General features: G+C 42.5%; 5 protein-coding genes and 1 long non-coding RNA gene across 11 annotated transcripts; 3 read left to right on the top strand and 3 right to left on the bottom strand.

Annotated features, from left to right (window-relative positions):
- The first annotated feature begins 14,089 nt into the window (after nucleotides 1–14,089).
- On the top strand, nucleotides 14,090–37,149 carry RIPK4 (receptor interacting serine/threonine kinase 4). Its single transcript, XM_055703246.1, has 8 exons — nucleotides 14,090–14,336; nucleotides 21,955–22,246; nucleotides 29,954–30,102; nucleotides 30,925–30,974; nucleotides 32,026–32,184; nucleotides 33,132–33,238; nucleotides 33,700–33,952; nucleotides 34,953–37,149. The coding sequence occupies exons 1-8, from the start codon at nucleotides 14,155–14,157 to the stop codon at nucleotides 36,125–36,127; spliced, it is 2,367 nt and encodes a 788-aa protein (XP_055559221.1). The 5' UTR covers nucleotides 14,090–14,154; the 3' UTR covers nucleotides 36,128–37,149.
- A 69,931-nt stretch (nucleotides 37,150–107,080) lies between these two features.
- TMPRSS2 (transmembrane serine protease 2) lies at nucleotides 107,081–128,772 on the top strand. 5 transcript variants are annotated; one of them, XM_055701729.1, is made up of 16 exons: nucleotides 107,321–107,478; nucleotides 110,657–110,696; nucleotides 113,505–113,660; nucleotides 114,861–114,931; nucleotides 115,746–115,941; nucleotides 116,246–116,329; nucleotides 117,732–117,851; nucleotides 119,167–119,296; nucleotides 120,416–120,526; nucleotides 121,348–121,391; nucleotides 122,044–122,218; nucleotides 123,829–124,004; nucleotides 124,979–125,074; nucleotides 125,935–126,077; nucleotides 126,635–126,787; nucleotides 126,996–128,772. In XM_055701729.1, exons 4-16 carry the CDS (start codon nucleotides 114,917–114,919, stop codon nucleotides 127,005–127,007), a joined length of 1,455 nt encoding a protein of 484 aa, XP_055557704.1. In that variant the 5' UTR covers nucleotides 107,321–107,478; nucleotides 110,657–110,696; nucleotides 113,505–113,660; nucleotides 114,861–114,916; the 3' UTR covers nucleotides 127,008–128,772. The 5 variants fall into 5 exon arrangements, with proteins under 5 accessions (XP_055557705.1, XP_055557704.1, XP_055557703.1 ...); XM_055701730.1 differs by lacking the exons at nucleotides 107,321–107,478; nucleotides 110,657–110,696 and adding an exon at nucleotides 107,081–107,270; XM_055701728.1 differs by lacking the exon at nucleotides 110,657–110,696.
- Nucleotides 128,773–130,219: 1,447 nt separating this feature from the next.
- Nucleotides 130,220–151,840, bottom strand: LOC102050798 (interferon-induced GTP-binding protein Mx-like). 2 transcript variants are annotated; one of them, XM_027804391.2, is made up of 15 exons: nucleotides 151,753–151,840; nucleotides 150,678–150,747; nucleotides 148,480–148,796; nucleotides 146,782–146,977; nucleotides 145,713–145,850; nucleotides 144,300–144,454; nucleotides 142,255–142,393; nucleotides 141,539–141,737; nucleotides 140,672–140,750; nucleotides 139,580–139,702; nucleotides 138,608–138,749; nucleotides 136,238–136,396; nucleotides 135,230–135,306; nucleotides 133,486–133,728; nucleotides 130,220–130,832 (listed from the first exon to the last, which is right to left on the bottom strand). In XM_027804391.2, the coding sequence occupies exons 3-15, from the start codon at nucleotides 148,738–148,740 to the stop codon at nucleotides 130,602–130,604; spliced, it is 2,142 nt and encodes a 713-aa protein (XP_027660192.2). In that variant the 5' UTR covers nucleotides 148,741–148,796; nucleotides 150,678–150,747; nucleotides 151,753–151,840; the 3' UTR covers nucleotides 130,220–130,601. The 2 variants fall into 2 exon arrangements, with proteins under 2 accessions (XP_027660192.2, XP_005438641.3); XM_005438584.3 differs by having other exon boundaries at nucleotides 146,782–146,974; nucleotides 151,753–151,835.
- A 12,135-nt stretch (nucleotides 151,841–163,975) lies between these two features.
- Nucleotides 163,976–173,308, top strand: LOC129735457 (uncharacterized). Its single transcript, XR_008731111.1, has 3 exons — nucleotides 163,976–165,217; nucleotides 169,289–169,422; nucleotides 171,100–173,308. It is a non-coding gene; the product is annotated as an uncharacterized LOC129735457 (long non-coding RNA).
- On the bottom strand, nucleotides 167,169–178,832 carry FAM3B (FAM3 metabolism regulating signaling molecule B). The gene is made up of 8 exons (XM_055703267.1): nucleotides 178,611–178,832; nucleotides 175,006–175,149; nucleotides 174,069–174,192; nucleotides 173,319–173,377; nucleotides 170,368–170,418; nucleotides 169,071–169,158; nucleotides 168,208–168,340; nucleotides 167,169–167,300 (listed from the first exon to the last, which is right to left on the bottom strand). Exons 1-8 carry the CDS (start codon nucleotides 178,627–178,629, stop codon nucleotides 167,211–167,213), a joined length of 708 nt encoding a protein of 235 aa, XP_055559242.1. The 5' UTR covers nucleotides 178,630–178,832; the 3' UTR covers nucleotides 167,169–167,210.
- A 6,196-nt stretch (nucleotides 178,833–185,028) lies between these two features.
- On the bottom strand, nucleotides 185,029–240,882 carry BACE2 (beta-secretase 2). The gene is made up of 9 exons (XM_055702952.1): nucleotides 240,187–240,882; nucleotides 218,385–218,473; nucleotides 209,785–210,001; nucleotides 208,082–208,210; nucleotides 206,746–206,880; nucleotides 203,448–203,549; nucleotides 199,586–199,735; nucleotides 198,366–198,534; nucleotides 185,029–191,866 (listed from the first exon to the last, which is right to left on the bottom strand). The coding sequence occupies exons 1-9, from the start codon at nucleotides 240,496–240,498 to the stop codon at nucleotides 191,613–191,615; spliced, it is 1,557 nt and encodes a 518-aa protein (XP_055558927.1). The 5' UTR covers nucleotides 240,499–240,882; the 3' UTR covers nucleotides 185,029–191,612.
- Nucleotides 240,883–288,358: the final 47,476 nt, after the last annotated feature.

The following is a 288,358-nucleotide window of genomic DNA, read 5'->3' as shown; positions in this document are numbered from 1 at the left end:
AGCAGAAAAGCTATTCACTTGGCAGCTGTGGCATCGCACTGCCTCTCTTCCCTTGGTGCCCGTGGCACAGCATGACATTCCACTGACACTGGGAAACTGCCCATGAATGGGAAAGACTTGATTATTGAAGAGAAAACTTCCACAAGAGCCAGGCTTGGATTACAAAATCTGCAAGTAATCCCAATGAGTATTTAACTACTTTCAGGTCAAAAGACAATTTTTTTCTCTCCAGCTTTGCTTTTCCAGTATTTTCTTCACCAGAACACTTCCCACCTTGACTAACTGTGTATTAGTTGTCATGCTTTCCTGCATGGTAAAGAAGAAGGGAGTGGTGGTTGTTTTTTTTGTTTTTAAGTGCTTGGAATATATTTAGGAATTGTGGATGTTTTGGTGATGGAAGGTAGGTACATTCTAAGTAATGGACAAAGAGCTCAAATTTCAGACTGTTAGTGTTTTGAACAGATTGTTACTCTGTTTGGGATAAAATTAACTTACTGATAAACAATCTTTTTTATTAAGCCTAAACTGAATTTTCTTCTGGAGAGTATTAGTAATGAAAAAGAATACTGAAACTGTCTTAGTGCTGTGTTAGTTTATTAATTAAACTGGCAGCTATAGGTTATTAATTAATAAATGCTTCCTAAGTTATTTGTATTGTCAATAAATGGTTTCTATTTAAATTCAGAATGAATGTTTATTTGCCAGAACTGTCAGAAACATTTTGCCAGTGAAAGGCTGCTACGAGATCACGTGAGGAGACATAGAAAGTCAGAGCTTTTTGAAGTAGAATATACTTTTCTGAAGGTCACCTTGTACAGATAAACTACAGAGTTATAGCTATAATTAGATCAAGTAAAATAATGTGCAAAACTAGGATGACTGTGTTACAAATGCTGAAAAGTAAGAATTTCATTGCCAGTCCCTCTGAAGCATGGAAATTCCTTTCTTCATGCCTTCTGATCAAAAAGTGTAAAGCGTTCTCTGTTTTGCAGTAGCTCTCTTGCAGAAGCTTATTCTTCACTTGCACCTCTGTTTACTTGCTTGCATGACTAGGGGCATGGTTAAAGCCAAAGCTGTGTTTTAGCTTGGGTTGCAACTCTGCTCACCTTCCAATGCATAATCAGCCTCACTCAAATAGTGTAGTCCTTCGTTGACCTAACCACAATCTCCCTGAGGTCCCCAAACCATTCTCACAAGTCATACTACAACAGCTATGACTTGCTGGGAAAGAATCCTACAGCATCTAAGCACAAGGAAACGTGTGATATTGCAGTTGGATATACAGGAAATGCAGAAGCCAAGAGGCGGGTGGGTCTTTGCTTTGGGAATAGGAATATTTGAACCATGTAGCCAGGCCTGGGTACCAGTCATTTAGGTTGTATAAACATGCAAGTAGCTTTGTGAAGTCTTGCTCAGTCAGGGTAGATTCTACTTTCTAGTTGCATTCTTAAGGAAACATGATTTTTCATTGTCTGCAAGTCAGTGCATTGATGCTTAACAACTGTGCATTTCCTTTGGTACTTACTGTAAGCTACCAGGACTGACCATGTTTGTATTTAAATGGTTTTATAGTCAACATGCATCTGACTAAAATATCTTTTTTTTAATTTTATTTTATGTTAGAAAATAGAGAATCATTTTTGGTTTGTTTGCTAGATTAGCTTTATTCCTTTGTCTCAAGGTGATTTTGGATAGAAATTGCAAATAAATACAAATTAAGATACTGTTTTTATTAGCTAATGAAACAGTTTAAATATGCTGTATTTTTATATTTATGTTTATATTTATGTTTATATTTAAACACATAAAAATAGGTTTGATTTATTAAATAAAGCACATGGCTAACTGAACTATTTGTTTCTGGTCACTCTGGCTGCACTTAAACCTTTGTGAATTGTACAGTGCACCCAGCTGTCCTTGTCCTCTGATAATTGAGGCTGTGTTCTGCTTACATAGCCAGGGAAAATCACAAGGTGGCTGGAGTTAGCAACAAGGATAACATGAACCTGTGTCATGTCCCAATAAGCCTCAGCAAACCATGTACAAAGCTACAATGTAAACTTGGCTGAGGGAGTTGGGAGGCATTCCTTGGTCCAGCTGTTCAGGCACAACCTAAATGCCTTCAGATACTAAAGCCAGTTACTTCCCCAGTTCACAATTCAGCTTTCTTTAAAAATTCTGGCAGCATACATGTCTGCATGTTTGTGCAGACTGCCGGTGCAGACGTGACAGTCTCAGATTCTTAACCCAGTGTATTTCATAATAGCTTGCTGGTATAGATAAATAATGATGTTTTCTTTTAAAGAGCTTGGCTACCTATAAGAAATTCTTCTGAAATAAGCTGTGAATGCAAATGCTGTAGATAGTCTGAAATCACTCCCTACATGGACATGGGAGACAACTAAGTAAACTGTTGGATACTCCCATTTCAAGAGACTGCTGAACTTGACTGATGCAGTTTTGGAGATTAAGTTATTCCAGACTAGTTTTCCACATGAGGTTATTTATTTTAGGGAGAGGAAAACAAAACAAAAAAACACAAAAACAAAACAAAAAAAAACCCAAGTAATTTTGCTGGTTAACGCAAACTATGAGGAAAAGTGGCTATGCAGGGATTGATTCCAGAATAGTTACAGTGCATTGTATTTACTTCCTTTTTTGAGGATTCATGGGCACTTCAACTGCATGGGTTTTTTGGACACTGATAAAGCACTGGGCTGACCATAAGATAATGCATTGTTTCAAAGTCCTAAGTATAACAGATTTTGTCTAAATCCAAAAATTCTTTATTGAGATTCTTTCCTACTGCATTCATCAGGTTGCTGATTCACATGCAGCAAAGCAAGCATTTGGTTCAGCTTAAGGTGTTCCAGTCCTGCCTGCCCGTCTGCCAGAGGTTTTCCCCAGTTCCAGAGACACCAGAGCAAACCTGTGTCTCAGCCACTGCAGTTCGTAGCCTGGCCGCTTAGCAAGCGCCTGGCGTTATTATGCCTTAAGGCTTAAGCAGATCTATCTGAATGTGAAACCGGGAGGCGGAGGGCAGACACGTATTCTTTCTACCACTTTTTTATGAGTGGTAATACCTTAAACGCTGGCAGTCGATTTGCCAGTGCTTGTCTGTCAGAAGGTCTGCAGACAACATCCACCTTCCAGAAAACTTCCCAAAGTGCCAAAGGCAAAATGATAATCATCCTTTTGGTTGGAGCCTGGAGGGTGAAACATAATCCCCTACATCGATTTCCCTTACCATCTGTTTTTTGAGAGTAACTTGAAACATTGTAAGACTGACCATGATTTCACTACCCTTTTTATTGCATCTACATTCCAATTTTTATCTCAGTTTTTTTCTCTGTGTATTTTATTCCCAAATGTATTACGATCTGTTAACTTTAATATGATATTTTAATAATATTTTTTTTGGTCATATGTCATAGCAGAGAATGTCCTGGTGAAGCTGTGATACAGAATTGAAAGTATCTTTCCACTCTCTTTTCTAGTTACTCATGTTACACGTGCCTTTTGTGATACGGTATGCACAAGTGTCTCCTCACTGAAAGCCCACATCGGGTCCTGGCACTGTAATGAACATCCTTTCCATTGTCACCTCTGTGACAGCAGGTAAGAAAACCTGAGGCTGATAGCTACATGAGCAGAACCGTAGAACCAAGTTGGTGTTCTCAGTAAGAGGTAGTAAAGAAGGAAAACTTTTCAACCACTAAAATCATCAGCTATTCCATGAAGAAATCTAGTAGATTCATCTGCCTTCAGCTGCTGAAACGTTGTAGTTCATGAACTTCTGGTGCAAGTAGGACTGATGTGCTGAAAGGTGAATTTTCTTGGCATGACTATGTGTACTACAGAATGGTCATCACGACAAGTTGAGAGGTGTAGCAGCAGTACCTTAAACTGTGGATTTTGCTATCCTAAATGATTGCTGGCTGTTTGTTGGGAGGGTCGCAGTCTTTTCCTTTGAGTGATTTTTCTGCCACAGGCTTACTGTATCTTCTGCTGTCTTGCACTTTTGCCGTGGTGATTTCTCCTTTCACTAAGTGATGCCACACAGTTTTAAAAAACCCACAAAACTGGCATTGTGATGCGATAGACCAAGCTGAATATATAAGCATTGGCAAATTATGTTGAATTTTGCCAGAGATGGGCAGTGTAGCCTTTGTATGCTACAGACGTACATATAGATGTCTGTAGCATCAGAAGGATGGGCAGACAGAAGGAAATAATCTGACTTTCTAGACCAGAGGGGATGAAGTGACTGGTAATGGACAAGAATTTTCTTTACTCGAACAGAAAGAGATGGCGATGCCTTGCAACATGGTTGTGGAAAAAATACCTAAATTTGGGCATGGTGTGGATGTGTGGGAAGAAAGAGGGAATGGAAAATGAAATCCAAAGCACATCAAAGAGATGTCTGTAGTATTCCTTTTCACAGGTGGAAAAACTGAGGTAGAAAAGCAGTTTATATATATTCCACTTTCACTTGCCATTGTCAGAGCCAAAAATTACTACCTCCCAGTCCTAAACATTAACCACAAGACTACTCCTGTGTACTATTATATCTGCTATTTGTTTTACCTTGTTTTCAGTTTTAAGAATGCGTACGATCTGCATAAACATGTTGAAACACACAATGGTTCAGATGCCTACAGCTGTGATGTTGAAGGATGTGGTTTTATTTCATGGACTTTACGAACTTTGAGACAGCATTACAAGAGAAAGCATGTGGTGAGTATATTAAATAGCAGAATAAAATACATTGCTATAAAATATATGTTCATTTAGTTTCTTGTGAATTAATTAAATTTTTGTTTTCGATTAAATCAAGTATTTATTTTCACACATTTCTAGGACTCTTGCAAGTATTATGCAAATACCTGATTCACCCTTACCTATAGATTCTGAGTGCTTACTTTAGGTGCATGCAGTGGCATTCTCACAGTCTTGAACTCTGGCCAAACCCAACCCACCCTTTTTTTTAGAAAAAACCCACAATGTGCCAATCCTAAACTCAACAGCAAAGTATTTCAGGGATTAAAATCCAATGTCACATTTCTCCTCATGTTGGTACTTCATCCTTAGAACTAATATGTTACCTGAAAATAGAGAAACTATAAAGTCTGTAAAGCTTACATCACTTTTAATCAGGTGAGTCTGACCACAACATTAAAATACAGTTTTGGTGGCTGTAGTTTATGCATACTTGTTACCTGTTTCTTCCACTTCAAGTTATGATCACTGCTGTGTTTTAAAATTAATATATTTTAGTGGAAGCTATGTGTCACACTGCTAATTAGAGATATCTGCAGTATTGATGGCCAATGCAGAGAATTTCCATGTTCACTGGGGTTCCTTAATCGAACAAGTTCTAAAACTCACAAATTTTAAATGTTTTAGGAAGTTCACTGCAAAAAGGTTTTCAGCTAGTGTGGCTTTCCACTTTTCAACAAAGGATTAATTTTTGTTATATATACACGTGCAAGCCTTCAATGACTCTAATGGTCTTTCTTTCCAAGAGTAATGGCATTCCAACATATAAATGCCACGTCTGTCAGAAATGTTTCTCCTGGAGTTATACATTGACCCTACATCTTCAAAAAGCTCATAAACTCAGCAGTCATTCTTGTTTCAGGTATGTTACTAGTTAATTCTTGTTCAGATTGTAAAGTAATGGGTTTTTTTAAACATTTTAAGAGATCCAGATATTTAATTAAATGCTATCTTAAGTTTGATTCTGTTTTAAACATTCCAAGCATGAAACAATTTACTATTTAGATTTCACTATCATGATGGAAAACCTATTGTAAATATGGTTAAACCAAAAAAATAAAAGGATCTTTTTGCTTTTATAGCTTTTCCACTTTGAAAAGCTTGGTAACCTACATTGTTGAAAGAGATTTTTTTGACCCTGTGCAAGTTGCATCCGCTAAAGAGAGAACCTAAATATATCAGCAGCTTCTGTTGTATAAACAAGCCATATTCTCCGTTTTGAAGCGAGAAAATCCAGCAAATACAATCTAATTATGAATAGGTATCTCTTACTTTTTGTTACGTGATGTATATTTGATAAAAACTACTTCTTGGAACCCTCTTGCACGTGTTCCTTCACATGGAGTGTTTTTTTGTTTGAGTGCCACCTAATATATAGCAATCTAATTCATCTTTTACTTGCTGACATTCTCAGTTTTGGCAGTCTACTTAGATGTTATTCTTCTTTTGTCACCTCTGTGACAGCAGAGATGTCAAGAAAAGATGAGTGAGTTAATCTCAGTTTGTGGTATGTTGAGGTAAAGTGGTTTTAATATAGTCTAGCATTAAATCTACTTGAGTATTCCCCCCGTACACGTTGTGGAATGATCCTCGGTAATGTTATTCTGCTGCAATTTGCTATGTTTGTGAAGTGTATTTTCAATTTTATTCCCTTAGGTATAATGAAGATGATGAAGGTCATATGAGTTTGAATGTAGCGGTATGTAATGCTGCCATGGGTTTAAGTCAGGCTGTTAACAGTAAGGTGGTAACAAATAAGTCTTCACCAAGTCAAAATAGTTTTGGAAGAGAAGGAGGGGACGACTTTTACGAAAGAGGCACTTCAGCAGTAGAAGTACTTTCCACACTGCTTCAGCCATGGTCACAAGCTACTGGAGAAAATGTTCTGGTAGGAGGAGAGACTTCTGTGCCAAAGGCAGTGTATTCTGAACGTCAAACTGCTGTACTACTGGGCTACTACAGACAGCTTTCTAGAAAAGCAGCCTTTTTATGGATGTTTACTGTGCAAAGTATACTCTTCAGAAGAGATTTATTTTTTAAACTAAACATGTTTTAAAGTCCTCGCTTTTATCCTCGTTGAATCTTGTATATAATACTGTGTTTTCTCGGCTTTCATGTTAGATTTTTCTAATATGTTTAGAGAATATATGCAGGATACACACAATATTATGTACGTATAATACTTTCATTTACAACCTTTTGGAGATGAAACTTTTAAGTTCCGTATATTCATATAGCGTATATATGTGTGCATGTGTGTTTGTCGATTAAAATAATATAGCCCATGGGGAAAGTGGTGAGCCAGTGCATGAGACAAACAGTTTGAATTGATAGGTAAAACACCCGAGTTTTTATTAGCCCAGTATGTTATTAGAAGTCAGATAACAACTTGTGAGATGTATATAAAAAGTTTACAACTTTGGCAGGTTTCTTAGCTTTACTTAGTGACTTTGAAAATATTTAAAGAGTTACTAGAGAGATTTTATTATTATAATGGCCTTTTAAGCTACAGTGTATTGTTAAATGAATACATTTAAATAAAAAAGTTATGTCCAAATAAAACAGTTACAGATGTTCACAGAGCTGACTTCAGGATTTATATACCATTTGGTATAATGGAAATTTCATAATTTTTTGTTGGATGCTGCAGATACAATGACGAGAAAGCAAATGATACTGGCAGCATAGCTATATGTATCTAACTGTATTTTCATAAATAATTCCACATAGCCGTAGTTATTCTGACTTGTTAGAAAAAGTGCTTGGCAATAATATTTATTTGATTCTTGTATAAAAGGCATAGGCAAAAATATCTCATCACAGTAAAAATGAATTGCAATGTTTGAAACTATTTTTAAAACAAGAACTGAATGAGCCCTCCAACAAAAATATGTAAGACTTACACACAAGAGAAGGTAGTGTTCAGTCGGCTAGAAGACTAACTTACCCTGTAGTAGCTACTACAGGCCAGCATCCCTTGAGGACCCTTTGAGGTATATATATGAATACCTAAAGAGGTATTCTGCCGCTTTGAAAGCACCTGTCAGTGCATACGCCGAGCAGTACTGCATCCCCACTGCTTAGTGCACGTTCATTTCTTTATGTAGACAAACTGATACTGCGAGCCCAGAAGAAGCAATCGGCCTGCACACAGATGAATCCCGAGCCAACCAGAATGGAGTATCAGGCAGACTGGGAACAGTTTGAACAAAAATAGGCCATCTGAGATGGCAGCGAGCTTGCCGTGTGACCCCAAGGATCCTGGGGCGCTTTGATCTGGAAGGATTTACACTGTGCGTCTTCTGTAGAGAATGGTCTCCCCTGAACTGGCCTCACATCCAGCTGCTGCCCGCTGCTGCGTGCAGGACTACAGAGCGTGGGGCCAGGGGAAGGACGGACCCCCCCTCTCATCCCCACCGCTGGAGGAGCACAGTGCTCTGCCCAGGGTCCTCACAAAGGCTGGCCGGAGTGGGTGAGGAGGTGGTGTCAGCATCAGATCTTTTATGCTCTTAGGTGAACTGTTCCCTCTGCTTCCCGTGTTTGCTGTCACAAAGAGCATGGAGGGAGCGAGCCAGCTGAGGGGGTCCTGCCGTTTTGCTACCACTGCGTTCTGAACGGGAGCGGGGCTTGCTGGAGGGAGCCTTGAGTAACGTCATGCCTGTGCTCAGACAGCAGCGCTCACTGCTGCTTCAACCTAGCAGCCTGGACCAGGTTGTCTACAATGTTGAGCAATCTTGGTGAGGGAGTTTAAGACCTGTCACAAATATAGGCAGGTTAAAAGTGATGGCTGTAAAGATCTCCTTCCATAGCTGTCCACCTCCTTACTGCCTTGAAAGTTCTGCTTTGCAGGCAGCCGAGAGCTTTGTGCTCAGGTTTTAGTACTATTAAATATGCTGGGTTGTAATTCGTGGCACTTCAGCTGACGTTTAAGAGCAGCTGAGCCATCTGTGCAGTGGGGGCAGGCCAGACAGATGTGGGTGGCAGCCCGATTTTAATCTGCCTTTGTGCGTGAATCAGAGAGCCAGCATTTCTAATACTTTACAACGCGGCTAAAACTGACTCACGTTTCTCTGGGCAGTGAATAGCTACCACTATAGCCTCTGGGATTTCCCCTGCTAAATATCAAAGGCCTGCAACAAAACAACAGAGTTAATGCTTCCCAAAGAAAGAGTTCTTTCTAATGGAAAGTATTAGTCAACCAGAACACAGAAGAGTCTTTCCCAGATCTTTTACAATAGCTTACCAGAAGCCTCTAATCCAATATCCAACAATTTACTGCTTGGGCAGATCCCCACACCTGCCTGATCGGGAGGCTGCTGCCTTCAGTGCAAGCTGCATTGCAGGTACCAGGTTAATTTACACAAAGGCCATTCAGGTTTCACAGGACAGATTTAAACATGGCATTAGATTGTACTTGAGCTGGGGAACCACGCTTGCAGGGCAAGGGAATGACCTGCAAGTTCTGAATTGCCACAGTTTCGTGTAAGCCTATTAAATACGTCTTGGAAGACAAAACCAATTGTGGGGGCAGACACAATGGGATGATAGTTTATTAAGACAGACGTATTTTTGAAAATAATATTTTAAATAATTTCCTTCAGTTATGCTGTTTAATGACATGTCAGAGTTTTATTCTGCTATTGCTTAGGTACCTGTTCCACTTTATTATTGTTCACAGCGTTTGCATTCACACAAGGGCTTTGCAAAACTCAAAAGTTACATCCGTTTTCTTGTCAGTAACCCAGTTCAGAATTTACATTCTTACATTAGTTTGTATATAGAGTCTTTGTTAACACCTGTGTATTTACTAGGCAATGGTAGTTGGCTATTAGACAAAGGGTTTCAGAGTTTTCCAAATTTTATGTCAAGATTTAAGTGTTATGTTAGCACTCCAAGGTGCTGGATTGCATGTACAAAGCAAAATAAAATATCCATCTGAATGAAAACACTTTGGTGAAAAGAGGGGTTTTTTCCTGATTTTGTTACCAAATTATAAACTTTTCATGCTAGTTATGTGGACTAAAATAACTGTATTTAAATCTATTCGATTTTGAAAACTAGGGTTTTGTTTCTGCTGAATTTTCAATGTGAATCTGAAGCTGCTTTCTCCCCAGCAAGCGCTGCTGAGTGCTGTCCCTTAGAAGAGCTACAGGGGACTGAACCCTCTGACTCACCCTGCCACCTTGTCCCACGCCACTGTGTGACTTGGAGTACCTGGCAAGCAAATATCTCTGCTGAATGCATACTTTAATCTGTCTCTGGGAAGAAAGGAGCTTTACGAGACACATTATTTGCTGGGATTTGTGGGACCCAGCTGGAAAAACAACTTTTTCCCTTGCATACCAGGTATGAGGTGGATGTGAGTCATTAGGGCCTTGTTCTCATGGAGCCAGATCATCTGATAAGGTAAACTGGCACGGATCCACTTGAGTCTGAAAAACCAGCATATTATCTAATTGCGGCTCTGGCACGGGACCTTTGTGGATTTCAGTGGGACCAGACTAGCCCTTGGCTTTGTGGAGGCAGGAGGAGAGAGCTTGCCAGGCTGACAAAGAAACCCTTTGATAATGACCTCGGAGATGGTGCCCTGCAGCACAGTTAACAGCAGGGAAAAAATGTACCTAAAAAATGACGGTGTCTGCCAAGAAGCAGAGCAAGACTGAGCTTGAGGAAATCATGCAGAACACCCTTTTTGTTCTCAGAGGTCTGAGACCAAAAGTTTAAGACTAGGCATTCTTTTACACAATACTACAGACACAACTGCTTGCATGAATGTGATTAATTTTTTTTTTAATTAGTATTTTTTCACTTGGTACAGGCTCTCTACCATCATAAGCAGAGCTGATAATGAGTTATATGTAAAATTTGGGTTATTTAATACTTCTCAATTAAGTTCCTGAATGCAGGGCTTCTTATTAACCTTACAGAGGAATAATGTCAGCAAAAATAGTTCCGTTGTGAAAAAGCACAGTATTCGTCTCTTGGAAAAAAAATTCGCAAAGCTGGATCAATAAGCAGTGCTATCATTTTGAACAGGCTTTAAAGTTTAGCATCTGGGAGCGGTTGCCCTCATCTGGTTTTTGGCATGTAATTCCATGAAATAAGACATGTTAAGAGCAATCTCCAAAGCTTACATAAAGCCCTGGAACAGTGATTTTCTCACTAGGACATCAAATACAGAGTATGTCCTTTTACTGTCTCTACAATGAGGAGCTTATGTGGTCTCCAGCAAATTATGATGTGCCTCAGTTTTCTGCCTCTAAAGAAGAGTTCTCAGTTTTGCAAAAAAGCCACAAGATTTTTATTAACTTGTGTTCTGATTTGGTCAGCTATTACAGTCACAAGCACTAAAAACATGCTGATGAAGGCCCAAGGCTTACTTTTATACATTCAAATCAATTCATAAAGGAACTGACTCTCGGGGTGCTGAGCAGGCAGAGCTGCCATTAACTTAAGCTCTGAAGTAGCAAAAATTCATACATGTGCCTGACTCTGGGCACTAGGTGCAGTCCAGCTGGAGTGTGTCATTGACTGCACCTACAGAATTACCTACACTGTACATTTATTTTTTTTTTTAGTGTTCTTCAGTGGAAAAGTTGTGTTAAGAATTCCCACCCTCTTCCTACCACTCATTTCCACCTCCACACCGCACTTCTCAGTTATTTGTGGGGCAGTGCTTTAAATGAGATCAGCAAGGAACTCCAGCATCTGCTATGATGTGTAACTATGCCCCTTTCATCAACTTCTTCAGAGGTAGTTTCCTTCCAGCCTGCTTGCCTCCCTTTCTGTTGACATTAACGAGCATCTGGTAAATCAGGCCAGCTTTCTTAATCTGTCTGAAAACCAACTAAGGGAGTTTTTTTAAGTGAGATCATTGAGCTGATTCAGTTACTATTGAACCACGTGAATGCGAACACAACCGTGTGAATACTAGCACTGGAACAAAAAGGGGATGGCAGCCTCCTTCACAGACAACGGAGTTTTACATTGGCTTAAGCCAACTGCAGTATTGCACCGTTTGTGTATAAAAACCGAAGCATATCTTAAATGTTTGCAGAATGGGTGAATAGATGGGGTTTTGGTTTATCTTTTTGGAAAGCTGCAAGCTGTAAATTAGTGCTCTTTTGTATCAGCTTTAAAGGTATTACATAGTTGCCATCTTCTACCTGTTGACAGGTCATAGAAGCAAAATATTTTAGCTTTAACAGAGGACCAAGGTGCCCTATGGCCTGTTTAAGCTTCAGGTGGGGTGACTTCATACATGCCATGCAACCCTTCAGAAGGATTTCATTCTAGAAAGAAAAGGCTAAAGCACTGGATTAAATCCTGTTCTCTGGAAGGACGGAGAAATACTGCAAGCAATGACGCAGTTTCTTCCTGATGCCCCTGTTAATATACCTGCACAGAAGAGAAGGATTTACACAAGACTGGTTACCTTGCCGCAAAAAGATACATTAGGCTGGTTTCACGTGATTTACTCTCAACTGACCTAGTATTGACTGTTGTCAGCCTCCCTAGCTATTAGCATATTTCATTTATTTATTTATTTTTGGTCAGGGACCTGACTGCTCTGGAATTCCCTTGCCATCTTCTTTTTCTGCCTCTTGAAGACAAGCTCTTCTGGTGCCCTCTTCCAGCCTTCCTACACTTCACCAACTAAAAGCTTGGGGCCTGGGCAGCCAGGTCTCTAAGCACCTTAAACACGAATTTTATTTAGGCCTAGCCCTTTCAAAAGCACTGAAGTAACTGAAATTCTCTTCAGTGAACTCTTTCCATGTTCTGTCATGAGCTCTCACTCCTTTATTACTGATGTTTGTTGAATTAATTCTCAAATCACAGCGCAGGTAGAAAGAAGGTATACAATCTACTTTTTACTTAAACTCAACTGCCAATTAAGTGCAAGATGGGTTTCGTCTAACTCAGTTTTACAACTTTCACCATCTTCTCAACGAAACAGGAGTTTGAGTAATAATGTATCATTAGTGGAATAAAATATCTGGGGTGCTATTTGGGACAAAGTTGTGCACGCCTCCAGGAGGCATTCTGTCCAAAGCCTTGGTTCTCAAAATCACTCCGACTTAAGCAGAGCTCCTTGAGAGCATGGCAGTCTCTCCAGGCTGAAGTCCCAAATCAAAGCAAGGAACAAGCTAGGATGATAGCTGGGAAAAGGAGGTCAGACAGGTGACCTAAGGGCTCGTCTCTATACACAGCTATTTCTTATTCCTGATCTATTTATACATAGATGTTCTTATTCAGAGTAAGCCATTGTTTAGTTTAATCCGGAGTAAATTAAGCAGGAACAAGTCTACATAGAACAAAGCCCTGAGAACAGACTTGATGTCCCATGTCTTTTGAAAGTAATTAAATGTCTCCATAGATTCTTTTCAAATGGAGCTTTGCAAAGACGAGACTGGCTGCCTCTATTATCCTAACTTTAAAACACATTGTCCTCTATCTATTGCCTAACCTGCCAGGTTAAACGATCATGCGCTAACTTCCTACAACAATCAACTACTCTGATACTCAGTATAGCAAACAAACACGAGCTTTATTAACCTTTAGACATGTGATAGGTGTGAAGGTCACGATGCAGATTGGAACAGCCTCTCCACCACCGTGTTACATACCAAAGGCTACAGACTCCTTCCAACTGCAGCATCTCGGCAAGACCCTTTATCCACTGGTCCGAGTCCTGCAGTACCTGCCATTAGATCCTCAAAGGGATTCAGGCACCGAAATCTGCTGCGGGGATCATCAAAGCTTCTAATCACAGGGCGACTAGAAACCAGAGACGCATGGCTCCTTGGCGGGGCAGCTCCCCAGAGCCTAAAGCCTGTTGCTCGGGCGCACGCCAGGGCAGAACGCGCCTTCGGGATGCCCGGACCGGGGGCTCCTCCCCCGCCGCGGCGGGCCCTGTGCAGAGGAGGGGGAAGGGCGCAGCTGCTGGCGCTTCGCCTCTCGTTCCTTAACACCTTAACTGTCGCCGCGCCCCCCTCCCGCCCCCGCTCTGGCCCGAGCAGCGCCGGACACCAGCCCGGGAGGAAGCGGGGGGGGGGGGGCCGCCCCGCACGGGTGTCGGGAGAAGCCGGAGCCGGCCCCCAAGCGCTGCCCCGGCCCTGGGGACATCCCGCCCGCCGCCGAGAGAGGGCGCCACGGCCCTCGGGCCGCTACCTGCGCCCCGGCGCCCGGGTACCGGCGGCCGGGCCGCGCCACAGCCGCCCCCGGACGGCGCGGGCCGCCCTCAGGCAGCGGCGGGGGGCGGGCCCGGCCCCGGAAGTGACGCGGGCCCGGCCCCCCCGGCGCACCTGACTCACCTGGGCGGGCGGCGGCGGCGCTGCACCGCGGTGCCGGGCGGGCGGCGGCCGAGGAGCAGCCATGGCGCGGGAGAGCGGCTCCCCCTGGGCCATGGGGCTGCTGAAAACCTTCGAGGAGAGCGAGTTCGGCAGCTGGGAGAAGATCGGCTCGGGGGGGTTCGGGCAGGTGTACAAGGTGCGGCACCTCCACTGGAAGACCTGGCTCGCCATCAAGTGCTCGCCCAGCCTCCATGTGGATGAGAAGTAAGGGGCGGGGGGCGCGGGGGAGATGCGGGGCTGCGGGGGGGCACGGGGCTCCGGGGGGGCAGCGGGGCGAGGCGGCTCTTCTCGCGGCAGCGTCCCTGCCCCGGTGCCCCGGAGCCCGCAGTCGGCTGGGGGCTGCCCCTCCGCAGCCCTGCCCGGCTCCCGGCAGCTTAAGGATTTTTTTTTTTTTTTCTTGTCATTACCACCCACCCACCCTTTTTTTTTTTTGGCCCAGCGTACACAAGGCATGCAAACGTAGGGAATTGTGCTTAACAGTGGCTCAAACGCTTGTGAGGCCGAACGAGACGCTAACAGTGCTTGCCCTGCCGGCGCAGCGCCCGGCTTTGGAGAAACAGCCCAGGTGATGTAGCCCAGAGTTCCAGACCTGGGGAGCGCCGCTGAAAAAGGACAAACCAGGCCAGCCCAGCCCCGTGCCAATGCAGCCAGGCCACCGTAGCTGCAGCGCTGGTTGCCACCAGCAAAGGGTATGGCCATCTGGCTAAATGCAGCCCAGAGAGCCGCGCGATTCAAAGTTCCCTCGGCAAACGTGGCCTTTGCCGCCCTTAAGCGAAGCCCGGCCCGACACCTTCGGTTATATTGTACGTAATGGGGCTGGTGGCCCTCAAAGGGTAAGTGATGTTGCTCAGCTGCTTGCAGCAGCTTGGAAAGAGCCACCATGCAGCTGCAGTGTAGGTCTTGCCTGTTCCCTCGGAGCAGTTCGGAAAAGCATTTTGCCCTGCCCTGGTCGTGCATGTGGTGGCTTGTGCTAAAGCGTTATGCCTGCTGCAGCTCCAAAGGTCACGGAAGGCAGTCCTCAGCAGGAAGCGCAGGAGGAGCGAAAACCCTGAATGGGATCTGGGGGGGCGTCGCAGGCCTGTCAGGTCTGGCTCCAGCGAGCTCCCCACCTTGGGAAAAGCCAGCCCTTTGGGTTGTGTTTGCAGGTGCATTAGCTGGGACTCCCGTGTAGGAGGTGGCGGTGGTTAGCAGCGGGGTGAGCAGCGGGCTGGGGCGGGGGCGCTGGGATGTGGGTGCTGCAGCTGTGAGCACGCTGTCTTTCAGGAGCGGGTGCTGAATGGAGACGTGCTGGGAAATACGTTCTCCTGCTTCAGTTCAGGGCCAGCGCTTTTCTGTGCGTCTGCCCAGGATGAATCCCCACTGGGCAGTCCGGCGGGGAGCCGTACTGCATTGCAGGGAATGACACCGCATGGCGAGAACCCCTTCCAGCTTACCTGCCCTCTGTGACTAGTTATGGCCGACAGTGGAGGATGACCAGCTATGCTGTGCTCACGCAGTCTGTGTGTGATGGGGGCCTGTCAAGGGTGGCTCTCCTTTCCTTGGAGACGAAGGCAGTCAGGTGCGTCTTCAGAAAAATCCTTCTGTTTTGAGGGCAATAGTCGTTTCCCAGCAGGTCAGCGTCTGTGCTGACGGAGGTGAATATGGCCAAGTCGCGTTCATGGAGCTTTTCCAGCTCTACCTTGATCTCTGGGATCTCACGAGCTGATTCTGCAGTTTGTTTTTTGAGATGTGGGTTGGTTCAGTCACAAAAGGCTTCCCTTGTTGTGGTTCCAGCAGGAGGAGAGAGATAAGTTGGCCCAAGACTGAAAATGTTTGTAAGCTTGTCTTCTCCAAGATTACTAGGGTAGTGCCCTAGTAATTGGGGCCTAGCCTAATCTTGCCCATTATCTGAATTGCTGACTTTGCTGTAGTTGTGCCTTGCATAGTATAGTAAATGAGATAAAATGTCCCCTTCCTAAAAGGGGAGGGGTAGATTTTAGTGTATGCGTAGGGTAACTCTGCTGCCTGTGAATAAAATAGAAACTACCTCAGAGTTGCCCTTCTACCATTAAAACTTCCAAGTAGATTTCAGACTTGATGCTTATTGAGGCATAACAAAAATAGTACTGTAGCTGACTAGTTTTGCAGTTAAAATATCTCTTAAGAATAAGCTAGAACATTTGTTACGCTTTTCATTTGCAGAATACATCTAGAAATTTACTCAAGTTTATTTTCAGTCTGAGACAATGGATGCTGTCATCTATTTTAATATGAACAATTAATTTTGAGAGTTGTTACCAAATCTCTCTTAATATATTCAATGTGCAATAAAGAGCCACCTGTCCCTCAGTGGCTGTGAGGTGTGCAGATACTGGAGGGACTGCATGAACATACAGTGCAGTAAACAGAAACGCCAGGAGAATTTGGAAACTTTGAGGGTGTGGGGCTCCAGCAGCTCCTGGTTAATTTTAACAAACCAATCCCTGAAATGCTGATTTACTTGTTTCACTGCAGACTTTGTGCTTCAGACGCTTAAGGGGAGCACCAAGTAGAAATTGGAAGATCTCTGGCCTTTGAAACAGCTGCTTCTGCAGAATAAAGCTAAGCTGAATTTGTGTATGCTTCTCCTTTGGTTCTTGGGCTGCTCTACCAAACCCCTTCCAGTAGTTGGTAACGCTGCCCCCACCCCCCAGTCTAAGAAACTTGTGCCATTCAAATGGCAGGGTGGGGTGGGGGGCACCAACAAAATTAAATATTAGCTCTTTAGTTGGCAGGTTGAAACAAGCTGGTGCAATTACATTGTTAATCCAGGAGATTAACTTGACTAGCCATTTCTTGGAACTCTGTGAGGCAGCCCAGTTAGAAGAATTACCAGTGGTATCAGAAACATTAATTGAAAAACACGGAGGCTTTTTCTTATTTATTTGGTACCACACTAAACCCCAGTTTGTAGTGGCTTGGTGGTGGTAATACTCTAGTGTCTCTTACTGTGTTTCAGAGACAGTAAAAGATTTGGATTATTCCCTTGGCAGTTATCACAGTGTAGAGCCAGGTGGCCTCAAGCAGAAGAAAAACTGAATGTACAGCCAGAAGTGTTTTTACCTTTAAGGCCAAGCCCTCTCAGGCAATCGAGCCAAATTCCATTCCTAATGCCTTACTTGCTCCCACTTTCCATCTCCTGAGATCGAGTTTCCTGCATGGGACTCAAGATGCTGTCAAGATGGGGAGGTTCCATGTAAGCCTGAAGAAAAGTGTGTGTGACCCAGAAAGGTGGAGGAGCCTCTTCCCCAGACTGGCAGTGAGGAGCGCAAAGTCTCTTCTTTTTACCCCCATTGGCCAGAATGGAAGTGTGGTCTGGAGAAGAAGGATGGTGAGCTCAGAGATAACAACTTGGAAGCCTTTATGGATTTCTTATAGCTGAACGTAAACATGCAGACTACGAGTATGAAGGATGTAACAGTCCCGAGAGAGGGTTCTTCACCGGAGGTGTTAACTGGTGGAGGTGTCTACAGGCTGTGGCTTCTTGAAAAGAAAAGGAAAAAGAAAAAAAAGAGCAAAGGTCTACATTTAATTCCCTCTGCAGGACCTGGATTTAGGAATGGCATAGGACTAAAAAATTCAGGAGATCTTAGAAATGCATTACTGTTAGCAGAGGCTGCATTTATTTGTGGTGAAGGTGAATGAATGCCTGTTCTGGCAGTCTCTGCATGTGTAGGTAGAACTTAATACTCACCTCTTGCCCCTTAAAGAATAGGGGTGAGCATAGCTGTTCGTGTTAACCTGTAATCCTTTTGTACCAGGGCTGTGCAGCAGAGATCTGTTAGCAGGGCTGAGATCTATGTTAACCTGAAAGATGGGATTTTCTGTTTTTTTGGTTTGGTTTGGTTTTTTTTTTTCCTTCCCCCCCTCTTTCCCGTAGACATTCTGCCTGACCATGCAATGGGGTTTTTTTGTCTTCTCTTATTCTCATTCTTCTCTGATGATCAACACTATGAAGGTCATTAAAGATGTACCCTGCAGAGCAGAGGTCACTGTATGCCCTTAAACTTGTGCCATGATGCAGATGGAAAGGGTCCCTGAAAAAATTCAGAGGTGGTGTAATTTTCTGGACCCCATCTTGACCACCAGCAGTCTGTAAAGAGGTAACTTACATTCCCCACTGAAAAGCAGCGTGGCTGTGCAAGGCTTGATCTCCCCTGGGCTGGGAGAAGCCTGGCTGCTCTGTGTCTGGAGGTAGTTCACACAAACGGCCCCATTACAGGTTTTCAGGGCTTTTTGAGTTTCTCTGGAGCCACCTTTTTTGTCTCAGACTCCATTAGGGAAATGTGGTGGTAGTGGTGGGGGGAATATAAAAAAACTGCAAGGACTGCTTTGTGAGTTGAAAATTGTGTTTTTGTAACGCAGTGTTATCTTTAGGGCATAAAGATTGCACACATGCAAATCGGTTACAGTTGTAATTCTTGCTGTTCTCGTGGCAGGGTTTGTGGTACAAGGGTTGGGCCCTGGTACCTAGGGAGTGAGGCAGTGGGCCGGAGTTGGGTCCCTTGTCTCTCCAGGAGGGTCCAAAGAATGCAGCCCTATCCGTTTAGAGTCTGACTGAGCAGCAGACAGCTGTTTGGGGGATGTGGGAGGTTCCCCCGTTCACGTAATATTTCTGAATCCTTTGAAAATGGCTGTTCTACCATTGATGTCTCTGACAGAGATGCTATTTGGCACTGAACCCAGTACTTTATAACAGAAGCTAGCCCCATGCTGCTTGGCTGAGAAACCTCATAAGGAGCTTTTCTTTTCCTCCACTTTGGAGGGAAGTGTTTCTTGGTGATATTGCGAATAATTTTTAAGCACTGAGCAGCACACCCCACCCCCTGCCCCATCCCTTACTTTGATCTATTAAATGTGAGCCTGAAGGATACTGCAGCATCCTTTGCTGCAGCCTGAGCACGTGTGTATTGAGGTGATGGGCGCATGGAGAACACCTAAAACTGCCGAGTGCCAGTAGCACCTTGCACTAAGGGAAAAGGGAAGGGAAAGACCTTTCATCTTTGCCTGATGGAGATCTTGGTTTAATGAGCTGCTTGTGTTAATACAATTAATGCAAGTGCTCTCCAGCACTTGGCTAATGACCGAGTTGTATTTTGGCTCTCTTTCTTTTGTCTTTTTTCCTTTTCTGCCTTCTAAAGGTGACAGGGGCCTGTATTTGAAAACTGCCGGTCTCCCTGGCTATACCAGATCACTGGTTGATTCGGTGTTGAAGCTCTGGGTCTGGGAAGATGCTAAAGGTGGCAATTGTTCCAGGGTTTTATTTGAACAGGCAGATCAGATAAAGGGCCCTTGCCTGTTAATTCACTAAACTAACTGGGTCTGGTCCAAGAAGAAAGGGAGCTTGTTTACATTTTGTTCAAAGTGGGAATTCTCTCTTCATAGGGGAAAATGTCCTATTTCAAGCAGCTGATCTCTGTGATTTTGGTGATGCTCTCTGAGGCTGTCGTTAGCCCAGGAACCCCAATCCCGGGAGCCTAGTGGTTCTTGTTAGGCTTTAGCTGTTGCTGCATTCTTGCCTTGCCTTGGAGGGCTCAGACAGGTATTTTACATCCCTGACTCCAGAGCCCAGCCTGCTGAAGCCTGGTGAATTATGCTGGCTATGCATGTGGCTTGGGGGCAAGGAGTTGGTTGTGTTATTCATAGGCGCTCCCTTCCAGCGTGCCAAAGAGCAAACTGGGTACTTGCCTACAAAGGCAGTTATTTCACAAGAAAGTTGCTGTAGGGAGCAGCAGGAGCCAACATGGTTAATAGACAAGGTTTCCCTTACCTTCCCCCCCCCCCCCCCCACACACACACACAGTGTATACATCCCTCTTAAACCATTTTTCAGCATGATCTTGCCTCTGAAATAGGTCTGCTGCTTCTCGCTAGGCTAGACTCGCCCCTAGCGTGGAATGTTAACTGCATCGGGTTATTGCAGCTGCTGCAGCTGGTGAGGAACAGGCAGCAGACCATGCTCCCAGCCTTGTCTGGGCGAACATCAACTTTGCGCTTCCCACAGCAGGTGAAGCAGAGGGGAAGGGGATAACGCGGTTGCAAGAGTGTCCTAATGCAGAGTCAAAGGGTTAAATGATGGCTCCCAAAATCGCTCCCACATGGGAGCACTGAGGGTCCCTTGCAGGCTGCTGGTTTCAGCATGGGTGGTGCATGCTCCCCGTGGGGCATCCCAAGTATGGGGGGGAGGTGGGGGAGATATACGCAGGAAGGGGAAACTTCACTGCGCTAAGATTGAACTTGGCATTCTCCTTTTAGAAGCAAAGAGTGCTGCTAGCTGTCCTGGGGTTTTTAAAACCCAACAAGCCTGACTGAGCTGATAGCTCTGCCATGGCAGAGGCTCCCACAGTAGTAACTGTCATCACGTGGTAGTGGCACGTGGCACAAACTGCAGCTGGGTTGGCATCGGTCCCCAGGAATTTTCCAGCTCTTGGGGACTGGCAGAGGGGGCAGGTGACAGAGCTTTCTGCCTTGCAGAGGGTTTGAACCTGTTTCCTCTGATCAGTTATTGCAGCTGCTATGAATGTTCTCTCTGAGCTTTATTTTAAAACCTGATGTCTTCCAGGACAGCTGGGCATCTCAAAACGCCTGCGTGAGGTGGGGAGTGTCAGAGCAATAGTTTCCTTCTTTTAATCTAGGACTCTTTTTACCAGGCATCTGTGTTAAAACTTTGTCATATTGTTTCAGGTACTGTTTTCCATTAAATAACTTAGACGTCTTGGGTACATTGCAAGAGCTGTTGTGTAATAAGAGAGGCTCTGTTCAGGAAATACTGCCTATCTGGCCCCTCTGTGTCCTCTTTTGTGAGTCGGTGGGTGACAGCAACGGTGATGCATTGGCAGCTGTGGCCCAAAGCTGCTCTGGGTGCAGCCCATCATCACTAATAATGTAGTTTTTGACGGACTGAAGGTTCCTTCACCCATCACGTGTGGCTCCTTTTTGTGGGTGCAGTTGACCTGGGGACAGGACCCTTGTTTCCTCTTTCCAGCTTGACACCCAGTGGGTCCTCGTGGGCTGTTGGAAGGCCGTGTGTGAGGTGCAGAAGGAGGGCATAGCAATTAAGGGTCTCGACCTGGGAGGCTGTAGTTTGGACTGAGTAATGCTTAGCACTCTGCAGGGTCAGGCTGAAGTGACCTGTAAACAACCCGGGGTGCTCATTACACGTGCTGGCATGCCAGGAGTTTTCAGCATCCACTGGAGCTGAGCGAGCATAGCATTGGAGTTGCCAAATCTGGAGTCTGAGTAGAAGGAAGCTTTTGCTGTGTCCCCCCAGCTACAGCAGGTGGCTTGCTGCCCTAAATAGTGGGTCCTGGGGATCCCTCTCCCAAGGCCAGGGCCTGTGCCCTGCCAGCCTGCACCAGCGGGGCAGCTGAAGCAATGCTGCCTGTGCTCTGTCTGAGTAACGCAGTCTTATGACTCACAGAAAGTTGATGACTTTAGCCCAAGGAGTTACAGCAGTGGTAAATCCGGGCACTACATGTATTGTCCTTATTCTTAACAGCACAGCATAAACATCAAAGCGGGGAGATGGGTTTTACGCCAGGGATATTTGCGCTGTTGAAGGGTACAACTCGCCTGTGGTTCAGCAGCTGTGAGCTGCCTACCATTAGAAGCATAAAACAAAGTTAGTAAATGTGGAAAGATGCCTGGAGTCACAGTCTGGTGAGATGTAGCATGGTTCAGCCAAGTGATGGTCATGAAATGTGTTCAGTTGCGTAAGAAATGTTTTTGTGCGTGTTGGTGGGGGGGAGAAGGAGGAGGAGAAAACAGCTTCTCCAACCTTCACTTTCTGTTCTCTTCTACCCAGGGAGCGCATGGAGTTATTGGAAGAAGCTAGGAAGATGGAAATGGCAAAGTTTCGCTACATCCTTCCTGTTTATGGCATCTGTAAAGAGCCAGTTGGCTTGGTCATGGAATACATGGAAACAGGGTCTCTGGAAAAGCTCCTGGCTTCCGAACCTTTGCCCTGGGAATTGCGCTTCCGCATCATCCATGAGACAGCTGTGGGGATGAACTTCCTGCACTGCATGTCCCCTCCGCTGCTCCACCTGGATCTCAAGCCTGCAAACATCCTGCTTGATGCCCACTACCATGTCAAGGTATGCACTGGGCATTGTGTGCCAGGGACCCACCTTTGGATATTCTTGCATGGCTCCTGCCAAACTTAAAGGCCTGGAGAAAGCAGCAGCATTGCTTTTGAATTAGAAAAATGCCCACCGACCCAACCCTTCCCATCTCCAAACTTGTCTACCTGAGTTATGAACTATTTTGGTACACAAATAGAGGTAGAGTTAGGGAGCTGGTGAGAATTCTCTTGAAATTTTAGGAGGGTGCTAGTGCAGTGAACTCTGATTTTGAGACCTAGGGGGTCCTGCTATATATTTCCTTGCAGTAGGGTCATGAGGCAGATGAGAACAGGGAGAGAAAAGCAGTGTGAGCCTCTAAATCATCTCTGCCAATTCCAAAGCTCCCAGTGGTACCCTTGTTCTGTTTAGGTCCTTCTGGCTTTGTATATTCCATTAAATATGTAAATCTCATCTACAGCTGGTGTCCAGAGAAGCCTTCCCAGAGGCAATTCATTTTCTCTTTCATTTGCTCAAGGCATATACAGTAAAAAAGTATTTCTGTCCTGACTGTTTATGCACACCAAAGGTCACTTAAGGGAATATTTGTGGCTGTATCAGCGTGAAATTCTTCCTGTTATTCATTTCCAGAGTAAGCTAGCAAACTTGTTGGCCTTCTCTGTTTTAGGTTCTGTTTTGACAGCTGGACTAAGGAGGTTGCTCTTGCTTTCTGATCCTTCCTTTTGGGAGAGGACAGACTGAAATAAATCTTTTTCCTGATTCTTGTTTTTTTGGGTGGTTCTTTCCCCCCACAAATCCATGGCCAAACTCTTAACCTTAGAACTGCAGGATTACTCATGCTGGATAGCTGATATAACTCAGTACAAGTAGTCATAGATTTTTATCAGTTCCATCATCCATCTGCTCCCTGTTTTCCTGTCCCCCTCAAACTGGCCAGATGGCTTTGGTCTTGATGTACCCTTTTAAAAATAATTAAGTTTTCTTTAAATAAAACCATCTCTTCTGATGTCACAGGAGGGTTGGAGAGGTGTGTGCCTCCAATGAAATCACACCTGTGTCAGTCTCAGCTTTTTTTAGTAGGCCATTTAGTGGTTTACTACTTAAGATTTCCTTTCTGAGACAGGAGGCATCTACAGGTGGTCCATGGTATTATGACCAGAACATCAGGATCTGAACTGTTGAAAGTATGTTCTTACACTTTGGTGCTGAGAGGCCTTTGCTATATATTTATTTACCTGAAGTTTGTGCTTGCTTGCATAACTTCTTGAATTCCTAATTCTTGACTCATCCATGAGCCAAGATATGAAGGCTGTGTTTTTCTCATTGTTTCAGGAGGCTGAAATGCTGCCTGATGTTCTGCCTCCTGTATAAGCTATGCCTGGGTGGTGATGTAATAAAAGGGGGTGAAGTGCAAAATGTACCAAAAAACCCCCACCATTTCTGGTGGGGTCATTGCTGACATCCCTAAACTGTTGCTACTCGCTCTGGATATGGAACACATGAAGGTTTTCAGACATTTTCCATTAAGTTTGGAAAGGAATGGTCTAATCCAAACCTTTTTCCAGCCAGCAGTCTTTTACATCTGCAGGCATCTTGGAAACCCCTCCATGCAGCAAAGCAGACATAGGAACCTGTGTGCAGAATAAGAGATGTACATGCTCTGTGAGCTGCCTTCACTTTAAAAATGTGCCCCCAAACCTTCTTTTTGTGTGATGTGAAACTTGTAATTAAATTTCAGACCCTGCAGCTTGATTTAATGTGCATTTTCTTGCTGGAGGGCTAATGGACCTGATAATTGAAGTGTTTTTACCTTTTAAAGGTTAGCGTTAATTTAGTAGGTGACCTGTCTCTAATAGAATCTTAAGGTGAGTGCAGAGATGCTGCAGACTGAAGAAGAGGAGTTTGGAGGTGGGGAGGACTTTTTATAAACTGTTTGCCCTTGAGCCAGGAAACAGGCAGTCTTTCAGTGGAGCACATTAGAAATGCTTCTGTGCCATATTGCTAGTTAAATGGAAACACGCCCTTCTTTTATGAGCACAATGCTTACTGTAAAAACCCCAAGTGAGGAGGATGACTAATGCAGTGGTGTTATACAGAACTTATCATCAAGTGGGTGCCTCCATATCGTAAAGCCGTCTCCTGTGTATTACATAAGTGCCTGCTGAGTTTTGTTCTTGGGATGATAATTAAGAGGATGGGATTAGCCTGAGCGCAGAGCAGGAATATAGATAGACAGATACTAACTTTTTCAAAGGCATGTTAAGGGATTTTAAATATGTGTATATAATATGTACACCACAAGGTAAGGCTTTGCAGTTTTTTGGAGGATGGATACATGCATGCCTCCTTCCCTGCAGTGGTGGTATAGCTCGGTACTGACAGGAGCCTTAGCCCGGGGGCTCTCTTCCCAGCCATGTCCTGCTCAGTCTTGGTTGCCTTAAGCAGTGTGGTTTGCTTTGAAGGATTATTTCATACCCAGGCAGGCATTGCTAGCAGGCATCAGCCTGCATGGTTTTTTCCCCTTAATGTCAACCTATTTGTTCTCAACAAGATCCTCCCCGCCCCTTTCTCCAGTGTTCCATGTATGCAGCCTTCCAATACTTACGAGCTGTTGAACACCTAGTTTTTGTTTAACTGGACCATGTCTTATGAGCTTCTTTAGCTCTCCTGCCCTCCATGTGTGTTCTGGATGTCTCTGCTGAGCTCCCGGTGTTGTGGCAATGACAAGTGGGGCACTGGTGCTGTGGAAGCAATGCCACATTCCAGCGCTGCCCTTGCAGGCTGTTAGATTGCTCATTCCCTGCTCCAATGTGATCTCTCTCCAGGGCCCTCAGCAGGAGAATACACCCCTCCCATGCAGTTATCTCGTACCCTAACTTGCTGCCAGCTACCATGCATGCATGCTCTCTCTATTGCTGCTTCCCGGTTTTTTTAGCTTCAATATCTCTTGGTTAAGAGTGTTACTTTTTGTCCAGGTATTTAAAATGAAGTCAACCTGCAACTTAATACTTTGGGGCAAAACCATTATTTGTAAGTTCTTGTTTCTCTTATTATCTAGCCTGGATTTTACAGCTCTTCACCTTGTCATATATATGTATATATACCCACATGTGTACATGTGTGGGTACACTCATACAGAGGCAAATCCCACCAGTTATTTTTCATCTCCCAGATTCTGTTTTTAAAGTATTTGAAATGGGATGACCTGGTCTTGTCTGTGCACTGCTCTAAACTGGCTGTATTTGCTTTTATTTTTTTTCCCCCAGTGCTCTAGTTTAAACCGGTGTGAAGAATGAAGTTGCTGCTGTTGTCATGCTGTGCTGATGGTCTTACTAAAAACATGGATAGGTTGCCTCTGTGGTTTTCACCCTTATTTGCTTCAGCTGAAGAAGAAGAGGCCGCAAAATTTTGTGTGTGGAGTTAGTTGCCTAGTCAGGTGGCAAATTTGTTAATCAGAAAGCTGCTTAATGTAGGTCATTAACTGTAGGTCAAAGTAATACCCAGAGGCCAGGCTGGTAAAGGGTGGGTGTCTCTCTTTATTAGACTAGCTGATGTAGTTAACACAGCCACTTCTTTTTTTTTTTATCAGCTGCAAATGCTCTCCTGTTATTAGAAATGACAAGAGGCTTTGTTGTTTTGTGCCCCTTCTCCCTGTTTCCCACCCCTTCTGCTCAAGGTTTCCACGTAGGGCTGTTGTTACATGGCTTTTTAATCCAACCAACAAAGCTGGTTTTCACCTTGATCAACTCTCTAATTGATCTAATTGTGGTGGCACAGAGGAGGGAACAAGACCATCCCTGTTATGATAATGCAGATTTATGATGGATTAAAGTGGATGTTTGACCATGGCTTTGGTTTCTGCAGCTTCTGAAGAGACCATTACAAACATCACACCTGAAACAGGTTTTGAGGAGGTAAGGTTTTAGGGCAGGTTGGAAAAGGATGGAAGTGGAGTCTATTTCAGAAAGACTTCATTTATTAGCTAACTGAAGCGTGTTCATAAACACTAAAGTAAAGACATTAGTTTGAAGTGCAGATGCTGGTTGTGTCTACGCTTGGAATTAATTTTTATTTCTAATTTTTAGTAGTCCAAATCTGTGACTCGTGTAAGTCTCTTAAAAATTTCTGGCACTTCTTAAAGAACAAAATTGAAACAAACGGCCCTTTTCCCCTACACCAAGAAAACCAAACAAGGCAAACACCCCCTGCCATGGCCCCTTAAGCACCTGAAGACCCCACAGACAAATGGGGTGGCATTCTCAATATCCGAGTGCACAGAGACAAATACTGGATATGTCAGCAGCAATTAAAAATTAATCTGATGGCTTTGTTACCCATTTGATGAAGAAAACCTTTTGGTGAACTCTATACCTGAGTCCATTGCAGTGGGTTCTTCAGTCTCATTTGCAGAAAAATGGCATGCAGCATCAGAAGCTAAGTGCACGCTTCAGGTTGGCCTGTCAGGAGTCATCAGTGAAAGCATGTTCCGGGCACTAATTTTGCTCCTGGGAGCTAGGTCCCTGCACTGTTTGGGAATAGCTGCCTTTAGAAACCACTGTAGTTATGTGAGCATATGTACGAGTTGTTTGGTTTTTTGTGTTTTTTTTTTTTTTTTTAAAAAAATCCAGAAAATAACTTGACAAATTCAAAGCATCTAACACTTTGCAAGTGAGTGGGGTTTTTTTATAAACTAGAATGGAAATTTCCACAAGTGACAAAAGCAGAGAGAGGCCTGTGTGTACAGTATTCCTGATTTAAAATAAACAAAACCAAAAAAGAAAGAAAGAAAAATCTTCAGATCTTGGAATCTCTCAGTAAAGCAAGCATGGCTGGGAAGTGGGCAGGAAAACATTTTTACCACTACCATCACCAGTTGCTGCTCACGTGTGTGTTCTGGTGCAGACCTTTAAAAGGGCAGAGATGGAGCGAGCTGTCTGAACATGAACAACCCTACTGTCTGCGTGGGCTTTGGCCAATGTTTTTTCTCTCCTTCCTACCTCTCCACCACGTGTTTTGCATGAAGCAGTCTGTCGCCTCTGTGTCTCCTCCTAACTGCTGATACTAAGTATGCTTTTGAAGCGTGATGGGATCCACCTGAACTAACTGATGTGAAGAGTGAGATTATGGGTTCTGTGGGATTGTGGGGCAGGGCAGAACCCGGGATGGGCTGTGAGGGCTAGCGGGGATGTGGAGGAAAAAGTGGGGAGAGGTGCTCCACTTTCACTGCCTTTACCAGCAGGAGTGCCTTGTGTTGCAGAACTAGATACCTGGCAAGCAATTTAAAGGCAAAATAGGCAAGTTAAATGGCTGTGTCTTCCACCCACTGCACAGTTCCCACTGATGTTTAGAAAAACTGCATGACTAAATACACCATACAGTGTGGAAAATTTACCCTAAAGGAACTAATAAAAGCCACAAAAGCTGTCTGCAGACTCCTACCATTTTGTTGCAGTCTGGAAGATAACAGTTCTTCAATTTCCAGTGCTTTCTGCAGAATTTGATATGGTTGAAGCTCTGGTCTACAGATTAATTTCCTGTTAATTGGTATAAAAGCTAGTCCTTCGCAGTATGTAGGGGCAGGATCACAAGGGAAAGTTCTTGCTAGCCGCGTGTGTGTATGTGCTATGTACCTTAGCTGTTTCTTGGTTTGTAGGCTGGGCATGAGACCTTTTCTATCTAGTGTGCTTGGCCTCCTGTCTTAGCCCCTAGCCTTAGATTCACACAGCATACATAGCTGGTGGCTGTTAATGCAGGAGCGTCACTGTGCTGTCTGTATTTCATCTTTGTTTCTTAACTTACACAGTAGGAAACCCGGTGCTGTTTAGACAGAGGAAGGTATATTGCTTTAATTATATCTGCATGCCATATGGATTTCTTGAGGTGTATACAAGCCTCTGCTTCACGTTAATCAAAGGATAGCAGCGCTTCACCAAGTTGGATCTGTTCAGACTTGCAGCAGTTGGTTCATTTATTAACCTGACACCACGGGCTTGTGTGATGTGGGAGTTGTGCTTTTGTTCTGCTGTGGAGCACTACGTGCCCCAAACTCATGCAGCACTTCCTGGGGCAGTTGATTCAGCTCTACCCTGGGTAGTCTGGCTTGCAAACCTGGGTTTTCGACTACTTACTGTTTCCCTGGTCTCTAATGCTTGGTTTGCTGAGGAGGCCAGCAATCCCCCTCTATAACAGTGTAGCCCTACAAGCATGAGACGCTATTCCTCCAGATGACTTTGCTTTTTTCCTCCCCCTCCCACCTACCCCCCCCACCCCCCCACCCCGCTTTTTTTTTTTCTTCTCAAGTAATTCCCCCATGACCCTACAGATTTAAGATACAGATGGACAACAGGTTGGATATACGTATGTGCTGGGTACAGGACTTCTGCAGCTCCTGAGGTTGCCTCTGTTGAGCTCTTTGTACCTGGGAGAAGTTCCTCCTGAAGCTGTGTGGGTTGCTTTGTTTGGTTTATGGCGAAGGGAGATTCCTAGTGTTTGAAGACCAGTGGCTGCGTAGCCTGCCTGTTCTCCAGGAGGCTGAAGCTGGCAGCAGTTTGCTCCCTTTCCAGTAATGAATGCATGTTATGACTAGCTTTGCGGTATCTTTGGACAGAAACTTCTGAAAGTGTAAAGTTGGAGCCTATTTAAAAAAAAAAAAAAGCAGCTTTTTTTTAATTATGCTTATTGTTTTGAGGGAGAACTTTCTCAAAGGAGAAGCTGTGAAGATCAAAAGGGGAATGAGTCACTGAAAAACCTGAGTATTTATTAGATAAAAAGAATGTTTATGTCGGGGTGTGTGTGTAATCTTATCTTACATGTAGACAAAAATCAGTGGGCTGAGTGGTCCAAAAAGACTTGACTTTTCTTGAAATTTTCTCTTAGCATAATAGACATTTTTGACCAGTGGGAAATAAGGCAAAGGAAATTCCTTGCCTGTTTGCTTCATGATTGGTGTGCCTTTGAGAGCAAATGAATGCATATTTGTTTGACACTTCAAATTAAAAGTGGAGGTGTGTTTTCCTTTTTTCAACTTGCTGTCACTTGTTTTCTTCATTTCAGCTGTGTTCACTGTGTCACTGCACCAACTTGCCATGCCTCCTAGTTGCCAAAAAGAATTCCCTGTGTGGGTTTTTGCAGGGGGGGGTGTTTTGGTTTGGGGGTTTTTTAACTCTTGGGGCCTCTGGTGTTGAGCTTAGCCCTTGCTGGCATGGTCAGTTAACAGTGAGCGATATTTGAAAGAGCAATTCTCTTCTGCTCAGTGGAGAACTCATGGTCTTCATGAAAACAGGTGCTCAGAATACTTAAACATAGCATACAGTGTGAGGTTACGTAGGGAAAGGGGTGGCAGGACTAATAATTACATTACAGTAGTTTGCACTGGCTAAATTTGACTAGTTTTAAATTACAATACATTGTCTTAACTGTTTGTTGCATTTGCTACGTAATGGGCTAACATGCTGCTGCTTGCAGAAAACTGCTTGCTTTTGTTGTTGTTTTGGGGTGGGTTTTTTTTTTTTTTTTTAGCTTAACTGTAAAGAAAAACCTACCATACTGTAATGCTTCCAGAGATGTTTTCTTAGCTTTGTATTTCTGAATGGCAGCTTGCTATATTTTGTTGGGTCATCCTGTTACATCTGCTGTTCTTTACAGAGCATTTTTTGTTAATGCCTCCAAAGTCTAACAGTAGCGTGCACTTCTCTTCCCCTCTTCTTCCTCCATTTTTTGCAGATTTCTGACTTTGGACTTGCAAAGTGCAATGGCTTGTCCCATTCCCATGACATCAGCATGGATGGCCTCTGTGGCACAATTGCATACCTTCCTCCAGAGCGCATCAAAGAGAAAAACAGGTGTTTTGACACCAAACATGATGTGTACAGGTCAGTTAACTATGAAAACGCTTAAAAGTACTTTGAGTAATACTGTAAGTTGAGCCCTCTTTTTCTGGTTGTAAAACCTAATTAAGCATGAAACCCCTAAATCTACTTTGAGCCTCATCTTGCAAAGGGTCATGTTTGCTTTGCTTTTTGCGAAGTCTTCATAGGGTAGAGGCCTTTTAACAAACTGCAGCTAATTCTGGGTCTGGAATGTTACCATTCAAAGTAACACTTACTTATTAGCAACTGGCATGGGAGGCACTCTGCCCACCTTTAATTTCCCCATCAAAAGGTACATCCTGACCTACTTTTCGAGTCTATGACAAAATTCTTAGTTATCTTCAGTGGATTTCATCATTAGGTCTTTGGTTCTTCTTTCATGGTCAGATTATTAGGAAGAGGAAAACATAGCTGTAGATTAAAAGATATGTCATATTCTAAATGGAATACGTTTCTTTAAAGTCATCTTGCAGGTAGAAGTACTAAATAAAATCTACGGTAATGCTTTGCTGCTCTCTAGTTTTGTCAGCGTTGGTGTGGAGTAGTTGATAAATGTTACCAAAGAACTCAGCAGCCTCCAGCAAGTCCCTATGTTTGCTGCCTCAGGTTCTCCCTGGAAAAACTAGACTTTCAAATCATGGTTCTTGGCTGCATCTTGCTGTGTGTGTTCATCAGCTGAATTAGATGCAGAAGTGAAGGACAAGGAAAAAGAACAGGAAAATAAAGTGTACTTCTGTTAAGTTTTTTTTGCTTTTTTAGTTGGTGTTTTATGATTTTTTTTAAAGCTTTTCTATAATTATTTTTTTCTTTTGCATTTATTTGTAGCTTTTCCATTGTGATTTGGGGAGTTCTTACACAGAAAAAGCCTTTTGCAGGTAAGTTTGATGTACTGGGTTGTGTTGGCATTTTTTTTTTTTCCTTTCACCTCTTGATAAGCACTATTCCTGCCCCACCAGTCCCAGATTACATGCACGTCCTCCTAATGCCTACAGCCTTGTGTGGTGGACACTTCTGAACTCGCAAATGTGATCACAAATGGAAGTCCTCCGTTGTCCTACACTGTGAAAGCTGAACCCGTATTGCCGTGGGGGGCCCTAGTCTGCTGGCGTTTGCTGTGCAGACCCAGGTTAGCACGTGGCCCGTGCAGACTTCTGACATGTTTGCAGCCAATGAAGAACAGCACAGAGCAAAGCCAACTGGCAGGCAACTGTGCTGTTTTCAGAAACGTCTTCTCTGTGGAGAGGTTCTGTAGTTTATTTGTAGATTGTGGGTACAGATCTGCTCTTAAAAAAAAAAAAACCAACAAAAAACCACCAACAAAGCTGTCTGTGAGAATAAGCCTTGTTCCACCCCACAGTAAATGTACCAATCTACAGGCAGCTATTTATTCTTTGACTTTTCCTGTGTGTATGACTAGCCTGTGTGTAGCAAGCATGTTTGAACAGGTTCTGGTCTACTATTAATTTTTCTCCAAGTAAGAGATCCCATTTAGCCCAGTGGTTGAGTTCAGTCAAAAGCCCTGTTACTGCACTTCCTGATTTGTGTTCTTCCTTCACCTTTATGAAAAGTTCAAGTACCTGGCCTAAATAAAAGCTGTGGTTCAGTTTTCTTACAGCAGATACAGAAGTTCTGAGAGGTAGCAAAGAACCATTTTTTTCCTTTGGTTCTGTGTGTTTCATGGGTGGAAAAAGACCAAGAGTCACTCACTGATGATTGATACATGGGAAGCAGGTGTTATGCATCAACAAATATATTGTAGGAGAGTAAGACCAACAGCTTTTTCCCTGTCGATAAAAGAAAGCACTCTAAATCTAGAAATATAGCCATGAAGACAAAGTTGCAGCCTAATACAGTTAATGCTCTTAGACAAAAGAGAAATCATTCCTTTTGCTGGGAAATCTTAATTTATGTGCTTTTGCTTTACAGAGGAAAACAACATTTTACATATTATGGTAAAAGTAGTTAAAGGCCACCGCCCAGAGCTACCTGCTGTTTCTAAATCCAGACCTCATTCATGTAATAACTTGATCAAACTGATGCAAAAATGTTGGCAAGATGATCCTGGTGAACGGCCAACATTTCAAGGTAAGATTTCCTCGTAACTTGGCTGCCCATTTATTCTTCTATGAGTCACGTTATTGCTCAGGACTCTGTTAATCCATGGGTAAATGCTGTGAACCTCTGTGACAGGATAAATAGAGCACATTGTATGGTAGAGACAATGATACAGGTCACTTATTCATTTGTGGAGGAAGGGATTATCTGGGGACAAGTCTGACCATGATGGTGTTATGTAAACACGTCATGAATAAGACCTGTGCTGAAGCAGCTGATCCATTTAGCCAGAAATTATGTTCAGTTCTGATTGTGTGTATCAGGGCACATGCCATGCCAAGTTGGTGTGGTTTTCACCATACCAAAGTGTTGAAGGCCCTGGCTCTTGAAATTTACTGTTGTGTGCTGAGAAACTGAATTGGTTTATTGTAACAAAACAATTTGTACCATCATTTTTCTGCCAATAAAATGCAATGTTGGTGAAAAGCTTGAACTTGCCCAGAGCATCTGTTATGAATTCAAATGTGCAGAAGGATGTAGCAAGTGCTGTCTCCAGGTAGTTTCATTTAGTATTAATAGGAGAGATTTGCCTCTTCCCTCTTCTCCTGCCCAAACAAGGTATGGGGACTGAAGGGAAGAGGGATCTTGTCTTTTTAAACACATATGCCTAAGTTTTCCAGCAGTAGACTGGTTCCCATTTCACAGTCTTGCAGTGTAGCCACCATCTAACATCAGTCTGGTCTGAATGTGAAAATGAATTGTTCAGTCAGCCCTATGCACTCTTTGCTTAGCTACACACTTGTACCTACCGATGAAGTGCTAGGTGGAATAGTCAAAATTGGAGTCTTTCTCCCATAATGTCTCAAGGTGTTAAGCTCTAATGACAGATAAGGCAGCAGGACATTTCAGAAAAGTCTCCTATTAAAAGAAAAAGAAAAAAAAACCCACCACAAAACCTTCTCTTGCTTTCTTCAAAGAAATCACTTCAGAAACAGAAGCCCTTTGTGAAAAACCAGAAGATGAAACAAAAGAGATGATAACTCAGGACCTGGACACCAAGAATTCCCCAGAGCAGCAATCTGAGGTATTTTCTTTTTCTGCTTCTTGTTCAAGTACACCAGGTTTTGTGAGGAACAGGTTCCTCTGTGACCTGTAACTTCCTGAGCAACCTTCTGTATTCTGCGTTTGAGCACCTTCTTGCCTGATGGAAGTGGATCTTGGTGAAGGACTGGAATGCAAAAGTGACAGCAGATGCATGGACCAGCACAGGACTAGACTGTTAAGGGAGAGCAGGACAGTTAGGAAATAAAGGCTGGAACTATGTGGGTGTGACTGATCTTAAAAAACGCTGTAGGAGAGAACAACCATGTGGCTTTAGTGGCTGTATAAGTACTGATGAAAGCTGCCTTCCTGCATCTGAAAATTTTCAGTGACGTTATTCATAGGTTTCATTTAATATGAACAGTGTTTAAAGGCTACCTGCAAGCTAACAAACTTGATTTTCTTTACTGACCTTTCTAAAGTGCTTGTGTACTTCTCTTGAAGGGGATTTCTGCATTATCCCAGACGAAACAGGAGCCTGCTCTACCATCAGTTAAGGATTACAGTCTCTCAGAGTTGTTGTCCCAGCTGGATTCGGGGATTTCACAGACTATGGAAGGCCCGGAGGATCTCAGCCGCAGCTCTTCCGAGTCCAAACTTGCCTCCAGTGACAAGCGGCTTTCAGGAGTTTCATCTGTAGATTCAGCTTTTTCATCCAGAGGCTCCCTTTCCCTTTCCTTTGAAAGGGAGAGTTCAGGTAATGGTCAGGTTCTTCTTTGTTGTTGTTTTTTTGTAGTTGTTTGGACTAGGGCATATGGGAGTCAGTGGGTTGGTGAGTAGTCATATGAAGAATAGCATTGTGGAAATCACTGTTAGCTTTGCTTTCTCTTGCTGTCAGCACTACAAATTTGTTTACTGGAGGTAGTTATTTAAAAAAAAAAAACAAAACCAAAGAGGTGGTTCCTAGACATGATCTAATGACAAATAATAAAATTCATTTGGTTTTGAAAAGTGACCTGACTTCCCATTAAAGCCATTACAGAATCAGTCACATAAAGGTTGGTTGGAAGGGAGGTCATTCAGCCCAGCAACCTGCTCAAAGAGGGACTAAAGCCAATGTCCAGTCAGGGCGGCTGAGTCTGTGGCTTTTTCAGTTATACTAAGCCCAAGTCTGAGCGCTTTTGTTGTTGTTGAGAAGACTCAAGCCACCTTCTCAGTAGCCCCCACGAACATTGTGATGAAGACCTCTGCTATTGTGCACACACCCCTCCCTTTTCAATCCAGTGCTGCAAAAAACAGGCATCTGTTTTCCAGTTAGGCAAACAGTGATTAGTGCAGGGAGATCAACCACAGCATCGTTCGTTTTTGATTTCATATGAAACAGAATAAGAGTAAGTGACCTGAAATTGTTCTGAAACTACTATATGGGGAAGGATTTTTTTGGCAGTCAAGTCTTTGCTGATGCCACCAGATATGTCAGCCACGTGCAAGTAAAGTTTGGCAGGTATCAGAACTGTGATGGTGTCTTTTTACCAGAATAGTTTGGGTTGGAAGTGACCTTTAAAGGTCACCTAGTCCAACCCCCACCCCGCCCTGCTATGTGCAGGGACATCTTCAGCTAGACCAGACTGTTCAGAGCCCTGTCCAACCTGACCTTGAATGTTTCCAGAGATGGGGCATCTACCACCTCTGTGGGCAACCTGCTCCAGTGTTTCACCACCCTCATTGTAAAAAATTTCTTCCTTATATCCATGTAGATATTGGTACTACAGACATACAGAAGAGGAAGCTAACGGAGGCCATTTTATCTGGGGATACCAGCAAGCTGATGAAGATCCTCCAGCCTCAAGATGTTGACATCGTTTTAGATGGGAACGCCAGTCTTTTGCACTTGGCTGTTGAGGCTGGTCAAGAAGAATGTGTCAAATGGCTCCTCCTGTACAATGCTAACCCTAACCTCACCAACAAGAAAGGATCCACCCCTCTTCACATCGCCATTGAGAAGAAAGTTAAAAGCATTGTGGAGCTGATTATGGCTAGGAAAATCAATGTTAATGCCAAAGATGAAGATCAGTGGACTGCTCTTCACTTTGCTGCCCAAAATGGGGATGATTTCAGCACCAAAATGCTGCTTGATAAGAATGCATCCTTAAATGAGGTAGATTTTGAAGGCAGAGCCCCCATCCACATAGCCTGTCAATACGGCCAAGAGAATATTGTGCGGATCCTGCTGAGAAGAGGCGTTAATGTGAACATCAAAGGAAAGGATGACTGGGTGCCACTGCACTATGCTGCCTGGCAAGGTCATCTCCCCATTGTAAAGCTTCTGGCCAAACAGCGGGGTGCAAACGTGAATGTGCAGACCGTGGATGGAAGGACCTCACTACACTTGGCTGCTCAACGAGGACACTACCGTGTTGCTCGCCTTCTTATAGACCTAGAGTCAGATGTCAACGTGCAGAACGCACTCTTGCAGACTGCTCTCCACATAGCTGCTGAAACTGGCCACACAAGCACATCAAGGCTGCTCCTTAAACATGGTGCAGACATTGAGGCAGCGACAGCAGAAGGATACACTGCTCTGCACTTGGCATCTCGCAGCGGCCATTTAGCAACAACAAAGTTGCTGATAGATGAAAGGGCCAGTGTTCTAGCTAGAGGCCCTTTAAATAGGACAGCGTTACATCTTGCTGCAGAAAACGGGCACTCTGAAGTAGTAGAAGAACTTGTTGGTTCAGAAAACGTCAATGTTTCTGACAGTGAAGGGTTGACAGCTCTTCATCTGGCTGCACGAGGTGGGCACGTGAAAACAGTTGAGGTTCTTCTGAGGCATGGGGCACACATTGACATGCAAAGACCCACGTGTCAGACCCTGCTACAGCTTGCTCAGCAGAGCAGTAACAGCTCGGTTGTGTTGTTAAGTGAGACCTAAGCAAAAGGTACAAAACTTCCTACCTTTCTACCTGGTGTGAGAAGGCTGATGGTGCTTGACTCATGAGGGCCTTCTTCAGTTGTGCAGTGACCCTGCTCTTCAGCAGAGTCAGCTGATGGACTGAGATGTAACCAGCAGAAGCTACTTCTGTTTGAGTGTGTGAGTGAGAGCACACATGGACTAAGGCCAGATGTAAGGCTGAGAGCTGGAGTCTGCCGTGCTTGGTCTGTATCAGTCATTCTGCATGTGCCTGCCCTGTCTGTACATTGATATTCCCCTCCTATGGATGTTGTGAGAGAAGGATGCAACTTACAGGTTTCCCTCGTGCCTTTTTTTTTTTTTTTTTTTTTAATGTGCCAAACTAATTTAAGAACTAACATTCTGCTTTTTTATCCCTGCCAAAAAAAAGTTGGCATAGATTCCTGGTTTCTTGCAATGATCTATATTTTGGGCTGGGAAGCCTCCAGCGTAAAATAAACACAACATAAATCTGTTTGAAATTAATGCAAGAGATGAGGAAAGGGCTATTTAAGATATAGTTGATCATGTTTCAGTGTTGGAAGGTACTCTTTTTAATGGAGACATCAATTACAGATTTCCATGTACTCAAAACTGGTGAGGCAGACTTAACTGACAAGGCAGGATCCCAAAAATACATAAGCAGAAGTAAAAGCTTAACACGGTATCTTCATATACAATCCTACCTTGTATGTATTCTAAGATCAGTAAGCTGAACTAGGTCCTTAGTGCTTTGTCTTAAATGAAAAAGTTAAAAGCTAAAATTCATACTGGACTGTAACTGGATGGTATATTTAACACCATTATACTAATTTGCAAAAAATGTTTGGAGGGGCCAATGACTAGACTGATATACTGTGTATATAGTAGTTCTACCTGTCGTATGCTTTTTTTCTACTGAAGAAAATAGATTGCTTAGAGTGGGTATGTTTTAATACACCTTTTAACTTCATTCTTTTCAAAGTTGAAATGTGATCTGTTATTAATAAAAGATTGTGTTCTAATCTGTGTATTTTGTAATTGTTAGAGCAACTGAAAACCCATTTACCAACAAAAACCATTTACCAGCAGCAGCACAAAACTGTACTGGGCTTAATGATGTTGAAGCCCTAACTGTTGACATATAATGCTGTCCTCAGTTTTACATTCCCTTTAGCTTTTATATGGAATGTAAGGAGCTTGAATGAATTGGAGGTGTTATTTACAGAATAAATTTGTAGAAATAACCCCCATATAACCTAGTCTCTATGCACCTAACTTGGTGTACAACTGTGATGCTTTCCTCTTATGCTGTAGCTGTTCTGGGAGTTTAGTTTTTCTCCTCATCTTGAAACAGAGTCAAATGCTTTTGCATCTTCCCTGTTGACTGGTGGGCTGCTGCCCAGAGAGGAGGTACCTCACCTCTCCTTGGCGGTGTGTTCCCACCACGTGTGCCACAGAGCAAGCAGTACTGTTACGCTTTGCTCCCACCTTCCCTGACAGGAAAGCTGCTCCTGCTCAGGACCTTTTTTTATATACCTGATGGCAGTGGTATGAATGTCAGTGCTACATCAGTATCTGATTTTAGGAGTCAAAGTGTTCCTGTGGGAATCTAGCCCCAGGAAAGTCACTACTTTCTTTAAAAAACAGCCTCTTGTCATGGGAGATGGTAGTGGCTGAAGGTGATAACCAAAGGATGGGTGCTTGCAGAGGGGGCAGGGAGCCTGCTGCTGTTTGATACTCTTCCCAGCTCCAAGTAAGTACCTCTACGTACCTGCGTACAACTCCCCTAGTTCAATTTCTTGAATTTCAAGACAGTTCACTGACTGCCTAATGAAACTGCATTAAATAACAGATGGTGAAGTCATGCTCGTGTCAATATATGGAGGTTACGAAGCAGTATACTTGTTACTGGAGTATGGCAGTCACAGCAAGCTTCCTAAAGATGCTGACAGTGAAACTTCTCATTAAACAACAAAAACTAATTTTCTGACTACTTCCTTCAACCTCTTTTGAGGCCAATAAGATTGTCATGTTTTATTAAACTGTACTTTTAATCAGGCATTTTTAATAGCAAATTCAACCACTGACCACTTAGTCTCCCAAGTCCTGTGCCACTGTGATTAAACACCTGGCCTGGCCTAGCCTAGCCCAGCACACACCACATCCTTCTATTTCAAAGTCTTCCGAACAGTGAGACTTGAGATATTTTAATTCCAGCAGTATTTGCCTGAACTGCAAAAGAGCTGTAAGACCAGGTAACAGCAGTCTTGTGCCTCCTAATAAAGGAGGTGCATGCTGGCTAGGCAAGGGGAAAGTACACTTATAAATTGCTTCTAAAACAGCTCAAGCACTCCTTTGCCAGTACATTCCTTCAGTGCCTAATAATAATAGCACATTAGCTTCTAATTAAACATGAGGCCACACTCATGAGTCTTTATTTTCCGTGCCATCTTTCACAATAACAGGCATCAGCTATGCATTACATAGAAGGCAACACAGCTGGCACTGGGAAAAAAAGAAGGGATTGCAATGACACACTGCCAGTATTGGAGTGGGTATTTGTCCCTGTGAACCAGCCTTCCTTGGGGGCAGGAGGGGTGAACAGGGGTGAATAGCACTAATGCAGCAATTATGAATTACTGTTTTGTAAAGATCTCCTGCGGGTGACTTTCCTGGTTGTATTTGCACGCCTCTGACTTAGCTGAAGTCCTAACTGGGCTGCTGACCTAAAGCTTACAGGCATTTCTTTGCCTCTTTCCAATCTTAGCCATGTTCTTAAAGAAAAAAAAAGAAAAACAAACCCACAGCAAAACCAACAACAAAACCAAACAAAAAATACAAGCAGTATCAGGCTTACTTGCCTACAAAAAAAAACCCAAACAAACAAAAAACCAACAACGAGCCAAACGACCCTCTACCAAAAGAAAAGAAAACCCCAGGCTCCACCATAAATGCACACTCAGTATCACTTGACTTCTTCTCCCTGGCTGAGCTGGCAGGTTGAACTCAGCTGCCCCAAATCTGAAAGGAAATCCGTTCCCCACACCGCTTTCTGCCAGCTTCCCTCCCTCGACTCCAGCTCACACCCTGAAGCAAGCCAAGGCAACGGTGTGAACCAGCTCCTAGGCCACGGGCTCTGCCCACTCACCCACCAGCTCCAGCCTCACACAAGCCTCTCAAACGTGCACAAAACCCTGCATGCTCAGGAAGTGAGTTGGAGAGGTGGTGGCAAGGCACAGGGGGCTCCATGGAGGCGAGTCGTGTTCCAGGTTCCCCATGCTGCCTAACTGCTCCCTTGCAGCAGAAAGGACTGCAAGAGGAACACAAGTTCCTCTTGCTTGCCTCCAGAATCAGGTAGAGGTTCCTTCAGGGTTTCTGCATTCCCTGGGCTCGCCTGCTTCCTTAGGGCTTCTGACTGTGGCCCCAGGTGACTATTTCAGCCTAAGGAGTAACAAATGTAGGAAAAAAGAGACAGTGAAATGGTGTCAGTGACCATAAGCTTCACCTTTTCATCTCTAGACACGCTTTTTCAACCTGGCCTCTGCCTGCATGCCTGTGGTAGCATAGTCTGGGTTTCTGCCAGCACCCGCTGGTGCCAGCCCCCTGTGCAGGAGCCCCAGCAGCAGGGAAGGTGCTTCACACCATCCCCGCTCCCCACTCCTCCATCCCAGCCTCTGCCTCCAGGGGATAGCGCAGCCCCTGATGGCATTACCCATCTTCGCAACAGTTTGTTCCCAGCACCCCGTAGCATTATTTACCTGCTGCCTAGGACAAGGTGCTGCAGCACCCTGTTTCTACAGGCCTTGAGAGGACTCGACAAGCCTGCGGTTCAAACATGCGAGGGGAGAATTGCTGGGTGATTGCAAAGAGGCCCGGAGGCAAACCTCAGCCCTTTCATTCCTGCCTCCTCTCTTGCACCACCTTAGCTCTGCACAACAGGTTTGCAAGAAAAACAAGGCATGTGGGAGCTGCTCTGCAAGGTCTCCTTTAGCAGAGAGGTCCGGGGAAGGGGAGTGGCAGTGGTGGTATCTGCTCTCCTCCACCCTCCTTTAACCCCAGCTGAGTGGCGTAAGGTGCAGACCACCTCGCAGGTGTCCCCCAAAACCCTGGCAAAGTCTTCAGGTGCTGTGGTGCAAACCTGTGTTACCTCCCCAGCTGCCCCTGAGCCCAGCTGCTGATCAGGTCCCTTCATCTCTGCATCCTGGGGTGGGGGCATCCAGCCTTTCCCCATCTCAGACAGGAAGACTTTATTCAAGCAGCATTGATTTTGATCTATTTCTTTGAAGAGGATCCACACAGGCAAGGAAGAAAGGGTGCTGGGCTTCTTTACACATGAGTTCTGGGGCCAGAGATTCGAGATATCAGCCACACTTAACCTGTCCTGTTCTCTGGCCAAAACCACCTGCGTGTTTGCCCAGGTCTCTGCGTGAAGCCTTCAACTGCTTTTGCCACACCAGTAGGGTACTGCAGAGGGATGAACCATGCGCGGGACTGCTTCACTCCCTCCCTTCTTTTTGGGACACACTTTAACCCAGGGGCTACAGCAAAATGCAGAACCCCAGCACTCCTATCACCGACCTGAGCCAGGAAGAGATTCACAACCCAAAGCGAGTGCTGATTAAACAGAGCAGCGTAACAGCACAGGCCCTTTCAACAGGCGAGGCGGCAGAAGGCAGATCCCAACACGTTGGGCTGCTGCAGTCCCCGGGTGGCTGAGCGTCATGGGGTGCCGGCAGCGAGACGCGGGGCCGCGGGCAGCGTGCTGCGGCTGGGAGCGGCGCGGGGAGGCTGTGCCCCTGGGGAGGCAGCGGGTAGGTTTGCCCTGTACTGCTCGATGCTGCGCCAGGTAGTCCTGGGCTTGTAGGGGAGCACGTGGCAGGCACTCGAGCAAAAATGGGGTTTAAAAATCGCTGCTGCCACCTCACTTAGCTCATGTTTTTGAAATGCTGTGGGAGAGGCTTTCAGGCTTTTCTCAACAGTTATGTAGAGCAAAGGCCACTTAAAAGCTAATCAAGAGCAATTCACAATCTGCTCAGAAACACCTGGCTCTGAGAGGCTCGAGTAGAAACCTGCAGAAGCAAAGATAGATGCTAAAGCTGTGGCAATGACATGGGGAAAGATGCTCTGCAGTCTTCCCTGGAAGACCAGGCAAGAGCCTGTTTGCAGGCTCTGTCCTGCAGGCAGAGAGTAACCCTTGACATGGCAGGAATAAGGACCCGTGGACTCACGATAGGTACCGAGAGACAGATTTGCCTGACAAGCCTCCCCCACCACCCAGTCTCCATTACCCGATTGGATCAGAGGAAATAAATTCTGGCAGAGCCAGTTCTCACATGAGTTCATGCCCTGACATTGGCTCAACAGGGACTGGGACCGATACATTTCCTTTTTATCTATTTAAATACTCTTTGCAAAGATGCTTAGCTAGGGGCATCGTCGGAGGTGGAGCAGGCCACAAATCTAAGTGATGTTGGAAACATTTATCACAGTGGCTATACCCAAAAGCACATGTGCAACGAGGTTTAGACATTTGCAAAATCAAAGTCTAGAAGTTTGCATGTGGTGAATATAAAGGCTGACTTCAGCCTAACCTGAAGTCCCTCTGCCAGTCTCAGGCACTCACAAAAATCTCCAATATCTTCCTTTAAATAAAAATGTATTTTAAAATCTACTCAGCAGACTAGTCCATCCCAGCCCAGCCTGAAGATGCTACATGCCTTGAGATTAAACCTAGCCTGACTGCCAGCTTCCTAAAGCAGAAAAGCCTTCATCCCTCAGTATCTTCCCACCTGATTCCAATTCCCGCAGCATCTGCCTGCCTGATGCAGCCGGGGTACAACTTGCATAGTACCTTCAGGATGGGTGGGAGGTACCAGGCTTTCTTTCCGTGTTGAAGCTCTTTGTTTTTCCACATGTGAGCCTACACCCCAACTGAGCTCCTCTGTGGAGAGCAGTAGGGAAGGAGAGGAGCAGGAGGAGGAAGCTACACTGCACAATTGCTGCTATAATCCATGGTGACCGTGGCCTGGGTTAGCAGAGGAGCGGCCACCAGCCAGTGATGAGCACCCCGAGCTGTTTCCACTTGACCTAAATCCAGATTGTAGTGGTTTATTAAGGAAAGGTGGTACTGCTCCATTGCTCTCCAAGTCAAACCATTTTCAGGACCATCCTTGTTCTCCTGACACATTTCTCAGCGCACTGATTCCCAGGGCAGAAGTTTGCTTTAGCACAGCAAACCAGGTCAAACAGCACAGATGCAGACAAGATCCCTTACCACAGCTACAACCTACACCATGCGTTGCCTTCCCTTTCACCAGGGCAGTGTTTTCTCTGCTGAAAAAGTCCTAGCTCTGGGACATTTCCAAAGGAAAAGGCTTTGCAGCATTGGAAACTGAGGGGCTCACTTCCCATCCTTGGCTCTGCTGGTTTCAGAGGAAGAGAGAGGTGCAGAACTGCTCCCACCATCCCCTTCTTGGGGCCATGGCGATGCCAAGGACACAGCCCTAGACATGTTTTTGGCAGAGCACCCTTTCTCCTTCCTCCTTGCAGGCCTGCCAGGACTAGGCAGCTCTGCAGCAGCCCTTTGTCCTGGGTGGCGAGCAAACCCCAGCACCTTGTGTGGTGTGTGCTACAGGTGGCTGTGGGAGGCTTCTGTCCAGATGAGGCCGGCTGTGGTTTTCTAGCCAGCTTTTTGGCAGGGAGGCAGCATTGCAGATGCCGCTGGACTTTCTCCATTTGTTTTTCTCCATTAGTAACTAAAACAGCTGCTCCAGCCTTAAGCCAGGGTAAAGCCCGACAGTGAAGGCAGTGATAATTAGCTGTGCTGGCAGCACACTCAGTGAAGCAAAATGGCTGGATAGTCATCATGGCTCATAACCAGCCTGCTGTGCCAGTGGGGAAGCTGAGGCCTCCCTGATCCTCTCCTTCTTCCCTCTGAGCTTCCCTCACCTCTCAATTAGTTGCCTGCTTCCCAGAGAAATTAAAAGAAAAAATAAACTAAAAGGCCAACAAACACAGAGGAACACACTGGCTTCTCCCTGCTGGCAGAGACATGTCCCTAAAGGGGGGTGCCCTGTTCCCCCCACGGCTGGGGTGCATGCTGGCAGTCAAAAGGGAGAGGCGAAGCGGGGCTGGCCTGGGTCGGGCAGAGGGTACAGCTCCTTGGTGGTGGCACAGATAGCCAAGCTTGCTCTCAGAAAGGGACTGTTTTGCTCTATGAAGCTTTGGTGGCAGCGGGGCTGTGCCAGCCCCCTGACAGAGTCTTTCCAGGCTGCAGCAGGCTAGGAAAGCTGCTCCGGGGGTGACTGTCATTCCTGTAACAATGGCAACTGTTTCCAAGGGATTTTACATATCTGACTCCCATTAAAACCAGAGGGATGCCAACCTGGGACTTGGCCATCATCACGCTTGATGCCTGCAGGTGGCTGGGACTGCTCTTTAGATATCACCTCCTCCTGCCCCGCCGAGGAGCTGGGCCAAGGGCATGCTCCGCAGCACTCTGCTGCCTCCCTCCAGTCAACAGCCCCATGAATGCTCTAAGGCACCCAGAAAAAGCCCCACAGGGCTTAGAGTTGGGTTGTTTCCATGTAAAATTCCCAGAACTGTGCTCTGAAGCATACTGCAAGGGCCCCTTGTGCAGGCCACCAGTTTGACCCTCTGTGAGCTTGTGGGCAGGGCTCTCCCTTGACCCCTCTCCCTCTGCCCTTTGCTTGACTGCTTCAAAGCAGCCAGTGTCACAGGTTGGCACAAGTGTCACAACAAGGTGATATGGCTTCCTGGAGAAGGCCCCGACCTGCCGATCAGCCCCGTGGCGAGCACACAGCAACCCTGGCTGCTGTAGTGTCCCTGCTGCTGTTTGTGAGTAATTAACAGAGACGTGGGACAGGGTGAGACTGGACGAGGTAGGAGACCAGAGGCAATAAGGATGGGATCTCAAGCTATTTCAGCTTTTTAATGTGGCTTGTTCTTCACCGTGATCACAGGTTGGGTGCCTGTGCATGTGTACCTACCTACGCAGGCACGCGCACCTGCCTCCCTGCACACACAGGCTGACAGGCACACACGTGCCTGCTTTCTGCCTGCACACATGGGCATGCAGCTGTGCACACACATTCACAAGCACAATACTAATTTCTTATTTTTACAGTGAAAATTAGGCATTTTTTAAGACAGGGAGTTCTTAGACCACTAAGCCCACTAAACTCACCCTAGCCAAATACTTTCAGGAATGGACTAAAAAACCAAGAAAGGAGACAGCAGTAACAGACTGCTGCTCGTGCAATGCTTTGCTTACCTAATCTCACCAAGCACTCGGTACCAGAGCAGTTTGCAGCTCTCCCCTTAAGCTACCCCATCCCAGCTCCCTGTGATCTATCAGAGCATCCGGATGGCCAAAAGCTGCCTCAGGGTGTATCCCTAGAGTCTGCCAAAGGTTCGAGTCAGACACATCACAGCACTGCCGCAACACTGGAATCCACTCCTATGAGATATTGCTGCTGTCAGAAAGAAATCAAATCTTGGCTGCAAAAGAAAGAGGAGGAAACATCCATTTGTGCAGCCATGAACACAGGTACAGTTGTTCTTGTTCAGGTATTCACAACCTAGTAAACACAATCTGGATCAGACCAGCATTCCCCAGATTCAGTGTTCTGCCTCTGAGTTTCCTGTGTTGAAAGCCTAAGGAAGAATCAAAACATAATCCTCCTCTAAGCAGTTAGGAAGTAAAATGCTCATAGGGAAAACATTTTCCACATCCCAGTCAATTATCACAGTGTTCATATTACCTATAATAAATATTTAAATATTTCCAGAATCCCACACTGTTCTTAACAGTTACCTTTTAAAATATATTTATATATACTTTTAAAAATATTTTTTCATATATACACACATAAACATATATGTGTGTGTGTGTGTGTGTGTATATATATATATATGAAAACCCTTGAAAGCATTTACTTGATCTGTCTAAAGACACGCTGACTTTCAATTCTACTTCTGCCTCCTGTTGTGGCAGAGAAAGTTGCCTTTACCTTCTCTCTAGCAGTCACATGAGATGCAGGGTACCAACTCTTACAGTTTCCTCTATGATGCTACTTATTGAGAACATCCCCTACCCCATCCCATCCTAACAACCCAAATCCGAATCCAGCAGCAAGGACTTGGGTCCAAAATGGTACGTGCAGCTGCTGCTCACACAGACACCAAAAACCGGAGGAGCTGGAAGTAATTAACTTTTGACCTTATATCTTTACAGTGGTTTATGCCTCCCCCTGTCCCGCAGCTGACTTCTTCAACACACTTTTTAATAACCGTTTCTGCTGATGTAGCAACAGCCTCAAGTTTACACTAAGGGCAGTCTTTGGCCCATAGAGAATGTATTTACCAAATATTTCTTACATCCATTGCAGACATATGCATGCACACACAAAGTGGCCAGTTGCAGTGCTAGAGTGCTTCGACAAACAGCAAAGTATCACGCCTCCTCCTGCCCTTCTGCTGTTTTCCCAAGCTCTGTTTGTTTTCCTGGGTTTGCTCTAGGCCCTAAATACGTTCCACATTAACAAACTTCACTGGAGACCAAGATGTGAGGGGCAAAAATTTCCAGCCAAATGGACCACAGCTCCCAGCAAAGCTAGGTTTATTTATCTCAGCCAAAAATGTCCCCTTGCCCCCTCCTGATGCCTGGTGGGTGCCGGGTACTCCATAACAGCTCTGGCCACTCCTCACCAGCCATGCAGTGCCAGAGGATTATGGCTTCCTCGAAGATCTCCTGAACAGCTTTAATTATCTTCCTCGATGAGATACTGAAGCCTCTCTGCCAATAGCGAGTGATGGGAGCAGACCCAGCCAGGGCGAAGATGCGCTCCTAGGCAAGGCACTGGGCTGCAGCAGGGTGCTGTGCCAAGCCCCCGGGCAGGTCTGCCCGCAAGGAGAGCAAGCTCCAGCACCTCGGCTCCCCAGAAAGTTTAACTTCTGGAGAGGCCTGGTTTGGGGGGAGGTGCAGGCCAGCTCTTGAGAGATGCTGGGGCTTTGGGGGCAGCTCCGCTGCTCCCCACAATAGGATGGGAGGTGGATGAAGCAGAGGAGGAAAGTCATTGCTACTACTGGAGAAACCTGCCAGAAGCCCACAGCCAGCCTCAGATTTTGGGTTTGCCCAGCCACCAGTGCTTTTAACTCCCTAATGACCTTCCTGAACAACCAATCTTATCCTCTTATTTAACCCAAAAGGCATTTGGCTAACAGCAGCAAAGTTACGATGTCAGTACAAACATGTCTATTGCCGGCAGAGTTTGGCTGCAGATCTGAGTTGTGACATGGTTAATATGTAATGAGGTTATTAATATTATATTGTGACATACTTAAGATCACCAGGTTTCCGCTGAATATGTAGCTGCAGAGGAGCCAAGAAATAATCCTTTAACTACGGATTAAGTTTAGTCCTATTTGACATCCCATCCTTCATTCAAGCCATTAAAAGAACCCAGGCCAGGAAGCTATCTTTTGTTCCTCACCGGAAATGCTCACATCTGGATGAGATATTTTTCTAACATATATGGAAATAAGAAGTTATGGGCTCTCCAAGGAATGGTTGCTCCAAGTCAGTGCCTGCTTTGTGCCTAGGTTATGTTAAAAGCTGTTGCCTTGTCTTTAAAAGGGCCGTTAAGCTGCAAACGTATCTCTCCTGTCTTACTCTGAGCTCATTCTTGACTGCAAATTTAACCTAGAAGACCTTAAAGACAGTCCTAGATGTACATTTGCTTGTCCATGAAAGCAGCAGGCACCAGGGATGCTATCACCACAGGGTGACCCAGCTGTACCTCCTGGGTGTGTAGGTGTGCCTGCAGTCACCACACACACCAACAGCCCAGCCTGCCCTTCTTTTCCTTAGGTGTGCCAGCTGCCACTGGAAGGGTGCTTAAACCTGTCTTCACCTCCTGCTCATCTTCTGGGTCCTGCCCTTTGAGCCATCAGGACTGAATACATCCAGAATTCAAAGGTGAGGCCTCAATGACTCATGGGGGGGGGGGGGGGGAATGAACTCAAGGGACAGGCCACATGTTTCAGTCCCAGGTGCAGATTTTTCCTCCCCTCTGTATCCTGCAAAGCTGTACTGTGTGCTCTAGAGATTGGAGGCGTCTGCTCCTCTGGAGAAGCTGTTCCAGTGTTTTGTGGGACTACAGCTGCCAACACCCTCTGTAACTCAACCTACTTGTAACCTGGCACAGTCACTGCATAGTTTTTTCCATCCATTCCTCCTCCGCAGAGACTTTTCCTTTTCTTCTCTGCTACCTATGATGGAGGTCCCCAGGGATCCTTCTTTCATTTCCTCCTGCCTTGGCTGGGCCAAGTTGTTAAGGCTCTCTCTCTAGCAGCAGCAAAATGGAGTGAGACATGGGAAACACGATTCAATGAAAAGAAAGCCAACTCCTGAAACAGAAGTGAGGAGTAAGAAAATCAAGAAGGCAACTGGGAAAGAAAAGCACATTGTGGAATTATGCAGCATCCTTGTAACAAAATCAGTTATTCAACTACTTGTGAGGGCACCTATTTGCATTATTCATAGGGTATTAATTACACAACTCTTAGTATTTTTTTTGAGTCTTTGCCATTACAGTTCAACACCTGCAGCAGGCAGCCCAGCAGCACTTTGTTGCCTCTGCTCCCCCCAACGCAGCCTATTCACTTTTCTCCTCCTGCCTAATTATGACAGTTACTTTCTTATCCCACTCTTTTATTTCCCTTTACTTGCATTGTCTGAGACAGCTATTACAGCTTTAATGATCTTGTAACAAAGTTGTTCCCTGCAAAGATCCCACCCAAGATGGCACCATGATGTCAGGCTGGTATCAGGTAACAGCACTGCAGCTGAAATCAGCTCTCCACCAGGTGTTTTTGACAGCTCCTAACAAAAAGAAATTTGTGGGTTTGTTTTGTTTTCCTCTGACTGCTGCATCTCTCCACAGCCTCCCCTTACCACCCCTTCCTGCTCGGCACATGCTGGATGAACACAGATACACGGTCCCATCTCAGTCCCAGGGAAGGGCTGAGCTGACTTCCTAAGCACAGCATCCTAGCTCCTCAAAGCCAAAATCCATGGCACCAAATGTCTAAGCATCACCCAGAACTGGTGCTTCAGCCCTCCTGCAGTGGGACCGGACAGCCCCTGCAGCATGGGCTCCCCTCCTGCACATCCCAGATCACAGTGCAGGGGCTGTATGCAGACCGCAGTGGGTAACGTGCTTACTAATCAATCATTGAGAGCGCCAACAAACAACTAAAAGAACACATCTGCAAGTGCTAAAAATACATGACCAAGTCAGACCCTAATAAAAAAGGGAGAATAGGGCTAGTCAGCAACACTTGATCACAGTTGTTTAGGTTATTCATTAAATACAAATTTTCATAGCCAGGTGGAATGCAGCACCCAACTTCAGGCCACAAGTATGCAAAAGCTCCCTCAGCAGTCAGTGGAGAGAAAAATTGGAAACCTCGGTGTACTCATTCATCCCACCTTCCTCAGACACTGAGCTGTGTCTCTGGGTGGGCCAGGTGCCCTGCACTGACCAAAGAGGGAGAGAAGAATGCCCAGAAGAATGCCAGGGAACAGGGGTGGCCCAAGCAAGGAGAACCAGATCCCACCAAAGCTGCCTACATTTTGCTGTTGAAACAGCCCCAGGAAAGGCCAATGGTAGGAAGCTCCTGTGACATGCCTCAGGGTATCACTGGAGTTGTGACGCTTTTGGTCTAGGAGCTGGAGAATTGGATTTATGACTGTGTATGGTAGTCTCCTGAAGATGCTGGAGCATGTGGATGCCTGAAGGAGGCAGTGACCCCATGGGAAGCCTGTGCTGGAGCAGGCTTCAAACAACCTGTGGAGATAGAAGAGCCCACACGGGAGAAGGTTTGCTGACAAGACTTGCAACCCCATGCGGGACTGATGCCAGAGCAGCCTGTTCCTGAATGACTGCACCTCATGGAAGGGACCCATGCTGGAGCAGTTCATGCAGAACCATAGCCTGTGAAGAACCCTAGACTGTGGGAAGGGCTCACACTGGAGAAGTTCGTGGAAGACTGTCCCTCCATGCTGGAACAGGGGAAAAGTGTGAGGAGTCCTGCCCTTGAGGAGGAAGGAGTGGCAGAGACAACGTGTGATGAACTGACCGCAACCCCCATTCCCCATCCTCCTGTGCCGCTATGAGGGAGGAGGTAGGAGAAAACCAGGACTGAAGTTAAGTCTGGGAAGAAGGGAGGGGTGGAGGGAAAGTGTTTTAAGATTTAGTTTTATTTCTCATTATCCTACTCTAATTTGATTGGTAATAATTTAACTAATTTCCCCAAGTCTGTTTTGCCCATGATGGTTAATTGTTGAGTGATCTCCCTGTCCTTATCTCAACCCATGAACCTTTCATTATATTTTCTCTCCCCTGTCCAGTTGAGGAGAGGAAGTGATAGAGCAGCTTTGGTGGGCACCTGGTGTTCAACACATTGATACAGGTGGGTATGAGGAAGTTCGGAACTGAATCAAACACAGCCTAAAGATGGATGACAAGGCAGAGTGCCAACAGGGATTATCAGCACGTGCTTTGCATTCGGCTGTTCTGCTAAGGGCAGAGTCAGGGTTAAGAACCACAGGATCGAAAGAAGGAACTTGAGCAGCATTGCCTAGAAGGTGAATGCAGGCCAACAGTGGTAGTAGTAGGAACAAGTAACTCTCAGCCCTCCCAGTAACATCCAACCATTTCCATTTGTCCTAAACAAAGATACTCCAGCACTCCTGACACCAGCCTCTCATTCAGTACAATTCAAGCAGCCAAGCTTGCCACTCACTTCTTTTTGCAATGAGGATAACTTCTGCTTTTCTGAGACCTAACACCCATCTTAGCCCTCATCTTAAGCCTAGGCCACAACCTCGTTTGCTTTTACACTATAGTTTCCTGTACATCAGGTCCAAACCATAATGCCTGTTCAATAAGTTCTGCACAGAATAATCAACACTGGACTCACGCCAGGAGGCACCAGCTCATTTTAGCCTTACAGAAAAATCTCATCCTACTTCTGAGCAAATCAAAGCCAATTTGCCTCCACATGATACAACCCATAGCCAGACAGGCTCTGCAGATGCTTATATTATATCAAGTTCTTCAGCTTCTGCTCTTAACACTCTAGTCCAGTGAAGCTGAGCTGAAACTAAATTAATTACAACTCTTTTGCCCCAAGTGATGCTAACTGTTAGGATTTACAGGACTACAAGAATCAAACAGAAATTACAGCTTTTTGTGAGTGAGCTTAAGCCCTAACAAGAATCAAACAGAAATTACAGCTCTTTGTGAGCGAGCTTAAGCTGTAACAACATACTTGATAACCTTGCTTACAGACCCTGGATTGGTACAAAAGCAATGAGGACTCTCACCTGCATAGTACCCATCCTACTTTTAAACGTGTAGCAGGACCCAGTAGAACAGTGCACAAAGCCCAAGAGATCTTCAGCCCATGCTAAGCCAAACCCTAACCTTCATGCCTTCCGCTATGATTTTTCAAAACACACCTGAACAAATCAAAGATCAATGTTTTCCCTCAGGATGCCACCCTTACTGTGCTTGTTTAACCTTACAGGCCCATGCACACACTGACCCATGCAGCTCTTTAGACCCTTACCGTTCCATGTGGTCCCTCAGACACAGGAGCCACACACACCCCCCATACGGCACCAGTGCTAACCAAAGCCCAAAGGCAATGGAAGGGCCCCAGAAAGCTTAGGTCAAGGCCAGGGCTTCATCCAACAGGAGCTGAGGAGTTTCCTGTTTTACCATGAGGCAAATCTGAGGGCCAGGGATTAAAGCTTGTGCAGCACAAGGGCTTAATTGTTTTTCATAAGGGTGAGCTCCCAGAGGTCCTACGTGAAGATGATGGTCACGATTATGAACAGCAGGGTTTGAGGAGCCCAAGTGATTTGCAAAGCTTAGATAAGCAGGAGGAAGGCTGGCATTAAAATGAGCAAATTACTTTGGGACTATTTTGGGATGAGGCAGGGACTACTACGTATGCGTCTACAGGCACACACTTCATGCTTGGGTTGGAGTCTGTTTTCCTGCTGTGATTGGCCCAGTGGATAGGAGCTGGCGTCAAGCCATCAGAGTTATTTAGCCCTTCTCACATCTCAGTGAGCACTATCTGGCTAAACTGACCATTAGCTCCACCTGTGGGGCCTTCCCGGCTCCGGCAGCAAATCTCCTTTTCCAGGCCACACTGACTCTTACCCTGCCCAATGCTAACGTAATCTCAGCAGCTCTAGCTGCTGGTGGCTCCTAGCCACCCTTTGGCTAACAGCAGCCACTCACCGCAGCTGCCAGCAGCCCTCTATTACATATCAAAGGAGGATGATTGGGCAGGATTAGGGATCAAAACAATGCATAGAAGATCTGTGCTTCTGAATCATTCAGCGCTTAAAGGCTGGGATTAGAGATGGTGCCACTGCAAGCCAATAACTCCTGCTTTTTTCTGGGGCAGCGAGAGTTTGCTGGGATGCTACTGCATGGTATGGTAGCTTTTAAATACAGGGTTGGCACTTTGGCCCAAACTCTATGCCAAATGATAAATCCTGCAGATTTGCATAAATACTGGTGTCAGTCTGGATGGCTTCTACATAACTGTGGGGCATGTGTGAATCTCCTGGATATACAATAGCAGAAGCAAATAATTTAATAGGTCTCTTGTGAGTAAAGCCTGCTTCAAAGGCTGGAGTTGAAGTCCTGATTAAGAAAACCAAGGGATGAAGAGCTAAGCTGATTTATGAGTTTTGCAACACCTCCCAAGGTAGAACGAGGGTGGCTGGTAATAGCAGCAAGCGTCTCCTGGTTTGTCTTGGGGCACAAATTGTTCTCCAGGCAAACACAGGCAAGCCTAGAACTGGAGTTAATATTAGGGGAAAGGGGCAACAGAGACTGAAGACCTCTGTTGTAATTTTCTCTTAAGCTTAGAGCACTACAGTGGATGCTGCCCTGGCAGGAGCTTCCTGAAATATTCATCACTCAGTGTCTGGCTGGTGCCTCGAGCTGATCAGGGTGCTGTGGTGAGCAGTCAGACAGTGGCACTGAACGAACAACCTTTTTGCTCAGGACCAGGAGGTCCCTGGGGGTCAGTTCAGGTTAACACCAGAGCCACCTGCCTTCACCAGACTGTCTAGCAGCACCTTTGCTCCTCAGGCCTAGCACTTGGAGACACTTATGCATAAGCCTCCCCTCCCCCCAGTCCCATGGCACCACCCAGCCAGGCTTTTTGCCCCTTGCTCCTGCTCTCTTTTTACCCCATGCTATTCTGCAGCCTAGATGTGTCTGACACCCACTAGACAAAATATATCACATACAGGGAACACAGAGAAATCACCAGGGAAATTGCTTGGGAGCTATAACTTCCAAAGTACACATATTGTTATTCCCTCTCCACTCTCCCAATAGCAAATGTTGGCCTAGATGATCTCTCTGAATGTTTCTATTTACAATTGATTCACTTTATAAATGTATAATTTTTCTAAGCTAAAAAGAAGACAAAAGTTTCAATTAGTAAGATTATTGTTATCTATTGGATTTGGAGAACCTCTGTTGATTCTTTGAATAATCGCCTTTCTACTTCAGGTTAGCATTATTGAAAAGGCTACTGAAGCACATGTCTAACAAAGCAATACGAACTATGGTTTATAAATTAACATTTTATTGCAGTAATCTTTCACAAGAGGTACCTCTGCCTTATTTATGTACCCCATCCACCTTCATGTGCAAATGTAATGCTCATTAATTTTAATAGATATTGGAAATGCTCACTGGAGTGAGAACAGGCTCTTTTCACTAGCCGCAAACATAATACAATGGCACTAACATTTTTTTCCACCCCGCTCATTTTTGATCCTGGCTTCTTATTTAATAATAAACCAGGTTGTGAACACACTGACTCATCTCTTGTTTTCTCAAAATAGCGAGAAGTTGTATTTATTTTTTTAATCAGTAACTACCTGAGAGAAAGGAATGTCTCATAAGATAAAGGCATTTAATTAGTTTGTTTGCTGTTAAGAAAAATATGTAGGTGGATGTGGGCGAAACGCCAAGCCGAAGTGGCCTGGCTTTACTGACAGTTCAGCAAAAGAAAATGGTTAGACGTCATGGAAAAAACTACTCCCTGAACAGGAAAAGCTGGACACGGCACATATTTGTCTTCACGATCTAGCTTTGTAACAGTAAAAGGAACCACTAGCATCAGCTAACAGAATGTACTTAGGCTGTAAAAGGGCTACAAAACAACAAAAAAGCGTAGCTGAACTGGAGGACTTTGCCAATTACATGAAATTTCTTTCAAATATCTTATTTTCACTATTATTATTATAGTAAAATTGAGTAAGCCCTTGCATCCCCAGACCGCACAATGGCCAGCATAGCAGGGCTGTTCAGGGGCACTGTGAACATTTGGCTACAATATATACATTTTGGAGCAGACTCAGACATCAGGCTACTTCAATTTATAATTCAGAGCACACTACAAAGCAGAATACTTTTTGTAACCAGGTTAGCAAACAAACAACACTGTATTGATCATGCTAATCTTTATTTTGATGCTTTTCACATTCCTGTGGATGCGAAACACTCAAGATACAGTGTGCTGGAATCCCAAAACACAAACCAACCTAGAGAGCCCATAGAGGAGCACAAGCCTGTTCAGACTTCAGCCATTCTTGCTGAAGGCCAAATCTGCATTGCAACTGGACATCTTTTGTACTCTGTTCACAACCAGATAGATCCTTTTGGTCCATTGCTGCCAAGGAGCTATTCCCCATGCTTGAGTTTGCGCCACATCCTGAAGCAGGAGCACACCCATCTGTACCAAACTCCTCTCCAGGGACTGCAGGGCATTTCAGAGAAAGCTTTCCATCTGGCTGCTACATCAGGAGTCTACCAGCATATCTTAGATACAGTATCTTAATGCCAGTCATCCTTTACCCTTTAGACTTTTGCCCCAGATAACAACCAACCAGCTCCATACCTTTCCCAAAATCCATGATTCTTATCATAGTGACCTGGCTTATTTTATGATCATTCAATTAACTCCCACCCTTGGATTGTTAAATCAGTTTTTATTAACCAGGACAGATACTGCAATAGCCAGTCCAATATTGGCTGCCTCCCATGCCTGAGATGAGTTGTTCCTACCATGTTGGAGGAACCTGGTACCAAGCTGCTTCTCCAACAGACCTTTGTGAGAGAGAGAGATGTCTGTTTACTGCAAGGTCCCACCCCTCAGACAGGCATGATAGCTGCCTTTAAAAAAAAAATAAATAAATCACATCCATCCCTTCCCATACCATTGGGTCTGTTACAGACCCTCCTATCATATTACCTTGGTTTTCCCTTTTATAATTGGAGCATGTGTGAATGACTGTGTGAGTGCTTGTAAGCAACTTAGACATTTGCTCCACAGCCACCCACCACCCAGTCCAGGTGTGCATATAGGACACATTTGTATGCAATTCTCCACAACAAATTGAACAAAGTGGGAGGCATCTCGTTTTGAAGACCAGGTCTGACATTTCCAGCAGCTGTTAGTGATGACACAGGGATCTGCTGGACAGAGATATGAACAGGGGAAAAGGAATTTACATCAGGTCAAAGACCATGAACCATGAGCAGATTGAAAGTTAAAAAAAAAAAAAATTTCCATGTGGATGGTCTCCTCCCCACCTAGCAGAGAGAAACCCGTCTCTCCTCTCACAGGGTCTTCCCTTGCATATGCTTCTCCCATTACAATTTCCATTTCCCCTGTGCCCCAGCAAGACTTCCAATCTGTGCCCTTACGCAACTCTGGTTTCCTCGGGAGACAGGCTGGGAACCCTACCTAAATAGACAGCAACTGGCTCAGCACTTCTGGCTGCTGAGGCAATAACACCAAAGGTAATGCCCACACTACAGGCTAAAAGGTGCGACTGCCGCCTGGGAAGCCACGGCTCGGGCACCAGTAGCAGATGTGTCCCTCAGCACGGCACCAGCAATCTTCCATGCTCCCAGGCAGGGTTTGCGACCTGTTAATTTACCCTGTATTGACATTGCATCAGGACTGGTGTCAGACATTTTAAACCTTGGTTGGTTACTTTTCCTTTCTAGGATGTCAAGAGGGGTGGGGGAAAGAACAAGATTAGCTCTGAATTTTCTCCTCCAGGAGAAATCAGAAATTGAAGCCTGGGTTAATAAATCTGTGTTTTATCCAATCTGACACCCCAGAATGAGGCTAAAAGCAACAGGTTCTCACTACTACATCCACATAGAGCATGGCTGGCTGCTGTCCTATCAGGGAACATGGGGTCCTCCAAGTTAATGTATTCCTTCATATTTTATATCTTCTTGCCTGGGTCACATCCCCTCTGGCAGGATGACAACTATTATTTTGCAACACATTGCCTGTACACACACCAGTGTGGACCTCCCTCCTGTCCTGCCATTACCCTCCCCAAACTGATGAGCTTCTCCTTCTACTGCAACCACAGCTGCTGGGTTTTTTTTTTACCAGGGAATATACCCGTGCATATACAGCTCCCATCGCACAGGGCTAGAGCTGAGCTGTTTCCTTGCTAGGTTGATTTGAAAACTGACCCTCTAGCATAGAGGTGTGAAACCTCCATGCCAGTGACAACTTCCTTGGCACAGCCTGGTGCCCTGTGAAATCCCACCTCTACTCATGCCTTCTATTGATCTTTGTCCAGTCTCCATTCCCATCCTTTTGTCCCAAAGGATGCGCACTGGGACTCCTGCTTCCCAACTCTACACAGGTTGATGCCCAGCTCAGAGCAGCTCAGTGTTGTACAGGCTCAGCTTTCTCAACAAGCTGTAGAAACCTGGTGCTGTGGGGTGAGAGGTGCTGGGCAAGAAGGGACCCACAGCCCACTGGCTGTAGCCATGTTGATATCTCAGGTCTGTGGGCACTGTATGGGGGCCGGGCCATAAGGAAATACAGAATGGTGTGTGCTACTACAAAAGTACTTGATATGGTACCCAAGAGCCCTCTGTGGCCCCAGGTAAAGAAAAGGTTTCTCACCCCTTTCTAGTCAAACAAAAGCCTTTCCCCTCCACTTTAGTTTCCACACTTTCCGTACCCTGCCCAGCTTAATCTTCACTGCACCCACATATAGTATTTAGCCATGTTATTAAGCCTTTGTAGACTGCAGCAGACGCACACTGCATTATGTAAAAAATACAGGAATTAATGTAATTGTTTCTAAACATGGCACAGTCTCCAGCATCAATTAAATACTTAAAGTAAAAGGTATGCATGGGAGATAATGGTAGGAGTACAGAAATGGCACTGGGCAAACAGCTCATGAAGAACATGAATTTCTGGTTAAGGAGGAAAAAAAAATAATCAAGAGGGGAAGCCTAAAAGAGTTTCCATTACACAAAATTACTCCAAAATATTTCATGAAACTTCTGTTGTGAATATTAATAGAAAAAGCTGAGGACTTAAGGAATATTTAATTTTTGAAAATTTTATTCATTTGAATAGCATATTTTGATACATATGTCAAATCATATTTTTATCTTTAAAAACTTTAAGAAAAATTGGCTGATCAGATGTTCGAAATTAACAGAGTGTAAAGAAAAAGAATCAAAAAGCAGGAGGAAGCATTAAAGAGAAAATGTTTCTCTTTGCCAGTACACAAAGTAGGATATATTAAAAGTGCCAATTAAAAAAACAGGAATGAGGACTTCATTTTTATGAAATGCATGTAGACAAGAATATAAATTCTGAGCAAATTAAAGGTTTTGCCCATGAAATACTGGCCCCAAACCCATCACAAAAAAATGTATACTGCAGCTCCTCACATCTTTTTCAATACCTCCCCAATAATGATGTGGAGGAGAATGGTGAATTTCCTGACTACAAGAGATGTGGGCAGTGGTTTAGAGGTATAAGGAAGCTCAATAGGAGGTGCAGTATTGATGAAAAGAGGAACGAGAGAGGCAAGAAGACTGGAAAATATATCCCTTAAGAGAGAAAACCTGACAAAGTAAGAACAGAAGTGTACTGAGGAACAGGAAGCTGACTTAACAGCCTGTGAGCAATGAACCTTTCCAATACTTGATGCTTACAGTAGTGAGTTCATGCCCAGCTTTCACTCCAGTGTCTGTCTCCCAAGCTGAAACACGCGTTAGCTAATAATTTCCCATACAGTCCATTTCGAAACAGCATCATTTACTTATAATCAGAACTTTTATTTAGACAGTAATAAGCTTGCCACGTAAGTAGGTCAAAGGCACTACCTGAAACACATGTATTGATCCCAAGATATCCCCCCAATAAAATTTTACAGTTAAATATTGATACATAGGAAAGAATCTAGATCTGGGACATTTTTCATTCCTTAAGCTGCACCCAATTATTTTCATTGCTTACATTACTTTTGCACTGCCATTGAGATATAAATTTCCAACCCCCCACTCCTGCTCATCTTTTGCCTTAAAAGACAGCTTGATTTTGCCTGTTCATGTGTTGGTTGAACACAGCCCTCCATATCATCCTGTTTCCTGCATCCACTGACTGGCAGAGTCTTCCCATCAACTTCAGCCAGGCAAAGAGCATGCTATGACTCCACTGACAGAGCAGAACGACTGGGCTCCTCTACATGTATACAGCCTGGGTTTAGAGGAAGAAGGGTGTGAGACAGACAGAAGCTGTCATGAGGACAAAGCATAATGGCTCTTGAAGAAGATGGTTTCTTTCAGACTTTTGCAGAACAGGACCAGCTTGGGTGCCAAGCTCTCTGAAGCAAGGGTCAGCTTTGAGGAACCTCATTTTACAAAGCCAAGTATGGGGGAGGGAGGAAGATAGAGGAGAAGAGGAGTCCTGAGCCATGACTGAATCACATCAGAAATCCACAATGCCAACAGCAGCACAAAACCACCCTTATTCCTGACAGCAAAAGCTCCAAGTCCCCCATTGCTCTGAGGCTGGGTAGGAAATGGTACCAGCGGGCAGCACGACTTCTCTGCGTGCACACATGCATACACACACGCACACAAACACGCCAGTTTGTCATCAAATGTGCATGAGCAGTTCTCACCCAGGACAGCTTATCAGCAAGATAGCTATGAGAAAAAATAAAGGCCAATATAATTACACCTGCTTGTCTCATCGCTGGGTAAATATTGTGGGACTCATGCTGAGGAGTGCTGAGTCCCTTAAAATTAATCTGAAGCCACCCTGCACCTCTCAGGATTTGAAACACTGGACACTCATATGCCAAATAAGACTGATCTTTAAAATATCTGAGGGAAAAGTTTTCTATTAAAAAAGTCAGTTTCAACAGAATCAAAATGTTTTGCAGAAATGGTTTGATAAGTGTTTTCAAGAAAGGAGGAGACCAAACAATTTTTCATATTAACAAAACAGAATGAGAAAATTGTTTTGGTAGGGTGATTTTTTAATTTAACATTTACATTAAAACTATATTCTTTCTATTAAAATATACTTATACTTACCTGTATAACAGTAGAGTATAAGATGTCCAAACTATCAAAATGAAAGGTTTCTGGAGACTTCGCATTAGGAATAACTGAGGTTTGTTTTGCAAGAAAAATGGACTTTTTATTCCCACACAGGATTTAAATGTCAACGCTGGACTTCAGAACAGAAGTATCAGTTTCTCTGCAGCTCCATCACTAAAAACATGCTTCCCCTGATGAAATTTCATGGTAACTTAAAGAGTTAGTTAATACATCTTTCCACAATGGCATGTTCCTTAGACTGGACAGGACCCATTGAAAAAGCACACAGAAAAGTCACGTAGCACATACTAAACCAAATCAATTTCTCACTTTCCCACAGAGAAAACTGGCCATTGGGAGTTTTCATCTCCGCATCTCCAAGTCATTAGATTCCAACCATGCACAAGATAAACTTCAGCTAATTAGATCAGTCTCCCAGGTTTTAATCCTTGAATATCATTTTAAGTTTACGCCATAACACCAAAAGCTCTTTGACACCAACAGTTTAATTTACTGTCATTGATAGCTTCACTGCCACTTTAATCAGATAGGCCGCAGTGTCAGAGACCTACTGAATTAGCTACCTGTGGTGTAATCTTGGGTGCGTAATACTGAGTTTTATATTAATAAAGGTTGATATCACCATGATGCACTCCTGAGGCAGATAGGAGATGCTGAAAGGAGTGGAGTAATGAGGAACCCCACCCTTTCCATATATACTTGTTAATAACTGGTTTCCCTTAATAAGGCTCTTCTAAAGGACAGGCCTTTTCCTTCCCAGCAGCCATACATAATACCCACAAGCATAAACGGAGACATTTCCTTCCAAAGCATTGCTGTTATGCAACGTCAAAAGGTACTTCACCATTAAGCCAGGGGCACGTAAGGAGAAAACCAATATTAAGCACAAGAAAACAAAGTCGAAGTGGGAACTGTCCCATTTGTGAATATGCCCTGGTGAACAAGACATTACATTCCCACACACCCCACACGTTTCCAAAGGGTATCTCTTCTCAGAAGAGGGGACAGAAAATGGCTTATGGCCACCCTACACACTCCTGGATTCACAGCATCTTAGTGCAATCCTACCATCATTAAAGATTTCAGAAATTGGGCTGGACAGCACAGGGTGGCTGCTGGGCTGTAGGTCCTCCTGTTCTCAGTGGTGTCCCGCTACACAGATACCTACCTCCAGCAGAGGGGCAGAGCACAGAAAGGGACAAACAGCCACAGCTACATCTCCTAGATCTCATCCCTCACCATCCTTGTTCAGATGTCTATTACACACAAGCAATAAAAGAATCAAGGTGAAAGTTTGCACGCTTTATGCTTTTATCATTAGTTTCCTGCTAACTGGCCTAGAAGTCCATCTTGCAGACTCCTTTTGCCGTAAATCAAATCCTTTTTCTTTTTCCTTTGCTACTGCCATACAGCATGACACTTTCTCTCAAGTTCTAAAACTTCCTCTCCTTCTTGCTGTGTGGTAGCTTGCATTTAAGCTAATTGGACAGAGATCATCAGCAAAGCTAAGTAAGGCCTCAACACAGCTGTGTGTCATATCACTCTGTCTAAGATAAACTGGGTGGAGCCCAGGGAGAAAAGGAGGGCAGAGGGGAGCTGGTGTAGGGCAAGCATGAAAGACCCAGGAGGGGAACACACAATACAGGAAGAAGTAACATGCACGCAACTCCTTGCCCAGTGCGGTGAATGGGAAGCAATGGGAGGATGACAAAAGCCCCTGGTATTTAAGTTTAGCATGCAATCCATCCCTGCAGGGGATGGCAGACTGAGATGGATGCAGGGAACTGAAAATCCCTGAAATAGAGGAATAGGAACACAGTGTGACAGTTCATGCCTAGCAGCATTCATAGCACTGAAGGACTACAGTGATAGTAGAGTCCTACTCCACGCCCCACAAAAAAAAAAAAAAAAAAAAAAAAAAAAAAAAAAAAAAAAAGCATCCACCTTCTCCTCCCATATGCATACCAAAACTTTGGTCCACATCCTGAAAGCTGACCTTACAATAAGGGAGCCAGACCAACCCCATGAACCTCCAGGGAGACCAGTAATATTCAGGACAGGCCCTGGAGGTGGCCTTTGAGGAGTAACATTGATGCAGGGAGAGGTGTGTGAAGGGTCTAATACATCCCTGCAGATCAGAGGCACATGAGAGGCCTCAAGCTGGAAAGGGCAGGTCTGGACGCTAAAGAAGCATCTCTCCACACAAACAAAAGCATCCAAAAATACCACAGCTCTACCATTACTGATTTTGAGGGAGCACAGGAGAAGCCCCAGGTGCATACAAGGCCCAAACCTGTACAAACGGAGCAAGACATGCACCTGCCTCCAGGAAACTAGAACGCAGGGCTGGGGGCTCAGGCAGCATGTGGCTGCGGCAGGGCTGGTGCAAGCGCCCTGGCAATGGGTGGGCCTGTGTCCAGGCACTGGCCCTCTTCCCTCAGCACCTGGCACAGGGAAAAAGCCCAGCAGGGCTTTTGGGGAAAAGCAGGTAAAGGGCACAGCCCCAGTTGCCTCCAGTTAGCCTGCCCACTAGTATGGAAAGGCTGGGGAAGATAAAATGAAGCGATAATGAGGACAAATCGACCATGATCACTCTGATAGCAGCAACCTCCACGCAGCATTGCCCAATTGCTGCGGCAATTTCAGTAACATGGTGCAGGGATGGAGGGGCTTTCAGAAGGACAACACACAGAAGCCCACAAGGTTTTGTTTCCTCTTGGAGAGGACGGGTGATGTCCAGGTGCCATGCCAAGCCTTGCCTTGACTCAGCAAAGCCATGAGTGCAAGACACGCACCCAGCTGAGATCAGACAGTATCTTGTGCTTGTCACATGGAAAGCACTATGACAACTGGAGGGGAACACAGGACGGCCAGATCCTGAGGTGATTACTCTGACCTTACTCAGTGGGAATTTTGCCTGAACAACAACTGAGTAATGACTTTGCATGTTGGCACACACATGACACACCATTGCGTTTTATATGGGAGTTGTCTAGATTTCTAATTAGTTTGCACTTGTCTGGGTTGTATTTTGACAAAACAGCACTAGACAAGCCTATTTTCCTCTACCCCCTCCTGCACTTAATAGCAGCTATGATGCACCTAGAAAACACCCGGGGGAGCCTAGCTCCATGCTGCAACGTGAGCATAGCTACAAGGCGCACAAGCGCAGGCTCACTGTGGACTTTGGGCATACTCCAGGGACAATGGCAGAGAAAGCCTGACTCTGCTTTGGACTACAGTACAGGCAAGATCTTTTCCACCAGGCACAGGCAGCATTGTGCAAAGCTGGACTTTATCTACCACCTCCTGTCCCGTATGGTGCCACAGCTGTGCCAACCCAGTGCAAAGATGTGACCCTGTGCCATCTTTGTTGAAGGGCTGTGAGGGCAGCAGGGGTTTGCGGGGCAAGGAAAGAACGTGAACATCATTTGTTCACCCTGATTTCAGCTCTGCCCACAAGCAGATGTTTACCACCTAGAGCATAGGTCACAAAGCAAGCACCCCTCTGTTCAGCTCTCAGGACAACACTCCCAAGTGCTGCCCACAGATTGGCAGATGCTTTTACCTATTTGTAGTTTAATGCTTCTCCTTTACCACCCCATTTCGGAAGAAATCCTAAAGCAGCAGTGTCTCTGATCTGGCTCTGCTCCAAGACTCAGAAGCTGCCCAAACTCCTCCCCACCACAAGCAGCCACACACCCTGATGCAGGCCTGACCCATAATGACTGTTCACCCCAGCTTGATTTCCTGGTCAAAGTTCTCCAGCTCCTCTGAGCACACACTTAAGTTATATAACAACAGCCTCTAAGTGCTGTGAAGTGTTTCAGCATTACCGAAACATCGTTTCTGAAGGTGAAAAACAAAACCCCAACACCCTCACAGACCTCTGTCACCAAAAGTTATTACAGAATTCATTCTAGTTGAGTCTGAAAGGAAAACATTGCAAGTTTTACAAGATGGCTCTTATTTCTTTGAATAGACAGAAGAAGATTCCCCTGGCAGTCACCTGCAATTTTATTTCTAAACCCCAAGGAAGATACATATGTGTAATTATGCAGCAACGTGCTTTCAGTTAGGGATTTAACAGTAAGGTACAGAAAAGAAAAACACCATGTGTGTCAAACTAAATATTGCCCTTATGAAACATAGCGATAACAACAGATCAAACCATAGACCAGAGTGCAACACGTACTCCAAACAGCCCAAAAAGTCGCATTGCTCTGTTCAACAAGAGGGTTCACATCCTTCCCACAACCTCACTGAATGTGACAGAAGCGCAAAGAGCAGCCAAGCCCAATGTGCTGTTCCGTCTGAAACCTCCACCTGTTATGACAAGTATGCTGTTATAGGAGATATACTGCAAGTATTTGGCACCTTTAAAATCTATTTTGATCTTCAGATAAGATCAGTTTACTAAAACAAGCTCAGAAATTGCAAAGGTCTCATTACCAGCTTAAAGGAGAGCAGTTCCAGAAAAGCTTTTAAGGGCATGGGTCAAGCATGCAATGCCAAGTTTAATAGCAGCAATTTAGAATGCTGCTACCTGTTAAGCTGTTTGTAACCCAGGCCTTTGCACTGCATGACCAACCACCAGCAAGTCTGTAAAACAGACCACGTGCTGGCACCTTGACCTTGCCAGGGCTGAACTCACAGACTAGCTCAGACCCTGTTATGGGCAATCACTTAGCACCAAAACAGCCAAAGTGCATGTACGCGATTTCTCTGCCACCAAAGGCAGACTTCTGCTGCCAAAAGCCACTTTGCCCTTAGACCACCATGGACATTTCTGCTCCAAATGCATTTTTAACCTCATTTTACTGTTTCAACATTTCACAGGCACAATCAGCAGTGTATTCAAATAGAGAAATAAATGGAGATGTAAGCACCCAAAAGCAGACTGGTGTGTAACACCTGAGGGATTTCTTTCCAAAACGCGGAGGAACTCAGACTTCAGAACTGACCAAATGAGTTGAACTTAAGACTCCTGGTAATTATGAACAGTGGCCAAGTTCCCTATGCAGTTCAAGTGCAGTGTGACTAACACCCCTCCAGTCTCATCAGGTATATTTTTTGGCATCACCATTGGTCTCATAGAACTTGCTCTGTAATCTGGCATTTTACTGAATAAGTATGTGGATGTATATAACTTTCCTTAACTGGCAAGGAAGTTCATACTGAATCTATTTCTGAAGTTACCACACAGGCAGCCACATTGCAACAGGATATATATAGCCCTGCATACATAAACTCTTAGGAAAAGAACCCCCATTACTCACTTGGATTTTGTCATTGTTTGACTACTTCACATGGTACATAAAGGAGGCAACAAGTGTACGTGCATAGTTCCACAGAAAAGCCTCATTTTCATACATAATAAGAGACACACATGTTTGCGTTTCCTGACCAAAATATTTTCGGATGAAAAATTGCTCTGACCTCAGAATTTAAATCTTTTATTTTGTGCAGCTTCAGGTTTTTCTAGGCAGCTTCACGCTATCTTTCTAAGATCAGTCACACAGTACAGAAATTAAGGTATACTGTGTCCTTATTGTTTTCTGCCGAGTTGAACTTCTTACAACAGTTAGATTTTTATGATGCAATTTCTACCTATTCAAGCCATACAGTATTTCCTCAGTGGAGATGTTTTTCAGCACAGAAGCTTGATCCTAATGGAAGAAAGGACATTACATGCCCTAATTTCAGTTCCAGCTGGACACCTGAAAATCCAGTAGCAGCAACTGACAGGCTGTAGTCTGAAGTATTTCTGGACCAACTATTTTTAAAAATGGTTTTATATTCAGCATAAACACATATTAACCTCTCAATAAATAAGCATTCCAAGTTTCATTCACCTGTAGATACCTACTTATCTGTTCATATCTGTAGAGATACAGAATAGTCACCTTCCCTAAACATTGACCCCTGTACTTTTTTCAAGACATTCCTGTGCTAACAATAAACTTGCGCTGATATAAAAGGCTCCCTTTGTTTCACACTTTCATACAATCCAGTACTGCTGATAACCACACACTATGATAAAAAAAAAAAAAGTCTCCCCTCCCGTGAAAAATCCTGAGTATTTTAATGTGGATGAGTACTTTGCCTGGGAAGCAGGAAGACAAGGTGTCAACAAACAAGTTACCATCCAAAAGCTTTAGTGTTTAGGGCAGAAAAACAGATGCAGCAATAAAAGTCTTCTGAAGGGAATTAATTCTTGAAATTCAGATGAGACACTTGTTAGTAGATGGTTCTGCTTAGTGTGGGTATTCTCCCTCTCCTAGAAAAATTTCAACATGAAGAAGAAAAAAAAAAATGCAGTAGAACATAATGAAATGATGTCCTAAAACCACACCCCACAAAAGCATTTCCTTCCTTTACTAGTTGAAAAATGCCCTACTACAGATTTCTTGGGCTTACTTTTTTTATATACGGGGGTTTTTCCCCATTGTGAGTTAGCACCAAAGTAAATAATTTCTCTGGAGAGATTTAGGAAACAATGGGGGAGTGGCTTGTTTGGAAACATTATGACACAGCCGGACACAATGTCAACAGAGATTTCAATGCACTTGCACAAGAAGATAGTATGGGAGAGGTCTGCGCTGTAACTGGGTGAAATACTTCTGCTTGTATCAATAATGTATCATCATTACAACACAGATCTGTCTATACCAGGTTCTACCTTATGGCATCAGGACAGATGTTCATTATGAAGCCATCCTTGGTTGTAAGAAACAAGAGATCATTTCTTTCAGCACCACGTTAGTGACTTGTCTACAAACACCTGAACCCTCAGCTTCAGCACACAGCTGGCATAACAGCCTTAGAGAGGATTATTTCATTTAAGAAGAAAGAGTAAGCTGTGTCTATTAATTAGATTTCCATGTTGAAAGATAGCATTTTAACATCTAGGTACTTCACGCAAGGTACTGAAGGTTCTTCCCAACAACTTTATATGTGCATGCACTTCCTCCCCTGTCCCCCTGTTGTCATCATCATCCCCCACATGTTTTTTAAACAATTGTCCTGTTCCCTCATCAAGATACCAAGTATTTGGAATTATTTGGTATATTTGGTATTATTTCTTTAATTAAGGTATTTCAAGTCATACACCGAAACCAAAGTAAGAAAGCCTCGAGAACAAAACACAAGACTATTTCAGATTTTTTCAAGTTACAAATCCTAATTGTCAGTGTTTGTGAAGTTAATTTCTATTGTCACATTAACTTAATTACTAAACAATTTTTAAATTGACCTTTACTACTTTGCTTTTTCTCTTTACACTCCACACTGCTGCCCTCCCAAGTCTCGCTTTTTCTCCTCCCCTCAAATAGGCTTGTCATAGTCTTTTCCTGAGCACAGGCTGGAGGGCTGTCACCTGCTCCACCAAGCCAAAGCCCAGCATCTTCTCCCAGATCTTGCTGGGCAGCCCAGTGCCATGCCCCAACTTCTGCCTTAGATCCGTCCTTGCCATGTGAGGTGACTGCTGCCTCTGCTCTGCCCCTTGCACTCCCTGCCCTGCTCCAAGGTAGGCGGAGTTCATGTCAAGGCTCAGTAACTTGTTCCTACCCAAAATGGAAGCTCCTGCTCTCCTTCCTTCCTCCTCCTCCCTCTACCCACCCCATGGCAGGTAGCTGGGCAGAGGACACCCTGACTATTGGGGCGTGCAGGGGGAGGGCAAAGGAGGGCAACCAGGGTTCGGGCTGTGGCCAGTCACCTCTTCCTCTGCTTGCCAAGTGGACATCTTGTCTACCCTCTGCTCTTTTTTTGTATGAGAAGCCCAATGGTCACGTACAACTTCTATTGTATTTAAGCATCACATTCATCATTGTGGAACCTGATCTTGTTGCTGACTTGTTGTTGCTTGAGTTAACTCAAGTGCAACATTTGCTTAAATAATTTAATTTAATGCTATATTAGAAATATCCTCAAACCAAATGTAATTCAGCTTCTTGCTTGCTTATGCTCCCCACACTGCAAAACTAAACCCATAACTGGACTTTTTTGCTCTAGAATACACCTGGTATGCAAGCAATCCCAAAGTTTATGGAAACATGGAGCCTTTCTGTGGATAGTAAGGATATTAATATTTAGCTGGCCACCTAAATATCAGTCTCAGTGCTATCCCTGACTGCAGATCTAAGCTGCTCTTCACAACAGCAGAAGAGAAACTCCACAAAACTCAAGACATGCCTCTGTAGAAAGGCAATGGAGCATGAGGTTTGTAGGCCTAGATCGCTACGGGTAGAAATCCAGATGCTAAGTGTATGTTAGGGGGTTGCTTTGTTTTTCATTGTTTTTTAATGGACAAGACTCTAGCTGCCTTTTGTCACAGGGGAGGCCTGCCAAAAAAAAGAACCAAGCAAAGAGAGTCACACACGTCCATGCTTGCAGAGGTCTTCAAACAATGACTCAGCAACTAGCCCTCTCTTGGCCGTCTCACAGCAACCTCAGCACAGCAGAATAACAGCGATTGACAGTCCAATGTCAACATTAGTCCTTCAACAGCTGATCTTTTGTGTAGGTTAAGCAAAGACTGTGGTAGGTGTGATGATCATGAAGAGGTATGAAATTCTGCAGGGAAGGAAATGCAACAAGACACACAAATGGGAAAGAGTGGGCTAGGGCATGGAGGGAGAGAGAAGAGGAGACAGCAGAATTAGACAAGTTAGAAATAGTAGCAACCAAAAGGGCCAGCTTGTGAAGAAATCATTAAAACCCCCACTAATTAAAGACCAGAGAAAAATCACATCCTTGCTCCTTCTGTGCAAGCTTCTTCTGGGTAGTAGGGATTCTTCTACAGGGAGAAACAAAACAAAGACCTGACCTCAGAGCTAGTTATTCCTATAAAGGAGCTGCAAGTGAAGCTACTGCCCGTGAGGCCAGAGAGGAGTCTCTGGGCTGAGACCCCTCTGAACTGCCAGCACTGTACTTGAGGGACAGCAGCAACAGCACACCTTGTCTTCCCAAACAGGGAGTGCCTTGGACAGAGCCCATCTTTTGGAGGCAGGTGATATGTCAACCTCTTGTCAGTGCAATTAGGTGTGAGCCACTGCCGGGCTGCCTGCCTCCCAGCAGGAATCATTGCTGAGCTTTCTGCTCCAACCTGATGTTTGCTGGGGACTTTCAAAACATCCAGAAATGTGATAAATGATTTATCTTTCCCTGACACAGGTCGGCCCCCCCTCCCTCCTCAAAATACCCCAAGGGCACAATTAAAGCCTTTCTGGATAACAGGAACACTCCCTGGAGTGCTAATCATGCCAGAAAGATTGTCAGAGCATTTAAAAACCTAAAGCTTATCTTCTGCACTATACAAAGGGGATCTGCTTCTGCAGACATCCTAATCTGCAGGATTCTATTTAAATTTCAGCTAACTCCCAGTCCCACACTGAGAATAAGAAAAGGCTGATTAGAAGTTGGGTGAATCAATATGTGCTGAATGGCCTAGAGAAGTAGGAGCATTCATTTTGGCACTAATAAAACTGGGAAAGCTGTGGGTGGATGACTAAAAGGAACAAAGGGCTGCTTAACAGCATTGAGCTAGGGTAAAAAGTCCAGGAAGAAAAGCACTCATAAAACTTTATGACTAAGATCAGAATGAGATGAGAAATAACACTGGAAGAAGTGTTGGATCAGGAAACACGCCACTTGAAATCTATGGTGAGTCATGTCAATTTCTGCCTCTTGAGACAGGAGGTCTGCCTTGCTGAAAGGGTCAAGTTCCCCTCTTCGATGCCCCCATGAAGCAGCTGGTTTCCTTCAGTGAATTAACATGACTACTCAAGGGAGATCCAACCTCATGTTTCAAAGCAAGGTAAGCACGAAGGCGCCAGAGCCACTGGTTATTCCAAGTTGTATTAAGATCATCCACATTAGGAAGAGGGGGAAATTTACCCAGAGGAGGTTACAGGGCAACAAACATGCCCTGAAGGACTCAAACAAGGAGAAAGAGCAGCAGCTTCAGCCTTCGGGAACAGAGGCTGAGAATTCAACCAAGCCGGAAACAGGACGACCTGGGGCCAACGTTATGGTACTTTGTCAGGGCCTGTATTTCTTCTGCCCTTGCTTTATTTGCCCTGTGGCTATATGGAGAACTTTCTCATCCAAAGTTGTCAATTTGCAAGTCTCATGAGCATTTAACTCAATCTTGGTTTTACTAATGTATATTTTGAGCCCCAGCCTCTGTTCATTAAAAACAATCTCTTCCAGAAGCACAGAATGGTTTCAGTATTTTGAAACTGAAACATGTGAGGTCCCATGGAGAGCTAGCGCTCAGACTTATTAAAAAGATTACTGAAACATTCAAATAAGACTATTTTCTATTATGTTTCAGAAGCAGTATTCAATAATAAGAACAAATACAGTACTGGGATAGATACCTAGAGATGCTTTGTTTTGTGCCTTGATTGCCTTCCAATCATTTTGCTTTCTCCCCTCCCTGCCCCAAAACTTACAAACCAGTAACCTATGTCACTGGTGTGTAGTAGACCAGAAACAACACTGAGCACGGATGCATAATCCCAAGCTTCTGTCATAAGGTCACCATTCCCCTCACAGAGAACCAGGCCAGATTTTGATTTTTTAAAAAAGATTTACAAAAGTGATTAGGAACAAGGTTTCTGGAATTACACAGAAAACCAGTGGGCTTTTCAGTTGTTTTTTTTAATTTAGTAAGGCTAAATCTGAATTTTAGACACCAAACCACAGTCCCTGTCAACATGCTAATTTTATGCCAGAAAGACTTCAAACATCTTTGCTTTCCACAGAGATTTTGAACTTCTGCTAATCAACACAGCCCAAAAGGCAAAGGACAGGATGAAATAGGTTCAGTGCAGCAGGGATGCACCTGGTGTGTTCTCCACACTTCCTACCACCTCCAGCAAAGTGAAGGGGGAGACATGGGACTGCAGCAAGAAAGCCGTGCTCAGGGTATTCTTAACCCTACAGCAAAAAATGTACCAATAGACTCAGAAGAAAGCCTTCTGATTTCCAGATGACCTTTAATGACTCAAGAGATTTGCAAGTTCAGGTAAAATCTGGTTGCACACACATGCACTTGGATATTTTGAAACTAATGCTGTTAAATACTGAGGTACCTTGATTATAACAGACTTATTTATACTCCAGATGAACATGAGAGTCTTCAAAGCTATTCCTTCATCTGGCAATTAAGATGAGCAGAGTGATCCATGTGCTTGCAAGCAGACAACACATCTACAGTCTATGTCAAGACATATTCAGAAGAATACACTCTCTTACATTTAAAGGCATCTCATTGTAGCACGGAAACACTGATGAGTGCTTTACTACTGACACAGGTTTGGTCTCAGGGCCAGAACCGATTTTCAGTGATGTTTTGCAGGCATGTGGAGGTGGAGGAAACCTGCAGCCTTCCAAACCGCAACATTCTGCTCCAGCTTTGTTTCCCACACCGCAGACTACAACTGTTCGATGAGAAATTGTAGTTTCTCAGGTCAAATTATTGACTGAGGACACCTAGTGGGATTTTGCTCAAATACCACCACAAAAACGTCCAGCGAAGGATTTCTTAAAAAACATTATCATCTTTTTTTTTTTTTACCAAAAAAAAAAACCACCCCCGAACAAAACCGAACCCACACTATTTTTTTTTTAGTTCAGTTAGTGATGCTACAGAAAAAAATTCCAGCCTATTTTCCCAAATGTTTTCTAAGTTTGGTCATGCCACCCACAGACTGCTTCAGGTTTTTTTCCCTTTCCACATTCTTTGCTTAGATTGGTGTTTCTCAGAGTCTGAGGTCAACACTTCACTGCCATATTCTGGAAGTGTTTCATGGACCTAAACTCATCAGTAGAGCCAATCAGCATTAGCAAGCTTCTCAGCATTACTGATTAGAAGGGCTCCATGGCCTCAAACTACCAGCAGAGCTCCAAACTGCAGGGCAGCAACCAATAATTTAAACTAGGGGCAGGCAGAACTTTAGTTACCATGAATGGGTAGAAAAAGTGAAGAGTATTATCCTGCCAATGATAAAACAAATGAACACTTGCCTAAGTCTTTATTGTTGAATCACTAATATATGGAGCGAAAATAGGTTGTTGATGCAGCTGGCAGAGTTTTTACTGAGGACGCTATAAAATCAGTTCACAATTTCTATTTTTTTGGAGCACGAATAACAAGAAGACATTTTAGGATGTAATCTGATCCTTTACAGATTTTACTTTTTTTTTTTTTTTTTTTTTGGTGGGCTAAAACACTTTATCTTTTGGATTTCTCCAAGATGAGCACTTTTGTTTTGGATTACTGCAGCTACGTGAGAAGGTTTTTAAAAAGCCAAAGTTAAACGCTGTATGTCACTTTGGGATTCTCAGTCCACCTTTTGCTTTAGTCCTGGAACTGAGCTTTAATTACATTGCAGCTCTGGAAAAACCCTTTCCTGTTCTCCACTCCTCCAGACTATGGATTTAGAGCACTATCTGAAGCCGTAAGACATGAGCAGGTAAACTAACAACCTTATCTACTTCATTGCAGATTTTAAAAAAAAAAAAACAAAAAAAAAACCCAAAAAACCGAAAACCCAACAATCCCCAGACAGCCCCTCTTCAATACCTGAGGGATATGTGCCAAATACCCACGCTGTTCTTCCACCTTTCCAGGTAGATCATGTAATGATTGATAACTCAGCCTGTGCTCCAGCCTGCCCCTTAATTGCCTTAAATACCTGTTTCATCATATTCCCTCTGCTGACTCCCATGTTTGAGAGGCATACAAAGCCAGGCAATGAAGATGTTTGGTGGCTTCAAAGTAAAACAAACAGAGACAGGAGAACCTCTTCCTACCTCTCCCAATCAAAGCTAAAAATACTTCTGAAACATACTTTAGTTTCAAAGCAGACTGACTGGGGAGGGCTGTTTCTCCTCCTCTCTCTGGTGGCAACACAAAACCAACAGCTCCTCAAAGAAGCAACCACCAGCCTGAAACGGGTCAGAGCACTTGGCAGGGGGAGATGAATGGAGAAGCAGCTCCAATACAGTCTAATGACAGAATTCACAATGGAAAGGCCAGGATCATTTCAGATCTCTTCCTAGTATAAAAAAACATGGCAAATTGGTAATTGGACCACTATTTAGCCTCTCTCTCCATCATTTTACCTGAATGTGCAGCATAATTCACTAGTACAAGACAGTACTGTTCAATTTTTATGCTGTGAATTGGAATTGCCTTCATTTTTAGTGCTGAGGATAGGGAGGTACAAGAGCATGATGAGGCCATGGCATGAGCCACCACCTTGGCTTGCACACTGAAGCCCTATGGCTAAAAAGCAGGGTCATGTCCTCGACTACAAGGCAAGCTCAAGATAAGGACACTACTCCTTTAGGGAGCTGAAGAATGACGCACTTCCCATTCACTTGGGTGCTAGGTCAGCTTTTCCAGACAAGATTTCCCTTCTGCCTGCCCACACAGTGTTTGGTGCAGTCTTACTGGATGAGCTTCCACTACCAGGTACTGATAAGAGCAGTTTATAGGCTCCATTGTTACACCAATTCTTCTTTTCAAACAGAGATTTATGTTACTGAGCACACAATTCACGCTAGAAGAACGACATTCCCTGGCCATCCATTCAGAATAACGAGCTATGAAATTCAGAGCTTCTATACAAAAAGCAGAGGTAAGACGAGCTCATGAGAGCATGAATTAACACCTCTTGATGCTGTTGAATACCGTGAACACTAAGCACAATTCTGTTTTTCTGACTAGACATGCCTGTTCACAAGATGAATGCTTTTGTGCTGAAACAAGCGTCACAGCAGTAAGGTATCACCAGTTTTCTTCCCAGCACCCAGGAATACAGTCAGCAGCGCGACAGTAAAGCTCACCTAGACTACAATGCAAATCCAGAGATCTGCTGGGTTATATCCTTTTCAGATTTAGTGTAGTCAATAGCTCCCTAAGACTTTGTTCAGTGCTGTCTAAAACACCTCTGACAGAGGAACTTTTACTATCTCCTTCTTTGAAGAGTAGGACTTTTCCACCACTCTTGATGTTAGGCATGAGGGTCCTTCAGGGAAAAGGAGCAGCAAGTCTTGCTCAGTTCCTTGTTCTGAGCAAGTAATGAATCATCATTTAAACGATACACCCAATAAGCAGACTGTCATGGTCTCAGCTGTTGCCCTAAGCCTTGTGGATTCTCCCCAAGCATTTGCTTGGCACAGGGCAGAGTCTGCATGGAAAAGTTTGTGAACTTCAAATGAGTAACATGATAAGAAAAGATTTATCAACAGATAAGGAGCTGGGAGGATTAGCCTAGTAAAGACCATGAATACAAAGCAGTCCCGATGGTTGAAGATTTGCGTTTTCCTGTGCTTGCAATGGGTATAGGTGACCTATAGTCTCCTTTCTGCATCCTCCAGTTACCGCTGCTGGCCATCTGTAATCCCACAGAATTTCATCATCAGGAAAGACTCCTGACAGGCTGTTTTCTTCTCCTTTGCAATACTTCCATACCTGACTTCAAAATTTAAATGTGTTGCTAGTTCTTCTGATTTTATCACACCTGTCTCACGTTTTGTTGTTTGTTTTGTTGGGTTTTTTTTAATTAAAATCTGAACTCCCAAAGGCAAGCGTTTATGCAAAAATCTCATGTTTCATTTAAAAAAATATATATAGATCTCAGAAATGCTAAGAAAAAGCTTGAAAGTGAAAAAATTTGTTCTGGGGGTTAAAAACGTAGAATGAGACACAGAACCCCAAACTTTTTAAAAATAAGATCAAGACTGTTCACATTCAAAACTTGGTTGTTTTTGTGTTTTGTTTTTTTTTTTAAATAAAATAATTGCCCACAGACACACACCCCTGGAAGGAATAGACTAGGAGGGGATGAAGTTTGAGTCAGTTTTGACTGTCCAGGATTACTAATACTGAATTTTACAGTTAATTTGACAAAGAATCTGATTAGTCTAAAGAGGTCAAGTATCTTATACACAAGGAGGAAGGGTTATTATAAAACTCATTTATTGTTCTAATCCCTGTTATGAATGTCTCAGATTAATTGAAAAATAGTTCTGCTTTGGTTTTGCTATTGTTTACACAGCACTAAGAAAACATCAGATACTTTACAAACACTGGAGGCTGACTTGAATAACTGAAATATGAATACACGACCTTTATATGAGGGATAGAAGCTGAGCACTCTTTAATTATGTTTTCTGACTGGTCCCAGGCTGTACCTTTTGCTAAGCTGTAGAGCATTAAAGATACAAAATGCGTGCTTTGTGGAGCACTGGCACCAGAGAAGACAAGCAGATTTAGGTCCACAACAGCTGTCCTGTAAGAACAGGTAAATCTTCACTAGCAAAATGCTTAAATATCATCAATACCTTGCATGTCTCTTCGCTCTCTTACAGAGATATAAACTCTCACACAAATGCATTACTCAGATAAGCTCTTTCAAAGAGTTTATCAGGTAAGAATTTATTGCAACCCTACAAGAGCACTATGAACCTTCAGTCAAGGACATCATCATACAAGGCACCATCTAAACAAGCAGCACAAAGACATGCTCTTCCACAGAGGAGAAGTTCACAGCCTCGGATCTGGGCAACAATATCCCAGGTGAGAAAGTGGAAAAACAGGACTAGGTGGAGAGAGTACGTGCACTGGTCTAGACATAGTGGCCACTAAGGAGTTTGGAATTTTATTTATTTATGTATTTATTTAATAAGATCCACTGAAGATGCACATTTGCAAACTATCATAAGACCTGAACCCCTTCAGCTCTGTAGCAGTGCCATTCACTGTTTAAATGCATAATATCCAAAGAAGAAACCACAAAACTGATCACATGAGAATCAGGCTTTCAAAACGAGACTCTGTCAAGGGAATTCTCATTCATGAGCTCCCTGAATAAGGTACAATTACAACCTCAGTGTTGTATTTATTGGGGATAGGGTGGTTTCCATATTCTATTTCTCTGTCAAGCAGTCACATACTAATATGTAAATGCCAGACACTTAATGACAAAGGTACATGGAAAGTGTGTGACATCTGCATTCCCATGATCCCTGTTGCAATATTTTTTAAATCTTCTCCAACCTATGCAATTTAAAGGTGATGGTGGTGGTGAATTCTTTGCACCCAGAGCCTGGACCACAGTTTGCTCCAGTGGCCCATACAGGACTATCCCAAGCCAGCAACACTGGCGCTCCCTTGACAGTCCACAAAGGATGAACTCTGGAAAGCCTGTAAATAGCCCTGAAGCCTATGCAAGTGCAAAAGCACTTGAAGCTCAGGATCCAGACTAGTAACACATGTATACCACTGAAGAGAATAAATTTAAAAAAAAAAAAAAACAAACCAAAGGAGGTAGGAATTTCCTTCATATGGAATAATGGCAGGCAACGATTCTTTTGTCATAGGTACTATAGGGCCCTCCAGTTTCCACTGCACCCTATCCTCCCCCCACAGGCTGCACAGAGCTGGCCTCAGGAGAAAGCGCAGTGCCTCCAGCAGTGGGTCCCCAAGAGCAGGAGCCCTGTGCCTCAGCTAGACTCTGGGAGAAGGGCCCACAAACAGAGGCCCACACACAACAGCCCCCAAGGGGACGGCTGAGCTCACCCTTCCCTGCCCTCAGGCCGCCCAGAGGCCCTCAGAGTGGCCGCTTCCTCAGGGAAGGGAGGGGTACCTCTGCTTTCCTACCCATGTCGCCTCATCCACACAGGGCCAGGCTCATCGTGAGGGGCCACAGAGCCAGGCTGATCTCAAGGCAACAAGGCCGCTTATTAATAAATAGAAACAGAACTGTAGTAGTGTAGCTGTGGGGGTCGCTTGATCTTTTCCTTTCCCCCTTTTTTTTATTATTGAAACACCCGACCGTTTTGATGATGCGGTTTCACGCCCTGCCCCGCCAGGGGAGCAGGCGGGGGCACCGGCCCCTCACGCCCATGTACCGCCCGCCTCCCCCGACGCCGCGGGGCGCCCAGGGGCCAGCGAGGGCGCCGGGCCCGGGCCCCGCTCCCGCCCACCCGCCGCAGGCCCATCGCCGGGCCCGCAGCGCCCTCTGCCGGCGACACGCCAGGCTGAGGCGGGGGCGGGCGGGAGGCCGCGACTCCGCGGGGAGGTGGCGGTGCTGGCCCGGGGGTAGCTGGTGGTTCATAGACTCATTTAGGTTGGAAAAGACCGTTAAGATCAAGTCCAACTGTTACCACAGGTCTGCCAAGCCCACCACTAAACTACGTCCCTAAGCACCACATCTATGCGTTTTTAAACACTTCCAGGGATGGCGATTCCACCACTTCCCTGGGCAGCCTGTTCCAGTGCTTGACCACCCTTTCAGTGAAAAATTTTTTCCTAATATTCAATCTGAACCCTCGCTGGTGTAACTTGAGGCCATTTCCCCTTCTCCTATCACTTATTAGCTGGGGGAACGGACCAACAAGCACTTGCCTACAACCTCCTTTCAGGTAGTTATAGAGAGCACCAATATCCCTTCTAAGTCTCCTCCTCTCCAGGCTGAACAACCCCCGTTCCCTCAGCTGCTCCTCATAACGCTTGGGCTCCAGACCCCCCACCAGCTGCGTTGCCCTTCTCTGGACATGCTCCAGCACCTCAATGTCCCTCTTGCAGTGAGGTGAACACAACAATGAACACAGTACTCGAAGTACAGCCTCACCAGTGCCGATCACAGGGGACAATCACCTCCCTTGTCCTGCTGGCCACACTGTTTTGGATGTGAGCTGGTTCACAGGGTGGTGCCCAGGGTGGGGGTACCCCCCTTCACTCCACTTAAAAATTGACAGGCAGCATTAGCGAACAAGGTAGTGAGGAGGCTCCTCACTTCTTCCCCACACTAGCGATTCAAAGAAAGTTATTCCTTGTAAACAGGGATTTGTAACACACCCACCGAGGGTCATAGCCAAGCCATGCTCCAAGGCAGGCCTACAGGAACCCCGTCAGGCTTCCCACCAGAGCCTCACCTTTGTGAATCAAGTAATGCCAACATAGCTGGTCAGAAGTTGAACCTCAAGTGTATCCTCCACAAAGCACTTCTGTGTAGCATTTCCCTTCAATTTACCCTAACTAGCGAGTGCACCAATATCTCTCACATCACATTAATACTCTATGACAGAGCAGGGAGGCAGGGAGCCCCAAGCCCACCTGCTTTCCTTCAGCAGCAGCTTCCCCCCTTCTCACAGCTACCAACAAGCAGGCAGAATCATCATCCAGATCACTGAAAACAAGTGATTTCTTTTTACTAAACCAAAACTCAACCCTTTCATCCACTCTTCTGTTTTGAAAGAAAGGTGTCTACAGGCAGGTTCATGATGAAAAGACAAATAGTGAGACAAAGAAACAAGAAAGTGAATAACCTTAAGCTACTTTCATTCTCACCTGCTATCTCATGGACTAGTTCTCTGAGATGAGGCCTCTCCTGACAGAAGGAAGTAGTAGCATTCGCATCTCTTGTCTCAAAAAGCACCCTGCCTTTTGATAAACAGCTACATACACAATCAAAAACAACAAAAGAGAAGCTCCCTGAAACCTACTTGATTCCCACCTTCATAATGGATTCTGCAAGCATTGAAAAAGAGATGCAAAGCACCTAGGAAGCCTTTAAAAATCACAGCTGCAGGGAACTTTCTTTCTTGCATGAGAGAGCTATAAAGGTCTAGCTCTGCAGAGGAAAGTGTTTTCAGCTGTGTTTTAGGGCAAGCCACAATCTTGAATAGGGGTTGTTGCTGTATGGCAATTTTATTTTTCTGCAGTGACCGGGATGGGCCTTTTGCAGTAGGGGAACAAGTCAAAACAGCTTTCAGGATTTCCTAAATTAGCATGTGTGTTCCCTCCACACACACTGCTCCAGTGCATGAATCTCTCTTGATACAATAATTAACAGAACTTAACTGGTGCAAAAAAAATAAAGGAGTAGCTGGGAATTTTCTGTGTAAAGCAATGGATGTAAGATGGCACCACAACCTGCCTGCCCTGCTGTTTCCAGGTAAATCCTTTGAAGTAGAAGGGCTATGCTTTGTTTCAGATGAGCTGAAACATTGCCCAGAATTTAGAGATGATGAAAGGTGATGATCCCAGAACAGCAGACTGCAACTAGCCAGGCATCATAACAGTACATAAAATGTCACTTACACAAGTTTGGGGTTTTTTTGTCTAGCTAAAGGCTGTGGTCAGTTATACTGGATGAAGTATTTGGTCTGTAACCTTTTGGTACTGATAGGTCAAATAGCCCTCTTGTCTGAGATGTTATAGCCCTGCTGTATGTGATAGCTTAATTCTTCTGTTCCAGACCTACCCCAGATGAAGCTGTTTCAATCTCTTGTTCCATCGTTCCCTCTTCTTTGCATTGCTTCACATCCACCCTGTTCTGTGTATGCATCCTTTTCCAATTTGTGTCTCCTTTAAAACACCTCCCTTTCAATTCATCTGCTGCTCTTCTGTGTGACTGCCTTACACACAAATTTGCTCCCCTTGGAAATTTCTTGTGACTTTCAGACAAAACTTGTTACTTGCCTCTCTATCTTCCCCACCATCTCTGTTGTTTCCAGTCCCGCAGCCTCCAATTCCCACCCTCTACTACTTGCTCTGTAATGCTTGTGGAATGGAAATACATGGGGCATGAGTTCCTTAGTTCTGAGGTGAAGGGTACTCCACAGTTTTAAGACTTCAGATGACTAGATTTTAGTCAGATGAGGGCAGTGTTACAAAACTTGTTGGTTCCCGGTTCCACACTTCACTGCTCCTCCTCCCAGTACAAATACTTGTCTCAGGTTTGCATTCTGAAATTATCTAGGCTGGAAACAAATAAGCTCAGAAAACAGAAAGAAAAAGAGAAAAGAGGAGATCTATGCCAAATAATCTCAGAGATCCAGTTTGCAGCAGGGCCACACATACATTTCTGCAAAAGGGGCAGCAAATAGTGTGGCTGGGGATTGAGAAGCCAATGACAAGATTTTCTCAAGCAGAACTTCTCTGCCAAATGCAAAGTGTTCCTGCAGCCCAAGATTTGTGCACTTCTTTTTAATCCTGACATTTTAAACTGGATTGATTTGGTCCTACTGCACATTAAAGTTACTTTGTGTATACATTAATATTATTCTCCAGCCTCTTTGGCATATTTATCCCAGATTGGTTGCCACAAATCCTTGGACCTACCATAGAGTGGTAATTTCTTTCTTTGAATAGGCGAATGACAAAGATGATAATGCCTGCCTTAGTATAGAGGTAAATGGGAGGAGAGAGAGTATGTCAATGGAAAGTCCTTGTGTCAAATCTAACTAAAAGCAGTCTTTGCTAAGGTAAGTAGTCATGTGCGTTTTGAGGAGCATTTGTTTTTGAAGAAGCCAATTTATGGCTTAGAGTTCGTTTTCAGTGCAGAATGCTGAGAAATAGCCATGGAATTCCCATCGGTAGTAATACAAACGTTGTGGCTAATTGCATGGAAAACTCTTCTTTCCCAGGTTAATTCAGGCTAAGGATCTTTAATTCAGCCAGTCTAGATCTCAAGTGGCTTATTCTACAGATAAGGAACTAAAAAATACTAAGAACGCCCTCAAAAGCAATGGGTAACAGGAATACAAACTAAGGAGAATGATCAAAGTCATCTAGCATTTCTGCAATGGACTACAAGTTGGATTAGCAGGGGCTATGGCTGAAGAAGGATCATATAGATGATCTGGAGTGTATAGGCTGAGGCTATAGGTTGGGCTTTACCAGAAGCAGGAGAGGGGTCACAATCTCCACATACATGAGTACACAGGTCCTGATGTTCATTGTAATAATTGAGCAAAATCACTGCCAAACATCTTGATCAGTCACAGGTTTTCATGGAAGCAGATGATTTAAGCAATTCTATATGGAGGTGGGTGTTGAAACTTAGGGACTACATTGGAGATATTTTGCCCTTTTACTTCCAGATGTGCCCACAGAACACTTCACAACCCCCTATGGTGTAGTTCACCATAGGATGGGAAACTCTTACTAACTTTGTTTTACAAAATGGTAAAGAGATGTGTCCAGGCTCACGGAGTAACTCAGTGGCAGAGCAGGGAGAAGCTTTGCAGAAGATGAGGTGATCTGCTCTCTGTTGCAGTCAGACACACAGGAAGGGCAGAGCATGTATTTCTGTCATCTGCTGGGAGCACTGAGCATCAGTGTGGCTTAGTCCGTGGTGTTCCTTGCACCAGTAGTAGTTAATTGGGCTCAGGTATCATGATTAGCTGATTTAATAAATAGCTGGGCCTCTTAGATAAAGCTCTTACTCTTCCTCTTTGTCCCTTTTGCCTCTGTGCCTAATCCTGTGCTTCAAAATTCAGTCCCAAGCTAGGGAAGCAATCAGTGCTCACGTTTTTAGCAGTCATTTATCAGTTTATTTTAATGTCAAACTTCATCCCCCTGTGCTTTTTCTTACACAATAGCAGCTACCAAATGCTATGCTGCTGGATTTCAAATACTTTAATTTATAAAATGTGTATGATTAATACTAAAATGTAGTTACTAATCAGAGGAATTTTTACTTAATATTTTACTCACAGGCAGAAAGTGGTATCTGTAAATTACAAATAAGCAATTGATTAACAATATCTCCTCTGAGAAATATAATATTGAGGCAATTTCTCAGTCATTTGTCAGGTAGCAGCCTCTTTGCACTGGTGGTGGCTCCAAAGGCTGTCCAACACCTCTGCAGTTGCTAGGGAACAACCTCATAGCTCAGAGGAGTGCAGCCCTTGCCATTGTTCTGCTGTCACTCACCTGCACGGTGACATCATTTGGGGTTTATAAACATTAATTCAGTTTATGTGCTTTCTGAAGAACAAGTATTGAATGAATAGTGTTTGGTCTGCAGATTGTCTCCAGGGTATGTACATCAAAGAAATAAAAATGAACCTGGTTTGAATGCAACATCCTAAAGCAATGCTGAAACTACTACACCTTCCAGCTTCTATGCACATGCAGAATTTACACTCCTCAACTTCATCTGCTTTAAGCTATGGTATTTCCTTGGAAGTCCTGGGAGGGAGGTTTTGCTACTGATCTTTCCCATCACTCTCCTCTGGGTTTTCTTTAAATGTGCTCAATCCGTTCCTGAGATGTTGAACACAAAATTTCAGCCTCATCAATTATAAAGCAGGGAGGAAGGATTCCTTCCCTCATTTGCAGGCAATGCTCTCACTTATACTTCCAGACTGTGTTTATTTTTTTCACAAAAGCATGGCATTGTTGACTGATGCTCAGCTTTTGACCTTCTGTAGTCCTGGAAGTCTTTTCTACAGTATTTGCCACTGTTTTGACAGCGTACCACTGAAAATTGCTCTTGCAAAAGGGCTGTCCAAGCCAGCTTTCGATCTCACTCTGCTGCAGTGGTTGTATCAAAATTAAAATATTTTAGTGACTTACCTACAGAAATGTAATCAAAGAAATGAAATTGTCGCAATAAAGCAATGTTGTATCTCTTTCTGTTATACTAAAGCAGGATATTTCTCTTGAAAAAAGAAGAAAATAAGAAAACTGTAGCATTAGAAACTTATTTCAGAAGCCTTACTCAGGTTAGGACAGAATGCCAAAAGGGGGGAATTGACCCCAAATGCACAACTCTTAAGCTTACCTTATTGACTAAGACCCCACTATACAATAAGCAGTATTGGGAGGGCAGTTCATCTTATCCTAACTTAGAAGCTTAGCTCACATGAAGTCATCTACACTCCAGGAACCTAAATGGAGGCATTTCTATTTGGAATCATGTCCTACCCTGTCATTCTGTCTGTCTGTCTATTCCTGTCTACCTTCTCTCCACAAAGCCTGTTCCCCAGTCACAGAAGAAATGGGACTGATTTGTCATGCAGAAGATCTTGGACTTGCTGAGTTGAAAGTGGGATTCTCTTCCCTAAAATCCAATTCTATTCCCTAAGAATGCCAGGCAAACTAAGCCAGCCCCAAGCCAGAAGAAGCACAAAACCAGCAACAGAAACACCAAGAGATGATGTTTTTTTATTCATACACATACCACCACTATACTTCTTGCAGAAGACCCTTCTTTTTGTTCAAACCTGGAGCAATCTCCAATGCAGATGCAAAGGGGTGTAGTGTGAAGGTAGGGAGAAGGTGGCAGAATATAAATCCCTAGTTAACCCTAGTTACTAACTAGTGTTTACTGGAAAGGGGGAGAAGGGGGAGGGAAGAGGTTGAAGCAGGAACCAGGAAGCAGGATTTGTCACCTCAGTTAGAATTTAATTCCATTAACCATTAGCTAAGGGGAGAATCCACGTGCTTCCCTTGGCTATAGGAGCTTTCCAGAGTCACAGAAGGAGGAATAACAGGGGCCCCAACACAGTTACATTTCCAAAGTACATGGGTATGGCTCCACACACAGCTGGGCAGAATTGAGAAGCAGAATGGCATTCTGAAAATTTTATAGCTTGTTTTTTCCTAATATTTCTATGTCATTATATCTTTATAGTTAATATTTGCAGCTATTTATATAGCTAATCTGCAGATTAAGATAACATGTTTTACTCATTCTTCTGCTTCAGAGATCATTAACTGTGCTACTTGTTCTCCCAGTTGTGACCAGCAAATTTAGCAACACAGAAGGAAAGGGAGAAAAATGGAGCAGATCCAAAAAGGCTGATGCCAACAGTACAAATGCATGTGATAAATTATAACAAGATATCTCTAAACTTTTTTACCCCTTCTCCCACATATCATTTTAGATTAAAATACAGGGGAAGCCATGCTTGATGGATATCCCTTCTTCCTGAGAGAGAGCACTGCCTGTACAGCATTTCTGGATGAGAGGTGTCAACATATGTCCTGTTGATCAATAACTGCTTCTTGGCAGATTGGCCGTGTTGGTGTAATGCATGTGCCACAGTACAGGTGTGTGTAACACGCACATTGTTAGGCCAAGTGAGGGCAAATTTCTCCATTCCCTATCTTTTTTTTTTTTTTTTTTTTTTTTGCTAGAAGACCTAGCTGTTCCTTATTTGTATAAAAGATAACCTACCTTTCCCATCTTGGTGTTTGGAAGCTGTATCTATCGCATTTATCCTCACAAAACCAGGCAGGCAGCTACTGTCTGCTCCCGTTTAATAGCTGAGAGAAGGAAGCCCAAAAGAAATAAGTCAAGTCTTGTAGAGCCAGGGTAGTCAAATCCAAATTTTTAATACCACTGAAGCCCCTCCAGGCCCCCATCAGCTGCCATCTATCCCTCTGTACTTAGCTGTGTGACCTGGAGCCCTTGGTCATGCCGAAGTGCAGAGATGTCCAGGGGCTGTCCCCTGGCAGTCTCACGCACGTGCTCCCTGGGCCAGACTGCACTCTTGCAGATAATCTCATCAAGAAAGCAGGTACCCCCAGTCAGTGAGATGGGCTACAGGTTGGGAAATGCTAGATGGGACATTGCCAGTGAAGTCTGTCCACCTCCCATCTGATTTGTGACCATAACTTGAATGCGGATCTTCCCTATGCCAGGTTGGTGATTACTCTTCATGTATGAAGGGTGCCCATCCTCATATCAGTGACCTTCCTTAGGGACCTCTTTACTCTCATGCCCAGCGTTTCTTTCCTTTAGACTCCTGCAGAGTCCAGAGGACTCCACTTGTATCCACCTTCCTTCCTGGTTTCCTATTAAAATGAAGACAAGCAGTAAGGACAGCAGAAAGCTCAGACTATACCTTATGCCCCTATGAAGGAGTACCTCAGCGCGCACACACACTCCTAGGGATTTCTCCAAATATACAATAACATGTTTTCCATTTGTATTTGTACAGTCCATTTGAATACATTACCTCCTACTACTACTGATTTCCATGAGCCCTTTGTTTAAAATGCTTACTGTACATTAAATTTGTTCTGGGTAACTTGAACTCCTGAGAGTCCCCAAACCCAGCACATGATAGGCACAGTTGCCTGGCTACATGCCAGAAAGGAACAGAGTTGTGCAACTACTAATTATAAGATTAGAAAATAATAGCACTCTAGTAGCAACGTAGCACAATGGAAATGTTACTATTCAAAGTTTTGACTTATTGATATTATGAGGCATCAAAGGGCACCTTCAACTCAGTTTTATGTTTAACTGTCAATATCTTTTATCATATTATGGTAATTCCTCAGGCAACCAGGCAGATGTGAAAAACATTCTCTTCCTTATGACTGATTGTGAAATTACATGCTCTAACATCAAACTTCAAACAAAATGACTGTATTGCATGTGTAAGAAAATATGCAAAATAATTCCGCTATCATCAAGTTTCTGTTTAACTTTGTGCTGAACACAGGCTACTAGGTGCACTGCCTTCTTCATTAAATTAATTTGGACAGAAAACTTAACAGAACGAAAAGCTCTGGAGAGACTTCATGCTAAAAGAACTGATTGGATCCCAAAAAATAACAAATAAAGGAAACATGGAGAAATGCATCTGATAGTCTTCCTGAAACTCAGGTTAGGTTTCCCTCCTCTTATTACACTCCACAGATATGTCTTTGCACCAAGCTATGCAAATAACTCCTGTCCAGGCCTTTGGTACTCTTTCATCTTAGAACTGTTTCAAATTTGTGCTCACTTGGCTACACTAATAACAAAAAGTGAGACAATATTTGGGTTATAGGAGTTATAGGAATAATCATTAGGATCACAGAATAACTGAGGTTGGAAGGGAGGTTATTGAGTATTACCTGATGCTTGTAGGGGGGCCAGTTAGCTCAGGCTGCTCAGGGCTTGTGTAACTGAGCTTTCAGTATCTCTAATGGTGGGGGTCCCACAGCCTCCCTGGGCCTCAGTCTGACCAGCCTCATGGTGATTTTTCTTTTTTTCCTAGTATCTAATCAGAGTTTTCCATGTTTCAGCCTGTGCCCATTGCCTCTTGTCCTGTCACCCTGCACTTGTGAGAAAAGCCTGGCTCCATCCTCTCTGCAATCTCCCATTGGCTAGGTGCAGACAGTGATAAATTCCCCTTGAGCTGTCTCTTCTCCAGGCTGAACAATCCCAGCTCTCTCTGCCACTTCTTGCATGTTCTGTGTTCCAGCCCCCTGATCATTTTGGTGGCCCTGTGCTGGACTTGCTCCTCTAAGTCCATATCTTTCTTGTACTGGGAGCCCCAAGCTGGACACAGCACTCATGTGGCCTCACCAGTGCTAAGCAGAGGGGAAGGGTCACCTCCCTGGACTTGCTAGCTACGCCTTTGCCAAGGCTCCTCTGAATAGCGGCTCTGCCTTCCAGTGTATCAACTGCTCCTGCAGCGGAAGCTCGCATTGCCCTCTGTCGCATTGCCTTGGTCATTAATAAAAGCATAAAACACTACTGGTCCTAGTATTGATCCCTGAGGCATACTGCTAGTAATGGTTGCCAGTTGGACTTTGTACCACTGACAGATTAGAAACAACCCTCTGAGCCTAGCAGTCCAGCCAATTTTCACCTACCTTATCACCCACTTATCCAGTCCATATCTCACTGGTTTGTCAATAAAGATATTGAAGAAAACAGTGTCAAAGGCCTTGCTGGAGTCTATGAATACAATGTCCACTTCTCTCCCTTCATCCACAGACCCAGCCGTATCACCATGGAAAGTGTTCAGGCTGGAAGGGCATGACCTACCTTTGGTAAATCCATTCTGGCTGTTCCAAATAAACTTCTTGTCCTTCCTGTGTTTGGAAATGGCTTGTAAGAGGATTCTGTATGACTTCCCCACGGACCAAGCTGGGACTAACCAGCATCTAGATCCCCAGATCTTCCTTCTCTCCCTTCTTAAGGATAGATGTGACATTTGCTTTTTCCCAGTCATCAGGAACCTCACTGTGACCAATGACAGAGAGTGGCCTTGCAGTGACATAGGCCAGCTTCCCTAGCTCCCTAGATGCCTCCTATCTGGTCCCATGGACTTGTCTATGGCAAATTAGACCAAGCACTCACTAATTCTATCTCCCTCTACTCTGAGTATGGTTTCACTCCCATGGGCTCTGCCGGGAGGCTCAGACACCTGAGAGGCCAGAGGGCAAACCTGACCAGTGATAAGGCAAAAAAGGCATTGAGAACCTCAGCCTTTTTTATACTTAGACATGAGGTCCCCAGCCCAGCTGAACAGCAGGCTCACATTTTTCTTACCCTTCATTTTGCTGCAAATGTACTTAGAGAAACCTCTCTTGTTGTCCTTCATATGCTTTGCTAGATTCAGCTCCCGCTGATTTTGGTTTTCGGAATGCCATCTCTGCATGCTCAGGCAATGCCTCTACACACCTCCCAGGTAACCTGTCCCTGCTTTTTCCTTCTGTGTATCCTGTTTTGTTTCTGGTATATTATACTAACAGTTAGAGCTTTAGACTATTTTACACAGATATCTCACTGCAAATTCATGCAGTCAACAGACCCTTCTCACCCTAAATTCTTTTAGTAGTACAGTTTTCTGTTTATTTTCCTATCCATTTCTGATTACCTCCCACCTTAATTTAATTATATTAATTTTAGCTCATGCCTTCATTTTCTCTAAGCCTGCTAAAATCACTTCTCTCCTGCTTTGTGCTGGTATCACCTACAAATTTAAAATTCTTTGAAAGTTTTTTTAAGTAACATCCATGCATTCCCTTGAATCTATGTTGAACCAGCGTAACTGAAGGGAACTGAAAAAAGTATATATGTTATGTTCCAACTAAATCCTTGTGTAATTGCATTTGCTTTAATTAGTTACACCAGGGTTTCTTTACATCAAGTTTCTAACAATATGAACTTACTACATTTAACTGGATACATCAGCATTAATAAATACATATATTTTTAAAGCTTATGGTGCTATCCAGTCTGGTAAGTCTTTACCAGCTGTATCTTACTATGTAATTTGGGCTTCTGGGACAAGGCACAGAGGTCTGTATTTTCAAGTATATCACGCATGAAGCTAACAAAAGAGATTTTCCTCATTTAGCCTTTTAAACCAAAAAGAATACCATGTTGCTATACTATTTATTGTCCCTTACTTGGAGTTAATGAAGTGATTAACAGATTTGGCTGAGTTTCCCAGGGAAAAAAACCCCAGTGGGTGGCTACTCAGAATCTGGTTTTTGGGTAAGGCAAACCATCTCCACTGAGCCTCAGTGGGCCTTTATGCTTTCAGTACTTTTGGAAAGGAGGAATCTAGTCCAAGGAGCTTGTCCTGTCATCAGGCCATAAGCAGGAGAGCAATGCCTGGTGCAGAAAGAGCTAGGATGAGGAAATCAGCAGGATTATTCAGCATACTTGAGTGTATCAAGGTTTGCAATTTTGGCCTCATAATCCTGGTAAGTTTCTGATCATATTACTAAATGCAGGTTTTGGGGTAAGCAGGAATTCTAAATTGGACCTCCTCCTTGCAAAATCCCATTTCACTGTCCACTTGCCCATAAACTAAAGCAAACTTTTCTTCCAATGTTGCCTAAAGTTGCTATTATTCTAACACTTGTGATTCATTCAGTTTACTCAAGCAGTAGTTCACATGCATTTGAAATGTAAATGTCCTAATCTTATAAAAAATATTGCTTGATAATGTAAATACTTATGGCCAAACAAAGGATCTACAACAATAGGAATGGTAATATGCACTGTTCTCTATGCATACAGTTCCATTTTCAAATAACCATAAATAGTGTATATAACAATGAAAGTAAAACTGAATAACGAATAAGAAAATTCACAGCTGTTGCTGTCCTTTTGATCATTAGTATCTATTTACTGTCATGAGTTAGGTGAAGACAAACCCACCTGCTTTCATCCTTTCAATTTTCTTTAGCAGAGTACCAGCTTTAAGAAGGTATACAGTATAATTATGTATATTTTTTTCACCTTTATGCAGGAAAGCTCTTTCACTAGGTAGTATTGAACAACTAGAATAGCAATAATTTTTGCACTAAATCTACACAGACTTTTTCCTTCAGAAACACGGATCTGTCTATGTGTCTATTTATGTGTCTATCTATCCACTTATCTTGGATCCAAACATGCAAGTCTTTTGTCCTTTCCACAGCATTTTTTCATATTCAGCAAAACCAATTGACTTCATTTAACTTTTTTTTTTTTTTTTTTGTTAATAGCTTTTCAGTTTCTACTCCCTTTGAGTCCTTTTTAAAACCCTTTTTCAGCTTAGGTCAATCTTGGTACTGCTAAGTCAAACAACCAAGGAATAAATTTTAGGGAGAAAAACCAGAGAAAACCACATGGTGTTTATTTTAGTATTTAGGAATTATCTAAATTTTATGAAAAAGATTACATTTCCCAATTACCTGATTGGGTTTTGGATGAAAGGGGGAAGATCCAGCTTTCTGAAAGTCCCCGTTTTGAGAGCTGAATTAATCTTGAAGGATTTTGGCCAGAAAACAAAGGGGAAGTGGGAAAACGTAAATGAAACTGAAGTACTTAATTTTGAAAATTATGTTCTTCTTTGTAGCAGTTGAGTCAAAACACTTTTCTGAAGCATAGCCTGAATTTTTTGTTGTGGCTTTAATTAAGCCATCTCCACCCAACCCCGATCATTAATCTAACTCCTCAAATGCCCAGCTCCAGTTTGAGTCAAGCCTTTTAACAGTCATTCATTGTGTCTTCAACAGATTTTGGTTTGAGCACCTGTGAATTTTTGTGTATGTTCATGATATGAAAAACAATAGCTACCCATCTTCTGTACACCACCTGTCCAAAGCTTAATGTAACCTCGAGCAGTGCAGTGCAGTAGGATCTCACCACGCCCAGAAGGTCTCCCAGCTCCAGTCAGAGGAATGTCTAGGACTTTATCTATAGTGCAAAAAAATGCTTGAGGTGAGAAAGCAGAGGTCTCTCCAGGCTCACTTTATTGCCCTCTGCATTCCCCACCCACCACAGAAGTAGCTCTCACTGCAGCAAGGGCTGTCCAAGCAGAGCGCACCTCGGGGGCAGTGCCCCCAGCAATGGACCCTCGGCTTAGACCCTCTGTTTGCTCTTAGAAATTTCAGTTCTTAAAACTGATAGCCGGGGCCACGTTGCAGGTATTAACTGTACTTCACCTGTGTTGCAATCAAGGGCAAAAATGCACCTTTGCAATCTTAGACTTCTGCTTTTAAGTAAGATGTTCCACCAGATTAACTGCAAGAGGAAAGAGTCAGTTACAAGCTGTGCACGCTTGTCCACACTGAGCTATGTGAGGTCAGCCTTTGGTGATAAAGATGAAGGTACATGTTATACCTTTAAAAATGGGGTACCTTGCTTAGGGTACGATGAAGAAACAAACTGGATTTTGAAGGAGCTGGCTACTGCTACTTGTTTTCAATGTATTAATTTCTGTCATTACCACACAGTCTGTGAGAAGCTGAGTACTCACTTTAGTTATATGGCTGATCATATGAATAAGCTCTAAGATTTAATATTAACACGTTTCTTTAAAGTGATAAAAAAGGACTTGGCAGAAGTTCACAACAAAATGTTCTGAAACCCTCTCTCTTACTGACAACACATTCAGAGAGAAGGTTTCCCCTTTCTCTTGCGTTAATAGGTGGGGTTTTATTATGGAAGTGTATTTTTAGAAGGGTCCTAATGGAGCAATATGATGGGTTTGCAAATTTAAGATCAGGAAAACATGGCAGGAAGAGAAAGAGCTGGGACAAAAGGGGAGGAAACTGGACAGGTCATCTATGTTGGTTTTGCTGGAAAAGCAGTAGGTGGATGTGGATCACACAGCCAGGCACATGTGGAAGTGAGGCAGATGTTCAGGTCAGCAAGTAGCTCACATCCACATATAGGCAACTCCTGCCAGCGCATCTCAGCCTCTGTTAGTATGACTGAAGCAGCCCCCAGACTGCTCACTTCAACAGTGTAAGAAGGAAGAGAAAGCTGCCAAGGGGGACACCTGTGCACTTTATTGCTGCTTGGGTCCATGTAACAATGATACTCTGTCAAGCAAGCTCCATCTCACACAAGTGAGGTTAAAAACGAGTCCTCTATAATCACCTTGTAGGGCGGGAAGAACCACATGAAGGCAAAAAATGAAGTGAATTTAGTTTACTTTCACTGAGCTGGACAGAACAGATAGAGGTATGCCAGCTACAGCACCTTCTGTGATACACAAACCATGCAAGGCTATGTCACTTCATATATTAGGGGTGAAATCTTAGTTTTATTGTAGCTTTGGCAGAAATAGATTTCCAGAATTTATTTAAGTTTTTTTTAATTGCAGAGCGTTTAATTTTATGCTTTTATTTATAGATGTTAACATTCTGGTGAGCCATGATGTTTCTATATATGCACTTTGCTGGCATCTACCTCAGCAAAAGCCTCAAATCATTTGAAGACAAACTAGGTCTCACTCTTATATAGGAGGGGGAAAATATAATAATAAAATAGCAAGCTATCAAAGCCTCAGTTCTCATGGTAGATTTTAAGAAAAAGGGAGGGAAGAAAGCAGCAGCTAAGAAAGAGAAGGCATGAATAGGGAAGCCTCTTTTTTTAAAGAAACCAGCCAGGATGGGCAGAGATAGAAGGGAAGGGGAGGGCAGGAAGAGAATCTCCAACTGCAGACCAAGTCAGATCCTTGGGTGAATGAAGACCTGTAGCTTGCACCCACTATTATAATGTATCAGTACTTTTCCCAGGACTGCTTAATTTGTGTGACTGCCTTTTCAGTTTACCTGCTTGCATGGCCCTGAAGGCCTCAAAGCATGTAGAAATTCCTGTTTTGTCTTAAAAAAACCCCCTTCCTAGTCCACTTTTTAACCCTCTTGTTAACCAGGAAAGATCTCAATCCGTAAGTTATATATAGCTTGTCAAGCCAGTGTTTCTCAGTGGCAGTGGCTTGAAAGAACTGACCATGAGGCCTGATGCTCACATCAGCTGCAGTGCTAGTCACAGGACAGCGCATGACCCACTGATACCTTCTGGTCAAGCCTGGAGACCTACAAATAGGTCACTGTGAAAGTCTTTGAAAAGAGAACAGTCAATGATGCAGTCTGCTCCTCCTTCACAGGCTTTCCACAGGGAAGCCTAGACACGCCTCCTGTAAATTCAGTTAGGAGTAAGTGAACATGACTTACAGTGGAGTATATCTTAAGGATAAATATTTATGCATGTATTATTTCAAGTTGAATAAGGCAGACAGGCAGCGATGGACCATGAACAGGATTTGGTCTACTGTGGTGTGTGAAATGCTGCATTAGATCTGAGTTCTTATAGTCCTTCCTAAGGGATGCATGACACTAAAAACCCCGAAGGACAAAAATGTGTGCAGGCACCAGTGGTACATATTGTCCTAGCATTGCACACCTCAAACAGAACTATCTGAGGAAAACCTATACAAAACTGTGTGCTACAGCTTTGACTTACATTTAGCAGAATAGGTAAGACATGCACTACTTTCTGAAGCACAAAAGAGCACATGCTAGCTTTAGACTCATTAACCCACATGAGCAAAAACCAGAAAAAAATATCTATCATGTGACACAAAATAGCTGTCTTTGTTTCCCACACAGTTTTACTGAAACAAGTCTTTCAAGTCATCTTGTGTCAGACTGTTTTATGCAATACACCATCAAATGTCAGATGAGGGTTGTTTTTACATCCCATTTTTTTCTGAAGTCAGTGCACTCCTACTGTGAAAAGCCTGTTCCATGTGTCTGCCCCTTTGAGACTGATAAAGCCAGGCTGCCTCCCCAAGAGGATATCTATCCATCCGTCAGTCTCTAGAGAATGTGGAAGATCTTCTGTAGTAAACTCTTTATCTTCCATCTCTCAAACCATCCTGCAGGAGCCCTATTTCCTAATTTCACCCTTGTATGTTGCTTTGAGTTCAGATGGTCTGGGACAAAGCTAAACAGGGCACATTTGGTGTAGGCAGTGTTGCAGAGTCAGCAGAGCCCTTCCCTGAAAAAAAATTATCTTTTTATTCAGCATCCCAGGACAAAGTCAGTCCCTGAGCAGGTCCTAATGTAGCAGTTCAAAGAGACTGCAGGAACAGATAAACCGTCTCCAGGCTCTGAAGTGCAGGAGTCTGCTCTAATCCTGCTCAGACCCCTTCTTGTTGAGAACTGCTGCTGCTCTGCCGCAGGGTGGGATGTGGGGGTGTGGGCTGCTGGTGTTTGTCAGAGGTGCAAACGGCCTACCACTAACTGAAATCTGAGCCAAGTCTTGCGGGATCTTTCCCTGCTCAGGTCAGCAACAGCAGGAAGAGTTACTTCCTTAGAAAGGATGGTAGCAGTCAGGTGGGCCTTCCCAATCTAGTTATGACAGCTTTAGATACAGCTGTGTGTTTAAAGATCTGTCTATAGATCTGACTGCCGTGCACTTAATTGCTATATGCAGCCCTCATTATGGATGTAAAGTCCATTCTGGATGGTGTCCTCCACCCACCTCCTGAGAAAATAACAGATTCCTCCTTCCAAAACACTCATTTTTGCCACATATCAGAATTATTCTTTACCAGAGAGGCAAGATTTTTTCCTTCAAGATCCTGAAAGCCTTATTTTTTATGTGGTGGTATCCTTCATGGAGTCTGTCACTGCAGCCATGGAAGGCAGCACAACATGAGATGGACCATGTGTAAATGTCCATGGGGAAAAAGAGGAACATACCTGCCTCTTTATCCTGAGGAAAAGTTGTGCTTTGAAACAAGACAACTGCTTTGACAAACACCAGGCTGCACTTGACAGTTCCCTTCAGGAGAGCTTGGACATTGGCTGATAGTGCATGTCAGCAGGCTGAAGCGCTTGTTTTGCAGTGAAGACAGAACAGTCATCAGGAGCTACAGGTAGGACTCACAGTGCTGTATGTAGGTGACAACATTGGTTAAGTAAGAGGGGGAGTACTGAGAATAAGGTGTCAGGATGAGGTACATTGATCTCAGGCTTAGCTGTGGACCTCTGAACACCAAATAGCACCTATAAGGAGAAGAATTTCAGAAGATCTCTTCATTAAGACAGGGATCATAATGTACCTGACCTTTCCCAGGCATTTTAGTAACTTCTTAAGACAGGCCTGAGTAAATGTCAAACTGGCACATGGTATTGACTTTTCTGAAGAAGATGGAGAAGTAAGCCCAAGGATGAATGGGGATGCCAGCTCTGCACTTGCCCTCAGATTGAGCATAGCTCTTCATTTCTGGAAATACTTCTCAAAAAGCCTCATGTGCTTTACAGTCTGCATCTCATCTTAGCTTGCAGGTTTTCTGGGTGCAGTGATAAAAACATTGGCAAAAATTTCACACAAGAGAGTGCTCTCTCTGCACCAGGAAAAAGAACTGGCTCCTACTTGATCTGGCATGGATTTTTAGTTCTGGGTAGCTTGTCTGTTTTGTTTTTCCAGGCAAGGTTTCAGTAGGTCACATAAGGTACATGAAAGGGTTCTCTTACTCTCACTTACGAGCTAACATAAGCCTGCATGGACCATACAAGGTGAGGGAGGGTAGGGGAAAGCTCTTGATTTCAAACTTAAAGTCCAGCTAACTGTAAGCTCTCCCATAACACTTCCATTGGTTAAACTAGGTTTTTTATAGATCTGCCATGCCCACCCACCAGCTTTTGAACCTAAGACAGAACATATCTGAATAACTTTTGGTGTGTTAAAAAAGAAACCTCTATCAACAGGTCTATTTTTCTTAAGGAAAAAAATTCCTAGGACACAGTGGGGGAAAGTCCCATCAAAGCCTGTGACATTTCCAAGGAGGATTGGCAGCAGTTAAGGCCATTGCTATACATTGTGCCCCTCTAACTTCTTTCAGTATATATTTTATAGTTCTGTCAAAACACCCTACTGATCCAGAACTTGTGGGAGGCAGCCGGTCACCCTGGGTGGCTCAGTCAGCAGGCTTTTGTGTGTTTTATGCGTAAGCCAGAAGGGAAAAATCAAGTTTCTGATCCATAACCCCACTAGACAATAGCTTTAACAGAAGGTAATTTGCAACTGCTGTGCTCCTGAGGGACAGAAATACTGGCCTGAGAACAGTATGTGCTGTGAGGACCATAGTCTTAAACACAACCAAGGGCACATTTGAAGCACTCACTAGAACAGTGTTCCTTCCAGTTGCTTCAGTAGATACACACATTTATGAGTTAGCTCCTGACTTGGGCAGTCTGGAGAGAATAACCTAAAAAAGCTTTGATGTTCTTGTGGACACTTGACCAGGAGGAAAAAAATAAAAAAAAAAAAAGAGAGAGAGAGAGAGAACCTAAAAAGCATCAGAGAGAAAGCAAGGTGCCTCAACGTTCTTTTTTGGCCCTACAGACTAAAGACTTGCACAGTGACTCTGCTGCTCTAGAGACCCTGTAGAGCACAGCCAGGAAAGCTGTTTCACACTGTGTAACCAGTCTGCTGTGAAGCTGGCTGAAATGCTTGTTCTTTGTGCATCACAGCAACCTTCTTCTGAAAGTCCCACCAAAAGAGATTATCTTGTTGCAGGTTTTAAACCAATCTGCGGCTAAGCGTGTGTCTACAGCTCCTGCTATTAAGGAAGAGTCAATCTTTCAGGCACCTCTGAAAGGCACAGAGTTTTCCTTTTTTGTCTTCTCTTTTTGTGCTCACTTTCCTTTTATTGAGGTGATGGGAGAGCAATCGAGACATTTTTCAGTTTCAAGAGCACTCTGAAAAAGATGTCAGTATTATGCCACCCTCGGTAAGTTTGCACATGACACCAAGCTGCAGAGGAGTGTGCATCTGCTTGAGGGCAGGCAGGCTCTGCAGAGGGATCTGGACAGGCTGAACTGATGGGCTGAGGCCAACTGTATGAGGTTCAATAAGGAGAACTGCCAAGATGCAAAGCTACAGGCTTGGGGAAGAGTGGCTGGAAAGCTGCCTGGCGGTGAAGGACCTGAGGATGCTGGTTGACAGCCAGCTGAACATGAGCCAGCCATGTGCCCAGGTGGTCAAGGTGTCCAATAGCATCCTGGCTTTTGTCCAAAACAGTGTGGCCAGCAGGACAAGGGAAGTGTTCATCCACTGTACTTGGTGCTAGTGAGGCCGCACCTTGAATACTGTGTTCAGGTTTGGCCCCTCACTGCAATAGGGATGCTGAGGTGCTGGAGCATGTCCAGAGAAGGGCAACAGAGCTGGTGAAGTGTCTGGAGCACAAGTCTCATGAGGAGCACCTGAGGGAACTGGGGTTATTCAGCCTGGAGAGGAGGAGACTCAGAAGGGATATTATTGCTCTCTCCAACTACCTGAAAGGAGGTCGTTGGTCTGTTCTCCCAGATAACAAGTGATAGGAGAAGAGGAAATGGCCTCAAGTTACACCAGTGGAGGTTCAGATTGGGTATTAGGAAAAATTTTTTCACTGAAAGGGTGGTCAGGCACTGGAACAGGCTGCCCAGGGAGGTGGTAGAATCACCATCCCTAGAGGTGTTCAAAAACCATGTAGATGTGGTGCTTAGGGACATGGTTTAGTGGTGAACTTGACAGTCCTGGGTTAACAGTGATCTTAATGGCCTTTTCCAACCTAAATGATTCTATGATTCTATCATTATGGGTGTTACCCCATAATGGGTGACAGGCTGCCTGCCCTTCATTTTCTGGTTTTAGCTTTTCGTATGTAACTAACTATAAGTACAACAGCATCTACAAAGATGGACACCCAGTTTCAGGGATGCTTCACAGGGCTGCTCACCTTCTGCACTGGGACACTAGATGCAATTTCTCAGGAGCATAGTCTATATGGTGCGTACTCTGCCCCCAAAAGGAGCAGCCCACTGGTACGTGTCACATCTTCCACTTATTTACCTCTAGGCAGCCTACACCTGGGTTTATCAGGATAGCCTGCATATGCAGAGGGACAGATAAACATTCCTAACTTCCTGGGCTTGCACCACAAGTCCTTCCTGGATGTAAAGGCTGATATGTGTGCTTATGTCCTCCAGGGACTTGGCATTGCCCCTCCTTCACAAGACAAGCAGGCTAACCTCAGCCAACTGAAATAATTGTTGCTAGCCACTTCTTCCTCCAGAAGGGAGCATCTGAAGAAGCTGTTAAAGGATCATTGCTGGTCCTTCTGGGAGTTCTTTGAAGATGAAGTGGCTCCATGCAGAAACACTGGTACTAGGATTCCCTGTTCACATGCAAATGCATCAAATCTCACCACAGTCAAAACCTGCTTTTCTTGCCCCATTTGGAGCCTGACAGATAGCCTGGATGCCCCATCTAGGGAACAGTCTCGGCAAAGAGCCCTGTTGCCCATGAGGCTACTAGGACAGGATTGTCTGTCTGTCATGGGACAAGAGGTGTGTCTTTATACTGTTTCCTGCTCTTACTGTTCTTTTGTAGCTTTTGTGGTGCCATCACATAGTGCTACAATTTTTGGATTGGTGCAGATGGGGTGCATTCAAAATACACATGATCGAGGTATTCTGGGTGCACAGGATGCAGAGGACCTTGTGGCCTCCTTGAAGTCTTTTTATAAGTGACTAACTCTGAATATTTGAAGGTCAATCAGTTTGTGCTGAATGGAATGACTAACAGGCTAATCTGTCACCTTTAGCATATCTAAGACAAAAATTTCAAGTCTTCTCCGACAGTGCTCAAACAAGTGATGTTTTGCTGAAGTATAGGCACTCTCCTGAATGGCTAGCTCAATAGCTGCCCTTCTGGGGCATGTAATGAGCTGCTAAAAGTCTGTCTACTTTGTAGAATTTTTGCCCTAAGGTCATCTAACAGTTCCCAACACTTGCAGGGTAACTTCCTTTACGAGTCTCAACTCTAATTTCTGCAAGGATACCCGGAAAATAGTACTTTCTGGGTGGAACGGCACAGTTCTTGTTTTAAGTGTAGTTCAGTGTTAAAAGATTGTGTATTGACTAGGTTTTCTAACAAATCTGACTTATCAAGACACACGAACAAGAGCAGAATAACCTTATGATTTTAAGAGGATTATTTTGTGTTTATAAGCCATAGAAAAAATATATTTAAACCCTCTATATATTATCTAGCCCACCCATGTGTTGCCAACATCTATGACATACACTGTGCTGAGATGTCCACCTTGGATGTTCCTGCTGCTCTTTGAGAGGTTATCAGGCTATCCAACCCACCACACTTTGAATTAGTTTGCAAGGTCTGAAGGTTCACGTGTTTAACCAGTTGACCCTCCCAGCTTCTGCGCTGGCACTCTCTTGATAAGCCAGTCTTCCTGGGAACAGGTTTGGAGAGCTCAGGGAGCAGTGGGACACAAAGCACTAAGCTCTTGCGTAATTTCTGAAGAACTCCCTCACTCCTGAGCAGCAATCTGAAGTTATAACTCTCTCTCCTGCTTCAACACAGCCATTTTAAGAAGAGGTTAACTCCTTTTTTCATACAGTAGGCATCTTGCAGCACTGTGCTGTGTTCAAAGGTGTGAAAGACCTTATCAGGCTTATCAGGAAATAGGGCAGAGGATTGTTTTGTCTTGAAGATGCAGTAAAAGAAGGAGACAAAATAAAACAAGGTAATTTTTCACTTACTGTATAGTTATATTAACAGTTGCAACATTTACATGGATAAGTAGAAATTAAACAAAAACAGACCCATTAATAAAGGGGTAAAATAAGTGAATTTTTAAAAAACATTAGACATTTACAGTGTGTCTCCCTCAAAAACTGAATAAGGGAGGATGGCCTTGAAGTAGACTTTAAAAACTAAACCAGGAAATGGAAATACAACTCCTCCAAAACAATTACAACCCAGTTGGTTCAAATACTTGTTATCTATGGGATTAGGTAGCACCGTAACAGCAAAAAAAAAAAAAAAAAGTGGCAATATTAATCCAGTCCAGATATAGGAGCGTCTTGTCTCACAGACAGTCTTTTTGCTCCTGAAGGAATTGTTCTAGCGGTATTCCATGCGTTCCTATGTACTGCAGTACCTATATCTCTGCATGGACAGCTGTGCAGTCAATAGCAACGCAAGCTTTATGAAGGCCAGAGCAATACATTAACACTATCAGAGAGGGGATGCTTTGCATATGGTAGAATCATGTGAAAAGTGGAATCTGCCTACAAATATAGAAAAGTGGAAAATACTTGTTTGAATGGCAGAAAAAATTGGAAAGAAGGAAAATTTAGTCTAGCATAACAGTCACATAAGCAAAATGGTAGAAAAAAGTCTGGGAACATGGAAGATTGTCCTAGACAGGATTTTTTTCATGGGAAATGGACCAAGTAACCTGGTTTTTCATGCCTTTTTCCTTCGTATCTTCATTGTGAAAATTAAGCATATGCAGTCTGAAATCTTGTTTAGTAAAACTAGATAAAGAGTTACTATAAAGCAAAACAACTGCTTACTTTTAAAATGTTCAATACAGAAATGACACAGGAAAATATGGAATGGTGCTAAGCAATTAAAATTTCAAATAGCTATAGCTGTCTGCAAACAACTCCAAAGCAACCAGAGTTTTGGTTAGTAAATTATTGTAAAGATACTTAATACTTAAAAAAAAGGCAGGAAAATTAGATTTCCAAGTACCTCAAATATTTACCAGTTCCTGCAGCTTGTATGGCTTTCCAAAATAATATGATCTATCTCCTGTGATTTTTTAATGTTATTAATTCAGTTCTATTATTCATGTGTCTCTGATGATGCTAGAGGTGGAAAAGAATCTTTACAGAGGGTGGAAACAAGGACAAGTAGCCTGGGAGAAATACAGAGGAATTTTCTGAGCAGTCAGGGATCAGGTTAAGAAAGCTAAAGCCCTGACAGAATTAAATCTGGCCAAGGATGTCAAGGACAACAAGAAGAGCTTCTATAAGTACACTGATGATAAAAGGAAAACTAGGGAATATGTGGGCCCTCTCTGGGTCTGGTTACCTGGGATATGGGTATGGCTGAGGTACTCAATGACTTTTGCCCCAGTCTTCACCCTCTTCACCCACCAGTGCTCCAGCCACACCACCCAACTTGTAGAAGGCAAAGGCAAAGACTGGGAGAATGAAGAACCACCTGCTGTAGGAGAAAATGAGGTTTGAGACTGTCTAAGGAACCTGAAGGTGCACAAGTGCATGCGACCTGATGAGACGCATCTGTGGGTCCTGAGGAACTGGTGGATGCAGTGGCTAAGCCATTACCCATCATATTTGAGAAGTTGTGCCAGTCTGGTGAAGTTCCCACTGACTGGAAAAGGGGAAATACAGTGGCCGTTTTTAAAAAAGAATACCCAGGGAACTACAGGATGGTCAATATCACCTCTGTGCCCGGCAAGATCATGGAGAAGATCCTCCTGGAAACTATGCTAAGGCACATGGAAAATAAGGAGACAATTGGTGACAGCCAATGTAGCTTCACTAAGAGCAAATCCTGCCTGACAAATTTGGTGGCCTTATAGCATTGACAGATGAAGGAAGAGCAACTGACATCATCTACCTGGACTTGTGGAAAGCATTTGACACTATCCCGGACAACATCATTGTCTCTAAGTTGGAGAAACATGGATTTGACAGATGGGCCACTCAGTGGATAAGGAACTGGCTGGATGTTCACACTCAAAGAGTTGCAGTCAATGGCTCAATGTCCAAGTGGAGACCAGTGACAAGTGGTGTTCCTCAGGGGCTAGTATTGGGACCAATGCTGTTTAACATCTTTGTTGGTGACATGGACAGTGGGATTGAGTGCACGTCAGCAAATTTGCCAAGTTGCCAAAACCAAGCTGTGTGGTGCAAGTCAACACACTGGAGGGAAGGGCTTGCCATCTAGAGGGACCTTGACAGGCTTGAGAGTTGGGCCCGTGCGAACCTCATGAAGTTCAACAACGCCAAGGGCAAGGTCCTGCACATGGGTTAGGGCAATCCCAAGTGCAGACACAGGTTAGGTGGAGAATGGATTGAGAGCAGCCCTGAGGAGAAAGACTTAGGGGTGCTGGTTGAGAAGAAGCTCAACATGACCTGGCAATGTGCGCTTACAGCCCAGAAAGCCAACTGTATCCTGGGCTGCATCAAAAAAAGCGTGGCCAGCAGGTTGAGGGAGGTGATTCTTTGCCCCTACTCCACTCTCATGAGACCCCAACTGGAGTGCTGTGTCCAACTCTGGGGGCCCCAACATAAGAAGGACCTGTTGGGGCAAGTACAGAGGAGTGCCACAAAGATGATCAGAAGGCTGGAGCACCTCTCCTATGAAGACAGGCTGGGAGAGTTGGAGCTGTTCAGCCTGGGGAGACCTTACAGCAGCCTTCCAAGTGCCTAAAGAAATCTGGAGAAGGACTTTTTATGAGGGCATGTAGTGACAGGACAAGGGGTAATGGCTTTAAACTGAAAGAGGGTAGATTCAGATTAGATAGTAGGAAGAAATTCTTTACTGTGAAGGTGGTGAGACACCAGAACAGGTTGCCCAGAGAAGTTGTGGATGCCCCACCCTTGGAAGTGTTCAAGGCCAGGCCGGATGGGGCTTTGAGCAACCTGGTGTAGTGGACGGTGTCTCTGCCCATGGCAGGGGGGTTGAAAGTTCTTTCCAACCCATACTGTTCTATGAGTCTATGAAAAAACCCCTAAGTACAGACACATGTTAATAAAATTAACTATCAGTTGATCTGTTTTTGTTACCTGACTTCCATCTTTGCTATTTATTCTGGGGTTTTTTTCAAAGCCTGTTCAGACAGACAAGATAATCAGTATTTTGCAAAGAAACTGTAAGCCTTATTTGGCCAATTAGTAATAGTGGTACAGTGTTAAAATCTAAAGCACAGGCTTTTCAGCTTTGGATATTTATAGAAATTATCATTTCCCATGCCCATTTTCTACAGTGTGCCTGCAATGTTGTCTAAGTGTTTTTCATTGTACCTATACCCTGAACAGTTTTAAGCAAAACAGCAGTGAAGATGCCAGCCTTTAGCTTATATATTTTTTATGATGACTGTTGCTGTTTTTACCACAGAAATATTGAGGAAGAGAAGTCCATCACCAGCAGGAACTTGTACAAGCCAGCTTGTACTACTTTCTCAGAATGGGTTCAAATTACCTTCTGAAAATTACTCACTGGGTGGTTGTACAGGAGTTTGATGAACTATGCCCTATCAACCCAAGAGAAAACAAATACTTCCAGCTAGCTCCTTTTAGCTTCATATGAAGCTTTGACATCTTTCAGTGTGGTTGGGATTTGATCCAAAATGAGTTATAGAACTAGTAAGAAAAAGCTTGGTAAACAAATTTCCTCTTCAAAAATTTATTTGCTTAATGCTGAAGTGTTGGCGATTAAAGAAAGGTAGAATTAAAGCATCAGTCTTTCACTTCTTAGATGAAAATAGTAACACCTCAGTTCTCATTATTCACCAGAAAGCATCTGTTTCCTTGTGATGCCTTTTGTAAAGATAAGAAGTATTTTGGCTTTGTTTTATTAGTGCCTTCAAACACAAGACTTCTTTACATAGGTAGTAGGCAAGCAAATATGGTTCTTTCTTAAGGAATTAATGTAGCCACTGAATCAGAATAAACTAATGAAGAAATTCAGACCTAAATTAAAAATGACGAATTAAGATGAAGAAATGTAAATTTATTTTAATCATTAACAAGGAAAATGTAGCAAGCATAAGAATGCCAAGTGTGTGATGTTCTACTACAGGTTAATAATTTTCACACTGAGATGTGGAATAGTGGTAACTGTGATTCAGAAATAATTTCAGAAATCAGTTTTTTCTCCACTGCAAAATACATTCATATTGCAAATAGGGATTCATTGAGCCACTTCAGTTACAATAATAATAATAACAACAACAACAACAACAATAATAATAATAATAAAAAAAAACCTCAAGAAAAATAACTGAATGTATTGGAGCCAAACTGCAAAATCTTGCCTTACTACCATAAAGTTATCATGTAAAAAGTTACGGACAACACATCTAGCTGCTTTCATGGAAAGCACAAATTCCTGAATGTCAAGGAACTGCAAAAGTCCCATCAATAGCAGTATTTGTTCAGAGGTACAGTAACAGAAACTGAAATCTTGCATTTGCATATGTGAAGAGCACTTTCTCGCAATTGCAATTAAATATGTTTTTTCCTGAGTTAATTGCTGGCTTGCTGAAGAATATGAACAGGTGATACTGAATTGCATTTTCACTGAACTGGATCAGTGCTTTCTTTGTGACCAGTTGGTGATTTACAGTTTTCTGACTTCATCTGCACAGTTTATCATGGAATTAAAACAATGTCCAATTGTTGATAAAAATCAAGTACTTATACCTGAGGCAGGAACAGACCATAAAAGCTTACCTAGCTGCAGGTAAATATAAAAAGGACACTTTATTCTTACCTTTTTATAAAAAGTTAATCAACAAGTCTCCAAGCACTTTTACAAATACTTGGTTAAATGTGAAAATACTTTTACTCCTGATAATGCATAGCATTAATTCCCTTTTGCAGAGCAGGAAATAGAGGTGGATGGAAACAAGTTCACCGAAGTTATACAGCAAATCTGGAGCTTAACTAAGATTGAAACAAAAAAAAAAGTCCTAACTTTTTATTTTTCAGACAAACAAAAGGCAATTCTTTTTGGGTATCATTTACCTCTGGTTATCTCATGCAGCTATTCAGAAAATTCAAATGTTCAAAAGGTCTTGTTCATGTTTTTTTATTCTGTAGCATAGAATTATTACCAAATCAATGAAAATCAGTGGTCTTTCTGGACCTATTAAAAATGAGTTATGTCCTTATATAAGATGTCATGAGTAACATTCAGTGCTTTAAAACAAAATTACAATTAAATTATCAGTTGAGAAGAACTGGCTCCACTAAATCAATGTTAATTTTGTCCGAGATTACATTTGGATCCGACCATCAGTTTTGGTTTCTAACTGGAAAAAAAAAAATTAATATTTATTGTGGTTTTTATTTCTTTTTATTTTCCCAGTCAGTATTTTTCTGTATGCATCGGCAAAACTGAATATATTTGACTCTAATTTCTACTGAAACACAGTTCTGTCACTAATTGTTTAAAGCCAATTGCAAAATAATTGAGTAATTTTCCTTTTGCAAATTCATATTCAATAAAATATTTTAAAAATTAAATAAAAATGTGTAGTGTAGTTTCTTTTTATAAAAACAGTGAGATCAGTCTGCCTCGAAACCCATATTCACTGATGCATTATAGTTGCTTCAGGCCTGTTTGCTGGTACGAGAGTAACTATAAACCTGATTTAACTGACTGAGTAGTTTGGATTTATGGCTGCTTTGTGTTACAAGTGCAAGACAATGCTAAACAACCAGACCAGTGAAAAAAAAAAAGTCCCAATTATTAGCAAAAAATCATACAATAAATTAATGTTGTCATTCAACTTCTGTGCCACAACAGTATCATTGTTTTAATGTGGATAGCAGGTCAAATTCTATTCTGATGTAGGAAAATGCAGATGTGTTTATAAGGCCCACCCAGAAAAATCCAACAAAGAGCAGTAGTTGAATTTTTATTCTCTCTTGTTTTACAGTAACAGACAAGAAACCCCCTGAAACAACACGCACCTAAAGGAAAGTTAAGGTCACTTATTCCAGACAGTTTATTCCCTGTGGGAGAGAGGAAAGAATTTCATAACTCTGAGGCTTTCTTTGTCTCTCTATACTAGAAAGCCAAACTGGGAGGAAAAAGAAAAAAAAAATTGAGAACCAAGAAGAGCCAGGGCAATTTTCTGGTTTTCCATCTGTATAGGACTTGAAACTTCTAAAAAAGATTCTGAAAGGCTGGGAAAGAAGTAGGAATGTTCACAGGGACACACCTTTCTGATCACAGGCACATGAAACCCTTTCCTAGTTCCCAGATAACGCAGTAATGGGTTTAAGGAGTTGTGTTTTTTCAGCGTAATTAGTTAATACTCTAACAAAGGGCTACTCCTGTTTCACAGGCATTCAACAGTTAGAAAAAATATATCATTTCTTAAGATGTCTACCCCTTTATTTTTATTTTCAAATATACCTGCAGCAGGTGAATTCAGCTGTGTGTGTAATCTTGGTAATACCAGCAGATGCAAATGCACTTCCAAAGTCAACATACATTTAGTTTAAGCTTAGTTACTAAATGACTAATTAAGTTCCCAGGTTTGATGTAGTTTTATGGGTGAGTGTGTAACTGTAGTGTTTGTTGTAAAGTGTCAACCACAGAGCTCTCTTTTGTGGTACTAATGAAAAAAATGCATAGAGGACTCCATCACAGTAGGGCATAAAGAGATTCCTGGTGCTTAAAGCTGGGCTGTGAAAATGAAGGAGGTGTTGAGTTGGGTGAGACAATTCCTCATCTGAATGTTGGTTTTGTTACACACACACACAACTGTAGGCTTTAGCACTGAATTTTCCTGGAGATACTTCTAATTCTATTGGTGTTGTAAAATAATTGTGCTGTAATCCTGAAGTGGCAGGGGCAAGCTCATCCTGACATGCTTTGAGCAAGTACTTTGCAGTTTGGCTTTAGAAAAACCTTATCTCCCACTCCCCCAGGTTTTTGATCAGACACTAGTAACACAGGCAAAAATTCAGAATTATGAAAGACAATGGAGCAAATGACATGTTGGGTATTAACAGAGTAGGAAATGAACTGCGATAACAGTGCCACAGAAACAAAGCAACTTATCATTTATGGGTGGGCAGGGCTACCTTAAAGAACAGAGTAAGGAAGGGGTTATAGGAAGCCAAAGATATCATGTGGTAGGATGTGCAATGGTAGGTGGTGCCAGACACTTAAAAAGATCAGTTTATTTCACATGATGAAATTCAGATACTTAGCACCAGTCTATAGAAACGTTAGCCTGCATGCCTGTAAAAAAACCCAAAACATCCAAACATCCCTCCCCTGCCCTGCACACGCATAAATATGGAGGAGGAAGTGGTTCACTGAACATTTAACTATTAATGTTTAAACGAGCGAAAGGTGTTTGGAGTAAGTGCTGAGATGAGCACTGTTAGGCTGGGTCATGTTGAAGCTCTCAGACACCCGGAACTCTGGGCAGTGAACTGTGGGCTTCTCAGCGAGAGAAAGTCCCTCTCCAGCAGAGGACTTGCCTGCCTCTCCCAAAGCACGCAGCTGCTTTGAAAAAGCGAACCCTGCCCTCATCTCTCCTTTAAAGGTTGCTTATAATCCATTAATAAAATGAATACTCAGCATCCTGCTCTGCAAAAGCCAGCTTGCATAATTAAAACACACTAATACATACGTACAACTATTTTGGCAGAGATTGCAGGGCCACGAGCTCAGTCCTCGACTAGAAAAGACAAGCTGAACAGACCTGACAGCTTCTGCTGCCAAGAGGAGGCAGTGTCCCCCTCCCCGCCTCTGCCCCTCCAGCTCTCCTGTCCCTTTGACCTTTGTTAGCAAGCTGAGTTAACCTTGGGGAATATTAACCCAGTTAAAAAAAAAAAAAAAAAAAGGCAAGCTTTTACCACGTTTGAGATCTGAAAGGCCAACCCTCTAGTGAACCAGATACCAGCCTGAAGGAAGAGAGGGAGAACTGAGGGAAAGAGGGTGGGAATACACCCTTCACTGACCAGCTCAGCCCTCTGAGAAGAAAAGGTGTTAACAGAGGTAATCAAGGAGCTGCTGGCTTTTGCCCAGATCTTCAAGTCTGTAACTAAGCAGAGTGGCATTAGTTTTAACGGGGCTGCACTGGATCCTCTCCACAGTGGGTTTGGTGGTGTTTCGTAGTGCACAAAGCAACGTGGCTCCTGGTAAAGAGTTTAAAACTTTTCTGGTGGAGAAGCACACTTCTCCTCATCACAATGTATTTGTTACCATGTCCTTCTGCCCAGTTTTGTTTAAAACACCTGAACTGATGTAATACCTTAGAAGCGGCTACATACAGACAACATCAACTTCCAGAGGAACCAGCCTGTACATTTTACATGTCCCTTTTTCCTTATCTGTAGCCATTGTGCAAGACATTTTGACAAATCTAAAGGAAGATCCAGGATACTCTTAAGCTGAAGAGAAAAAACTTTTTGAAACATAAATTGTTAGGTATCCTAACAACTAAGCGGGCTTTGTCTTGAGAGAGGAACTAGATATCATCAAATAGGAGTACACTGCCTCCAAATTACTTTCAAGGAAAAAAAAAAAAAAGACGTGGATTTTCAAAGCAGATGAATGTTCAGGTTCTCCTGTAGAATAGAATAGGTCTTCAGGGATCTCTCCTTGATGATCATGTGGTCATCTCTCCTTGTGGTCATGATGCCAAGTGACAATTTGCAGGGCCATTTCCCTCCATCTTGGTAAGGAAACTTGACAAGGAAACCTTATGACCAGACACTTTGCTTCAAACTTAAATATCTCTAAGCCCTGAAGGCCACTGACGGCATTAGTAGAGATTAAAGACAAGGACATGCCACACAGGTGGGCATGTCAGAGAACCACAGAAGGTGACAATGCAGCGCATTTTGGTTGTCACTTGGAATGATTTTACGTTTTACTTCAGAAAAAAAATGTGGTGCAGTTCCTGCAACTGAATCCATACTGGAAAATTAGTGAATCTCACTGATTCCTTTTGGGAGCACATGAGTAGAAAGAGCCCTACAATATGGTCCAGCGGAAAAGCCTAAGCTAAAGATGTTTCAGCCAATACCCCTTATGTTTTTGTACTAAAGGGTCTGAAGATACATAGTTCTCTTTGAATATGCACATAGAGCTGGAAAAACATCGAAGGTATGGTCTTAGCTCCTTGGTGCACTTGGTGTAATTCCTTGGTACGTGTTTGAAAATCTAAACAAACCCGAAACACTTCTCATGCCAAACTTGTATATCTTGCTTTATCTGTAGTCTCCATACAGAGATGTTAAGTGTAGTATGCAGCAATATTGTAGCTCATTCAGAGCTGTTATTAAAATTGAGTGGAGTTTCTTCAAACACTTGTGTGCTTTTCCCAGTTGTACTCTGAGGTTTTGGGATGTAAGTAGATTCTTTTGCAGTGGAACTCAGCTTTGGCAGCAATAAACCTCACTCATTTGTAGATCTGCTTTACCGGAGAGTTACTGCAAGTCAGAGCTTTGGGCCAGAAGTTTTAATGATAGGGCTCCAGTGGGAAGGCACTTTATCAACAAAGTTACCCTTTCAAAATCACTTGAAATATTGTGATAACTGTAACCAGAAACCAGGGCTTGCAAGAAACCAAAGCAGTGGTGACACTGTAAGTAACGTGACAATTGAGACTGCAGTAATTTTTCAGAGTACCCCTTTATTAAATGAGACTGCAGTAATTTTTCAGAGTACCCCTTTATTAAATAGCCCTAAAAAGCAAAAGAAAAAGGAAGTAATTTCCATGGGCTGGGTATTCTATGAGCAATCTTTATCAGCACTTGGTGTGCCCTGCTCAGGGAAGCCTTTTGGCTCTTTATTTGCACACAACGCCCAGAAACGCAGGCTAATCAAGACTGATTTGCAAGTTCAAAAAAGGCACGGCACCCCCCCCACAGCACCGGAGGAGTGCGGCACCTCTGCCCCCAGGGGCCCTTACACCGGCGGCACCGCCACCGCCGCGCCCCCTGGCCCGCGGGCCCTTCCCGTCGCTCCCGCCCGGCTTGTTTGCTCCGCAAACCTCCGCGGGGGGGGAAGGGGGAGCCCCGGTCCGGTGCGGTCTGGTTGAGGGCGGCTGCCGGCACCCACCGGGCAGGAAGGGTCGCCCGTGCCCCCCGCCCGCACAGCACGGCCAAGCCCCCCGGAGCGCTGCTGGGCGCCGTCCCCGCCCCCGGGCCGGACCCGCGGCGTCTCCCCGGCGGCTGCGGGGTGAGCGGAGCAGGCAACGTCCTCCTCCCCGCCCCCCCCCCCGGCGGCGGCGGTGGGAGTGGGAGGAAGGGACCGGGCGACGCATCCACCTGGCGGCACCTGCCCCTTCCCCGCCCGGTAACTCCTCCCCGGCCGCGGCGGCTGCTCCCGGCTCCCTGCGCCGCGTCCCGTCCCGTCCCAGCTCCGCTGCGGCGGGGGCAGCCCCCAGGTAAGCGTGGCGCTCCCCGGCCCGGCCCGGTCCGGCCGCCACCCCTCCGCTTCGGACGGGCCCTTCCCCGGGGCCACCGGAGCCACCTCCGGGGGCCGGGCGGCTCCAGCGGGCTGGGGGGCAGAGTCGCCCTGGGCAGGGGGGCGCCCCGGCCGCTCCGAGTTGGGCCTGCGGTTTTATCTTTTAATGAAGAACCTTCGGGTTTGCTTTGGGGGGAGTGCGGCGGGACCCCGGAGGCATCTGAAAACCCCCGTCCCGCCGTGGCGGGGGTCGGCGCGGTGCCCGGCGGGGAGCGGCGGGGCCGTCTCCACAGAGCGAGAAAAGGAGGCGCCGGCTGATAAAATCGAGGGGGCACGTAAGCTCGTCGGCTTCAGCGGTGTTTCCCGCTGCTTTACCCGGTCGCCCCCTTTCCGCACCCGGTTGGGGCGAAAGCGTTGCGCTTCCCCCGGTACCGGCGGGTGAGGCAGGGCGGGCGCCGAGGGCACCGGCGTGGTGAACGGGCCCTGTGCGGGGGGTGGCGCGGTCCGACGGGGTGCGGGGGGTGTTGGGGTGCGCCCAGCGCCCCGCATGCCAGCGCCGGCCCCCCTCATCCCTCTCGAGGTTGTCCATTCCAGGCCTTCATCCTCCGCTGACGGGAGGGGAGACGCGGCGGGATTAAGGAGCTTTTTCAAGGTCACAGAGTTGGGTAGTTGCTCCTACGGAGAATGAACTAGAACAACCGAGTTCTGGGGCCTCGTCGTTGTGTATTAATGTCACCGCTGCTTTGGTTTCTTGCAAAAGCCCTGATTTCTGGGGCTTTTTACAGTTATCACAAAGTGTAACTTTTTACAGTTATCACAATTTGTCAAGTGATTTTGAAAGGGTAACTGTTGATAAGAGTGGCTTCCCACTGGAGCCCTATTATTAAAACTTTTGGGCCGAAGTTCTGAATGCTGAAATCAGCCGTACTCCTCACATCCCCTCGGAGGGCTTTACCGATTCCCGTAGCTTACCTGGACCTCGCATTTCACCTCGGTTTTCTCGGTGGGTGGGTGTCACTGAATTCAAGACACCATTCTCACATTGTGCCTTTGTCCTACGTGTCCCTGTTTGCCCTGAGTAAAGTGACACTAATGCCGTTAGTGCTTTACAAAGAGCCAAAGGAAGCAGCTTCACCTCTGAAGGGTGATTTGCATCAGCTAAGGCAGTGTTAAGCGAAAAGAGAGGGACGTTGTGTGTAGCATAGATCAATGACACTGGGAAATGGTTGCAGTTGTGCTGTTACCTATGGGTGTCAATGTAAATGTAAAGCCAAAAGACAGGTGGACTAAGACAAAATTTTATGTCAAAGTAGGATTTAAAATGTCCTTTTTCCTTTTATTCTTAAACTGTTAAAAATTATACTGATACATAGGAAAGACAGTCTAGAGTAAATCTATCGTGGTAGTCTAGCCTGAAAATGGAAATAAGATGAAATTATGTTTCTGGATGGTGATGCAAAACCAAAACAAAATGGTATTCTAGGATGCTGGTCAAAATATTTCTCTTGGAGCTGCTGCTGCTGGAGATGTGGGTTCTTTCTCCTGTGTCAATCAAGGGTCAGTCCACACTGAGTAGCTCCAGTACTGTGACAGTAGCTCAGCTGTGTCCGTGCTGCTACATCAGTACTTCTGGCATGTCTTTGATGCGTGGATCCCTAAACCTTCTCTGGCAATACGAGTCTCCCCTGTGGAGTGAACTCAAACCTCTGGCCAGCAGGCTTGCTTTTCTTTCTTGTCTGCCATAGGCACCTTGGAAGTGGTTTACAGCTCCTCAGGATCTGTAGTTTGCAGATTGAAAACAGCTGACCTAGATGAATATCTAAATAAGTCTGATTTGTTATCATTCCTAGTTTTTGGTTTTCTGCAGAGTGGGTATGTACTGGTATCATACAACATGCATTTGCAACTTGATTATGGTAAACAAGTATTCCTGAGATCTCTTGTTCCTTGTCAGAGACTGTCAGTGCCATAGAAAGAGACTTGATTTTTACTGCCAGAAGATGAGGTTATTTGCTCCTGCCATGGAAGTGGAAGGGCAGAGGCAGAACTGGGGAGGTAGTGTAGGAGAAGAAAGCATCCAGATGCCAGGCTGGCTGTTGCCGCATTTGTTCTAGCAGCATTGTGATCTGTGCACATGAGGTGGTGCGTGCTGTGTGCAATGGCTGCCTCTGCAGTCGTTGCCTGACCAGTAGGTCAATCTCCTACCATACCAGTTCTCCTGGGCTCTTGGTCTTTTCTATTTCAGAAATGGCTTTTCCTGTAGGGTCTTCTGTCACCAATCATCCACTCAGCTACATAACAGCTTTTCAGCTTCCTTTTCCACTCTGCCGTTCCTTAACAAAGGCATGTGATGTACTTGTGATAGGCAGCGTTGCATGGTAACCTCTGTTTTCAGAGAAGACAAATAGATGATTAGTTGTAGTATAAATACAGAACCCTATAACTGTTTAAAATGAGTGCTACACTCAGAACTTTTTAATGCCTTTTTTTTTTTTTTTTTTTTTGGATGTGGAAGTAGCATTAATCTTGGTTTGCCAGCCTTGGGAATAGGGTTGTGGACTTACTTGACCTACCGGTAGTGCTTTTCAAGAAACACTTTTTTTTGACACAAGTTGAGAAGTAGTTCTACGGTTTAATAATATTTCAGGAGCTAATGTAGAATAGCTTCAAGACTCTTAGGAGATCTAAGAATGCTGAGGCTCTGTTTCTGGCAACCTTTCATATAAATCTTTACATAGTCTTGTATAGTTCTTTGCAAGATGTGTAATGTTACTGCATAGGCACACAGAGCAGAGCTTGCCTCTATTGAGGTTTGCCAGAAGGCCAAGGACATTGGAAGAACCTGGTTCTGATGACTTTGAGACATTAGTTGCTCTTTGATTTGTCTTTGACCCCTTCCAGAGGATAAATTTTACCCTGTGGAGTAAACCACATTTAATTTTTTAATCATCACAATAAAAATATTCAGTGCTATTTCCTGAAGAAGTATCAAGGAAATCGTGTTAATAAAATGAGTTGAAAATTCTTAGTTCCTTTCCTCTTTCAAACATAACTGAATTGGTTTTTTTTAACCTTTCTATACTTAATTTGCAAGTCATGATTTTAAGGGCTGCTTGTTAAAACAGGAATCTCGAGCATGTTTCTTTTCTTTTGTCCAGGTGGCAGAGGCAGGAATTGCCCAGTGTGTGAAAAGATCATGTAAGTTAATCTGGAATCATCTCCTTGGCTTGTTTTCTTTCTTCTTCCACCTCCCCCCGCCCCTGCTTCATACCGTGGTTATATTGTATTTAAGATTACGCTACTGAAACTTCGTGGCCATAAAATGGTTGGGAAGAAAATAATTAAATCATACTTCCTTTCTAGTGTCATCAACAAAACCTGTAATTGTTGACTTGCCCTTTTCTGAAGTTGAGCTTTGCACTGGAATTACTCATTTGCTGTCTTTGCAAAGTTTTGCCATTTTGTTCATTTGCATGTGCTGTATTTCTTTATCTGGATAAAGGGAACTGCCAATTTTTTTGGATGTGGCACAGAGTTAGTGTTGATGCAAAGTGGATGCTTTTATGCATCCTACTTTTAGAAGCTGAACTTGATTTCATACACTTGGCTTTTTACTGTTCTGTCCTCTCCCATCTTATTTGCATGTGGTTGCTTTTACGTAGGTCTAACTGTGAAGAACTAGTTTGGAGTTCTTGGTGGTGTTTTTTCAATTATTGGTACCTGTCATAGAGCTTAGCAAAGAGCTGACTGTGTTTCTATTTCAGGAAATAGCACAAAATATGTATTGAAATAATATGTAAATGCAGGAAGTATACTGTTGCCAATATAAATTTGGTTTCATTGGCCAAGTTGAATTCACAGGGTTAGGATATCTGAAGGTAGTTATTCCATCCTGTTGACTTAGGCATGGAAACAACACATAGTGATCTCTATCTAAAAGCTTGTGGAAACTAATATAGCTGGTGGTACTTGTGGAACGCTGTGCCTCCAAAGCATGGTACTGCTCTTAATTAACTGTTATCACATGGTGTGTACTAAGGAAGTGCCGTTATTTCTTGCACAGAGAACTAGGGTAAAAGCCAGCAAGTCTGGTTTCATTAACAAAATCACAGTTAAATCTTTGGAGTTTCTTTGCCTTTCTGTTGCCTTTTTGGGATGTTGGCTGCTGGCTAGTGAAGGACACGCAGTATAAAGGAGTCATGACCTCATGCTGCTGTAAGGATGTGAAAGCGGAGGCTCACCTTCACCCACCAGTAGTGAGGTTGAGGGGGTTAGGAGGATGTGGCAATGAGGACCACTTACAGCCAAGCAGCACAGCTCTGTGCTTGGTGCTTTTCCTGCTCAGGAACAGTGTCTGTCACTGGTAGGGAGGAGAACAAGCCTTTTGGGGGACTAGTAGTCTATATTCAGTTAAGTAGGATGTTATCAAATGAAGTACAGATCAACTTTACTGGAACTTTTGCTTAAATATAGAGAAGAGATTTGCAGAAATCCATAGAAAACCTAAAAAAAAAAAAGCTATTGGATTAAACTTGTTTTCAATTAATCTAATATTCTAGATTTTTTATTGTTTTGTTTTTCTGTCAACTTTTATTGGAAAAAATGATGTATTTTTTTAATCTTAATGATCCATGACAGAACTTTAATTATAACGCTCCTAAGGCATATGTGAGAAGAAGTTAAGATATTTCAAGTAATAGCTGCGAGCTGTGAGGTTTCACTGTATTCATCTGTATACTATGTCAATAACAGCTATATGTTTTATATTCTTATTATCACCTGTCATTAGAAAGAGTAGCATTATTTCTTTACTTTCAGTGCTGTGAAACAAAAACACACTTGATTTTGGGCCTTCTGTGTTGCTGGAAGTCCAAATGCTGATTCTGCTTCATCCATACTGGAGTAAACTGAAGTTCGTGAAATTCAGCAGCTTAGCTGCAATGGGTCCCTTTCGTTATTTGGATATACTTTTTTCCAAAGCCAGAAGATGTTATTAAGCTGACCTGCAAGGCTCTGGCTCCCTGGGTCCTGTCTCTTATACCTTCAAGCCTGCGGTTGGGGTGAGCTCCATCCTGGTTTTCTTTCCTGGGGATCTCGGTGCACTTTAACTCCACCAGCTCACTTTAAAGGACTCTTGAGATCTGTTTCTTAAGATATACCCAGTACAGTGCCATTATAGCTTGGCAGACATCTGGAGGATTGACTGGCAGTGGGAGGGAAGGATAGTGCATTCCTGCTGAAGTCTTCTGCACCAGAGTGGCTTTATGACACTTTTTTATGGGATCTATTTAAATCTCTCTGATGCATGTGAGGTGAGTTACGGGCCAGAGTATTGGACTGAGATAAGACAGACCAGTCTTTTCTAGCCCTAAAGTTGTCGGGATGAGGAGTGTTTGACAGGTTGGTCTGTTTCTCCATGACCCAGCTTCCTTACCTGTGAAGTTGTTACAGTATCCTTGATATATTTGTAAAAAATTTTGAAGTGTGTCAGTGATGTGTTTTTAAGAAAACTAGCTTATGTCATTATTGGATGCTACACATCAATTTCTGCCTTAAACGTTTACAAACTAATAGGACCCCAGTTGTTTTGGTTTAATCTGTTTTTAATACACTGGAAAATGTATGTACCTATGACTTCCCTGTGTTTCGTGGCATGATAATGGAAAACTTGTTAATCTCTTTCCCATCCAGCTTCTAATTAATAAGAGCTAAATTGGGAGTGGTGGTTCGAAGCCAGTTAAGCAACAGAGGTATTTTTTTCCTCAGTTCATTTTAGAAAAACACAACAAAAACAAAAAAAACCAACCCAAAAACCCTCAAAAAGACTGAGAAAGACTGAGGAAGACTGTCACCTGCCAATTTGCAAAGCCTTTCAAATATTAATGTTAAAAAATACTTGGATTTTTCTTTAGTCATAGTACCTGTTGGCTTACTTCAGAATCACCACTTCTGTCTGCCATCACTAAACTTCTTAATGCTTTCCCCCCCCCCCCCCCTTCTTTTCAGATAACAAGGGACAAACCCCTCTTCCTGTGACTTGTTACTTGTCCTCTAAGTCTGAGCAGACCTGTACTTCCCAACTGCTGTGAAGAGCTGGATAAGAATGGATGCGACATAAAGCAGAAGTCCTGAAGCCTTAGTCACCGATCTGATGGACTTACTGTAAGTAGGAGTAAGACTTGTTTTTCACCTCTCTGCCACACAAATAAGAGTTCAATGGTGCATTATTACTTACTTTTTTTTTTTGCTAGCGCTAAGAAGCAAATACCGGAATTAGCCTGCCTGAACTGTCATGAAATATTGGCACGCTCAACATGCCAATCTGCTTCAAAGACATTTGAAGTTCAGTTTTGGTGAGGTGACACATTGGTGCAGATTCTGAAACATAACCTTATACTTGGAGGTGAATTATGCTGTGTCTTAATGCAACTGCTCTTTATAGTTGTGGCTTTCAAGAGGAGTCATGGCAGTGTGCCTGTGTGCAGGGTACTGCTCTGCAAGCTGCAGAAAGGTATTTCTCAGTGTGTGGCTGAGGTACTTCCTAAGGCTTTTTTTAATGTAGAGTAACATTATGAGAGGACTCAATAGATTAAATTATTTATTAAAATGATTGCTTGTGGAGGTGTATAACTGCTTGTTTTAGAACTGTGGCGGCAAACATTTTATGTTTCTTTTGTCTTTGCTGTTCTGTTGTTTTACTTAATGTTAATGTTTAACTTCAAAATAAACTGCTATATGCTTGAAACAGTGGATGTAGCTCCTCTTACTGTATTTGAAAAACTTTCATATTGGTGTGGAATATTGTTTCCCTGCTGTGCTTCTCTCTGGTTTTGGTGTGGTGGCTGCAACACACAACCAAGAAAACAACTGTTTGCAATGTGGAAGAGTGAAAAGGATATGACTTGTAGGGCTGATAGCTGTGGCATTATCAAATGAGTTAGCTGAATTTGTATTTCCTGATGCTTTTTTCACATTCTTGTTTCTGTGTCATAAACCTCAGAGTGATACATGAGTAAGTGTTGAGAGAGGCAGGAGGACCTGAACTTGGTACTGACACCATGTGGGTTGTTGCCAGGATATTCTTTAACTCTCATTCTGTCAGTGAGAGTGAACACTAACTTAATCTTCTCGGTGTGTGTGGAGCTCGTGTTAATGAATAGTTGCCACTGTATAATCCTCAAGGTTGTATTGAGAGGCTACTGAGATCTGATTTCATGCTGCACCTTAATTTGTACTGTCTCTTGAAATACTTCCATATTTTTTTTTCTTCCAGATTTGGCATTTTTCCAAAGGGAAAACTGACAAGAAATGTGGACAGAGCTTCTGGTTGTGATTTTCTGTTTGTTTTTTTTTTTAATATAGGTTCACGCTTTACTTCCAAACACTTGAATTGTTTTGGTACTGCTGACAAAGGAAAGATGACCTCTACTGTAGTAAGTAATGAAAGGGATTTATTTATTTTTTTTTTAATGAGGTGTTATTTCTTTACAAGTAACAGCTTACTGAGTGATGTTCTGGTTAACAAGCCTTTTAAAATGTGAAGTGTTTGTTGTGTTTCCTTTCTTGCAAAAAGGGAAAGACACCTGCCTCACAGTGTATAAGAGGCTTGAATTAGCTAGCATTTCAAGTGCTCAGATACTCCTGGTGCTTTCAAAGCTTATTTTGGAGGGATAGGTTGAAATGGCTTCTGATTAGTTCTTAAAGCTCTTCTGGGATAAATATTCCAGAACCTGTTGTAGGCCCGTGCATTTCAGAAATAGCTAGGTATATCTGGTGTTGTCATGGGGCAAAATGGGGCAGTAAGCATTTATCCTAGACCTGGACAGCTACAGACACAAAGGCTGTTACTTGTCAGCATTTCTTTCGATGATGGTACTAAGCCTAAAACTGTCCGTGCTGCTTATTTCTACCATCAGATGTTCCAGTGCAATGGTTTGTGTCGCCAGTGGGAGGGCTGGGCTCAAGAATCTTTCTTAGGTTGAGTTACTTTGGATCAGGAAACTGGTCTATTCATACGCCTTGAGTCTCACTCTCTGTTATTTTTATTATTCAAAGTACAAGGTATTAGGCATGTAAATTGGAGTCACTAGTATGTGTATGCATGCATGGTATATTTCAGCATTGCCAGAATTACTTAGTAGGGTTCTGAATGGAAATGGCATCTGAAACTTACTTTGCCCTAATTGCAGTCTTGCCTCTTGTTTTTTCATTTTCTCCTGTTCCCTTCCCCGGAATGTTCTCATTTAGAGTCCACAGCCATACTATGAAAATCATGGCTTTCAGCCAGAAAATGTCTATTATGCCAGGCAGACAGCCGGTGCTAACCCGTATCCACAGTACTTCTCAACAAATGCTCCGTCAGTGCCAAGCTATGTCCCAAGGGTTGCTACCCATCAGTCGAGTAGGCCAGTAGCACATTCGTCCAGGAGAACGTGTGCATCAAGTAAGTTTTGTTGGGATTTCTTACAATTTTAGACTTAAGAACTTCCAAAGTAAGATAACAAAAGGGATCTTCTCTTCCAGCTCCTGTATTGCAGGAGCCATCTCCCCATGGGTGAAAAAGTAATAGCTGGCTGAGATGCCAGTGAACAGAAACCTGAGCGATTTGGAGGAAGGATGGTAGAGTGGAGAAAAGTCTGTCTGGCAAAACATCTGTTTTTAATGTCAAGGAAATAAATAGTGCTGGTGGCTGGAAATCACCTGATTTGTGAACCTAATTTCTCTTTTTCTCCTTGCTTTCAATTCAGGTGTAAAGAAAACCATAGTTGTCATATTATCCATTTTAACAGTCATTTGTTGTGCAATTGCTGCTTTCTTCATCTGGTATTTTGGTAAGGTTCATTTTTTTTTTTTTTATTCTGAAAGAAAAGATTTTATTTAACTTGTAAAGTTAGAAATATACATTCTTATCTTCCATTTTATGCTGAATTAAGGACAGGAAAGTCTTCATTTACCTGCCTCCTGAGAGATGAATTGGTATTGCTTCTTAATGGCTCAGTTTTGCTTGTGGTTTGGTTTTTTTTTCTTTCTTTTTAATGAATATTGCTGCTGTCATTATCCTTTTCCTTCATCAAGTAATTATGTTTTTGATGTTAAGTGATGTCATCAGCTTTTTGACTCTTCTGGAGTGGCTAATTCAGGTGGCTTCTCTGGAAAGCTTCAATATCTGGCAAAAGCTGGTGCAATACAACTGTACAGCACTGTAGCTGTTAGTAATGAGCAGTTTGACCTCTTGCAAGGTTTTTTGCACTGAGGGAAGCTGGCACATGACCGTGCATGGCCAACACATTCTGTGGTGCATGTCATTAGGGAAGTCACTGCTGTGCATCCTTTCTGAAATGGAACTGTTCCAGATTTGAGCTTCACTTAATTTCAAGTGGAGGAAGGAGATTGAAGTAAATCTATATACCTTCACTGCAAGAGCACAAATGATCAAGAGATGTTTTATTTTGTTAAAATGGGATCCCTTTTGGAGCAGAAGTAATTCACATCCATTTAATTGTTTCTGAGGCTTTTGTGTTGAAAGTGTTTTAATGTTGTGTGAACCCAGCCCGTCTCGCCACTGTAAGCTGTACCACAGATGATACGTTTACCTTGGAAGTCATCCCCGACTGGGGTGAATGAGCTCTGAAGCTGTGCTAGAGTAATTCTGTTTGGCTCAGGTGAAGTTTGTCTTGTGCTATCTTAGTTCCCTTTCAATGAAAGCCACTTTTCAAAGGAAACTGAAAAACAATTTGCTGTTTTTAGGAGCCTCTCCTTTCTGTTCTGTGCAGCAAAAGAAAGAGAGAAAGGATTTCATTTAAAACTTAGGATGACATTTGTGTTCTTAGGGTTTTTTTTTCTCACTTTGATTTATACAAGGTGAATGTAATATTGTTTTAAATGGCAGCAAAAGGATGTAATTGGAGTAATCTTCCTCCTTTTCTGTTTGCAAGTGTTATGCTTTGTCAGTGTAAGGCTGACTCCTTTTAGACAACTAATGGTGCTTGCTTATTCAGGGGAGGCGGTGGACAGAATCCAATCAGCTGCATAACTGACTTAATCTGACAAGTGATTTAAAGGACAGAGCAATACATCCTCTGTTGTGTCAGGCTAGGTCTCCTCCCATCTCTGAGTTTGAGTTCTTTCTGATGTTTTGCTCTGTGGAAGTGGAGTACTCCTCGAGAGCTGGCAGTAGACACCTGAGGCTAAGTTGACGGTCAGCCTAATGGCTATGTTGCTCTCTCCCCACAGTAGAGAATCGTTGTCTTGGCTCCTTAATAGAGTGTGGATCTTCAGGAGTATGCATGCCACCCTCGCAGTGGTGTGATGGGGTGAGCCACTGCCCCAACGGAGAGGATGAAACCCGCTGTGGTGAGTGCCAGCAGTCGAGGTGGGGGGCCTTCAGCCAGCTGCAGGAGTTTTTGAGCATATTGCCTTATCCAAAGCTCGCCTAAGTTACAGCCCGTTTTAGCTTCAGTTATATCTCTAAAATGGTTTAGGATGTTTGAGCGCTTTGAAGGCTATATCTATAGATACTCAGTTTGTTTCCAGTCCAATCAAAAAGCTGAAACAAAATGACTGACTTGAAGGTTTGAGCTGGCTTAACATTGGATGAGTTTTTATAAATACTGCCTTTTAATTTGAATGGGGTTTGTGCAAAACTGAATCTAACGTTGTCTCTGGAATGAACCACCATCGTCGACTTCTTAGTGGAACTTGAGATGATAACATAAATCTGGTGGTCTTCAGTCAGGCTTGTCTTTTTCCACATATTTTGCATTCCTTATTCTCCCAATAGTACTTCAACTACTTCATAACTCCTTTGTGTAAGAAAGCCTGGTCTGATCAGTGGTTCCAACTGAAAATATGCCGAGGGAAGCTTTAGGGCACAGCTGAAGGTGGAAACGTTATTCATTTGTTCATTCAAAAGGTGTAGCATGTTGTTTCTAACACCTCTGTTATGCCAGTGCCACTCTGGAAAACTCTGGCTGTGCTGCTCTTCTCTTTTGAGAAACTTATTCTGCACATGCCTCCTGCAGGGTTAGCATTTACTGGCATACGCTCTAAAGCTGTTTCTTTCCATTTAGTTGAATAATGTATTTTTGGAGAAGCTTGTTCAATCTGTTCTTTTGCTTGAGCTATTTTATATTAGTTTTTTGTGCAAATAAATACATAATGGGGCATAGAATGTCAGAGCTAATTGTTCCTTCTTGCATTCTTGCTCTACAAGTGCTTCTCTGAATAAATTCAGCATATTCATATGTAATACGAAATATATTACAATAGATTGTATTTTATTTATACACAATACATGATATATTAAGAAATATATCATTGCGTAGATAAAAGGTAAGAAAAGATTGGCTATTGCAATCTTCCTCAGTGGTAGACTGAAAGAGAATTTTGAGCATAAAAGCTGAAATGAAAAGATGAACACTATTTTGTACACTTGCAGTTTTAAACTGGTAGTTCTTTTCAGTTGCCTAGACAAAAGGATTAAGTCATTGTGATATTTCTGTCTACTTGATATTTACTCAGAATTTTCTGAGTAGAAGGCAGCATTAAATTAACACTAGTTATACAAACAAGCATATGTTACAGGTAGCAATACTTTTTAAGTAGAGAAAGAGTGGTAATATAGCGTGTGGTGTTCTTGGTTTCTTTTTACTTCTTCCTTTTCTGGCAGTTAGACTTTTTGGACCAAACTTTATCCTGCAAGTTTATTCACCTGTCAGCAAATCCTGGTATCCTGTTTGTCAAGATGACTGGAATGATGATTATGGGAGGATTGCATGTAAAGACATGGGCTACAGTGTGTAAGTCTAACCTTTGTCAGCCTTTGCACATACATAGAAAGGTTAAAATTTCCATCTTGCTGTTTTTAAGAGTGCATATCTCAAACAAAAAGCAGCTGGCAATCTAGTTTGTGTGAACCTGGGTCAGTCTGATTTTAATGATGGCAGCTGTTAGAGAATCAAACCAAAACATTGCTCCAACAAGTGACAGGGACCGGCATGCATGCAGTAGGTAGGTGGTGGGGTCACTTGTATCCAATACATTAATTCACAGCCATCTTCCAGAGCTTGCTTCAGATCATTATAATTGCTCAGTAACATGCAGTCTGACTTAATCTGTCATCACCAGTATTACATGGAAAACATTGATCTTCTGAGGACACAAATAACACCAGCTTGTATGGAAGACTGCTGTAAATAATTATGCCCCTGAGTGCTGCCCATGTTCTCCCCACATAACGCTGTAGCCTAAATTCTTCTGTGGTTGAAATATTTGATGTTGCCTCTCTGTGATACAGTTGGCAAATACTTCTGTTGTGTGTGGAGTAATGCAGTGAATTTATTGCCCAGGCAGGCAAAACTTGTGTGTGCCCGTGCTGCATTGTGGTGGTCTGAATTCAGGTCTCTGAACGAGCAATGACCCCAGTAGTTCCAATTCCAGTAAGACAGCCCAGCAGCAACTATGCAGAGTTGGTCCTCAGCTAGAAAGCTTGGCAGGACAGCAGCACTTGATACCCCTCTTGCCATCCCGCAGAAATGTGGCTGTCATGACTTACTGGACTTGGACTTTGCTATGTTGTGTAAATGTACCAGCAAAGGCATGTCTTCATCTTTTTTTGTTTTGTGAGGCTGAAGATTTCTACCAGGCATGCATATTAGATAAAAATATTATTTTAATCTAGAAACTCTTTGATGGGAAATGGAACTTGAAAAATGTTTAAAGAACCTGGATCTCTGACACTGTACTACACCACTAGGATTCTGTGTTTCATTAAAAAAAAAAACAAAAACCAACAACCAAAAAACAAAACCCATGTTTTTTGGTGTTATTCATATCAGAAGATCTAGCTTGGCACAGTTTATTGTTGCTTGCTTGAAAATGAAACAACTGGGTTTCATGATGTACTTTCTGTTTTGCAGGGATACGTATTACTATAGTCGAGGAGTAGCAACTGAAGTCGGCTCTAAGAGCTACATGAAGCTGAACACAAGTGCTGGGAATATAGACTTGTACAAAAAGCTGTATAGCAGGTATCTTTGTTTAATACAAACTTCTTTCCTTTAATCAGGGGTCTTTTAGCTGTTGTAAAAGGTGTAGCTTCTGCCCATAGCATAATGCAAGTACATCTTTCAGTGGGGATTGTTAGAGGGAAAGAGACTTCGTTTTTAATCTGATTGCAACAACGGCTGTCCCTTCTGTTTAAAAACACAGCTGTCATTTTTCCGTCCTTCCTCTCTTTTAAAAGGCAAGATGTCCCATCCTGTTCTCTCCATGGTGTCTAGAAGGTTGCCATGTCAAAGATACCTTTCTGAGGCTCTTTGACCATCAACAGGAGTTTCTGTATGGTGACAATAGCTACCAACTGCTACACGTTCACAGCAGCTGGTGCGGGTTTTTTTTATTTGTCACGTGAACACACACTTTCACTGTGGAAAGTATCATTCTTATTCTCATTAAACAACTCGGAAGTGTCTAGTTTCTAAACCTGTAGACTGCTGTGCCTGCAAAGTTCCTGTTGCTCCCTTGTTTAGAGTCTTCTACAACTACTTCATAAAATCAGCTCAACTTTTTCTCATGCTGTTCTTCATCTTGCTCCTCAATAGGCTTACAAACCTTTTGTATTGGTGACTGCAGTCTTCCACATGGCAGTTCTGGTGAATGCCAGAAATGGTGGAGGCCAGATGGTTCCTGGCAGGGTAGCTGGAGAAAGTGAAGAACCCTCAGCCAGGAAGATGTGGGTGAAGGCAGGGCACGTAGCTAGAAAGGGTAGGAAGCAGCTGGAGGGTGAACTTTACCCACCATTTGCTTCATTGTGTGTCTAAAATCCTGGGGTTTTTTATTTCTATCGCAGTGATTCCTGTGCATCAGGAAATGTGGTTTCTCTGCGCTGTGTAGGTAAGTGACTGTGTTTCTCAAACTTCTGCTTGTTCATGCTTTGAAATGCTATGGATGGAAAATCCTTTTGAATCTGCATAAATAATTACGATCTTTTGATGGCAGATGATTAAAATCTGGTTCCCATTTTTCAAACGGTACAGTTTAAGGAACAGGGTGGGAGACAGACAAGGAGTTACTTTTGTCTTTGCTGCACCGGTCCCTTTAAATGACTCTGTTGCAGTGAGGCTCTGTAGTCCTCACCCAGCAGCCATGGTGGGATGTCTGTGGTGCACCTGCAATGTGCCCACGGCGGGAGCAGTGCCTTCTTGACAAGGTGACTCCTGGCTGTCATCTGTTTTGTTGCACAACACAAAGGCGGTTGTCTCTGGGGCTTGCCAGAGGTGCCTTAATACCACGTTTAAAGGTGTAATGAGCCACTGGTTTGTGGTGAACCGAGGGCAGCAGTTGCCAAATCTTGATGTTTTCAATGTGAAAGGGCTCCAGGCTATGGGAGACTTGGGCTTTTGGTGTCCAGGGCAGGGGCCCAAGCTGTGGCATAAGCAGTGCAGAGATCGGACACGGGGTCTGTGCTCCGAAGCCTGAGCTGCAGAAGCCATCTTCCAGACCAGCTCGCTCTTTAACTGATGCCTGTGTGTAACTGACTCCTTAGACTGTGGCCTGCCCACTAAGAACGTGAACATTATGAACAGAATTGTGGGTGGCAGCGGAGCGGTGCCAGGACAGTGGCCGTGGCAGGTCAGCCTCCATGTGCATGGCACCCATGTCTGCGGGGGCTCCATCATCACCCGTCAGTGGATAGTGACAGCGGCGCACTGCGTGGAAGGGTGAGTCTTGACCCCATGGGGCACCAGAGTGACCAGCTCATTCCTTTGTCTCTGGAACAGCAGTTGTTCTTGCTTCAGGCTGAAATGCACAAATTTACCTAAGTCTCCCAACTTTCTGCTTTAAAAATAAATTAAATACCATTCCTCCCCTCTGCCTTGAATGCAGGTGCTAGGTGTGCAGTCTTTTGTCTATGTAGCAGTATGATTTTCAAGTAGTAAGGGAAAATTTCTTCTGGAGGAGGCTGGCTGCAGTTCATCTGTCTGCTTTCTACAGGAGGAAAATCTTACTTTACTTGTTAAAGGTGGAAATTAAATTGGATGGTGGTGTTGGGCACAGATACCTACCCAATTTAAGAGGTAGACTGAAGGCACCAAACTTAATGCCAGGCAGGACAATGTTTTCATGAAGATGCTGAATTAACACTGTGAAGAAAAACAAAGAAAAGGAAAAAAACCCCCAAACCTTCAAATATCGCACAACTGTAGATATGATCAATTTAAAGATGCCTGTGCCATTTATTTCCTTGTATCTTCATGCCACGGGGTAGTAAAGCCCAAGTCAGTACTAAAGGTAGATTTATACCTATCCAAGGAGCACTTTACATGGGCATCAACAAGAAAAATAGCTGGTGCTTTGTACGCTTTTAACCTATAAAGGAGAGTTGAGGTGCTGTGGTACCTTGTGTACAGTGTCAGAATATGTTTAAAAGGTGGCTGCTCCTGTTGGAGGGAAAACCCACTAAGTAAAACCATTTGTAATGGTTGGTTGGCCGGATCACAGTTTGAGGCTAAGCCAAGGAAAAATAACTTTGTCCCTTAACCTTGAGAAAGGAATGCAAGTGTTTATTTTTATGTGATGATCTTATCCCTCCTTTGTTTGCTGATTTAAGCTCTGTAGTATGCAAAAACTTTAGGAAAGGCAACCAAACTGCAAGCTGTAGCTGGCAAAAAAACTCGTTTTCAGTCCTGAATTTTTTTTGTGGAGGGGAGATGACTCGCAAGCACTACTGCCTTGGAGTTCTGGAGGGAGTTTTAACACTTCTGAGAAGTTTTTTGTATTGAGCATTTGTAAACTGCTGGAGCAAGAGAGACTGTTTAAATTACATTTAGTTAGCATACTTAACATTAAAAAAAAAACCACACCAAAACCGAACAAAACAACCCTGGCATTTTCATGTTAGTGAAATTCCTTCACTAGATCATGTTTTTACTAATATTGCCTTCTGCTGCCCTTGAGTGCCTTGGATAGTACATGCGAGTGATACTGCTGACATGTGAGACTTCAGAAATAACTGCTTGATCCCTCAGCCTTGGAAATCAATAGACTTCAGTGTTGCAGTCTCAGACTATAATTTGCTGTGCTGAGTGATAGTGATACTTAACCCATTTCAAAGATTTTGATATATTTATGAAATCAAGAGTCAAGCTTTCCCAAAGTCAGATGTCTTGCAATTTATTTACCTTGTTTTTCAGAAATGGTAGTCACATGCATGTGCGTTCTTGGTTGCATGTGCATTTGGCTGCTGTTTCTGAAGACAATTTTTTGAAGGTTATAATCCATGGCTCATTATCAGAGAATCAAACATTCTAATCTTTTGTTTATTCTGTAGACGATTTTCTGACCCGTACAGCTGGAGGGTTTATGCTGGGATTCTGAATCAGGATGAGATGCTCTTAAGAAACGGATACAGAGTGCAACAGATAATTTCCCATCCAGATTATGATACAGATTCGAAAGACAATGATGTTGCCCTTATGAAGTTAGAAACACTGCTGAGTTTTACTGGTATGTATTCTGCTCTTCTTAAGGCAAAAGTCCAATGGCAATGAGCACATCTTTTAAAAATACTGAAGTTTGTCAAGAAATCCTTGTGATATGGGAAGAACAAAAAATGTGGGTAGAGACAGAGGGCACACCCTTTGATTTTCTAAGTAGGATTTATTTAAATGTGGTGCCTGATAAGGGAGTTTAGGCTCATCTCAACAATTCACTTTTATGCCGGAACGCTGTATAGTGCTTAAGTTTTGCCATTCCTGTATGTGCAGACTCCGAATATAATGGTGGAGCAGCTGACTAGACTCTAAACCAAGTTATGTCAAATAACAATTGGGAAAAAAACCAACACCACCACAGACAAATGTTAGAAAATGTTCCTTTCTTAAAAGTAGATGTAGGTTGTTTGTAAGCAATCAGTGAAAAATAGAGGACAAACCATTACTTGAAGTGGTTTTAGTGTACAGGTCTTTTATATTTCAGTGCATCAGTTTAAAGCTATTAGTAGTAATCTGGAGGGTCTCTTCTGCTCCTAAGAGCAGGGAGATTGTCTGCCAGGTTTTTGTTTCACACTTCTTGTGTATAGGTATTGAATCCTGCTTGCGTGATTATTTTCAGCAGAGTTTTGCAAAGAGAATGCAGAGAAGTAGTTGTCAGAAGTTTTTCTTCTTTGTCCTCTACTGATCAGAAGAGCTGGTATTAATTGTTCTAGTTAGCGGGTCGAATTGACCTAAGAACAATTAATTGTGCTTGTTCCTCATTTTGAGGTGAGGATTAGGTAGCCATCTGGTAAAGAGGGGCTGGTAAGCTTTCTGCCGCTGCATGCATTGCACAGTATTGCTTGTCTGCGAGGAAGGTAGAGTACAGAGAAAATGTGTGGTGTATAGGTATTGAAGTGGTGGCTGTGTTGAGATATTTCATATACATTTATTTTGAATTATGCCTGGACATCTGGGATTAATGATGCTACCATGTTTGTTTTGTAGATACTGTACGGCCAGTTTGTCTGCCTAATCCAGGAATGATGTTCCAGCCTAATCAGCAGTGCTGGATATCTGGGTGGGGAGCAGAGTACCAAGGAGGTAAAGAGTGGCTCTGGAATGTTTTGGTCTTCTACATAAACCGGTCCTCTTCAGTCTGCGAATAACTGTTGGATGAGCTGACTGGGCAGTTTGAGCCAGATCTGTTGATATGCTATTTTTTCACCTATTTACATATTTACACAGGGCATTCTGTCTCAAAACAAGTTGCGATGTGTTGCATTCAGCAGACTGAAAGGAACCTCAAATCAGTATGGGGGGCCAGAACTATTCACACAGGAAACAATCCTGTGCTCCTGCTAGCAGGGCCACATCTCCTGTAAGGAGGGTAACTGTATGCCAAGCCACTCCTCTGTGGATGTGGGAGAGGGCAGGAGCCTGTCCTTTGGTGGAAAGCTAAAATAGCATGATGCAAGTTAAGTCTGTAAGAAGTGAAAAGGAAAGGGAGGAAAGGTTTCTCCCAGTATGAGAAGGTACTGGGTGTGTGGAGCTGTGTGTCGGGCAAGCTGGATCCTGAGTATGGGAACTGCTGGAAGCTTGCGCTAGACCATAAAACTGTGGGAAGGTCCTCTTTGCCTCTTGCAGACTTCATGTGCGTTTAATAGCCCTGTAGATAACACAGTTATTCAGAGTTGATTTGGGGCTGGAGTAGGCAGGTAGGTGCCATGTTCTCTTGCTTTGCACTGACAGCAAAGTAGGGTAACTCACTGACTTCTTGGAAGGGAGTTTCGATGTCACAGTTGTCCCTGTGCAATGGTTCATACATTTTGTGTCCATCCCGATGTTTCTAGTAAGTTCATTTCACCTTGAACAGTGCTAGTTGCTGGGATCTGTAATAGCAACATAATATGATGTTGTTCTAACTTTTTCTTTGTCTGTTTTTGTGCATGTTTCAATTTTAGGTAAAACATCAAATAGCTTAAATTATGTTATGGTGCCCTTAATAGAACATTCTAGGTGTAATTCTGTCTCTATCTATAATGGCATGATTTTGCCTACAATGATCTGTGCTGGATATCTAGGAGGAGGAGTTGATTCCTGTCAGGTAATTATTCCTAATTAACACCTAATAACAATCTCATTATTTTTGTGGTCTTACTAGTAGTCTTTTTTAATTATCTATTAACTACAAACAGATCCTACTTAAAAAAATTAACATTTTGGTTGGGCTTCTGGTTAATTTTGTGGTGCATCCCTTTAAAAGGGAGAGCTTTTGTATCATCTTCTGAATGGCTGCCAAGTTCTCACTGAATACCCAGAGAGGGTGAGGCAGTCTTTTTTTAATGCTTCGAGGATGTTTTGTTATCTGGTACTTGGAAGTGAGCGAATGCTCTTCATAATCATGGCAATACCCTAGCCTTACGCTTGTGAACAAGAAAGTCGGTAATGCCTATCTCATTTAGTGCTTTGGGCAAACAGTTTTCATCCCTATTGCAAGCAGCCATCATTTAATCTGTAATTGCCATCGCTTTTTTTTTTTTTAGTGACTCTCTTAAAATGGTGGTTAGCTTTTATTGAAACTTAAACTGTATTCCTGAAGTGAAATGGGTTGCATCCTTCCTGGTGGCCAGGTCACTAATAATATGCTTGTATTTTGTGCAGGGTGACAGTGGAGGTCCGCTAGTAACTAACAAAAACTCTGTGTGGTGGCTGGTTGGAGATACCAGCTGGGGAACTGGCTGTGCTAGTCCCAATAGACCTGGAGTCTATGGGAATATGACTGTGTTTACAGATTGGATTTATAAAAATATGCAGGTAAAATATTTGGTGGGTGGTTTTAATAATTTTAAATGTCCCAAATAAAAAAATGATTTTATTTATAAAAATAAGTACATGTGACATGTCTGCTAATGAAGCTATTCTGCTGAGAAGCATCCAAGTAATTGGTAAGGTAGTCTGTCAGCCTGTCAGCAGAACTTTTGAACCTTTGTTTTTTGTTTTGTTTTTTTTTTTTTTTAAACAGGCAAACAGATGACAATACTGTCTGTCCTTCTTGCTGATTGATGTTTCTGAGAACAAGAATAAATGAAGCCGTGGGTGCCTGGGATATTTATTCACAAATGATTTTTTTATTTCCTCTTTTGAATTTGCTCTTTAAAAGTAACATGAAGAATTGTACACTCGGTTCTGTGCTGGCTACAGTGACTGATCTTAATCAGTGAAGGATTATCACAATGAGCACCTTTCTTCTTGTGGTGCCTGGCAGAAAGTTGTTCTGTCAACTGCTTGCTGAAATGTCTCTTCTGTAGTTGAGTAACTTTCACTTGATAATCAGGTACAGGCTTACAACAGCAATTTTAATCACAATTTAATTTAAGATTTTTGTGGCAGGATACTGAGACAGTTTGTTTAGTAGTGTTTTAAATTAAATGTTAAGTAATGTGAACATTGAACCTCTGAGCTGCTGGTTAGCAATTTAAAAAGAAAAGAACGGGTTTTGGTATAGACTCAGAATGGTTTGGGTTGGAAGGGACCTTTAAAGATCATCTAGTCCCAACTGCCCTGCTATGGGCAGGGACACCTGCCGCTAGACCAGGTTGTTCAAAGCTCCATCCATCCAGCCTGGCCTTGAATGCTTCCAGGGACAGGGCATCCACAGATTCTCTGGGCAACCTGTTCAGTGTCTCACCACCCTCACAGTAAAGAACTTCTTCCTTGTATCTAATCTAAGTCTTCCCTCTTTTGTTTAAAGCCATTGTCCCTTGTCCTATCACTACATGCCCTTGTAGAAAGTCCCTCTCCAGCTTTCTTGTAGGCCCTTTTAGATACTGGAAGGCTGCTGTAAGGTGTCCCTAGAACCTTCTTTTCTCCAGGCTGAACAACCTCAAATCTCTTAGTCTTTATTCACAGGAGAGGTGTTCCAGCCCTCTGATCGTCTTTGTGGCCCTCCTCTGGACTTACTCCAACAGGCCCTGCTTCTGTTGGGGGCCCCCTGAGTTGGACACAGTGCTCCGGGTGGGGTCTCATGAGAGTGTGGTAGAGGGAAAGAAATATATATGAAGGGAAGTTTTCATGCACTACAGTAGAAGCACAGGAAAAAAATACAGTATATTCAGGTAGTCAACAATCCTCAGGATCTTGACACAGCAGTCATCCAAGTTAATTGTTCAAAGGACTGTCTCAGTAATTAAAAGTGTCGTTCTGCCTTAAGCTGCTCTGAACCCAAAAGGGGCAAGACCTGCCAGTCACTCTTAAGGTAGGCTACCGAGAGGGATGTTGCAGTGCTGTAGCAGAAAGCAGGGAGTTACGTGTGCCGAAGGTGCAGTCCCTGGCTGTGCATGTCAAGATGACTCTTGAACTCTCCCTGCTGTGAAGGGCAAAAGGCAAAGTATTTCAGTAAGGCTGTGTTGCAAGTGATAGACTTCTGGTTGCAGATGCATGTCCAGAGGATGGCTGTTTTGTACAAAGAAACCCAAATCCGTGTTTCTGCGTAACCAGATGAACTACCTCATTTATTAAATTTGGCTTTTAATTCCTTAGAGCTCTCCTTTATGTATCTGCATGTTATGTTTTTAGTAAAATGTCATTAATATCAGAGTGCCACTTCAACTGGGATTTTGAAAATAATTTATAATCATAGTACAGAGGATCAAAAAGCCATACCAAGTCACTTTTTTTTAAGGAGGAGAAATCTTTTGAATGAAATGACTCTACTAGCCTTGTCTTCACTTTTGGTACTGAAATGCAATTATCTTCCATGTAAACACTGCACCAAATAAATTTTTTTTTTTTAAAAAAAACCCAACTAGTCTTCATTAGTAGTGGTTTGTATGTGTTTGCTTGGATTTTTAATTTTTTTGGAAGCAGTTGCTGGATTCAGTGTCCTAAGTGCTTTGAGGGTCTTATTTTAAACAAAGCAAAAGAAAAACAACACGGGAGGGTGATCCAAGAGATTGTTTTGAGTCCAATATCTCAGTTCCTTGAACAAACTCAGGGAAGGAGAGCTGGATGTGCAGGAATGTTGGATGTCTTTAGTGGCTGGGTCTGATGAAACCATTCTGACTTGTGAAATTGAATTAAATAAGGAAATTTAGCCTAAAAGGCAGTGAGTTGAGGGAGTCACACCCTGTTTTGTTATTAGTATCATGCTGCCTGAAGCAATATGTACTTGCTTGTCTTCTCTAGGTGTGAGACACAGGATGTTTTCAGTAGCACGTGAGCATCGTGTGAGCCTTGGGGGATACCATGAAGTAGCCAACAAGTTTAAAGTACTTTCAAAACAGAAATTAAATAAATTAAATCATTACAGTATCAGGGTTTGCTTGGGGTTTTGGTTTTGGTTTTTTTTTTTTTTTGTTTGTCTGTTGGGGTTTTTTTTGTTTTCTTTTTTTGCTTCTGACCTGCAGCACTGCAGGTCAATAGTAGCAAAACAGAATACTGACGTGGAAAACTGGCTGTAGTGCTAAATAGGGTTAATAAAGCTGTATGTTGTACTGAGGTGAATGCTGTGCCACAGAAGTCAGCCATCTGCTGCTGCAGTTTCACGTGAGAGGGTCAAACCCTATCATTTCTAGTCTGAAGAGAACCCTTCTCTTTTAAGCATCTTGGAAATTACTGCATGGCACACTGGTACAGGTACGTGGGTTTTTTTGGTTTTTTTTTCCTTTTTTTAGTTGAATGCAGACATTACTCTTGCTACACAAAGCACAGCTTTGCCCATTAAAATAAATCCTCTATGTGAGAGAAGTCATGAATACAGCGTGCTGTATTATATTTTGCACTGGTTTTCATGAAATCAAAGAGCTTTTGGAAAGGTTCTGCTTGCCCTGGGGAGGGGAAGGAGACAGGCAGCAAGCCACATGCTGAGACACCCTTCTGATGTTTAACATCCTGAGTGGATTAATCTCTTATGGACATCCAGATCTTGCCATCTATTGAATTGCCCATCCGTCACCAAATTTGGATGCTCCAGGCATCCAAAAGAAAGAGCCTCTTGGCTTTTCTCTGCAAATCAGAGAACTGAAAAAGAAGAAACAGAACCAATGGCATCCTATGGATGTACTGATCAGATGAAGTTAACTTTCTTTCTCTTCTAAACTGAAACTGTTTCATACCCACTCTGCACCTTCTCTGCCTACTGGGCTGGGACTTAACAGTGGTGACACCTTGCAGAGTCATCTTTCAGGTGATGGCAGGAAAGACAACGACCACAGTGAGGCAAAAACACAAAATTAAGTGGGGGCTCTCTAGGGTTGTGCAGTAAGCTTTATTTAGGAAAATTAGTCAAACAATGTTTGCTACACCTGAAAGCTCTCATTCTCATTAAAAAACCCCACAACAAAATGCAACCTTCAGAGCTCTAGCTTTTTAATAATTTCAATGATTGTGCAGAGTTCATAATGCATATTTTTAAAAATGAGATAACTTTTTTTAATCACAACTCCCTCAATGGAGCATTTTACATAGGGGTAGGCATTTGCATATGACTGATTATGGAAAATAAAGCAGAACTGAACTCTCGAAATCAGTGTTAAACATCTGTCCTGACATTAAATTTTTAGGGAATTTTACAAAGTTTTTCAATAATGCTGGAGAACAAGAGTAGGAAAATACTTGTGAAAAATGAAACCTACAATGAGAAGTCTCTCAGGTACTGGCAGGCTTTGGTGAGACGATTAACTCGTTCACTGAGGTAGCTCCTATGTTTAGCAGCTTCACTGTCCTCCTGAAGGAGATGGCTTAACTTGTCTTTTTCTTGCAAAAGATGCAACATTGTGGTCTGTAAGTTTTCCCCAAAGTCGTGAAGGGCAAAAGACAGTATGATCAGAGGTATCTGATTGGAGAGGCGTTTACTTGCTCCCTGCAAGAATGGGGGAAAAAAAAGGCAGAAGACTTACTTCCCAAAAAGAACTAAAAAAGGAAGAGGCTCTAGGTAATCTGGTAAGACTTTAAAATGTATTGAGTTACTGTTCAAGAAGTGAGTGCTCCTATGAACCAAAAAAATGTTTACCATTCATCTCTTGTGTCTAAAGATCTAAAAATTAAGAGTTACAGGAGAGTCAGCTGTTGCTTTTTTCCCCCAGCAAACTAAACCCAAGGCAGGCTGTTCCCTGCTTAGCTGTGCCAGCTGTCATTGGCAAGAGTTACGTAAGGACATAACTGATGAATAGTATTTGCGAACCATTTCTGATGTCAAACCTGTCTTCTCTGAACACTACCAATCCGTTCTGGTAGAGGCAATGAAACAGTGATTTTTCCCAAAGGTGGTAAAATCCTGTATTCAGGTAGTGTTTCTGACATGGTTGTCCTTTTAAGTAAGACAGCTTTGAAGTAAGCTTTAGCCTTAAGGGAAAATTCTCTTCAGCAATAGTGAGGCTAGACTGTGTCTACTTTACATCTATTGATAGCTCAATGAGATAATTTTCTGTTTAACCTGACAGACTGTCTGGTCTAGTTATTTATGCAAATCTAAACATTGACCTAGAAGACCTTTTGGGCCCCTTTCCCCAGAGACATCCACAGGGCTTGGGGGCTTAGCTGGTGCTTTTGGTGATGGGAGGTTCAAAACTTCTCCAGTGCCAGAGGGGAGCTGCCTCCAGCCCTCTTGGTGCCAGGTAAGCACTTAATTTCAGTGGCTGGCTGCAACTGAGTGGTGCTATCTTCTTTTCTTCTTGTGGCACCTGGCTTGAAAATGGGAAAATCAGGTAAAGTACATCCAATTTGTAGGCAGCCAGTTTCCAGAGAAGTCTAAGGTGTTTCTGGCTTTAGATACCTTTGGAGCTCAGTGGCTGCAAATCTGTTGTGTACAAGGATGGGGTTGAACTCGAGCTGAAAAACACCTGAGACTAGGTGTTTAGTTTTGCTTTCTAGCTTGCAGAGATCTAGTCAATAGCAAGCAATATGGCTGAGTCAGCTAATGCACTTACTGAGCTTATGTATTCTCTAGGCACTACTGACTGTGGTGGGAGGGAGCCTAGGTGCTTTAAACGCAGGTGTTTTTCTAGAGCCAAACAAACTCTACCCAGAATCTTGACAGTCTTGCCATAGGTGACACAGATTCATGCATGCCATTTTCAAAGGCCATGTACACCTAAGGTCTTCCATCTCAGTCAAAGTGTATTTGGCCTCGCATAAGTTATGTGGAGATATGATGCCCTGGCATTTGCTTTTGTTGACAGTGGTGCTTAGGGCATTTACAAAAATTTATAACTAGTATCAAAGACATTTGTGTTATAGCAGAGTATAGTGAAGTAGGAAGGAAGAGGTTACACAATTCTGCCTTTGTCTTTTGTTCTCTGAAAGCCTGTGTTTTTCTCTCAATCAGCCTGAGCAGCCCGAACATTTAATTGCAGGAATTTGTCAAAACCTTGCTATTGAAATTCAAGGTGAGCTGCTACTTACCTTACTGCATTATTAATATTGAACTTGTTGCTTTCTGAGGAGGTTTTACGAAACAAAGATCAAAAGCAAATCCTGATACTGTGTGTTCTCTTTTCTGTCTGTCTTTAATGTGATCCTTTGTTAAAACATCCCGTTTGTCTTCAGAGACTTAACTTCTATGGAGCTGTCTGCAATACAGCACACACGCTCTGATCTCTACAGGTAGCTGAATCTATTTTAATGTAGCATTTTATTATCACTCCTCCTGCTGCATTAGTTTGAGGTCTGACTGCAAGCCACTGACACCACTTTCTGCTGGCAGCAGGAACATGCAGGGAGGCTTGAGGCTGACCTGAGCTCTCAGGTGCTGTGCGAGATACCAAAGTGCTGTACATAATGTTGTTAAGCTTCTGGAAATTAGTGTTATTTGAAAACCATACGACAAAACTTGCAGTGGGGAAAGCAATCTGAGGACTGTTGCTTCCTTTGGTGGAGAGGGGGGCTTGCCATCAACTGAATATGAATAATTTCTAATTACAGGGCAAAGGGCTCCTCCCCATCCTGCCCGCTCTTCCATGCTGGGAAGTGACTGTCCTTTCCTCCCTCTGACACCTGTCCCATAGGAAAGCCAGCAAGAGAGCACTGTACTGGCATGGGGCTGTACAGGTGGCAGGGAGTCATCCTCTCCTCCATGAAAGGCTGGAGGGGGGTGAGACGAGGACCCTCTGATGGCGTATTCCCCGAGCGAGGGGCAGCCATGGCAGGGAGCCATGCCAGGCTGGGGGGTAGCTAATAAGTGGTTTAGGAGCCAGCTGTCATTTCAACAACCTGCAGGCTTCTCTAATCACCATATCCCACAGTGTCTAACTACTTCTCCCCAGCAACTGTGCTGACACTGCCCGTCAGACCAGCTTTGCCCTGGCATTTTCATCACTGGTTGGAAGCTCCGATTAATTCCTGCAGAAGCTGTGCATGTACCTGGATGAGATGCTTATACCCTCTGGGTACTGTTCCCTGCATAGTAGTAGTATTGTGTGAAAGACTCGTACTGACTACAGCAAGATCTGGGTGAGGGGTGTGCTGTAGCATTCAGGGTGCAGAAGAACTGCTGTATTCATAGTCTGTAAACTCACACTGAAATAGGCCTTCGTGCGAGAAACCATTTCCTGCACCAAGGAGGGCTGTTGATTCAGAACAGATCCAACCTGCAGCTCTTTCCTGTTGCCAGCTTTGGGAGTGTCTTCTGCCTCAACAGATTTTAAATCACTAATGTAAAGGTCATCCTGGCTGTATACAATTCTCTCCATTTTAAACTGGGTGCAGATATATCTTTCAGCCTCCGCTGCTTGTTTCTCTCTAATGTCTTCAATTCTGGTCTAGGAAAGAAAAGAACAAGTTCTCAGACATTTGCTTCTTTTGCAAAGGTGCCGGTGCCTAGCAGTTTCCCCAGGGAATGGCAAAGTGGGCACAGTGTCCAACAGTCCTTGCTGCAGCACTGTCTAATCCCAGACTGGCTCTTGGGAACATGGCATAATGCTTTAGATTCTGGTTCTGCTGTTGTGAAAGGGCAGGAAAATGTGGCAGTTTTGTCCCCTCCTTAAATATGAGTGAAGTCAGTCAAAACCTGGTGCTTGGACCCCAAAAGAAAATACAAGGTCAATGTGAACAAGCAGCAATGGCCAGCCATGAGTTCAGCCTGCGGCCTGTCGTTGGTTTTTGCATGCATTTTGTTTGTGTCTCCCTCTTGCAGCGGGCAGTGACGGCAGGCACTGATGTGAACTCTGTTGCCCCTGTGCCCTTCTCAAAAACTGCAGTCTCCTATCTGTTGTCAGCAAACCAACCCCATCTAACCCCCTCTGTCTGGTGCTTTTTGCTTTTATTGGAGTACTGTGATGCTTTCTGGCCTTTTTGATACTTCCACCTAAAAGTCTGCGGGGGCAGCAAAGTTCTTTCAATCATCCTCAAATACCCTAAAAATGCTTTCCTAGCATCCCTAAGAAAGCGTCCCATCTTGTTTCTCATCTTCAGGGTCTACCAGAACTTCCTCCCTTTCGTTGTGTTATACCTGAAGACCCTCCATAAACACCTCTGCGTTTGGCTGAAATAGCTTAGTTGCTTGTTGCCTGGTTGGCCTGGGAGCTCAGTAGGGTTTGGCCATGCAAGTCAAATAGGAAACCATCTATTCACTCACATTTGCCTTTGAGTTCCCTTGATAAGCAGTACCCTGTGAGTAGGCTCTGCTTCCTGGCTGTCCAGCATTGCTTCTCATCTCTTCTTCAAAGCTCTTTCTGAGAAAAAGCCTTCAGTGACATCCGTATAATTTAACTCCACCCCAAAACACGCTATCCCCCAAACTGTGAACAATCGTCTTCTAACTCTCTCATAGTTCTATTATTTTTGGCTTGTCTGCTGCTGCTCCTTTTTATCAAAGATGAGATTCCTGCACTGGCTAACACCCTGGCTCGCCTTTCAGAGAAGGAAAAACACTGTTTAGCATTCTGAGGCTACCCACACACTTGCAAATCATTGCAGAACTTAAATTTAAAATTAATTATAAACTCCTCAAGGTAGCCATACCAGATTTTCTTTGCATTGAGTTGTGCATACATCAAGAATGTGACCAGAATGAATGAGGAACGTTATGTTTTAGATCTTACCAAAGTTGTACCAAAAGGAAAAATGCACTTTCATTAGTGCCTTTATAAACATACTATTATTTTCATACTCTTGTTTATTTTACGAAAAACATAGGCCTGCAGGTAATTTCGTGCTTGCATAAGGGTAATGCAACAGGATAGATACTATAAGCATGACAGTATTTACAAATGTCATTCTGTCTTGCTCTTGTCTTATCTCAGGTTATATATAGTGTCTTACCTTAATAGCTCTGTTTAGGTTTTGAAAATTTTCAAAATGCCTTTTAGTGAGTTCCATAAATTTCTCTTCAACCAGTCCTAAGGGAAGAACAGACAGACAAAATAGAGTCAGGTAAACCAGTGACTTTTTAAAGCTATTTTCAATGTGGGACTTGGGAAAAGTACTCATTTTCTGTATTCATTCAAAAGTAGCTAGGCAGCTGTAGTGATGCGCTATGCTATTATGACCAATACAAACAAATAAAAGTTGAGATTTCTAGGTCCGAGAGTGTGAGCCATCAAAGACCTCCTGTAACCACTTAACACCAGAGAGACTGAATATCGCTGAGATTTCTTCGATAAAGCAATTTCTGTGCTTACAGTTGTGTCTGACCACATGTGTCATCACTCAGCCATGTAAGTACATCTGCATCTCACCTGGAGCACCCTTTCCAGGTGGAGGGGCTTGTGTATATAGTAGAGAGTACCGAGTCTGGCACAGATGCCATAGCTGCCTTGTAAGGCAAAAATAGGAGGGATAGGATCACAGCATACTTTTTCCTTGGGTGATTTTTCCTGGGTGAACTGTGTACCCTTTTCCCTAGCCCCAGAAGTCACTGTATAATACATACAACCTCATGCAAAGAATTGGCAAAGAAGCTGGGTTCCCAGTTCAGATTTGTGAATGCCACTCTCCCAGGGTTGGGAATACCAAGCTGCTTGGCTGGCACCAGGTACTTCTACTATGCTTTCTTTACGGTGTTATTTTTTATAGCTACTTTCTACCACCACCTACCTTCCACCAGCCACTGGGAAAAGTATTAACAAATACTGGAGACCACATGCAGAAACTGGAGGCTCTACAGAAGAAGCAAGCCCCTAGGCTGAATCAGATTAACTTCCCCACACTGAGGTACCCTGGCTAGAGCTCTTCCTTCAGCAGTGAGAATGTTGGCCTATCCTGGAAAAAAAGTTATGAGGCACACCAGTGTCTCCCATGCAACAGCCTCATGTGGCCTGCAGGACGTACCGATCACGCTGTTCAGTATCCCAACAGCCAGCTCCTCCAGGCCTGTGATTTGCTCTTTTATAATATCCTCAAACGTCCCATAATTGGTAAAGCCTGGGAACTCGCGTCCACGATACTGGTCTTCATATTTCCACACTTTCATGGGTACACTTTCTTTAACTGTAATATTAAAGTAACATTGGTTTACTACCAAATCACTCAATTTATAAATTTAAGGTTTAAGAAGGAAATCTATTTCTCCTTTTTGAAATAGGAGAACTCCTGAGAAAACTACTGAGATGATGTTTCAAGCAATACAGTTACTACAGAACTGAGCTAACACACATCATTTATTGCTCATCTTACATACTAGATCAAGCATCTAACTGGCAGAAAGCAATCCAGAAACTATGATGGAGCTCAAAAATACTGGTTCTGCTTGGATTGCTTTGCTCACAGAAGTAGCCATTAGCAGTCACTTCCGAGTTTTAAAAAAACCCAGAATAAAACAAAACCCCAAAGTCATTAAACGGTCTTATTCCGGGGAGTCTGCTGTTAACTAGCTATTTTTATTTAAGTTACCACAGTCAATATTTCTTTGTTGACATTACACAAATTTGCCATCTTAAATGAGATATATTCCTTTGAATTGGTTTACATATTCAGGCAAAGATGTCTATATAAGTGTTTTGAAAGGTTTTGATAGTGCCCTGTTTTGTGGTCAAATTTGTGAATCATGGATCAAATACATGTGTGGAAGTAGAAGGCTACAAATGCATTCAATTCTATCATTCAGGTATGTGAGTCCATGGTTGGATAGTAACAAAAACAGTAAAAAGACTAAAAAAAAGAAGACCAAAGTAGAGTTGGAGTATCTGGTTCAGAGTCTAAAAACACATCTATACAGTTAAGGTAGTACAAAGCTGTAAAATGGCTGCAAGAATATCTATTGGCTTTGTAACAGAAAATTCAAGGCTTCACGTATCCAAAATATCTGTTTTTTTAATACTTTCATTCATCATAAGAAAGCTGAGGTTAAACAGAGTCATCTGATATGCAATGATGTACCTAGTGGTGGCTGATAACAACACTTTTTGTTGAGGAAACTAGGTAAAGGTGGCTAAAGCCACCTCTGGCTTTCAATCTATATAAGTGAACTTGCTCTCTACACATGTAAACACTTCACCTGAGCATATGTACACATGATTTTGGGGTAGCATGTTGTCAGCAAGAGCTGTGCTGTAAGAGCTGCTGTGCGCTGCTACCATGATCCTATTGTGAAGCTGGATGTATTAGTTTAAATCAATGGTGATAACCTGAAAGTGCCCAGAGGATTCCCCACTGTGATTCAGCTGCCATGTGATGCCTTGTGTATCTTCTGCAACTCCATTGCGCTTTGTCCTCTGAAGAAGCTGCATCCTTCTGCTAGTGCTTTCTGCCATTTTTACATCTATTTCTTCATGCCTTCATTGTCTTATCCTTCTATTCCTTTCCATAAAATCATGTTGATTGGCTTGGTACTTCATGGATGGGACACGAGACATTGACATACACCGATGTCTGTCTCTTCACGTGCATGCACGTATATTTGTCTCTGACTGACTGTACCTTTGCAGCCTATTTGTACCTATCACTTTAGAGTCACTAGTGATGTTGACATAGATGTACATCAAAGACTAAAAGAACTTCTTTCAAGCACTACTGCTCGACTGGCAGTTGATACTATTTCATCTCTAACAGTGGGGTCTCTGAAAGATGTGAAAAAAGATGCTGCAAGAGACGTGGAGTGTACAGCGAGTTCAGTCTGCGTGTATCACCCTATGCTGCAGTTTAGAAGTGAGTTCAGTTAAGCAATTAGCCAGGTGGGTGATGCACAGAAAGGGGCAGCCTTTACAAGGCTGTGGTTATTTCAGACTCAGAATTGCTTTCTCCACACATTAAAGCAGAGCTGAAGTAGAACAGAGAAGGCCAAAATCCCAAAGCATTCCTAATAATAATAATAGTAACAGAATTATAACTACTACTACTATTATTATGTTATTATCATTATTGTTGTTGTTGTGATGATGATGAGTTGGTTTTGTTGCTGTTATTTAGAAGAATGGTTCAAAGAATCACCAACTAATTCTGTGCCAGGGTGCAGATTTTATTGCTTTGCTGGGAGAACAGAGACATTCACTGATCTCTCTGTTATGACAGCATTTAACACAAGCTGGGTCTTTGTCCCCAAGGACCAAAGCATCACTTGCCTAATATCTACAGCAGATGAATGCTCCTAGCTTCTTATTTTTCATTTTCTTGAAAACAACCTGTTGGTGATGCTGTGTCTTGATCTAAAAGTGAGGGAATGGAATCTCAGGTCAGCTGAAAGTGATGGTTTTCTATGCTTACCCTTTGCAGCATGCTCTAGGAGAATAATTTCCCATGTTCGAAACTCTTTGCGGATTTTTGTAAACAGTCTGATTTCATTTCCAAACAACTGTTCCTCTCCACGCATTGTCTGAGAGATGTCTTGATTAAAGAGTTTGATCAACTGTAATGAATCAAAGAACAATCAAGCAATGTAGTAAAGTTTCATTTCTTCAGACTAACTTGCATATGTTAAGTAAATTTGCAGTAATTTGATATTAAAGCAGAGACATGGTTCGTTGAAAACACCCCTTTCTTACATCTTTTATGCTCTTAGCTCCTAGTTTTAGTGTTTTTTTTTTTCAAAACCAGCATAGCTAGAGGAGAACAACTGCGATACTCTTTTTTTTTTTTTTTTTTTTTTTTTTTGGGGTGTGTGTGTGGGGGGGTTGGTTTTTTTTGTTTGTTTTCCTGTGGACTCTTAGAACCATTTACTAAATTCTAATTGACCAGATTTGTATGAAGACTTTGAAGGCTGATGAATCTTCATAAGCACCTCTGCTGGCCTGCCAAAAGCTTACTTGGAGGGATTAGCTCCCCAAGATGAGACATTTAGATGGACTTGCAAAACATATTTTTAGTATCAGGAATACATTTGATCTTATGATCTTACGCTGTAAACAATGGAAACCCTTCAAAATTTTGGGTAGGCAGGAGTCTAAGTTTTCCCTCTCTGAGATGCTTGTTCTTAACCAATCAACTGAGTTGTTGTTCAGTTCTCTTGTCACATAATCACAAGAAAAAAATTGCTGGAAGTGGCCATGAGCTCTTGTGAACTGTTGTATGATGTATTCCTGCCAGAGGTTTGTCTATATTATTCTCAAAACACTTCAGTGACAGATACCACAAGCTTCCTGGTGGTCCATGCTGATGGTTTTCTAACTTTTGGTAGGTTTTTTCTTCCATGCTTACCACCTCACTCTACTTCTTGACCAAACCAAAATGGATACTTACATCTGTAAGGAAAATCAGCTTCTCAGACTCTGTTTTTGGTGTGCCTCTTCTGTACTTTTGTAGATCCTGCAGCGTCTTTTGGAGCACCTCACGTATTTGGTTCTCTAGTGTTGGCAAAGTTTTCTGGGGGGCAGACAGTAAAGGAGGACGTTTAGGTGGGTTGAACATCTTTGGTTTTGGAAGGAAAACAAAGTCCCTCTAAGAGTGACCCACACCTGCATATGATCTTTGCTGCTTTTAGGAGTCCAAGAGCTTGCTGCTTGTGCATCCCACGTGTGACAGTGGGATAGCATGGAAGTGCAAATGTGGCCCTCATTGAGAGAAGGCAGGGGGGTAGGATCTCCCTGAGAAATCAGTCTGGACCTCTCTGCAAGGTGGGCAGAGTAGCTGAAGTTTGGGGCAACATTTCACCTACAGTGATCCAAAACCTGCGTCTTCACAGGCCATTCCAGGGAGGTGGTGATGCAGGGATGTACTGACCTCTCCATTCCCAATAAATACCTGATTGAACACGGCTGCTTAGTTGCTTATTTTATGTAATGTTACATAAATATGTATTTTTTTTCTTCAGGACTGAATTTAGAGGTTCCTTGTATTTTAGAATTTTCCCTTAATGGAATAAGATATATTACTTACAAGTATACGTACATAAAATTAAAACCCCAATATTTACTATTTACTATGCTATTTACATTAGCATAGTAATATAAAAAAATCTTACTTGGTATTTTTAAGACATTTTCATTGAATAGAAATTACTGTGTTTTAGCAAGCTCATAGCAGTAACTTGTCACCCAGCTGATCAACACTCTCCACAAACAAAAAGAAGTATCATGGCTGCCATTGAAAAGGCAGGAGTTATGAGTCACAAGTAGATGAAATGGTTTTCCTGTTGTCAATCTTTATCTTAAAGACAAATCTGAGGACAGAGCATGGGTGCCTTTACCTCTAACTCTCAGGCCAATTTGTTCTCAGATTGCCAGACTGAGGGATAATTAAGTGCCATCAATTGCAATCCAAGCTTGAAGGGCTGAACTTAGTTTTACATAGTAACTGATACAAACAGCTCAGTATGGCACCTTTGTTACTTACAATAATATGTCGCACAAGTTCATTTGTGAGCTTCTCTGCCAGATGAGGGATAGTAGCCCTTCCTTCATCCAAAAGGATGCTGAAAAAAAAAACAAACCAAAAAAAAAAAAAAGAAAAAAAGAAAGAGGAAAAGGTGGTTTTGGATAGACTGCATGTGCAGGGCAAGGAGGCAGCACTGATGCTCTGCTCTGTTTTTACTACTTCTACTGCACAAATTGAGTAAAGAAAGGGGCCTCCTGGGAGCGCTAGTACAGATGTGGCAGCAGCCCAGCACTTTGGGCACCATGGCTTTTGTGCAAGAGTTGTTTGACAGCTGCTGCTACTGGCTAAGCTAAGGGAAACAGAGAAGTATTGGAAAATAGCAAATTCTAACAGCAAATTAATGTGCTACTGTATTATTTCAGCATGTGTGAAGTATACCGATTTAAAACCCTTTTCACCTGCCATTCTCTGTGTTATGATTTATTTGCTGCCGAGTCATTTTCTGGGGAAATCTGTGCCCTCAGCACAGGCAGTATCCTTTATCATGCTGAGTTTTCCAGCAAATAGAAATACTTCAATGCTTGTCTTGAAGTTCTCAGATGCTTCACTTGAATTCTTTGGGACTATTCTGAACTTCTGAAGTTCACTGCACTTCTCCCAAGATTAGGGAGAGATATGTATTGAACATCCAAAATACATTTTAGAAGTTAATTTGGCAGGTAAAATTCTTCTGGCTTACTGGAATGCAACACTGTATGGGCAATGAGAAATAGTGAGTATAATTAATACCTGTTTGTAACCCTAATTTAAAATCTCAGCAGGTCAACAGGAAGCTTTCAAGTTATTTTAATATGTTTTTGATTAGGTCCTTTCTGTGAGAAATACCTGAAATATTTGTGAGTCTTGAAGAATATTCTCTCCTGCTGGATTGCAGTGGCCAAGGCCAGTTTGTTATGGATATCCTGCTGCCCACGACACTTCACAATCATGTAACCTTTTTTGAGGGGGATGACCTTGTTTTGTATTATGTTGATGATAGACTCTTCAGTCCCTTTGTCAACCAGGTCCGGTTTTGTAAGGATGCCTGTGAAGTTACCCAAAGAGAAACTTAGTTGAGCACAGAAGTTAATGGTGGGAGAGGAGCAGTGGGACACCCCACCACCAGAGTGGGAACACTCTGTATCATGTTTTATAAAGCAACTTCTCTCTGGATTTATTTTTTTTTTTTTTGTCTTCTCTCCTAGGAAGCTCTCAGCTCCTGGGCTTTGCACTGTAAATCTTGCCCTAGAGTTGGCCTCCCACCACGCTTTTTGCCTTGCAAACCTTTTTTGACAGGCAGCAGCAAAGCTTTCCTGCCATTAACTGAGATTTTCAATTTCCAGTTATTCATAGCATGAATGCAAGCAAGACTCAAAATTGAGGGATTCTTAGAGCTGATGGATCATCTCACGCTTTGTAAATGGTTTATTTAGGCTAATTTCTTCCCCTTCCCCCTTCTTCTAGTAGCTAATTTCACAGATCTGGCATGGAGTACAGAATATCAGACCTTCGTGGAAAAAAAGATTTGCACTTCTCAACTTGTAGCTGAAAAATTGCCTCACCTAGTGTCCTTTCTCCACTGGGGTCCACCTCTTGGGCCATTTTCAGTGCTTCTGTTGTTGCGATATCCACATTACATGGCACCACTACCAAATTGAGTGTCTCTTTGCAGCCAATAATTCTTTTCAGTAGCATTTTGATCTGCAATGCAATAGAGCAGTAACGTAGTTCAGTGAAATCAGATGCTTGCATGTAGGATGTGACCATTTATAGCAATATGAGCCACTTTCTGATAACATTAAATGTCACATGTACCCAGGATAGTATTACATGCTAAAGGACGGCATAGAAATGAGTCAGCAGAAGAATGAAGCCTCTTTTCTTATGTCAAGATTAATCCAAACATCTAGCATGGATGAGACCAGTTTGTTGTTACACCTGTCCTGAAAGCTATGTAAAATTTAACCTCTCATTTGTATAAGCTTTCATTATGGAAATATTAAAGATACTTCATAAATAATCACACGTAAGAAAAACAAGTTCTGTTATCTAGGTACACACTTCTAGAAAGCAAGCAAGCTAGGTTAGGCTGATAAATCTCAAATTTGCATCTCTGAAAGGAGAGCAGATGTTTTTGGCTTATATTTCAGCGGAGCGTTTGTAGGGAAGAAAAGCCCCAAACCAAATAAAAAACAACTAACAAAACCTAAGTTGTACGTGACATCTAGCTGGCATTGTTTCTATGTTTCAGCACCAAATAAAAAGGTTTCTCATAGTTTGTGTTGTATTGCAAAAAGCTCTATTTTTACAGAGCTTTATTGTGCTTATACTGAAGATAACTTTTTTCCCCTGAGTTTTGGTAAAGGTGCCTCTCTTTTCTACTTCCCATCCATCCCAATTTCTGATGTGCTACAATACTATAGCCACCATCTCTGAAGCATGCAGATGGCTGGGTGTCACAGCACAAGCAAGCTGCAACAACAAGGCTTTTACCTTCAGTCAGGTTCTACTGTCTGTGCTGTTTCTTCTTCCTCCAGAGGCCAGACCACACTGCTCCTGCTTCTCCATCCAACCTCCTCTCCCACACTCCTCAGAGATATTTAACCACTTAGAGGGAACGAGCTACAGCTGCACATCATCCATGTCAATCAACCCACTGCCTTCGAGGCAAGGCCACAGCTGCATATTATCAATGTTCATCAACCCACTGCCTTCATTCCTCTACAGTTGGGGACAATGGAAATGTGTGGATCATGTCACACCTACTGCTTTCTTTTGAATACAATAGAAAGATTACTATCTAACTGTGGAATGAAATTGGTTTTCTCCCAGAGTGTAAAGCCCGGACAACTCAATCTTGTCTCATTTTTGCTGAAATGTCTGGTTTAGTTTGGGCTACTCCTGATTCCAAGTTCCTATTTAAAGGTATTTTAGGAGAAACAATACACCCAGATCCTGCACATCACCCTCACAGCTGGCCTTGTCCAAGAGTTTTATTTGCATTCCCCAGCATTTCTTCTAAAAACAGCCAAAGGAAGAGTAGAGATCCCCTCTACTTTAATGCTTATTCTGTTTACTTCAAAAAGGGTCTGCTGGGATCCCTTAAGGGATGAAAAAATAACAGGATGGGTTTGATTCTGACGCACTCTGTAAGTAAGGGATGACAGGGCAATGAACCTGTAAGAGGGCCAGTTTGCCACCTTGCTCCAGAAGAGCTTACAAGAACTCAGACCTATTTATCTTTGCCAAATACATACACAGAGCGGTAAGAGACAACTCATTTTGGAATGTGTCTTATCTTCCAGACCGCAGTCTAGCCAAGGGGCATGGGGGAAGCCCTGTATTCAGGGTCCACACGGCTGGGTTATTCCGTGCTGCCGCGGGTAGGCTGTGTCGCGGCACTGGAGGCGTGCAGGCAGGAGATCCTGGACTTCACTGTTCCTATTGGCAATTCCTTGCCTGAAAAATAGGCCTGTTTGTTGCAGCAGCTCTATTGCAGGCTCAGAAGCCCAACATAATAACTCCAGCATCCTACAGCAAAGGCTCGCATATGGGGTAGGTTACAGCCGTGACCCTGTGCACAGTCTGGCATGAGGCTGAGTTTTACCTGTTCCCCAATATCTTTTGGCTGATCCCCCACAGCCACTCTGGCAATTCCAGGAAGATCAATTAGCGTCAGATCTGGAACACCCGGAGACTGAATTTCTAGGGAAATTAATTCTCCACTGATGGCACCTCTAGTACCCGCCACAACATCCTGGGCTGCAAGAAGAAAACAGCAAGGCAATGAATACAAGCTTTAAAAAAATGCATCTAAGTGAAGCTGAACGCAATGACTTCGAAAGTACCTACTACCACTGCAGGTTCTTTTGGGCTTGGCTTTTTTCAGATCCAGTCATGTGTGTAAATCCATTTATGCAAAAATCTAAGGAAATTACTATGCAATACAAGGATACATGGAGTCCTTTTGGAATGTGAACTGTAATATTTTACAGAGCATATACTTATGAACTTTCACATATGCAGACAAAATACATGCAAATAAACCACAATTAAAGTGATTGGATAAAATACTTGTCAGTTGTAGAAAATCTTCCTCAACATCAAGACACTTTGTAGGCATTAATTAATCCTTAGCTGCCTTGAAAGATAAATAGGTGTTATTCTATATTCTTCACATTTTGATAGGGAGGTTGATAGATCAAGTAATTTGTCCCAGATCTTATAAGGCAATAATATTTGAACTGCGAGCAGCACAGAGAAGCAAGGAAACCCTGTCGTCTCATGAGAGATTTTCAGCTCTGTAATTAGCTTAATCAATTCATACCACTTGTGTTGCCAGTTTTGGAAGGATGTATTAAATATATCCAAATAATATACTGAAAAGCTAAAGAAAAATTGTTAGGACAGGTAACAATGTTGCAGAATGGTCCTAGTTGAGGAAAGAAGGATAATCCAGCCTTCACATTTAGGGCAAGTGCTTGCTGCCCCTTGGGTAAGGAAAGTGTTTCCTGACACAGCACGAAATACCATAAAAGTGAAACTGTGACATGGGAAAGGCAATGACTGAGGCTGTGGTCCCACTAGCTGGCAGAAGCTCTATATGCCCTCCACTCTGCCTTGCAATTGTCTCCAAAATCATAAGACTTCCAGCCACAACACCTCAAGCATTCTCTGAGTTTTTGAACTGATGACAGGAACCATTTAGGGCTTTGCATGTTTACAGTTTGACAGACAACCTCCCCAAACCAGGCAGGCAGCATCCAGCTGAGGATGCAGTCTGAGCCTTTATCGGACATCGGGGATCATCTTCACTACTGAAGTAGCAAGTAGTACAACTCTCTTGAAAGAGTTGCATTATGCTGCCCCACTTTCTTCTGCTCTGAATTCAGCTCTTGTGTTACTCATGGCTACAATCATTCTGTTAGTCTGGGGACTTCTGCTCAGATTCTTCTCAGGGGAGAAAGGATTCAGAGGAGACTAAGCAAGTCAAATCAGATGGGAATATGTTACAACTCACCTTCTCTTATTGCTTTCTCCACCTCAGAGGCATTCTGGAGCTCGCTGATGATGTTGCGATAACAAATTTTCCCTTTCCACGCCTGGGTGGCAGGTATTCTTTTCAGTTTAAGTTCCAGAGGACATCGAGTAACAATACCTGCAGCAGTTCCGAAGACAGAGGTAACTCTCTCAGCAGTTGTTATGCATGATGCACAGCCACAGACTGCGTGGCGAACACAGGGTTGCCTGGTACTTCACACAGAGATACAGAAGTGTTCCCAGAGACATTGCCAAAGGGCTCTTGCCTGACATCCTACTCAGAGTAGGACTATTAATCAGCACTATATATGGTTCTGCCCAGCCAAGTCTTGTCTTTGCAAACTTCCAAGGAAGCAGATTTACACTCTTTGGATAACATGTTTCAGTGCTGCACTTACATCCTAAGGAAACCTCTTCCTCAAGTCCAGCCTGACAGACTAGATGGTATTGTCAACTCATACAGAACTTGTAGAACTTATGTGTGTATATACACAGATACACAGAGCTGGAAGGTGAATCTTCTTGAGCTGCTAAGTCTCTCAACCATCTTCTATGACTTACATAATATCCAAGGCAAACATTTATAAGTAAAAATCTTTGTCCTTTTTTTTTTTTTTTTTTTGCCAAAAAATGGTATCTATAAGAAAATCTTGTTAAAAAAACCCTCAAACCAACCTCAACAGCAAATTTCAAATCTAGTCTTCCATGTGAAACTGATACTTTACTGCCCTACTCTTTGCTGGGAAACACACAGAGTCAGCTGATGCTACCTTTCATTCTGCCCACGGTTTGGGGCAAGTACGCTTCACTGCACTCTTCTTACTCCCGGTCTCTTGACCACCCAGAATGTGCCTTTTTGGAGTGCCCCACCTGCACATCCATTTTTTTCTACTGGAAACCAGAGCTAAGCAGCCCTCTGGAGTCTATTTGGATATAGTCTTAGTCATGCAGTTATCCTATTCAAGACCAAATAAATAAATAAATAAAATAATTCCTTCCACCTCATCGAAGTGAAGTTCAAGTGAAAACCTGAGAAGGTGAATTCTTACCATTGCCCCTAGGAAGAGCAATACCAGACAGGGCTTCTAGGACAGAGCTTTTCCCAGAGCTCTGGTCTCCGATCACTGCGATCGCGGGCAAAGCCAGCTCTTTTTCTACTCCGAGAGCTCTTAGGCTGTCAATGAGATCAATGCAGGGTCGGATCCTTTTCTCATATTGGTTGTGCAAGGTATGTTCCGTTGCCTGCTGGAGTTAAACATATAATGAATTTCCCATAATTTCAAAATAAGCTATTTTCACAAAAAAACACCCCTTTTAGGCATCTTTTCCAGCTCATCATTTTCTAATAAACCTTATGTACTGGCACCAAGCTGTACTTCATATCACTGCGCCTTCTTGCACTTCCACGTTATGAACAGGTGCCTGTAAAAATGACAAAATCAGTTGAGGCTGGCTCAGTGATCATCCTTAGTAAAAATACTAAACTTTGTAAGCTCTCCTGAGAAGGTAAAGAGCAAAAGGAGACCTCATTACTAAGTGTGCTTTGTTAATTTTTTTTATAATAACTGCCATTTTCTTCCAGTCATCTACAGATGTACTGAATTATGTGTATGCATATGAACACTAGTCCCAGTAATAAGAGAATTTATTACAGAATACCTTATTAAATATTTGCTTTGAAGTTTGAACATTTAGTCTGTGTAGACACCAAAAGTGTTCTGCTGTAGCATCCTTAGGTGGCTAAGATCTTTTAGATTGTCATGGCTCTTCTTTCTTTCCCTCATTTTAGGCTAGGGTAAGGGATGAATACGAGCAATTTGTTTTAAATGATGGATTATTATTATTTTATGGTTTTCGATACATTTTCATGAAAAGAAACTGAGTGATTTCCAGCCCTTTACAAAACTGGGCCACCTGCTGTTAAATATGCTCAGCTAAAGTCTATAAAGATCAGCTTGTTCTCTTCAACCTGTTCCTCTCTCCACGTTCCAGTCTGACTGCTACATTTAGAAATTTATTTTGAAAACATGAATATTTTGCAGACACTAACGGGCCAGGGACATTCATACCTGATTTTTTGAAAAGAAAAAATTGAAGTTTCCCACATCACCTTTGTCTAAGAAAGCCACCTCTGAAAATACATCTATCAATCAGATACAGTCAAACAGAGCAGATACTTCTTTCAAGATGAAAAAGACAATACAGATTACTGGAGGCAGGTATTTAAAACTTTATTGGTAACCCCTCCCCACGATCTTCATTACATTGTTTACTAGCTAGTAAATCCTAACCATTCTCAAGGAACTTTATTAGCTATGACACAGACTTCAAAACAATCTGTTTTCAGTGTCAAATATCCAACACAGGTTATTATTAAACTTTCTTTGAATTTCTGTTGAAGGTAGCACAGCCTCAAGTGAAAAATAACTCAGATTTTAGGATTTCTGTTCAGCATTTGCTAGTTGTTACCAATGAAACAGATACACGTTGCACCTTAAATTGGCTGCTAGACTGCTGCCATCCTATTTTTTATACCTACATTTTTTATGCCTGCAGATTAATTGCAGGTATCTATCTATCTTCCTAGTAACACAAATGACTGCTTGGCCCTGATCCCAGTACTCCTCTGCTTAGACCTACTAAGTACAGACTGCCCAAAGAGACAGGGGAATTTGTTTTGGGGCACAAAGTGAAGCACAGGAGTAAGAGTGGGGTGGATCTATGCCCTTTTCTGGTATCTGCCTTACCTTGTCCTGTTCTCCATAATCCTGTTCCTTCCACTCCTCCTCCTCATAGTTAGGCTTTCTCTCAATCGTGTTCTCCGAAAGATCTTCATCTTCAAAGTCTGGTGGGAGAGGTACTGCAAAAGCTTCTGAAGATGGTTGTGAGAAAGGTGATGCATGATCTTTCTTCAGGATGGATTTGTTTTTTTGAGAAGGTTGTTTGACTGCTACACCCTTATTACCCATGGCCTTCTGATTTTTTGGGCTACTGTGTAGGTTGTCCATAATTGCTTCACTAAGTAGTGATTACTGTCTGGCCTCACCACTCTTCTGTACAGCTTCTGAAATCAAACATGGGGCACTGAGTGATGCCAGCTTGCAACAGTGATCATAGCAGAGAAAACTAAACACCACTTTTATTTGCTGATTCAAACCCTCCATAGACATCAAATGCCACTGCTTTTTTCAGATCACTAAAATTGCTCTCCAGAGGATAAACTTGAAACAGTTCTTCCTACCTCTTACATTTTCTTTGTTTTCAGAAAACAGTTGTTGTCACAGAGTAAAGAATAATATTTTTTTGGAGGAAAAAAGTTACACCAATTTTTGCAAAAAGACAGTTTTCCTCAATGAAATGTTTTGCTGAAAGGTGTTTCAAGAAGCTCAGTCAGTATGGCAGGTCTGGGCACGGTTGGAGAGAGTGTGCAAATGCTTAACCGGAGTCACCTGGGGTCAGGAGTATAGGGCCGCATGGCTGTGCAATGCCACTGGCATCAGAATAAGGCAAACCAAGCCAGTCTGCTGTGCAACCGGCTCACCTCTTTTGTGGTGGAAATTCTTGTCAGAGTCAAGTCTTACACCTATTTTAGTAGCTCAGCATCTCAGTCCCTGCCTCTATAGCTTAAAACTCTCCCCCAAAAGCAAATTTTCCTTGTCATGATTTTAGAGAAGGGAGAACAAGGAGACATTTTATTTTCTTGTTCAGGTTTTCTTTATGTAAAAGTTTTATTAAGATATTTTCTATGGGTGACTGAAAAAACTGGAGGTGTTTGATGTGACGTTTTCCAGGGCAGGTGATTAACAGAGAGAATGATTTAAAGAAACTAAACCCAACAGTATTTTTTCAAAGCTAGATATTTTTTAACCTCCCCCTGCCAAAACCAAGATATATTTAACCAAACACTTGGGTAAATGAACTGGGAGAAACACATTTTTGCTTGAAATAACTTCCTGTTATTTTAATTTTCTGGTTGAATTAAGTTTACAGGTCTTCTAATTTGAGCAGATGTCAAAATAGGATGATCAGACACAACAAGTTGTATTTTCAATGTGTAAAACAAGTTTAGAAAAAACCAGATTATTTCCACATTAGTATTCATTCTTTCTTTTTAATAAAGCAATACAATTTTTTATAACAGATATTCCTATCTCCTTTTATCAAAATAAAGAATAAATTACTCTGGGGAAATTCCTCAGTTTTGACCAGCAATAAAAGATGACTGAACTACTTTAACTTCTTTATAAGTATTCATTTTTCAGTTCCCTCATCTTTTCCCATGTCTTCTTTCTTCAATATTTCAGTATGAACTTTTTTCTCTTGCTGTTAATGAATTATAAGATTTCACTTCCTTGAATGAGGGCTCAGTGCTTTGTCTGCAACAAACATACATTCCCCATTCACTGGCCACCAGGTTCTTTTGTGATTTTCTATTGCTACAAAAAAACAATGTTCTGATAATAATGTTTCTAAACATGAATTCCTTTCATTGCTTCTCCCATTCTCTACCTGCCTTTCGTTTAGTGGAACAAACACTTCCTATAAATTTTTAATTTGATGTGAATATTACACAGGAACAATTTTGTCCCTTTTACATTATTATTTATATTAATTGGGCTACGTTCAGATTATTAATGTACTGGTTTTAGCATATGGCCTCCTAAACATGGATGTGTTTCCTTCAGAAAGAGGTTATACACCAAGCTTTAGCCACCCTTATAATGAATAGGATGAAATGCAAAAATAGTGTAGTAGGGCCACCAGGAACAAGAAAAAGAAAAAGAAGGATCTTGCAGAGACTTGCGGAGTCTGACAAAAAAGTGACAACTTAGAAATATTTTAGTGCAAGGGCTATATCTCACCAAATACACAGAAGCATTTTTTAGCTAGGTCCAGAGTGTAAACTGCAGCATGCACACACAGATACACAGGCTAACAAATATACCTGCAGTAAGCAGTGGAGTAAATCGGCACACGTGGATGTCTAGGGCTACCCTGCTGCTCTCCACCTAGACCTGAAAAAGTTAGATAGGTCAGTGCAACCCTCCACTGTGCCATGCAGGCATAATGATTTCTTTGTGTTCCGAGCCTTGACAACATCAGATGCAAGAAAGAAAGGAGAGGGGAAAGAAAAAAAAAGAGCTGCAATTTTTAAGTGCCTTTCTGAAACTGGCCAGAATCCACATGTGAGACGTGACACCTGGATGGCATGCTGATACTGGAATCTGGTAACACACCCTCTCACCAGACCTGCCCCTGCCTCTGTCATCGTCATCAGGACAATATTGGGTTCCTTGAACTTTACCTTTTGAGGTTTGCCTGCCTGCATGCTGGAAACCTCCCCCGGCACAACACAAAGCGCTGTGACACACAGCCACATCTGCATGAAGCACTGACCTGCTGACTGTCCCGAAGAGGAGTTGCCTTGCTTTTCTCTAGCAATCCTGGCTTTGCATCCCCAGGGGTAATAACAAAATCTGCTATCAAACCCAAAGTGCAAAGCTGCGGTGCTGAACCCACACAGTTCTTGCATTTATTCACTCCTTGTCCAGCCAGAGGAGCCCACAGACTTCTGCCTGATGCATCTTGTGAATTCAGGATATTTGGGTAAACTACACAGTCTCTGGGCTGTATGTTTATTAATTCTAGCTGTCTTCCCAGAAAAAAAAAAAATGAAGCAATGCAAAGTTTATGATGCAAGATATTAATATTGCCAGCTAGACTATGTTGCTGAACACTGCCCCTCCCACACACACCCACACCCCCCACTGCCCTTCAAAGAATGTATTCCAATTTAAATACCATCTCCCAGCCATTTCCCTTTAAAGTGGAAACAACAGTAGTATCTTTTCTTTTCCCCCACCCTAGAAAACAAAAAATTCTACTCCTGGCAACCTTGTTTAACTGCAGTTTCTTTAGACTCCTATGCAGCTTTCTCACATGCAGCTATTAAAAGGAATGAAGATAACAGTCAAAAAATGAGTGATTATGTTTATACGAAGGAAAAGAGAAACTCCTACCTGTGTAGTGTCCTGTAGCAAGGAGAAGCAGGAACTTCTTTTCAACTTCTGGTTCCTTTTTATTCACAGGCTCCACCTACACACTCTGACAAGATTCAGGAGAAATGAAACCAATCTCAACATGAAAAGAGTATTGCTTCATGATGGCTCTGGAAATAATAATGCAATGCGTTGGTGGTTTTACTTTCATTTCCTTACACACAGCCAACTGTCCTATTGTCTAGTGGATGGCAGAAATGAATCTCCTTACGAGCACAGCTAGGTGCCTCCTCACTTGGCTGTGCTGTGCAGCAGGGTGACAGGGGCAAATGGCAGAGGTGCCTGGAGATATTGCTCATGAGCACCAACCCCTCTTTCCTCCCCCCACAAAAGTCAGCTCGCTTGTACATGGGGCAAAACCAGCTGGGTGAAGTGGAAACCGGGCAAGCTGCTGTGCCCTGCTCCCACCGGAGCTGCCCGCTGGGGATGCTGGCCCCATGCTATCCAAGGGACCCTTTCAGCCTCCTCAGCCCTTCATGCATAAGGCAAGCGGGTGAGGGTCCCCTCCACCTCACAGTGAGGCTTCCCAGTCCAGCCATGGTGGCAAGCTGTGCCACTGCTCACCCAGGCTGTGCCTTCGCCGTCAGAGGCTGCAGGGTGTGATTGAGGTTGCTGAACACGGGCAACAAGAAAACAGAGTGACACACAGTGCGATTTATCAGTGTTATGCACTGCTTTTAGGGCAGTCGAAGCCTAGAGCTGTTTCTCAGGTCCTTGTGCTGTTTTCCTCAACATTACTGAGTCTGGATGGTCCCTCTCCTGCCCTCATTTTTTTGACGTTTTTATAAGGCTCTAAAGCTGTTAGGTAAAACCAGCTTGCTTTGTCCAGTCAGAGGCTTTGCAAGTCTGGTGCAGGATCACCCTTAATTTCTCACTCTCTGTTTTTGAATGCCGCCTCGCTCAGCTGCTTTCTGTTCCTCACCATTTGGGGGGGGTTCAAACTGCCTTAGAGCAGTCAGTGTTCAGAGCCAGCCCTTCTTGCTGCTGCCTCATCCACCAGTAACTCAGAGGGCTTGTTCCTGAGCTCTGGCCGCAGGCACATGGTGAGGAGTAACACAGAGCTAGCGCTGCATGGGCAGCACCACAGCTTGGTATGGCCTGTGGCAGGTGACTGTCACAGCACTATCCAAACTAGCCAGCTGCAACAAGGCTTTTACCATCCCATACCAGGTTAACTTCAATAAGTAGCTCCCACACCTTGCCCCAGCACAGCCACCAGTCCCCCACAAGGTTTCAACAGTTCATCTACTGTCTGCCCTGTTTCTTCATCCTCTCCAGGCCAGTCCACCCTGCTTCTTGCCTCTGCTGCATCCAGAGTCTTTCTTCTCTGGGCTCCTCTTCCAGCCAGCCTCTCCTCATCCAGGTCCCCTTCCTCTCTCTGCTTCTTCTTGTCTCTCCTACATCTAGGGTACATTCCACTCTCTGTTTCTTCTAGGTCTCTCTCCATCCAAGCCTCCTCTTCCATTCCCCTTAAGAGCTATTTAACTACTTAGCAGGAACCAGCCACAGCTGCACCTTACCCACATCAGCCAACCCACCGCCCCTGAAGCCAGCCCACAGCTGTATATTATCAATGTTAATTAACCTGCCTTCATTCCTCTACAGGTGGCTACAGCTACAAGTTCTCCTGGCCTTCTTTACCATCCCTTTTCTTGTTCTCAAGCGTATAGGAGACCTATCTGAGTGGGAATGGGCTTCTAAGCCATACTACCAATTAACTTATTCATTTTCAGCCATGTCTTTGTTACATGATTGATTCAGTTACAGGGTTTTGTTTAATCACAGGACTGTGTTTCAAAGACAAAGGGAAGCTCTGGGCTCACCTTGTTATGAAGGCAGAAATCAGGGTTCTCCTACTTCCTCCTGAATCAGCAAAAGAAAATCTTTCTCCATTACTGGGCAATGTTTTAGTGTAATACTTCCAAAAAAAAAATCTTGTTTGTTGTGGTTTAACCCCAGTCAGCAACTAAGGACTACATAGCTGCTTGCTCACTCCCCCTGCTTGGGTTGGGGAAGAGAATCAGAAGAGTAAAAGTGAGAAAACTTATGTTTTGAGATAGACACTTCAGTAGATAGAGCAACATCTGCATGCACAAGCAAAGCAAAACAAAGAATTTTTTCACCACTTCCCATCAGCAGGCACGTGTTCAGCCATCCTCAGGACAGCAGGGCCTAGCTCCATCACATGTAATGGTTCCTTCAGAAGACAAACACCATCACTCCAAACCTCCCCCCCTTCCTTCTTCTTCCACCAGCTTTATATGCTGAGCATGATGTCACATGATATGGAATGTCCCTTTGGTCAGTTGGGGTCAGCTGTCCCACCTGTGTCCCCTCCCCTGTCCCTTCTCGTACCCCCCCAGCCTGCTCGCTGGTGGGGTGAGGAGCAGAAAAGCCCTTGGCTCTGTGTAAGCGCTGCTCAGCAGGAACTAAAACATCCCTGTATTATCAACGCCGTTTCCAGCACCAATCCAAAACACAGCCCCATGCCAGCTACTATCAAGAAAATTAACTCTCTCCCAGCCAAAGCCAGCATGTTCTTTATGTAATGATTTATAACAGCATGCTTCCCTAGTAGTACAGTTCTATAGATTAGGACAACACAATAAGGATGTTTAAAAATAGATTTCATTCAAATCTCAGAAGTGTTTTGAAATAATTTTAATGAACAGAAAAAGCAGACACAGTGTAAAAGATGAAAGACCAAGCGTGTGTCCAAGCAAATTCAGATTATACTTTAAAAAAGGAATATCAAAATGTAATGTAAATGCAGTAGTTGGCAGGATCATTAAGTGACATAAACCATTAGGCAAAACCCTTATCAGGTGGGAAAGGACTGCCAGATATCATCTAGTCAAATCTTATAACTCAAAGTTGCTCAGACCGTGTTGTCTAAGGCTTTATCCCATTGAGCCTTGAAAGCCCCCAGGGATGGAGATTCCACAGCCTCACTGCGAAATTAATTCAAATGATTGAATAGCCTTAGAATGTTTTTTTTATTCTTCATATCCAGCTGTATATATCCCCCCTGTTTCGGATCATGCCCCCATCGTGCATCTCTGCAAAGAGCCCAGTGCCATCCTCTCAGACGTAGGTGCTGGGGGGCTGCTACAAGCCCAGCCCCACAGCCACCCCTTCCCCAGGCTCAGCAAGCCCCAGGGCCACTGCTTGTGCCCTGACTTCACTCAGACTTACCATTCTGTCCACGTCTTTCCCAAACTGGAGCCTCTAAACAGGAGGCTGTATCCAGGTGAGGTCTAAGAAGTGCTGAGCGGAGGGGGACAGTCACACCCCTCCATCTCCCACCTGCCCCTGCTCACACAGTGCAGCATGCTGCCAGCATCCATTGCTGCCGGAGCGTGCCGCTGGCTCACGTTTAGCCTAATGTCCGTTCCAGCGGAGGTGCTCCCCAGCTGGCCAGTCCTCAGTTCATGGCACTGCAGGGATTTATTCTGTCCCAGGAGCAGGACCTTGAAAAAACAAACAAACCCAAATAAATTAACATCCTTAGACAACTGTTAAGAAAAACACTGCTAAAAAACAGAGCCAAAAATCCCTGCAAAAGCAACCCCTGCCTAAATAAATAAATAAAGGTCACGCAAACAAGCCAGAACAAACCCAAAGCCAGCAGTAAAGAAACAAATCCTACATACTACTACTAGGTAAAAGAACACACCACCCCAACCCCCCCCACCAACAAAACATCTTACCAAAATAAATGAAATAAGCCCAAACATATGGAAGCTACCCAAAAATAAGGGGAAAGAGGAAAAAGTGAAGAAAAAATGTCCAAAGTGGTGTAAACCAAAAAGGAAACCCAAACCCTTAAACTGCTTAAAAATTGCTTGACTCAGGGAGTTAATCAAACCGGCAAGGGGAGGGTGCTTATATCAAGTGTCTTCTGCTGTCTTGAGCTCCAGCCATGCCGAAGCAGGGCAGAACAAGTAGTAACAGCATTTTTATATGAAAAAAAGAAGTTGACTGGGATGGTATCGTCTCAGTGTTACACAAGAGCGAGTAGGAAAGTGAGCACTTTCATCCCACAAGCCCGCCCAGTAGCTCCTGTAAAGCTGTGTAGCTGCCTGTAGTTCTGCTGCTGCAAAAGCATAGTTCTGGTAGTTGCAGGTGAGTTGGCTGTACATCCACAGCAAGGGCGACAGCATGGGTATGTGCTGTCGAGAGAGAAGGGTATGGTTTTGGGGTTCACTCTTCCATGCATCCCTGTTCTGAGCAGTGTCAGCCTAGAGTAGGACACTGTCACTCCCCACGGATTGACATGAGCAGTGACAGAATGATGTACATTCACATTTTTTGGAATTACGTATCAAGCATAGGGAAACATATTTTAGGTTATGTAAATGCCTTCAAAGACGGGGACCATTTCCTCAATTAATATAAGGCAGTGTGTCTAAGAATTGAAACTGTGTTAACTAGAGTATTAAAGCTATTTGTTCAAAGGATGTTGGAACCTGTTAATGATCATTACAATGATGACATCTAAACTGTCACCAGGAGAGAATGCATCCTGACATCTGGATATTTACAAGTGGTAGCATTTTTCCCTAACCTTCTTTCTACTTTCTTAGCTTCTGACAATAAGAAAGGAATAGAAAAGCATCATCTGTTACAGAGGAGGCAAATAAAGTCAGTTCCTCATAGCTGTTTAGCACTTTAGTGTTACAGTTTGGGGTGTGTGTGTGTGTGTGAATCTGAAGCCTAAAATACTGCATGTAGTATATATGATTGCCCATGAACTGTTTAGGTGCATGTGCTTACTCTGCTTCTGTTCCTTTGATCTTGTTACATTAAAAATTACTGAGATGAGCTCCTCAATTCATGTAAATTAGCACTGTCAACAGGAAACTAAATGGGGATCTGGCAGAATAGTACTGGGGAATTTTAATTGTACCCCTGGAGGCAATTCAAAGACATGTTTGTGCTTAAATACAAAAAGATTTAATGAACAATGTATTGAGAAAAGTCCTACTGCCATAAATAGACTATGCAAAGATGTGGCACGGGCCGATTGCTTACACTTGCACCTGTACTCATCACGTGGGCATCGGCTTGGGACACCTCAGCCCCATGGTCCATTCCCCAGCACCAGCTCTGCTGCCCAGCGGTGGCCCCTGAGCGCTCCTGCTGCACCACTGCTACAAGGCAGTGCTTTGACATTTCTTATCACCCAGTGAAACTTCACTCCCTTACAGGGAGCAGTCCTGTTTTTGGCATCCCTCCTTCCAGCCGGGGTAACCCCTTCTTGCCTTACATGCCAGATCATTCCTTGGTCACAAATGACCATTGCTGAGCAGTTACAGTTTGAATTTCCCTTTCTATGGCATACTAGCAAACCAGGCTATGAACTAAATCAGTGCTGTCTCTTTGCTATGAAATATGTCTGTAGCTCAAGCGGTTGAGTTTCACTCCAGCAAAACAAACAGAGGTGCAGACACCAAGCAGTGGGCTAGGAAAGGAGAATGCCTTCACCAGATCTTGGGGGGAATAAATACAGGAACAATTGCTTAAGGAAATCCACTGGGCCAGTTTCATGTCTGAATTGCATCCCTTATGCCTTACAAATGCTCAAGTACTTTAGAAACAGGTTTTTTTATAAGGAATGATGTGATCCCTGATGTATGTATGTTTCACTGATGTTTTGTGGCTAAATTATACATATGTGAAAAAATACCTTACCTTATATATTTCTAAATGCAGATTCCTCTGTGAGAAATCCCTGGGACATTACACACTGGTTTCAGCAGCATTAGAAAATGACTATTGTAGTGATATACGGATAAACAACGAGTCTCTTATGCTCTGCTGAGCTGGGTGAGGAAGCCTCCCTTTCCTTAGTTTTACTGCATCCCTAATGGAGCTACAGCCAGTCCTAACAGCTAAGGGATGTGTTGCATCCCTGCCAAGGTGCCCTGCAAGAAAAAAATGTGGGAAATGGTATCACAGAAAACCCTTGAGCCCTCATTTTTAGTACAGTGCTAAAAAAGTGTTAAGAGAATGACAAAATATAACCTCCCTTTTTAGTCCATGAGGTTGTTAGCCAAGGGAGGAGAGGAGCACGGTGCACAGTGTGGTGCTGGGCTGGGCTCCCATGGGGGGAATGTTACACATTGATCCTAGAACTGCTGTGAGCAGCAGCAGGGAAGTTTTCTTTCACTTCTTTGTTGAAGTACCCCTGGTGTTTGGGGAAGTACAGTCTCCCGGAACAGGGTTATTCTGCATCAAAGTCTCACCAGCCCTCAGCCCCTCCTCTCAAGGGGGTTCTCCACAGCATCAGCTGGAGCTGTACATGGACATGGGTTTTGTGATAGGCAAGGCCATCGGGACCTGCACTTTCTGCGCTCCTGGCCCATTTCTCTGAAACGAAAGAAACAGGGCCTCAGGACCATAGAGAAAAGGGATGAAAAAGCCCGTACAGTTTGTTCATATGAGCCATCAGAGGTGGGACTGTCAGTAAAGAAGAAAGGATCACTCTAATGCAGTTGCTGGGTACATGCAGAGGCACCCTCAGGCAAGCACTGTAGTCATGACCCGGGATTTGTGGAGTCCTGGTAAATTTTGAGGTCCAGACACTTTTATGTGTCTCTCTAAATCATCACTTGTTTATTTGTGCAGAAGAAGCTTTGAGTCTAAAGGATTTTTCAGCCTATGAAATCACCATGCATGCCTAGCCGAGCCTTTGCAACTCTCTTGTGATGACTAGAAAACAGTATAGCTTGGGATATAGAAAGTTAAAGAGTAACTAACAACAACCACTCCGGAGGAACGCCTTGTTCAGCATAGGTATGACCCCTGCATGAGGTCCTTTTTTCTCCTGCAACAGGGAGCCTTTCAACATACCCAAAAGGTCAATACATTTGCCCTCATTTTAGATCAAATGTGCGTAGTGCCCGGAGAAGTGGCCCTCAGAAAAAGCCCTGCAGCCTCACCCTTCTCTGCCCCAGCTGGAGGCACCTGCTGCTTCTACACATCTGAGCCATCACTTTTTGCACTGTGCATTGAATATCCTGATCTCCTATATGACATACTGGAGTGTCTCTGAGAGCAAGTGCCACTGCAAGTGATGCTCTACTGGGACAGAATTACAAACGTTGTATTGGGCTGTAATAGCCGTTTGCTAACCAGTGCTGTGTACTCTGGTGGTAGTCCTGTACACAGGGAGACTAGCTACCGAAAGCAGCAGTTAAACTCCTGTTTTTACCAATGGGAGATTATTTTTCTTTTGGACAGCAGAAAGCAGACGTTACCTTGGATAGTGAATGAGAGGAAAAGACCTGGCCCTGCACTGAACTCATCAACAGCTTGAGAGCCCTCAGAGCAGAGGAGAACTTGGCTTTGCCAGCAGCTGCACAGACTGGAGATGGTTGTTGGGTGAAAGCTCAGTCCTAAAAGCCCTGTCTGTATTGCTTTTGCTAAAGGCTGCAGTTAATATCAGCTTTCCACCTCAAGTCTCCTGCAGTACCGAGGCATGCAGACACAGCACTGTTTTGACCAAGGGTGCATTTTGCTTCAGCTCCATGACTTGCTTTTAAAGCAAATCTTGGGATCGTCCCCAGCTGCAGCATTTTGCCTCGTGTCACAGGGGAGACTCAGCACATCCAAGCTGGATTGCCTTTGGATGAGAGCAAGCCAGCAGATGTACTCCAGGAGTGCACTTCAATGCACTTCAGTCACTCTCAGGTGTACAATCCCTGAGAGCAAACAAAAAGTTGTCCAAAGTCCCCTCCTTCTCTCCCAGGAGCTGTGTACAGTGAGGCCATGGGGGCCTGGGCAGGGAGTAATTTGCCCCACAGAGCTGCCCCTGTTTGTCTGTGCTGTGGCAGCCCCGCAGGACCTGAGCGAGCTGGGGGGGAGCTGGGGCAGGACCTGCCCTCCCAGGGGCAGGCAAGCCCCTGAGGGGGGTCTCAGTTGTGCCAGCCTGTGGGTAGCTTTGCCCCCTAGTCCTGATGTCAAACTGAGCTACCAGTTCATGAAACAGGTCTAACTGCAATGTACTTGCACATGCACATATATGATGGCTAAAGAGCACTGTGCATTTTAAGCAAAGGGGATTAAAAGCCTGAACAGAAAATCCTCTGTGTCAGGAGAAAGCACTTACCACAATAGATGTTAGATTCCTTCATCTTTAATACTAGGCAATTCCAGAGAAATTACAGGTGGTGTCTTTGGTTATAAAAGACGGACCCATGAGGAGCCACACAGCAGTGGCCTTCAAAGAGAAGGCGAACATTTGTTTTCCATTCTTTCTGTGGAAGGGGGTTGCTTTTGTTTTGCTTTGAACACATCAGCTACAGCAGCAAAGTGCGTGAGAGGTTATATTCTGTTCTGATTTTTTTTCCCTAGCTCATCTGGATAAATACCCCTGTAGATACACTGAGTATTGGGTCTCCTGTACCTAGACCAGGAATTAATGGCTGCTAGTGGAAAGTGTATTTAGCCAAGCATGAATAGCCATCAAAATCAGGTCTCCCACCTCCCAGATGCCAGGTACCGGGAGATCAGCTGTGGGAGATCAGCTGCAAGATGCTGAACCCAGAGAGAGCCAAAAAGGGCTCTGGCTGAGAAGCTGGTGTATTTATAAAATTTAAAGTGTCTGTTCTTTGAAGAGATTTTCTGTGCATGGAGGTAGTCCCTGCAGAGCTGCAATTTGTTCCCCAGAGAACAGTGGAGAGCCAGCAAAATGAGGACTGTGACGTGAGCATGGAGAAAGACCGCTGTGTGCCGTCATCTCTGAGTGAAGGGAAACAACTTAATTCTGTAGACAGGACTGTTATTCTGGGAACAAGGAGGCTTTGATTAGGACTGTGTGAAAGGATTTTCTTCTGAACACAGGCTTGGGTTTTGTAGTTCCAGGAGGCTCTTATTTTAGGGCTTGCTCTTTGCTTTTTCTTCCTAGGCTCCATTTAACCTCTCAAACTTTTCTCATCCTCTTTCCCTCCTTTACTGTGGAAAGAAAGAGCAGGGGAGATTGCTTTCTTGCCTATAGTACCGCAGGGATGCTGCCATCATCAGGTGAAAGCCTTTGATCACTGAAAGCACCCCAAATTCCCACGCATGTGTGTGACAGAGTGAGCAGGGAGCCTGGCTGCCCTGACAGTGAGCAACAGTTTACACCAAAGCTGCACTCTGGGCAAACACAGAATCACAGAATCATAGAATCGTTTAGGTTGGAAAAGACCTTCAAGATCATTGAGTCCAACCATTAACAGCACTGCCAAGTCCACCACAAGGCCTGCCCATTCTCTCTCTTCCTCCTACCACTTCTCTGTCTCCTGCTCAGTGGAGTTCCTTTTCCTCAACATTGCTTCCGCATTGCTGCTTCAAAAAACCCTATGGCAATTAGCTCGTTCTTCCATGCAAATATGGATCAGTGAAGTTTAGTTGTCTGTGAAACCCTGTAATGCCATTTGCTGTTCTTAAATGAGTCACACCTTGGATAATGTTGGAAATCCCCTGCCGTTGCTGGCTATCCTTGCAGAACAAAAGAATTCAGTCAAAGAGGGTTACAGACCATCCCTCCGTATTAAGAGGAGGAGTGAGGAAGAAGCTAGACTGCTATAGATTGGAAACTGTAAAGGATGGTCTCTGGGCTGCCAAAATTACTCTCATGGCCTTGTTGTCAGTATTTTCTCCAAGAAAGGAGAGGGTTGTGAGGGGGGTGAGGAGTGAAGGGATTCCCAAACAGCCTCTCAGCGGAACTTGCCAAGTCGTATCTCTGAACAAATGAGAGGGTCACGTCTCCATCTGAACATGGAGAAGATGCATACTCAGGGCATGCATATATACCCGTAATCCTGACAGTAATAACTTTATACAGACAGAGACACCCTGTATAAGTATTTTATACTTATGTATAAAATAAGAGTGCTTCCAAGTCTGTAAAAAATCAGTTTATCTGGCTCCAGCTTTGAAGGAAGGCAAATATCTCTAGGGCTATTTTGTACATCCTCATGTTCTGCTCCTGTAGCTTACCTGGAGAACAGGCACGATTCTGTTGTAGGCAAGAGGCTTGGTTCACTCAAAGAGCAGGGGAAGGGATGCATCAGTCAGGAAGGGGAAAGGGAGATGCAATGACGACGCTGTCTTTTGCATCTCTTGCATCTCTTAGCTGGCAGTAGAAGAGGCACAAATTTCTACTCCTGCTGGGTCACCTGGGAGAAAGTGCACTGCAAACAGGAGCTGGAGCACTCACGTTCACACTCTTGTTTATGGGCAAAAAGGAAGCACACCATATATAAGTATGTATGTATGTATGTATAAAGGCATCAATTGATTGTCAGTATAAGAGAAATCTTAGCAGACTGACTCAAGAATCATTACTACATGATCTAACAATTACAGAGAAACAAAGAACAGTAATGCAGGTAGTGTGCTTATATACAGAAAAGTCACATAATAACAATAATACAACAAAAATTGTAACGCACCATTCTTAGTTCACTCCTCCACTGTCTCTCTGGGTTCTAAGGTCAGTGGTTTCATGCTAGTGGTGGTGGTGGTGGAATAATACAGTGAGTTGTTACTGGAGGACCTGGAGTCCTTCACAGGAAGGAATATGATACCCGTGCTGATGTTTTTTTCTTCCTCTTTTCTTTCTTTTCTTTCTTGTTTGTTTTCCTCTCTTCTTCCTTCCACTTAGGGTCATGCATACATGTTTGCTAACATATATTTACATCTTTCTCTTCGTTGGTCTGCAGTTCCAGGTTACATCTGAATTTTCTATATACAGTGCCATTTGATATCATTTCCTTGCACCCTTTGTTTACCCTAAAACCAGTTCTGTCCAGCTCCTGGTCTGCAGGTCCGGATTTTTGGTTTGTGGTCTTTTGTTTTTTGTTTAAACTGACCATTGTTGAGTTGGCTGGGGCTAGCTTAGAGCTGAAACTAAATGGATAGCAGTACTTTATCTTTGTTAACTATGCTTTTATATCCCACCCAATGGTTTGAAAAATTTCTAAGTGGAAATTAATTTGTGACTTTTATCTTATATGTGCCTTTCCTTTTACTTGAAAATTATCGATTGTGTTTCTAGATTTCCTTCTCAAGGAAATTACAGAGGCCCCAGCAGAGCAGGCAATAATTGACTGCAGAAGAGACTTACCCTTAGGGCTGAAGGTTTCTTGTGGAAGGACCAAATCCATTTTAGCTGCTTTGTGTCTGCAGCAGGCAGGAATACCTCACATTGCACAGAAATCTCCCTCATGAATGTGGGGGAGGTGAGGATGGAGGAAGAGTGGTCTTTCTCTTCCATTTTTGTTACAATTGGGATTTTCAACAATCAGCAGTCAAAAGGCTGCTGATTTAGGACTGCTGAGCTCCTGTTCATCTGCCACAAGGAATGCCTGCTTAGCTGGAGTGTCAATGTGGCAAGTAGAGACTTCAGCAATTAAGTAAACATCCAGAGATGTGGATCACTGTGATGGACACAAGTCTCACAGAAAGCAGATATTTGCTACTGGCCTCCAGTTCTATCCTGTAAGTTATCAGAAGAAAAATCAGAAACTGGTGTTTTCTGTTCTGGCTGGAAAATCCAGAGATAATTAAGGTCTAATTCTTCCACCTTCAGTCCTTGCAGGCAGTAAAATTGATCAGGTAGGACAATGCTATTCAGTGAACCAGGATGGGAGCAAACCTGGAATTTACAGTCTGATGTGACCTTTAAGTACTAATAACCCTTTGGAAAGTCTTACTTCAAGACCTCATTCTTCTTTTCCAAGTTCAGGTTGTCACAGACCTCCTGGCCCTGGAGTAGAAGACAGAAGTTCAGTCTCATTCCTTAGAACTCTAGTAGGGAATGCCCAGGAGATAGAAAGCAGCTATATAAAGCATAACCACATAAGATTTATAGAAGCACAAGGTTGAAATGCGTGTTGCTTTTGACTGAAACATAGGTATTAATTAATTCATTTATTTATTTATTTTTAATGAGGCCTGCAGTGGAGACTGGGACAGGCTAAAGCATCTATCTCTATGCTCTCTCAGCTTTGGAAGAGGGAAAAAGTCACGTTAGAGCTACTAGTGTAAAGTTTGCATTTGCAGGGATAATCTGTATTTCCTATGCTCCTGAAAATCTCCCCTGTAAAGAAAAAAGCACGCGCACGCACCCCCCCCCCCACAAACACACCCACACCCACCCACACAAAACGCAGCAGAGAAGTGAAATAAAAATTTCAGGGTCCCAGGAAATGAGGAATTGCTGTTGCTCAAATATTATTAAAACTACCCATCTTAATCCCCTGAATTCTACTAATCATTCAGCATTCCTTTTGCAGCTAAGAAGAGATCAGCGATATGACACTCATATATTACTTCCCACCAGGCATTATGTATAAGTAAAAGCATCAGCTTCTCTTTGCTCTTCCGAGTGGATTGCAGTCAGTGGGAGTTTTGCTTTAAGCACAGCCTGCCTGCGACAGGGCATCTTTCACTGAAGAACTTTTCCTTTCTTGTATTTTTCTTTTAAATACAGTGGAAACTTCCCACTTTGGTGTAAGTCACATTGCCCTAAGAACCTAAAGAAACAGTTACCACCGAGAAACTGAAAATGCTACCTATTATTTGATCAATATTTCCTACTGCTGCCATAAAATTGGACTTCCAGGGATCCAAGGATTTTTAAGAGACATGTCAAGACCCTGAAATGTTTCTTATTCTCTTAAATGAAGAGATAAAAAAGGGCCCTTGCCCAGGTACTTTGTTCTTTATGGGATTGGCTGTCATGTTCACACTGGAGGGAAAAACGGGAACGATAGCTACTTTTTCCAATTGCTTCTATCTAAAATGTCTACCTAAATGGTCAGGGGATACTGATACAAGGACCTCCTTGTGAAGAATGCCCACCAGCACGCTGGTGCTGGTTGGAGATACTTGAAACGGGAGCCTGCCACTGGCAAAGCGCAGAAAAGGAAGGTCTGGCACACGAGAAGCAAAGCTGCTGGCTTCCCTCCCAGGCGCAAGCGAAAGGCAGCGACCTCCGCTCGCGTCTGGGGCTTGCAGGGTCTGTCCGGGACAGGTAACCGCAGCGATGTTCCCCGCCTCTACAAACAGATGCAGCTCTGGAAAGACACTGCTGCCACCTGCTGCGCCATTTTGCTTTTAAATGCACAAACCCAAGCCCCGAGTAATGCTGCTGCCTACGGCTCATGTTTTCCCATTGGCTTTGTCTGCTAGGGTTAGGAAAGGATTAATTGCTCTGCAGGTTTTAAACTTACTTCGTGGTGGCGATCGCGTGCTGTGCTAACCCCCCGGTATTTCACAAGGCACGGTGAAGACCACAGTTCCTACCCTGTCCAGGAGAGCACAGCAAGTCACTCGCTACCCACTGCTACCGGTTGGCAGTGTCACCTGGCATCAACAGCATTGGCCTCCACCGCTGGAATCTGTCTGTGATCTAGACTGCAGGACAGAGAAGGTAATGAAGATCTGCGTTAGAGATCCTACACCCTATGGCCTTGCCCGCAAATAAAATTAAATGTTCAACTTCACAATCTTTTGACTATTTCAAAATCAGTATCTATTCAACATTTCCCCAGATTAATTTTTCAGAATTACAGTTCCATGAAAAAGCTTTTCACGCCTCCTTAGAAGGCAGTTCATATATGTGTTCAAGTTGTGTGTGCAAACTCCCACTTTCAAACCAACTCTCTGTAAGACTGCTTCTAATCTGAAAAGTGATTAAAAAAGTGGCACCTTTTCTGCTCAAGTGACCACTTTTCTGTGATTTTTTGACATCAGAGAGTTATCAAAGTCCTTGAGGCTCCTCTGCCTACCATATTTAAACACTCTGGCATGAGCAAAGAAATGATAGCTATTCAGCACTGCTGATTATTAACACTCCTGCCTAGATGACTCCACTGCATCTCTGAAAAAGTGGTGACACAATGGAGTTAAAGAACATTTTGCAGGGACTTCTGCTGTGAAAAATTCTCGGGTGGTTTGGTCTTTGATCCAGATTATGGGTATGCACCTTCTACTGTTGTGAGTCTGCCAAAGTCAAATTGAGTCAAACCAATTTAACTGCTTTCTTTGGCAGTGTACCTGGGCTACAGGGCAGTTCGCAAACTAGTTGCAGGAAATGTAGCTTTCAGCGACTGGTAGGGGGTGCAGTACCGAAAAGCTGCTGGGAACACAGCAGTGACTTCAAGTAGGTAGTGGCAGCTGCAACAAGTAGGTATTTGAAGCACCATTGAAGACTTCAATGAGGCAACACAGAGAGCAAGAGCAGACTGAATCTGGCTCTTGGCAGACACCCTCTCAGGTCACCACTTCCGATTTTCTCCTGCCCAAAGGCTAGAGCGCGGGACACTTGTAAGTAGCTGCATAGAGTGCTGCGGTCCGTCTGAAGCTCTGCACGCAAAGAAACTTGCTGCTAAATGAATGTTTCACTGTTGAGAAAAATGTAAAGAAAGATTAAAATACACCAGGTAGGTTTAGTCGAGGGATGTCAGCATTGATAAGGACAGCCTTCAGATGCATAACCGACTGGTGCAAAAAGAATGGTGATCAATTATTCTCTGTGTAATTGGCCTGGTCCTTTTATGTTCATTTAGCATGTCTGAGGAATAACTAGAGTAACAGTGAAATGCTACAGGAAACAACTTAAGCTGTGGAATCTGCCATATGAGAGGCTTCTGAACAACAGGGGGACAAACACCAGTTCAAGAAACAGCCAGACATACTTGATGCGCTTCAGAAAAAGGAAAATTGAATAAATGACTTCTACAGTTTCCTTACAATCATGTGTTTGATTCTATAGTTAGCATGAATAACACTTAAGCTTGCATGAAGTCACTACATTTTTTAAAGCTAAAACTCCAGGAAGAAAAAATAATTGAAACAAACATGTAGATTTGCAGCTTAAATTTGGTACAATAATTCAAGTAACTTGATCTTTACACGTTGACATTGTTATTCCATGTTGTCAACATCACTAAAACCACCACAACAAATGCAACTGTTATTTCCATACTTTCTCCAAAGAGAACTGACGTTACCTATAAACTAACATCAAAATAATTTGCCTTCTTGCTAGTGATTTTATATTACAATTTAGACTAAGTTGTATTTGCATATTAGTCTTTAAAGGGAACAAAAGAAAACATACTAAAAACAAACCAACCCCAAACCCTATAATTACTAATGACAATGTATACTCACTTTCAAAATTCCTGGTATTTTATGACTAACTTCCTGAACACTGTAATTCCAAACCAGAGTATTTTATCTCCACTTGTCATGAAAATACCTATTTTTTTTTCAAACTACAGTAAAACCTCATAGAGGAAAGAAAGGTTAAAAACTGTGCATACAACCTATTGTACAAGAAGCGTTCAGGTTTTTATTGGGTTCTAGAGTCAAAGATCTAAAAATATAGAATCATCTTTATTAATGAGGTATGCATTTGTTCAGATCAGGCTTCTTGGGATACAGCCTTCTATTTGGATTTCAGCTGGCCAGCCACCGTATCTGTTCCTCTTCTTGTCAGAGTGGTTTATCTGTTAAAAGAAAAAAAAGTAATTTTTAAAATCTGTATTTGGCTCTCCATTTACAAACTAGTTTGTCAAACCTCGTACAACAGAAGTAGGTAAGACTGGGAAGCTAAGTAACACGTTGCACATCTTGCTGGACATAATGGGTAAAGATTCCACCAGTTTCTCTCTTACACGGAGTGCTTTATTTATTTCCCAGATGGCTTTCATAATATACACTAAATTGAATAGCTTTTTCCTGCAGAAGCTCTGTAATGCAAAGAAGATTGCAACAATATTCTGGGGAAAAGACCTATGGAAGTTTCACATGCCTTTGGAGGGAGTCAGTATCATCAAGGGAACTGACCTCCGTATTGTGTTTTCTCATTTCTGCCTCTGTCATATAGAGGCGCACAGCTGGGCTTACAGCAAGTGAATACAACAAGGTCACACAGGCAAACAGAAATCTGATAGGAAAATGGTATCTTTAGTCCTCCTGAAGCCTGAGGGCAAGTTTTTCAGAAAAGGTTTGTGATGCAAGCTTGCTGTATTTGCACGGCCAATCTGAGACAGCCCAATTTTCGTATAAAACCAGTGTTTTATTTTCAGGAAGTCCTTGGAATTTGTCCTTCCAGAAGAACATGTAAGTCTCTGTACAGCATGTCAGGTTGGACATTTCAAAACTGAGACTCTCTAGAATGGCTGGTCACTTCTGAAACTTGTCTACGGATGATTTAGTGCCGGTGTGGTAGAAGTCACTACTGTACATGGCCCAGATCCAAAGCAAAGAATGATGACACATTAGAGAACTTGGTTTGTGCAACTAAGGCTTACTGAACAGACTACAGTTATTACAGCTAACACACAAAATCTGCACCTGAAGGTTACACCTGATATACAGACAAATATAAAGTGAAAGTAAAATGAAGCTGACCTTTTCTTTTTGGATATTATCTGGCAGCTTGAAGCCTTTGGCAGCTATAAAAGCCCAGCTTGACCTGAACTTCATATTCCATATTTCTTTACTTCCCAGCTCTTCTACTAATTTTTTGGCATCATTTTTCAACCTAGGAAAACGTAGTGAAAAAAAATGTCAAAAATTCAGGACGTGAAAAATGCTGAAAAAGAACACAGCTGATTCATGCTTTACATTAGTAAGTCAGCAGAAGCAAAAATGAGAAGTTTAAAAAATCCTGAGAGCTGTTGTAGTAGCATGCCATTAAACTCCAGAGCAAAATTATTTTTCTTCCTCTTCTCTACTAAGTTCCTGATATAAACAACCTGTTTATAACTGCATAGCAGGAAGAAAAATGTATCTCAAATACTATTTGATGATTCTTAAATAAGGGCAAGTGCATCAAATGTTTATCAACCAAATGATTCTTTCCCTGTATAATTACCGTATCATGAATTCAGCTCAAAAAACCTTAAGATTTGAAAGCACTTGAAGAATCAGGTTAAGATGTAAGAAGGAATAACCACTGGATACATTATAATTGGAGGTGTGGACACCTTCCTAATAGAAGGTTGTAACCCAGAGGTAACACCAGTGCCCTTTAAGAGGACAAGTGGTGCTTTTAAACAAATATAGCACTATCTAGCCATCTTTGGAAGCATCAACATACATGAAATGGGCAAGCACTGAATGGACATGGAATCAAAACATTTTAGACAGGAAAGGAGAGGACAACCCTGACTACAGAGTGAAATTCACCATTCCTTTACACCGCTACGCAACAGTTATTTTCAAGCTATTCGTTGTTCTGTTCCTCAGCTTCTTGTGAATAACTTGCTTACCGGGTGCTTCCATCATCATGAGTCACCATCAAAAGGAGGGACCCTTCTGGTGCATTTTTAATGAAAGTCATCATCTCTCCTGAGTGGTCTGTTGAATCAATTACACAACTGATTATTCATTACACACATATTACATTCCATATACTTTCAGCTTACTTTAACTTTTTGGCCTTGTCTATTCAAAGGGACACCTAATTAGGCGATTTTTCTGTTTATAGGCAGAGGGCCTAATCCTGAAAGGGGCAGAAAGCTGCTGGCTCTCACTGAAGGCGAAGAAAGCATGGACTGATCTGCATTTCCCAGTAGTAAAAAAGATACTTCTGAACTTCTACAAAAAACATTTACGCCCAGGGTAAGTATATAGATGGTTTATTATGTTTACCTCACATAATATTATACATGTAAGCAAAGCAAAGAATAGGCCAGGAGAAGTCATTGCTATTCTGCAAGCTTCCTACTACCATGATAACTGCAGAGCTGAGTTTCACACCCCATTGTCCACCCACTTACATTAAGTGGCAGCATGTTTGCCGCACTAAGCTATTTATTGGTTTTGCAATTGCTAAACATACACAAGACACTTGTTTTCCATATAAAAAAATGTAACAGGCACCCTGGAGACATTACAGTCTATATACTGTATATAACATTGTAGCCCCATGATTAGTCTCAGTGTGATTTCTACTCATGCATGTATGGTCAGAAGCATTCTTAAGTGGTCAGAGAATCAGCTTCCAGTGCCTCATAGCATTGTTTCTCCTCACTAATAGGCAAGGAAACTGTTACCATTTGAAGTTTGGAAAATGTCTTGAAAGCTATTCTAGAAGTATATAATCTTTCTGGCTACCTGGAAGGATGTTAAGAGACAGACTAGTGTATTTTCTGTGATGATTTTGCAACCAAGATAGAAAAAAATGTCAGGAAAAGGAATTTTGCTGAGTGAAGTATTTGAATGTGGTACCTAGCTCAATGCTGTTCCTACAAGACTGAAATAATAGGGTGGGGGGTGGGTGGGGTGGGTGTAAGATGATTAAAAAATGACAATTTGACAATTTAAGGAAAGGCAAGAAAATTAAAAAAAAAAAGACAATTAACTATCTCAACCAACAGAAGAAATCCAGCTTTTCAGGCAAAATCTGTCATCAGATCTGGCCAGACCACATTTTATGAAGACAACAGCTGTTTGTTTCTAGCTGATCCCCGTCGATAATACAATCATAGGCATTTGAAAGAGCAGGATAGTTATATAAGTCTTTTCTTAACACTGAAACACTTACAAAAGCACTCTTTTCCCTACCTCCTTCCCACATGTCAAAAAATTCTGCTGATGTAACTTTTCCTGTTTTATCTGTAATTAAAAAAAGTTGTGTAAATATCAGCAAAATTTATTAAGTTAAATCTGCATATACAGCATTTTCAGCTAAAGCTAGGCATCTCAAAATTAGTGTATTACTGGCCTTCTGAGTTTTGCTTAAGTTTTAAATTGGAAAGAGTATGGAATAACGTTAAGATTTGGGGAGAATATTTTGTTTCATGTAGTCTCTGAATCATCAGATTGTGACCAAAAAATTTTTATTCCTTTTTATTTCAGAGAAGGAATTCAGTGTGCTGTGTGCTTCTATGTTTTTATAGATACTATACCAGGTCACAACCATAAATAGGAAAATTGGTTAAGCCTAAGACTATATGAATGAGCTTAACAACACTATTCTGTTCAGTGTCTCAGATCTGCAAGCTTTCATACCACTTGGATCTCAGTGGACAGAAACACAACACTTATTACTGTATCAAAAATTAGGCATGCAAACAATTAGTAATTCTAAAACATTTTTGTTAATATTCATCATTAATTACACTGCTGTTTAGATGGCTATCTTTGTTTAAACAAGACATGTACACTTGGAAATACTTTCCAAATTTCTAAATCCATGCCAACTGAGTTAACTGAATTTTGTTATCCAAGACCCTGCTTAAATCCCTGCTACGTGAGAGGGTCTTTTCCATTTAGAGTGCATCAATTCATTTTTAGTGAGAAGATCCAGCAGTTCCCGATTCCTTTCTGGCTTATCTTTGATCCATATACAGTAAAATCATGAAGGCAGATTGTTCCGAACAGAGGACTCTACAAGGTAAGTTGTCCTGGTTTCAGCTAGGATAGAGTTAATTTTCTTCCTAGTAGCTGATGCAGTGTTGTGCTTTGGATTTAGTGTGAGAGCAATGTTGACAACACACTAATATTTTTAGTTGTTGCCGGGTAATGTTTATAGTAAATCAAGGACTTCTGGGTTTCCTGGGCCTTGCCAGCAAGAGGGCTGGAGGGGCAAGGGCAATTGGGAGGGGACACAGCCAGGACAGGTGACCCAAATTAGCCAAAGGGATATTCCATGCCATGTGATGTCATGCTGAGTATATAAACTGGGGGAAGAAGGAGGAAGGGGGGGACATTGGGCATTATGGCATTTATCTTCCTGACTAACCATTACGCATGATAGAGCTCTGCTTTCCTGGGAATGGCTGAACACCTGCCTGCCCATGGGAAGCGGTGAATTAATTCCTTGCTTTGCTTTGCCTGTGTGTGTGGCTTTTGCTCTACCTATTAAATTGTTCTTATCTCAACCCCTGAGTTTTACATTCCTTTTTGATTCTTCTACCCATCCCTCTGGGTGAGGGGGAGTGAGCGAGCAGCTGCGTGGTGCTTGGTGGCTGGCCGGGGTTAAACCATGACACAAGTTTAGCACACTGATGAGGGGAAAAGGTGGCAAGTATCTGTCCGTGGTGAGAGAGCATACTGGAACTGGGCTTCAGAGCAGAGATCACAAAAAAATGGAGAAGGCTGTAGTGAGGACAGCAGAAATCCACAAAATTCTTTCCTCCCTCTGTGTTAGCTTGGGCTTAATAGTTCTGTCTTCCTTCTTACAAAAGACAATATTCATTCAGAGAAGAAAGAGTTATCATTATGGAATAAAATACAAGCATGATGCCATAGGAAACTTATTGAGCACAGTCATTAGCTTGACTGATATAATTAGAGGACATGTAGAAAATACATCTCTTTACAAATTGCTTCGAGATAACGGATAGATTTACCTGCAGATGGAGATGAAAGTGTAGCTAAAACAACTATATGTGCAATGAAGGAAATGACTGTTTAAAAATGTGAAAATCTGATATATCACTTCTTTTTCCCCTCACTAATGTTAGATGCAAAGACAACGCTAATTCCCTACTCCTATTTGCTATAAACTTGCTTATGCATTCAAGATGTGCATTTTCCCTCTTACTCTACAGCTGTGTGCTGAAAACTAATTTTTAACTGTATGCCTATCATAAACAGTATACTTTTTGTGATTCCTTATTGGAAAAAAGAAATGCAGCAGTTCATTGGAAAAAAAAATTTGGATCAGATTCTTGTCTATGGTCATTTAACTCAGTGAATTCAATAAAATCATGCAAGTTTAGGCAAGGTCAAGAACATGTTTAGCAGTATTGAAACAAAAAAACCTGGAAGATAAGTGTTTTGTGATTAAAACCAACATGATTGTGCATCTGAACTCCCTTTTTCTACCCCCTTCGCAACATTTAGGTATTCACTTTTCTCAGGATCCATTATTGAAGACACTGTGCTTCACCACCATTTCCATTCATCTAAAGTAAAATGGTGCTTCCAGATCTGGAATAAACTGCACCTCCTGCCTTCCAACAGCTCCTACTATAAGTAAAGACATATAATGGCAGTTTAATATTAATCAAACTTTGAGTTTGTCTTTCTGTCCACTGACCAAGTCTGGAAAAGGAATTTGTACTTTGGTTGTACCTTGGAGCAGACCTGCAATTCTCAGTTACTGCTCACCCCTTTTCAGTGGAGAAGCAGATCTCTTTTATCAAGGACTGAACCTGAAAGTTGAGTCTTACTGCTGGAGATCACGGGTATTTTTGCTATCTTACATAAGAAGCAGGTTTTTTTATCTAATAAAACACACATATACCACTTCTACATACACATTTTCTATTTTCTTATACTGATTAGGAACATTTCTTTTGTTTATCCAGAAGACCACTTCTCTCACACAGATTTGTTTTTCCTACATTTAACATGAATCAAGTTTGCAATTTTTTCCTTTCGCTTTTCTTCCATACTAGCTAGTAAAAAATACCACCCCCCCCAAACAAACCCCCAAATCTGCCCAAGAAGCTTTGTAAATTATTGCAGCACAAATGTGTGTGTCTAACTTTTTTTCTTTTACTTACAATCGACAATGGCAATGTTTATACCTCTTCCAACATTACCCTTCTCTTTGCTTATAAGCCTGGAATCGAAATAAATACAGTATCAGCAGAATGCATCTGATCCAAAGCTATACTTACCAACGGTAAGTAATTTTCTGATGTTCATGTTTTCTTCAGTTATTTACTTCAAGACTTTGTAGTAAGAGCGAGCTATGGCTTAAAAATCTTGCACATTGTATCAGTCAGTTTCCTTCAACAATACACAATGAGTTTTTCAAATTGAGCCAGATCAAGAAAAGTACTTCATACAAATGCAGCCAGAAATGTAAAGGAAGAAAAAAACAAGATAAAATGTGTTTCTGTGGCAGCATTCTGTGTGGACTATTTCTACATAAAAGATCATTGCAAGGTTTTGAAATCATTCTACCTTCCAGTTTGAAAAGCTTTTTGAAAAGCAGTTTGAAAGAATTTCAGAAGGTATTGATAATTCAACATACTGTAAACAACTGGCCATTCAACACCATGAAAATTAAAAATCGTACTTGAAACTAACATTGGAATACAGCTTACGTAGCAGATCAAAGAAAATAACCTCAGATTAGGTATTTATTAAAAAAAAAAAAAGAAAATAAAGAGTTAAATATTGTCAGATATATTCTGAAGTTTAAAGCCCCTGGTAGGAGCTTACTTTCTACTACTGAACCAAAAGGAAGTAACCTTCTCCACAATGCAAAGCACTTACTTAGATTTAAAGTTAGATTTGGTACTCACAACTCATCATCAAAACAAATCTTAGCTAGCTTTCCCGTGCCGCCACCACTAAGAATCCGATAGGCATAATCCCCAGGTGAGCAGGGAGACCAGTGATCACACTTCTGCCTTTTTGGGACTGGAGCTACAACAGCAAAGATGAGAAAATGTTTTCTTGGATGCTAGATAAGCAGTTTTTACATAGAAGGAATTACTTAATGTCAACATGGTAAGCTCAAACATACATACACAGAACCCAGTCCTGCCAGTTTTCCAGTATCATGGCAACATTATACAGATTTGCCTGGGCTTTAAGTTACCATTGACTTCCAAACAGCTGTGGGGACCAATAGCAAGCTTATCTAGGGAAAAATGCCCACAGAGTATGATCTTATTTGAACCTAGAGTAATTATTAAGTGCTATTTCACAGAATAGGAATCAAGGGCTAGACAGATGAAGGTTTCCTACCAATAGCTTGAAGTTAATTGTTATCATTTTCATTTTAAGCCTTTTTCACATGATAACATAGTCATAGAATGAGAAAAATGTACACATTAAGCGACCCAGTCAGATTAGAGAGAAAAGATAATGAGAATTTAATCACAAAGCTTGGTTAGTGATTCAACAGTTTAACATAACTGTAAAATACATGTGATATAACCAAAGCTGCAGCTGCAGCTTTGTGCTTATATGCCAGCAAACAAATAAGATGTTCTTACGTTACTATTCAATTAATTATATTTGCATAGTGACAAATATAGGCTGACATTGTGTTTCTTCAAAGATAATGTCTAAGAAATAGTTCAGACTTGCACTAATTACACACCCAACTTAATTTTTACAATTGCACGTACCACATGATTTATTAGCTAACAAGCCATTTATCATTTAGCATGTTAATATACAACATTAGATATAGTATAAAGAAAAAAAATTAAAAGGAATACAACTACACACCCCTCAATACTGGTTTCTTTCCAATGTCTTGAAGATTAGCAATGGATGCTGTTATGGTGGTTTTGGATACAAAAGCACAGAGTAAGTATCCCAAGTACCAACCAGCCAACGCTGTCAACAGGACTCCTACTAATTTCAACAGATCTGCCAATGGAAAAAAAAAAAAAAAAGAAAGAAAAGAAAAGAAAGAAAACCACAGAGGCATAAAGATTTTTTCATAGCAACACACAAAATCTTGTATTTTCTCTGGCACTGCTACGCAAACTGGCTATTTTACTTCTGGTACACTGCATTAACCACAACCTTCAGAGATGTGGCAATAGAGTATTCATTGCATTCCCATCTCTGACAACCCTTTTCATTTCTAAAACTTGATCTTCAAACAGAAAACTCCCCTCAACACTCCCCTTAATCCAAACCCATAATACTCCAAAGAAACATGAAGTTCAACTTAACCCTAGTAGGATTTTGACTCTGAAAAACAAGTACCGGATACTACACATGGCTATACAGGTAGTATGCAAATAGTATTGATTTTCTGTGATAGGCGGACACTACAGAAATGGTTTAAAGCGCTGACCGTACAGGGAACTCCCTCCATCCACCCTTTTGAGGCGCTAGGTAAAAATAACTAGAGAAGGCCCAAATAATCTTGTTCACACCATGAGCTCTGGCTGCATTCAAACATGACTGGAGTGGCTGTTTCAGTTATGCCAGTTTCCATGGACCATATTAGCAGTGCATCTACACACTACAACAACAGGACTCACAATTTTCTTGACTATGAAGAAATATAAATAAATGGCATATCGATATACCCTCTTCCTCATCATCACAAATGATAACATGCATTCCTGATCTAGAACCACACCACCTAATTTATGACACTAACTAAACAAGGAAGTATCACACTGCAACTGTGGAACACTGATGTTTTGATGCCATGAGATACTTCCTGGTCTGTAAAGAAACCTGTCCTTGAATGCAATGGTCCATTAAAGTGAAAAGGAAGAATTTTTAGTTTCATAGTCCTGAAAATCAAGTTCAACAGAACCAATGTCCAAAATAATTAGTATGCTCACTTTGCCAACCTGCTAGAAAATAGTGTATTATCTAACCTAAATCTTCCTTATAACAGTTTACTTTCATGAAGATGTTCCTTTCCTTCTTGGAACTGCCTTTTATAAATATTATGATTTCTGCCCTACCTCTTCTCCAGAATAAGGCCAAATTGTTCACTTGTTCTCCTCAAGTCCTGTTTTGCACAGACTAGACACACTAGTTCAACATACACATTATGGACACTCTACTTCTGGTTATTTGTACCAGAAGGAAGTTTGATATTTTTTTTTTTTTCAGAAGAGTAGACTTTATTCACTCAGGTTCTTTTTATAATCCATCATCAAGACTAGAATATTTTTTCCTGCAAAGATTTTACCTCTCTAGCTACTCCGTATCCTGTATTTGTGCAGTGGTTATTCCTGTGTATTACCTAGCTTTAAAAATCAAAACCCTAACAGAACACTGCAGAAAATGCAGACTGGTAAAGCTAACACTGAACAGTACTACCACCTAAACTCCCCGTTCTTTATAATAGCAACAGAAGTAGCAAGTGGCCCTCTCTGACCCAATCATCCCCTAAAAATGAAGCACTGCTGTACTCCAGCTTGAACCTCAGCGAGGAAGAATGCAGATCATTATGAACATTGAAGGTACTTCTGTAAATAATCCCAGTTTCTCATTCCTTGCCTCAGAAAAAAGGAAGGGGGGGGTGGTGTGTGAAGACAGTAAACCCTTTTAAGATACTGATCTGTGCTCCTAAAATGTTCTGTGTCATTGTATTTAGGAGTTTTAAGTGCGTGCATTTGTGTGACTGTAAGGAAGATAACTGTGAGAAACTTACTATATTTTCATCAAAGGATTAAGATTGAGAAAGTAATACAATGAATCTTCAGAGAAAGGACACATTTCCCAATTATTACCTCAGTCTACGAGAAATCCGTCTCACTCTACCACTAGTAGTGGTGCAAACCTGCACTAAAATAATACTGAAAATTACCCTAACATTTCGTTCATACAGTGAATGTGAACATTGACAAAGTTCATGTGCACAAAGAAGGAAGCTACAGGAACCCAGCAAAATAAAACATACTCACTTTTTCTCTTTCTGAATATTAAAAAAAATCAGTTTTATACACAAAATATATTTGTAAAGAAGACCAAATCAGAAGTTTCAAAGACAAAACTCAGGAAGAATTAAGTGAAAACTAAAAGTTTATTTAAATATGTCAGCAATTATTTTTTCGGGGGGTGGGGGGCATTGTAAAGATCTGTGACATCATCAGTCAGGTTTGGTTTTGCTTTTTCTGTTGCTGGCTTAGCAGCTTTTTCTTTACAACGATTTTGCACTGGTTTTCATTGAAAATATGGAGCAACTCTGTTGCAAAACAGGCTCAACAGCACAACTCAGCACCTTTTTACCTAAGGAGAAGAGGTAGTACATAACATCCAACTTCTTGTTACTGTGTTCCATATTTTACTTGAACTGCAAGCTTCTTAATGGTTTCTAAAATGTGCCTTTTAAGGTTTAAGGAATACATTACCAACTTCCTGCACAGTTTGTACTTAATTCTCAAAACAAAATATTTCCACTATCAGAAAACTTTTGGTTTTGCTTTCTTGGATTCAGAAGGCTCTGGGGGACCTCACTGACCCTATCTGCTGGGCCCACTTGGATCTCAAAGATTTACTGAGGCTACGTATCCGGCACACATACACTCTTTTTTGAGTTCCTGCATAGACACGCATAAAACCCTACACAACAGCAGCCAAGTCATCAACTCAGATAAACTTGAAATGGTTAAGAGACTTAAGATTTGCTGTCCGCCGCAGTTAGGAATTACAAACGCGAAGTCCAGCCTACACGCAGGACAGCCAGGCTACGCTTTTGCTGATTTCAGAGGCAGTGGCTCCTCAGCCCCCTCCTTGGCTTAGCGTGGGGCCGGGCAGTGCGGCAGGGGCCCTCGCTGCGCTCAGACGTGGCACAAACCCGCCTCGCTCCGTCGGTGCCGCAGCGAGGTCTCGGCAGGGGTGCCCAGCAGCACTCCGGCCGGCCGGTCAGCCTGTGGGCAGCCCGGGACCCGGGCAGGCCGGCTGGCGGTCCCACCTCACCGCAACTCCCCGTCTCCTTTCTCCCTCAGGTGCTGCCGGCCTCTTGGCAGCAACCAAAGCACTAAACACGAGCAACAACGTGAGCGTTTTTCGTGCTTAGAGAGTCCCCACGCTGCCATACCTTGCTATGCACGCCTGTCCGTACGCAGCAGGGCTTTAACAAGAGAAAACAAAAGTAATAAAAATAAAAGGGTAGATCCAAGACTCCAGCTCAAATTAGTCCAACCTAGGAAGCGGGGAGTCCACCCGTTTCCTGATGTTGGCCAGGGGCCCAGGGGCGAGGCCAGACACCGGCCCCTCCGCCCCCGCTCGCCTCAGGGGCGCCGTCAGGAACAGCCCCCCGCCCCCTCCCCGCGGCGAGAGGCGCCTCGGCGGGAGCACGGGGCAGCGGCACCCCCACCGCCGCCCCCCTCCCTCGGGGGGCCGCTACTCACAGTGCCGGTTCAGCCACATTATTCAGGACGGGGGCAGGCTGCCTGCCCTTCCTCCGCCTCCTCCTCCCTCGTCGCTCTCCCCCGCCTCGTCCTGCAGCCACCGGGACGGCGCGGGAAGGGGAACGGCCACCTGTCAGCGCCGCACCGCCCCGGCGCCGCCGGCGGCACGGCCAGGCAGGGCGCCGCCGGCCGAGCACCGCACCCCGCTGCCCTGGGCGATTTCGCCAGACGGGAAGCCACGGAGGGCCGCCGGGGGAGGTGGCAGCGGCGGCTGCTGCCACCCCGGCGGGCGAGGCTGTGCTTGCCGGGCGCAGGAGGCGGCCCTGCCACCCCATTGCCCGGGGAGCCGCGGGGCACCTCTGGGGAGCGGAGCTGGGGGCCGGGGCCGGCGAGACCCACAGCGCCGGGTGCGGCCGAGGGGGCCTGCCAGGCCGCGTTGCCGTTTGCTTTGTCGAGGAGGGCCGGGCAGCACCGAGCTCCCACGGCGTCTCCTTGGCAAGGGCGATGAGGGGAAGGCCTGGTACTCCCAACGGCCATGGCTTCGCCGGAGGAGGAGGAGGAGAGGGTATGCGGGATGAGGGGAAGGAGGACTCATCCCCAAACCAAGCCCCTTCTGAGCCACGGAGACACAACAGGAGACACCACCTAAAAACTCAAACATGCAGCGCTAAAAGTTACTTTCTGCAGAAAGAAACCAACTGGCTGGACAGATCAAAAGGAAGGCTCACATGCCATCTGGCAGCCCATTCAAAAAGCTGTTTTCCCCCAAATCTCAAAATGAACCCGTTATTTTTAAGTCTGTTTAACCCAACCCAGAAAGCAAGCGAGCAAGGGCTTTTTCCTGGTGATGGCCAGGGTCTGCCTGGTGTTCCAGCTGTCGAGGCCACGGGGCAGGGCCCTGCCGGACCCCCCCTCCTCCTTCCTCCTCCCACTGCCGTAGCACTGGAGTGACACAAGTCCTACCATGCGCACCAGCCCGCAGGGCCGAGCCCTTGGGTTATCTTTTTTTGCCGTGGCTGCTGCCAGTGCGGCGAGCAAGGTGTCGTGCACCCTCGCCTGCATGTGTCCTTCCCGGTGGGGTAGCTTCGTCAGTCCTTGGCTCCTCTTGCCCCACCAAAAAACCCGGCACTGCTCACACTCTGGATGTGGGGCAGCACCCCTGCTTCCCCCCTGCTCCTTCCCGGCTCCCCAGCCTCCCAGGCCAGACCTAGGAACTGTGAAACTACAGCACGGTGCTGGCAGGGCACGTTTTCCAGCCTGTGGCTGACAACATGATAGATAAAGGCATTGCCATCAGGAGCCCCACATCATGGGCTTGCTTTGCTGGTTTTAAAACTTCCAGTTTCCAACATGCTTTGGTTGATAGGTGTTTGTTGGCCTGCATGGGCACTGAGCTCTGCCAGCACCAGGCAGCCCTGACCCTGAACCAAGGAAGTTACAGCTCACATCAAAGACAGCTTCTAAGGACTGAAGTAGCCAAGCCACTCAGGCACATTCAGGAAACTGAGCTGAAGACCTCCAAGTCCAGCAACACCCGAGAAAGGAAGCTAGTGGTTTCATTTCGAGAACTGCTCAAACTACACTGTGAATTAGTATTTGTCCTTAAAACTCTCTGATTTAGTTTCCCTTAAGCTGCTTCTTTCCCCTCGGCCTCTAATGATGCATAGAAATTATGTTTAGCTCAGCAAACAGATGAAAAAAATTCTGCAGAAGGGTACACATAGGACCACAGCCAGACTGGGGCTTTTGCCTTCCTCCCAGGACACCCATGAAAGTTATAAATATTTCTAGTCCCTGGAGAAGAGGCATTTCTTGTCCTCGTCTGCGAGTGGGATATTATAATATCCTATAAATTGCAGGTAAAACCTGAGGGAGTAATTGCTGCTGGTTATTTTCAAATGTACTGGAGCTTGCAAATGAAAAGCAACATCCAATAAAACCTAGGTGTGTGAATAATTAAATTTAGCATGGGACAAATAAACTTAAGAAATGAAAAGCACAGGACAAAAGGAAAAGGAATTATGAGTGGGCAAAAGAAGTTAAGGACAACACTGGTCTGGGTTGCTTTTCCAAATATACAGTTATTTCTGCAGGAACTGTTATGCTGCAAGATGGCACATCAGAAAATGATGTCTCTGCTAATAAATGATTGAAACTATTGCGGAATGCATTTCTAGCCTTTAAAGTAAAAATGGTAGTCTTTAAACCCCAAATGCTACAGTTTATGGTAGCCAAATGAAAAATTCTGCTACTTTTATTAAAGCAAGGAAAAGTAACTAGAACTCGGGTAATTTAATTTTGAAATAAATTTATTGTGTGAACATTGGTGGGTCACAGACTCCATGGATAAAAGGAGCCTTGTCACCACCTCAACACCTTACTGTGAAAAAAACCCCAATCATTAGCAATCGGTGTCTATTGGATAACTGCCAATTTACCTGCTTTTAACCACAAGAAAAACGTAGCAGGTTACTTCATTACCACCTAAACTACATTGAACTACACACAACCAGGGATTTGGTACAAAAGCAGGCAACTAACTGGTTTGCTTGCCTGCCAAAGCCCAGGGATCCAGTGATCTATAGCTGAGGGGATTTTAAATACCAAAGGACTAGGGAACCTTAAAATGTTTTACTTCAGGTATCTCGGTTTTGTGTCTGCTAAAAGAAAAGTGTAACGGTTCCTTCTTGAGTAATTCATCAAAGTTGTAGGATGCAGAACACTTCTGAAGTATCATTTCTGTTCTTATGCTGTAACCATTCATTCTAATTTGAAAGCTTAGATAAGCAGCACAGGAAATCTACTCAGGAAACAAATGACTTGCACACACACTACTAAATGGAACAGGTGAATATACATATACAGTGCTTACGTGTTAGTCATGTCTTATCACAATAGCCACAGTCCTTGCAGAAAGTTTATGGCTGTTTGCTAACACTGTAAATTACAACACAGCAAGTTTCTGCTTGCCCTTTGAGCCACTGTACCTCCAGAGGTATTTTCTGCATCCACCCTACTAGGCTAACAAATCAGCAAAAGTGTCATTCCAGTCCTCGCAGCTATTTAATTTACATGTTTTCTGCTCATCCACAAATGGCCAACAATGTATGTTTAATCCTGCTAGGTTCAGTTAAAATAATTTAATAATTTAAAACGGAGGCAGAATTTGTAAGGCAGAGAAAGAATATTGTACCAAACCTTTGTTTGTAGAGGTCATGATGACTTCAAGGGCTACTAGAAAAACTAGTAGCCACCTACATAAAATATGCAACTGATGTTTAAGTTAACTAATTTAACTAAGACCTGGGACAGATAAGAACATACATGGCCAATGGGGATGGCAATATGGAAGACCAGTTCTTTAACCTGACATAACTTCACCATACTTTACTGTGTGTCTGTGCCCACAATTCAGGTAGAACCTCAGCATCCTGAATTGTGGCAGCATGAAGAGTAACGCAGAGAAATAGGGATTTAAATGCATATTTTAATACAATGACTTTTTTATTTTTTTCTGGTATACCTTGAACACCTTTATGAAACCCAGGAGCAAATACTTAGAACAAGATAACAGCTTTTAGATACTTCTTTTGTGGATATATTAAAATCTTAACATATCCTACCCAGATGTGCAAAAATAGATCATAGACCAAAAGGAAAAAAGCAAGCAATGATTACTTTCAGTTGATAACCTAGAAAACCTGTAAAGCTAGGGAGTCTGGCTGCCAGGATGTTGCTGGCCTGTTAAACAACATGAAGGTAGGGCAAATATGTGTGCTTTTCTTATGCTTTGTTAATCCAGAGGTACACAAGGAAAATATATTCAATTGCACTTCATCCAGATAGAAGGTGTTGACCAGCAAGGTTTCCTCAGTATTAGCAGTAATAGCTTAATACATTCTGGGGCCAAATCTAGTCATTAATACATTGCAGCCGAGTTTTCAGAAGAGGAAGGCAAAGGTAGGGAGAAAGGCAAAACGAGAGGGAGAGTAAAATCCTTCTTTTAAATGCTGGATACTTTGATATGACTTTGCACAATCCTACTGGATCTCTGTTATCTGCTTTCTTGAAATGCTGCTGTCAGCACAGTCATTAGGCCTTCAGCTCCCTATCAGCACAGACCCTATGCAATCCCACATGGTCTACAGCCAACCTGGATGTAAACAATTCTGCAAGCCTGCTCAATCAAGTAGAGATTTACCAGAGGGAGCTGGATTGGTAAAGTCCCTGCTGTCAGCAGTCCCAAAGCACTTGTAGCTTGATCACATCTTGCGGTCCTGAAGCTCTTCCCTGATCCATTCTGCCAACAGCAGGTTTTACAACAGGGACCCAGGCTGGACGCCACTGTGATGGGCTCAGGTCACCTGAATGTGACGCTGGAGTTCTAGAAGAGCAAAAGACCACAGTAAATCCACTTTTGAAGCCCAATCCGCACACACAGTGCGAGACCTGGATTTCTTTAAGACCTGTCTTTTAGAGAGGGGGAAGAGAGAAAAAAGTTATCACCTTACCTGCAGGCCAGGATGGCAACAGATATGCGCAGTCACAGCACAGCGGGCTGGTATTTCAGGACAATGTAGGAAAAAGGTGGCTATAAGTTAGTCAATGAAAGGGAATATATATGCAAACCAGAAGACTGTAAAAATACATCAGCAGTTAAAGATCAGCATAAAACACCAGCCTAGAGAATGTTCAGGATACACAACAATTAAAAAAATCTCATACAGTAAGAACAGGGGAAGCTGAAGTTAATGTTAAGCTTACAAGTAAAGAAACCTCAACTAAAGGAAAAGTATTATGCAGAGTACTTCAGAACAATGCTGAGTGCATGAAAAGAAGGAATTTGAAGAATCACAATCCTTGTTTATTTAAAAAGTAGGTTTATGTAGCTAACAACTATGAAAATCGAATATACTAATATTTGCGTATACACTGGCAGTGTAGATTCTTGTAGTCTTTACAATAACCTGTGTTTCTTAAGAAATACTATTGAATTTCCTAGAAAAACAAATGATGAGTCAAGGTATAGGCAGTTATTATTTGTAAGCCTCCAGAAAGAAAAAAAAAACCAAAACCAAAACAAAATAAAACAAACCGAACCCCAAACCATTTACTTTTTTAAAAGAGTTTGTTTTGATGCAGAAACGGAGGAATAGTTAGTGTTTACAGTTTAAGTGGCCTTCAGAATTACATGTTGTCCTGAAAAATTACATTGATCGCTTATATTGTAAACCTTCACATATTTGTCTACACTGCTGTGTTGTTACCAAAAAAAGCAGTATTCTTGCAATAAATTCTTAATTTCATGTTTCATACACAAACTTGAAAGGTGTTTTGTCTAGATAGGCCAGCCTTAATGGGGAAAGATAAGCAAGAGAATTGTGAATGAACAAGACAGTTTTGCAGTTTTGGATTCAGTAAGCCTGAAGCACAGAAGGTGCTCTGAAGATGAGGGCAATTTCCAAGCATAAGAGAAACTTAAGCACAAGAAAAAAATGGAAAACTTGTACAGTACTCCTGCAAGCAGAGCTGTGTAATAATAAGTAGGCTTCACTGAGTATTAGGACAGTAATAAGCAAAAGCAGCCAGCTTTCCAAAGCCTGACATAAACCCACCATATTAAGCAGTTGGTGCTAATCTGTCTTGCTTGACCAATCTCCTAAGTTTATCAACATGCATAATATACCGTACTACCTTCAAAGATAAAAGCTCAGGGCTTAAAAATAACAGAATTTTCAAAAAAAGGCTTTTAGGGGGAGGGAAGAGGGCTATTACTACATGATCAGGACACCCCAAACTAAGAGCCTTTTTAGATAGGATATTTAAAAAAGAGAAAAACGGAAAGTACTTTTAATAGAATTCAAGCAAGAGAACACAATTTGCTGTGAAAGGGCTCAAAACTCTCCTATTTGAAAAACAAACCATGTGCGCCACCTCCCGGGGTACAAAACAGAGAGCACGGTAACCACCCTTGTCCAGTGGGAAACCAACACTCTCAGGGTGGCTAGCTGTCTTAGCAACAGGGACATTCAATCTGTATGCCTTCTAAATCCATAGTTTAGGGCAGTTGACAGCAACAGTCCAATATATTACTTGAATCCACTCCAGATGATCACAAGCTTCATCTTCTCAAGTTAATGTTTTCTGTGCCCAATTTCTGTCCAATACTGAAATGAACTGACAAAAAGTTGAAGCGAGAACATCTCAGTTATTTGGGCAAAAGCACCTTGGGGCTAAACTTGCCTGCCTCTTCCCCTCCCTGCAAGATTCAGATGAGAACTAAAGCTGTTCTGCTTTTTTTCCAGAGCTAAAGCCAGAAGTTAGAATTGAAAGTCACAAAGAGCTATGAAGAATTTGGACGGATATGATTTATCAGCTTTGAAGTTCATCTTAACAGGATTTAAAAAGACACACAGAATAGGTTGAAAGAATTAATCATTTATTTTAAGCAGCACAAAATTTGATTTTTTACATAGTGTTTATCTGAAAATGGCAAGACCTGAAAGTACAAAGTATCAATTCTTGGAAAATTCAGTAATGAGGCTTGACAGTTAAGTGGGATAGATTCCTAACATCACCTGAAGACTGAGTTAAAAAGACTATACCCCTTTTTTTCAAAGTTTTGATCCCATTTTCCTCTCAGTCAATGTTAAAAACATTGTCTATTAAAAAACCCACAAAAATCAGGTGAAGAAATGCCTCTACAAGATGGACTTACTTCCTTAAAGGTGAAATCCTTTCCACGCTTCCTAAATAACTATCAAATAACAGCTGATGTAGTGTTAAAAGATTTCTGCATCTCCATATAAAATTTTCAATAAAAAATGTGAACGGCTTGTTTCAGACATATCTTATTTAAACAGTCAGTCTTGTATAGCTTATGCACACACAGAGTATTGGCTAGCAAAGCCATTTTGCCCAGGATATATTGCAGTAATCCATGCCTTGGTGCTATCAAGAAACTGCCAGTTGTCTTTTCAGTACCACTTCAACGTGACTTTGAGTTCATTTTTTCCCTCCAGAATTTTCCAAAGGACAGCTATGTTGCAAATACGGCCATTTAAACATTCAGCTATATAATTCCTCTCTAACAACACAGAAAATAAACATACCCTTCACAGGTTTGACACGGCCCTATGAAAATTTCCTTCCTCAAAGAGGGATGTGATGAGAGGATGGTTACAAACAATGCAGTTTATTCAACTATTTTGCCTAAGTATGTATCACTGTAAAATCAGAGCAGGCTGCATTGCTCAACTGTTAAAAGCAGAAGTGTCTCACTCACCAAGAAGAGCCAACAGACAGTAAGGGTCCACTGCAGTTGGCGGTAGGACAAAAAACAGCAAGGCCTTCAAGGAGGGGGCTATCATCTGCCTTGGGAATGGCACTAAGTTTCACAGCACCTTGTGGTCCTCCTCTCCACCCCTGTATTTCATAAGGACAGACAAAGGAGAATGTACAGGACCAGTGGGGAAGACCAAGCAGTTAAGTATTTCCAAGTGTGAAGAAAAAGAGGTCTAGGAAATGTAGTCAAATGCACAAAGGAGTTCTTTGCACACAAATTTGGGGACCACTGACATAGATGAAGTTTTGGCTTTAATTCTCCTCCTAATAATAACACAAGTATTTTCAATCTAGACTTAATTTCTAAAGCCTTACAAGCTACTTTAAAACAGGTTTGTGAATGGTCACCAAGAAGAACATATCTTTTGTTAGAAGGCTGAATTTTGCGTACAGGGGTCTTCAGCTTTTAGGAACTTTTTTTGGGGGAGGGAATAAGGAGGCCAGAAGACAATAAGAAAAAAAGACTTGAAGCCAGTGAATTAGTAGGACAGCAGCTATACTCAAATACATCGGTTGCAAGTGATTATCATCAGTCAAAAGGAGAGAACACTTACTGAGGGCTACTTTCTTTTAAATGCTGACAATTACCTTCTGTGTTTTACTTTTTGGCTAGCTTAAAAGAATTCTGTATGTGCCTTCATAGTCTAATCTAAACCTCCCAGTATTTAAAATGTTACCTGACCACAAAGATCCAGCTAAAGCCTAGCTACAATGAAAAGGAGAACCCTTCACGACTACTGTACAGTCACCAATGTCAACATGTTTTAAAATAGCCTGTTTTGTTGCTTACAAATATACTATTGCTCAGGGTAAGACATATCACTATGCTCTTTGCAATATGGAGAGGCCAATAATTCTACTTGAAGATGACTGTGCCCCTTACTCACTTGTGTGTGTGTGTATAATTCCCAGTAACTGCAACAGGCACCTTAAAGTACACTAGCTTTCAAAATATTCAGACAATTGAACCCTTACCCAAGAAGCCAGGTGACTGACTGATGTTACACTTACAGCAGCTTGTCAGCACCTGTAGTCGCTCTCCCATTTTCCTCTACCAAGAACCCTCAGCCTTGATCTGGAAGCCTGGTAGAAGACTCAATTATTTAGCATCTCCACATTTGACAACCATCAGCCAGTTTCAGCTCACTGTAGCCCCTCTGTCAGTTAGTGCTGTGGTACAGACCCATCTTATCCATGGGTTCAGCTGAAGCCAACGATTATATTTCAGGTAACGTTCCTGAGGAGCCGTTACCAGGACTCTGGATTACTCACAAGCCTGGCCTAGCATCTAATTAGGCCCCAGAAGCCAGAAAATCTGACTGGCTCAGAAGATTGCTTGTACCCCATTACCAATCTGTCTTTGCTTCTCTGAACAGCAGCAAGAACTTCAGCAGCCAGAAATGAACAATTTATCAATCAAAGAGTCAAGTTTGACAGGAACTAATGTCTTGGTAAATTTTACAGACCTTTCTTAAAAGGATCAATCCTTTATGCTCTTACAATTTTTAATGAAGTGAAATTAAGGGTAGCTTACTTCTCTTTCCATAATTTCCTTTACTTTTACCTCCATAGGTCATTGTACCAGTGCCCTTCATTATGCAACTCGTATTACTGCTTATATATATGAGGCTCACATCTGAGATCAGGATATGACAATCAACCAGTCCAGTTGTTGGAAACCTCTACAGAGATCAAAGAAGCTTTCAGCAGCACAATCATTTTGGATTATCAGAAAATTTAAGGACCACTCTCTCTGGAAACGTGCCGTGTCAAGCAAGTCTCATAAGCTTTTTCATATTTAAAAGGAAAAGGTTAGTATACAAATGGCTCATCCTTCAATGAAACATAGCCAGCCAACACATAGCAAGTAACTGGGTGGAATACCTAAAGGTCAACTTTAGCTGATAAAGAGTTAACTGTAATTAAGCAACTGATGTGAAAAAGATATCAAAACCGATAGCTCTGAGATTACCACTAGTTAACCTGCACAGCCTCAGAGCTGAGAACTGGAATGGTACACTGCCTTGGTATATTGCGTTCAGGTTGATCCGACATACAAATCCTAAATGCAAGCTTTTTCACCTTAAAAACACAACAATACCCTCTACCTAACTACTTTTACAGAACCTGAAAAAAAAGCTTATTAAAATTCTTTATCTATTTTCTTTAGCATTTAAATTAAGCCAAAAAGCCCATGATAATATTTCTAAAACTCGGGAAGGCAGTGGGATAGAACTAACATATTCCCATGCCTGAACTCAGGTTTAACTACTTGAACTGAAATGACACATCTTCAAATCCCTAATGATTGCATTGATAGCATCAATTATCTAAAAGGCTGCATCCAATAGAACACGGCTTTCTGACATTTTCATAGTACATGATGTTACATTCACATTAGGAGAACACTGCAAGAAATATTGATACATGTACAAAGAATGATTTAAGAGTGCTGTGATTTGGAGCATCCTGTCTTCCACAATAAATAGAGAATATTTTCCAGCACCATCTTTACTCAACACTCTGGTTGTTCACTCCCCTCCCCCCCCCCCCTTTTTTTTTTTTAATCTTATCACTGAAGTTAGTTAAGAGAGCATAAAATACCTCACAGCACTCTCCCTTAAAAAGAAATCAGGGAAAGAGATCACCAGTAAGATACACTTGGTAACACTGCAGTCTGTCATGGTATTTCATCTTTCATAAAAAAATGCTCAAGAACATTATTTTTCTTAATGTGCTGTAGGCTAAAAATGAATCCTCAAGGGTTTCTATTGCTCTTCTTGTTGCCAGAGCAACAAAGCAATACTCACCTGAATATCTGCCAGTCTAAGTATCAATTTACAAGCTGAGATGAAGTTTGTGCCGCTAGCAGATGTCGCTAACAGCATTTTTACTATAAGCCAAATTTTAGTGGCAAGGGATGCCATGAAAACTCAAGAATATATTACTATTTCATTTGTGCTACTTGATTATTGCTCCTATAATTCAAGTCTTTCTATTAAAATGTCTTGACCAATGACATTCAAAGTGATAAGGTAAAACTGAAAGGCTTTTATATGAAATCTAGCGTACTAAAAAGACTTTGTTAAATGACTCAGAAGAAATCTTGCTTGTCATTAGAAAGCATACTAGGAACCTTTCCCAATAAATTCCTTCCTAATACTCTTTATGGTATGGAGATAGGAGGGGCTGGGGAGAGGGAAGCAGTTAAAAAGTAATTTTAAGAGCATACAAGGGTTACTACGTTCTGAATTGAAAAAGGGCTCATTGTTTACACTGTATCAATCCAAATATTCACACTGTGTTTCTGTTTGAAACAGGTGACAGAAGCATTATTTATATTACCACACTGTAGAAAAAAGGAATACAACTTTGAAATTATTTTTTATGTGTAAAACCAAACCCAGGAGGATGGTACAGAACTACATCACGGAATTGGAAACATTGCTATCTTCAGAGCAAAGTCTATTGCCTTAAGAAAAACTCAAGGGAATTTCTTCTTGTTATAATGTGTACTAAAAATTCTAATTCTAAGACATAAAGAAAGATATATATGGAAAATAGAATATGGAGAAAACACCTAAGCTCTATAGTTTCTTACATTTCTTATGATTCATCATTTTCCTCCTCTAAAAAACTAAGAGGCAGAGGATAAAGAAGGCAAACTATTTCCTCCTATTTCCAACATCCTAATTCCAAGAGAAATAATTTTCAGATGTTTTATCACATCATTAATTGTTTTACTCTATTCAGCCAGGTAATCTGAAAGCGCAAGAATTAAAAAGGAAAGAAAACCACAGGCGCTTCCAGTTATGAAGTGAAATACACAAGTTAGTTAAAAAAAAGAAACACAAACCAACAGTGCTTTATTTTCACGCACATTATGTGCACCTCTGTAAAAGCACTATTCCTGAGAAAAAGAAATCTTTGCTCATTCCATGCAGAGGCAGATGCAGAGGCAGTGTGAATCTGAAAGCTGTAGGAAAGGATTACAGGCAAAAAATTTTCTAGGCAAGGAATTGGGAGATTCAGAGCTAAGCTTCCTTTTTTTTTTTTTCCTTGTTTCCCACACAAATATGCAAACTGCTGTGCTATCAAAATGCAAAGGAATTTTTCCTTTTTTTAAAAAAAAAACAACCCCAAAACAACACCACCCACCCAGATAACTAACAGTTATCACTGGACTCCTCAACCTTGCATTGTTTATCTTTCAAACTCACTATGCCAGTGTTGTAGAAAAGCAATGGAGGTGCTGCAGTGCTCACTGCCTAGATACAAGAAAAATTGTCCTATTTGCAAAGAAAATACCATGTTCCGACCTCAGCATTAAGATCTTCGCTTGCACAATGGAGGTCTGGTCAAATATATTCTTCTCTGCTCTCTCCCACTATTGTTTTCAAGTCTTACGACATGTTTGTTTTCAGCCAGTCGGTACTCACTTCATTTGATTGACAAACCGTTGAAGCTAAACTAAACACTTCCAACTGCTGTTCAAGTTGAAAACCAAGCCAGATTACCAGCATTACAGCATTAAGACTTTCACTTCACAATCTGTCCATAAAGACAGATACTTTTCCTTGAACTTCCAGGCTGCTGAGCTCATACAACAACAACAAAAAAAAAAGGTTGACTTTCTTACTTTGTTTTTTCCTTTTTGTTACGCACACAATAGAAACACCAAAAAACCATGGTAGAACCTGGACCTTAGCTTTATTATCTGTCCATACATATGCAGACTAGTCTTTTCTAAATATCAGCCATCCTTAACTCAAAAAAACCCAACAAACCCCCAGAACAACCCACATCAGGGGGAAAAGTGAAAGGCTTTTTTTTTGTGCACCAAAGTGGAAAGTCATGAAGTGCTAATATTTATAAAATCCACTACTTTGAAGCCAAGGAGTTGCATTCGGTTGTATGGAGTGTCCTGTGCTTCAAGACCAGTTCTAAGCCAAATGCTTACCAGTGGTAGCATCCCTGTAAATTAAGAGAGGTAGTCTTGTTTTACACTAAGGCTGAACAAGTTTCCCAGTTTTCACCTCCTCAAACTATTTTGTAATGACTCTCAGGAAGGGTGACCCTCTCAAGTGGCAGCAGTGATCTTGAGGAAAAAAAACCAAACCCAACACAAACCAAAATGTCTTCTTGACCTCATTTGCTTTTCTCTGCTGCTTGTCTGACCTGTCTCCCTCCCCCACACCATAAGGACAGTTTCAAAATGAATTGATGTAAACAGAAAGCAGTATTCATTTAATGCAATTAATAAGAAAGATTGTCAAGGTGGTTTTTTTTCTACAGTCAGGGCTTGATTAGTTAGAAAATACTGACAGCTCCTTTTTTTGTGAAAGGGGGACAGACAATTTTGTTCAGACACTTTTTTTTTTCCTTTTTTTTTTTTTTTTTAAAGAAGGTACTATTGAGAGCATAAAGGCTCATTGTACTGCAGTAGCAAATCCAGTACCATAGCACTTAAGAGGTGGTTAACAGTGCTTTGGTCCAGAATCAGTGTTAGAAAATAAAGCTTAAAAAGTTATGATCCAGGATATTTGGTGGGATTTCAACAGCAATTTGTAATGAACGTAAAAAGGACTGAGGCATTGGCTTCTTCCCCTTGTATTGTTCTTCATTCTGTTTAAGTCCCAGGTTTCACAATCAAGTTTCTCATTTCCATCGATGACGCACTAAGGAGGATTCGTCATTGACCACGTCATTGTCGGTGTAGCGATGCTGACACCGTGGTGGAATAAGCAGCAGGATGATCAGTACAAGGAGGATAATTCCACATAGGCTCATAAGAGCATAGGAGGCAATCCACAACACTGGTTCATGGAAAGAAACGCTAGAAACACAGTTGCTTGCAACATCTGCTGTTGTGAAAGGGCCTTCAATCTCAGATACTGGAAAGCCATCAACTTCTGAGAAATTACAAAAAGAAACACATTAAGTCTGTAGACATCATTTAAAAGCAAATAACAAAAGATCTAGTCTACATGCCTATATATCCTTTTCCCTCATCATCATCATACATCTCAGCATACTCATGTTTTATTGTATTTCTCATTACAATAAAAATGCTAGTATCCTGTATTTATAAACTGGGAATCTGAAGCATAAGGCAACCATGACTCCCACATCTACACAAGGCTGTCAATGAAAGAACAGACATTCAAAGCAAGTCTAACATAGCGCAAATTAAAGCCCAAGCCACTGGATCAACCCTTCTCTCTGGACTAACCTTTCAGAAATGTCAATTTATCAAAGCTTAAAAATCCCACAACACCTACACTGGAGCAGGTCAGGGCCTGGGTAGCTTTTTTTTCTGGCATTTCAACAACAGGAAGAGTACCTCAAACAATTCTTACATCTGTTTGCTGCACTCCAGGGTCTTAAGGAGCAGCAGGCAGGTTCATTAGCTTCACAGGCACCTTAAAGGACTGTGTCTTAAACACAAGGTGCAGGGTGGAGGGCAGTGCAGATACTCTTGCGAGTGGGAGTGAAAATTCAGAAGGAAGAAGTGAGGCAGGAGAGCTGGGTGACAGCCATCCAGAAAACGGCAATAGTGGAGAGGAAGGTCAATGTCAGGAGTGAGAAGCTGGGACATGAAGGAGCAGTGCTGTTGGGCAAGGAGGGAGAAGCTAACCAAGCAGCTCAAAAAATGCAGATGACAAAGCTAAGGCAAGAAGCATGAAGGGGTGCATTGGCAGCTCTGTTTTCAAACAGCTATCCATCTTGGTAACATCACGGACTGCGTGAGTCTTGTTTCATTACCATCACAAACCCCTACTTGTTAAACCAGTATTTGCTAAAAAGGGTTATGCTGCCCATGGTTGTCACAGTAACGGTGCAAGTGAGGCAAAGTTCCCTTGAGTTGTGGACAGGGCTACATGTATTGTAAAAGGCAGAGCAAGTGAGTTGCCTAGGGCAACAAAGTATTCAGAGCAGTTCCTATCTGCAGGTGCATGGCCAGGGAAGGATGGAAACTTTTCAGCTTGCTTGGGGCAACTAGAAGCCTACAGTTAGTACTGTTTGTGTATTATAACAGCAGTTGTAATTCACTTCTCTAGTCAGATTGTCGTGGTTTAACCAGGACTCAGTTTTAACATTCCTGCTTAATTTCTTGTTTTACACAGACACACTCTTGCCAAATTGTGATTGATCCCACCTACTGAAAACAGTATCTCTTACACATATCTTAAGATGACTCCTGAAAGCACCTTTAAAGAGATTTGCATAAAACACCCTTTGGAAAGAAGAGGGGAGCCTGGGTTTTGGAGAAGCAGGAAGGTGGCCTTTAAGGTTCTTTGTGGAGAAACAAATGCAAATAGGTAGGCTGCTTTATCTGCAATTTATTGGGAGAGATTTTAGTTGATATTGAGTTCCTGGCCTCCCAACACCTTTTAAGGTTTAAGTCTTGTCAGACAATTCAACTTAATTGCGGGCTGCTGTTGAAAGAGACAGTCCTGCTCATCCTCACTCCTGTCCCTTGCTGCATCTTTTGTACTGGCGCTAGCGACTGGTAGGCTGCAAGGAAAGTCAGGGCAACTCACTGATCTGATGGAAAACCAACCTGTCATAACAAACAAAATGCCCAAACCAGGAATTTTCTGGAAGATCACTCAACTGAACCAACCTCTTCTCCAGCTGCAAGTGTGGCAAGACTCCTTTAGCAGCAATATGCTGCAGGGTGGACTGGGTGGAACCTGGGGCTGCACCCACAAGCACCCTAACACTGATAAATACCAAACACATACTCTCTCAACTCAGCAGGTGGCAATAAACCGGCCCGTGCAGCCTGTATCATCAGCATATCTTTGCCAAGATGCTGCCGTTACACAGATATGGTAAGGGTGCTGCACAGTAGTGGACAGACTTGTAAAAAACTGCCTACAAGGTCTGTGGCAGAAATCCGTTTTGCTCAGAGTCCCAGTATTGCACTTTGTCTACCATGTAATTGTTTCTTCCGGACATCTCACCCCTTCAAACCATTTCATCTGTCTCTATGAAGTCCTGCAGCAAAACCAAACTAAACTACATTTAATACTAATGTGAAATGCAAAGCGTAAGTATTACTACTTTGGAATTTAGTATTTGTAGAAGTGAGGGGGGAAAAAAAAAAGGCAGCACAATAGCACAATTTTCCACCTTGGAGATAGCTTTGAAAATAAACAGTCCCTAATTATTCATTATTTGGCTTGAGTACAATAATTACTGCTATTAAAAAAGGCAATACAAAACTGTTGCCATAGTGGTCGACATTTTAAATTACATTTTGAGAATGCTTGATAGCAGCACAGCCTCTGCTTTCTTCCCTCCAAAAAGAAAAGTTTTCCCTCACCCTCTTACACCCCCGGAGAAACTGAGAGAAAATAAAAAAGGAAATTTACCTAAATTTTTCAAACAAGCCCTTAATATGAACTTTCACACACGCTTAGCATATTACACATTAGCTGAAACAGGATATTTTGGCATATTTTTTTCAGAACATCTGGTTGTAGCTACCTGCAATAAATTCTTGACCTTGAATAAATGAGGTTTTCTTCATTATTGGTGATTACAGGACAAAAATGGCACCTCTGAAAAAAAGCTATTTTGTAACATTTGTGTAGAACTCACACTCACTCACTCACCATCTTGGCTGGTTTGGAAAGGAACCAAACCTGAAGTTAGATCAAATTTATCATAAAATTGTAAAGTGTGGCTTCAAAGGGGCCCCTGGAAGTCACCTAGTTCAGCCTCCTACTTGGAGCAGGACTGTCAGCATCAATAGATCAGGTCAGCTGCACTGTATCCAGCCAGGTCTTGAAAACACTGAGGATGGAGACCCCCTGATCCCTCTGAGCAGCCTGTTTCAGTGCTGTGCCACCCTCCTGGTGAAGAAGAAATTCCTCATGTCGAACTTGAGCCTTCCAGAATGTAACTAGTAAATATTGCTCCTTGTTAATATAGTTTCACTTACATTCACCCTTGGCTTGCATTCAACTTCAGGCCCACCATAATCCCCAGTTCTTTTTCTGCAGGGCTGCTATTCAGCCAGTTCGTTCCCAGACTGTACCCATGCATGGTGGTTTTCTGCTTGATGCACACAACTTTGCAATTCTGTTCACTAAAACTCCTCAGCTTTCTGCTGCCCAGTTCTCCAGGTTACTGAGGTCCTTCTGGACCGGAGCGCTGCTATTCATCATGCCATCCATTCTCCTAGGTTTTGTGCCCATGAATTTGGATGCATTCTGTCTCATCACAACTCAGTGTAAAGTCATTTATGATTAATGACTGGTACATTTCTTCCCCCCAAAATACCCAAGTGTTGCCCCTATGACCTTCCCACTTACTACACAAATACTAGGAGTTTAATGCTGCTCAATGCCAAGGTACCATTAGGTTACTTCACTAATACTAACCAGTTGATCTGAACATCTTGTCTTAAGAAGGGACCTAATCCAAAACCTCTCCTAGTCATCCCATAAACAGTAGGTTACCCCTGAAATTATCAACAGACAATGTAGAGGAATTATAGAGGAATGAAGGCAGGTTAATTAACATTGATAATATAGAGCTGTGGGCTGGCTTCAGGGGCGGTGGGTTGGCTGATGTGGGTAAGGTGCAGCTGTGGCTGGTTTTAACTTTAACTTAACTACTTTAACTTAAGTAGTTAAATAGCTCTAAGGGATATGGAAGAGGAGCCCTGGATGAAGAGAGACCCAGAAGAAGCAGAGGGAGGAGAGAGAGCGTCCTGGATGTAGAAGAGACAAGGAGAGGCCCTGGGAGAAGCAGAGAGAGGAAGGGGACCTGGATGAGGAGAGGCTGGCTGGAAGAGGAGCCCAGAGAAGAAAGACTCTGGATGCAGCAGAGGCAAGAAGCAGGGTGGACTGGCCTGAAGAGGATGAAGAAACAGGGCAGACAGTAGATGAACTGTTGAAACCTTGTGGGGGACTGGTGGCTGTGCTGGGGCAAGGTGTGGGAGCTACTTATTGAAGTTAACCTGGTATGGGATGGTAAAAGCCTTGTTGCAGCTGGCTAGTTTGGATAGTGCTGTGACAAGGCAACTTGAAAAAAATTTAATTTAGTAAAAGGCAGAATAAGTCTTAAAGGGTTTCACATATTGAGGAAAAAGGAAATTCCTTTTCCCGCTACAATGGAATAGCTTCCTGCAGCCATCTATCTATCTCTCCTCAGTCTTGATATATCATGAAGAATGGAAATGGTACAACGAGTATTGTGGGATAAGCCAGTTCTCATCTCTATCCAAGTCTCAGTAGAAACTGGGGAGTTCAATAAAGTTAAGGCTTTCAGCCTGTTCTCATTTTTGTACTTGGCACGTACCCACTTAACGTCTTATAAAAAGATGGGCTTAAATTTAGTGTTAACACTATTGTAAACAAGAAACTATAGGTCATTGTAAAGCCACCCCAAATGGTCTTTTATATTTTTCTGTTTCTGAAGATTCTTGCCAACAGTAATTCAATTTAATTTATGCCCACAAACAGACTAAAAAGCTCCAAATAAATTACATTAATATAGTTGCTATGGAGGACGTGGCTGGCCTCCACAGAAAGCCAGTTAGGCAGCTTAATCCCTCACACTGCACTGACTGCTAACCACTCACAGTTGTAGTTTTTCTGATGAAAGTAGTGTTAAATATGGAAACAACAAGCTGTGAAGAAGTGAATTCAGCATAACTGGCACATCCAGCAAAATGTCATCTGCCCCGTGTGAGTGGAGTCTGAAAAATCAGTATATCTTGTCTCAGTCAGTGGCTTGTGTCATCTGATTTCTCAAGAAGCTACGTTCCTGTGATGCTAGGTTAGACATACGCATGAAACTGTGACAAAGAATCAAGAAGGAAATGCCTTCTAGCACCAGCTGGGTATCATCATGTGTCCAAGCTCATGTAAATTCAGATTTCTTTTCTATTCAGCACGCTCAGTTCCTCCTCTCTAGATGAGGTTGGCAGAACTGCATGAAGTGGCCAAACTCTATGCTTCTACGTAGCAATATTAACATTAAGGTGCTATTATGGTTCCCTGGTTCTTTTGCTGAACAAAGATGTGCTGTCAAAGCCATTCTTAAAGAGTACCAGCTGGCTCATGCCCCCTGCTGACCACATGTCGGTCAATATGTTCTGTCAAAATGCCCCCTCCTCTCTCCATTAACAGTTGCAGTGTGACAGGGACAGGAGACAGCTTTATGCTTGCTAAAATTGCAGTTAGGAAGCACAAGGAAGAATGAAAGGCAGGAAAACCTGGTCTGCAGTATTTTTCTAGTTACACTCTCCTTCCAGATGCATTCAAAATGTGTCTTTCATCGCTGCATGGTACCTCACAGAGGTCTTCATTAAGCAACCCACATCAATACCCAGATTTTCTTTCGTGGCAAGCTCAAAGATGACAGTTTCTAACACATTAACAATGGAGAGATTAAAAAAAAAAAAAAGCAGCTTGTAAAATGCCCTGGAGCTACAACTCAGCTAGCTAGTATTTCTCTTTTCCCCCTCAATTACCTGGCTGCATTAAGCACTCAGTACTTACTGCCCCTACCCTCTTTAACATAAATACCAGGGATTAAAGCAGCAGTCAGTTTCAGTCCTTTCCTCATGCAAATCTCAGGATACAGTGTTTTTCAGAGCATAGACCACTTCTGTTTGGGACAGAGACCTGCATATGGGTGTACATCCTTTCCCTCCTTTCCCACTTGTATGTTCTTGTGGTACCAAAGCAATGTCGGGAAGAAAGCCCGGAACTTAATTTTAGCTACCCTTGGTGAGAGAAACCATGAAAAAGCAAGAAAGTTAACCAGCGCTGTAAAACCAACCAAGAATTACAAGCTTTTTCACATTTCCTCAGCAGCTAATTAAAAAATTAATGGCTTTCTACTTACACCAAGAACACTATTTGTTTAGAACCAACACAAACACCACATGTCTTAATTTGAGTCCCATTTTCATCTTAGCTCGCTCTTTGAGTATTTCTGAGAGGCTGAAAAGGCACAATTTACATTAAGAGAAAAGCATGAGTAAGGTACTTCGCTGCGCATTGCAAAGGTTAGTCAAAGAATTAATTTATCTGCAAATTAGAACAGGAATTACAAAAAAATGAAGCTGCATTAAAAAAAGGGACTTGTCTCATGTTAACTGTTGGGGAAATAGACACAGACAGATGCATCAGGAAGATCCCTGAGGGAAGAACACAGCTAAGATACCCTGAGCTGAGGCTGATTTACTTCATGCCAAAAGACTGTTCTGTGCAATGCAGCTTTTCTTTTTTTTTTTTTTCCTTAAAATCGGAATAGCTTGGAATTGCTCAAAAATACCACTTCATGAGTAACCACACTTTTCCCCATCAGGTAAATGGCAAAGGTGTTTCTCTGAGAGAGCAGATGTTTCCCCACTCACCAAGTCCTGAATAATATTTCTCTTACCTGCACATGGACTCACTGCAAAGCCCACTCTCCTCTGGGCTCTGTCAAATATTACATAGAAGCCTTCCATGACTGTAGCGCCAATAACTAGAGCATTAGTGGAAGAAGAGATGCCAAATCGGTAGCACTGTAAATTCTCTCCTATTCCAAGGATGGGTTGAATATAAAGCTATTAAAAAAAAAAAAAAAAAAAGTCAGAGTGTAAGAAGCAACACCACAAAGTACTTAGAAGTTCAGACCTTTTGATTTTTATATTCAAGCACTCAAACTCCACTGGAAATAGAGAATGAATAGGGGCAAACAGATTTCTGTACACGATTTAAAACTAGTCAAAGCTTACATGCAGGTAAGAGGTAAAGCTCTCTGACTCTAAGCTTAAATTTGAACACAGTCAGTTGCTATGTGAAGGTCAACAGCAAATTCATGACAGCCACTTCCATAAGGGAAGGACAGCTGAGAAAGAACTTGGGATATGAACTCAAACTACAGAATAATTTTATTATTTTAAAAATTATCAGGATGGAATTGATTCAGAGAGCAACCAGTGTCAGCTTCAAAGCTCTAGATTCATAAATTCAAGTCACATTTCACCCTTTGTCTCCTCAGGGAAGACGACAGATAGCCAAGACTCATGATCAATACAGAAAAAGCTCATCATAAGGGTTTACTGTATTTCAAGTTAAAATGTACTTAGTAGGTTCATTCTTCCCTTTACTTTTGACCATCCCCTGAGGTAAAAGACTGTATTAGTATTGACAGAGGATACCAGCCTGTATTGCAACCTATACTAGAAGGGAAGCCAGAGAGGAAAAATAAAAGCTGGGATGGAATAATAATAAAACAACCAAGTTACAGAAACTGATGAAGAGATTACATAGGCTCATTGCCAAGACTGTCATATTCAGAAGTGCTCCAACTCAGAACACCATGAAAACAGAAGAAAAAGTTGCCTATTTTTCCTGACAATACGAAATAATAATTCCCAACTACATGGACTGCATTCGGAAGGAAACCGTGTTTTTCTTTTTTGGTTTTGAGTTTGACAAGTTTGTTATTTTCCCTATTTAAAATCTGATTTTTAAAATTCCATATAAAAATATTTCCCTTGTATGCAATAAGGTAGTTCTCTATTACTGCTAAAAATAGCCCCTGTTTTTAAAAGCATGTGCTTTTAGTAGTAAAAATAAACACATAACTGAATAGACAAAGAAAGTTGAGACCTGTGGTAGGATAGAGATCCGGAACGACCTACTGGAGTTTTCATCCCTCAGGTAAATGGAGAGTTTGGGAAATAAGGACCAGGGTCTTTCAGTTTTATCCCAGCATGCAAGCTGTGAACCAGTCCAGAAACCAGAAGAGAATTCTTGTATCTATTAAAAAAAAAAGTGATACATACAGATTACATACATTTTGATATATTTTTCGTAAATCATCACTACCACTATTTGATACTTCTTCCACTCCCATGGAGAAATTCAAGCATGAACACAAGTCTGACAAAGTGCTCTTTTTTTTTAAGGTTCAAAGCCTAACGCACAAATTGAGGTGCATTATGACCCATTATGACTTGGAAGAAGCAGAAAGAGGAAACAGTCAGTTTAGCTCTCCCTTCCCTACCCATTGGTGTCTCACTACTTCCACTTCTGCAGTGAACATGTACGGCCTCCCAGAGCAATCAGGACCACAAAGCAGCAAAGCATCAATTATCTACCTCTTCTCTGAACAGCTCTGACCAAATGCCAATGCTTTGAAGCAACAGATATTTTTTTAAAAACAAATCAAAATACAAACCACATGAATATGTAATGCAGTCATCTCCCTTCCTTACATACCTATAACTACTTATTCACTTTTAGGGTTCTGAAGCCAAGGGCTAAGGCAAAATCTCCTAGCATCTAAAGGAATCAAGGTCTGCTACAGTCAATGGGAAGAAACATGTCCCTCTATCTCAGGGGTCCTCAAACTATGGCCCACAGGCCGGATACGGCCCCCCAGGTTCCTCAATCCGGCCCCCGGTATTTACAGAACCCCCCTGCCCCCCCCCACCGGGGGTTGGGGGGGGAAACCAAGCAGCCGCAGATGAATTCCTGCCACTTAATCCATGCGCCAGCCCCCTGTTTAAAAAGTTTGAGGACCCCTGCTCTATCTCTTTTGCTGCCTTGCCACTCACTACCAATACAATATGTTGTATTGTATTGGTAGTGATATAATACAAATAGATATGATTTTGAAATAAGGTTGATTAACAGTACTCCTTAATACATCCATGGCACTAACAAAGCAAAAAGCAAAACCCTGCAGAGGTCGTTTGCCTAAGACAAACATCTTGTCTAATGTTCATGTTCCCTGAAGCTGATAGGCTGCCAGATGAGGGGAAAAACCTTCCCTAGTGCATTACTTTGTGCTGATTCTTTTTCTTATGTGAAGCAACATTCAAGGCAGGATCTTGTTCTGATGCTGCACAGCCAAAGTCTCCCATTTGGGAGAAGACAAAAGATGGAACCCAGCCTCGCCACTCCTCTCCTTTGTATTTATCTGTGGTATCGATTATTTTGCAAACACCAGCTCATACATTAGTTGTATGGCATTTTACAGGTGACAAGTATTCACCTCATACCACATACTCCTGTCAACGAAACAGTTGTTAGGGCTGCACAGTATTAATTCTTCCAGGTGCTCATCTCTGTTCTTGGGCCAACAAGCATACGGTCACGTAAACACACAATGGGACTTACCATGACAAACAGACTGCTTTTACCCATAACTCTCCATGTATGCTTAAGTGTATCTCTTGGCATAGGACAGAATGCTCTGCCCCTCACAGCCAAGGCCCAGGCCAGACCTGCTGAAAAAAATAGTTCTCCTCTCTTTCCATTTTCTCTTGGAAAGCAGAGCTTGTGATCTGAGAAAAACTGCAAGATAGCATCCTGACTGGACAGAACAAGTCTATAAAGTGCTCTCATTTAAGTGCCTACTTTCATTTCCCAGAAAGATGGTTTATTACGTTTCACTACTTTGTCTTACTTCTGTATGCTGAAGAAATACATTAGGGGAGATTTGGCTGTATGACACCTAAAACGTTGTTACAACAAAGACTTCAGGTTTATTTGAGCCTTCCTTCCTTTCTTCAACTTATTAACTTAACATTACTTTAATGCCATGAGTAGACATGCTGTTCTGACTTCAGCTCAGTGAGGTGCAGATAGCTGCCACCCCTCTGTGTCTACACATCTGCCAAAACCACCACCCTCCAAACCTGCCAACATCAAACTGCACCTATAGCTCCTCCCTAAAAGACTTTAGTCCAAATAAGTAAGGTTTAAAAAACAATCTGCACCAATGAAGAGCATAAAGCTCACAGCCTTGGTTTTTAATGGAGCTAAATAAAGGAATCCTTCACATGCAGTTATCCCAGCGTACCTGAGGGGGCAATAACATCTTGCTGGGAAGCTCATAACAAGCTGCTAGGAGCAGGAGCTTGTTAACCTGGTTCATCTGTGGTCAGAGAAGTATGTCTGACTATAGCAGATACATAAAATCATCTGCAGTACGTAGCCTGCCAGAAGCACAGAGCGCTAAGAGTACGGTTGTGGTGCCATGGTAGAATTACTGAAAATACCCATTTTCCTGACGTTGCTCCTACACAGCTGGAATCTGATCTGTACATTTTGTAACTACTTTCTTATTTAATAGACTACCTCCTTTGTTTAGAGCTGTGAAAGCAATTTTTTGTGTGTGTGGAGGGAAAGGGGTACAGCAGGAAGGTCTTTGAGATTAACAAGAAACCCTAGAACAGATAGTTTATGCATTTTTAATAGGAAGAACATAAACCATTAAGCACAGTGAGTGAGTGGTTCCTCTTTAATACCTTATTGATCAGTTGACTATTTACTTGTCCTGTGGAAGGCCCCAGTTCAAATGCCCTGACCAACATTGGAGAGGAGTGTGGACCACCGTGACGCACTTCACAGGAGGGTGCCCTATCCACCAGGTACCATTACAAGAGCTCTTGGGTAGGCTTCTTTCAATTCCCCCCTCATTGACTGAAATTGTTTGTCAATACTTCAGTGCTTTGGCAAAGAGAAGAACTTTTCAACCAGGGAAGCTGAGCCACATAAGGCAACTGCTACATTTATTTCAGACACTGAACACCTGCAGGCAATGAAGAATACTTCACGTCAAATCTCTGCTCTCCATCAGGTAGGAAAAGGATCTCAATCTTGAATTATCAGCATACAGGCAAATACTCTTGTCTTTTGGGCAGCCAGCCAATAGTATGGTTATTGTATTTCCTGTGATTTGCAATAACTACTGCTGTCTGATTGTGAATCCATGACAAAAATATTAAGATTGTTCACATTGAAATATCTGGGATTTATTCTTCATCTAACTTTCTTGGCACTGCTCACTGTATTAAACCAACATTTATGATTAGTTTTTATTAATCAGAAAATGCTGCTTCAGCTACTCCACACTCAGATAAATTCACCATCCCCATGCCCTGTTTCTAAAGCCCACTCTATTTTCAAAGAAAGATTCTTTTAAACATAAATAAGTCAATAATGAAGGTCAAAGCAGCTTTATTGATACAAATAACCCTAATGAATGGTATCATTCTGTACAATAAGCATTACATTTGGAAAGGAACTGCTTGCAGTAGCAGGTTCTTCTACTTTTATAAACACTCCATTTTGAATGAAAGGACTGATTTTTGCACTCAGTACTTTGAATCAGAGCAACAGGGATTATGTCCATGTTTCTGAAATCCTTAGAACAAAATATTCCGCCTCTGCACTATTTCTGATGCATTTCCATACACACGTGTCTTGTTTGTACTTGGACCATCCCTCTTCCCTCCTCCCCTTCCCTTTTCACCTCTTCTTTTCCCTTTTCCATTTCCATCAAAGACTATCAGTCATTTCTCATTTATTAACAGGAGCAGACCAGGAATAATTCTGTTCCACTCAGATTAAAACCCTATGACTTACAAGGTAGATAGCAAAGATGACATTCCTTTCAAAGATCATGTGATCATGTAATAGGAATTTAACATTTCAAGCAGATTTAATAACATTAGCTTACCAGGGATGTGCGAGCTATTGCTTGCACAACAGCACTGAAGACTTTCTCGGGCAGACGGAGGAGCGTGGTTCCACTGTCTACAATCGCTTTATCGGCATTATACTATGGAGGGGGGAAAAAAAAGGAGAGAAATTACACACTGTAGTTAATGTAATGCAGATTCCACTGTTTCATAACAATGACAAAGCTGTTCCTTTTTGGTAGCTGTCTTCCCAAACCTACATGTCATACCTGTCAGCAGCTCTCTTTAGTTGATAGCTTGAATTCAAATGAAGTCTGAGAGCAAAAGCAAGATATGGTCAGCCTAGACACAAGAGTGAGTTTATCTGTGCCACTCAGGAAATTAATGTATGTCACCACAGCTGGTGTAAATGGCCAAACCACTGTAAAAAGAAGAAAAGCCCGGCCCCTCTCAGGGGTGTCAGCTAATTCACTTTACCTCCCATGCACTTTGGGCAAAAGCACTCTTGTGGTCAATACAGACAGATGCTAAGCATGCTGACGTAGCTTAACATATATGTCCAAGCCCTGAGTCAAGGTGTCTGCCATCATGGAAAGTACTCACATAGTTTAAAAACAATACAGCAGCCTATTTTTAATGGCTGGCTTATCTAATTTAAGAATAGTCAGGGAACATTAGGTCTCATTACATGTCATGTTTGGTACTGGCTCAAAGAGTACAAATGCCAAATGCTGCACCTTACTCTCCTCAACTGCTGAAAACCACTAAAATACAGACAAAAAGCAAGTACAAAGAAACTTGAGATTTCAATCTTGCTGCCTCAAAATCTGCACTAAAAAACCTAAGCAAACATTTATCTTCATTATTAAAACCCCAACCCTCAGACTAAGAGATTTCAACAAACTTCAGATACAGTAAACAAAGAATAAACATTTTAAAAGGTACATCTTTTTTCATTAACTCCTTAAAAACTATAATTAATTGTAGAGAAAAAAAAAGCAAGTAGCAGTGGCAGCTGTTTTATTAATACTTTTGTTGCCATCTTAGGCAGCAAGATCAATATTACTGAACAATGACATGTTTATGGGATAATCATAAGACACAAGGTAATATACAGCATAAGTTTTTAGGAAGAGGTCAAACAGCAAGCAGATTTAAAATACACTGGTTTAGAAGTTACCAAGTCACATGGAATGTCTTTAGCACAGTGACAAAAATAAAATCCACCAAAAAGTAAAAAAGTAACTCTGACTTAGTTATTTTCGTTTTGAAATAAGAGCTGCTATAGGTTGCCAAGCAGAGCTTAAAGCAAAGCAAACGAGAAACCATTTATTATGCACTCAAAAATAATTCTAAAGAGTGGAGAGAAATATCAAGGCATTGTGGAATCCACTTTAACAGATTTGTACCACAAATACATAGTCACCAGCATCCTGGAAAGCCACCCTTGGAAAGAAGTAGGTAGAAGGCACAGCCAAGAGGGTCAACCACTGACATAAACCCATGCAAAATGCCTGGAGCAGCAGGGACTAGACACCTGGATTTTCATGCTGCGTACAGCATACTTGCAGCAGGCAGTAACTTGCCTTCTTAGTCTTCCTGCTTAATATTTAACAGTGCATCCTGTGCAATGTGGGCTGCTGGCAGCTCAGTACTTCTGTTGGGCCTGGTCGGCCAGGCTCAAGGCCACAGCTGCAGCCTAACACTGGACAGATTCCCAGCATTGAAGCGAGGGGACTACTTTTCCCTGGCAAGGAAAGGAGTAGTCGCTGGTGATCGTTACAAAAAATGTTCCATTTCCTAGAAAACAACTAAGAGGAGAGAGGGCACATAGTACATCATCCCATACAGTGAATTATGCATCCTCTGCCAGCCCCTAAACTAGCCAAACTTTAATCATACTGGCTCTAATTTACTGTTCTTCCTCTAGATTTTTGCAGGAAGATCTCCTCTGATCAAGAAAGAATGATGCCTTCTGAACCAGTGAGTAGCATACTGTGCTAATACATACAACATGAAAGCAAATCCTGGCTCAGAAAAGAGCAACAATAACAGGAAACTTCCATAACACTGCTAGATTTTTAAGTGAGTTGTTTTCTGGAAACATCATGTATTAAACCATCAGTAGAAGGGCTTTTCTTCAAAAACATGTTGTCTGTTTTTTAAGGCAAGAAAGAAAAGCAAACACAAACATTTACATTAAAGGACAAGCAGTTTTGCTTTCCTAACAGTATAATAGAGGCAAGGATTTAAACAGAGCTTGTTTTGCTTGTTAAGTTGAAAGATGGTATGACTCATTTTAAATATTTTATATGGGAATAAAATTTACATATTTTGTAAGGAAATATAATATTTATGCACATGTAAGTTTTTTATCATGAATTTCACTTAATTTCTATAAACTATAAAAACTTTAGAATTATCATATTCCAATGATTTCCAACTAAGAGAACAAACATAAGATAAAATGAAGATGTGTGATAGAAACAGGGCATGAAAATTACAGAACTAAAATCAAAACATGAATAGCAACAAGCAACAATAAGAAACAAATAAAACACTGGCATACACACATATCTGCCAGAAAAAAATTAAACAGCTTTGGAATAAAAATTGCTACAACACAGCCTTACTAGACTGATCCAGAGACAGCAGAACATTATTCCTAATAAAAACAGAAAACATATCCATCAGGAATAATAACTGGCAAGGCTGAAGCAAGTAAAAGTCGATTACAAAATAGTAACAAAAAAACCCCCAAAAAATAAGAGGCATAGGATGCAATACTTTGGGAAGCAGCCCAGGACAACACCTGCTCAGTAGCATCGTGAACTACACGCTTAGACATCTCTACAGGGGTCAGTCTTCCCTTTTCTTTGACCAGAATTGCTTTAAAACTCTTTGGTTTGGCTTTACTGTATAACAGAAACCCATAAACTGTAGCTGTTTAAAGACAGTTGTCTCCTTGAATCAATGCACCATCTTCAGTCTTTAGACATCTTTGTTACAACTGAAACTAGACCAGATGCTGAGCCCTTCCAAACCACAGCAGCCTTGATTTTCAGTGGACCATTCACTTAACAATTGTAGCTTAGTTTCAAATTTACCAAAAATACTATCAATGACTTTAAAGTCCTCTGAAGCAATTTTAGCGTGCTTGATGTACACACTGCATTTCACATGGCTCATTCATCTCTTTCCAAAGTTACCATGTAGCCTTAATGCTCAGAAAAGACTGCAATACACATCTGCTTGCAAAGACAAAACCGAGCAGTTCAGTATTTCTCTTAACCAAACTTGTATTTTATATGGACAGAAAGACATAATTGCAAATACCTCTCTGCAGTCCAGTTTGAGGTTCTGTCCTCCAACCTCCAGTTTGAGAATTTCAACCTGATAATACCACTCCTCTTTGATTGGTGTGTACCAAATATCACCCTTGTACAGACTTGGTTCAATTCCACCCAGAACCTAAGGGAAAGGAGAAAGGAATTCATATGCTTTAAAAGCCCAGATGGTTAGTTTTGGGCCAAGTACAGGAAAAAATGATAATATTTAATTGTGATACACAGGACATCAATATTCTAATTTAGCACTATTTGTAAGGATTTTACTGACAAGTCCTTTGCCAATAATGAAGCAGTATGAAACATATAGTCATTAAATAGATTGTACTTCAGTCAAACAGAATTCCCATGATGGGTGAAATTACCAGCAAGCTCACACCGATTCCATTATGAAAGCTCCACTGTTTAAAATCAAAATATTATGTTCAGTGGTTTAATCTAGACATTGTATAAAAATAGGACAAAATATTAAACTTGCACATCATAAATTCACTTTATCAGATCAGAAAAGCCTTAATGTTGTTCAAGAACATTTCATTTTTCTTACATCCAAAATGGAATATGACCATCCTATCATTGCTATCACTATTACCTTCCACCAAAACTTATGCTGAAGCTGACTGGGAGCATACAAGATCATTAGACTTTGAACTAACGCAAGTGAGTTCTCTCTTGGGCTTCATTTATTTCAAGTGCGTTAACACTTACAGCATGTGAATTCACAGGAAAATAACTATTTGTGATCAGCTCCTGTGCTGACATGCTTATTTCAACATAATTCAAGAATAGTCATTCCAATTCCCAATCCCAGATAAATAATGGCCAATTCTTTGTCCCACTAAAACCGAAAGGACTTTCCAAAGTAACAACAAGCAGAAGATCTGGTCGTCAGATTTTTTCCTTTAATATGCTGTCTACAAAAAAGGACAAGAGCCTTGAATCCTCTCCCCCTTTTTACATCATATTCAACCTCATCAAAATGCTACCGTAATTTTTTTTATAAGCTTAGCAGCTGAGTAAGGGACTACTCAGTTTGAGAAAGGTAGGGAATTGCCCTGAGGAAACACCAAAACATTTAAGTTTCTCTTCATTAAAATTACACTTGAGTTTTGAGAAGTTTACTCAAACTTGAGAGAGAAAAAAAGAATGGAGAATGAAAATAAGGACACATTTGAGTTTTGCCCAAGTGCTTACCTTTTCTTTAAAATAATCTAAAACATTTAATATTTTTAAACACTAGATTTGGAAGAAGTAGGATAGTCATAGAAAAGAGGGAGAGAGATTAACAAAGGTACATCTTCCCTCTCAGATTGACAGATACCCACAAGACTACCTCCGTTGGTACCACTTCCAGAAACGGGCAGCCCAGCACCACACATCTGCAAGGAGAAAATGTTGGGGATCTTTGCCTGCCTCACAAGAGAATCAAAGAACGTCTCCACAGAACTCGAAGGCTTGAAGGTGTTGAAATACAAAACAAAAAAAAGAATTGCAGAAGTATTAATTAAAAAGTTTCTTTGCAGAAATGAGCAGATCATTCAAGCAAAACCACTTTTCACAAGTAAATTGAATTTGTGACAACCAGGTGATGAAAATTCTAGATATAATAAGTCATTAAATAAACATCTGTCATTTTTCTGTTTCTGTTGTTTTTAGAAACATTTTTACTCTTGACCACTGTCACAGAAATCCCTAAAGCACAGGAGTATTTTTCAATTGCAGTTTTCAAACTCAAATACTAGTTTCTGTTTCAGGCAGAAACTCTCACCAATGCTTTCTTTTTGGAAAAGGTTTTGGGATATTAGAACAGTGAAATGTAACTTGCCCTTGGCAACTGTCCACAACAAAAAGGCAGAATTTTAAAGTGAGGATTTTCATTTTTTAAATATTGTTTAATTCTAATTAACTGAATTCAGTGGCCCTCATATCTTCTTCTTTCTTTTAAAGAACTTCATATCCAAGCACACTCACTTCAACTGATTACTGGCCAACAAGTTCTTTCCTATGCTGCATGGCATGCTTTCCTTTGCTGTTATTAGAGTACTGCAATTTCATTGTAATTCAGATTTCTGTGCAGATACATCTCATGACAAGCAGACCTTAGCTAACTTGCACGGTGTCAAGTGCTCTTACTACTCAAAGCACAGAGCAGCCTCAAAAGCCAACAACACTTAAGTCTTTGGAAGAAAGGAAAATAAATGCCCTGAACACACCATTTGCCCAAACCAGAGTCTGAGAAGCAGCTCTTCTCTGTCTGTTGACAGTGTATGACAGCAAGTACGACAGAAGTCAATACAATGATCACACAACTCTGAATAAAGCATTTTAATTCCAGAATTGGCAGGCAGTATTGAATCATTTGTTCTACGAGATATATATCAGTTTGTGATCTCAGACAGTCATGTGTAGGTTGAAAACTATGACTATGTAGTATTCCAATCACATTTTCTGTTTTAGATTATAAGGTTATAAATTTTAGGTTTTAATTTAAACTTCTACCTGAATTTTCTACCTGCACAAGAACAGGATATGCTTGGTTCTATGTTCATGAAAACACCATAGCTAATACTTCTTCTGAAATAATCTCTATATGCCCTGCATCTCAGCTTTTGCTTGATGAATGGAGAATGTATTAGAATAAACTGTCGAAGGTTTTGACAAGTAAGTTCATCTGTCCATTGACAAGTCTTGAGGGAGATCATCAGAGCCCTAATACATGCCCTCTATACATGTATCAGAAGCCTTTACTCCCATGCTGTAGTACTACAAGCTCTGTAAAAACTTGTTAATTCCAGAGAAGCTAAAATTGGTATCTTCATCACCAGAAAAGTCAAAATCCTCACATGGGACTGTGATACCATCACAACCCAATTTATTCTTTCTGGAACAGACACAAAGGATCCACAGGAAGAAGTGGTTGGAAGGGAGGAATCTAATGCTGACAGATCATCTGCTCACTTTATTTTAGTAGTCAGACTTCCATTTATTGTCATTGTGAAAGACAACAGCTGGGGAAAGGGTGATTTACCTTGGCTAAAGCATCGTAGGCAAGACCAAGAATCCCATGCCATTTAACCCCTGGTAAGAAGAAATTTTCTGATTCAAGAATGGTAGCAATGTTGATGGTGTAGCTGCCATAGATTCCTTTTGGGATAGTAACGACATCTGTACCCAGCACTCCACTCCAGCTTCCTTGACTGTACTTAACTGTAACATCAATCCCTTGAGATTTGTACGTACTTGACCTTTAAAAGGAAAAGATAGGCTTATGTATGAGATGTTCATTTACAATGCAAGACAACAGAATATATTCAAACTCAATTTTTCCCGGAGAGGAAAAAAGCAAAGTCTGCAAAGTCAATCACATATACTCACAAAAGAAGGAGGATGGATTGTAAAAGCAGTAAAAAGCAGAAATAAAATTAACCTCAAGGCCCTGTTTTTATCCTGAAGCCATTGATTACTCAGGCCTTCACAATGGGGGTGGAAGGGTTTGGTGTTTGGTGTTTTTTTGTGTGTTTTTTAGTTTTTTTTTTAATCTTAGTTACTACGCCACGTAGTGCAATGTGTCCCTGACTCAGACTGGTCCATCACAATAGGAGCAATACTCTTAACTATAGATAAAATGTATTAAGTGGTGCTAGGAAATGAAAAGCCTCTGAATTCAAATCTAAAACCAAAATGCCAAGCTAACTGAATAGCTGTAGACTAATATCTCATTAATATTATTTAAAAATCCATTTTGAGTAAATTGGAATATTATTATGTGTATCAACAGTAAGACACAGGTTTTCTAAATCTGGAGTTTGGTCTATGTATCAGGAAGTAAGTGAACTTGGATATTATTAACAAATGATTCACTGACTTGGAGGAAGAAGATAAGGAGGTTCTAGACCAGGGCAGCAAAGGCAAAGGAGCAGTTAAGTATGGCAACCGAAGGAAAAGAATCCCGTTTAGAAGGCTCAACAAGAACATTAGGAAAAACTTCAACAGCTTTTTCATTTTAAAATCCTGTAGTATAAATACAGTAATCATCTTCCACCCACATAATTACTGAAGAGCCACAGAAGTTCTAAATCCCTTACAATTTATTTTGGTCCCATTCTTTGGTGTACAGCTTCCCCTTCTGAAGAGACAGATGACCATGCTCAGTTCATCCGAACAGACTTTTCACTTGACAGCTTTTTTAAAAGTAAATTGTGGGGGGCGGGGAAAGCAAGTGTAAAATAATTTCATAACACCACTTTACATGTGTCGGAAACAATAGAAAATGCAGGTGATTTATCAGGTAAGGACAGTTTTATCAACCGAGCTTTAGTCTAACAGTTGCTCTGACAGAAATAGACACATAAAGTGGCTTCAGAGCCCTCTGTACCTGAGCTTACCTGAATGAAGTCAGTGTGATTTTGCCTATTATGGGGAAAAACCTTTAGATGGTAACACAGAGAACTCTCATCTATTCAGACACTATCTTGAGGGATGATTAGGCCATATGGCCCATGCAACCAATCTTCCTCCCAGCTAAGGGAGGGAGGGAGTTAGTGAGTAGTAAGAGGCCAGGTTCTATCCCTAAGCAGTTCATGATACTCCCAACACCTAACCCTTCAAGGGTCTTCAGGGCTCAGTGGTTTGTAATATCCAAAACAGCAGGAATACATAATAGGCATACAAACAGAAACACAAAATGTACAGACTTCAGAGATACTATTAGTACCTGTACGTGGTTACTTCTACTGCTACTGCTGTTTTACCTTTCTGCATAACTCTGCATTTGTATGACACTTAGACAAAGGAACATCTCTGCTCAGGCAGGGTCTTCAGACCACCACTGTGATACTGGCAGTACATTTTATAAATCAAAATAAAATCTGAATAATTAGTCATATAAAAGAAACGAGAGGTGGGCAGGAAAAGGAATGGAAAATACAGGTTTCTTCATGTAGAAAAGCGTCTGGCTGTGCAACAGAAGAGGAAACATCTGAAACCAGAAAGAAAATGGAGTGCTGGGAGAATAAAGCAAAGAGAATCTGCAGATACAGATGCTGCATGACTAGCAACAGCAGCAGCACACAGCTCTTCTTCCATAAGTGGTAACAGCCTGATAGATTGAGCTGTGGGTCAGGAACACAGAAAGACTTGGTTCATTTTCCAGTATAGCTGGTGAACTTTCCTGTGGAAAGGCAGGGCAAATGACTTCCTTGCCCTCTGTGTCTCAGCTTTGCCACCTGAAGAAATGGGTATAAGGATACTCCTCTCATTTGTAAAGCACACAAATGTGTTGATGAAAAGGCGTTATTTTTTCCTTCAAGGAGCAAAATTCCTAATGTGGGAAGGGGTCTCACATAATCCTTGTGGCAGCAAACTATATTCTGTTCTGCAAAACCACTTTCTGGTCCATCTTCTTGACAGGAATCAGCCTGTGGTTTTCCACCTCACTGATCTAAAGGAAGAAAACTTCTTTAGAGGTCAAAACTAGAGACTTGTTCTAATTCATAGGCCGAGTGTCGTAAAATAAACAAAAGGCACAAAAAATTCCAAACCAGCTGTTCTGGCTGTGGTGAGAAAATAAGAAATTCACCTCGCTCATGGGAGGGAGTGCATCTTAGCCAGAGGCAAGGAAAAAGGCCTCCTAGATTATGGTGCTGTAGTGACACTATTCCTTTCTCCCTCTCCCTCCTGGTTACTATTTTCTCTCCAAAGCAGCCAACAGAAAGAAACATGGTCCTCAAACCTCAAATGGATCTCAAGCCTCATCTGAGAAAATTAGCAATGGGTTCATTTTCTCGTGCACAGTTACTCCTTATTACCAGTGTACAGCACTGAACAAAACATAACCAAAACATTTCTCATGTCATGCTTCATTTGAAGGAAGCTCAACATGGCAACAGCAAATCCACCACACAAAAAGCCCTGCTTAACCACAACCTCGCCAAACACATGCAATTCCTTCTTAATTCCATGCTCTCTTGCTGCTCTGCAACAAGACAGGTCTTCAGATTTTCCTGCTTACCCACTCACCTTCTTCTAAGCACCAAACCAATGTCTCCACAGAGAGCAATGGCAAAGAAGGGACAGAAAATAGCAATGAGCAAAAAAATCTGAACAGAAGTTTTGATCACCTCTCTAGTGATAGAGAGCACAAGATAAATGATTCAGGGCCAATGACTTTAAGAGACAAAGCAAACATGAAAACCCAACATAAATTATTTATTTTTAACCAAGATGTCCCATCTAATTTGCAGGGTTTACAATTTATCACAAACTCTACACAACCAAAATTGCAAGATCTTATCACAAAGCAAGTATGGAGCAGATCCTCCTGGAAATTATGCTAAGGCACATGGAAAATAAGGAGATAATTGGTGACAACTGACAAGTCTTCACCAAGGGTAAATCATGCCTGACAAAGTTGGTGGCCTTCTACAACTGGCTTACAGCATTGGTAGATGAGGGAAGAGCAACTGGTGTCACCTACTTGGACTTGTGCAAACCATTTCACACTGTCCCACATGATAAATTGGAGAGACCCATATTTGACAGATGGGCCACTCGGTGGTTAAGGAACTGGCTGGATGGTCTCACTCAAAGTGTTGCGGTCAATGGCTTGACCAGAGATGAGTGGTGTTCCTCAGGGGTCAGTATTGGGACTGGCACTGTTTAACATCTTTTTCAGCAACACGGTGGGATTGAGTGCACCTCAGCAAGTCTGCCAACAAGACCAAACTGTGTGGTTCGGTTGACAAGCTGGAGGGAAGGGATACCATCCAAAGGGATCGTGACAGGCTTGAGAGGTGAGCTTATGCAAACCTCATGAAATTCAACAAAGCCAAGGGCAAGGTTCTGTACATGGGTTGGGGCAATCCGAAGCGCAGACACAGGCTAGGTGGAGAATGGATTGAGAGCAGCCCTGAGGAGAAAGACTTGGGGGTGCTGGTTGAGAAGAAGCTCAACATGACCTGGCAATGTGCGCTTACAGCCCAGAAAGCCAACTGTATCCTGGGCTGCATCAAAAAAAGCATGGCCAGCAGGTTGAGGGAGGCGATTCTTTGCCCCTACTCCACTCTCATGAGACCCCAACTGGAGTGCTGCATTCAGCTCTGGAGCCCTCGATACAAAAAGGACATGGACCTGTTGGGGTGAATCCAGAGGAGGGCCACAAAGATGATTAGAGGGCTAGACAACTTCTCCTATGAAGACACAGGCTGGGAGATTTGGGGTTGTTCAACCTGGAGAGGAGAAGGCTCTGGGGAGACCTTATTGCAGCCTTCCAGTACCTAAAGAGCACCTGCAAGCCAGCTGGAGAGGGACTTTTTACAAGGGCATGTAAGGACAAGGGGTAACAGCTTTAAACTGAAGAAGAGTAGATTTAGATTACACATAAGGAAGAAATTCTTTACTGTGAGGGTGGTGAGACACTGGAACAGGTTGCCCAAAAATATCTGTGTATGCCGCACCCTTGGAAGTGTTCAAGGCCAGGTTGGATGGGGCTTTGAGCAACCTGAAGTGGAAGGTGCCCCTGCCCAAGGCAGTGATGTTGGAACTAGATGATCTTTAAGGTCCCTTCCAACCCAAACCATTCTATGATAGCTGATTACTTTCGCTTGCTGATATACAATTTATTACCTCAATTTACTGCCCATAATTTTCTTACCTCCCTGTCTCTTGGAATGATCAACTCTTGAGCAGTTTACTCTTGAAACTTTACCTGGTAGAGGCAGTAGTACTCACAGAAGTAAAACTGAATACTGTTGCTGAATACTGACAGCCCTGAGTATGTCACACTTTCACATACTGCTACAGAGCCATCGCTGATAATTTAGTTTCAAGTGTAAAAATCCCTTTATTCACCTGTTTAAATAGCTCTTTTATCATAAGTAGCATACCCAAAAACACCTACTTGTTATTTTGAACAGCATGAGAAACAAACACTGTGATTTCTTTTCAGTTCAGGACAAATTAGGCCATTTTCCAAAACCTTATACATCATGGTGACCTACACAGCATGATCATCCCAGCAAACTCAGAACTTTTCACAGCAAAGTCTTCTCAGAGCTGCTCAGAAGCTCAAGTTGTGAAAGAGTTCATGATAATAGCTTTATTCGTTTTGTACAGAAAGACCTAGATAATTAAACAGCAGAGTTATATGACACACAACAATATTTAACAAGCCAGTTTTAGAATTGTTCAAGGAGGGCTCTTCCTGAACACACACTGAGTCCTTTAAATTAAGATAATGCCTTTCCTGTGCACCCTCCTCAATTTCAGTCAAAAAACAATCATGCATTTAATTTCAGATTTTGATAATTTGAATAAAATTAAACTGAGAGCATGGCAATCAGGAAATTCAGACCCATCACTCACTCTCTCCAAGACATTATTAATATTCTAATAAGCACACATCTCTAACTCAGTCCCATTAACTTAACAAATTACTAATCCTTCTTTCCCACCGTCTTGAATTTGCAGTTTATGACTTTCATATGGAAGCACTTCACGACAATATGGGAAAAAAACACAGGAATGATTATCAGATGACAGGAATGCCCCTTATCTAATTTTGAAGTGTTCCACATTGTGTGGAGGAAAAGTGCCCATAGGTCATTTGTCTCATTTACACATAGGTAAAGGTCACTCTTAGGTAACTTTACAGATCCAGCTGATGTGATATCAAGGCCCCTGCCTACCATCTATGCAAAATCATGACAACGAGAAGGTAGCCTGAGTACTGGGAAAAGGCTATAATAAGACCTCACAAAAAGAGACAAGCAGCAGGGCCCAAGGAACTATAGGCCACTGGGCTTTACCTCACGTTGGGAAAACTCTCAAGAGAACAACCTCCTGGAATCTTTTCCCAAGAACATGAAGGACAAGAAGGTAATCACGGACACTCAATGAGAAATTTCATAGGCATATCATACCTGAACAACCTCATTGCCTTCTACAACAAGATGACTGCCTACACGGACAAGGAAAGCACAGTGGCTGTAGCACATCTTGACTATAGTCAGGCTTTTGGTACCATTTCCCATGGCATTCCCCACATCCCAAGCGGAGGATGTGGGGCTGACCACTGTGTGGGTTGAAGAGGGCTAAGTCACTGGGCCCTATGGGCAAAGACCATTGGCTCAACATCAGGCTTGTGACAAGCATAGTGACCCAGGGGTCATGAGTGGAGGAAGAACTGTTCAACATTTTCATCAAGAACCTACACGATGGACAGACTGCACTCTCAGCAGATTTGTACAGGGCATTACATTAAAGGGAGTAGCTGACATGCTGAATGTCAGAGCTCGAATCCAAAGGAACCTTGTAGAACAGGAGGGCTGGGCCAACAGAAATGTCATGGCATCCAACAAGGAGAAGCCCAAAGTTTTGTAGCCAAAACAAAACAACTCCATGCATCAGGACAGACTCAGAAGCAACCAAAAGGACTCAAAAGGACTTGGCGTGATGGTGGACACTGGGCTGAATAAGAGCCAACAGCATACAGGGGCCCTGTGCATACAGCAGACTCCACACCAGGCCACATTTGGAGGGCCATAGACAACATATCCAAGGAAGATGCTCTCAACCTCTTGTCATCACTGGTGAGACCACACCTGGAATAGACTGTGGCCAGCTGTGGAAACCCAGTGCAACAGGGATCTGGAGAAAGAGAAGAGGGACTGCCAGAGGGTTAACAGATAGGTCACATTCCACAAACACAGGACCTGTGATGAGCAGCTGAGGGGATCTGGGCTTTGGTTTTGCAAACAAGAGGCCAAGGGGAGATCTTGCAGCAGTTTACAACTTGTAATACAGTTACAAAGATGACACAGCCAAACCTTTCTCTGCAGTGCTGGACAATAACACAAGAGGCAACATCCATGACTTATATTTTGTGAGGTTCAGGTTGGACAACAGGAAATACTTTCTCCCCAGGAAGGAGTGTGGTGCAGCCACAGTATGGCACAGCAATGAAACGCACTGCCCAGAGAGATCATGGACTCTCCACCCTTACAGATTTACAGGACATGGCTGGACTCAGCTATGGCTAACCTGACCTGGTGATAGCCTTGCCTCATTCGTGCTATGTACTAGGTGACCTACAGAGGTTTCTTGCAAACAATATTTTTGAAACATCTAGCTGATTTCAGTGGGGTCAGGCTCCCTCCCAGACGACATTTATTTAAATGTATTTAAAATATTTAACATGGAAGGAGCATGGTGCAGTGAGGTTCAAGCCTGCTAAGGGTTGTACTTTACTCTGAGCATACTGCAGTACTCCATCAATCCAACCCAAACCAGAAAGTGCTATTGCAATTGCTCTGGACTGTAATGACTTCAGTTAGAATCATTTTACAAAGCACTCTTTATGCTTCAGGGCCTAAATTTCGAAGTTTCCTTATTAATTTTATATCAAAGTTCTCAAAAGGCAGTGTACACTGAGAACACTGATAACAGGCTGTAACCTTCAAGTGATTTCCCAGCCTTTCTCAACACACATTCTCTGCCATTGTTGCTAATGGTTTATGGTTCTTATAAGAGGCCTTGTCCTTTCACACAAAATAACATCACTTAAGAGAAAAGGGAGAAGCTTGTGCTTTTAATTCCTTGTAATTTTTTCCTCTAGTCACTACCTATGGAAGGGGATAGCTGGCATGTAAAACTCTGCGGTAGTGTGGAAATAGCTTTCAGGTGCAAATTCTGGACATTCCAGACCTGTGCTATATCAGAATGAGATGTGAAATATCTCCATTAACACCTGATTATGTGACAGGGAGTAAGGCTATTCTAGTAGGCAGCACGGAAATACTGGCTTTCCCTCCATTACCAATGCATCTCATTTGAATAAAAGTGCGAATCCTCATGTTAAAATACATGAAGAGGTAATGAGGTAATGGTGATACTCTCCAGCCTCCTGGTCCTCTAAATACCATATACTTCAGCTAAAGATAGACACTGTGTTTTGGAGAAGTTTACCTGAAATAATTGAAACTAGAGAAGGGCAGAAAGGAAGGAAGAAAGGAGGGATAGTGATTCAGACAGACAAAGCTGTGCTTGGATGTGACTGATGTCAGCTCATGCTAAGCACAGCATATCTAGTCCATAACAAGCACCAAAACCACCAAGTAGTATCTCACAAACAAACAGATTCAGCAGGGTCTGTCCAGATTACTAACTGACTGAGGCCCTTGGCAAAACTAAACAACAAATTTGATTTGATTAACTAATTTTGGGTTTGGATGAAATGTCAAGAAACATACAATTACAGGTTTTAATTTTTGCTTTTAAACAAAGGGAAAGTATATTTAAACTTTAAATTTTTTCCAAGACTATTTGGGTAAGAAATTGGCTGAAATTGGTGTGATTTTGCAAATGATTTTTACCCTGTAATTCCCTTTCCTCCAGCTCTAATCAGCACAGCCCTCAGAGCTCAGTTGCACTGACATTAGTGGGACTGTTCATAGTGCGTCAGGCAGGTCTTTCCATCAGGCAAGACCAATCTTCCCATTGACGCAACAAACATCCCACCCTTAGGAGTTGTCATAGGAGTCCCACAAACTGCATTATCATCCTCCTTCACATGGAAGAGCCAGAATCTAAATGACATCCTAACCCATCACAGCATGCAGAATAGGTACTCACAGCTCGGTATTGAAGTAGGAGGTGACATCAGCATCAGGCACACCTGCTACAGCAAAATTACTGCTCCCAGTGTCAACCAGAATATTTAACTGTTGAAACAGAAGAAAGGAGAGGTGGTTTTCATATCCAACTACAACAAACAAACACACTCATTAAAGCTTTCACTTAAATTACCTTCAGTTTAAAAATTATGATGAAAGTTGCCCTGAAAAATAAATACAAAGTGTCACTTTTGGGAAAGATAAGCTGCTGCAGCCCCTTCAGAATAGCTGATCATGCTGAAGTGCTTTAAAATAGTCATGTTCCTGGAAGGGGGAACACCCGCCAAGTCCATATTCACACAGCAGATGAATTCACGACCATCTCAAATTTCTTTTTGGCCCAACTCATGTGTCTCAGCAGCCTGGCTCATCCAGGATATAGGCTGAATTTCATACTGTTTAAAGCACTGTTTGCCTTAGAGCTTATGAGGTTTCAAGGCAGCAGCTGAGTACAAGTCTGAGCAGAAATAAGCAGAAGCACAAAGCTGCCTTGTGGCTTGGAGAGCATGGGAACAATGCCCGGTTCATCCTGAGCAGCAGCAACCTACCACCTTTAGGCATTTAAGAGACTTCACCACCTTTAGGCATTGAAGAGGATGCCAGGTTTATAAACACTGTGAAAAGCACTGATTGAAAGGTGGCCAAAGAGTGGGCCATTTGTTTGGTTCATTGGGAGGACAATTCAAGTGGAAAACTGCTTAAGTTTTAAACCCCACAGACAAAACGAGATGTCTCCTTTCCCCATTTGGCACAGGTAACCAGGCTAGTTCAGCACAGCTGTGTGATAACTTGTGCTAACACAGAGCACAAGAGCAAGCAGCTGGATGCAGGACCATCTCTTTCAGTGAGACCTTGAAACTACATTAAATGTAGTGTCATTAAATGATAATTTAAGTCACTCAGGACTGTACTCCTACCAAAAGCAGTGGTCAGACTTTTTTCCTGCTCTTGGTTGGATGCTTCCTAGGGCTTCTTGGCTTAAGCACTCATACCCATGGGGCCGTGATGCAAATCAGATCAGGTTTCTCACCTACAGTTGCCAGAAAGGAAAAAAATAAATGGCAATCTGCCATATCAGACAGCTACTTGAAAAGAGATGGTAGGAGCAGATACAAAGGGTGGTGACTCCTTTGGTGACAGTGTGGTCTCAGATTGGCTTAAAACGATCGTGAAATTATGCTCTAGGCAGTAAGGACACCTGCTCCCTAGAAAAATATTAAGGAATTAAGAATTTTCCTTGCAGAAGGAAGTGAGACATGAGCACTGGGCTGTGCATGGTTTAAACCTAGCTTGAAGCAGCCACTTTGGTAGTGCTTATGACTCCTTAAGATGTGAGGTAGCTAGGGATCTAGCACTGAAAGTGGATGTGGGAAGCGTAAGAGAGAACGACAGGGGGAATGAGTTTAGTATTGGCAAAAGAAGTGGAGAAACAGGGCTGACCTCAGAAAGGAGATTAAATACAGAGGTGGATAAAGCATTCTGAGAAGAAAAGCAGAATCCTCCTTTAATAAGTTTAAGACTGAGCATAGACAAAAAATTGTGAGTTGATGTTCAAAAACGTCTTTGGTTTGCTCATGGAGGGGGAGGGAGGAGACCGTTACCTTTGTTTTACCTCAATATAGTATGGGACTGAGGAGCTCTGAAATTAAAACATGAACACAAAATCAACTAGTAATCTGTGGGACTCTTCTGAACAACACGCATGCTCTGTCATCAGTAGTCCCAGTCCTAATCATGCAAAGACTAAAAAGAAACAAATCCACAACCTCAGCCAAGTACCTCACTGCATCTCAGATTTTAGATTAAGCAGAGACAATACATTAGAATTTATTTTGCAACCACATGAGCTAGTCACAGATGTTTAAAAAAAAAAGGACATCTACAGGTTCACCTGGCTCCAGGAGCTGAGGCTTTAAAAGAAAATATGAACCTCTGAGGCATGGCTTGCAATGAAATCCAAAGTTTGCTACATATTTTTTTTCAATTATATCAAAAGTCTAACATTTTTTCAACTACCTAACAAAGGAAGAACTATCCATTTTTTCCACCTCTGGGATAGAAATCATATTAAAAATAAATATCAAAGAGCAGCTACAGTGTGTGCATCTATCAGGACCAACAAAAGTTGCCTCAAAGGGGTGCTGCAGGGCTTAAATTAATTAGCCTTTCTGAGGCAGTCTGTGATGCTTCAGTAATGGGCAGTACACATCAGCTGCATAAAAACATGTAGGTGTTGCCCTAGCTTCAGTAATATGCATGACACCACACACAGAGGAGGACTTGGGAAAAAAACAAAACAAAAAAACACCAAACAAAACCCCAATCACTAGATATGACATATATGAAAGCTATTTTACCCCCACACCTTAAATACAATGTTATCATCACAGAGTTCACAAATTTACTACCCACAGCATGGCACAAATCAACATTTCCAAAAGAAAATAGCAATCCCCCACCCTACTCCCCCCCCTCAAAAAGACAAAACTACCAAAACCTAAAACAAAAACCCAAAGCTGGCTAACCATGCAAGTGCCAGCCCACTCGGACACAGCAGCATTCACATGACAGATCGCTATTGAGGCTGACATTCTCTATCCGCATGTTTATGCATAATAAGATGCAGGCGGCCAGGGCAGACACTGATTTATTGTAGTCCTCACAATAGCACCAGTGATTAGCTGCTCATTTTAGGGTGGGTATAACTTACTGAGTTCTCTTTCTCTCCTGGCTACCCTTTGGGTCTGAATTTTCTTTAGTGCCTTCACATCTCATTAAGAACCACGTTCATGTTGCCACCACTGGAGCCTACTTTATTCCATACTGCCTGATGCGGGTTTAATGGTGCTGCTGGGGGAGCTTCAGGCAAGCCCTGGTGAGTCACAGGGTGGCAACCAAAGGAGCTATGGTCCAGGGATGCCCATCCTGCCCCATCTCCAGAGGTCAGCCCTGCCCTCTCTCAAAAGATGAAGCCAAACACACTGTGCGCTCACTCCCCAGCCACTGCATTTCACCACCCAGCTTACTAAAGAAAATTTAAATCAAAGGCACCTCAGCTTGATTCACTGAGCATATATGCACTGTGACAGTGGGATACTCTGTCATAACTTCTATGTGCCTCTACCTTTCTGCCACAGGGATAGAAGATCCTGATGCCAAGGCAGAGACAACAGTGGTGCCAGCACCCTCTCCAGCTGCCTCCTTGTGAAGTCCGAGATGGTGAATCATAGCTCTCATGGGCAGGCAGGGCAGGTTCCTTGGGGTTTTTTATGGCCATCTCAGGTGAATCATTTCCTGTCACTGAGATCTGATTATTTAGTGATCACCCTGTTTTGTCAGAGATTGTCAGATGAAGTCAAATTTTGCAAACAGCCAAGGTTGGAGACACACGGCTGAACAAGGCTATGAAGGCAAAACTGCCCAAAGACTGCTGACTGATCACGTGCCCAGCATTGAAAACAATGAAAACCTACTTTCCCTTTGTTTTTAGAGGCACTGAAGGAAAGCCTTAAAGTTGTTTGTTTTTTTTTTTATTGTGGTTTCCAAGTTCAATTTCAGACCTACATAGCAGAAAGCAGACAGCAAATGCAAAAGGCTGTTTCTTCCCCTTGAAGGTCACCTTTACCACAGCCACGGAACATAAAATCTGCACCTAGTATCATACCCAGAGATTATTTTGCTGGGTGCACTTCCTATATGGAAACAGCATTGTTATTACTAATAAGAGGTTCATAAAGATCCCTAGCTATAGAGTAATCAAAGTAAAGCAAGTAAAATCCATCTCTGTCATGACAAACAACGGAAATCTGACACTCCATGACATTAAGTTGTGCTTACAAAAAGAAACAAATCCAAACCTGTTTACTGAAAGTCAGAAACACTGAAAGTGAAGCCTCCTTTGGCCATGCATTTTGTATTTTTTCTACCCCGAAGGGGTAGAGACACTGAAAAAACCCAGTCGTAATGACTTCTTTCAACTGGAAGTCAAACCCATTGTCAATATTTAAAGGATCCCTCAAACTTCCCAGTGCCTGACTTAGTGCCAAGACCAAATAGCATTTACTGTATGCTATACTGCTTCAATAATTTAAATTACCACTATGTCTTTAATATTTTTAAGCTTTCCACTGCTGAATATTATTGTATTTTGACATCAGCAAGAAAAAAAACCAAAACCAACCCTATTGATCTTTTTTTTTTTCATTCAGCAAATCTTCCCCTGTCTGCAGTTCAGGCACCTGCCCTATCTGTTACAGCAAGTGGCATCAATACCAGGTCGTCAACACTAGGTATTATCTACGCCTCATTTAACTGCCTGGTGAACAGCAATTTGCAGTTACCCATCAGGCATTCAGAAAGTTACTTCCTTCACATTTTCAAGGAAAAGTCATAAAATGTAGCAATCGTTCAATTTTTGTTGCATAGAGGTTGCTAGCATCCTCTAGCAGGGACAGACCTTGTCTCTGTTCTGACCCACAACCTTTCTCTTTCCTGTTTTAGTCTGAGGTTGGGAGTTTTTGGTAACGTTAAGAAAAATACACAAAACAAGTCCCACAAGCTACAAGTGCATAATGCATTTCTTTGAAGCAGCTCTCTGCATGAGTGATTTCGCATACACAGCCTTTTCCAGGTATGGAATCCTAAGGCTTGCATGCAACCCTGTCGTGCTGTTGCTTTTGGTATGATTCCCTAGGTAACCCACACTGAGCTAGTGACAATCTTCACCCCCATTAAAAGACTGGCCCATGGAAAAATCCACTGTAGGTTTTTCAAGTTAATGGGTCCGATCCTTTTAATATCAAGCAATAATAGTTTCACCACTGGACAGAAGAAACCAGACTGCAAGATGTATTTGGCTTTTCATCCTTGCTTCAGCTGAAGCATGAGAGGGACGGGGGAAAAGGATTAAGATTCGCACAGATACACCCATAAATATAACAATCAATCTCATTCAGCCTTATGTTTACTCTGGGGTTCAGTCAAAATCTTAACGATAGGCAATTGATAGTTTCCACCACAGAAACCTGCAAAACAAAGAAGCTGACTCCATAGGAGTTCATGATGAAAACTACAAGCAACAATGCCTTCTCTGGGATTTTAACTTGATTCAAGGGCACCCCTTTCTTTTCCCTTCTCTCCTGCTCCCAATAAAGAAAGCGACCATTCCACACTAGTAACATTCATATGCCATTCAAAATCTTGAACTGTTGTGCTTTCACAATTTCTCGCAGGCACACACTTCAAATAGGCCTTACAGTCCTACTCTGCTTGATGGAATATGCCACACAGTGAACTATCACAGAGTAAAAATGTTTTTTTGTCCACATGTAGAGACTATAAATAGGAAGCATCCCCCATTACCAGCTCATGAGCTGTTACCACACATCAGGATGTACTGACTTTGTAAAGTCCACCCTATCTAACAACTCCTGAACTTGTAACATCTCTTAATCCTCTCTCTCTCTTATTTTGTCCCACACATAATAAACCCTACAGAAAATAATTTGCTAGACAGTGCCTAAAAAAAAGGTGTGAAGAAGTGCTATGTTTCTTGTTAAGGATTAGCAGCTAGAAATGGTTTGGGTAACAGCTCTTCTATTTCAAGCTGGTTAACAGATAAGAAAATTAGTTGCCAATTTAAATACTGCCTCATTTAGCACAACGATTCCTAATTACAATATCAGCCCATCTGGCAAGAATTGCTTACAACCGTCACGTGAAATAGAAAACACACTAGCAACTATGCGCTGTTTGCCCATAGTTATCACATGTTATTATTGGCACAGACTGTCAGTCAGGTTATTTCAGCAATTTGTTTCTACAAATTAATGATGTTATAATATACAGCACCATTTTAAGCACAGAGATACATTATGCTTTTTTCCCTGTATTACTTGAAATTAGCATTTACAGTCTACTTTCTAATAAACAAATTCAGAAGACTAGGCTTTAATATAGATATCATCTGTTCCTCTTGAGATACAGAAATAAAACCTAATTATAAGATGAGTTAGAGGAATCTTTGGAAGCATTTCTAGATGTAGGGGCCTGCAAAGTTAGACATAAACTGAAACAGTCTCCACAATGACGCATTTCTGCTTGCAGTATACTACGTATTTTGCTGAATAGGTATGACTAAAACCAAAAAAGGGTGTGTTTGTTGGTCTGTACAACAGACTGGCTGGCACACTGCCCCTGAACACTGGGGCAGGGATGGGACGCTCCCATTTTTCATTCCTTGTAAGCACTCTGGACTGGAGCAGCCTAGTCCTCATTGCTCTGCAGCACTTTACAGAATGGTTGAGGTTGGAAGTGACCTCTGGAGGTCATCTGGTCCAATACCCTGCTCAAGCAGGGCCACCTAGAGCAGCTGCCCAGGATCATGCCCAGACAGCTTTTGAGTATCTCCAAGGATGGAGATTCCACAGCCTCCCTGGGCAGCACGTGCCAGTGCTGGGTCACCCTTACAGTAAAAAAGTGGGTTTCCTTACATTTAGAGGTTATCTCCTGTGTTTGTGCCCACTGACTCCAGTCTTGTCACTGAGCACCTCTGACAAGAGCCTGGCTCTCTGCTCTTTGCACCCTCCCTTCAGGTATTTAAGCACATTGACGAGACACCCCACCCCCCTGAGCCTTCTCTTCTCTGGGCTGAACAGTCCCAGCTCCCTCAGCCTTCCCTCATGTGAGACATGCTCCAATCCCTCAAATGTCTTCATGACCCTTCACTGGACTCTCTCCAGTCTGTCCGTATCTCTCTTGTACTGGGGAGCCCAGAACCGGACACAGCACTCCAGGTGTGGCCTCACCAGTGCTGAGTAGAGGAATCCAGAAAACAACTTAGCTTTTTGACTGAAAACTGCACGGCCACTGATGATGGAGAAACAGCCCATCCAGAGCCAAATGACCCTCTGCAGCTTGGATGGTATTGACCACTTGACCTCTGAGGAGGAGGAGGAGGAGGAAGGGGGCAGAGGGGGCTGGCCCACGTGTTAGGATGAGCCCAGGATAAGTGTTTCCTGTGGTGCCCTGAGGGAGGTCACCTCACCACAGAAAACCTGTCTGCTACTACCTTAAAAAAAAATCCTCCCATAGTCATAAGAAGGGCTTAACCATGCAGCCAAGATAAAACAGGCATTGTGAGAAAGAAAACTGTAACGGGAACGCAGATTAATGATTTTCTAATGCCATTTGTTCAGCAGGTGGTGCCCACGTTTCACTGCAACGTCACCCTGGGGACGCAGAGGAAGGTGATTTATTGCAGCATGAAAACTTACCAGGAGGTAAAAGTATATCACCAAAGTTAATTCCTGGTTTCACAAGAGAAATTTGTCACTTCTGTGGTGTGTTTGTAGGCTGAGGAGCAAGCAGGAGAACAAGTGGAAATGGAGGCTCTCTTCGGGGCAGAAGCAGATCAAGCCCACCAGACCATGTTTGGCATTTGCTGTCATTTGCCTCACCACATTCCCAGCTGTTATCAGGACCTGGGATCTGACCCCATATTTATGCTACCTTTTCATTCACTTTCTCCCCCAGCCACCTAAAATGCTCAGCTGTCCCTGGACACTCTCCCACCTGCACTGGGCCCAGCAGAATACTCAGTCTTTGCTCTCTATTTTTTTCATGATCTGCACTGCTAGTCTGGGAGGAATACTTTATTTATTCTTTTTTTTTCTCTCTGAAAAGCAATAATCTCTTCCTTTGCCAGAAGATTACAAAGTACTATCTGGATTAGCCAATCTATCCGTGCTTAAGAGCACTGTGTGCTTCTGTAGTTGAGATTTGTATTAAAAACACAAATGCTAAAATGACTGATTGCTCTGAAGTATAAACTTGCTGAACTAAATTGTGAGTTGAAATATGAGCATCTGACTCTGGGACTGATGAATAGTCATTTTGAAGAGAAATATTACAGGAAGTGCTTTATATATATTATCATTTTGACAATAAGGGAAGGCTATTATGGTTTAAAGACAAAAAAATAGTCAGCCAATCAATCCTAGTAACAAAACAAAATATCTATTCTTCATTTCTGTGCTCTCCTTTCTGCCAATGCCTTTGGTTCCCTAAACATTAGCATTCTCTCTGCACATGCCGTCTCATGTGGTATCTTATTTTTCAGGCTGAAATTTATTTGCTGTGTCTAGATTTATCATACAACACATTCATCCTATTCATGCTATATGAACATGCTTTGCTGTTGAACATGAGCTATTACTTGCTTATCTTAGAGCTGTGTGAATCGCAGCAATTTTGTCTCATTGCCTTTTCAGAAAACATTAACCTTTTTTTCCTTTTTTTTTTCCAGACACAACTCCCCCTCTCCCATAGCACACCCTACAGATGACAAAAACCAAGGCGTGTGAAGCAACTCTCTAGTTCACATAAACCAGCTACAGCTGAAGTCATGCCATGCTGGAAGCATTGGGTTTTAAGGAAAATCTGGACTAGTTGAAGTCCAGTAACAGCAATAACCTAGAGGTCTAGAAAAATCTCACCTGTAAATAACCATTGAAAAGCCTGAAGTGGTTTGAGAAGACTGATGAAAACCACGATAGTCTTAATAGATGTAGGGTTGCTAAAGAGATCCCCCGGGAGCCACACCTTTCAGAAAAAAGGGGTTGCATGTGAGCTGACTGGAATCTTCATCAGCCTCTCCCAGTGTAGCCAATAATGCACGTTAACATCAAGTAGACTGTTAGTTCTTACTAAGAGCAGTAAGGCACCCAAGTGCTTACAAAACTGAGCAAGGAAAATGTATTTTCTACATTTATACTGAACATATTCTTGAACCGAAAGGTTAGTGAGTGCCTAGATAAATGTAAGATTAAAGAACCCCACAAACACATCCTAAAATTAAAGAACGAATGCAGGTGACATTAGCTATTTACACTTAAGTACACACAGAGCTCTTGTAAAATCTGAAAGCACGTTTCCACCTGTTAGTAGGTGTATAGGAATTAAATTCATCAATTTCTGCTAATTGCAATAAAGCACTGATGAGACAGGGAGATTGTAAGCTGAATGCCACTGGGACCAACTCTCACATCTAACTGCAAGACTCATGAGGAATCCCAGTGCCCACGCAGTCTTGATTTAGAGACAAGCTACGTCTAAGCTCTCTGCCAGATCTAAATTAGTAAGCGTCTCGTCCAGAGCTCACCTCTCCCACCCCAGAGAACACGGTGGCCAAAGGTGTTGGAGAGACAGCTATTAATTCAATAGGTAAAAAGAAACAAAAGAAATGCCTGAAGTTCATCTCTACTACCAGCCTGACTCCTGCAGATAGGCCCGTGAATGCCATTGCCAAGTTCATAGTCACCTTCTCAACCTAAACCTTTCTCGCTTTGAAATCCCCAAGCATAGCCACCGCAGAGCAGACCTGCTGGGCACTGCTTGGCAAGATTTTGAACCCTTTAGAGCAATGGCCAGCCACATCAGATGGCGACTAGTCCATGGAGCTATGGGCGCTGTAGGAGTACCTGAGGAGAGGGACAGCTTCTAGCTCCATAGTAAACAGGGAAGTGGTGGAGGTGGGTGAAAGGCTGCACAACTGTGTTTCACAACAGAGGGGCGCAGACATCACTGGCCAGCAAAAAAGGGTTTCGCTATCCCCAGACAGCTCGCTCAACAAGCCTCTATGCACTTGTACCCTTGCGCTTAACCACAGCCTGTCTTGCTTCATTCCTGAAGAAAACCACTGTGAAATTACTTCAGTTGACCTGAAGCTAAACTTTCTCTGTAAAAAAAGACAACCACCTCACTGAAAAGCAACAAACCACCCACCTCAAGTGTCTCAGTGTTAATGTCTGCTACGTCTGTTCTGTTTACCACTACTACTTAAAGCATGATACTTCTAAAAAACATACGCTTATGTCAAATTATTTTAGAGAAGGTTATTTTGGTTTGTTTTTTTTTTTTGGGGGGGGGGGGAAGGGGAAGGAGAAAGGGACTTATCAGGCTAATATACTGCCTTTCAGAATATGATACCCAAGGAGGTCTTTTTGGTGGTTTTTGTTTTTTTTTGTTTAAGGAAATGAAATCAGTAACTCTATGTTCATGTATTATACCCAGGGAATGATTACAGTTAGGAGCTGCACACAGTTCAGAAATTCAATTTTCTGAGGCTTTTGCTCTCCAAAGTTAGCTTCCAATATATTTTGTCAGGTCACCCTTTTCTTTACCTCTATTGTTAATTAGACTGAGAAACTGCTGTCGAAAAAAAGAAAAAAAGGTATTTTTAGTTGTTCTTCTATACCTAGTTTCAGAAGTCCTATACTATAAAAAAAAGTTTGTTTTGAAATTAAAGCAACAACCCCTCCAACTGCAGTATCTCCAAGACTGAAACAGCTTTACACTTTTGCACAGAGCCAAGCCATACTAAGTAAACTCAAGAAGGCTTAAACTAATTTTTAAACCTTCCTCATGCTGTACAAGCTTCTACACCATCAGTCACTGCCCATGTTTACTGTTCCATGTGGAAATATTAGAATTAATCAAGGGCCATGTTGCAAACTTCAATACAGCTTATGAAGCCCATTCCTAATGTTCTTGAGCATAGGCTATGAGGTATCTCTAGTCTCACGAGCACTGTTATTTTTCTTGGTAATCTCCCTTTTGTCAAACACACCACAGTACCATTGCCTCTCAGGAGAGACTCAGTCTCACTCCTGTGCTTCTACCTCCATTATAAGGTCTCCCTTGCACCAAAGACCTGAACTTCCATCTCAAATTTAAATAAGTCCCTGGATTTCAAATTGCACTGAAGATGTGAAACAAAGTGCCAAAGCTGCTATTGCAATATTTAAGTAGCTTTTGAAGGCTGTGATTAACTTTGAAAAAGGCTACATTTCAGAGACGGGTAGGATGAAAAAGAAATTTGCAGGACAGCAGTGAGAAAAAACATAGTTTTGAGAAGGCTGCACACTGGGTCTGATCTCTTCCCTCTCCTCCCCCCATCAACTTGCTCTCGCAGCGACACGATTCTTTTCAGTTTTTTTCCCCTCCTCTGTCAAGATGTTAGTTTTGGAGACGGGTGTTTGTTAGCAAAGGTTTTTCAAAGCCTGGAGAGCTGAGAGAAAGAGGTGAAGGCAGGACACTCCTGACATATCAGGTCTATCTGTTCTCCCCAGAACAGGCTGTTCCCAGTAGCACTGCCATACCCACACAGTGGGGCTGCTCATTATAATGTCCTTCGAGCGGCACTTTCTGCCTGCTTTCAGGAAGGGCTTGCTTATTTTTTTTAGTGTTTTTCTTCAAGAAGGGCACTGAATGCTTATATGATACTTTCCAGTCATTCCCCTAAAACACTGCAACAAAACCAGAGTGTATGAGCATCCTATTTCTTGGCTTCTCTCTATTCAGCCACTGCAAGGTAAAACAACCAACCTTCCCAAAAATGAAAGCCAACAGACACGATTATATGGGATCCCCCACCTTGCTGCTTAAGTCAGGTTCATGGCTATGAAAGCAGCGTCTCCCTCCTGGAGGCCAGGAAACTACCAATCATCCCTCGTCCACATACTGGGATCCCTGGGTTAGCCAAGATTGTTGGACATGGAGAAGTAAATAAATTAGTGCACCACAGCTTATAAAACCAACTATGAACTCCCTGTACTTCAAGGCATGACCTCTGCTATAAAAATGCCACGACTTGTTCTTCAGGACTGGACTTGCAACATTGCCAGATTTTGTTTCAACATATGAGAGCTGCTACAGTATTACATACCGTCAAACTGTGATGTTTCAGCCTGTTTCAGATGCGGAGCTGAAAAGACTAGACCCATCCTCTACCTCCCTTGAACTACCTCTTCCTCACCAGCCACAGCAGCTCTCACCTCCATTCCTCCCTTTCTGCCCAGAAAGGACCATGATCCCAAACTTTCACACACCTGTTGGGCTGTTGCTACATGAACGGCAAAGGGGCAGGGCTGGATCTGGTGCAGGCAAAGGGAGGGAGGGAAGAGATCAGGCAAAAAAACCCCATCCAGCTACTGCAAGCACAAGGACTGGAATTTGGTAATTCCGATTGTATTCCCTGCTAGAAAAGCTGTGCCACATCTCTGGGGCAAGGCATAGGGTCAGGCAGCTGCCCGCTGGTCGGTGTCATCTCAAGTGGCTACAGGAACGTACACAGGCAGCCCCAGGTCTAGAACACAAACAAGGTGCTGCAACCCCAGTGTTTTTATTTCCCTGGTAATTAATAAAGGGAATACAACATACAGAAGGCTTTTGCTCCCCATTCCACCTGACCTATTTAGGATACTACCAAGGAACAGAACTTAATTGTCATCATGGGTATTTCTTGGAATTATACATGGGAGTTAAAAGGCACAAACAGAAAGCAGCTTTCCACTCCATAATATCAGGAAGGACTATCCAATCGGAGAGAGAATTAAAAAAAAAAGGAAAAAAAGGTGTTAAGCAATGTCACAATAACATGTTTGATCTATTAAAAATAACAACAATATTTTTATTCATATTTATTCTAACTTTTATGAAAAATTTGGTAGAGCAATCTAAAAGGCAGATTTGCTTCTCAAGTGAAATATTTTTTTTTCTTTTTTTAAATCAGTAGGTTCCTCCCCCTGCTACTGGACTCGTTTATTTCTCTCTTTCCTTTTCAAACATGCACACTTTAGTCTTTACCCTGGCTAATACTGTAGAGGCAGCAGCTTTGGGAAATGAAACAGCTTTGCCTGTGGCTCATACATCATTACAATTGTTAACCAAGTTCCACTATAAAAGTCTTTATTACACAGGAGAACAGAGAGGCATGCAGGAACACAGCTTTTTTTTTTTTTCAGCTACCGAGTTGAGTTTGTAGGGCAGGAAGTTAAGACTTTGTTATGCTCCGAGGTCGATGAAGTCTGCTAGTACACACTGCGACAACACACAGAAGACAGCTTCCTACTATTCATTCCACCACTTATCAACCTGTATGTAGAACTAACCTACCTTCCACTTGGACCAGGGATTACAACCCACTGTGTGATGATGGTACCTCAGGTCCTGCAGCAGCCCAGGGCTCCAACATTTTACGCACCACTGGGAAGGCGACAAGTGTAGCTGCATTGCTGCCCACACACTGGAGCCGATGGTGCTCAGGCCACCAGAATTGTGGAAGTTCATCCCTTAGCAACAGTAAATGTCATGTACACCTGCTGTGGAGCAAGTTTTCGAACCTGAACACAAATGTGCAGGTAGTAACTCCAATATTTGGTCACTTGCCAAAAAAACGTTAACCTGAAGGCTCAGCAGAGTGCAAATGGAAGTTAACATTAGCTGGAACATTCGTAACTACAGCGACTGAGAAATTTTCTGGACACACCACACTGCCCCCCACAACGCTCCCCCTTATTTATCTCAGCAACCCTACAGCAAAAATCTGGCACTTGGGATCAAGCTAAATGTTTGTACTATTCCCTGAAGGACTTTGCAGCCATGAAGTAATAAGATTATTCTGTGGCAGATAAACTGAAGCACTGTGACTGCATCAGATGTTATCTTGCTACAGCATTTCTCAGACTTTGGAAAGTGTGACCACCTTTGGACTCCTCTGTCTTATTTGCAACCTGAGAGTCACCAAGAAGAAAAATGAATGGATTAAATAAAAATCTCTTTAGTCACAGAGAAGTATCAGTAGGACTGATGAATCATTTTCTGACATGCTTCACATTTCACTCTTACTCGTAGCAGACATATACTAGACAGCACAGTGAATGAAAGCACAGGTCTCTCCATACCATGCTTAAGCAGCGTGGTAATACTGCCCTGAAGACCTTCCTAACTGGTATACCATGCTCTGTCTTGAAAAGACGCTATAATTGTTAATTTCTTATGCCACAAACTCTGATAGTCAAGGTTTCTGTATCAGCAGGTATCAGAACAGAATTTCGGAAGTAAAGTTGCCATTTATGTAGGAAGAAAAAAAACCCTGCAAGATTTCACATTTTCGAAAATAGATCTGAAGCCTGCAGTCAAAACAGATGCTCTAGTATATTATTTCCTATGCCAAAACTATTGCTGCCAAAGGCAATCTTCAAAATTTACCTTCTGCTGACCTGATGCATTTTTTTTCTTCCCTACTACCACAATAAAATTTTCCAGGGGGGACACACAGGATCCAGCGTTCCATACAATGGCTTCACAGGCAAACCTTTCGTTTCTACAGAAGCCCCAAATGGCTGATCTTCTCTGGTGAAGCTTCCTATGGCAGCAAAGTAAGAAACAGAAAGAGCCTGGGTGGGTGAGAAAATTCTCACATCTGGCCTTGACGTGAGCCTGAGCACAAGCCGCAGCGGGCTCCAAGGCACTCTTCTATGGACCACTCTTGCAGGCAGATCCACAAACAAATGTCAAGGAATTATCTGAGAGATGGCCACCAAAAGGATCCAACTACTTTCTCCCTGCCAAATGGCAGGAGCTGGCCTTTAATGAGAGAAGACTTACGCTCCCTCCCTCAAGTGGAGAGGTGACTCTCAGTTCTTGAGTTGCTGTCTGTTTTTCTTTAAAACAAAAATACCAATGGGAAAAAGTAGTGCTATCAAACAGTTGCAGATCCCCAAGAATGGATTCATTTGTGTCCTTAAGGAGGAAAAGTTTACCAAGTGTTACTGCAACATTAATACCTTTCCTCTTTTAAAATGAAACCAGACTAGCTATGACTTTGAGACAAGCATTTTCCCTGAACACATGCAGTCTAGCTTAACAGCAGTTTTTGCTAGTAGGTAGGTACAAAAATAAACCAACCATAAAGCTAAATAAAATCAACTAATTTTAGTACTCACAGGCTGAGCAAAGAGAACAAAATCTACAAGTAATTTATTTTTCACAATTTCAAATTATTAGTAAACAGTGGTGAGGGAAAAGAAGGATTGTAAAGTGCAATTACTGTCTTAACAGATTCCCTCCAAAAGAGCATTTTAATTATGACACATTAATTGTATTCAATGAATTATAATTTTCATTCCAGTAAGATTTTTTTCTCCATCCACCTTATTTTCCTCAAATTCCCTCTCCACCATACCCCACAGGTTTCATCTATTTGAGGAGAACTCTTCAAAAAACCTGAAACAAAGGTCTAGAACATCTGTCCCCTGCTGCCCTCCCCTTAAAATACTCTTAGACATAAAAAGGCAGCGAGAGCAGAAGGAGAGACAGGCAAAAGGAAGAATGAGGGAAGAACTCTGAGGCAGGAGAGAGGAGGGGGTGTGTGGGGGGGTGGAAGGTATTATTTTATCAACCTTTGGCAAAACAGGAAGCAAACATTGGCTCAAGGCTTTCTGAAGGCATGAGAGCTAACTTTGCTAGGTGACTGCTCTCGGAGCGTGGCCGAAAGCCCATCAGCCACGCCTGGAGGAAGCTCGCGGAAAAGGCCAGGCCCGTGGGCAGTCGCAGGTTCAGCTGCCAAACTTCCATCCCAAGAGAAGTTTACCCAGCTCCTTGGCAAGGATCTTGGGTGGTTCTGGGCTGCTGCTGCCTTTGCTGCACAGAGCATGCAGCTGCTGCCATAGCAAAACCAAAACACGCAGCTGATGCAGACATGCTCGTGCTACCTCAGGTACTGCCAGCGGTAATGGAGCTCACTGCGTGTTGCAGAGCCACCTGGAAAAGCACAGTAGATTGCTTTGCAGAGGACCCTGTTGTCACAACTAGACTGTTAAGATCCACGAGTTAGCTGGTTTCTACTAGCTCAGTTCTATAATGCCGTAATCCAATTGCATGGGTGGCTGCAATGTAGACATATGCAGAGAAGCGGAGACAGATAGTCAGCTAACTTGTTATTTTAAAACTAAGGGAGTTCATGTGCAAAAATTTGCAAATAAAATCTATTTCAGTCCTGAGCTATTTCAAGTGCTTTGAAGGACACTGAAGTAACAGATAAAAATTAAAATGTAAAACTTTCAATTTTAACAGCACTCTGCTATCCGCAGAACATGTACTGCATTTACTTCATGAGCTCAGATCTACATAGCAAAACCAGACTGAAAAGCAGCAAGATGTATGACAGTCCCATCAATGGCAGGAAAAAACCACTTCCTTTCCTTTTCTTTGAAGATCAGATCTCAAGTCCTAATCTGGTCAGAAATAGGAGCAACAAGTTCCTTCACTTATTTAAAGAAATTATGATGAAATCTGTATTTTCCAGTAAGGGAGAGAGGTATGTCTGATTCATAGTGGAGATGCACATGAGCAAGGGTATGCCACTGTATCAGCTTCTTTTTTAAAACATAGTTATACTTGACAATGGTCAGATAACATTTCAGGTCAGACTTGCTTCACCTACAATAAGTGAGAAATTTTCAAAGATGATAAACTGTGGAGGCAATGTAACAGCTAACGTTACTAACAGACTCGAAGTCTTAAGTGCCCTTCATGAAAATGAAGGCCTTGCAGGGTGTAGTAGTTTTTAAATATGTCTTGCCAGACACTATCACTAGAGCTCACAGACCTCTGGTTAAAGCGGGGGGGGGGGGGGGGGGGGGGCAGAAGCAAAAACAAAAACACAAACAAACCCCAAGAAAAAAAAGATTCCTTCTTTCATAATCACAAACACTCAAACATTTGGGAATTCCACATGGGTCTTCTTTTGCCCACTGGTTTGGTTTCATCTCATTTTTGCTCCAAATCCCAACTAACTTACTCCTTAATAATAGTAAAAATAGTTATTACCTCTCCCTCTGCTTTTCTCTTTCCTAATCTAATACTTTTGTCTTGATAGGGAATGAAATGCAAGGAGCAGCAAAAGGTGTGAACCTGAAAACTATTGTCACCACACCTGCTCCTCACAACAGATCTTCTGCACCAACTGACCAGGATCTGAATGCACGATTGCTACAACTGGCAACCCTGGGTAACAAAACTTCCACCACTTCTCTGAAAGAGAAAAAGCACCTTTAAAGGAGCAGTTAGTGGGTCTCTAATCCAACTGTCCCCGGGAAAGGAGCACATCCTGGGGAACGATCATGATCAGCCTCATTCATTCATGTCACTCTGTGTACAGACACGGCAGACCATTGCAGCCCACCTACAAACAGCAAGGCAAAGACTTGCTATAAAACACTAACTGTGCTATACTCTAATCAGGGCACCTGCATTGTAATTAATACTCGCATTTTGGGTTATTTTTATAGTACAGGCTCCACTACCTCCATGCATTCCCTTTGGTGAGGGCTACTTTTGTATGAAAGGAGGTGCCAGAATGCGAATTTGTAAAGGCAGGGACCTTTCTGTCAACTGCTATGGTTGTTTGCTTTGTCTTTGGTCAAAAATAGATTACACCCCACTGGAAGACAGTACATCACTGTATTAGTCCTGTCTTATAACTTTCAGGTCCTTGTCCTTTTTATTTTGCAGGCATCCAACAACAACCAAAATATACCCAACTCATCATTTAAGAACAGGAATATTTTGCATTTCAATAGTATTTCCATTAGAGGGATCTGGAGGGATTTTGACCCTGTCACCTCAAAATATCCAACTACACCACAGAACTCCTCTTTGCTCCTCAACCCTTTCTTCTTTCAGTTTTCATAAAGAGCTCAAAAATAAACATGAAAGACCCACATTATTTTTAAAAAAAAGGAAAGAAAGAGAGAAAGACTTGAGTTGGAGCTTGACTTCTGGTATTTGAACCTGGAAGCATGACATTTTCAAAACTTCTTGTATCTAGAAAGATGGTAAACTCCCTCTCAGCAAAATTAAGAAAGCAGAGCTTAGCTTCCTAGGGAACAGCACAGCTCCAGAAATCAGGCCCTTATCACCAAATATAGCAAGACTACTGAAGCAATGAAATTACAAGAGCAGTTGAATCTTTCCTCACAATCTTCATTCCTTCCAACACTCAGGAAATAAGAGCTATCAACAATTAAGGAAGAATGGCTCCATGTTCAGAACTTGCTGACGTGTCTGTTAATCACCTTCAAAATACCAAGCTATAAATGTTAAGAGTCCATGACACACTTGAGGTGTTTAATACATATCCTTCTTTTCTTTAATAGCTGGAAGAAATTGAAGGAAAAATAACCACCCACCAATTACATGGAAACTGGAGTTTGTGTTTTGCAGTGAAGGTCATTAGACCCAACATTCACATTGACCTTAAAACTTCAGAGCAAGTTTACAGGACAGGTTTTTGCTCACAGGTCCCTGCACAGAACAAACTGCCATTAGGAAATAAAATAGACAAAACCTCTTCATGCATAGACTGAAAAATTGACATTGAAATTTCAAAAAGGAGCTGTGGCATTCAGAGCACAAGTCAAATCCTACCATGGTTTCAATATCTGCTAATCAGACCACAGCTACGTGACTCTGAGGAAGCATACGCCTGACCTCTCTTTGCAACGAACTTGCAGGAATAACATTTACCTGCTCTCAATAAAAACACAAGTTGGAAATGCAGTGGGACTGGTGGGAATACCACTACCTCATGCAATGAAGGCTAACACATGAGGCAACAGTACTTTCTTTGCAAATATTTAATGCAATCCAGATGGACTTCAAGAAAGCTGTGAAGAACATGGGGTGCTTTAAGAGTTTGACTGTTCTATTGGTCAAAAGCTCACAGGAGAAACAAAATTAATATGAAGAGAACAGCAGTAAAGATTGCAAAAAAACCCCTAAATGATCTTTGATTCAATTTCTCACAGTGCTTGAAATCTCAGGGCAGGAAAAATAATAAAAGATAGAGCAAAGGAATTCCATCAGATTATTTAAAGAAATAAGAAGTAAGAACAGAGCACACAATTCATATTGGGCTCTTGCTACCTCTTATTTAAATTTGGAATTGGAAGACGTGTACCCACACAGACAGGTGTAAAGCACAATCCATCAGAAGCAGGACACATAAGAATACATCCACAAAATAAGAGACAAATATATCACACTCCTCAATACAATAGACCTTCTTTTTCACCTTTCACATAATTCTTAAGTAGATCTGCCTGTGAATGGATGAGAGTGGGGGTAATGACAATTGACACTGACCTGGTAGCTAGTCTAGAGACCCAATATGATTAGGAAGGATACTGTATTATAAAACTTAAAATTATAGAAACACTCTGGCTGCAAACACTTTGTAAAATTGGATTGACTGCACTGAAGTTTCCTCTCTTGAAAATAAAATAAATTTGACTTCACACAGCTGCTCTATTTTTATATCGTCAGAACAAGTATTTCAGAACTGCCATTGTGAAATGCAGTTCTGTGCTGTGTGTATCTGCTCTATGAAAAATCAGAATTGGAATGAAAGCCAAACAGTGTGCCTTAAATGACCTGAAAAACGTAATTCTTTCATAGTAGCTTCCTTCCAAGAACAGAAATTAAAAAAGGAAAATTTCTAAAAATGCAACTGAGCAGTAAAGCAAGCTCAGTAGTGCTGAAGTCTTTCACAAATGCTTACTCCCCATACTGGCACAGTAGCTTTCAACGCTTAACGTACACACTTTCAAAGTCACGAGGCACCAATGCTATCATAACCATGACATTAAGTCTTGTGCCTCTTCTCACAACCTGCTCTTTGGTCTTGGTCCATCCGCTACTGCCTTGTCTGCATTTACCCACCCCCTCTCTGTAACACTGTCTGGAGCAGCAGCTTTGCCATCCACCCTTCTGCTCCGACAGCATGGAAGCAAAGCCATGCTGCTCTGCAGCTCTTCGTTCTTCCTCCCTAGCAAAATGTCAGGGCACTGAGCTCAGCTGTCCTGGGAGAAGCCTAGGTGAGGAAGGGAGTTAGCCTGGGGGAAAGTCCCATGCAGGAGGGGTGCAAGAGTAAAGGAAGGTGTCCAAGCAGCTTTGTACTATTCTCCGCAAAGCAGAAAAACAAGTACATTTGTGATCTTTAAGCCTTCCAGTTTCAGGCAGGAAACGAGATAACAAATTCATCTCCATCAACAGTAAAGAATAATTTTTAACTGCACTCTACTGAGTCACTACATGCCAAGATCTGATTTTGGAAACACAAGCGCATTTATAACCTTACTTAAAACCTCGGTGGGCCTACTTGTGAATAAATGTTCACATGTGCTAAACACCAGTGGTGGTCTTTTAATTAATTAACGAGAACTCAGAACTAGTTCAAAATAGTAAAAGGTTTGCAACCAGATTCAGAGCTTTTTTTTCTTTTTCCAGATGGAAAAAAATCACTGAGACAAGTTTTTCTGAAACCTTGCATCACATGTAATACAAGTAATACTAGCTGTTAAGTGTTAAGTGAAGCCTCCAGGTGCACTGAGGGCAGCACATTTCTCCCTCTTAGATCTCCAGTCACATTATCAAAAGCTTGTCCTTTTTCCTTCTCCATTTCTTCCAATTTCAGAATCCCCCTAGACACGTAAGGGGATGTTACACTTGATAGTCACTTTTTCGACCTAAAATTATTTTCCTCATTTAAGACATACTGAATTAGATTATTAGTCCAATCAAATCTGGTATCTTGATTCTGGCAGAAACCAATAGTGAATGTTCCCTGGAGTAATGAAGCACACACAACACCACACTAATAGAACTAGTCAAATATGCAGCGCGCAACACGGAGGAAAAATTATTTCATGGCCTCTACGCCCATCAGGCTACACCTTAATGCCTCACACTTAGTTAGCTTTTTTTTTAAAAAAAACTCCCTTTATTGATCATAAATAAGCCACCCTTTCTCAATACATGCATTGATCCTACCGTCATACATTTCAATTAGAGCAACGATGTGGCCAATCCTCTTACATTCAAGGTGTAAACCAGAAAGAGCTCACAGCAGCCTAAAAATGTAACACAGCTGAACACTCCCTGTTGGCTTAGCAGTTTCACATTCATCAGCAGTTTATTAAGTAGAGGAGCTAAAGCAGCAGAATAAGAATTCTTTTGTGCACACGGGGAAGCAAGGATCTAAACTCCCGAAGTAAACACGAAGTTCTGAGGGAAAGCCCCGAGGGCCTTCAGGAAATTAATCCCCACTCAGCTGACTAGTCATCCCCACCAGCAGCCCAGCACCGCTCCTCCGGGGATCTCATGACACAGATGAAAGAGCAACTACATGGCAAAAAACTTGAGCAATGCTGGTAAAGGCAGATGGGGGAGATTCAAGGAAACATGGTCTGTTTGAACGCAGTATTAAACCCACGCACGTTCTTTGTGTTATTAATGAGTAACATACGAATTCCCGAAAAAGGGGGCTGGTTTCGCTTTGCTATCACTTACTTTAGCAGGAAGATTTCGAGTGATTCTCGCTGAGGCACCGGGAGGATCTATGAAAGCACCCAATCACAATGCAAAACAGCTTAAAAAATAAAAGAACAAAAAAGCACCCTCTCACTCTAAACCACAGTCATTTCGACTGACAAAACAACTCGCTTCCAACGAAAATGAGACAGCCTCACACCAGGGACCAGCTCCGCAGGATCTCCGGAGCAGTCGCCGGGCCGCGGCAGAACCGCCTCCCTCCGGCAGCCGCTGCCCTTCGCCACTCCCCGCACCGCACTGCCCCGCTCCGCACCGCACCGCTGGCGCCCGGGGACGCGCCTCCCGCCCGGCCCGTGGAAACTCGCTGCTGCCGCCGCCGTCGCTCCCCCGCGCCGGGCACCGGCAGCGTCTTTCGGGGCGGGGGGGGAGGGGGGGGGCGGGGAGGCTCCGGCACTGATCATCGGGAGAAAGTTGTGTTTGGACCCGGAGGCGGCTAACTCCAGACCCCCGAGAAGTTCCCCCCCCCCCCCCCCCCGAGAAGTTGGCCCTCCCCCCCTCCGAGCCCGCAGTCCACGGCCCGCTCCTACCGCCTGCGGCGGGGTCCCGATCAGCATCTCCAGGTAGTAGCCGCGGCCAGAGTCCCCCTGAAGATTCTCCACCATAGCTAAAAAGTTGAGGGTGCCGCCGGGATCCGAGGCCAAGGCCAAGCCGTCCGCGCCACCGAGGGAGTCCTGCTGCCGGCTGCCGCTCCCCGGCCGCAACACCACCGGGGCTGGCGGAGACCCGCCGGGGGCGGCCGGATGGGACACACGGAGCGGGAGGAAGAAGAAAGCCCGGCAGAGCCCCGCGGCGCCGGCCAGGAGGAGCAGGAGACTGGGAGCCGGCGGCAGCGTCCCCATCCCGGCGGCAGCGCGGGGGCCGGGGGCGCTTCCGAACTGCAGCGGCTCCGGCCGGAGGCAGCGGCCGCCTGGCTGCCAGACTGGAGCAGCCGGGGCGGGGAGGGGGAGGGGAGGAGGAGGAAGAAGAAGAAGAAGAAGAAGGGAGCGGCTTACCCACGCCCCGGCTTCATCCCCCCCTCCCCCGAACCGAGCTCCTCCTCGCGTTTCTCCCGTACGGCCCCCGGGCAGCGGGGGGCTGCGGCCGCCCCGGGACCTTGCGGGAAAGTTGCTCCGGGCCAGCGCCCGCGGGAGAAACTTCCTGGCTCGGCTCAGCCCAGCGCAGCCCCGCTAACGGACCGTGACGGCACGGCGGGGGAAAAGTTTCCGTACGAGTGGCGGGGCGGGCGAGGAACGCCCGGGGGGGGCGGGCGCGGCCGGTCCCCGCCCGGTGCGGCGGCAGCGGCTCGACCCTCACCGCCGGGGGGAGAGCGGGCGCCTCAGGGCCCCGCGGGCGTGGAGGCTGTGGCCAGGCAGGGGGTGGAGGAGGAGGAGGAGGAGGAGGTGGTGGCGGTAGCGGGTAGGTCGGAGCCGGGTGCGGGGCTGTGGATGCGTGTCCCGCACGGGTGGCCGTGGCTGCGTGTGCCTGTGGTGCGGGTGGCAGCAGCCACGTTTCACAGCGGCGGCGTGTGTGCCAATTCATCTGCTGCAATAATAAGAGCGAGGCATGAAAGACGTCTGCTTGTGAGAAAGCCTGCGAGGCTTTAAATGTCTTCATCATGCACGGAATTAATAACCGGAGTCAAGTGTGGCCTTTCAAAAGATGGGAACACTTAGGATGGAATTACTCTCTGCACCTCTGGAGTAATGGCAGTGCCAGATGACTGGATGGAGCAGACAGTCCAAAAGCCTTTAAAAACAGCACTGGGCAAGTTTAAGAAGATTCACTTTGGGTTTGTTTCTGACCCTTCCCCCCATCCTCTGTAGTAGATAGAGTTGAAAAATAGCCAGCCCAAGTCATGCATACTCTCAGTATCCCCCAACCAATTTGCTGGTGACCACCTGGTCTGTCCATGTGTGTGTAAATCTGCTCCAGGCTGCGTGGACTGAGATCCCTCCCCTGCCACAGGAAAGAAGGAGGACTCCCTCCCTTATTTGAGGTGGAATAATCATCTGTAAGATTTCCAAGTGTTTCAAAGGTATTAAATGAAGTTTCACTAGGAGGTAGACAGTAGCAACATTAATTCCCAGGAAGGCTAAGCAAACCATTTGCTGGGAGGGTATTCAGGTGCAACTTACTCCTAGCCGTTGCCAGAGCTGCTTGAAGATAGTACTAAAAGAAAATTAAAGCCCACCTGCCCTTGCTGAAGGAAAAAAGCTGTCTTCCCTGATGTTTTCAGTACTCTGGTTCTCTGTCGCTTAAAATCTGGAGCCCTTGCTCACACTTTGTAGCTCCTGTCATAGATCATTTCAGTGCCTCTGGTGCAGTTGGGTGCTTTCCTCTGCATCCACAGCTGGAGTGGGATGCAGCCCCTGTCCCTTTGGCTACAGAGGTCTCTGCAGGAGGAGGAAAATGCTTTAGTGCTCCTAACCTCGCCTAGCTGCAGCTGGGAAGGTGGGAAAGCCTGCAAGGAGCTTGGCCTCGCTGGGGTCTTGGGTGGGGGGCATAGACAAAGCTCGTGTTCAGGAGGTCATTTTGCTTGTGGGAAACTACACATCTTAGTAAAAGGTGAAATTGCGCAAACTTCCCCTGCTGTAGGAAGCTTTCTATGTGCCTCACAAGTAGGAATGTGAAATATTGCGGTCATGGTATGTCTAGTCTCACCTGCTCTAGGCTGATGGCAGCGGAACACCTGAGGGAGTGGTGTCGTGGCACGCACAAAGGGGTTATCTCCGGAGTGCTACAGTAATGGCTTTCTCTAATATAGCTGGGGTGGTGACAGGTTGTTCTGCAAGGCCTATCTAGTCAGAGCTGAAGGGGAATTAAAATGCTTCAGGCTCTTCAGGGGTGAGCTGAAAACTGCAGAAATGCCCCCCCTTTGAAAAAGGAAATGTGAAAAGTATTCAGGAGTATAATTGAACACCCCCTCAGAGTGGTAGGGATGTATTTATAACAGTCAGCAGCTATATACATTTTGTTTTAATTCTTTTACAGTACAGTAAGTCTTCCCCCTTGCCACTGTTGCTAAGATACGTTACCGTACTTCTGGCTAAAGCAATTCCAGTCAAAAGAAGTGTATAGTTTTCGAACTATGGAACGTATAGCATAGCCTTCAAGTATTGAAGAGAAAACTTGTCTTTTTCCATACTGTTTGTTAAAAGTTCTTGTCCTGTTTTCCACAGACCTAGATAAGTCTTATAGCAAATGCATATCAGGCAGCTACTGCATATGAAATGGTGTATGAGCACAGCAGGGCTCGTGTTCACACAATAGCATGTTGTGAGGTTTCAGCCTTGCCTCATCTGTTCCTTTATTTACCTAAGTATCTGATAAGGCTTAGGCTGTGCTATGGACAGGTGAGCAGTTCCAGTGCATTTATGAACAATGGAAGGAATGGGCCTTAAAAGAGCAGTGTAAACAACTGCTTTTGAAAGACGACATTATAAAGTCCTCCTGAGAGCTGAACAGCTGAATGTAACTATATCAAAACATTCCTTGGAGGGGAAATCATCTGTATGCCATGAATGCCACTACAATCAATATACACATTTATTTCTTTGTGTATCACATACAGAAAAGAAATGAAATGCTAGAAATAGACACAAGTTTAAGTGGCTGTACTCCTTGTTTTCTAGAATATATTGAGAATCTTGTTTTCTGTATTTTTGTTATTCCAAATATATATTCTTTGAGTAAATATTTTTTTTAAATCTTTGAATATCAGTCCCTGTGAATAGGTCTTTTTAAAAAGTCATTTATTTGTCCACATATAAATTTGCAGATATATCTTGACTTTGATCCAATTCTGCATTAATTTAATTTGATGGTATTGTGGTGCTTTAGACCTTGAGCCACTTGACAGGGAATTAACATATGTCTCTCTAACATAACCTTCCACCAATTTTTACAGAATACAGCACATCATAAAAATCCAGCTGCGCGGTGTTCTGGACAAGGTGTATTAACCAAGTCAGGAGGACAGCTGCTGTACAGAGATGTTAAATCAGAACCACTGAGAAAACAAGCAGGAACGGAGAAGGTGGCTCAAGCTGCAGAAGTGCTGGACCTGATCCCAGTGGAGGGACTCAGGATGGCTAAAAAGACATCCTTTCCTTCCAAAAGAGGAAGCTATTAGGGAACTGCTCAGACTGAAGTGATTCTCTGCTGTGCATCTGAAGAAGTCGGGCTGACCTATGCTACCGTTGTGCACTAACAAGGGCAGATGGACATAAAGACTTCTGTTCTAAAACTGCTTTGTCTTCTTTCTGTGTTCCTACAGTTAGCATAATCAATACTACAATTTTAAGACTGATCGCTCTTTACGGCTAATTGCACCCTGGTACTGAAAGAAACCTAGCTGGACCTGCAGTGTACAAATGGTTAATTTGCAGAATGTGGTAGCCTTAGGAGAGGGGAGATTTTTTCTTCCTGGACCTGACTGGGAAATGGTCTTCTCTGTCTGTGGTCATTTTGCAATCAGCTTTTGCATATTTTGGACCTAATTCAATGAAACGTTGCTGGTAAATTACAGAACAGTAAACAATCAAGTGGCAGCAGAGACCACAAGATTTGGCTCTTGTGTGTGTCTGCCAAGGCAGTGTGTCTTCAAAGGCAAAACCAAACCAGCTACCCCATGTGATGAGGTGTGCCACCCAGAAGAGCTATTTTCTGTGGTGCTGAAGTGACGACATGGACAGTTCTGGGGCTTGTTTAAGGACTGAGCATATGCACTGTGTATAGAGCTCATCCAAAATGAACCTTGTGGCTGGGGATGTAGGTGCAAATGTTTAGTGCCCTTCATCTCTTTACTGTGGGTAGAGAATCTGTGGGTGAAAGTGTTGTCTTTGATCACTGCCTGTTCAATTAGTTTTCTGAGTGATGATAGATCCCTTTGGCTACAGTTGAACATGTAAGATGTTGAAGATCCAGCTGTCTTTTGTAAAAGTTTCATTAAAAAACAAGGAAAAGATCATCCTTGGTTGCTGCTGAAGGCCTCTAATCACTTGTAGAGCTTGGCTGAGCTGATCTAGAAAATCATCCCAAGACTTTGTTTTGTGGTAGAGGCTGTCATCCAGTTGTGTGCTGAGGTCCCTATTTTGCATCTTCTTCACTGGAGCAAGGTCCTCTACCCCAGCAAGATGTCACAGGATGTGAACTCTCCATTTGGAGCAAGAGGTCTTTTCTTCTGTAGAAATCTTCATGCCCCAAAATGTTTTCTTTCTCCCCTGGGTCTTCAAGTCCACATACACAACACCCTTTTCTCTGTCCCACCTCATCCCTTTTTCTCTGACAAAGTGGTGTGTCATTCAAAGAGAAGAGATGCAAAAAACCAGCTTGTTTTCTGCTTCTCCCTGTGCTAGAACAGAGGGGCTGTGCAGAAGCTACCATGTCTCTTTTGTGGAAAGAAGTGAGAGCAAAGGAAGGGGAGGCAGAAATGCACTTCCAAGTGGCTCAAAGTAAGGCTCACTTAGGCCCCTTAGGCTCAAAGGACAGCACAGAGCTGAAGTCAAGAGTAGGGTCCTGGACATCCTGGTGCTACAGTGCTGCTAATAAGTTTAGTATTGCATTTGTTTTGAATCTTGCTAGCGATGGGCCTGGTGTAGCTCATTGCTACCTGGGAGAGTGGCTGTCAGACCTTCTACCCCACATCTGAGGCAGCCTGCAGAATTCTTCATGAGTACATTGAGCACTCTCAGAAAAGCGTTATTTCTCCTCAGGAAGCTCTGCAGGCTTTCTCAAGCTTATTCTCTAGTGTGCACCATGGAAGAAATAATTTGTGGGTTAAACCTTAAAATGATCCAATATCGACCTTCTGATTCCAGACCTTCCTACACCACAAACAGCAATGGTTATAAATTTATAAACTATGAAAAATTAAACATGCAGTGAACTATAACAGCACTTTAAAAACAGCACATTGAGAGTTGGCACATACTGCTAAGATTACTCAGATGCTTTCACAAATGTGCAGGGCTGCAATCCACTTGCCTGGCACTGGTAGACCATTCATTTATTGTTTATAGTAAGAGTAGTAGGAATTGCTTGTTTGTGGGTGTTCAGGAAACTGGTCAGCTTGGTCAAGACTTCAGAAGCGCTTAGACCTCCACAATGTTTACTGGGAAGTGGAGGACATGGGATACAGAGCCCTCCTGGAAGTTTAGGCACCAGTTGCTTTGGGGAAGTAAATGCATGGAGTACAGTTTTATTCCAATCCACCTGTGTGCCAGATGTTCATCAAGATTACAAGCATGCTCCTGTCTGCACCTCACTTAAAAACTGCCATGAGGAATGCTATTTAAATAAGTTTACAATTTAATAATGCTGTGGGTCTATATTTATGCCCATTCTTGGAGAGGAATTTTGTGATGGACTACATTGTTTTAGCAGCCAGTCTTAACTTGAGAAGTTGCTGGCTGTTTACTGTAGTCTGCATAACCATTTCAGTGCGGAAAGTTCAAGAAACAAAGGATTTCATGCATGGCAAAATTAGTTCCTACAGCCTGTCTTTATAACTTGTGCTTTTCCCCCAACCCCCTTTCTTTATCACCCTGATGCTGACTGTGGCAGAGCCTCTGAAGACTGAATGTAGCAAGTATGTTTTGCTATAATCTATAAAGATCTCTAGTTTCCTTAACTTGGGTTCCTCAACTCAGTGACTGTCACCTGGACATAGAGCTTCCTTCCTTCCTTCCTTTCCTCTCCTCCTGGGCCAGTAGATTTCTGGATTCTAGTTTAGATATGCTGCTGTAGTAAATAAGATCGGAAATGCTGAAGGATGAGCATGAACCACAGACTTCAGACCAAGTGTTTGAGTGACACTTGGATGAAGGATAATTTGGAATGACAACCTAGGTACATGTAATTAGTAGAATTAATTAAAGATATTTTTAAAATAATTTTTTTGTTTTGATAGAAGATTATTTGCAGTCTGACAATGACTCTTTATTTTTTATTTTTGGCTTTTTAGTCTTGAAATGATACTTTTATTTGTAGATATATATATTATTTTTTGTCCGAAATAGTGACAGGGATGTGGATCAAGTCTTCATCCCAGTGGTAACAAAATTATTACACTTGTCACAGTGACCTTGATCTACATAATCTATTCTGTATCCCATTTCATACCCCAAACTCAAGCTCTGTTTTCCCAAAATTCTTAGAAAGAGTGAAGTTTTTCTGTTTGTGCACGTAAAGGTAAACGTGCATGAAAAATGAATATGTTACTAGCAAAGTAGTCCACAAGCACTGAAATATTCTTGGCATCTAAGCCATGGGGAAAACCCAGTGCATCTAAAAAGAGGTTTGCAGCTATCAGCTTTGTCAAATAAGGTCTTGCTGTTATCCTTCTGGGCCTCTGGAGAGCCCTGAAATGCTTTATTGGGGCTAGAGAAAGGTGAAATGGAATTGTGTTTTACAGAATGAACTCCAGTGGCAACTGTAATGCTAGTTCATGATGTACCAGGGTGTATTTAGCCTTTTGTGTGTTTGTGCTAATGATAAGCCCCAAATGCTACTTAAAACTCACACATACTTTAAAAAACTGATAATGAACTGTTTTCAGCTGTGAATGTTAGATTTTCTGCAGGATAGAGCTCAAAAATGGTTTAGGTGTTTTAAGGTTAAATAAGTCAATTAGTAAAAGGACTGTTACCCTACAGGTAATGACAGTAGATTAAATGGTCCAGATAAAACATGTCCTAAGGCAAAACGCTTTGATCCCTTTCAGAAAAAATGAAAAAGATCTGTGATCTTATAAGGTTTGATTACATTATTAATGTGTAAAGTGTTACATGCCTTTGCACTTCAGTTTTTCTCTGTCTTTACAATAGTTCATTATTCCTCACCAGATATAGGCTTACAGGTCTTCTCATAATCTATGTCTCCTGCTGTTTGTTTCAGGTATCCAACAATGAGAATAATTATGCTTGCCTGTTGGTATTCTTTGTTTTCAGGAAACAGTGCATCAGGGAGGCTGTTTCAGAGATGCAGACTCTTGCAGGCAGCCAGCCAAAAGATGCAGAGTCTGAAAACGGAGCTTAAAAAACTTCAGGTGATTCTTCCCTCATTTGTGATTGTAGAGCCCACTGAGGTAAGCTAGATTGATTTTCTGCTTACATGGGCAAGATCTAGCCATTTAACTTCAATTTTTCTTTCCTTCTTAATAGTTTATACTATTTCTTTTGTTGGGCATCAGAAATACATTACTTGGAGCTGGTTGCATGTCTTCTGGTCGATAATGCCTAGAACCTCAAATTAGAGAAGCTTATAACTGTTCTAAATTTAGAGGCTGAAGTTTTTTGGGCTGTAGGTCTGCCAGAGACTCACCTTATTTTCTGCAAGTTTGTTCCTGGCCTTTCTGAGAAATGCACTGGCCACAAGCCTATTGTTCTGCAGCTTAAAAAAAATCAGTCCGTTTTGTTTTTGTTTTTTTTTTTTGGTGTGTGAGAAGCAGATATGGAATGTCCAGGCATTAGAAAAAAAGACTCAAAGGAAAGTTGCCTATCTATGAAGTGTATCTTCTATTGTTTTTATAAAAACAAGTCTGAGTACAGTCATAGTTATTATCCTATTAAAAAAATCAGTTTACATGTGCTCAGTAGCAACTCATCTAACAGCTAATTTTTTCCAAAGGCCCCTTATACACCGAATACGTTGCATCTCTTTGCTGGTCTTTACCTTCAGGTTGGAGAGCACTGTTTGGTCCTGATGTGGGGCTCGGTAAGACTTGCTTTGGAGTTACTGCATTTGGGCACTGCAGTGCTGGATACAGGGACAGGGATCGCAGAAGTGGCAATTGACCTCTCAGGAGAGCGCAGGAGGAGAAGACAGCTCCCACACTGAAATGGAGCAGGACTTGGCCTGGCATGCACAAAGGTGCAGACAGAAGAGCTGTGTCAGCGCAAAGAGAAATGGACCTGCACAGTGGCATGACTTGAAGGGGGGCAAACCAGGGAAGTATGTTGGAATGACAGCAGCAGGTTATTGGCACAGAGCAGAATAGCCCATGGTAATTTTAAAACACTTCTTATCAAATAAGGATATGAGTGCATGAATCCAGTATGCCTCAGATAAAGTAGTTTGTTAACTAATTAAGATTTCCCATAAAGGAATCTGTTCTGTCTTTTTTTGAAAGCAACTAGACCTTCTGGATTCTTACAGGCATGCATTGCTTTTTCCTTCATATGAGTTTATTGACTGCATTTTAATACCTTCTGAAGGACCACACAAAGAAACCTTCATGGTTTCACATTCCACTCTGGTCTCCATGGCAAAGGTTCAGCTGCTATTGCTTTTGAATATGAATTTCAGGATGTAGGACTGATAATCCTATTAGTCTGTCTAGGAAACAACAACAACGAAAAAGAAATAGAAGTTGACTCAATGTTGGAGGTAATCTCCTTTATCAGACTTGTATGAGAATACATGTTTCAAAGAGGAAAAGCATTCAAGAATGGCTGTTTCATCTTTCTAGGGTCTCATGTAGGCTGAAGTGGTGCATATTTTGGCCATATAGAAGGACTGAGTAAGTTTCTGGTTACCTTGTATTAGCAATACCCTTATCACCTGTGCTCTATTAAAATCTGGGTAATTGTACCCATTTCTAACAAAAGAGAGCTGTAATATGCAGTTTGGGTTCACTGTACCATGTATAAGCAGACTCAGCTTTAAATAGTTCAGAATAACTGCTTGGATTTGAAGAATAGTTGGCAGGAATGCCTTCTGCTAGGTGACCTTTGCAAATGAGTCTGCTGCTGCTACATGTAATACCTAAGAAGCTGGTGTTTACTGTATTGGTTCTCTCCTGGGAGCTGGGAAAGAGGACACAGCAGCTCTTTGAGGCTTGGCAGAAGATATTCAGAGATGTCACTCCCCAACCCATTCCTGCCAAATACAATTAGAACTTTTGCTGGAGAGAAAATCATTTAGGGGTTGCACTTAAATCTTGGAAGGGCATTTAAGACACATCTGAAATTCTTCATTTTCAGCAGCTGATGCTGCAAACACAATGTAGATACTAGTGATAGCATAGAATTTGTTTTTCTTGCAATGAATACAAGGTATAAAGTGTTTATTGACTTAAAAAGAAAAAACTGAACAAACAGAATAAAGAAGAAAGCATTCGTGGCTGCTTTGAAGAAAAGAATGTTTTTATTTCATACTTTGAAGAAATTGTTCAAGTAGTTCAGCCGTGTAAAAATGTGACCACTCTAATGCTGCCAAGGGCAGTGAGATCAGGGATAATCTGCTGAGGAAATGCAGCTCACGCCAGCCAAAAGGAGAGTTTAAAACTTGCAACACCAATTTTTCCAAGAGTGAAGCATGTGCAGAAGGGGAGATTTGTACTGTTCTTTGCTTGGTGAAGAATCCCCTTACCTGTTTTGAGGAACGTTCTGTCTGGTTTGTGCTGTAGATGCACGTGGATGTGAGGGACAATCTTATGCATCTTCTCCCTCCATACTGCCTTTTCTTCCCAGTTAAAAGCTCCATCTAAGAACAAAGCAGCTGTAGGAAAACTATATAAAAGTTATGTTTCATCTTGCATTATGCTTCTTCCAAAAGAATTGCAGGATAACTGCCAGAAAAGGTGTAGACCAAATTGGGTACATTGCAGTATCATTACATGGTAATACAGAAATCAATGCTGTCACCATTGCTGTGGTAATGGGTGATGTGTACCTGCCAGCCTTATCATGATTTTGAGGATGTACAAGTTACTACTGATAGTAGTGTGGCACTGTAGTGCCCTTGTACACTGCTGCATACACTCTCTGACGTCCCAGTTTCTGCTGTAAAATTTAGGCAGTGCTTCCTCAACGTAATGGAAGTGGGGAGGAAGAAGAATGGATGGAGACCATTTCCTCCTTACCTGTCCCTTGCAGGTAAGTGTTGCTAGGTCTGTGTGGTTCTCTGAATACCAAAGGCTAGTGTCCGAAAAAAGGGTTCTGTTGCGTAGGTAGTCCTAGGGTCCTTGTATCAACTTGAGATAGGTGAAGTCTCATAGAGCAAGTCTTTCTAATTAGAGGGAGAGTGATATATACCCCCTCCAACACACTGCTTCTCCTAAAATGTCATTGACTTCTTGTCCTTGGAAGATTATAATCTATCTTTTTTGGTGTTCCTGTTGTGAGAAACTCCAGTGAAATTGCTCAGTAGTCCCTCACAGTTGCAAATATAAGGTCCTATTTAAAAGTCTGTTTCAGAGGGTCCTAACCTCTGGGTGGTTTTCTGTGCAATGTGGAGGAGGTACCCTCTGGCTGTGCCTGGGTTTGTGCTTCCAGGCTGTCTGGATGGATGGACAGTGAACCTGATCTTCAGGATGACTTTTCCCAGGACAGTGTGTGCATACATAGTAAGTGGTATACACGATTAAATGACTGTTTAAGCTCTTCAAGTGATAAGGTACAATACCAGTTAGTCACCTGAGGAGCTTGATGAAAATGTATTTACTGCTGTTTCTGAAGAACTAGTACACTACAGTAAGGGCAGCGTAGAAAAGCTCAAAGGCAGGATTTGGGTGACGTGATAAAATTAACTCATGGAGCACCCACTGAAGAGGGAGGGTAAAAGGTAATTTTGGATAGCTGTCCATTTATGATTGCTGCCCACCTTGTGAGCTCAGTGAGGAAGAGGTCTTGCAGAAAAAAAAAGAGAATGTGATAATGTTGCTAAATAATAATTAGTAAAAAGGGAGGGGGCCTGAGCGAAAGCTGTACTGACAACTTTAATTCTGACTCCAGCTTAGTGCTTGACTATGTATGCTTAATGTTCTTTTGAAGTAGTTCTGGTATACACATGCCCACACACCCCCTTTGCAAACCGCTGTAGTCTGAAGAATAATTCTCAAGTTTTAGGGGGGGCGGGGGAGAAGCTTCCTTTTTGTTTAGCAACATGAAATGATTCTGTCATTTTTTTTCCCCTGGGGAGGTCTGAGTCAGCGGAAACATGGGATTATAGTGGAGTGTCTCTTCCATATACTTTTGACTCTTACAAGTATTGCCATACTAATGACTAAAGAGTAACTACTTCTGAGTGACTGCTGAACATTGTCCAGGGGCTCTATAGGTCAACTTAAAATGGAAATAAAGAATGCTTCATTTATTTGAAAATGCAGCAAAACCAGATTTAGATATGCTGCTACTGCAACTACCAAAGTACCTATGATGCACTTACCTATTGTTTTCATTGATCTTCAGGAATTATTTCTCTAAAACATGTGCAAGGACATAAATAATGTTACTTTAACACTTTCAAGTTCATTTGATGAGGTTTTTTGTCTTATGCTTTCTTCAGTCACACATAAAATTTATCAGTGCCTTCTCTTCCTTAGCTTTAATTCCTCTTATATTTATTCCTCTATATTTCTTTGTAAGCTTAAAATGGTTTCCTACCATATGAGCTGGCATCAACATTTTTTCTGTAAAGGCAATAATATTGCTTTCTAAAGCATCTTTCTATTCTATGGGCAACAGACTAGAGGAGACTTTATGTCTTGTTCTCATCCTTGCCCTGTAATGTGCTTTGGCTGTAGTCGCTCAGCACTTCCATCCCCTTGTTTTTGAAGTCTTTCCTAGAGCTCTTTGTGCTACAGCTGAAGTCTGTAAGGTCAAAATATCAATTTTCTTGAGTGGGCAGTGGTGGTGTACTTACTGTGGCAGAGAAAAAACAGTGATGCTATACTTCTCTGCACCTCAGGCATTGTTCCTTCACCCTGCTGTATGACTGCTTTGCTTCTTCTGGAAAGAGAAACTCCAGACCCAAGTTAGTGTAATTCACCAAGTTTGGAATGCACCGAGGTAGAAAGGGATTCTGGAGGAAAGAAATATAACCTTAATGGTAATCTTCAAGCATTAAGGGATGAGCCACTGGTAGCACTTTGCCCTTCAATGTTCTTGCTCCATGTTGTTCTACTACCAGACATCCTTGCTTTGCTTAGGAATCAAATTGCCAGCACTATGTTTGACACAGTGGTTTGCTTCTTTCTTCTTCATTATCATGGTACTGGGGTTTCAGTTCACCTTTCTTCCAACCTGACTGACTGACTCTGCTCAAGTTTTTAGCAGTTTTGAGGTGCTTCTCTTAGTAACGTGCCCAGGGTATTGTTTTTGGTCTCTATGTTATCTTTATATTTACCCTATCAGCAGCACTTTTGCTCCTGGCCAGTGATATTGGTATGCTCATAGCACCCAGGTATGTTCCTTCTTTCTTGTCTGCTCACATTCTCATCAATAATTCTGTTTCTACCTCCGTATCTCCCTCTTGGAGAGATACAACTACTTTAAAGATAACAAAAACAGAAATTCTTTTCCTCCCCTCTGATTCTCACTATTCATCTTCCTTTTCTCACTAGCAATGTTTGTGTCATTTTTGTTGTTATTTCCAAGAAAACTCCTTTTTAAAAAAACAGCAGTGCTCTGCTGTGGACCCTTCTCCCCCACGCTATCAAAACAGGCACATATATTTTTAAGCACAGTGCACTGCGATTCTTAATTTTGGTTCAGTGGATAAGCCTTTCCATGTATCTCTTGTTTTGTGCCTCAACATCAACCATATTTCTACGCCTATTTCTTCATTTCCCTACCTGCTCTCTGTAGTCTTCTAAAGTTTATGCAAATCAGACTGATTTTACACTCTTCTCTGTTCCTCATGATCACCATCTTTTCTGAAGACTACCTATTGTTAGTCTAATATTCTTACCTTATCCTTATTATGGCAGTTCTGTTTATTCTCCTTAGCTTCCTCACTGCCTGCCAATTCAAAGTTTTCCTGTTAGCACACTCTTCTTATTCCTCGCTCTTTGTACATCATGCCTTTCTCATCTTGCCTTTGGAATTTTTTCACTAATTCCTTTCACTTATTTATTTCCATAGTTTAAATCTCTTCTTAAAAGGAGTGTCAGTGTTTTGCTACTTAATCCCAAGCATACTGTCTCTCATCGAGCAGCATTGCTTGTTTTCTTTACTAGGCTGTATTACTCGAAGGTATTGAGCCTGCCTGATGTTTTTATGGTTTTGTTGTTTGTTTTTTTTTATATAACCCTCCTCCAAGTGTCATATTGCAAACTGTTAAAAGGGGTATGGTCCTTTTATTTCCAGATTCATCATTATTTTGTTTCTGCTCAGAACTAGGGTAATTTTAGAATTGTATCTGCCAGAAAGACAACACTATAAGAAGACTTCTTTTGCAGGGGATCAAAGATGTAAGAGCTCACAAGCGTTTTCTTTAGTGCCTGAAAAAAATATTGCATTGGGCAATCCAACCATGGAAGGGAGAGAAAAACTTTGGAGAGGGTTCAAGGCCCAGCTAAATGTAACACCTTGGGCTGCAGACAGTTTCTTGACCTTTTTTTATCCTATGCATTTTCATCCTGTGTGCCAAACACAGTTGGTCACAGATTTCAGAAGTGCTGAAAGAGCCACAAGGAGAAAGAAAGAGACTACAAAACCATGCCTCATGGGTGCCTGGAAGCCTGGAGGCAGAACCCAACTGTGCAGGTCAAAGTAAGATACTTCTGGTTGGTGATTCACCATGTTGTTTAGGGTCCTGGTTTCATCTTGAGTCTTTCTGTATTTGATGTAACACTCAGCTCCTGCAGACAGATACTTTTGGTGCAAGTCTCCCCTTCCACTAACCCCCTCATTTTTCTATCCTTTAACATCTCTAGAGGAAAGAACATTTGATGTGACTATGTCTGAAAGGTTCATAAGCCAGAATCTGGTTGTTTTATGAAGTTTTTTAAAATTTTTAAAATGTTTTTTTAAAAACATATTATGATTTTTAAATCCATCTTCTTGATTTGGGGGATAGGCCATCACAATGAGAGTTTGAAAGTACTGAATGCAAATACCTCTCATGCCTGCCGGGGGAAGGGGGAGATGTGGAAGGATCACTTCTTTTGCTAGGCCTTTGTAATAGGAGGGACAATGAGGGAGAGGATTATTTCCATGGGAAAAGCTCTGAAGAAGCTGGATTTATGTGATATAGTTACTGGGGTAAAGGCCCCATCATGTACAAACTGAGGAAACTGGGAGAGAGTTACGAGAAGCTGTTTCATGTGGAGGCATGCCTGAGAGGATAAAGATCTTTTAAAATACTCTTAGTTGTAGCTAAGTCTGGAGTGGGTTTATGAAGCTTGGAGACCTGTAATAAAGCATGCAGGCTCTTTAAAGACTTGGAAGGATGGCTGGCTCCCCTGTGCAGTGATGCACAGCTGCAGGGATTTAGACCAAGCATTTGATTTCCTCTCTGGCTTATAGGAACCAGCATAGAAAGAGGGGGGGGAGGGGAGAGTGATAGTGCTTCTCAGAAAGGGAAAGGATATGTTTCAGATAAGGGAAGCATGAGGGATCCCTATCTTCATTGTATAGAGCTGCCCTGGGCTTTTTATGGGGGGAGGAAGGGACAGAGAGGGTAGTCAGATAGTAAGGGCTAGTCATGAGATTTCTCACTAGGGTGTCATGACGCTCATTATCCTGGAAGGTGAGACCAACTTGTGACCCCTTTCAATATGTTATTAAAACAATGGGCCTAGTTCAGTGGCCTTGATGGCCAATTTATTGCTGCTTCCTTGATTCCTCAGGAGGCTGCCTACATGCAGAAGTAGTTCAGCCCATGTAGGGGAATTCTTTAGTTTGAATGACAGATTGCACAACACAGCTATAGTGCTTTTGGACCTCGACCAGTATGTGTGGGTGCTGCTACACTGATGCAGGCAGATTTGTTGGCGTGGGGAACATCTGTTCTGTGGTGCCCCTGAAAGATGTAGACAGACCTGAGACTATGAGATGGATGTAGACTCATGAAACTGGTCTGTGTGCTGGACTCAACATGTGAACATTTTTCCGTCTCCTGCACTGTAGGGTGTTGTATTGTCTGCACTCCCAAAATAGCTCTGGAAGGAATTGTTCTCTAGGAGAAAAACATTTGAATTATAGTTTCTTCCATGCTTTGAAAGAATGTTAATGCAGACTCTCTGCTGGGCTATATTAGCAGTAAATTATAGGAATTGGCAGGTAGTCTAGCTCGGCTAATTTGGGATTGAGGGGTAGGAGGGAAGAGATTTACATGTTTCCCACCAACCTGCAATAGCAAGGGATATTTGTGTTGGAGTGCCTGCACACCTCTTTAGGCAAAAGTCACAATGTGGCATTCTGTCATGTCAGCAGTGGATTCTTATTTTCCATGTTGCCTTCTTTCACAGATGTATTCAAAAGCCGTGAAATCCTTATGTGGATTTTAGGCATTTCAGTCCAAACTATGGTCCTGAGGACCTTGTGCTTGTTGCCATCTAAACTTGGAGACTGCTGAGTTCTTTTGTCTTCCTTTCTGCTGGCATTTTTCTTCCCTGAGATATACCTGAATGCATGTCTCTGCATACATGGAGACACAATCACTTCAACATCATAGTATTGTGGAAAAATCTGGTTGGAAAGGATTTCTGGAGGTTACAGAGATCAGGCTCCCACTTGCAGACATAATATTCCTGACACTAGGTCAACTGTGGCTCTGCTCACCCAGCTCCTTCTGTAAACCTCAGAGGATGGGAGAATCCATGATCTCTCTGGGCAGTGTGTTTCATTGCTGTGCCACACTCTCCTGTGGAGGAAATATTTCCTGTTGTCCAACCTGAACCTCACAAAATGTAACCTTGTTGTCTGGCACTGCAGAGAAAGGTTTGGCCGTGTCATCTTTGTAACTGTATTACAAGTTGTAAACTGCTGCAAGATCTCCCCTTGGCCTCTTGTTTGCAAAACCAAAGCCCAGATCCCCTCAGCTGCTCATCACAGGTCCTGTGTTTGTGGAACGTGACCTATCTGTTAACCTTCTGGCAGTCTCTCTTCTCTTTCTCCAGATTCCTGTTGCACTGGGTTTCCACAGCTGGCCACAGCTATTCCAGGTGTGGTCTCACCAGTGATGACAAGGGGTTGAGAGCATCTTCCTTGGATATGTTGTCTATGGCCCTCCAAATGTGGCCTGGTGTGGAGTCTGCTGTATGCACAGGGCCCCTGTATGCTGTTGGCTCTTATTCAGCCCAGTGTCCACCATCACGCCAAGTCCTTTTGAGTCCTTTTTGGTTGCTTCTGAGTCTGTCCTGATGCATGGAGTTGTTTTGTTTTGGCTACAAAACTTTGGGCTTCTCCTTGTTGGATGCCATGACATTTCTGTTGGCCCAGCCCTCCTGTTCTACAAGGTTCCTTTGGATTTGAGCTCTGACATTCAGCATGTCAGCTACTCCCCTTTTCAGTGTAATCTGCCTATGGCGATTTAAAAAATAATAGCTTTGCATTGCGGCAAATTGGCCCTGTTTGTCGTATGTAAAACTGTGTTTTAGCTGAGGTGCAGCGTGTTCTGTCTGAAAATGTTGAAAATGTCTCGGGCAACCTTCATTTTGATGAAACACTCATGCTCTACAACTGCATCTAATGCAAAAGAATGTGCATTCGTGTTAAAATGTTTTTCTTGAGGTTTTGTATAGTTTCAGAGGACAGTAATGCTGATACAATGACCATGGCTCAGTTGGTATGTGGTAATTTGTTAGGCTGCATTGTGATGTAATCCTCAGATTGCTTTGGAGGGGGCTGCACAAAAGTAATGTGGAGGGAGACAGACTAGTCTTCATGCTCAGGACATTTGTTATGTTTAAGGTATTTGTGTTCTCACAAGAGCAAGGGCAACAGAACCGTGTAAGACCGACATTCTCCCTTCTTTTACTTCTACTGATAGGTAATGATCCAAACGAGTTGACTGGGCCAGTCTTCTATCATTTGAGATAAGAGATAATAAAATTATCTGAGAGATCAGAAGAGTTTGATTAAGGTGGACCAGAACTGCAGGATGGAGACAAGCTTCTGCCCAATGAGAACCTTAAACATAGTGCATGCATAATTTGGTAAAAAGTTCAGATTAAAAGATTATTTAAAAAGCCTTTTTTTTTCCCCTGAAACTCTTTCCCACTTCAAAGAACAAGAAGTTTCCTTACAAGATTGAAAGGCGGTGAATTCCTAACAGACAAGCCAAACTACAAGTGCTTTGTGTATTAGCGACCTGCTGCAGGCAACAGAGATGAAGGGCTCATTTCCTTTCAGCATAGGGACTGAGGACCATGGGGGAAGCCACAATAGACCATGTGCCGTCTGAGCTCAGAGCCTGGGAAACATCTGCGCAATGCCTGGTGTAAGTTGGAGCCATTTCAGGGAAACTTTAGTTACCTGCTAGGTCCCTGGGCCCTTTGTAGTTGCATAAAGGAGAAAAAGGCTGGATCTACAAGCCATTCTGCTCCCTTTTGTGTCCCATGTGCCAGCATCATCTCAATGGACCCTCCTTCAGCAGGAATTGGGAGAAATGCCAACAAAAGGCCATTGTGTTAGCTTTTCCTGGTGGAAAACGAACCTTGTGTAAAGCCTTATGTGGCAATGTACTATTTCTGCCCTTCCGCAACATCAAAAGTTAAGGTTTGTATCCATGCTAAAAATGCAGCTGGGAATATAGCTAATGTTTCAGGACACAAATTCAACATGCAGAATTAAGCTCACAAGGAGCACTTTTAGTCACAGAACTATACTAACAGTTGGGTACGCTATGGATTTAATTTTTTCCTCAGGAATATCTGAAGCTTAGTAGTTGTCATAAATGCTGGACCTTGAGTCACAACTCTTCTCTTTTTGTTTATGTACGACTAGTGTGTGAAGATTGCAAAACACTTCCGTCTAATAATTAAAACTTCCCTGACTAAATAAATGTCCAGCAAGTCCTACGTGAAGCAATTAGTGTGCTGGGGTATTTGCTCCAAGGCAATGTTGTGATGATTTGCTGTACCGAACTATCTCATCTGCAGGTGTGAAATGCAGCAGACTCTCATTATTCATTTGTCATTAATGCACATAAAAAAAAATAAAAATTGCTCTTCAGTATCTGGTAGTTTTCATACCTTTAAGCAAGAGGTAATAAGGAATAATGGTTCAAAAATTGAAAATACTGATTACTGGGAAAATACTTTTTGCTGTTCATGAACTGTTTATAGACTATCTATATTCTGCAGATTCTTACAGTGGATCATATAGATGAACAATTTTCAATTTACATGTACGAACTATTTAGTTTGACTATTTGCCTGCTCTGGATCGTGGCTGGTTGCGTGGCTACATAGTTGTTCCTGGACTGAAGGACAGATTTTTAGGCAGTGGAATACGGAATAGTAAATATTTGTGCTGCTGCATTGAAAAACTCAATTATGTGCATGCATTTTGCAGAGAATAGGTATTTTTCAAGCATTCACATAAATCAAAAAGCTATTCACTGGAATGTTTATGAACTTCAAAGCAGGGGTACATGAACAGAAAAGAGCATAAGAGCGCTTCGGAATTCAAAGAGACGTTCTTAAACATCACTTGGCTGTGCCAGCCTTAGGCCAAGTGTCAATGCTGTCTCTCTGCTTACTGTTTAATATTCTGTTGATATATGCACTGAACATTTGGGATGGCAAAGTGTTCTAACGTTCTGTTTTTCTTAAAATATTTATGTCAGCTAGGGGTCATAATCGGGGGGACTGCTCAGAACTGCAGACAACTGCAAAAAGGAATCAAGGTATTAAAAATGACTGCCATCCTTCATAAAAGCCAAAACTTTTTTCTTATTCTCTCTTCATGAAAGCTATCTTGAAACTGTTTGACTGGAAGAATGATCCTGGGATCAGGGAGAGTTGGAGTAAATTGTCACTTGTTGACTGTTGAGAGACTCCAAAAGAAGGCTGGGGAGAAGTATGTGCTGATTTTTGGTTTGTTTATGTGGAATTTCACAAGTTGCACCAGACTGCCATGGAGAGACTGAGAACAATAGAAAGTAACTTGAGGCTGGCCACTAGCCAAACCAGGTAGTTTGGCTGCAGATGTCATACTTGGAGCATGGTGTTTGATTAATTACATGCAGACTTATCAGTCATCTCATGATTTTTTGGCAAAGAAGGAAATAATGGAAATGCGAAGGAATATCCTATGCAGGAGAGTGGTTCAGTACTGGAACAGGTGCCCAGAGAGGGTTGTGATGTCTCCATCCTCAGAGATTTCTAAAACTTTTGGATGAGTCCTGGAGCAACTTGAACTCACTGTGAAGTTGGTCATGCCCTGAGGAGCAGTGTGAACCAGAAGTCCCATCAAATCCTAATCTTTCTGTGATTCTAGGTGCTGAAAGGGGTGTCTCCAGGGAAAAAGCAGAAGGCATAAGGCATGAGATTAGTATCTCTTTCCTATTTGGGCTGCAGGGTAGAATTTCAAAGAGCGTAATAGCTGGAGTCTCATCTCTGTGCTGGGAGCCTTGCACAGCTTCTTTATTGAGCCCTGATTTTTCTCTTGTGGACTTTATCTCATCTCTGAAGTCATGGGAACTGAAATTTTCTGCTACATTTTTTCTCCTCTTATCAGAGAAACATTGCTTTGTATTATGTTATCTGTCTTGTCTAAAAACACTTTTAGCATGTTTTTAAGTAACACAAATATCAGGCTAGGAAGAGAATTATTGTGTAATTAGATGTAACAGTATGAAACGAAGAGGAAAGTTTAGGACAGATACCAGGGAAGCCTTTCATTGCAAGACTTCAAGGGAAGTAGCAGAATCAAGTGATTTAAAACTAGTCAGAACAACTTCTGGAGACTAACACTGTACAGAAATACCCTAGACCTCTTGTCCGCAAAGTACTGAGCTCTTCTTGTTAAGTCCAGTCAGAGAGGGCAGAGCATATATTAGACTCTAGCCTTTTTACATCTCAACAATTCCATAGTAACACACCAAAATTACTTTAAAAATACTATTTCATTTTGCATGTGCTGACCTAAACTGTAAGCTTTCTTAGCAGAAGGGACTTATGGATGTCTAAAAACCTGGCAGAGTGTTATGTCTACATACAAAGGGGGAAAAGTTTGGTAGTCTTTTTTTCTGTTTAAGTACAAAATAGGCAAATGAGTAAAAACCTTTCTTTTCTTGGGTTAGACTGCAATGGCTAGATTGAAGCTGAAATATGTTTAGTGTATTTAAAATACATGGTTGACTACATTCTTATGTAAGTAAAAGAAGTTACTAGGCAGAAAGCCCAATCAGGTTACCTAAGCAGTGATTGGACAGCAGTAACTGTTACAGAGAAAGAAATATGGGCTGGTGGAGTCTGAGTTGCTTCAGCTGCTGTAAAAGTGAAGCTATGAGAGAAGGACCTTAGTGTAACCTCTAATCACCCTGGGGTAGTGCAGCCATCAGACCACAGGGTGGTCAGTCCCATGTGCAGTGGGATATTCGTTTGGGTGATGGTGGCTCGTGACTCTCCAGATCATGTGCTTGCTGGGCTTTATAAGTTCTCTGCTGTGACAGGGCAGATGTCACCAGGTCTGTCTGAAAGCTGCAAGGGTGGTATTTAGATTCTTGGTCGGGGCAAGTGCATAAAGACATAACATTACTTTGTAGAGCCATTACCATTAAAGAATGTGTTACCATTAAAGGTAGTGTTATCTCTCACTTCAGACTTGAAAAATTTTATCAACATGTTTAGAGAACAACTTGGAACACTAAGAAACTTTGTTTTGCAAAATACACAACTTCATTCTTGACCATGGAAAGAAATGAATAAATAATTAACCACTTGCATGGATCACAACAGGTTTAAAGTGAGGAGGATCTGCTTTGAGAGGACGATCATAAATTTTAGAGCTAGGGCAGCTGAAAGCCATTGAGAACTGGGCTTGAACTTGTGCAGGGGTAACTGTGATCTATGAGAGTCCCTCAGTCTGACAGTTTCTCCATGCTTGTGCCAAGTATGCTAATGAAATTTCAAGGGGTTACCAGTCATGTATGATGCATAGTTTACAGATATTTGTGTTACTGAGTGAATCAGATCTGAGAACAAGGTGAAAGATAGTTGTTGTAGTCAATGAAATAACTAATGATGAAGATTATTAAGGACTTAGCATTTTAAAGCATTCTTTGGTGTAGATGTACAAAAAATGGTGTAGGAAACAGAGTTTTTTTGCATGCTGATAATATATCACCCACCTCAGTCTCTCATTGAAGTCATGAAACTACGTAAAACAATACTTTTCCTTTGGTGAAGGTAATTTATGTGTATGGGGCAAGATTTAATTTCTGTACTATCTGGAATATTTTCCTGTTAGCATTTTATTGTATTCTGCAATTTGCAGAGAAAGATTTTGTGAAGTCTGCTGAGGTATCAATGTGTTGATACAGAACCTCATGAAAATGCAGTTGTAGCAGAAGGCGAGGAGTCTGGGCTGTTGTCTGACCATAAAACTTTCAGATCAGCAACAGTATCAGATCTAGTAGCAACCGTATAGAACAACTGATCACTTACCCTCTTTGCTTTTGAAGAGAGAAGAGCTTTCATTTTTCTTTTGAGGCTAGTGAATCCTTGGAGGTCTAGCGAAACTGAAGATGTTATTGGTACCTGGTCAAGGGAGGAACCTGATATACTCGTTATTGTCTGCTGTTAGCAATTCAAACAAGATGGTGAAGTGTCTGTGATACTGAAAGTGGGCACCCTACTGTCAAACACCTTAAATACAAGACCTTTCACTTCAGAATAGTTACTGTGCTGTTGTTAATTGAGAAGATTATATCTCTGATCTTGACTTCAGTTACATTCAGTTGCATAGGAGTTTGCTCTGTAAATGCAGAGAGCTCTCTTCTCCCTGGGAATGTTAACTCCTCCAAGTCCTGGTCTGTCTGATGACTAATTAACTTTCTAATTGAACAACATTGTCCTGAGACATGTAAATACCAGAGCAGCTGATAAAGAGCTCAGACACTCACTGTATAATCTTGTCCTTGTAACCTGAATGCTTTCTCTTTCAGGAGAGGATACTTTAAAGTACTGTAAATTTTTGTGGTTATACTTTGCATAGTATATGAAAGAAAAATAATGTTTATCTGTACAGCAATTTAATTCTGTTTACATATTGGAACAAACCAACAAGGTAGGAATGCCTTTTGTTAAGCTTATTGCCAATCTTTGATTTTGCAAAGATGGGAGCATCAGCTTCTGTATGGAAAAGTGTTTGTATTTTGGCATTGATTAATCATAAAAAGCAGTAGTAAATATAATGAAAAATTATATTTGAGTAATAACCACATATTCTACGTCAACTTGTGTGCATTAAATTTTTAGCTACACCTATTTTATCACCAAAAAAAGAGGAAAACTGTTAAGAAGTATTTCATAGGTTTCCCTAAGGAAGCTGCATTTAAAGGTCTTTAAATTGTTAAAAAGAAGTCTAATTATAAATAATTTTCGCTTTCTGCTCACATGACTTGTTCACATTTCAGGATGCGTTCTCTCTGCCGTTACATTAAAGCAGGAACATCCAAGCCCTCTCACGTCGGTCAATGCGTGCCCAGGCCCACCAGATGTCACTGTGATATAGATAAAAACAGAGGCACCAGTGCAAGAAGAAATATTCCAGCTCTGCGAGGCTTTTCTGACAGAATTTATAAGCCATGGCAGTCTTGCAAGGCACGTTCAACTCGTCAGGACCAGGATAATGGAGTCTATAAGGAACAGCCTGGTACTCACCCGAGTTGCCAAAATGCCAAGTCTGAGTCTCTGGTTTTGAATGCAGGGCAGAGTCTGGAGTGTAGAGATGTTCAGTAATTAGGGCAAGGAGCAGGAAGGAGGTTGCATTTGTTCATGAGCATCTTGAGGTTTCTGGTTTTACTGTTTTTCATGATACATTCCTGTGGCCAAAATGTGAGAAAAAAAACCCCTTACTGCCTCATCTCTCTAGCACTCTCCTAAAATTTATGTCCCCAGAGCAGTAATGACAGTTAACTGGTACCTTTTGTCCTTGCAATGTTCACAAGTTTTTCCTGTATTTTCCAACATCTCTTCCCCTTGCCTCACCTCTAAAATTGGCCCTAAAATAATCGAAAATGAAGATATGTCTATGTGAAAGGCATTCATTCCATGTGGTAACTGTGCTGTTTTGAACACTGGGAGAAGGAAATAGGAAGTCTTCTTGTGGAATCACTTGTTTCTTCGTTTGTTTTTCAGCCACCTTGTCTCATTCTTGGCAAATTGAGTCACTGAAGATGCCTGAATTCTGTCTGCATGGGTGACAGCAATGCAATTAAAGGAAAGTGCTGCTAAAAATAACAGGCCTATTCTTTTCTGCATGGGACAAGATTCCTGTCCAGAGGTGACTGCACCTGGGATTGGTGGATGGACATTTACTGTGGGAGATAAGGGAAATTTATTACTTTCCTTACCATTTGTTTGTTTCTCATGCTATCTGGGAGTATGTATCTTCTATTTCCCAGCCTCTTTGGTTTTTCCCACAGCTTCATGCTTGGGGCTCCTCCTTGTCCTGTGACAGGTCATGGATGGAGGTGGAGATTGGTCACCTCCTTCACACCAAGCACCATTTGTCCCTGTTTTAGCAAGGTGGGGTTGGAAAGGACCAGGGAGGATCTCAAGGCCACCATCTCAAACAACTGACTAACAGCAAACAATACAAAACCTTTGAGACTCCACAAAAAAAATTAGCAAAAGCGATAACTGCCTATCTCCTGATCCTAGGGAAGAGTTCAGGACATATTTTCCATCAGCAGGGAGTTTGTTCCAGCTTTCATAGCCAGACTGAGTAAGGCAAGAACAGGATGGTATCTCTTGTATTGTGCAAACTCTGACATTCATTTTTCAAAATTACCAAGGAGTGTTGTGCAGCAGACTTTTTTTATATGCCTCATTATACTTTTTTGGCTAGTGTATTGCAGGCTGCCATACGGCTCAATATAAAAATCTTTATGGGTATCTGCTGTCTCTCATAATACATAAAGATATGTTAATTAACAATAATTAAATCAATCTAAAACATATATGAAACATAGCCCTACAAATTAGGTAATTGAGGTATGTTAGCCAAGTCCTTAGCTTTTAGCTAAATGCTAACTGCTAAAAGTTGGTGCCTCATGAAAGCACCAGTAACACTCTCCTACTCTGTGTGTGCTTATGCTGTGCAGACATTCCTGGTGAGTTTTCTTGTTTATTGAAGGTACAAGAACAGGAATGCAAGTGCATGTTGTCATTCTGAGCACAGCTGGAAAAGGTAGTTGCAACACAACAGCATTTTTTGCTGATGCTCTCATTGGGCTAATATTTTCTCGAGCATCCTTCTGACATCAGTAGCCAATCTGGATTCACAGGTCAAACCTGGTCTATGCCATAGCAGGTCTGAATTTAAAACCTGACTTAGGAAGTAAGAAACAGAAGGTGGATTTGCTTACCTGACTGCATCTGGAAAGTAGTTGTTCAGAATACTGAAAAAACACAAAAGTATTGTCACAGGTGAAATGTCTCTACTCAAGGAATTTCACTTAATTTATTGCCATTTAATGTAGGCCACTAATTACCAATCCAGACATTGAGAAAAGATGGGAAGACAAACAATTAACCAAACACTTAGGGAAACATATTTTCTCCTCTTCCCCGGGATAAACTTCAGTCTGGCACCTGTCCTCCCTTCTTCCTAGTCTCCATGTTCCTTGTCCCTGCATGCTACAGTAGGTCCCCACTGACTGACTCCTTTGGGCACACAGTAGGCAGCACAGGAGGCTGAGTCACAGCACAGTGGTTTCTTTCTGCTAATACTTGATTCTTGCTTTTTTTTCTCTACTGCTCCTTGCTTCTCTCTGCTCTGGCCTGGGATCCTCCATGACTCACCATTCCTTCGGAGATGCCCCTGGTCTGGCATGACTTATCTGCAAGCGGTCACACATTGGGGCTGTCTCTGCCACAGTGTGTCGCCCATGGACTGCAGTCCCCGAGGGTTGTTCCTACCCTGGTATAGGTCACCCACAGCTGCAGGCTGTCTTCTCTGTCCTTACTGTAGTGTGAGTTGCCCACAGCCACAGTCTCTTTGAGGTGTCACTGTTCCAGCATTGCTCACCCTTAGCCACAGTCTCTCCAGGGTGTCCCTGCCCCACTGTGGGTTGCCCGTGGGCTGCAGTACTTCAGAGGGAAACTTCTGGCAGGGATTGCCTCCTACCAGGATCGCATCTCCAGCTGTGTCTCCAGGAGCATCTTCTGTGTGCCCTCTCCCTTCCATTCCTCCAAATCTGTCTCTTTACTTTCTTTTCATAGGTCTCTGGTGTGTGCTCCTGTGGCTCCTGTTCTCAGTGGTTGTCACCATTTCTTAAATATGTCTGAGCAGAGGAGCCATGTGATCCTTTCACCGATTGAAGTTTTGCATTATGGGTTGCTTTCATGTTTCAGAGCAGTTTGGACGTGGCTATGATCAACCCAGGGCAGTCCTTGGCCTCTTCCCACACAGGTCAGCCCTGCAGTCCTCTGCTACCCAAACCCCACCAGCTATGCCCAGTACAAGTATTCCCAGGGGGCCATGAAGAATGTCCTAGCTTACCCTCCAGGTGCCTATGAAACACAGAAAGCTTTACACAGCTCTGTTATCCAAAAAGAGTCAATGCAGCACTTCAACAACAAAAACAAACAAAAAACAACAACAAAGAAAAAGAAAGTTTTCTCCGAAAGATTTCCCCAGCTTGTGTATTTTCTTTCAGATTACTTATTTATTTTAACGAGCCAAAGTGGTCTTATACCTGACAGCAGCATAAGACCTTTTATAGGCTAAAATAACAGCAATCTATCTCCTGCTGTAACTTTCTGGCGTCTACTAAATCAATGACAATAAAACATCAATGGTTAACATTGTACAGTTTATTGTGAAAAAAACCAAAAACAAACTATGGGGCTGCTCATTGTGGTCCTGTAGTTATGCACAAAAGGGGGCTTGGTCTAAAACTGGGCATTTGGCCTCTGCATTATGTAGAAAAACATGGCATCACACACCAATAGTGTTAGAGCCAGACCCATAAATACGTATAGGGGCTGAAGGGCAAAACTCCAAACTTTGGCACTGAGTTCCTGTTTGACCTTGAGAAATCACTTTAATCTTTGATGAAGGCAGGGCTGCTGCTATTTTCCCACTGGTGAAATGAGAACAGTATCAGTTTTTGATCAGTTATTTGAGGGTCCCTGATGGAAGGCACTAAGCAAGTATTGATTATAGCAGTTGTGTTAGAAATGTTGGCTGGAACAGAATTCAGTTCATAGTTTTCCCACAGGAGCAGGAGAGTTGACATTGTGAGAGAACTTGCACATCATGTAAAGTAACTTGGTTTTCTAGTTTGATTGATACAGGTTGCTTACAGATAAATCCTTGTTTGAAATGAAATGATACAGCATTTGCTTGGTTGGTTTTTTTTGCTGTTAAAAGTCACTTAGTAGTAGATGTTAATCTTTGTGGTTTTCCTTAAAAGGACAGAAAGTACTAGTAAAATATTACACCTGTTTGAAACGCATTTTAAATAAAGGATTATTTATTGTTGAAGAGAGAAGTATGTATACATTTTCTGAAACAAGACTATTTAAACACAGGATAGAGTTTTGCCAACAATGGAAGGAGAAGTGATAAAAAATGTCTCAGAATTAAAGTTCAGCAGTGTTGCTTATTTAGAAGAGGGAACTGTAACGTGCTGCAGAATTTATTTATGTTCAGAGAACACATTCATGGTGCGATGCAGTGAAGTACAGTAGGCAATGCGACTGTAGGAGCAAGTTCACTCATTAAAATTAGGGTTCATTTGCCATAGCCAGCTTCTACAATCTAAATGACATAGGTTTCAACTGCAGGATAGTCATAGAGTCAAGGGACCTCCAGAGGTTATCTAGTCCATTCCTCTAAAGAGAATCAAGTAGATCTATATGATTTCTGACAGACATTTCTCTAACATATTACTAGACCTGTAGTGATGGAGAGACAGCCTCAGTAGGAAATCTACTTCACTGCTTCACTAGGCTTTCCAGTAAAATATTTTTCCTAATGTTTAATCTGCCTTGCTGCAAATTAAACCTTCTCTCCTAGCTACTATTTTCAAGAAGAACAGATTATTCCCTTCCTCTTTGTGATAGTTTCTATTTATTTGAAGAAGGCTGCCCTGTACGTTTTACTCTACTTTCAGCTGAATATCCCAGTTCTTTTCTCCCCTCTGGACTCTTTTCTTCTAGTCCACACTTCCCTGGAGTGCAGTGCCCGAGCCCAGCTGTGTTCTTGCCAGTGCTGAGCAGAAGAGAGGATCAATTCATGTCTCAAAAACCTTATTTCTGTTTTTGTATCTCAGTATGACACTTGCCATTTTCACAACAATGTGATGCTGCTGACTCACGCTCAGTTTGTCATTGACTGTAACACCTACATCCTTCTTTGCAGAGCTGTTACCTAACCTGTTTCTCCCCATACTGTATGTTCACAGTCTGTTGAGTGTAGGATATTGCAATTGCGTCTGTTGAACTTCATTTCCTCCCCCCCTATTTTGCTAGTTTGCAAATATAATTTTGCATTCTATTCCCATATGCCTGTAGTTTCTTCTAGCCTTATTACATGGTCATAGCTATTAATGAAAATACTGAACAGGACTGAATCTAGGGTATACATATGTAGACAGTTCCTTCTAGACTGGGTTTTACAAATTGCTTGTGTAAATAGTATGTCAGACCATATAAAAATTCTTATTAAAGTCACAATAGCGGACATGAACTGCCTATCCTAAATTTAAAAGGCCCTTTATCCTTTTATAGATAAAAATTAAACTGATTTGAAGTAAAAACCTTCAGAAGCTTCCAAGTATGTTCATTTGCTCTAGAATGTTTATAGGGATGGCACTTACAAAGACCAGTTTGCAGTTCCCTGTTTTTTCAGGTTTTGCCTTTTAAATGACGTGCACTGTTTTGCACCATTGCAATCTTCTACCACAACCTCACCTGTCCTCCTCCTGTCCCGAGACATGACTGCTAGTGCTTTTGAGTTGGTTGTGACAGTTCCTTAAAAATCCTAGGACAAAGTTCATCATGCCAAGCCAGTTACTGTATTCTTTCCTTCATAAGAGAAGGATTCTTGGTTCTCTCTTTTACTATGTCCTTTTTTTACTGATAGTAACAGAGTAGTTTACAGGGTACACTTTTTTAGGGAAGAATTGATGCAAAAAGGGCATTAACCATCATGGTCTTCTCAGCGCCATCTGTCAGCAGAGTAACACTTTCCTTGTTTTTAGTGAACAAAGCTTTCTCAGTCTTTTTCTTACTATTAATGTACTTATGGAATGATTCTTGTTACCATCTATGTCTCCTGCTCATTGCTTTCTCCTTTGTCCTTATCTGCTTACGTTATTCTTTTATACTTGTCCTCGGCAATTCGTTTCCATCTACTGTGTTCCTACATCTTACGGATAACATCAATAAGCAGCTCATGATATATCTTAATTGGTCTATTATGCATGGTAGAAAAAGGAAGGATAAACAGTTTCAGCTCTTGATAATTTTTGCCTAAATTGCTGCTGTGCAGTAAGTGTCAGTTACTGAGAATCTTTATCATTCATCATTTGGGGAGATTTGACAAATTGGATGTATGGAACTCACTTTTCTCCCCTCACATGCCTTCTCACTGCAGAATAATAAAAAAGCCTACCAAAAAGTTCTATGGTATCTTTAGAAGTAGGGTTACCTATGGTTTAGTCTACTATTCTGCAGAGATAGACCCCTGCTAGAGCTCTGTGTCCAGAGAGACCAAATGTGCTATTTGTACCATATATCTTACTATCCAGTGGTTCATAATTAAGACAATACAAATGATGAATAACAATACTAACACAATCCAAGAAGTGACTTCGGTTTGTAAGTTTTAGATCCATATTTGAACTGCCAGGGTTCAGTGTGGTAAGATGAGCTGCAATAGTTTTATGCTGATGATGATGATCTGCAACTCCCACTGAGGTGAGCATGGTGGCTTCTAGTAACTGATGTAATTCAGTATCTCATTGTATAGGAAAATGAAAGAGAATAATGCATTTGTGCTGAACATGCTGCGCATCAGTGAAGTGAAAGTGCAGTGACAAGGCAACTCTCTAAACCCAATTAGCTGAAGCAAATCCCAAAGATCTAGTCCTGTCCTATCTAACTTGTAACATGTGTTACCAGGAAACACACTGATCATGTCAAGAGCCTTCAAGGAATGAATGCTTGGATAACCTGGAGGTACTCTGCCAGAAGACATGTGAAGGGAAGTGCAAGGCAAGTTAGGAGAACTCATTTGTAGAGTTTTAAATTAATGCAACTCATCAAAATCATCTAAGAAAAATTCCTTTAAAATGAAAGAAAAAAAAATATGACCTTAGATGACTAATTTCATTAGTTTGACTAATGTTTGTTGAGGATTTTTAAGATTTAAAGCACCATATGAGGCTAAGTATTCTTTTAGACTGCTGCAGGGTTGGGTAAATGATCTCACATTTCTCACCTGCCTACACTCTCTGTTTCCACCCCCTCTGCTCACAATCTGGGTTTCGCTACTCTCCCTGGCCTAATGTCTCAGTATGTTCTGACTCCACCTTCTTAGTGCCAAGACGTACTGAGGAACAGGCTAGAAATAAAGGCAGAGGCAGATTCATGTTTACTTTGTACACATACTCAGACATTATGTAATTTATGTGGATCCTTATATATACATGAAAAGACACATTTATGGGGAAATGGAAACACATATTAATTTTTAAGGTCAGTTTGCATGATACTGAGCTGGAACCTGTGGTTGAATATTGTCTTGGAAGATGATTAATGCCCAAAGCAAAGACTGAAACAGTAATTTGTACAGAAGGGGAAGTTTGTAGCAGGGGTTTCCAGGCATTCTTGCACATTGTTAAATGAACAGGAGTATGCAGCCTGGTACCTCTTAAGTAAGTCCTCATTCTTGCAGGAAAACAAAATCCTGCAAGGCCCCATAATTTGGCTAACTACTCAAGCCTAACATTCAATCCTTGGAGACACCATGAAGAGGCCTTCATTCTGCAGCAAACAGACTGGCACTGCAGTGATGATAATTGTAATTATCATGAGCAAAATAAATAAATGGCAATGCATTTTGCTAGCTTTAGGAGCTTGAGTAATCTGGCAAACAGCTTGCTGCACTCTATCACACAATAATGATATTCACTGCCAGCCCTGGAAGTTTACCTAGGGGCTGTGACTCATGTTTGTTTTGAAAGGCACAGCATTAAAGGCCTGTGAATTATGTCTGTTGTGAAGAACATTGCATTTAAGTAATTACAAATGCAAAACTAAAACAAATCCAGAAGGCAAAAAAAATGCTAATTGATCACACTGTTTTACACACTTTAAATCTGTACTTTTCTTTATAAAAGTTTTGGCCATTAGGATGGATTTCTTGGGAATGTTTAATTTCTGGTGCCTCAGCACTGTACATCTACTGGCACATGTGTGTGACCTCCTGCCCTTCCTAGAGCAGCTGGATATCTCCCCTTTCACTGCCCTTCCCGTTGGAACAGGGTGGGGAATGGAAGTGCTCAGGGAACCCAGGGAAAGGTGGGACACTGGGTGGAAAAGTCCTGGTCAACCGGGAGCACATCTCTCAGATCTCTTCTCTTGCCATTCGTAAAAAAATATGTGTTTAACAGTCCTCGGGGTTCATACTGGATCATGCAAGAGTGGGGCTGGAGGACTAGCCCAGAGGCTCAGCTAGAGTATTGCTCCAGATGCAGAGCCCTGCCATAGACCCCGTGCCCCGAGCCCTCACTCCAGTCACAGCTGAGTGGTGGGTCACAGATTAGGTAGGCCAGCTGCTGTGCCTGCGTGTGACACAGGAAAGGACTTCATCTTTGCTTTGGAAATACGTGAAATGCCAGCTGGGCCACAAAGGAGTGTATGGGAAGTATTGCATGTCTTTATTAAATGCATGATGCTCAAAGTATCCTTAGAAGCATTTTTGTGGGGCCAGTATAAAGCCATTGCCTACCAACAAAGGGCTTCTGTTATGAAAATAGTTTTTATCAACAGAACTCTGGATCACTTCCTACGATGTATCCTCAGCCCAATCCCTGCTTCCCTCCAGGGGCCTTTATTTCCAAGAAACACAACGATGACAGTTTAATTGTGACAGCCTCCGTGGCTTCGGTCACAGTCACAAGTCAATATTCATTGTCTCCTCACCAGTGGTTGCACCAGTGTGGTTGCAGCAGCAGCCATCTTACAGCATGGCACAAATGACTTTCTTCAAAATCACGTGGTTTTTTGCTATAAGAGAAATTCAGTTTGCCAGGTCTGATCACAGCTCATCAGCCTCAGATGTGAGGCTTTCAGAAGTTTCCAAAGTGCAGACCTCTCACTGCTGTGGACAGTTTACAAAACATCTGGGCTTACCTGCTCAGCATAAAGGATCTTACGTACCAAACCCTGTAGTTTTAAAAATATGCAGCATTTTATCTGTGAAGTCCTAATACTTTAAAATGAACAATAAAAGGAAAATAGTCAAGGGACTAGAGCAACAAAAGAGGAGGTTTGAGGGGGATCTTAACAATCAGTAAACACCTGATGGGAGGCAATGCAGAAGATGGAGTCAGGCACTTCTCAGTGCTGCCCAGTGACCAGACAAGAGGCAACGGGTGCAAATGGAAACACATGAAATTCTGAACACAATAAAACACTTTTTACTGTGAGGGCAGTCAAACAGTGGCACAAGTTGCCCAGAGGGGCTGTGGAGTGTCCTTAGAGATATTAAAAAACTGACTGGACATGGTTCTGAGCAATCTTGTGTAGTTGGCTGTTCTTGCACAGGGAGCTTGGGCTAGGTGATCTCAAGAGGTCCCTTCCAACATAAACGATCTGTGAAAATAGGAATAATTGCCTAAAATCATCTGGAATGACTCATACTTCTGAGAGTGTTTTCTTGAGTAACTCAAGCCAACGTAAGTCCAGTCTGCTAACGGTCCTGTCTCACTCCCTGGCACTGGGTGTGTGTTTCTAGCAGTCTTTAAAGGCCATGAGAATTAACACTGATTCTAAGGCTTTTCAGCCTTTTCGGAGAATGGTGCACTGGCTTGATTTCACTGTAGCATCATGGTTGCTCTGACTGTGGATCTGGGGAATGCTGAGGTTTGGCCCTGACCTGCTACTTGGGCAGATGAAATATGTCATGGGAGGTAAGCTAATTTCTGGGGGTATAGCAGGGAGAAGGTGCTAGGGAGACATTAAACATACATTTGTTCTTGTCTGAGAAATTACAGATGTTTATGTTTTCCTTTAAAGAGATATGTTATTATAGAAATGTTTCTCCTGATATCTCACCTGTAGGCAAATTCATCAGCTACTAACAAAAGGTCACCTTTGTACTCAGATGACTTCCAGTGCCAGCATTCTGCTATTTTCATGCTGTAACAATTACATGAAGAGCCCTTAAAACAAGGTGCAAAACCTGAAAACACATTGATATCACAGAGGCTTAGTTAGCCAAATATTATGAATGGTGCCTTAAGAGGAATGCTTTACAATAGGCTCTGATAACCAAAGGAGAAAATATCATGTTGAGTCTTTTTCTTTTTCTTTAAGAATGGCTCCCTGTAAGATGTAGTATATAGGCCACTGAAAAATGAAATTTTGCTTTTGCTTCTGATCCTGCAAACAGCTGGGCAGGTGCTTAGCAGCTTTGCTAAACTGGGACCAGAGCAAAGAATAGATTATAGCTCCAATCATTTCTTGTGTGCTGAACTGCAGGTTTCAGTGTCGTGCTCCCTGGAGCTGTGGCAGGTGAGCTGTCATGGTAGCATGATGCCTCACGCATGGGCTCACTCCAGCAGCTTCTTGTCCCTGCTCTGTGTTCCTCCAGTTCATGCTATGTCATCCAGCATGCCTGGAGTTCCTGTGGTGAAGCTACTAGGTACATGACTTTGCAGATAAACTGGAAGATTTATTTTTTATCAGCAAACCCTGTTACCTCTGCCAGCCTTCTAGTTTCACACCCAAGTGTTGTTTAGAGTTACTGGCAACCTTTGCTATTGCCAAGCTTTTAGTCAAGATGAGTCAGGCTAAAATAGGCATCAGAGAATAATGCATAAGACTTGGGAAAATAAGTTTAAAATCTTTCACATTTGCCTTCTAGCTTCTGAGTTATTCACAGCACATTTGTTCGGTGTTTCTCTGCAAACTTTGAGGCTAGAAATTGTTTTGAAAAAACAAGTAAGTTAAGGTAGTGATATTGTCGCTTCCCTCCAGTACTTGAGAAGTGATGGAAAACACCAAGGCTGACCAGGACAAGCTGAAAACTGCTGCTGATGCTGGGTGCCCTAAAAGTCCGTTGCAGCTCTGCTCAGCAGCTCTGGCATTCTCAACAGCCTTCTAACAAGGAGGACAGCCCATGACCATGGCAGAGTGTCACCATTTCTGCTGTGTGACCTGTTCTTCTCCTGGGTCTTCTCTGTAATTTCTCAAGGTGGTTTGTTCCCTTCCTGAAAGAAGAAAAAGGCTCAAACATTCACTTGCATTTTTTGTTCATTCACAAAATACAGTATTATTGGTTTTCTACTGCATTTAGAACAACTAACTTAGTGTCACATCTTTGGTCAGCACTAATTAGAAGATGTCCAGTATTTAGTATATGTAGCCCTTCCATCTGTCAGAGAGACTGGCATAAATATATAGGAATGCTTTCAGGATCATGGCATGATATTGCTGCGTATCATTCACGTGTGATATACATTATGCATACTGCATTATCTGTATAATATACCCTATTCATTTTGACTGTACGCATTTAATATAACATACTTAGAAAGTTTTAAAGTTGCATAGGTTAAGTATTTCAGTAATGGTAACCAATGAAATTTCACAGAGCAATAATGAATTGTCTCTTGTAACCAAGGGATGCTATGTGCTTACTTGTGAATGTGAAGTAATATGTACTAAAAGCAATAGTTCAAAAATACATTTCCAGTTTATAGGATGCTAGCTCAATAATAATCCCTCCCACTGACAATGGGATATGTTTTGATTCACAGTGTCATTATGGAAACTGCCTATTTCTCTGTCAAAGGCTTGGCTTGTGAGATTCATGGTTGATCCCCTTGAAAAACAGGTGATTGGATTTTACTCTCATTATCCTGCCTCTAGTTGTATTGAAGTGTGCTTTAAAAATGTGGTTCTGGAAAAGGAGAAGGGAGAAAGGATGATGTTTAAAACAACCCTTAAGCATCAGAAATCACAAAGAGACTTCCTGGGCAGCAGACTGTAGAGGAATGAAGCTGGGTTAATTAGCATTGATAATATACAGCTGTGGGTTGGCTTCAGGGGTGGCGGGTTGGCCGATGTAGATAAGGTGCAGCTGTGGCTGGTTAAGTGAAGTGGTTGAGAGCCAACGAAGAGAGAGCAGCAAGGAGAAAAGAGAGAACACATGCTCTGGGTGAGGTGAGGAGGTAGTAGAGGGATTGGCATGAAGAGTATGCTGGTATGAGATTGTAAAAGACCTTGTTGCAGCTTGATAGTTTGGAGAGTGCTGTGACAGCAGACTAGCCAATATCTGCCTCTGAAGCAGCTGATGATAGCTAGTGTCATGAGCCAAGAGGCTAAAACAGGAGGGCTTTGGGTCTCATCAAGTATGGTAGTTTCTTCTTGTAAAAGAACTATCAGAAGGGGGAAAAGAAACCAAAACAACCCTAAGGTATTTGACTAAATAAAACTTGGAGTAGAAGGAGTGCATATGGGAAGAGAGGCCAGAGAAGGAAAGAAAGATTGGTGTGGGGAAGGGATTTAAGGAGGGCAACTTCTCATAACCTGCTCATGGGGCAGGGAGGGGGGGGAAGACAAATTTATGAAGAGAGAAGGAAGATGGCTGAGAAATATGATGCATGCTAATGTTTTTGGCTTTGCTGGCAAAACAAGACCTGGCTGAGGCTTTTGATGAACATTCACTGTTGACATTTAGCAAGGAAGTTGCAAAGTACTGGAAGAAGCTAATGATATGTTCATTTTTAGAAATGGTAATTGGTTTTAACCTAGAAACTTCAAACTGGCTCACTTGATACTGATTCCAAGAAGACTTCTGGAAAACCTTTTGCCTTAGTTTGAGTGGGGCAAAACCTAAAATACGGTTGTGTAATGTTGCCATTCAACACTGCTTCCAGGTAGAATAAGTGTTCTCCAACTTCACAGTTTTTAATAAAGCAAGAAGTAATTGTTGACATGATTAACTGTGATTTCTGAGAGGCATGTGAATGGCTCCTGCCTGCCCCTTTGATAAAAGAAAAATTATGACAGGCAGCAGTAAGGGGGGTTAAAATCATCCTTGCTCATGGGCCATGGGAGCAATGCAGGTAATGAAGGTGTTAACATAGGGTTTCTCCAGGAATCTGTTCTTGGTTCAGTGCTGCTTAGTATCTTCAGAGCTAATCACAACAAATGTCAGGTGATGACACAGACATAAATAAACAGGAAAGAGAACTGGTTACTGATACAGACTTGCCTTGATCTCTTGAAGAGGTAGGTTCGTCTGAACAACATGCATTTTACTAATATGACATGCCAGGGCACACATCCAGGGACAAAGAAAGGAGGTCTCACTTGTAAGATGGGGCAATGCATTCCCAATACAGTGGATCTGCAAAGGAGGCAGAGGCAATAGCAGGTAATCAATCAAGCATGAGCTCCAGTGCAGTGGCATAGCTAAATAGCAATGAAAAAAGGAGGCAGGGGGCAGTACTTCTGATTATTAGCGAGATCACTCTGGGAATACCATCTGTTCGCGTGTCAACGCTTTAACAAAAGAATGTTGACAAGTTAGAGGCGATGAACCATGTGAGGTCTGTGCAATTTGCCTTAGCAGAGAGGAAGTTGCAGCTCCCCGATATTAAGGTAATGCAAAAAATTACATTTGAAGTATTAAATGCTTCAATCCTTCAAAAGGAGGCTATGTAACATGACCTGAAGTTTCAAAGATACAGAATTCCTGCAGTTTAGCATAAATGAGATTTGCAGGTGCTCTGTGGCTCTCGGAGCATTTCTGCTTAGGAGCTTAGACATGAAGCCAGAAACATGCATTTTACTGACTGGTTCTGAAATTTGTGTTTGGAATCAGAGAATTTAAACAGCAAGCTGGTTTCGTCTCACACCTTGAAGCCACCTCTCCCTCCCAACCCAGGAAGAATTTTCCTCTGTTCTTCAGCTAAAGGCAAGTCACCTCCCTAGGCACCTGGAATCCCACAAGCCAGCCTTGCCTTAGCTGTGTGCACCTTTAGCCCCATTATGCAGAATGAACTTGTTTTCTCAAAAAGTCAAGTGTCAGTTCCAGCAGAGCAATCTGCTTCCTATGCCAGCCTTCCAAGCTAATCTGACTGATGGTATTGCAGACTTTTCTCCCTACGCTGCCCAAACCTGGAGTTTTCATCTGAATATTTCTCGCTTTTGGGAAATTATTATTTGACCAGGGATCCCAAGTTGACATCTGAGGTATACGTTGTCAGGATATTACATTCTTTTTCCTAATGGCGGAATAAGAAATGTATGTGTTCCTTCCCCTCCTAGCACTAAGCAACCAGGCAAGGAAAAATGTTAAGTTTTTGGCTGTATTTGACACAGGAGTTCAGTACAGCTTTAAAATCTTTCCTTCAGACACATTTACCAGTATCTATTCAATTAGCTGTACAGAAATACCGTGGGTACATTAGAATGTTCTCTTGAAATCTTAACGCTGCTCTTCAAGGAAAATGCATCACAGAAATATTTCAGGTATCGTGCTGCCCATGAATCATGCGTAATGCTCTCACTCCAGTAGTGTTTTCTTTTGAACAGTGTTTTTTCCAACAATCTGGGACCCTAAGTGTTTTCAGAGTTCCTGGTAACAGAGTGTCTGGTCTTAAAATAGAGTATCTGGCAGCAGAAGTGTGCACTGAGCTCTCCCATGCAGCTGGTGCACAGGTGAGCAGTGGCACCTGTGCTGAAGCCATCTGGGCTCAGTGGTAGGATTGTGGGCAGGCAGGTGAGGATGGTGGCAGGGCTGGGACCATGCCCTGGGGTGAAACATATTTTCCTGTCCCACAGAGCAGGGGTTATAAGAACGGCAAGCACCAAAGGAGGCAGAGAAGTCCCTTAGCTGCTTTTTCACAAGAGTAGGGTTGTGTCAGGGGTTATCATGCATGAGGGAATTAAGCTACATGATACAGAAGAGGCTGTGGGATATGCCACCCGCTGGGGCCTCTGTCACTACAGTGTCAAATCTGATGCCTGAAGGTCCCTCCAGCTGAGACACTCTGAGGAAAACCAACAAAAACAAAGGAAGATTGCTAATGAACTGCTTGAAGGGAATGAAGAGAATGAAGAGAATTGCAAATGAAAGAATGAATGTTTAGTGGCAGATCTGTAAAAGGGGAAAATAAGTCTTAGCAGAACAAAAATAAATCATCCCAGGTTAGATAGTAATTTTGGAGGGTTTTAATATTTTGCTTCATAAAATGCTTTTTGGGAGGAAACAGCTTATTTTCATGCAGGTTTTTATTTACTTCAAGAAATTGTAGGTTTTTCCTAGAACTCTGATTAAGGGAAAGTCTTTGCAAAGCTTTCAATTTTCAGTGCTGAAAGCTTTCCTTGCTGAGTGAGGAGGGAGGGAGAACATGGGATGACTCCCTTAAAAGTTTTCGCGTGTCAAATTGTATCAACAACCACAAAACAACCATTTATTCCAGACAATGAAAATGGAAAATCCTATTCTCCTCCCTTATCCTCTCCCGATTTCTAACAGCAAACCAGTTACCACCATGGGATGAACTGTTTGGGTAGCATGAAGATGACAAAGCTGCAGGGGGAATGATACTGCAGGGACTCTTTCCAGGGAAAGGGGCAGGGAGAACAGTGAGGGCAGAGGAAGGCTCATCATCATCGACTGCTACTGAGGAGAAACTGGAATTGTTTAGGAAGGAAGGCAGCAAGATGGGGGCTGTAGGGTGGGAGGAGAGAGCAGTGGGGCTTAAACCTGAAGAAGTCAAGAGGGAGATGGGTGTTGTATCACAATGGGAGTAGATGTTTCAGCTCTGAGTAGTTGTTGGGTTTTTGTTTGGGTTTTGGTTTTTTTTGTTTTGTTTTAAGAAAGTAAGCAATTAAATTCAAATGTTGTTCTGGGTTAGCTGAGCTCCACAGTGAGACACTTTCTTATTCTTTTTTGTTTGTGAATAAATACACTTTCCAGAACTGATGCTTTTACATTTCCTTCAGATACAGTGGTTGCTCTCCAGCCTCTCCAGGAAATCCTGCATGCATACTTAACGTCTGCCTGGCTGCTAGCAACCAAGTAACTGCGCTGAACACATTTTCCAGGCAAGGAGCTATCACCAGGATAGTACCAGGTAAAGGTGAACAGTTCAGGCAGTCACTGGGAAGACTTGCAAAACTCCTGATTCAGCACTGTAATGTTTAGGTAAATGCTACAACAGCTATTTAAAAGAGAAAAGCGAGACACTTCTTATGTGTGACTCACTAATCACTGTCTGTGCTGTAGAGCCTGGAGTACAAATTCCCTTTGTCATGAAAATGCTTGCTCCTTTGATCCCCACAACATCGTTAAACAGTTCTAAAGAGTAAGTAAATCTTTTGGCACATTCTTTGCAAAATAAGCATTTCAGGATTGAGACACATGTGGGTGTGTTTGTGATGCTGAGGAGATTGATACTGATACAATTTTTAGCAGCGGGTGCAGACTGTGCGTTGCTTTGCTGAAGGAGAGAGAGAGAGGTTTTCCACCTCCTTTTCCAAAGCAGTTATGTAGAAAATTGAAATGCACATGGTAGCCATGCAGGATTGCTGCACAGAGGCTGCCACTGCAAATGGAACCTTATTATGCTTGTCTATGATGGCTATAGATGTAAACCTGCCTATTGACACATGGCATGTGCCCATCGGCATGCTTCTCCAAGTATTTTGAATTTGTTCTCATAATTCAGGTAAAATACACAGATGGTCTTTCTGGAGAGCCTGATGCTGTTGAGGACATTACCAGCTTTTTCCCACGACAAACCAAGGGTACAGACTGGTGGAGCTTATGCTTCAGATTGTGTCCTGTCTCCTTGGGGATCCAGTGCAGGATGAAAGCACGCAGAGGTTACTTGTTTATCAGAGCACATGTGCATTAGGACCTGGGGATCACTTTCTCAGCTGCTTTAATACCTGGCGGTGGTGTTTTTTTCTGGCCCTGTGCACATCAGCCCAATGCCTAGATCAGCTAGCCTGCTGTCCCTTTGGAGCTCTGTGGCTAGTAAAATCAAGGGGAGGGGCGGGTAGAATAGTTATCCATAACAATTTCACCAAAGGTTTTGTGCTATTTATCTAGTAACTTCACAAGGCTTTAGCTAAAATGCGAAGAGCTTATGAGCTTACTGAAAGAATAATGTAAATCCAAACCATTCAAAGAAGCACGACTGTTTAGAAGTGTAAGAACAGCATTCTCATGCCACATAGCACTCTGTGTGAAATAAGTTTATACCCTTCCAACATGCCATCTGGCAGCAAACAGTATATTGGTTTGCATCCCAGCCTGTGATCTTGCAAGAAAAATTAAATCATATATAATAAAATGCATTTTTAAAAGACAACATTTTCAGTAATGTTCAGTGGAACTAATGGACTTAAAAGTGTTTCCAGTTACCTGTCAGAAAATGTTTTGGTAAACAAGTGTCTGCTCTCAATTGTGATGTGCATATGAGTAAAGGGATTTATGTCACACTCAGACACACTGTTGTTCATTCGCATATGCACTCTCGGAGTGTTCAGAACATTCAAATCTGCATTTGTGCCTGAGCCACTACAGTGGGAGGAAACAGATTATGGGGTTTGAACTGGTACCCACAGTATGGGTGGAAGTTGTATGTTTGGGAGAAAATGGAGCAAGTCTGTTGGTTTAGGAAGTTAGAGACTGATTGCAGTGAGATACAGTCTGTGGAAGTTCACATGCCCAAGGCCCCCTATAACTGCTTTCTCTCTCTGATACCCTTAAATTTTGGGGAAGATTGATTCATGTGTATGTCAGGTAAGGCATGTCTAATTTAAAGCATCTTCTTTCCTGGTACTGCGATAAATCAAGGAAAAGGAAGTCTGGTGAAAGGAAATAGTAACTATTATTTGTTTAAAATTCTCAGCAAATCAGGCAAAAATCTTTTACATAGTTGGATTATGGACAAGTGCATATCTCAAGGAAAATAAACAAGATAAAATACATGCTGATATATCTGTTCTTCTGAGGTTTAATGTGGGGGAAATTAGATTGCCCACTGGATGTATAATGAAATGATTAGGTAGAACCTTCTATCTAGTTGCGTACACAGGGTTGCAGAGATTTGATTAAGTTATGTGAAAAACAACAACAGAGGCTCAGCTTTCTAGGGATGAGGATGGGTTAAAATAATTCATGGAGAAATTGCTGTAATTAAAAACACTGAGTAGTATTCAGAGTCTGTTTGTCTCCTTCCATTAGGGTACATCTTCAAGTTTGCATTAAAATTCTCTGTGCCTCACCTGTGTCTAGGAACTCTTCATTTGTCACTCCATGTAAATTTAAATTCTAGCCTCCCAATCAGTGTTTTGAATCACTTGGATATTGAGTAAGTATATAATTCTTAGCTTAGACATTGAACATCTGTTGTCATTTCTGTCCAATATGTAATTACAGCAGGGGGAGCTGGACAATTGGAGATTAAAAAGATGCTGCTTAATCTTCCACCACATGTTTCCACTTAAAAAAAATAACACACTAGAGAAATCTCATAGCAGCTCATGGTATATCTGCTTGTCCCCCTATCCTTGTTCAATAGATAAGACTTAATTTGATTTCTGCCTGAAATTAATGTAGTCATTGTGTTTGGTACCTGCGAGTGTATTCTCTTAGAACTTGTGTGTCCCACACGGTAGGGCATGCTCTGAGGACTCCATTCCTGCTTTTCCCCTATTAAGATATTGTATCTTGTGGTCTTCCTTTCACCTGTGATGATACACGTATTTATATGGAGTATTTTTTATCTAAAGAGCACCAGCTATTTGGAAAGAATAGGCACTAGCATCTGCAGAGCTGGGCAGAGCCCATTGAGGAAGGGGGGAGGCTGCGGTTTTACATCGCTTCAGAAGATGTGGAGACGTGTTAAAGGGGTCTTTCTTCAGGGAACTTCTACATCTTGATTTCTCTGGGTAGAGTGCCTGCCACATGGACTGGCTATGGGTAGCCTGCCAGTGTATGTCCTTCGCACAGCAGCCACGTGAGATGGTGTGAGTGTGGCCTCAGCTGCTGAATAACGAAGTTCATATATATCCGTTTATTAAGTGGAAGGGCTTTCCATCCCCAGGAAGCCTTTGAAAAATGTGACTGCAAAGTTGTATGGGGTGACTGACAAAAAAGTTCCTGTATTTCAGTGAAAAATGTTTCACTCATTTTGTACTTGAGAGGGGAAACTGATGTTACTGCTGGTAGTAATAGCAATGCACAGTGAGATGTGCCAGTGTATACGCACAATCATTCTAAACTAATAGTTTTCATGTTTGTGCTGTTAGCTTCTGTACTTTTCCCAGTACATCCTTCTAGTCTTCATTGAAACTCCAAAAGTTTTGGGGTGGTTTTTGATTTTGTTTTTAACAGCTGATATACAAAACTTTCATCTCTAATTTTCTTTAGGACAAAACAACAAAGATTTGTAAAATAGAAAATAATTTCTTTTTTTCTGAAGACAATTAATTTACAACTGCATGCCACTTTGAGAGGATTCTGATTTTCCTAAGCACAGACTTATGGACTTTGAAGGATTTACTGAGAGAAATTTACTGAGCGACTGGATTTCAAAATGTCATATGTATTAGGTTCAGCCCTTAATATAATGACTTGGTAAGGTGGTCTATCAGATTTATACTCTTAAAAAGTGTTTTGCTCACAGAGCAGGTTCTTTTAGCTGCGTTGGGACAATTAAAGAAGATCTGTTGATTTGTTTAATTTGAAATATAAACAAACACAGTTATAACCTAAACAATCTCAGAACTGCTTTTGATGTGAGACTAATAACACTGACATGGATGAGGAAGTACACAGCGTTGGCTGTTCAAAGACAGTTGCAAGTAGTGCTTCCCTGTCCCAGTCTAACTGTGTTTTACCCCCTCTCCTAGTGCATCTTTAGTACTGGAAAAAAGCAAATTAAGATAGAAGCGACCTGGACCTAGACTGAAAGCAACTGGAAGGAGTCCCCTTGACTTTGGTGTGACCTGCAGCTCTCCATGCCAGCTTTGTAAGCCCTCCCATGTACGCACCCTCTCTGTGCCTACCATTCTTACCCCTGGGCAGGGATTGGCACCTCCCGGCTATGCAGCTGCTCACAGTACTGTCAGCAAATGGTAAAATGAACAGTGGAGACTAAGCTCCACCTGCAACGAGTGTGAAGTGTAACAAGTGTGATGGGTAACTTCGCAGTAAAGACAATGACAGGACTTTCCACAGACCTTGCCTGCGCACGTTGCTTGACCTGTGGGTTGTAAAGTATCCGAGTTACCCTTTTCCTTCCCCAAGCTTCACAGTGGCAATGTGCTACTGCCTGTCAGCCCACGGAGACTTTTCCTGTATCTTCCCTTCTTCTCCAGGCATTGATGTAGTCTTCGCCTCAGCACAGAGGACCTGCACAACCACCTCCAGCAGCGCCTCTCCCTTAAGCAGTCCACTCAGAAAGTTTCAAGGGGCTGAAATGGAAAAATAACGGTGTACGTCGAGTTCAGGTATGTGTCTTACTGCTTTCATGAGGGGCACATCAGGATAGCAGCTCCACATTAGCTAAATGTTCTGCTTCCTCTGTCTGAGGTAAACACCAGTCCCTTTGAAAACATGAACTCCAGGCCCTGGCCAGATGGGCTTATGCCTGTGGAACAATTCTCACTTGAATCAGTTTGCTGGTTCCGATGAGACAGCATGTGGAGCAGTAGAATGCAGTCATTGAACTTGAAGATGACAGATTATTTACAGAAAATGTGTGGGTGTCTGGATGTGTGCGTTTGTCTGCAGTTTTTGTGCTGCCTAAATGCCAGTGGCCATTTAGTAACTTTTCACTACATTTATAAACTTTGCAGAGCTTTTAAACCATCCACAGGAAGATGTGGGAAGGTTTAAGAGGCAGCACATTCCTTACCTACATGGTCCTCCATACAGCTGGCATAGCTCATTCTCAGCCAATGTTAAATTTACATCCGCAGTCAGTACTGAAAAAAAATAATCCTTTTATTGTGACATTATTGTTTGCATGGTTTTCTGGTTATTCATTTTTGGATTCCTTTTTTCTTTCTATGGTCTATTTTTCACCTTTATCTCCAAACCACCTAAATTCCACGGAACTTTGCCTCAAAAGTATTTCAGGAGTTTTTCCTGTAAGTTGTATTAAGGGGTTGTATTACACATTTTTTCCATCTTCTATGGTGTCTTTGGAAAATCATGTCAGAAGAAACATACTTAACACAGTAGAATTTAATTATGCATTAAAGTGCTTAGAACCCATGTGAGTCTGTGGACCAGAATAATGGTACAAGCATCTTCACAAAGTTTTGCTGGATTTTGCCAAGGTGTGTTGCTTAAAGTAGCCCGTGCTACTCCTTTATTTTAGGTATGCATGAGAACTTTATTTGATGTGATGTCTTGAATCACTTTAACTCTGTATATAAACAAATGATAGCATCGAAATGATATGTTTTCATGCATTTTCCTCAAAACTGAAGAAAAAGTAGTGATTGGAATACACATACGTACTTACAGAATAACAGGCATTATTGTAGCTTCATTGCATTTTCTTCTTCCCCTTACTTTAAAGACCTATTTCTTTAGGTGATTTGTGAGTTTTTGTTTTAGTGATAGTGATTTGTGTTACGGAATTGTTTACTGTCAGTAACAGATATATAGGTCCTCATATCCTTTTGATATTTCTAAGTTAAGAAGTCCTTCCAGTGGAAGATCATAAGGAAAAATCAAGGTTGTCATCTTCTGGCCTCGCATTAAAAATTAAGTTATGGTTTTCCATCAATATCTCTGCCCTCACTAGGTGATGGCCTGAGTTCAATTTATTTTATATTGTGCAATGAGTTTGTGGCCAAAGCTAGGCTGGGACCCAGGGTCTGAGCTTTCTGTGCTGCCCAAACCCACAAGATTGTCCTGTGGAGGGGGTCTAAAGGTTGTGTGGGTGTGCTATTTCACAAATGGGGCAGGCTGTTTCAACAGGGAAATGTGCTTTATTTTTATGATGATATGGACCCTGTTTCTTAAGTGCAGAATGTATTGTCTGCCCTTCATTCCTCCTAAACACGCTTTTAGAAAATGATTGCAAATTTTTGCAGAATGATTATAGTGGCAGCTGTGGGAAGCCTCCAGCTCTGCAAGAAAATGATTGATGGTCAGTAGCGAACACCTGCATATTGCATCCCTGTTGAAATGCATTAATTTAATCTCAGGGGCATTCATTTAATCTAAACTGCATTTTGCAAACTTGAGTACACTGCTCAAGTTGAAGGGAAGTAGGTTTATTTTTGATAGTATCCATTTGTGGGGAATAGCATATAACGTGGAGTATGTATTACTAAACCTGTCGCAAAGTAGAAAGATCTGGGAATTTGCTGAAGATGAGAGATACTTCCAAAGTCCTGTTCCTTAAAATGCAGGTAAAAAGAGCCAAGCTTTTCCCTCACAGAAATCACTTAATTTGTTCTAAATACTAAAGCCATTTAGTATTTCAGGGGATGCAGAAACTGCAACTTGGATCTCTTTGGAGAAAGGAATTTTATCTTCCATCTCATTAGCTTCCTTCTAAGTTCATATTTTTTTTCTGTGCCAGGCAATATTTGCAAAGCTTCCAATCTTGGAAACTCTTTAAAACTTTTACAGTACCATAGCTCTTTTAGTTTTTTTCCATTGACTCTACCAGGCTCTGCACCAGGCCAATAATGGCTGTTTGTCAGTGTATCCATGAGTTATATTGACCGGTATTGTGCCAAATTTCATCAGTGTGTTTGCAGTTCCTAAGCTCTTTGGCACAGTAAGCATGTTATATAGTTGGCACCGCTTGGAAATTGCACAGCTTTGTAGTGCTAGGCAAATAATAATACTATTTTCTATCTGCTAATGGAAGACATGAAGTTCTTTTAACGAATCTATATGCTGCTGTTCTGATAGGGGCATTCATTTCCCCCCCCCCACCCCCAACAAAATGGATTTTCTGACATTTCTGTGACCTCTTAGAGAAAGAATTAGGTGCACAGTTACCAAGCAACAGAAAGTCAGGCAACACACTTTCAAAGCCCTCTAATTGCCTGTAATGGTAAGAGCAGCATCCACGTTCACAAAAGCTTCATATACTTGATACTTATTCTGCTGCGAGAACTCATTTACCTTTTGTTATCAGCGTGGTGTTAAGCTGGAGCCACCAAAGGGGGAGATGGAAGTCTGAAGGGTCTGCGAGACTTGGAGCTGCTCTGCATATAGAGGGCCATAAGGAACAATTGTCACTTTCACGATTCATGCCTCACATTTCAGTTATCTAGAAAATTTTAAGTGCTTAACTCGCAGGAGGGAAGGCACATTAATCTCTACAATATGAAAGCCGAAGTGAATGCAAAAAAAAATAACTTACGAAGACTTTCAAAGATTTAAATGAGAGCCCAAAGAAAGGCTTTAAAGCACAATATCTTCTGACAACTTATCCTCTAAGGTTTTAAAATGACATGTTTCATGAGTCACACAATGAGATGTCTTTAGTGGGGGGTGGGGGGGTGCAGGGAGAAATACATGAATATGTGTTTGAGAATTTGATGTATTTTTTTTTTTCCTTCCAGCTTGTACCTGACTGCATGTGAGGAGTCAAACTGTTCCCTCTTTGCACAGCGTATCTGGGACACTGCATGCCACTCCTTCCTAAAGCTTTTCTATTGTCCTCAAAGGCTGTAGCAGTCTCCATCTACTCTTCACAACTCGCTTTCCTCAGGGGGATTTAGGAAGCGTTTTGCTTCAGGCACTGCATGGCTCCTCATGGCGACCATCATGAAGGGGCTGCCCTTGTCTTTGCCACTGGGCTTTTCCACTTCAGCTTGTTTCCTGCAGAAGATGGTGCTGGCCATGGGCTGGGACAAATAACAGTCACTGGCTCCACTCTCCGACTGCTGTGCCTCGGGGAAGCCCTTCAATCCTGGATGGGAGAGGTAGCGTGTCTGCATCCTGGATATCAGTGATTTGCTTTTTCCACTCCAGTGAGGGCTAGTTTTAGTGTTCAAAAAGGGCTTCTCAGTATTTCTGTATATACTTTCCTTTATTTTCAAGCATACAGATGTGTTTCTTTAGAAACAAACAAAGCACTAGAGCTTCCTTCTCATGTCATTTACAGTGGGGTTAGCTCTGGTGAAGTTAATAGACATTATATTGGCATAAGACAGGGACCAGAAGCCAAGTTTTTTGGCTCAAGACCCAAAGCAAAGCATACTCTAAACTTGGCACGGCATTCCGAGCAAAAAAGCACCTTGTGCATGAACTGTTCCTCCAATATTTTTCCTTTTTCTCCCCTTTTTTTCCTTTTGGTTGTGCTTCTGTCCTCTATCCAGAAATGAGGTTTAATGGAGTGGTATCATACGGTGGAGGTGAAATGGCCAAGGGCTCAGTCACGCACTCTGTCAAATGCTATAGCTCCAGTCCAGCAAAGCCCTTAGGCATCTGCCTGCTTTCAGAGAGTCTTGCAAAATGATACAATACTTCAAACTGAGCCATGAATTGCCAAGAAACATGCACACAGGGTAGGTGGGTATTCAGTATTTTGAACTTAGAGGGAAAAAAAAAAAGCTGAAGTTAAAGTATCTGCATGTACATTTGAGCTGTGTTTTTCTATTTAGGACCTTTTTACTTCAATGACTATGTAATTACCATCATTTCCAGTGGAGTTACTTTGAAATGACTATGTAGTTTATAGTATCTGTCTAATTAACTTGTCTTACAACTGTAAGTGGAATGCACCATCATTTCCAATCTGGAAAGCACTTCTTCAGAACCATATTCTGACAATTCAAGAATATTTCTGCTATGTTTTCAATTCTAAGAGTAAGTATTTTTTTGAGACATATATTCTGGAGGCATGAGAGGAAAGGGAGAATTATTGTGTTTTCCTAGTGCCTAAAATGAAGCTATTTTTCATGTGTTTAGTTAACCTATTTTTAATAGGAATTGATCATACTGTGAATTAGAACTTCCATTAGGAACTACATGCTAGAAAAGCACAAGTAGTCCTAGCTGAATTTAGATTTTCATTGCTGTAGGGTGCCTGAGAGCATATTTCTGCTGATGCTTGCAGTTTATGTGGAAATTTAAGCGGTATCCTCTTACAGTTATACTAACCCCTTAAATCTTGCCCACCTTCCTATTATTATAAATTCAAATATTAACAATCTAATCAGCACTACTGTTGGTAGATCCGTCAAGACATAAATACCAAGACTTCTTGATATGAGCCAGGTTTACCACTGGGAATAGGATGGGGAAAGCAAAGTTGTAGTGGAAGACTGCAGAAAGGTTCCCATGTTATATTTTTCCTCATCATTGCAATGGCTATTGAAGAAAACCTCACTTCTAGAACATCATTACTGTACTTTGTGTAGTATACTACTATCAACAATAGTTGTCAGCCTTTTGATAGCAGAAAACTATACAGGTATTGTTATCTAGGAATGAGAAGCCTTTGTAGGCAGCTTGATTAAAAAAAAGAATGGTTCATGTCCAAGTGCATTTCTTGCAATACACCAACAAAGGCTTAAAATTCCGGATGACAAATTTGGTATTGACCTCAATGAGGGCAGTGAGAGAA

The sequence above is a fragment of the Falco cherrug genome, chromosome 2 (assembly GCF_023634085.1).
Source record: "Falco cherrug isolate bFalChe1 chromosome 2, bFalChe1.pri, whole genome shotgun sequence".
NCBI lineage: Eukaryota > Metazoa > Chordata > Aves > Falconiformes > Falconidae > Falco > Falco cherrug.
This window is presented reverse-complemented; position numbering and strand designations above follow the sequence as displayed.

What these genes read in the sequence shown, in the direction of transcription:
- BACE2 (XM_055702952.1), bottom strand. Translation starts at nt 240,498, where the DNA reads ATGGGGACGCTGCCGCCGGCTCCCAGTCTCCTGCTCCTCCTGGCCGGC. An exon ending in GTACCAACGGAGGTAGTCTT is followed by an intron (nt 206,881 to 208,081) that starts GTGGGTATCTGT and finishes CCTTTCCCTTAG; the next exon opens with GTTCTGGGTGGAATTGAACC. An exon ending in TGCAGTGAGTCCATGTGCAG is followed by an intron (nt 191,867 to 198,365) that starts GTAAGAGAAATA and finishes GTAATTTCTCAG; the next exon opens with AAGTTGATGGCTTTCCAGTA.
- LOC102050798 (XM_027804391.2), bottom strand. Translation starts at nt 148,740, where the DNA reads ATGGACAACCTACACAGTAGCCCAAAAAATCAGAAGGCCATGGGTAAT. An exon ending in AGCTGATTTTCCTTACAGAT is followed by an intron (nt 138,750 to 139,579) that starts GTAAGTATCCAT and finishes GATTCATTACAG; the next exon opens with TTGATCAAACTCTTTAATCA. An exon ending in GATACTGAACAGCGTGATCG is followed by an intron (nt 135,307 to 136,237) that starts GTACGTCCTGCA and finishes TTCTTCCCTTAG; the next exon opens with GACTGGTTGAAGAGAAATTT.
- RIPK4 (XM_055703246.1), top strand. Translation starts at nt 14,155, where the DNA reads ATGGCGCGGGAGAGCGGCTCCCCCTGGGCCATGGGGCTGCTGAAAACC. An exon ending in ACCAAACATGATGTGTACAG is followed by an intron (nt 30,103 to 30,924) that starts GTCAGTTAACTA and finishes ATTTATTTGTAG; the next exon opens with CTTTTCCATTGTGATTTGGG. An exon ending in TGAACGGCCAACATTTCAAG is followed by an intron (nt 32,185 to 33,131) that starts GTAAGATTTCCT and finishes CTTTCTTCAAAG; the next exon opens with AAATCACTTCAGAAACAGAA.
- TMPRSS2 (XM_055701730.1), top strand. An exon ending in CAGGAGAACGTGTGCATCAA is followed by an intron (nt 115,942 to 116,245) that starts GTAAGTTTTGTT and finishes CTTTCAATTCAG; the next exon opens with GTGTAAAGAAAACCATAGTT. An exon ending in AAAGACATGGGCTACAGTGT is followed by an intron (nt 119,297 to 120,415) that starts GTAAGTCTAACC and finishes TCTGTTTTGCAG; the next exon opens with GGATACGTATTACTATAGTC.
- FAM3B (XM_055703267.1), bottom strand. An exon ending in AAAGAAACCAGTATTGAGGG is followed by an intron (nt 174,193 to 175,005) that starts GTGTGTAGTTGT and finishes TTGCTGTTGTAG; the next exon opens with CTCCAGTCCCAAAAAGGCAG. An exon ending in TTTTGACATGTGGGAAGGAG is followed by an intron (nt 169,159 to 170,367) that starts GTAGGGAAAAGA and finishes TTGATTCAACAG; the next exon opens with ACCACTCAGGAGAGATGATG.